The following is a 288,358-nucleotide window of genomic DNA, read 5'->3' on the forward strand; positions in this document are numbered from 1 at the left end:
TTTACCTTACCTTTATATAATAAATTTAATAAATAATTAATCTGAACTAAATTTAAAGGATTTTCTCCCTGGTACCAAACACTTTAGCTTCTATCATGCTAATTAAATGCAGGTTTTACATGCCCACAATTATCCAATCAAATCTTGAGAATGCTTCTTGGGGCTTCTTAGAGCAGACATGTCAAACTCCAACGTCATGTGACGTCGCGCAACATATTGGGACGCTTTTGCCATTGCCGGCAAATGGGGTGGGTGCAGCTTCTGGGTGACGCGTCCAGCCTGTGGGACAGCAGTTTGACACCCCTGTCTTAGAGCTTTTAAATATTTTTGCAGGAAGATGTATAGCTGACGGACTGAACTATATACCTCCCTCTGATGTGATCTCAGAGCTGAAATCACAAATCCTAGGCTACAAGACAACAAGCACCAAAGATAAAATGTTACAGGCACTTGTTTACAAGGTAGTGAAACTGTGCTTTAGTCTGTTATTTCTTAGCTTTTCAGTTCAGCTCTCCTAGTACTTACTCCTTTCTTTCCTGTAATTGCAACATTGCCAAATAATACAAAAAAAAGCTAAAACATGTGAAAGTTTGGAAATACTGCCTAACTGATCCTCCCTCTCAGCAATATGATACGTTTCCACATATTTATTGTATTTTGTTCAAAGAAGACAATTTAAATTTAGAGAAAAAAAATTCCGGCTCTGTTTATCCAAGGCATTACAACAGTGCTACAGACTGCAATTAAAAGGGCTAGTTACAAAAAACGTTGGTTAATATTTCCTTCCCATTTCTCTCCTTCTCAGATATCTGTAACACTGTCTGAAAAGTTTTAATCAAAACTATCTGTTGACAAACTTTGGGCTCTACTCAGAGGCATCTAGATTACATTTTTTTAAAAATTAGGGACTATTGTCTGTCTGTCTGTCTGTCTAGCTATCTGTCTGTCTGTCTATCTGTCTATCTATCTATCAAAATAAGGCATCATGCTATCTTAAGAATCCTTAGAAGAGTAACAAAAGATTAAAGAAAACCCTCTTAGACTCCTTTATAGTTTTACCTGTTATTTTAATTTCTACTGCATTACAAATGTGTAATCTCAGCATCTGCAGGAAGGCCATTTCTTAAATTCAGACACCATTGCTCACTCTTTCCTTCCATTCACATTCATACTGCCTCTACAGAAGAGGAGGTTCTGTGAAACAAATTTTCACACTTGCTGTCTCTACCCAGCAGAACTTAGAAAGCTGGGGAACATTCATTAAATTGCACTTGATCTAGTTTTATTCCACCGAACAAAACACAGGTAATTCTTGGTCATTATTCTGGTTCCATCCAATGACTAGCCTTGTAGAAATAGTTCTATTCCAGGCTTGTATTAAACCAGAGATTGCAACCAGTTGTGGGTTAAGATCCAATTTCTTATTTACTATTACAAAGATATTTATAGATATGAATATATAGCCACTGACCTTTGGACAGAAATGTAGCTCTGGGTACTGTATGCTTAACAAACTATATTGGGAACTCAGTTCACATAGAAAAAAAAATGTTCCTGCCTTCATAGTATACAGAATGTTAATATTTGTGTTTATTAATGCAATGAAGTCCTTTGGTTGGGACTGCATTCTAGGCAGCAAAATTAGCAACGATAATTCTATTTACTTTCAAACAAGGGATTTTTTTTATGATAGCATAGTTACCTATTGCACGTTACTACAGTAATCTGTTAATTGAACATTTTCATCTCCCATATAGATAGTCCTTGATATTCGTTTAGCAATTGTTTGATGTTATAAAGGCACTGAAAGTGATGGGTTTCACACTTATGGCCATCACAGCATCCCCAGCATCATGGATAAAAATCCAGGTGCTTGGTAATCAGCATGTATTTACAGTGGTTGTGGCATCACAGGGTCGTGTGTTCACCATTTGCAACCTTCTCAGCCAACTTCCAACAAGCAAAGTCAATGAGGAAGCTGGATTTTCTGAACAAACCGCATAATTCAGTTAACAACTGCAGTGATTTGCTTAACGATGGCAAGAAAAGGCTGTAAAATTGGCTGCCACCCACTTAACAACTTTCCAACTGTGGCTGTAAGTTTAGGACTACCTATATAGAATTTTCTAAAATTCTATAGTCTCAACATAATGGGTTGCCCCTGTCCAGGAAAGCCATTCCCTCCTCTGAAATCTCACAGATATACGCAAAACATCTGTACACTTCTTCTTCTATATCAGACATGTCAAACTTGTGACGTCACATGACGTCATACAACATATCGGGACAGTTTTGCCATTGCCAGCAATGGGGTGGCCGCGGCTTTTGGATGACATGTCCGGCCCACGGGCCGGCAGTTTAACACCCCCGTTCTATATAGTGGAAGGTAGGGTACAATGGTCCCCTTACACTTTTGCACAAAGAAACAACTGCTGCAGGTGGAGTTTGGACCTAGAGAGCACAGGTTTGGGGGAAGAACTGTCCTGTCAACTGACATCATCCAGCTAAGTGGTACAGGTGGTCCTCAACCTATGATTTTAATGAAGCCTGACCATTATAATTATGACAACTCTAAAGCAGGTCATCATGTGACCAACTTTGGGAGTTTATTGTAATTTTGGTCATAAGTTGAGGACTACCTGTACAGTGGAGTTAAAAATGAAATTCCCCACTCCTGAAAGATAACATAGCAATAATAATGCCTGTCCTCAAAGCTTTTGACAAACTATTCCCCCAAAATTCATGAATTTAGGCCTATTCAGATTCTAAGGCAACCTTAGCCCTAGGTTCAGTCCAGATGTGCAGATATCAACTCTCAGAATTCACTTTGCAAGCATGGTCACTCCTGTGAATTCTGAAGTTGTGGTTTGCACATCTGGAGAGCACAACATTTGGGGAAGGGTATCCTGTAAACTGATCAATCTTAAGGATGACATCATGATTATAGACTCTTCTAAGAAATTATTATTAAATTTTTAATTCTGGATTATCTAAATTCATTCCAAAATATTGCATGTCATATGCTAAGAAAAAGCAATGATGTCAATCTCTTGCCAATTTAAATTCTTGAATCCACTTGAACAAAAATCTATGCAAGTTCTGAAATGTAATTTATGTCAATACAACATAGTTTTTTCATATGCTTTTTATCCAGATTTCCTTTCTTGCTATACAATTAGCTTAATTAAGTATCTGAATTTCCAGTATATTATGGCACCACCCCATCCTGGTCTATCATCTTACCCGATGTTCATTGATCAAAAGGTCCCGGGCAGCATTAAAAATCAACGTATGCAAATGCTTGGAATAGAAGACCAAAGTGTAGTCATAATCAAAGCCGTAGATTTCTACGTCTGAAAGACTCATTTCATTGTTGGAAAAGATGGCATCCGGATTCAGCAAATTATTCATGATTGATGGGACTAAGTCTATGGAAGAAAAAGACACACATAAACACTTGTTCAAGAATAAGCATTCATAATATATATCATGAAAGGGATGCAGCTACATAAAAGGCACTTGATACTATTCTTTAGCTAACATGAGGCTAATTCTAATCTGTTCAGTAGCTCATTTGGACAGTGGCCCCTCAGATTTTCCCAAAGGAAGACCAGGATATAAATATATAACAGGGAAACAAAAAGCAGAGCCATTGCAAGCTAAGCAATAAACTTGCTACTTGCCATTTACATGGGCAATTTCATGGAATGAGCCAGATGGTGAAATTAACTCAGAGTCAGGATGAAGTTTTTGAACACCAAATCCATCTGTAATAAACAGACTAATCCACAATTGAAAATGAAAGTACACAGAGACTATCACTGAAATGTGGCTGGATGAAGTGATATTATTCCTCGCAGAGATCTGTCCTGCTGGGTTTCATGTTTTGTTCAATCCTAGTCCGAAGCCAGGGAAAATGATATGGTAATCATTTACTGGGAAATGCTAGCTGTCCTAAACAATATTGTTCTGTAAGCCAGAAGTGAGGTCTTAACTGAGATGCTGAACTAAAGGGACAAGCTGAGAGTACAGTTATTTTACTGTCTTCCCAGTTAAATAGTGGCACCCCTCTCCGTCACCTATGAGATTTCATTGTGGGGTTGGCTATTTCAACCTCCCCTCTCTTTGTTCAATGGAGCCCACCATGAGTGTAGTGGGTTTGTCCCAGATCACCATTGACCCAACATGTGGCTGGCTGCACTTCTGATTTGTTCACCTTGGGATAAATGTTCCATGATTTCATTCTTCGGAACGTTCCCCTGAATCCATTTTAATGAACAGATTACTTACTTACTCACTTACTTATTTATTTATTTATTTATTTATTTATGAGACTTATATACCGCTTTAAGTGCAAGCACTCTCTAAGCGGTGTACACCAGTAAGCAATGTATATATATATTTACATTGCCCCCAACAATCTGGGTCCTCATTTTACCTACCTCGGAAGGATGGAAGGCTGAGTCAACCTTGAGCCGGTAAGATTTGAACTGCTGACCTGCTGAACACAGTCAGCTAAAGTGGCCTGTAGTACTGCACTCTAACTGCTGCGCCACCTCGGCTCTTATGCTGATAGAGTTAACTGAAGCTTAGAGGCAACAGCTTCTCTTTGAAACACAAAAGACTCTTTTTCTAGATAACCTTTGCCTGTTAAATGCTTATTGAAATGGTTTCCCCTTTTGTATTTTAAAAGTGTGTGTCTATACTTTTGTCTAGGACATCTCAGCAAGTGGTATGACCTAGGTCGGTGGTGGCGAACCTATGGCACGCGTGCCAGAGGCGACACTCAGAGCCCTCTCTGTGGGCGTGCACACTGTTGCCCCAGCAGAGTTCACCAGAGTAGCGAGCATGTGGCGTTTGGAAGCGAGAGGGCAGGAAGTGAGTGAGCAAGGGGCATTGACTCCCCGGGGATGCCCCGGAGATGATGAGGGACTGGCCCCCGCCACCCTGGCCCCGGCCATGCTCACCCAGTCTGCCATGACCATTTCAGGCATGCCCACCCAATGGGCCATGCCCCCACGCCCTTCCTGAGGGCACCACAATGCTGATGCAGCCCTGGCACTTTGCGATAAATAAGTGGGTTTTGGGTTGCAGTTTGGGCACTCAGTCTCTAAAAGGTTCACCATCACTGATCTAGGTAACTTTATCTTAGCTAAACAGCTAAGCAGGGTTTGGCCTGGGTAGCACTTGAATGGGAGACCACCAGGAGATGTACAGTAAGAGCTTTATGCTACACCAAAAAGTTTTTTTAAAAAAGACACCCTAGAAAAATGCAATGGCAAACTACTTCCACAATATTGCCAATGAAACTATTGTGATAAGTCACCAGGAGTCACATTCAAAAAAGTAGTTAAAATAAAAATTCTCATTCAGGTATAAAGTTAATCTTATTCATAAAATTACTATGAAGATGAAACTGGAAGCCAATTTAGGCTATCCTGAGTTCACTTAAATGTAATGATGCTCAGAGGTTAAATTTGAAATTCATAAAACATTTGTTATATGGATCATAACAGATAACACTGAGACACTTGAGTATTAAATATAATTTTTTTTTAAATTTTATTTATATGCCGCCCAATCCCAAAGGACTCAGGGCGGCGTACAAAATTAAAACAATCATCTAACAATAGTACAATAAAATAATACAATCATGCCGCATGTCCGATCATATCCCCCCCCCCAGGGACATCAGCCCCAGGCCTGCCGGAACAGGAGAGTTTTAACGGCTTTCTTAAAGGCTGGCAGGGTGGGAGTAGTTCGAACCTCAGGGGAAGTTGATTCCACCAGGTCGGAGCCACCACAGAAAAGGCCCTTCCCCAAGGGCCCGCCAGCCGACATTGTCTGTCCCATAGAAGGAGGCCCAATCTATGGGACCTCACCGGTCTCTGGGAACTGTGCGGCAGTATGCAGTCCTGTAAGTAACCTGGCCCTATGCCATGAAGGGCTTTAAAGGTGATAACCAACACCTTGAATTGCATCCAGAGACCCACAGGAAGCCAGTGCAGCTCGCGGAGGATAGGTGACACGTGGGCGTACCTTTGTTAAAGCTATGTTGACTTCACACATTTAAAGATTCAGATCCATGCACACGACAAATGCCATATGACAAAACAACATGTGTTATTTTGTTGTATGATAAAAGTCAATTTTAATTACCAAATGAACACATTGTTTGATATTTATGTATAACAGAGAGATTGAAAAACTGAAGAGATTTCCATCTTGGTCCAATTCAGAACTGTCTTTAGAAATGTCAAAACAGAATATCAATAGAAGGTATGTAGAAAGAAGAACTAATAGGCAGATGTTGGACAAATAAAGCAGGAAAAATTCCCACTGATTTTACCAATATGGGATATTCTACCTTTAATTTTTAATGAGCAGTTAAAAAGTTTCTGCAGCTTTTATTTAACATTTCCTTAAATTATATAATAGTTCTTTTCCATATTAACTTATATTTAAAATAATCATCTCATCTTTCTTACATTATATGTTTATAAGCTATGTTACTACTTAAAGTAGATTGAAAAGCTAAATTACACTGAGATATAAAGAGTGTATTTTATAACATTAAACAATATTGGATTTTATGGTTAGAAAAAACAAATCTATAATTCTTGGAGAACAATACATGCAGCAAAATACATGGCCAAATTGTTCAGCAAAGTTAGTATCAGGAAGCTACATTAAAAAGTTTTACTGTTGCCAACAATTGCAACGGTAACAAAAAAAATCATGACAGACTGTCTCTAAGATTTAGACAGTCTGTTCTCTTCTGTTTAACTTTGTCATCTTTGTGGTTATCTTGACACCACATGAAGAACCTTTTGTTCATTGACCAACTTTTCAGTTCTCGTTATTTTTACCACAGTATTTTAAAGTTTGAATTATTTGATTCTTGTCTTTTGCTGAATTTAATATTACACCTTGTTTTGCATTTTGATTTTTATCATTCCTTATAAGGGTCCCAAAGCATTTAATGCAGCACGAAAAATGTTAAAGAAAACTAAACTACTCCATGATTTGTAGCTCACTTTCTCACTTAAAATATACCAGCACTCATCTTTCTGTCTTCTGTTTACAAAACTTGTAACTTTCTTAGTAAGAAAAAATTGCTGCATAAAAATCCTTACCTAATAAGGTAAATGAAAGAATGTATTCTGGAATACTCCTCAAATCCTGAAGCTATGTAACGTAATTTGGCTTTTTAACAAAATGCATTTAGTATCTGAAACAGGCATAATTTAGCACAGCAGCATGATGCATCTGTCCTATTTAAACAAAAATATGAAAGCATACATGTGTGGGAAGTCAGCCCCCCCCCCCAGAGAAGGAAATATTAAAAAGGCAGAAAAGCATGCCCAGTTTTTCTTAATAGCCCCAAGTCTTCCTCCCCCAAGCAGAAACCAGCTCTGTAGAAATGCAGATGTAAATGATCCAGGAAGGTTGGAGGCTCCCAGCTAGAAGCTTAGGAAGACAAAGAAACCTAAAATCTACATACGGTACCTCACCCAAACTCTAGACAGGACATAATAGGATTAACGCACAGATGCCAAAGGGGCACACTCAGACTCAGGTCAAAGTACATGACACAGGAATTACAAAGCCTCAAACAGGAACAGGAAACAATCTCAAGAGCCCCAGAGGGTATAAAAACCCACTCCCTACATGTGCTTTCTCTCTCTTTTCTTCCAGAGCCATCTTTCTGTCTGGCTCTCCTCTTCAATAAACTGCAACCTTCTTTCTAAAGCAGTCGCCATGTTGGACTGAACCATGATGAAGACTTTTCCTTCAACACATGAAATATACTTTCTGCAACTGGAGCACAAAATCAAGAGAGAAAACTTAACCTAATATGCAGCAGCTGATTTGAAAAGCACTGTGAAAAATGTCAAACACCTTAACTTATATATTGTATTATATAAACTTATTTTAAGAGTACATTTAAAATGAAAATAATAATTAAAAATTCAGTATTGTAAATTGATTTAGAATGAAAAAGCTCTGTGGTCCAGCTTTCAATATGTAGTATGAAGCAGCTTATCTTGAGAAACAAGTATATTATATTTGTACACTACACTAAACTATGGCTTGTTTTAGCACTTCTTTGTTGAATTAGCTACTACTATTCTTACTATCTGTTGAGGAAGGTTACATGAGTCTGATTTGTAGTTTACTTTATTGGAATTCACATATTATGCTAAACCATGGATTGTTTACTCATGATTTGTGAATAAATCAAATTGTCTGATTCACACTACAAACTAGTTCACAGGCCATACAGTATGATAGAACAGAAAAAGAACATTATGGTTGCATACAATGTGTGAACCCCAGATTTATCTTGGGAGTAAAATCACACAGGAACATATTGCTAGTCCCTATAAATTTATCTAATTAGGAGGCTCTCATAACAGTGATCCATGCAACTATCACCATATGATTGGGCTATAGCATGCCTTTGAAACCATGAATGAGTCACCATAATTAGATAGTAGCTATGCTCAGACCCCTGCAAATGGTTGTGTATAGATTTCCAAATCCAATTAAAACTCTAACCAATAGAGGCCTATACTGAGTGCCCTCCTCTGCCTGTAATTGACTTGATCTACGTCTACTCCAACAAAATCCAGGAACACTTGTCCATTAGGGGGCAGGACCTCATAATGTTTTTCTCTTGTGGGCCCCTATACTGTATTGCTGAACCTCCTTTGTGAAGTTAGAGAAGGGTAATCTTCTTCCAGAAGCTATTAAAAAGAGCCTTTCCAATCAGCATTTGAAGACCAATGAGATCCATATTCCTCTAATGCTTTATTATTTCATTGTTGGCTTGGTTTTAACACTCACATCCTGTTATAAATTACTGGGTTCCAATGCAGAATACTGTATAGTATATAAATGACAGAAATAAGTAAACCAATCCTCTTGAAATCTTGCACGTTTATAGGCATTATCACGTTTTGTATAGCCCACTGTTTAAATTGTTATGTATTTTCTTTTGTCAAGACTTCTACTTTCAGAAAGAGATTATCTGTATCTTATAAACAGATTCAAAGATACTTACTGAATCATGCAGTTAAATAAAACTAGTTGTGTTTTTGTAAATCAGCACTATATAGCTTATGCTTTTTAACACAAGTAAAATGTTAATATAAAATTAATAAAGAACATTATTAAAAAGCTATCACACTCGAACTAGGCATATCATAATTTCCTTGTCACATTTTGTATAAATCCTGGAAGAATTGTCAGTATCACAAATTAAAATGTATGCAGAAATATTCATTCTCCATTTGAATCTTTTCTAATAACAGCTTTGCTGTCAAGGTAATTCACTGTGATGGAAAGCCCTTGTCTCCGTCTTCTAGCACGCGCATGGTAGCAAAATAATTTCCCAGGTCTGAATCAAAATACCTTCATGCCATGCTGAATCATTTATTCATTCATTCATTATCTGACTTTTGTTTTTACAAATAACTCAAGATGACGAAATATCCAACACACTTTCCTCCTATTTTCCCCACAACAATTCTGTGAGGTGGGTTAGGCTAAGAGAGATTGACTGGCCCAAATTCACCCAGCTAGCTTTCATGGCTAAGCTGGGACTTGAATTCAGGGTCTCTTGCTTTCTAGCTTGGTGCCTTAACCACTAGACCAGTGGTTCTCAACCTGTGGGTCGGGACCCCATTTGGGGTCAAACGACCATTTCACGGGGGTCGCCAAACAAAGCAGTCCGCCATTTTTTTCCCCTTTTCCTTAGCTGTGCTACTCCATTTTATTCTATTGGCTTTTGAAAGCCAATAGAATAGACTCTCTTGAATAGAGTCTAATTCTATTGGCTTTCAAAAGCCAATAGGAATTGTCCAGGCTGTCTCTGCCCTGCTGAGCCCGCCAAAAGTCCCATTCTGCAAACGGTGCTGCACCAGTTGAGTAGTCCTCGACTTACCTCGACTTACGACCAGTTGAGTAGTCCTCGACTTACGACCGGTTGGGGGTCGCGGCATTAAAAAGGTTGAGAACCACTGCACTAGACCAAAACTGGTTCCATGTACAAACCTTCTCCATATCCTACTGATCAGCACAGTCATTTCTTTTGCTGTTGAAGACATAAACATTTCAAAGGAACCCCCAAAGCAAACTGGTTCGCAATCATCTGTTTGGAAGATTAGTATATCTTATGTTTCCTCTATTTTCAAATGGTCTATCACTTCCAACAATGCCTTTACTATGTTCCAATGTTATTTAAAAAAAAAAAAACAATATCCAAGAAGCACAGTTCTCTTAGAAGGGGGGGAAAGAAGAGAAAAAGGTATACCAGGAATGGACTTTTCAGATTTATTTGACTGTATTAGATAAAATTATTGTTAATGTTTTGAAAGAATTGCTGGTAAGCTCCAGAGTTTTGTTAAAATTCACCAATAGATGTAAACTGAGCTAGAATTTTAAGGAGTGGATTAAATATGACCTTCTGGATGTTATTAAAGTGCAACTGTCACCAACACCAGCTAGCAAGTCCAGCAACATCTGTTGCATTAAGTAGTAACTTGCATCTCAATCCTCAAGTTATTTGAATCCTCTCTTAATCTTCTTCGACTTCTAAATAGGATAGATTTGACAGGTCCATCTCCAAAGACCAGAAAGGTACTTCATGTTACATCAGAGTAGAAGCTGTCAGAAAAGAGCTATACTAGGGCTGTATTTCCAGGAAGCTCACTGTCACAATGCACTGCATTTATTGTAGTGATTCATTGCAACCAAGTCCATGTCTGAGATGCTGAAGATATAATACTTTATAAAAATATATCAAATTACTCATTTTACTTCTTCAAAAACTTTATTTTAACCTTTTGATTCAGAGGGTGGAGTTATACAGAGCAATATATCTCCTGACTAGGAGAACATACAAGAGGCTTCAGCCTCTTTTCCTCAGATTTCATATCTGCACATGGAATGTACTAGCAATAGCAAAACATGGGAGGATTGTAAGTGACAGACATCAGCGGAGCACCTTGCAGAATTATGTGAAACTGGCAACTGCACAAAATGGGATACTGTACATTTCATCCAAAATAAAGTCTTCAGAAATAAAGAAATATAAATGTTACAACTAACAGATTCTCTATTTTTCTAAACAGGTATCTTAATTCTAGCAGAGATGATTTGTTAGAAATGTGTGGTAATGTGAATACAACATACATTCATCACTTTCAACCTACAAACCTTTCTATTCCAATCATCCAAACCTTCATAAAACCCATGTTAATACATACTTATTGATTGTAATAGTTCTCCCAGAAACTGAAAACTGTGGACTGCATAGTCTGCCAGTCCTGATTGGTGTGCATGCCAAAATAGCTTAATGAAGCAAACCAGACCTGAGATGATTCAATCTAGTTTAACAGTCTTCTGTTTTATAAATCTTTACCTGATAGCAGAGTTACTAATTTAAACTGAATTTCATATAAAGGAAGATACTTCTGGCCTTACATTTCTGTGATGAGCTATAAGAATTGCATAGGTCTAGAATCAGAATGATATGAAACGAAATCCACTGTTAATTACATGATTAATTGGATAAACTATTCACTTAGACCAACATTCCTCACAGGGTTGTTGCTTTTCAGATAAAATAAGAGGCGGCCCTTCCAAAGGATAGGCAGGAGATACAATAATAATAATAAATAAAATTTGCTGATTGGAATAGTCACCACTGTAATAACACCTGTATAATTTATTTCATTTTTGGTGCATGCTTAGAAAATCAATGCATGAAACTACCAACAACTTGGAAACTTGAACCATGATGTTTTATTTGAAAATTTCTGTATAAATTAGAATTCTAGGCAATACAAAAACAGGAAAAAAAAAACCCAGAGCGTAAGATACAACCTTAATAATAAGCCACCCAACAATCATATCAGGAGCCAAAATTTATTGGAATAAGTGATTTTCTTCTTTTCTAAATAAAAAGAACTTTCCCCTGGGGAAAAGTATGCCAGAATGTAAGGGGCATTACCAACCACAGCCCACTGATTTCTTGGGTGGGTAGAATGGATGTAATTAATTCTCAACAGCCACTCCTTTAATAATCTATAAGAGATGGGCAGAATAAGCTTGGGAGAGTGATTCCTGGCATGTTCCAACCACACACTTTATAGGGTTTTACAAGTAAAACCCTATAACAGCGTTTCCCAACCTTAGGAACTTTAAGATTTATGAACTTCAACTCCCAGAATTCCCCAGCCAGAATACCTATGCTGGCTGCAGAATTCTGGGAGTTGAAATCCACAAGCGTTAAAGTTCCCAAGGTTGGGAAATACTGCCCTATAAGGTAGCACTTTGAATGGAGCTCAGACTCTTACTGCTATCAACTACAGCAACCTAAGCATAGAGGGAATTCTGCAATGGCAGTAACATTTCCTCACAATTTCCTTACATTTTAAAAAGAGAAAGGGCCCATATAAAAATTTTTACCCAGATCTCTCTTCTTAAAAAGTATTCCCTATGGATTACCTCCTTTTTTATTATTTTTTATTCCCAGTACTTCTTATTCAAAATGTCTCTGATTTAATTACTCTCTTCCTGGTGGCAGAGCTTTGTTTGGTTCTCAGGTCATCTGCCTGCAGCCCTAAGGTTCCTAATAATCCTTACTTGCCTATGAGACAGAAGCAAATTAAAACTATTACAACTGGAGAGATTCCGATTGGATATTCCCATTTTATTTAAAAATAAACATTGAAACAACTACTGTAATTTATGTTGCAGCCTAGAATTAAATAAACAGGGTTTTTACCATATTTTTCTCCCAGATTTCTTGAAGTATATCCACAGGCAGGGGGATCCACTAAGGGCTTACTATGGGTTTCCAAAGTCCATTTCCTTATACATTATCCAGAGATCAACAGCACACCATTCTTCTATCAGTACATCCCAACGTCATAAAAACATTCCAGTTTTCATATTGACAGAGGGCTCTGTTTGTATGTATAGGCATCCTCGCCAACTACCTACAAATCTACTACCTGGTTTATTACCTGTTCAACACGCAGATCTAAGCTCAAACCATTGCAGGGCGACAAAACTGCGCCCCGGTGACCTTGGCCAAGGAGATCGCTTTTCCCACATTGAAGCTGAAGAGCATCACCTCGCACCGTCGAGTAAAATTTTTTTTTGGGGGGGGGGGGGGAGTCTGCTTGGAGTCCGCCAAAATGAAGAGGAACAAAAGAGGGAAGTGGGATGAGGAGGAGGAGGAGAAGCCCCCTTTCTGCGACCCTTGAGGGGCAGCGAGGGAAGCCGCAAGGTTCGTTTTCAATAGGCACAAAGCCGCCCGGAGCGAAAACGTGCAACAGGCACCGCGCCGAGAAGGTAGGCAAGCGCCCCCCCACCTCCCCGCAGACAGCCTTCTCTCCTCGTCCCAGACCCCGGATCTCTCTCACCTTTCGTGACTCTTTTGGCCTCGTTGTAGCTTTTCCACAGGTAGTTTTTCATATCCGGAGGCGGAGCGGAGGGCTGCTGGTGCTGCTGCGGAGACAGCGTGCAGTAAGGCTTCGCTTTTAAGCCGCCGCCGCCAAGAGAAAGCCCGGCGAAGAGGTCGGGGAAAGGGACCGCAACCGCTGCCGTCCTGCCCACATTGTCTCTCCCTGCTGCTCTGAGAAGGACCCTGAAGGGACACGCAGCCGCCACTGCCATGGCCAGCGCAACAGCCTCCAGCGCCTTCCCGCGAGGAACGTCGGCGAGCCGCGCGCCGAGACTTCTGCTCTCCACGCTTGCGAGCGCCGCCGGCTGAAGTCACTTCCTCAAGCCCCGCCTCCTCCGGCTGGTCGGGTTCGCTGAAGACAATTCAGGGGCCGGGACGCCGCGGGAGCTTCTCCTCCTCCCCCCCTCCCCCCCCCCCCCGAGCGCGGAGATGTTGCTCAGAGGAGCCTCCGGGCTTCTGCTTTTGCCTGCGGCCTCTGACATCGCCTTTACTCCGCCGGTGAACGGCCCTTTTCTCTCTCTCTCGAATGCTTTGCTCGAAAAAGGAAGAATTGCACGGTCTCTAGCTCGTGGGCAGAGGCAGAGGCCGGGCTCGGGCATTATACTGGCGGCGAAGAGAGGAACTTCGCATCCCCACGTGTGGATGGATTGCCTCTCGGGGGGGGGGGGTTTGAAGCAAATTGCTGTTGATTGGGCCAAGCCTCTTTTGGTTGATTGGGCCCAGCTTCTTTTGAGAAATCCTGGAGAACAGATGATGTCCCAGATGACAGGAGAGGGAAGTGTCTGTTATCTTCGTAAAAGGGGGGGGGCGGGAATAGGATGCAAGGGGTTAGAGATCAGTCATGATTGTCTTGTAAGCTACTTTGTAAGCAACTGACTCTAAATTGGACAGTGATCAGATTCTGTAAAAAAAGAAATTGTGTTGGAAAAGGCATGGAAATCTGAAATCATCTAACATCTAACACACTACCCCTCAATCAAAATACTGTATCGCAATACTGTATCACATTACAGAATAGTTTAGTACCATAGTATCTGCTGAGCAATAATACAAAGTGTCACATGCAAATGGTTGATGAACAAACATGAGAAGGATAAAATGTATTTAATTAGTTTATAGCATGAAAGCTGCATAGGCCAAAGCACAGTGGTGCAATTACAGGAGAATAATATGATCGTACAATCTACTTCAGATTCCATTTTATGGTGGAAAATGCCTCTTATAGTGACTATTCATTTACAATGAAAAAAGTTAACTTTGGGACCAATCCTTGCATTTAAACCACAAGTCTGTAAAGCAAAGGAAAGCTGAGGTAAGATTATAAGCACAGTTGTGATGGCAGGATCCAATCCGAATCTGTCACTGGGAAATTTATCCTTCCTACCTTTCAGGCTGGTGTGGATCCTAGCCTCAGGTAACTTCTCTCTCTCCAGAATGTGTGCACTGTGCTTTTCTATGGGTTGTATTTATAGGGTGGATGGTTGTGTGTGGCTTTTAGTTTTAATTAGGGTGGTTGATTGGCTATTAAAAACTAAAACCCACACACAATCAGGCACCACATGTAGAACAGCTCTGTAGGTGCACACATTCTAGAAAGAGAAGTTCCTGAGGATAGGCTCCTGCATGAATCCGAAAGCTTGGAAGAATAAACCTCTGGTCCTGATGACTGACTCAGATTGGATCCTGCAACATTACCCCAAGACATGCATATTTGCCTTCATTTGACAGTTATGATTTCATTTAGTGATCACTTTGCTTAATGATCAAGTGGCTGGTGTCTACTGCAGGCATTAAATCAGCACTCCCTGTATATTTATACAGGTATGAAAGAGTGCAGGTTTTGAAATGAAACAACTGTGTAGTAATTACCACTGTTTAGGTGTACTTGGAAAGTTAAGCTCAAAAATAAGAATGACCAACTATAATCACCAATGAAGAGAGAATAGAATTGTAAAATTGCACAATTAAGCGTGTTTATATTTATGGAACTATTCTACACTGCCATGCTGTAGGACATAAACCTATTAAAATAAAATAAGGTGTATCTAATTCTAAGCACTACAATTTGGATGGCCCAATGCGCTGGGACATGGGCAGATACACAAAACAACATTGTACAAGGGGTGGGATACCACCAGTGGTCTGAAAGCGGTAAGGTATACTTAAACAATATTGTATCTAACAACATGGGACAACCACCTCACTGTAGCCCTTTACTGCTAGAGCAGAAACTAGGCCACAGCTAATTTCTATTAATACTCAATTATATTACAAATATTGTTAGACACCCTGTTTTATGGTTATATACACAGAGTCATGGTTTTGTTCATTACAGTAGAATATATTTTAAAGAAAGATCTATCTCAGAAGGTACTTTATTATTAGTCATGTAGAATTTAGATTTATTAAGTTATGTGATACTAGGGGCATCTGCAGGGGGACATAAAAGTCAAGGTAGTGACCATGACTGCTCCTTTTTCTCTGCAATATATAAAGGGCTGGGGCATTAATGACATTGATGTCATTGTGACTTTTTTAAAACCACATTTCAGAAGTTTGCCCTTGCCTGCTTCCTAGGGCTGAGAGTGAGTAATTGGCCAAGGTCATTTGGATGCCTTTGTGGCTAAGATGGGATGAGAATTCATGATTCTCCCTTTTTTAGCTTGATGCCTTAACCAGTACACCACATTGACTTGCATCAGTATATTGCTACCATTATACTATCATTAGCATATAATGGCAATATATAATTCTATGATTTAGTGGTAATGTGTAGCTTTGTGACATATATATTTGAATAGACATGTGTGGAAAATATGCTACATAAAGCAAGCCAAAAAGAAGAATTTACTCAGGAAGATTTCACCCTTTACACCAGGTAGAATGAAGAGTTTCAAAATACAGTTCCCAAAATAAGAGTTCACATATGAACTTGCAATTATATTTCAGTGAGAAAGTACCAGCATATGGGGGGGAAGTGCCAGGGTGGCCAAACTTTGATGAACTGGACAAGCTTGTTGAAAATATAAGATTGTATGGGACCTATAATCACTGGAAACTATCACAGAGATAAAACTTTTTTTCTGGAGCTCAAACCTGATCTAGCCAGTTAGGTTTTGAGTTTGCAAGGAATATATGGATTTGAGAATAAGTAGAGTTTTTACTTAAGAAAAATAAACCTGCATTTATTTTTACATGTCCAGATATCTGGACTAAAAAAAATGAATAGCAACTGATGTTATTTTCAGATCTTAGTGTCACTATAGTTTTAAAATAATTAAGATGTTTTCATAGCAGATAGATAGAAAACTGAAATCCATACACAGGAATAGACATACCGTACCTCTACTATTGTAACATTTTTACTTCTTAGCCAACCAATCCATGCAGTGCTGGGTGTGATTTCCCATAACTAAATTTTCTTGGGCCCAACACTGTTTACTCACAGGTAAGTATACTGTGTGTAAGATTTCACCCTTAATCAGATAAGCCAACATAAATTTCAGTACTTATCAATCCAACCTCTATATACAACAGTATGGAAATGAAGAAATTTAATGTATGTTATTTCTATTTATTAAATTTTTAGATCATCACAATATTAGGGTTCTTGGTGGGTTTACAAAACATTTTGTCATTGGCAACAGACCTACTGTGAAGTTAGGTGCTTAGCTGAACTCTATTCTAGAAAACCAAAATACTGTGTCAACAGATTTACAGACGTCATGCTTCTTAGCATATTTTTCAGGTCAAATGGTAAAACATAGCAAATCTAATGCTATAAAAATAAATGGTTCCAACCTTAAAAGGACTATCAATCATCTGGTTTTCAGTAAGGCTTGTTACAGTTAAGCTTGCACAATCGTATCTAATAATCTTGGTTGCAAACTAGTTATACCAAAGTATTTCAATCATTCTTTACTGAGAATGGAATTAGAATTATGCATTAATTGTATAAATAACCCTTACTGGAAGAAGAGGCATATAACTCTAACATAATTTCTTTCCAGAAATTATATCACCACATTAAAAAGATACAGCTATTTAGAACAGACTGTTCCAAGTATGATTTAAATAGTGGCATATAACCAAACAAATAACTATCAATGCCAGAAGAGGCCCAGAATTCTAAGAGTAATTTCTCTCCAGAAATTAAACCACTAAACTATTCTTCTGGAACAGAAATCAAACCAAACGAAGATTAATAGCCAATACATAAAATGTGAAGTGGAAAAATGGCTACTTGCCCTTTACTCTTATCCTTTTTCCTCTGCTGTTCTTCCCCTTCTCCATTTTTTTCCCATTTGTCTTCAAATGCAAATGATTCAGGATATAATTAGTCAGCCTACCATATCTGGACTGTAGAAACCCAGATGATGGCTGGAAAGCAACAAAGAGCCACTGAAAACTCTGTGCTGCCATCTAGTGGATATCTGGATTTTTGCTGCCCAAATATGGTACAGTAGGATTATCTCTAAAAAGCTTTATAAGGCCAAGAGTTGGTTGGAATCAGCAGAATCCAAATTAAATACATATAAAGAAAGCAAAATGAAAGGTGTGCAAAATCCTGTGTAAAATTACATGCTGTAAATCAGCGGTTCTCAACCTTTTTAATGCTGCAACCCCCAACCGGTCGTAAGTCAGGGATTACTCAACCGGTCGTAAGTCGACTACTCAACTGGTGCAGCACCGTTTGCAGAATGGGACTTTTGGCGGGCTCAGCAGGGCAGAGACAGCCTGGACAATTCCTATTGGCGTTTGAAAGCCAATAGAATTAGACTCTATTCAAGAGAGTCTATTCTATTGGCTTTCAAAAGCCAATAGAATAAAAGGGAGTAGCACAGCTATGGAAAAGGGGGAAAAAATGGCAGACTGCGTTGTTTGGCGACCCCCGTGAAATGATCGTTCGACCCCAAATGGGGTCCCGACCCACAGGTTGAGAACCACTGCTGTAAATCCACTGCTTTAACAAGGAAGTACAAACTGGATAAAATTACGCCCAAATTGTCCCTGCAGAACAATAATAGTTGCCATCTTGCACCTCCATAGCTAAAAAACCCAGATTGATGTAAGAGCAAGGAACAATATAATTGAGACATATGAATTCTCTACTATGCATTAAAAGCAAGCTCATTTTCCAAAACTACTGACATGTTATACTTTAGCACAGTGGTTCTCAACCTGTGGGTCAGGACCCCATTTGGGGTCGAACGACCATTTCACGGGGGTCGCCAAACAAGGCTGTCCGCCATTTTTTTCCCCTTTTCCTTAGCTGTGCTATTCCCTTTTATTCTATTGGCTTTTGAAAGCCAATAGAATAGACTCTCTTGAATAGAGTCTAATTCTATTGGCTTTCAAAAGCCAATAGGAATTGTCCAGGCTGTCTCTGCTCTGCTGAGCCCGCCAAAAGCCCCATTCTGCAAACGGTGCTGCACCAGTTGAGTAGTCCTCAATTTACGACCGGTTGAGTAGTCCTCGACTTACGACCGGTTGGGGGTCGCGGCATTAAAAAGGTTGAGAATCACTGCTTTAGCACAAGCTACCTTTACATATGATGCTATAATAAGGGCAAGCTAGAGTCACCATAATTGGGTGACAAGTTGGGGGCTCACAATATGACATTCATGGGAGACCACCTATTCTCAAAATGGTAACCATGCTAGACCAATCACAAAATATCCATTTATGAGCAGGCAAAATGCCCTCCTCCCAAAATGGCCCCTCCTGCAAGTAAATATGACATTAAAGGCCATTGCTTTTCTACATCAAATTAACCTATTTACTTCTACTTTTTAAATTGAAAGTGTTCAAAATATCAGAAAATGAGCCTTGTATGGACCAGTAAGATGTCCTGGAATAATTTGGTATCCAAGGGCACTGTAATGTTTACCTTTCTCCTAACCACAATTGGCTGTACTGGCATTGCAAAGTAAACCATAAACTAGAGATTCCATGCTGCAACAGTTAGGCTCCCTCATGTGTCATATTTTAGTTTAGTGTGATCTAAAAATTCAAACATAAGGGAAGTCTTCTAGATTTTGTCTTAATATGTTATATAAAAACATCCATTGTGGAATATAACTAATGGCACATGGCTTAGCACAATGTATGAACACAGATAATTGTGGTCTACATAGCAAACCATGCCAAGCCAATTGTACCAAAGCATGATATGTAAACTCAGACAATGTGGAAAAAAATCAGGAGACTGGTAGTATTGTATTGTAGTAAATGGCATAATCTTTTGTAAATGTACACCTTTAAATGACATTTGTTGGTCATAAAACTTGCCAACAGATTGTCCTCATAGATTGACACAGCTCACCTCTTACAAGGTCAATCAGTGTGAACATCTTCAAATAATAAAATCTCAGAAAGAGGTATCACTTGGGGGAAATCTTCTAAAACTTTAAAGATAAGATCTTTAGAAGCAATAAAAGGAACAGTAATTGCTGCTATTATCACAGCTAATAAATAATTAAAACAGCCAATAAACTAGAGCATCGTAACTGGACATGGAATGCTGACTGCTTATAGAAAATCAGGACACAGAAATGGAATGGAGAATTTTGGAAAATGGTAGAGCTGTCTGGCTGAAGTACTGATCATTCCACGTGCACTTGACTGCAAACACCAACTGGCAATATATTATTCACACAGCAAAGCAGTATACATTATGTGTGAACCAAACAGTATACACACAGTACATGCATGAAATGTTCAGTATTATCTTTCATCTCCCATTTCCTCCTTCTATTGAGACAAAGGCTGCCACATCTTCCAACTATCCTATCCTTTCAATAGATTTGGGATTCTAAATATCTTTACGGGGTGAAGGAGAGGGCATGTCCTCTCCAGTCATCTTTAATTAGTTTCTCCTACTTTGCAATCTTCTTCCATTGACAATGTTTAAGGGGTAGCAAAATCTATGTAAGCTTTATGGCTCCACCTAATGGACATGGGACAGCTCTAGGATGCATACATAGTTTATAAAAATGCAGTTATATTCTTAGCCAAATTCTCCCTAATTTTTTTTAACTAAGAAAATAATTGATGAAAAACTAATGACATTTCATAACAGAAATCCACTTGTCTACACTGGAACTAGTAAGTAAACTACCAAGAAACTTTAAAAATTAAATTGGATAATTTTGTACACAACATACTGAACCATGAGTATATTCTGATGCCTGGGAGTCTAATTTTCCCACATAGCACATAAGGGACACCGCTCTAAAAATATTCTTAGATGGACCATTGGATTTACACAGGTCACCTGAATTCAGAGAAAATTTGATCGCACCTTTTCAGGCTGAGGAATTTTATTAAAAAGTATAAACTTTTAATGGCTCACTTCATCAGATGCACTAAATGGTTAAACTTAATATATATATATATACACACATAGGACAAGATGAGGACGGAAAAGGAAAAAACTTTGATCTATAAATACTGCTGCATTGTCCTTCTATCAGATGAGATGCACTCAAAGAAAGCCATGTGGCTGACATTCTGAAGCTTGAATGACACATATCAGATATTACTAAACAAAACAACTCAGTCTCAGTTTACAACTTTTATATTTGGTTGTCAATAATCCAAACATTGGAGTCACACAATATGTTATGCCATAATGTGGGTTTTTGTTTATAGTTCAGTATATGATTTGTAAAGGATAGTTTATGGATTGGTATTGTTTGTGAATCCAACCAATTATCATTTATTTAATTAACCATGTTTAGACAAGTTACTGCTTAATGTGATATGGGTTCTCATATTACGCCAAGTGATATTTTTGATTTGTTTGGTTTATTATCCTGCATTGACCTAATGTAGCCATTGTGGTTTATATTAAAGCATATTATTGTGTGCAAAACCAGCTTCTTGGATGAGAAGCAAAACATCTTCAAAGAAGTTGCCTCTTGAAAAAGCACCTTTGAGACTATCTATATTTATCTTTATTAAGGTAATAACAGAAAGTTAGGACACTGCCCTCAGCAATCACTCTATATATTTTTCTGAGAAGTTGATACTTATATTCTATAGTGCATAAAATATTTACAGCAAAAATGATGAGAAAATTAAGTTTTTAACTTCCTTTTTAGCAGGACACTAAACATCTTTAGTAATGATATCTCTGCCTAATAAATACTATTATGCAAGCAGATAATTAGAAATATGAAAAGCAGATAATGCAATCTACCTAAAACAACATGCACTTCCAGTTTTAGTACATTTCATAACTAAGTGTTACTTCATATAGCAAGTTTATTAGAAAACATTTTGTTTTAAGATTCACCCATGCTTTTGATTGAATTCATATATCACACTAAGCCATAGTTTGTTGAATAGACCTTAGTAAGTTTAAACATCATGCTAAGCCAGATGGCATAGTTTATAAACAATAATGGCTCACACATAATGATAAACCAATACTAAACAAATCCCTGATTATAACTTGGAAAAGAAAAAAGTCACTTTGGAAAGAGATGGCGGATGGGGGGGCAGAACATATACATTTATAAATAAATAAATTACAGTAAGCCTAATCATTATCAAACCATTTCATTCTAAAAATGCCTTGCTGGCACATTGCAAGAATGGAAACTTCTGTTGTTAATAGAGTACAAGCTAGAAATATTCCAGAAGTGTAAAAAGAACCATGGCCATGACACTGATGGGCTGTTGCCAGAACTGGCCTAAATAATACAGTAGTACCAGTTAGTTTCATATGGGAAAGAAGGTGGGGAGAGGTTGTCAGGTTCTATATAACCTACACAGATGCAGAATGAGATGTCCTCTAAACCAGCAGCTTGCAACTTTTTTGGCAACAGGGACCAGTTTCATGAAAGACAATTTTTCCATGGACTGGGAGAGGGGATGGTTTCAGTTTTGCCAGCTTGCCCACTGTTCACCTCCAGCTGTGTGTTCCAGTTCCTAACAAGCTACAGACCGGTACTGGTTCAGGGCCCAAGGGCTGGGGACTCCTGCTCTAAGCTAATGTTTTTTTCAACCCTGGCAACTTTAAGATGAGTGAATTTCAATTCCCAGAATTCCCTACACAGGATACTTTAGAATTATGGGAGTTGAAGTTCAGCCATCTAAAAATTGTCAAGATTGAGAAACATGGCTCTAAACCCATTAAGTATGCGGTCCTGCCACGTTTCAAAGAAACGTGCAACCATATTTTAAGAAAATTTAGATAAACTGGAACAGTTGGAGTGGGTGGTCTGGAGACTGAAACCACAGTCTTAAAAAAAAATGACTGAGAGAACCTGTTATGTTTTGCCTTAAAATGAGAAAACTGTTGGCACTTTGAAGAATATGAAGGAGTGTGAAACTGTGTTCAAAGGGCAAGTTCTGTATTGTGCCAGCATAATGAACATGGAACAACAATCTAAACTGCAGGTAGGCATATGCCAGGTGAATATTAGTAAAAAATAACTAATTTTAAGAGGAGTTTGACTGTAGAACCAAATACCAATATGGGATTTTCTCTACTGGATAACCTTAGGTAAAGACTGAATTATAGCTTTTATTAAATATGGTTTAATTTGAATTCCTAAACTGAAAAGGGATGCACATTTCCAATTCCCTGAATTGAAGGGAAATGGTAATTAATGTTTTCCACACAGAGGTTTCTCATGATATATTACATCTACAATTTGATGTTTTGCTGTATGCTGTTGCTTCTTATGTTCACAGGAGGAAAAACACAATCAGGATGAACATATGCAAATAAAGGCAACACTTCTCTGTGTTTAAAATATTTGGAAAGAGAGAATTCTGCATCCATGGCTTGTATAACAGTTTATGACAGAACATAATTTTATAGAATTATAAAAGGTGCAGGTTGTAATTTGCCCATTTAGCTAGCAGGAATCTTCCTGGGTACACAGCTTAGAGAAAAAGAAACAGAAAGATATTAAAACAGTGGAGGTATTCTTGGATATCTCATCCTCTTCCACATTTCCAAATCAGGCTTTTATTATAAAAATTCTGTCTTGCCTCAAATATGGATGTCATCTTCAATTTGTAAGCCAGGAATAATGTGACCTGATGCCATTGACAAATGGCATCTTTTTCTTTTCCACTTCTAGAAGCAGAGTGTTTACTATCAGTGGTGTAGTAGGCTGGATTGGAGGATGCACAGCAGGCAATTATTTAAAAAACAGAGCAAGGAGTGGGTCTGTATTGTTGTACTGCTTCTTTTTTTCTTACAAACAAAAGATTCATAAAGTAGGAGAAATATAGTCATATAAAGCTTTTCTGTTAGTAGCTAGAAATTTTCAAGTGTGGAAGCAACATATCCTAAAATTTAACATATTGATTTACCTGAGGGAAGACTAATTTATTCTAAATTAATCTACTTATAAAATAATTTTTGATTCACTCAATCGTTGCATGATTGAATGTTCCTTCATTCAGAATCTTGTAACAGATTTTTCTCTATTCTTCTTCTTTAACCAGCGTTTAACTTGAAACACAGTATCATCTTCCTTTCAGATAACCACAGTTCAAATAACATTGTTTTCTAGTCAGCAACCTGGACACTGAAAAAAGAAAGTACTGAGTGTTCAAATGTCTTTAATATGTTTGCTATGCAACAAAGATCAAAAGTGTCTGTTAGCATGAAGGCAACTACCACAATTCACCTGTTCTCTTCTAATCCTTTCTCCTGCAGGACTATAATCACCAAACGTCCTGCAGGACAGAACCTAGCTGTTTGACAAATATTTAAGCAATATTTATTGCACTTTTATTTACCAGTACTCACATTATTTGGAAACCACTTCAGAGGGCTATTCAGGTAAGATGTAAAGTATTACTATAAAAATAACCAGTTCGTAGCCCAATACCTTAGTTTTTTTCATTCTTTCAGATGCTTCATAAAACATTTTTAGGAGGAGCCCGCCTGATAGCCTACAATTGCTATCATCTCACCAATCTGCATAAGGATCGCACTAAACCCGTTCTTACACAAAGATACTGCAATTCCCATCATGCAACACAAGAAGGCGGTTCCCAATATACAAAGCGACACTGGCGTCATCCAGGAGCATCCATGCAATTACTACGTGAAGGTTTATGACGCGAGGAGCATGGCAAGTTGGGAAAAGTTGCAGAATTCTTTTTAAAAAATAATTCTTACAGTGTAGGTATCATGCTTTGTCCATTGAGTCACCAGCTCCAAAGTCAGAAAAATGCATGAAATAAAAATGTTTTTGCTAATTTCTGCCTACTCTATACTTTCTTCGCTTCCATTTGTCATAGGGTATAAAAAAAACGGAAATTAACGTCGTTATGGAAACGGGGTTGTTTTTTTGCTAACTCTCTGGAAAGTTCTGGGAGAAGTGAAACATGCATATCTTATTTTTCTTTAAATGAGGAACAGTCTCACACTTAATATCAAATGCTGTTCGCAATATAGTCCAAGAGATAGAGTTTGAAAAATGAATGGAAAACAGTCAAAGTAAGGCCTGCTACTCCCGCCTTTAACCGTGGTTGGCCATTGAGCATAGCAACAACCAATGGAGCCCAGCCACGCTTTGGCGCGGGGAAACTTCACCTGGAAGACAATGATTGGCAGAAAGATATCTCCACCTTCCCCCTCCTTTCTTGCTATTGGCTCTGGGTTTGGCGTGGTGCGCTCCGATTGGCGCGGCCGGGAGGCTTTTCCCCCCGCCCCCTGCGTGTGGTAGTGATAAGCTTGGGGGTCGGGCTGGCCTTGGTTAGTGCCTCAACTGTTAAAACCCGTGCAGGTCCTCCCACGAGAGAGGGGAGGGTAGTGGTTTCTCTTTATCAATTGCCCTTGGAGGCACACAGAAGGCCGGTACGAAGCTGTATCTCTCGCCGTCTCGGGCACCCTTGAGATGAAGCAACTGTGGGGACTTGGCCTTTTATGCCTCCTTCTGCTGGCTGGTGAGTGCGCGTGGCGGGCGGTTTCTGGAATATTCCCTGCGTGGCGGAAGGAAAAGAAAATTCCTCCTTCAACTTTTTACCTCAAGCTGGTTCTCCTGCCGCCCTTATACGGCTTTTGGCGTGACTGCCTCGGTCGCCGAGGGAGGAGGTTGGGTATTTTCCCTTCGTGCGGCTCTTTCCCTCTGGGGCAAGGAACTTAAAATGGCGGGGGGCGATTGTAAAACTGAGGCGCCTCTTCGTCCCAAGGAGATTTGTGGATTTGTGATAGCTCAAGTGGAGTCGCCCTTCTGAGAAATGGTCCCCGGTTTGTGGGGTGCAGAGTTTTAAAGGGGCGTCCAGAAGGCGCAGGTGTGGGGTAGGGAAGAAAGTGGAGGCACCGAGAGGCGTACTACTAACTTGGGAAAGGCTTGTTCGTGGAAGAACATTAATGAAAATCCTTTGAACTTTAGTGAAAATCTTTTGAACGTAACGGGTTGAACAGGTTTGAACATCAAAGTGCTCTAACTTTACTAGCCCAGCAAGGCCGCTTTCCCTCTGTGGGAGTCTGGCCGGAGATTAAAGAGGGAGTTTACGCAAATGGTCCCAGAAAGGGACGCTGGTGTCGGATTTATGATTTACGCCGGCTGGATTTGTTTAGGTCCAATTTGGCACATGATGCGTAATTCACGCTTCCCCATCCTTTATTGAGCTGCGAAGGTTGATGACTTTAGCTTCTCTCCTGGGAGTACTGTTTAAAGTCTACTTGCTTATTGGCAAGAGTTTGAAAGCGTACTAATCTTTCCAGGCATTTTCACATTTTTTTTTTCGTTGTCTCACCATGATGTCTGCTATGAAATATGATTTTGAATAGAATGGGCATGAACCCTGTGTCTATGACTCTATAAATGGCACTGCTGGCTCCCCATTCTAATTTTCAGCTGCTTTCTGATGGGAAAAGTGAACTGCACCATTTCTTTTTTCGCAATTTTTTGTTCAAGCATTTGAGATCCTCCATGCTGTCTGCATGCATAGATTAGCAGTTTTACTTTGGTGTTGTGGAGCTAACTTATCCAAATTATTTTTGCAGCATCTGCCCAGGCTGAGGAACCTGATGTGGATGGCACTGTCGAAGATGACTTGGGTAAAAGCAGAGAAGGATCTCGGACAGATGATGAAGTTGTTCAGAGGTTTGCTTTTTAAAATGTCTGCTTAACCAGGCTTTGTAATTCATATTTCAAACACATGCCTGCTCACTGATTAAAATGAGACACACCTCTAAATAAGGATGCCTGCCATTGAGATCTAACACTTTGATCTAGTGGGATATTGATGACTTATATTAAGATTCTAATGCTGGTGAAATCTTGTAGGAGAACATTTGCCAGTTTTATTTTGGGCTTGGAAAACTGGATTGTAATTGTTCTTAAAGTCATAGAACTTGTAAACATTTTGTTACTATTATGTTAAATCTTTTAACAATCTTTTTTGAAAAGATTGCCCCCTGAAGTATGTTTAATATAGGAAAGCTTGCATGAAAACCTAATGATTATATAATTGCATCCAAAGTGCACTATAGAATTGGTTTGAAAAATGAAATGGAAGTCTTTTAGATTTTTCAAGCTGCAAGAAAAGGATAAGATATATAGCTGAAATTGATGCTATGCTGAAAATTGATATGGTTTTATCTTTATATAATATCACAGATCGGCATATAATACTTTTGATATCAGAATAGTTTGCTTTTGTGCTTAGAGAACTAATTATATGAGGGATATGCAACCAAATTCTTAGCAAGAATTTTGATACTTAGATCATTTATATAGCATCTCCAGGAAAGCAAATGTTTCTTCTTGATAAATGAAAGATAAATATCTGTTTCTCATTAATTTGACCAATTCATCAAGAAGGATTATGTACTTTTTCTACTGGTTGCACTATCTTGATGAATTTACAGTTATTAAGAAAGTGCAGATTTATTATAACTTACTGATAGACATAATGCAATTGCTTAAATAGTGGCATGGAAATTAAATGTGAAACAAAATACTCTGTCCTGCTACAGTAGTTTATAGTAGGTATATTATCATAGTTACCCAGAAGGTTGAAATGTAGTATGTAGAATGTGTAAAATATTAGAGAGAAAAAAGGGGAGGGGGTTTTAGTTTAAGAAAAGGCAAACTTTGCATGCAGCAGGGGAATTCTTCTGCAGACTAGTGTTTGGCTTCACCTGGAGTTGCAGCAAAAGCATACATATAAGTCTAGAATAAATTCTTATTTTCCAGGATTACTTAAAAATAAAAAATTAATAATACATGAATGGATCTTTGTTCTCTGCAGGGAAGAGGAATCTATTCAATTGGATGGTTTAAATGCATCACAAATAAAACAGCTTAGGGAAAAATCAGAAAGGTTTGCCTTCCAGGCTGAAGTAAACAGGATGATGAAACTTATTATCAATTCGCTCTATAAAAATAAAGAGGTAAGCCTTAATATACCTATCTAAAAGTTTTGATACAAATGTTTCTGTGCTTATATCTGCCTACTTTAAAATTTCTTACAGATTTTCCTTAGGGAATTGATTTCAAATGCATCTGATGCTCTAGACAAAATACGGTTGATGTCATTGACTGATGAAACTGCTCTTTCTGATAATGAGGAACTCACAATAAAAATTAAGGTAAGATGCTAATGATTTTCCTTAATATTTCTTTAAATTATTTCATTTTCTATTTTAAAAACATCTTTCGTATGATTTGGAGGAGTTAATGCAGAGATTCAAGTGTGCCTTTCACATTTTAGAAGGGATTGTCTGCAGAAAAGGATAGATGAGAAGATACTGTTGCATCAGATTCATTTAATAGACTCTTTTTTTCTTTGGATTATTCTGTATTAACAGCTTCTTTAGGACAGGACTATCATTACAGTTCATATATATATGAACTGATACAGTTCATATATATATATGAACTTTCCTCCCTGATACAGCTGACAAAGTGAGAAAGAGCCTATGGCCTAGAGGTTAATACAGCTGCCTAACATGTACACAGCCCTGGCTCGAATCTCAGAAGGGTAAGTCTGGCTGAAGAGAGTTAAGAAACTCGAAATAGCTATTCCATTCTCCCTTAATTCTTTGTTAGCAATCCAAATTTTATATATATGTATGTATGTAAAATATATATATGCATGGCTGGGACCCATGACGAGGTCAAGAAGCTGGGCGCAAAGAACGCCACATTTATAAATAGCTTCTCCCATCGACTGGAGACTACCCTGATGATGCTGGCAGATGCCAGCAAAAGCTTGGTTTTATTCTGGTTTTATTAAAACTTTTTATAGTTTTATAACTTCCTGGTGTTCGTATATTTTATTGTTAAAATTGATGTCTATTGGTGGCATGTGAAATTCGTATCCAACTAATTATTTTTGTTTTACAGTGTGATAAAGAGAAGAATATGCTTCATGTTATAGACACTGGAATTGGCATGACAAAAGATGAGCTAATAAAAAATTTGGGTACCATTGCTAAATCTGGTACAAGTGAATTTCTAAATAAAATAACTGAAATGCAGGAAGAAAACCAGTCAACCTCTGAATTGATTGGTCAGTTTGGTGTTGGCTTCTATTCTGCCTTCCTTGTGGCAGATAAGGTTATTGTTACCTCAAAGCATAATAACGACAGTCAACAGATCTGGGAATCTGACTCAAATGAGTTCTCTGTAATTGAAGATCCTCGGGGTAATACCTTGGGACGAGGCACTACTGTAACGTAAGTTTTACAACTTTTATTAATATTTTTATTAATGAAAATACATATTTGGTTTTTATTAAATGAAATGTATTTCTGCAGAGAAAGATGCAGAAAATTTCTAACAGAAGTTTCAGTGCTGTGTAATACTTAAAATTGGTATTAAAGATCCCTCAACTAGGGTGATATTTTTAGCTGTATCTACTACAGTTATGTCTAGTACCACAGTTCCAATTTTATTTTATGTAGTATACTACAGTGGTATTACATTGCTATTTTCTTTGGTGGATGCTATTTTTTTATACATGATGGAATCAGATTTTATAAAGTAATTTTATATTTTATATTTGCGTATGTTTGACTAGACAAATACTAATCTTTGAAAGAAATGATTTTTTTAACATAAGAGATACAAGGTGTTTCTGACAGAGTGTACATAAAGTCTCAGTTGTTAGGTTAATACATGGTAGAGAGATTTAGTGATAAAGACCAGATTTCTGTATTGGAGGCTTTGAATTTAACTACCATTTCTTGTAGTTTAGTGCATTTCTGTACTTCATTATCTTCCATGGGAAGGAAGGATTTGATTGTGACCAAAAATAGGTTAGCATTTAAAACACACACACACCTTCCCTGATGGTGAAACTTCTTGGTGTTCAATATTATATCCTCATTAGATACAGCAAACGTATCATTGTTACCTATATCAAAGTATCACAAAAGAAGTTAGTACCCTCGCCAAATGAAACTTGTTTTGATAAAAAGGAACAGACAGTATATGAAATGTCAGAGCTCTCTTTGTTTGAAATATTTTAGCAGTAGAACTTATCAGTTCTGTGTAAAATATAATTTGCATTGTTGCACTTTTCTTTTAGTAACTTGTTTGTAAGGTTAATAGTTCAATTTCCAAAATGGTTTTGAGTTAATACAGCACTGAATTGCTTTTTTTGTTTGTTTGTTTTATTTTTTTGTAGCCTTGTTTTAAAAGAAGAAGCTTCAGATTATCTTGAACTAGATACAGTTAAAAACCTGGTCACGAAGTATTCCCAGTTCATTAACTTTCCAATTTATGTATGGAGTAGCAAGGTACATATTTTGTAATACTGCTAATTGGCATAATATTTAAAGTGGAAGATATATTAGTCATGAAAATCAGTTTTCAGAGATGAAACTTATGAAGGCACAAGGAAAAACGAATCAGGCACCTCTGATAGGAAAAAAAACTATAGGACTATAGTTAAGTAAATGAAATCTCAGAAGTTTGTAAAAAATTTTCATGATCTAAAATATGAATAGATTGGAACTCAAAGTCATATTCCTGCCTGTTACTTTTAGTTGCATTTTGCAGCAATGTCAGTCAGTTACCAGTGCAAAAATTATAATTTACTGAAGGCATAGCATTGTTAGATTAGCAAATACTATATAAAAACTACATAAAAACATATATCGATCTTAAACAATGAATTGACATGGAATATCTCTTCAGTGTTTGTGACTATGCTTAAAGTACATAATAAGTTTAGAACAGAACAGAATAATAGAGTTGGAAGGGACCTTGAAGGTCTTTTGGTTCGACCGCCTCTGCTTAAGCAGAAAACCCTATACTATTTCAGACAAATGAAGTTTACATTCATCACTTAGTTATGTATCGTAATTGCTTATGAGAACATGTTTGAAAAATTACTTGAATTAATATGCAATATTTCTGTAGACTGAGACTGTAGAAGAGCCTCTTGAAGATGAAGAAGTAAAAGATAAAGATGAGACAGATGATGAAGCTGCTGTGGAGGAAGAAGAGGAAGAGAAAAAACCCAAAACTAAACCGGTAAGATTTCTAACATTTAAAATTAATCAAATTAATTAACAGCTTTTTTAGATTTTTATCAAATCAGTTTGTGAAAACTGATAGTTTCATTTTATCAGAGTAAATTAATGAATTTGGAAATGCTTGTAGGTTCAGAAAACAGTCTGGGATTGGGAGCTTATGAATGACATAAAACCAATTTGGCAGAGGCCATCTAAAGAAGTGGAAGAGGATGAATACAAAGCTTTCTACAAATCATTTTCTAAGGTGGGTTTACCTTTATAACTTGGGACTGATTTAGGATCATGTCTGTCAAAATTCTTGGTATCAAGTAAGGGGGGGGGGAATGGAGCAATGTGAACCATTCTGTTCTGAGCTTTTTTTTTTTAAAGCAGCATGCTGTGTCCTGTCCTAATGTATTGTTCATATGTGGAACAAGAACAAACATTTCTCTCCATACATTGCATTTTTTTGCTGGAATGAGTAAAATATCCACTTCTTACATTTGTAATACATTTATTTTCAACCTTTGTGGAAGTGAGGATTTTAGGATTTGGCTTTTTTTGCAGGAAACTGATGAGCCAATGACTTATATTCACTTTACTGCTGAAGGAGAAGTGACATTCAAGTCCATCTTATTTATTCCCAATACTGCTCCACGTGGCTTATTTGATGAATATGGATCCAAAAAAAGTGACTTTATAAAGGTAAAAATAAGATCCAACTTTTTTAAAAGCAAGAGAAATTGCAGATATAGTCTTACAAAAGTAATTGGTTAAAATTTTGTTTTGCAGTTGTATGTCCGTAGAGTATTCATCACAGATGACTTCCATGATATGATGCCCAAGTATCTTAACTTTGTCAAGGGTGTTGTAAGTATTTTCAGGGATAATTGCACTAACCATTTAAGAAACGTATCATTTTAATTTTTTGCTAAACCTCTATAAATGTTCCTTTTCTAAATTTAGGTAGATTCAGATGATCTTCCTTTAAATGTATCTCGTGAAACCCTCCAGCAGCACAAACTACTAAAGGTATGTCAATTACTACTATAGCTTCTAATTAGTCTTCAGGACAATATCTAGGCCTGTTTTTATATTCTCTACTTCCTACTTAACTTGGCAAGGATGGTAATGAAATCTTTCAAGCCCCATTAGCATCAAGTCCTTGCTTATAGATTCAGTTACTCCATATGTGGGTTAAAGCATACCAATGGTAAAAGACCATGTACTAGAATGGATTTTATCTATAAATAACTCAAGGCGACAAACATAATACTCCTTTATCCTATTACCCCACGACAATGACTCTGAGGATGGGTTGGGCTGAGAGAGAATGACTGGCTCATCTAGCTAGCTGGCTTCTATGTTCAGGGCAGGATTAGAACTCGGTTTCTGGACTGATGTTTTAACCACTAGGCCAAACTGGATGTCCTCATATATAAATTTGTCGTGCTAAAGAACAAGATGAGAATAATCTTATTCACAGTTAACTAGTTTCAGAAGAGTGTGCAGCAGTATTCATAACAGCTTTGATACCAAAATGGAAAATCATGATCAATACAAGTGGCATAGTTAAATTGAGTCACTCAATTGTGAGACAAGCAGCATATTAATTCAATAAATGTAACATTATCTGAAAACTGTACATGAGTTGTGTCATTTGTATAATATCTTCCCATTCATGCTGTAATAGCCATGGGAATGTCGATTATTCTGGTTGCTGGGCACAGTAAAGATATTAAAGGCACCTGTTACAGGAGGATGAGTATACATAGGAACTCACATTATGACATAGAAACTTGCATGGTTTTAGTTTTCTCAGATTCACCTGCAAATATTTCCCACCAAAGGGAAGCAATTTCAGATAAGTTGATTTCAATTCCTAAAATTCTCCGCTCATTTGGATATACCGTGAATTGAAATCAGTACATCTAGAAGTTGCACAGATTGTAAAATGGTGTTCATTTAAACTGGGATAAAAGATTAATCTTACATATTTTTTTTCTGAATTACTAGGTAATCAGAAAGAAACTTGTTCGGAAGACACTAGATATGATCAAAAAGATTGCTGAAGAAAAATACAATGACACATTCTGGAAAGAATTTGGCACAAATATCAAACTTGGAGTGATTGAAGATCATTCAAATCGGACTCGTCTAGCTAAACTTCTTCGTTTCCAGTCTTCTAACCATGAAAGCAACACTACTAGTCTAGATCAGTATGTAGAAAGAATGAAAGAGAAGCAAGACAAAATCTATTTCATGGCTGGTTCAAGTAGAAAAGAGGTAAAAAGTAATTTTCTAGCTAACTATTTCCAATTCATTCTTTTGAAGCTATAAAAATAGAAATATAGCAATTAAGTTTGTTTATAAAAATGGTGGTATCTTGTTCCATAAATATGATTTGCAATGGTAAATGCATTATTTGTTTCCGTCTAAAAATTTACAGGATTATGTCATACTAATATTTTGAATTTATCTTACAGGCTGAATCTTCACCTTTTGTGGAACGGCTTCTAAAGAAGGGCTATGAAGTTATATATTTGACAGAACCAGTGGATGAATATTGCATTCAGGCTCTCCCAGAGTTTGACAACAAAAGGTTTCAGAATGTTGCTAAGGAAGGAGTAAAGTTTGATGAAAGTGAAAAGTCAAAGGAAGCTCATGAGGCTTTAGAAAAAGAGTATGAACCCCTATTAACTTGGATGAAAGACAAAGCTTTAAAGGATAAAGTATGTATTTTAGAATTTATTTAGTATTCTTTCAAAAATGTCTTCTGTGCTATATTTGTACTTATACTACTTTTTCTTCCTGTTTAGATTGAAAAAGCAGTATTATCTCAGCGATTAACCCAATCACCATGTGCTCTTGTAGCTAGTCAATACGGATGGTCTGGCAACATGGAAAGAATCATGAAGGCTCAGGCTTACCAGACTGGGAAAGATATCGCTACCAAGTAATGCATAATTTATACAGTTATTTCTGGGCCTCATTTGGATCCTAATGTAATTTGTTTGGTTTGACTTAGTACAGTATAGGAAGTTGGCCACTTATGTCTTAGTTAACAAAAGTTTGCAAAGTGGATAATCCATGCTGTTTAAGTGCATGTAGATAGATCAGTGAGGATTCCCAACTTTTTATATTTCAACAAGTAATGTTTCTTCCTGTCCCCTTCCTCCAATTTGTGCTAAAAATTCTCCTAGGAAAAAACTGGGAATTATATTATCTGTGTCTGTAAATGATGTAATGTGAACATTTGTATGCTTAATCTATGGGTGGTCTCATTTAATGGCTAAATTGACATGGAAATGCACCAAACCTTTTGTCTTTCTATAAACTGCAATTCTGTATTCATTTCACTTATTGATTTGTCAGACCAAGGTTCTTTTGTTAGTTTAGTATAATAGCATTAAGTGAGATTGGTTTATTTCTAGAACTTGTAACACAATAGTAGGTGTATCTAATTACCCTTAAAATTGTCATCTTCTCTCTTTAGTTACTATGCAAGCCAAAAGAAGATATTTGAAATTAATCCTAAACATCCTCTCATAAAAGACATGCTCAGGCGTGTTCAGGTAAGAATGTTTAAAGGTACAGATGAATCTAATGCAGTTGTGTACTTCTAAAATTTTGGACAAGAAATGCAAAAAATAATTCAACTCTTGCAGTCTATGAGACTTGATGAGTCTCAAACTTGAAATTTCTAAACAATTTCTATAGTATCCTATGTTTGTTCTTTTTTTTGTCAGGAAAATGAAGATGATCAAATAGTTGCAGATCTTGCTGTGGTTCTGTTTGAAACTGCTACCCTAAGATCAGGTTATCTGCTCCCAGATACAAAGGAATATGGAGAAAGGATAGAACGAATGCTTCGCCTAAGTTTGAACATTGACCCAGAGGAAAAGGTTAGTAAAGATCAAATACTATAATACAGAAGTCACCATCCTGTTCATACTGGTGGCCCGGAGGGAAAGGGAGCGGGTGGGAAATTTGCATGTGCGAACAGGGCCGTGCGCAGCTGCATGGTGCTAGCAGCCCCGTTTGCGCAGTGCTAGCTGCTATTGCTGCACACAAGTGCAAACAGGCCGCACAACCTGCATGGCATTAGCGGCCCCATTTGCATAGGCGGTAGCTGCCACCTCTACTAGCGCCACATGCATGTGCAAATGGGCTGTGTAACCCCGTGTGCGCAAGCGGCCCCATTTGCATGTGTTCACATGCACTATCCACCAGCACTGCTAGCCCCACAAACATGCGCAAACGGGTCTGCGGGCTCTAGCACAAGTGGAGAAGTGCGCACACTGGCCAGCGTGGCCCGCAGCCCGGTGGCCAGTAGCCCACAGCCTGGCAATGGGCTACAGTCCATAGGTTGGGGGCCCCGGCTGTAATACATGCAGGAGGTAGACTCATGACTTACATTTTGAGTTGAACGTGCCAGAATAATTCTTGACACCATTTTCTTCTTCTAGGTTAACACTTCTGATTCAAAATATTGTCTACTTATCATTCCTATTCTCTTTTACAGGTAGTCCTTGACTAAAGATTACAATTAAACAAAATTTCCTTTGCTAATCAAGGAGGTTAAGTGAGGTGTGCCCCATTTTATGATTTTTTTACCATGGTTGTTAAGCAAATCACTACAGTTAAGTGAGTCATGCAGTTGTTAAACATCTGGCCTCCACCTTTGACTTTTGCTTGATGAAAGCTCCCTAGAAAGGCTGCAAATGATAATCCCAGAACCCCAGGACACTGCAACTATTGAAAATACATGCTGGTTGCCAGCATAAAAAGTTTGATCACGTACTCCAATGGTCATAGGTGTGAGAGCTGGTCATAAGTCACTTTTTTCAGTGACGTAACTTTGAATAGTTATTGAATGATTGTAAGTCGAGGACTACCCTGTATTTGAAGACCCCATTCAACTGTGCTGGAATTACATCAGCACATTTGGCTTATAAAAAAATCAGCATTTCAAGTACACTCATTCAGCAATCTTTTAAAGTTATGACACTGCACATTCTGTGATACTAACATTTCTGTCTGGAACCTTTAACTGGGCAAAACAGTGCATCATAGAGCAAAACCTTTTCAAGCAAGGTACATCAAATTGGCTAATTTACAATGCATTTACAATACAGGACTTCCATGGAATTGAAGTGTGTCAACTTTTATAAAACATTTTACAACAATACAAAACAAACATTTCCTGTGGCCAACACCTGATGTTTGAGTGTGCATGAGCTACTTTCAAGGCAGGCACTTCTCTGAATATCTCCATAATTTTTAAAGAATTTTTCCAGCATTAGTCCTCAACTTACAACTATTTATTTGGTGACCATTCAAATCATACCAACACTAAAAAAAGTGACTCACGGCTGATCCCCACACTTATGACTGTTGCAACATCCCCAGTCACATGATCAAAATTAGGTCCTGGCAATCATCATGTATTTACAATGATTGTAGCATCCCAGGCTGTTTCTTACAAGCAAAGTTGGAAAGCCAGATTCATTTAATAGTGTGATGCACTTAACTAGTCATTATTTAACCATGGCAAAAGAAGGTGGCAAAATCAGACACAATTTAACTGCCTTGCTTAGCAGTGGAAATTATGCTCTGCCATTATTGAAGGCACTGGGAAATATATTTGAAACAATGACCCTATTATGTAGTGATATCTAAAACATACTTTGAATTGATCAGGGTTTCATAGTCCTGTGTGTGTGTGTGTGTGTGTGTGTGTGTGTGTGTGTCACATAATCAAATATAATGGTATATAAAGCTTGTTAAATATTTCTGAAAGGTGGAAGATGAGCCTGAAGAACCAGAGGAAGCTGATGAAGAAGTAGAACCAGAAGAGGAAATTGAAGCTGATGAAGATATTGAAGATAGTGAAACAGAGAAAACGGTCAGTATGGTTAGGAAGAACTGGGGCGGGGGGGGAGGAGGGAAGATAACAGGTGTATAAGGTACTATCCTTTCTATCAGTATAATTTGTCTCAGTTGACAGAAGTTTGGGATATAAGCATTATAGTATTTACCACCAGCACTACCATTCTGGGCCTTGTGTTTTTCACTTGATTTTAGAACCAAGTATGTCTAGCCCAGTGGTGGTGAACCTATGGCACGCATAGAGGTGGCACTCAGAACCCTCTCTGTGGGCACATGCGCCATACCCCGGAGATGGTAACCAGCCGCCCACTAACTCACTGAGGTCCTACGTGGCCGGATGCATCCCAGCATCCATGCACTTGCTGGCCTCTGTGGGGGGGGGGGGGGGGCTGATGGTGTCAGGTAGCAGCCGCCCTGGTTCCTACCTTGTCTTGCCTGCGACAATGGCACCCCCACCCTGCCTCACCCTGCAGGATGAGCCTCCTGCCCACCGCCCCACCCACCAGAGACCCCCTGAATGTCCCCCAACTCTGCCCGGCCCCTACAGGCATCCCTCCCCAGGAGCAACATTGAGCTGGCCACACCCACCTATCTGCCATGACCACTGTAGCCACATCCGGCGGGCCACATCCACCCGGCGGGCCACACCCATCCGGCATCCGGTGATGCATAAGTGGGATTTGAGTTGCAGTTTGGGCACTCGGTCTCTGAAAGGTTCGCCATCACTGGTCTAGGCTCTTTAACAGTGTCATAATAAACTTGCACTTGCTGGATCTCTGTCATCCTCCTTTCCTCAAAATGTGGAAGCTATAAAATTCCTGTCTGATGAAGAAGCCACAGTGAGAACAGGCAGGATATAGTTGCCATTTTTAAACCATGCTGTACAAAATAAAAAATGGAAAGTTGAAACATGTAAAAGTGACTTATTGGGGATTCTGACATCTATAAGATTTAATTTAATCTATACTTTGTTTCTTGCAGGAGTCTACAGAGGGAAAAGATGAATTGTAAAATGCACTCTCAAATACTATCCTGTGTTTTGGATGAAGCAGGAATGTGAACTGAATTTGTTTTTTCACTGTAAAATGTTGGGGGGAGGCTTAGGGTTTGGGCAGAATTTTTTTAAGTTGCATTTTTTAAACATTCCTCACAATGTAAATTTGTACTATTTAACTGACTGCTTGGTGTAAAATCTTGTCATGTGTACAAAATTAAAATGTTCACACCAGTTGTATGGGACATTGAAGTGCTTATTTACTTGCATTGGATGTAAAGGAAACTTGTACAGACTCAATTTGGCAGTCACATTCTTCTGTAACAGAAGAAATATTGGAAAAGAAAACACTCAGGACAGGAATTATTTTCTAAAGGTCACATTAGAACTACTATCTTTCAATTATTTCCTATTCTACTAAAATGTGTACCAGAATCTTAGCCTGTTAAGGCAGGCTTCTGCTTAATGGAGTCTATTTTTAACTAGTTGGCAAAACTTAGGGAGTCTTAATTTTGCAGTAATTCATCCTAGTTTCCTCTGAACAGGTCTTACATACCTTGGATTTAGTAAATTGCTATTTAAACTTTATTTTGTGAATCACTAATATATTCCCTAATTTGGGTTAGATTTTGCTGGAGGGAAGGCAGGTGTTACCCTGCAGTGATGCTTTAAGATAAAGTAAGCCATCAGATACTCAAAAATGAATAACTCATGTATCTCAAGCTGGTCAGCATCTATTTTTAAACAAGGAGCAAGTAATGGTTTTATATACAGTGGAACCTTTAGCTACCTATTATATCCCGAGAGCTAAATGGACTTGAATTCCGACAGATCTTTACCATAAAGGTTGTATAATTTTAAGTCAATTACACCTCAGCCAAACTTCACATATGTAATATTTAAACTGAAATAAAAGAGAAAAATTTGGTAATTTTCAAAAAGAAGCATAAGGCAGTAAAACAGTGGCTATGTGCACCTTACAGAAGAGTACTAACTGAAGTTATTGCATGCCATAATAGGCATGTTTTATGCCCATTCTCATGCTTCCTCAAACAATCTCTACTTGTAACATGGAGTTTCTGTTATCTTGTTCAATGCTTTTCTGTGAGTGGAAGATATTCTGAGTTGACTTAAACAGTAATAAAACTTGATAACTTGAACAGTGTTAATACAAGGAATTGCTGCAGTTTTATCAAGTAAATGTTTGAATTTCATTCCTAGATTCTGTTTCCGATGTTAAAATTTGTTTTCCCAGCATTTTAATACACATATTTAGACCCAGATTTAATGGAGGATTTCACTCAGATGTAGAATCAAAATATTTCTGTTAGACCTAAGAATAAAAATATGTATATGAAGAATGCATAAATGATTTGTTCTTTTCAGTTGCCTCATCAAGGTTCGATCCTACTTACGCAGTTCAAGAAACTACTTGCTACTCATATTTAGGGTAGGTACTTAGGTCTACTAAGTAGTTATAACTGCAGTGCAAAATACACAGAAAATTGAGTCATATCTTTACAATAAAGCACTTCCAATTAAATACACTGGATTATGTATTTTTGAATAGATTGGAAGAGTCAGTATCTTTTTGCGCTTAATGCTGATAACTCTGAATCAAACCTTCAAAATACATAGACCAGTTTCCCCAGCCTGGTATCCACCAAGTGTGCCAACTACAGTTTCCATAAGTTTCCAGCCAAAAAGAAACGAATTAACATTTACAGAAGCTGTATATTTAAACATATTTATTATCAGAAGTTGATAGTGAAAATTCAAAATGGTCAAGAACAAATATCACTGAAATAAAATTGCTAAGTTAATGACACAGGATGCCTGCTTTGCAGAAAACCATATTACAGTATAGTAGTATGGGAGGCTAAACCTAATTTTCAAATGGATACCTTGTTTAATTGGCTTATAGCAAAACATGTTTCCAAACAGAGCAAATGTACTGAACTAAAGGTTGCAGGTAGATAACGGAAACAAAAGCAATGGCTGAGCAGATCGCCTTTGTAGGGGAAAAAAAAAAAAGACAGTAGGTAAGGCAATCTTGGACTCAAAAACAATACAGATAGAAAATAAGTCTTTTTAAATATTCATGATTTTCCATTTATACATGTTCAAATAATAAATGCTAATAAGAAGCACTTTATGGAGGATGCAACATTGATTCTTTTACGTTCGTGGTTGTAAAGGTTGAACTGGCTCATTCGTATTTTTTAGACTCGACATTTCTGTTTTGAGCTCCCCAGCTTTCAGAGGAATATCTGGTGTCTACAAATAAATAATATCCAAAAACAAATTCATCAAATGTCCATGTCAATCCACACATTTTAGAATTCCAGTTTACATTTAGCACTCTTACTAGAAACTTACAGATAGATTGTTCATTCTCAGACACTGACAGCACCACCACCAGGTGGGTTTGTAACTGGCTGACAAATTGAATTAAACATGTAGTCCTCAACAGAACTACATCCACATGGAGAGAAGTAAGCAGTGGGGTATCCCAAGGTTCCATTTTAGGCCCAATACTGTTCAATATCTTCATAAATGATCTAGATGGAATTGAAGGAGAACTCATCAAATTTGCAGATGACAAAGCTGGCAGGAATAGCCAACACCCTAGAAAAAAGCTGAAGAACCAAAAAGATCTTGACAGACTTGAACACTGGGCCCTATCAAATAAAATGAAATTCACTAAAGATAAATGTAAGGTTTTACACTTAGGTTAAAAAAAATCAACTACAGGTATAGAGTAGGACAAACTTGGCTTAATGCCAGTAAATGTGAGAGGGATCTTGAAGTCCTAGTGGACAATCACTTAAATATGAGCCAACAGTGTGTGGCAGCAGCAAAAAAAAAAAGCCAATGCAATCCTAGGCTGCATTAATAGAGGGATCGAATCAAGATCATGTGAAGTTCTAATACTACTTTACAAAGCATTAGTAAGACCACACTTATAATACTGCATCCAGTTCTGGTCACCACAATACAAAAAAGATGTTGAAACTCTGGAAAGAGTGCTAAGAAGATTAACAAAAATAATTAGAGGACTGGAGGCAAAACGTACGAAGAATAGTTGCAGGAATTGGGTATGTCTAGTTTAATGAAAAGAAGGACTAGGAGGACATGATAGCAGCGTTCCAATATTTGAGAGGCTCCTACAAAGACAAGGGAATCAAACTATTTTCCAAAGCACCAAAAAGCAAGACAAGAAACAAGGGATGGAAATTACCCAAGGAGAGAAGCAACCTAGAACTAAGGAGAAATTTCCTAATGGTGAGAACAATCAACCAATGGAACAGCTTGCCTTCAGAAGCTGTGGGTGCGCCATTACTGAAGGTTTTCAAAAAGAGATTGGACAACCATTTGTCTGAAATGATATAGGATTTCCTGCTCGAGCAGGGGGTTAGAAGACCTCCGAGGTCCCTTCCAACTCTATTGTTCTATGTCAGGGGTAGGCAACCTTGGCTCTTTTATGACTCGTGGACTTCAACTCCCAGAATTTCTGAGCCAGTTCTATGTTCTATGTTCAGTGAGTAGCTCCAAGAAGCAACTCGAACTGAAAGTGAAAAATTACCTCATCTGTGACCCCTTAAATGCTTTTTGGTGCATCTGATACATAGAGAAAATGGAGCACACCTGACATCTTTAATAAGCTGTCGATATCTGAATTGAAAAAAATCCAAACCATCACTATTTTTATTTATAAAAAACCACTAATTTATTTAAATTTATTTACAAATCACTATTTCTAGATTTTATAGCCATATATGCCAAGTCTAGTGCTTAGGGCCAGTTTTGCATTCCCAATCAACTCAATCCCCGGTTGTACTGCTTTGACCTCCAAGCGGAAAGATACAGCATAGGTTGTCAACTAACATATAAGTAACTTCAATTAAATGATAAGACACATTTCCAAGTTTTGAGTTAAAAAAAAAAGTTTGTGTTTATTTTTCAATATTTTTTTTTTAATCTGAATTGAGTCCTGGGGAGAAGAACCTGTAGCTAAGCCACAAAAGTAACCTACTACAAAGCTCTCATCTCTGCAAAAGACAAGACTTGTAGGTGAGGGAAGGCAATCAACCAAAGAGCTATGCAATGTATTCAAAGGGGTAGAAGAAAATCCCAATAATAAGTTATCTTTAATAAGGCTCTCTTTCTGAAGCAGAAGACAAGTCAGTAATCAAAAAAGGGGGGAAAAGACACTTACAAGGTCAGGTCTGTAAAATTTGTGGACGGTTTGTGCACCAGCAAGCATGGTCAAGAAGGTTGCAGTAAGGATTTTCAAGTATTTGGGCCAACTTAGACCGGCAGGCATGGCTCTGGACCTCAGAAAAAAAAAGTATTGTAGAAGTTAAGACATGGTCTTCCCCAGCAGGAATCAATCTTCTATCTCAGGGCTTTTCAACCTTTTCACCCATTGTACCACTTTTAGGATATGGCAATATCCGAGTACCACCAGTCGCCTAGCAAGGTGTCAAAAACTTGATGACCCTCCCCCCCCAAAAAGGAAAAAAGTGATAAAGTATAGGTAGTCCTCGACTTACAACAGTTCACTTAGTAACTTACAATGGCACTGAAAAAGTGCCCCTCAAGCCACCGCCAAGCAAGACACCTGCCTCCCCACCCAGTGGCGCTCTTCCTCCTGTCTGAGGTTTCCATTGTTGTGAGCATTTCGGTTGAGGATTGGCAGCGGGGGTGGGGTGAGGGGTGTTAGGTTTTTATTTCCATCCTCTGCTGGGTGGTTGCAGCAGGTTTTGATCACTTCACATAACCCTGGGACACTATGACCATCATAAATATGAATCAGTTGCCAAGCATCTGAATGTAAATCACAAGACCTGGAGATGCTGCAACATTCCAGCTGATCGGCGCTTCTTCTGGGCTTAGCAAAAGCATCAGGATCAGTGCCGAGTTCCAGCTGGAGCCTGGCGCTGATCCTGGCACTTCCGCTGAGCCCTGACAGCCCTGCAGCTCCAGCCATCTCTTGCTCATACTTGTGCGGTGCTGCCACTGGTTCAGCTCATTCCCCTCCCCCGTTACCACTTTTCTAGAATGTTCGCGTACCATTTGCCACGTGCCAATGTACCACAGGTGGTACCCGTACCACTGGTTGAAAAGCCCTGTTCTAACTAGCCAGAGCTGGGAAGTATATAAGAAATTGGGAAGGAAAAATAATTATTTCAGCAGTCCCAAAGCTGCTTTGGGATATAGAGCAAACCACTGAAATCAAAGCAACAATGCATCATGGCAAGAACATATAGTAATCAAGGCAGTTTTACAAATCAGGGCTCTTCCTCATAAGCTAACAATAGCACTAAGATGCTTGACTAATCATTTTTAAGAGACATTTTCATGAAGCAACTGTAGTATTTATTCCCAGCCCACCAAAGGCATACAAAATGCGTCATAGCTGCTCTAATTTTAAATAAAGGTTTTCTATCCTCCTCCAGCACTGTGTGTGGATGTTTGTGTATGTATGTAAATACATGAATTTGGTGATGATGAGGTCAGAGGCTGCAATCTTCTGAACTTCTGTTGGCTGATTGAGGAGCTATTGTCATGGCCCTTCCCTATAGCTTGAGATGAAGGAAAGACCACATATCATGTTTTCACAGAACCTGTAGAATCTGACCTATGACTTCAAAAGAAGCACTTCAATATTTTATTTTACTTATCTGCTGCCCATTTCATTTTGGAGTAACTCTGGGCAGCCATATTATATGGGGTCTCAATATACAGGACATCCTCAAGTTACAACAGCAATTGGGATTGAGATTGCTGCAGCTAAGTAATATGGTTGTGAAATGCAATGTCACATGATCACATTGCTTAGCAACGACAATCCCAGCACTCCTCTTTGCTGTCATAACCCTAAAATGCATGGATTGCTAAACTGAAAGTGGCAGGAATCCAAGGTGTCATGGCAAACTGGGGAAGTGTCTGGATCATAATCATGTGATCACAGGGTTGCTGCAATGTCTGTCACTTTTAGGATCAGTTTTATGACCATGTTTTCAAACCCCTCTCCCATAACTTTGAACAGTTGCTGAACAAATGGACACAGGCGGAGGTTTACCTATACACTAACACATGCATCTTTTGGAAGGCCAACAAGGGTTTCCATTCTTATGTTTTCTATTATTTTAATTATTTGGGGGGGGTATTATTTGCATACTCTAAGGAATACTTGCAGGTTACATCCAGTTACTGCCAGCACTCCATTACTCTTGCATCACAGGTTACAAACAGAACATCACAGAGAAAATCTAACTATATAGTTGCCAAGACTTGATACATAATCTACTAAAAAGCTGGGAATATCTGGGAACTGTAGTGAAACAAAGGTTCTATCAGTTTCCCCTTCTAGAACAAATAACCCAACAAGTGTAAACCTCTGTCCCAAAATAGCCCAAAGAAATACGTTTAGTAAGGCACATCAACCTGCATTCTTCCTCTCTGATCCACTGACCTGTCAGCAGGAGCTGGACTGTATTTGGACACTGAATTTCAGTGGAGCTGAATTAAAAAAGAGCCCAAGTGATCCATTACTAAAGCAAATATTAAAATATTTACTAAAGTATTGCCTTAGGTGTAAAGACAGCCGAGTGACCTTGAGCCTGTCACTCACTCTCTTAGGCCTAGGAAGGACGAATTGGCAAGCCACTTCTGAAAACCTTTGCCAAAAAACCTGCAGGGACTAGTCTAGACAGTCATCAGAAGTCAAGACTAACACACCCCGTGATGGATAATTTCCTTTCTCCCGCCGCGAAACAAATGTAATACGACAAACTCAGGTCCTACCAAAGTTTCCGAACGGATTTTCCCTACAAAGAACGCCAGACAACGGACAAAGCATCAGCGCTCAGCAAACTTGCGTCACCAATTCCGGATCCCAGTAAGAACCAAGAGAAGGTTCTGCGGATCCGCCTGGCAGCCGATCGCAACGGCGGAAGCCAACTTTACAACATGCAAAGCCACGTGCCGGAGGCCGAAACGTCATCTCTGGGTAGACGAAAGAGAGAAAGGAAAGAGAAGAGAGCAGAAAGCGAGGCAGTGGATATCGCGAATGGTGAAGCGTGGCTTTTGTTTATAATCGCCTGCATTTTTCTAGATTTGGTGAAAACGAATACCTTGAACCCTCTGATGTATCCACCCTAAGTAGCTCCGCTATCATTGACATTCCTGTTTGGCCGCTTTTTAGTTCAGTGCTTTTCAAACTTAGGAACTTTAAGATGAGTGGACTTCAACTCCCAGAATTCCTCAGCCAGCACTTCTCCGGTACGCTGGCTGGAATTCTGAGAGTTGAAGTCCACTCATCTTAAAGTGCCCAAGTTTAAGAAAACATTGCTTAGTTGGTTGCCTTTGCCCACAGGCTTCTGCTAGTTTTCAGGTTATTGTTATCGATTCATTATTCTCCCCTGCAGTAAGCGGAAAACATTCGGGGAGTAGAAGTGAGCTTGCCTATAGAAATCAATGGAAAGATTAGATTGATACAGGAGTAGTAGTTCTAATGAACTATTATTAGCGACTGCCCAATCAAACCGTAGGGCCAATTTAACTCAGGTCTCTTTTCCCCTGTAACGTATTGCTTCTTTACCCTGCATTTGAAAATAAGGTTTGCGTTATCAGTCCAATATCAACTGACTCCATTGTTTCCAAATGTGTCAGCGTGTATCTGCCGCGTGTCAGAGCTTGACGCTGTTCAAAACCGTGATCGAGAAATGGCTTATATCTAACTGGAACTGTATTGTACACGTTAGAACCAGGTTTTCCCTCTACCGAAATGCGAGATTTCGACGTCAACAATCCTCCAGGAATGACCAAACTTAGAAGGGAATTAGGGGCCTCAGAAAGCCGATCCATTTGCAGGTACTACCTTGAGGCAGGCTGTTTTAAAACTTCAAAGTGAGAAATTCAACTTTGAGTCTTCGCCCTTCACTCTTTGATTTGGCTTCCGATCCTGCCAATATTTCGCTCGTGAATTAGAAGTGAGTTTTGCCTTCTTATATTCCCCCCACCCTCCGCGGAAATTGGAACTTTGCTTTGTGGATCTCTCTTCCACTTTCGTATCTCTACCGGCTGGCTAGTCCCGGCGTGCTGAGAGCTAGGAGGGCGCGCGAGGCGGCGGAAGGTATAGCGCGGAGGGGAAGGGGCGCTGAGGGGCTGGGTTCGGAGGGGGCTTGGCTGGGTTCGGCGCTTGTTTCGTGGCCTTGCCTCGAGAGAGGAGGTCCGGCTCATTGGCCGGCAGAGCGGACGGCTAAGGGTGGTGGTGGTACCAGAGCCCGGAGATGGAAACCGAGGAGCCGGGGACCAGGTATTCGCGCGGAGGGGGGCTCTTACGCTGCTGGGGAGGAAAGGAACGACATCCACCCCCCCCCCTTGGGCGCTTTCCTGTCGCCGGGTTGGCGGTTACTACAAAGGGCTTCCGGCTGAGCTCCAGAAAAAGGCCGAGGCCTGAACTGGGTTTTTAGGAAGGAAATTTTACTGGATCTGGACCACAAAAGTTCGGAGATCATCAAAGGGCAGCCTCGCCTTCGCATCTGCTTCTTTTCTTTGCTGCCATCTAGGACGGCAGATAAATTTAATTATTATGGTTGGTCGCACAGTCAGCCAGTTGTTTAGATGGATTTTGCGGCTTTGTCCATTGATCAAGACCTTCCTAAGGATCTGGGATAGGCAAACGTTGTTTAATAATATTAAAGATATTGTCACAGGATGGAAGCTTATACAGCTAGAAATACCCTTATGCAATTGATAGATGGCGATTTTGTCCAGGCTAATGATGTTCTGATGTTTTGGAACTGCAACCTAAGGCATCTATTACTGTTGACACTATCTTTGCTTTCTTTTGCCACAGTCGTTCTATTTGCAGGTCTTTATCTCCAATTCTGTCTCCTCTACGGTATTCTGCTGTCTCCAGGTACAGCAACATCGACTATCCAGACATTTTTATTTTCTCTTGCAGGATCTTTACTACAAAGGGAAAACATTTTTTTGTCTTCTTTATCAGCATTGCTAAGCCTGCAGATGTTTGAATTCTAAAGTCCCAGAGTACTCCATCTTCTTCATTTTCTATAACTTTGTCTATTTTATGGTCCTACCAGTTGTTGCTTGCAGGCAAATCCTACTTCTTGAAAATGTTCCAATGCATCCTTGTTCTACTTTGCCATGCTGTTGTTTATAGTCATTCTGCAATTTTCTTGCAACCCTCAGCTAGGTGGCCCATTGTTTCTTTAGCTTCTTTACGTTTGCTGCCCTTGCTGTCGTCTGAATTCTAGTTTTATATGCATTTGGTCTTAACAAGGCTTAAGCCAGAATTAGCTCCTCTGTTTGTTTTTTCAACTTTACTGCTGTTAGCTATTGTCAGGTCTTATTATCTGTTTTGCCTACTAATTTTTTTAAAGTACTTACTGGCCATATAATACTGTGCCTTTCCATGTCTCGTTTTTCTTCTTTATTTTGTCTTTCTCATAGGCCAATTTAATCTCTGGTATTACAAAAAGCCTTCATAGTATACTAGCTTCCATGCACCTTCTTCACTGTCCTTCACATATTTTGTCAATGCTCTTTTTTTTCTTCTTTTCCTGTCTGGTGTACTTGCAACACTTCATGATCATCTGTACTATTTGATAAATAGAGTCAACTTTGCTGTGTGATTGAAGGACATGATTTGTTGTTATTTTCTGGTCTTCTATTTTAGCTTGAGTCCAGTCTGTTATTCCATGTGTGTGTGCATGTGTGTTTGTGCTTGTGTGTATTTTCAAAGGTGTGTGTGTGTGAAAAGTAAGTGAGGGCAGGGAGATTGGTTTTTAAAGAAAGCTACTGTTATGACTTTATTGTGATATTACAGTAATGGATTGAAAATCACTGTAAAGCGTGTTAAGAATGGGATTAATATCTGATAAATGGTCCCTGTAAATCTTGATAACATTTCAGATCTGCTTTCAAATAACAGATGATAAAACCAGAGCTTGCCCCATATTGCTAATGAGAATCCATCATAAAAAAGATGAAATATAAAATGCCATCCTCACCAGACATACAGCTCTCTGTGGAATCTGAGCATCTACTGAAGGTTTATTCAAAGGTGTTCTTTTACAGAGTTTACTTAGAAAAACAAATACTTTTAAGATAAGCTAATATGGATGACACATTACTTTCCATTAAGTATCCTACTTAGGATGCAACCAGAATGAAGAAAAAATGTTGGCTTCTTCCTGGAAATCTTTTAATTCATTCTTCAGGTTGACACTCCAGTGTACTTAAATGATTGTAAGTTTAAAATTTAAGGTTCAGCAGAATTACTCCAGAAACTCCAACTAAAGAGCACAGATCTGTGAACACAGTTCTGGATAAGAATGTCCGACTTCACACAATGACTCTACTAGCTTGGTTAAGAGGCTTTTTTCCTATTTTCTTTATCCATACATAAGTTAGTGGCAGGAAGTGTTGCTCTTTCTTTCTTGCTTTGCATACTAGGATACCTCTGCTTGCCGAACTTTTACTTTATAACTGCTTGGATTGATATAAATCATCGTACATGTTCATAGTCTTTATTCCAGAGTAACTGATAAAATGCTCATAAATTTTGTAAGAGCACACTTCTATAGGTAGCAAATTTTTAAATTGATTTCAGGAATGCATTCTGAATACAGGTAGTCTTCGACTCACAACTGTTTGTTTAGTTACCGTTCAAAGTTACAACGGCACTGAAAAAAGTGACTTATGAATGTTTTTCCTCACTTATGATCATTGCAGTATCTCCATGGTCATGTGATCAAAATTAAGACTCTTGGCACTTGATTCCTATTTATGACACTTACAGTGTCCCAGGGTCATATGATCACCTTTTGCAAACCTCTGACGAGCAAAGTCAATGGGGAAGCCAGATTCACTTAACAACAGTGTTACTAACTTAACAACTATACTGATTCACTTAATAACTGTAGCAAGAAAAGTTGTAAAATGGGGCAAAATTCATTTAACAAATGTCTCGTTTAGCAACAGAAATTTTGGTCTCAATTGTGATTGTAGATCGAGGACTAACTATATTTTCTAACAATTTTCAAATGGTACTTCAGGATACATTATCTTTACCTGATGGCACAAGCAACAATAGCTTGGTTTTCTTAATAGTGTCTTGATCTTTTTTTAAAAAAAAAAAAAATATGCACACTGGAAAAATGTGTCCTCGTTGGGTTGTTGTTTAATAAAGGCATTCATGTCTTGCTGGGAGAAGATTTGATAATATGAGACCACTGGTGAAAAAACTCTAAAGCTGGTGCATTGTCCAAAAACTGCTGAACTACAATTCCTAGTATGCCTTGGCTATTGTTCATGCTGTTAAAGCTGCTCTGAGTTGTAGCTCAGCAGTATCAAGAATGTAGAGAGAACCACACAGTATTCACCAGGGGGACAGTGAAAAGGGCCTAAACAGTAATTTTAATTCTTGAAGAAACGCCATCTGGTTAGGCCTTTCTTCAGATAACCCTTTCCCAGCACTCTTAGGATTTCAGTCCAAAAACAAACAACTAAAGCTAATGATATGAAATAAGTGTAATATGAGCTGAATATGTAGTTTCTTCCTTTAGTATAAGTTGTAGTTTTCACACCAAACAGTTCCCCACAGTGAATTACTGTAATCTAAATTGCATAGATGCAAACTGTATAGATGTAAACCATGCATCTGTATGACTCAGTTTTTGCTATGTCATATTATCAAGCTAACTGGTGCAAAATAGATGACAGCAGATATTTGTATCTTTACTGTACCATTTTGTACACATCTGTATACCACATTGAATGGTGGTCTAGTTTTTGCAAACCAAATCTGGTAGGCTTATGTAAATCATGTTGATTTCCAAATTTCAGTATACTGTGTTATCCTGTACAACAAGGATTATGTGTAATACAAAGATAGGGCAATGAATTAGACCAGGGGTCCCTAACCCCTGGTCCATGGACCAGCACCAGGCCACTGCATGCCAGAAATGGGGCCACACAAACAAGTGAAGCCCCATCCACAGGATGCAGGCAGCATGCAAAACTACACCCCTTCTAGTCCGCAGAAAAGCCTCTCTCCACGGAACCGGTCCCTGGTGCCCAAAAGGTTGGGGACCACTGCATTAGATAATCAAGTTGGGTACCATACTCATCTACTCACATATGAATTTATCCCTGTGTGAAAGCAGGCACATATACGTATTTGATCCCTGTCTTACTTCACTGATTCCCAGCAGTCTTGTTCCCTGTGAGTTGGCTGAGTACTTAATTTGACTCAGTTACAGGTAGTCCTCGACTTACAATTGAGACCAGAATTTCTGTCGCTAAATGAGGTGGTTTTTAAGCAAGTCATGCCCAATTTTACAACCTTGCAATGGTTGCTAATTGAATCATTGCAGTAGTTAACTGAATCATGTGGTCCTTAAGTGAATCTGGATTCCCCTACTGACTTTGCTTATCCGAAGCCAGCTGGGAAGGTTGCAAATGGCGATCATCATGATACAGGTATACTACAACTATTGTAAATACATGCCAGTTGCCAAGCATCCAAATTTTGATCATAACTGTTTGGATACTGGGCTGGTTGTCAATGTGAGGACTAGTTATAAGTCACTTTTTTTCAGTGCCATTGTAATTTTGAATTGTCACAAAACAAATGTCGAGGACTACCTGTATTTAGTTTCTTGCTGTTAATGTCAGGAGAAAACTAGTAATCCTTTTCTGCCCATCAGCTGACCTGTTGGAAGCGGGGGGGGGAGAGGCTTTTGGAAGCTGGATTCTATTTGATTGTGGGCTCTACGCAGTTTCTTGGCTGATTTTTGCCCATTCCTGATCTAATACATATGGGTTAAGAATTACAGTACACATTAACAACCTGACAGACACTCATATCAGCTGTACAAATGTATGTCCAATACTATGGGAATTTCCTCCTTAACTTACTATTTGAAATAATATTTTTTCGTCTTTTTTTTTAAGGCACTACACTCCTCTTCAACCAGCCTTTTATCCCTTTTCATACAACCAAACGATGGCTGCAGCTCCTAATCTGGAGGTGATGAATGAGCATGAAGGTCTTCAGGAAGTTTTGGAACCAACCATTGCTCAGGAACCTATTCAAGGTATCTTTATTTTTTTTCCACTTGGAACATTGAGCGCGAACTTGAAACAATAGTTTCTTTGGAATTTGGAGAAATTGCAGGATCGTTTTGTTCTCCAAAAGTTGTGAAGAGCTTTCTTTAAGATAAAATGTACGCTTAAAGAAATAAGTTTTGCGAGAAAAGTGGCTTAAATGAACCCTTATCTTAAATATATATATTTTTATTATCCTTGATGAAACAATAAGGTATCCGGATCATATTTTAAAATAGTATGTACTGAATTCTACAATTTTTTACTGAAAGAATAATATTCCCACAACATGACATTCAAAATGGGCTACTTCAGTTAAGGTTGTCCTTCATTTAAAAGTTGCACTCGTGTACATATTTGTCCAAAAGAAAGCCTTAATGGGACTACATTTTGTGATTATCTTGTAAATCGTTTATTTCCCATGCATATTTCCCAACTGCCTTTCATGAGTAATGCACAGAATAATTTCATTATGTACTAACACGATGGGACTGCTCATTTCTCCCATCGCTTATTCAGGTCTTCTCAGTAAAGCTGCACATGGAGTCATAGATTATTAATTGAAAAGAAAGTTTTCATTCTTCTGTGTACTCTGAAATATACAACTGAGTTCATATATCATGCTAAATCAGTTTTCACTCAAGAAATCACAGTGGCTGGACTCACATAATACATTGAAATTAATGCAAGCTTTAAATCAACCACCATTTAATCAACAGGACCAATTCACTGGATTTCTCCCATATGTCCCCTGGAAATAGTGATCATACTCTGTGAAAAGTTAAACACAGCCATCTGAACCAATAGATTATTGTTACCTCGCAATTACTGTGCATTATTATACAAATTTTAATAACATTCTGTAATATTTTCTAGTAACTATTAGTTGATTTCAGAGACATTTTCAAGTGTGATTTCACTCAGTTGCATTAAAGTTTATGACTTATCAATTGCCAGTATTTGGGACAATTTGAAGATGATAGCATTTGTTTGATTAAGGATAAAGATGTGGGTGGGTGGGGCCAAACTTTAAGCTCCTTCCTTCCTATATAGATTTTGTAACCTTAGGGAGGAGGTTCTTCAAAACACTAAGAGCTTTTTGAGGGTTTTGGAAAGTAGTCCTCTAAGGAATTGCTATGGGTTGGGAAAGCCCCAGAAATTGCATATTGAAGACACTGATGAACAATGGAAGAACATGGGGGAGAAGCCATGTGGACTAGGAGAGACAATAAAGTTGCTGATTAGATCTGTGTACCAAAATTTCTCCATTGTTATGTTGGTTGATGGTAAGTTTTGCTGGGGAAAAAAAAACTTGATAAAGTTAAAAAAAAATCAAAACTAAACAAGAAAATTCTTCTACCTTCACTATTAAATAAGATGTCTCTTGTCTTTCAGCAACTGTTAAAGGAAGGAAAAGAAGAAATAAATCTGAACCCAAAAAATCTGCTGCCAAGCCTGTAAAATCCAAAGGGAAACAGGAAAAAATCACAGATAGTTTCAAAGTCAAAAGAAAAGTTGATCGCTTTAATGGTGTTTCAGAAGCTGAATTGTTGACCAAAACTCTTCCTGATATATTGACCTTCAATTTAGACATTGTAATTGTAAGTCAATTGTAAAAAGCAGTTGAACTATAGATAATAGTTAACTAAGCAATTTGTTGATAAATTCTTGGAGGTCTTCATGATAGCCTGTTGCGAGTATTGGATATGTTTGGGCTTTATATGGAAGTATAGAGCTCTCTGTTGACATTTAATGACCTTTTTGTGATATATCATTTCTGGTTTTCCCTTGCTATCTTGAAGAATTTTCAGGACCAATTGATTAGACCACAGGTCGGCAACCTGCGGCTCCGGAGCCGCTTGCGGCTCTTTGAGCCTTCCCCTGCGGCTCCCAGCCTCCTCTGCCTTTGCAGAGAGAGACAGAGACAGAGAGAGGAATTGCGCTTCCCTGCTTTTCTCTCTCTCTCTCTCTCTCTCTCTCTCTCTCTCTCTCTCTCTCTCTGTGTGTGTGTGTGTGTTTGTGTGTGTGTGTGTATATAAAAAAAAGAGAGTGCACTCACAGTGTTCTCCGAGGAGCTCTTCCCTTTGCTGCATCTCTGCAGGAAGCAGGAAGGGCAGGAGAGAGCTAGCTAGCCCAGCTAGGCTGACTCAGGAATTCTGGGAGTTGAAGTCCATGAGTCATAAAAGAGACGAGGTTGTCTACCCCTGATCTTGTTGGACAACAGCCTGAAGCTTGTCAGGTGAGCAGCAGATAGGAGAGGGGGGGGAGAGAGAGAGAGAGAAAGAGAGAGGGAGAGAGAGAGAGAGAGAGAGAGAGGAGAGAGAGAAAGAAAGAGAGTGGGGGAAGAGGAGTGGCAGACCAAGGGCAGAGAGAGAGAGAGAGAGAGAGAGAGAGAGACCCTTTTGACATCTAAAATGAAGATAACACTGCATATATCCTTTTTTTACCTGTGTGTGTGTGTGTGTGTGTGTATGTATATATATATATATATATACATACATACATATACATACACACACACACACACACACACACCTATAATAAAGGTAAAAAAGGATATATGCAGTGTTATCTTTATTTTAGATATCAAAATGGTTTTGCGGCTCCCAGTGTTTTGTTTTTGGTGGGAAACGGGTCCAAGTGGCTCTTTAAGTGTTTTGGGTTGCCTACCCCTGGACTAGACAAAAGAGGTTATAATTTCTGGAGATTAAAACTCATGACTTCTTTATTAACTTTGAATTTTAATACTGTATATTGTTTTAATCCGATAGCCTGTATTAGGAAACATAAAGTTATATAATAAAAGGTGTCAATTTAATGGATGCTCAATTAATGGATTTTCAGTGCAACAGTTAGTTTCCATCTGAGCATGTCTAAAATAACTACAAAATTCATTCGGGTGAAGTAGACTGAACATGTATTAATTTATATGACAATATTTCTGTACTGACAATTTGCATTATTTGCTTAATGATGTTATTATGCAAATTATATAAATCACCATGAACAGACCAATTTATTGGATAGTCAGGAGTGACAGGTGCCCAGTTTATCCAAGTAATTTACTTGTATTGTTTTTGTTCTTTTCATTACATCTAATACATCTTTTATCATGAACATTAAGATTTCATTTATGTATTCTTCCCTAGATTGGTATAAATCCAGGTTTAATGGCAGCCTACAAAGGTCATCATTATCCAGGACCTGGAAATCATTTCTGTGAGTATCCTTTTTCGTGAACTCTGGAAATTTGGTTATAATCTAGAATTTTCTGGTTGTAGTAACAGAAAGTAATAGGTCCTAGATTAAATTCAAAGCAAATTATGTGAAACATACAAAAACAAAGGTGGATTTATTGATACCTGGACTGGGAACCAGTAGATTGGACAAAGAAATGAAAAGAAATCTTGAAGAGCGCAAAAACCTACCATCAGGTTGATAAGAAACCTGTTTAGATATAACTATGTAGACACCATCGGTTGAGCTTGATTCAAGAGAGACTTCATTATTTTCTTTAAATAATAATAAAGATTATGCTATATTATCTTGACTAGCTTCATTTTGCATATGATTATAGTTGCTTTGCTACTTTTGAAAGTAAAAATAAATATAATTGAATAAATATAATTTAAAAATAAATTATAGAGTTTTGATATGTACTTTCCAGAAAATATGATAAATACATTTTTTGACTCCATAGGGAAATGTCTTTTTATGTCTGGGCTAAGCCTAGAACAATTGAATCATATGGATGATCATACTTTGCCACATAAATATGGTATTGGATTTACAAATATGGTGGAAAGGACAACACCAGGTAGCAAAGACCTTTCCAGGTAGAGTTCATTTCAAGTTATCATACAGTATTTTTCAGAAAATTATAGTCTTATTTTTTATTTGTGCTATTTTGTCCTCTTTTCAGCAAAGAATTTCGGGAAGGAGGACGTATTCTAGTGCAGAAATTGCAGAAGTATCAACCTAAAATAGCTGTTTTTAATGGAAAATGTAAGTTTTTCAAAAATGAGACCTAGGCATTTTGTTGTGGTTAAGCTTGCATTATAACTGATGGATCTATTTCCAATTTTTACTGTAGGTATTTATGACATTTTTAGTAAAGAAGTTTTTGGAGTGAAGGTTAAAAAATTAGAGTTTGGACTACAGCCACATAAAGTTCCAGATACAGAAACAGTAAGTTCTTGTCTTGCTTAGGAATATAATTTTTTTACATTTATTCAAGGACTTTTTTATTGAAATAATATTTTAGTATATTATTTCAATATATTATTCAATATATTATTTCAATAAAATAATATTTATTTCAATATGTAAAGCAAACATCTTAATGTTTAGGATACGAGTCTTCATTTAAAATTATTGCTGTTTTCTTAAGAGTTTAAGCCAGGGGTGTCAAACTGCTGGCCTGCGGACCGGATGCGTAATGGCGAAATCGCACCCACCCCATTGCCGGCAATGGAAAAAAAGTTGCAATACGTCACGACACGTCATGCGATGTGACGAGTTTGACACCCCTGGTTTAAACTTTCAGCAAATGTGATAAAGATCAGATCACTTTGTAACAATTTTAGTATTTGAAAATAATACCAGTTTGATGACATAATTCATTGCTTTTTTTGTACAGCTTTGCTACGTGATGCCATCATCCAGTGCAAGATGTGCTCAGTTTCCTCGTGCACAGGACAAAGTTCATTATTACATAAAGCTAAAAGACTTAAGGGATCAATTGAAGGGGGTCACATCAGCTGCTGAAGTCCAGGAAGTGCAGTATACATTTGATTTGCAGCTTGCACAAGGTATTCCATTTGAATCAAAGTAGTAGTAATGGATTATTAATATGTCAAATTTTCAAAAGTAAATCAAAGTAGGCCTAGACAGTTATTTCATGTTATGAGCTAATGGTTTACAGTTCTTACACATTTCAGATTTAATAATTACACAGCAATGTAAACTCCATTGTGATTTCTTCTGCAAGGCAATTCTTATCAATAGAACAGGATATTTACAAGCTTTCAAGCTATAATTTGGTTTTATTCTGAAATAGGATAATTTTGACAAATGGTTTTATGTTTAAGAGTTCAAAAAGAACAATTTCAACATTGTGAATCTTGTTTATGCAGAGGAAGCTAAGAAGATGGCTGTTAAGGAAGAAAAATATGATCCAGGTTATGAAGCAGCCTATGGAGGAGCTTATGGTGAGAGAACAACCTCTGAGAATGAACAGTGTATCTTCCCCACAAATGGAACAGGTACAGCATGGAAAAACTCAAATTAAATCTTTATTTTAATCTTTTTTCCCTGAGAAGTTAATAAAATTGTTTTGGGGCAAGCTGGTCAGCTGCAATAATTTGAATACTTTGAGCTTCATGACCCCAATTACCTCATAATCTTTCTGCCAGTACATTGAACGGATGGAATAAAAGAAAGCAAAAATAATTCCATTTGTCAGTTTAAGCAATATTCATCTTTTGCATTGTATGCAATGGGAGGGTATTAATTTAGTACAAAGGGCAATTCAAAGTTCTCTTGTGTTGAAAATATAGAAAGCAAGTACAAGAGATTTGGACTAGAAACATCACTTCTAGTCCTGTTTCTTTTCTACAATGTGGGAATGAGAAAGACTGCAAAAATATCCTCAAAGAAGCAGGAATCTTGGATTTTCTTTTCTGAAATTGGAGCTTTCTTTCCAATCTCAGAAAAGGAATTCCAGCATAGTTTTTAGGCCTGAAATTTTGTCCCAGAAAGCCAGAAGATTTGTTTAATTTTTAAAAAATATTCCTAAACATAAAAATGCATTTTGAATTCACTATAAACACATGAACAGCATAAACGTTATAAAATATGTGCTTCTATATTCATCATGTATTTTGCATGTAGTTGCATGTATTTTGGTGCTCCTTTTTCCTCCCTTAGTTTTAATAGCAGCAATTGATGTAGGTTTCTTTTTATGCAGCAACCAACATGGAGTACAGCAGTGGTTCTTCTGTTGGCGATGTACCTAATGGACAATGGATGACACAAACTTTCGCAGATCAGATTCCTGAATTTAGCCTCTCAAGAGCACAAGAAGAAGGAAGAGTCAGTACTTAGAATCGACTCTATATTCTATAGTCATGATCAAGAACGGTACCTCAGTTCCCCAACTGAAGCATTTTAATAGCATTGTGCCTCTTAGTTTTTCTTAGGATAAGTCATTTTGTTAGATGAATTAGATTAATTTAAAGAAATATCCTTTGTTAGAGAAAAAAATTCTCTCCCGTCCTTTTTTTTTTGTATCAGGTTTTATAGCTAAAATTATTCCATTTTTGCAGTTTTAGCCAAGTGATTTCTCATTTGTGATGTCCAATGTCTTGTTTTAAATCCATATTTTGTAAGATACTCTGTGAAGTTACATTTTTAAGATATCCTTTCCTGGGTGTTGGGATATACCCTATGTATGCTCATATATATGAATTAAAGGGCGGAAATTTAACACTGTTACCAAACAGTAACATTTTAACAAAATAGTAGAAACCCATTAACAGAAGTAACTCAGACAGAACTCCAGGTTAGTTTATCTCTCTTTCCCCAAAAGTGACTAGATTCCTAATTGCCCCTGGGTTTTGTCACTTGTGGTTGAATGTGAAAACTGCCTTTTGAAAAGTGGGGGTTGAGCCACATTTACCCTTAAATTGAAAAATATTTTTCAGGGACCTAATTCTATATGTTTTATTTGTTTACCATTATTTCAGTTGCAGTTTCTCTTTTCTCTCCTCCTACCACTCTGCTTTTAATTTATTCCCAAATTATTTTAGCTGTGAGTTACTACTGGATATGGTGCTCTCTGTAGGCATATGTTGCAACAAGTTCAGTTGGCATTGCTGGTATCAACAAATGGTTCATTTTGAGTAAAACAATGCTTTTCTATGCAGTCAATATAACTACTTTTGTATTTATCTTTCTAAGTTAGGCTTGGAGAAGGAAAGATAGATGTGAGAACAGGAGTTGCACTATTTTTTCTGTGACACTTCACTGTTCACTTGTGGAGGATATACACTCTGTTAGAATATTCTCCATGCTGTGCTAAATTTGCAATGCAATAGATTGTGACCATTGTCTTTCTAAAAACATAGTTCCTTCTGAGAATGTTTGTGCTACCAGTATCTATGCCTTCTTTTCTCCTCCAGCCTGCTTTCTCCTTGAGGGGTGGAGATAAAAGCAATAAAAAAAGTAAACAGTTTTTTTCAAAATCTATTGATTAAGTGCTTTAGATACTTGAATTATGTACCAGAATTCTATTTCAATGTGTATATAATTTAGATTATCTAACTACTTCAAAAATAGCTGGAATGTTTAAAATGTTTTATTATATTGGCATTAGGAAGTAGGGTTGTATGGATCAATTTAAAATCAAACCATAGTCACTTTGGAACCTTTCCAGAGTGTTTTGATTTTTTGCTCATTAAAAGATGAGCATATTTATGACCTGCCACAAAATAATGTACATTAATCCTCCAAGCCTATTCTTTTTAATATTATGATGTGTATCTAGTTCTGATCATGTTAGTTAGTCTCTGTGGAAATTCCATGTCAATAGTCTAGTAAATTCATTTGTAGCACAATCTTATGCATGTTTATTCAAATTGAGCTCCACAATATTCAACAAGGTTTACTTCCTAGTAAGTGTGCTTAAGATTGCACACTTATGTGTCACTGTTTACATGGATACTTTTTTGCAAGTGCTTGAAATGCCTTTGCATCAGGGATCTGGAACATTTTTTTAAGCAGAGAATTATCTTGCTGCAGATCATGCATAGCTCACTATTATGATGTGAAAAGGAGATAACTTGTTTTGAAAGAAACATCCAGATTAATGAGATATGAATGCACATCCGTTCTACAATATGGTGCTTTAAAATGTATTTAGTATGTCTGATCTGCCTTTTTTTTTTTTTTTTTTTTTTTTGAAAAAAAATTGTTATAATATTTTCTGGTGCTTTATGTAACATTGTTTAAAAGTCAATAATTAATTGTATTGGTGTTGTTACAACAAAGCAGTTTTAAATTATTTGAAATAAAATAATGGATGCTTAATTTTATTTGGCTTAATTTTATATATAGAAGATGCACTTAAGACAAAAACAAATTTATTCAAACAGTATTACAAAAAGTATTTTGGTAAGTCCTTATTTACAGAATTATTTAAATAGAGACCTTGGTGTTATTAAAGATTGTTTTCCTTAACAATGTTTCAGTTTCAGCTCCTGCTAGAAAGAGTGATAGTGTGCATACTTTGTGGCCTCATTGTCCTTGTGGTAAAATTTTATTTTGATGCTTATACATCATAAGATTCAGTTATACAGTAGAGCCATGTTCACTAAATACCATCTCAAATATATATATAACCATGATCATGATGAAAACTGTTTCTGATGTCTTAAAGATAAATGGCATAATTAGGTCTTAGGACGAACCAGTTTAAAAGTTCCTGAAGGGTCAGGAAGAAACCATTTTTCCCAAAAGTCAGTGTGTCCACTAGGGTAGCCCCAAGGCTTATATCTCCCATTCCAGTGAAGTAACTTGGCCTCCTGAAGAAAATGCTCTGAGTATCTAGCATCAGGACTCCATCCTATTGGGGGGGGGGGGAAAGAAAAATAACATTAATTTTTAGCAAACTTTTCTCTTGCTTAACAATAAATTGCATGTGGATGGCATTTAGTTAAATTTAAATGTGTTCAGTGCCAAACTAAACTTGTTTACCCTGATCTAAGTTATGTTGAATTCAGTGTACTTTGGGATCTGTAGACATAGGAGTAAATACGTGGAGGGAATCCACTTGTATTCACACAATATGTGAGCTGGGCAGCCATATAAATCTGTTAAATACATAAATACATATATGCATACATACAAACATAAAATCCACCAGTCCTTTTCAAATGATGCTAGGAGTTTTACAATTCCAGCCAAACACATCTCAGAAGCTTACAGCCATAGAGATATGACTCATGGAGCCTGCAGAGCCAGAGCCAATAAGTGGAATAACAATTGTATATTGTAAAGGTCATTAAATTAAGTAGCTCAACTAATGACCCATCCCATCTCTCTCCAATGAATCATTAAACAAATGTGCATGAGGTAAGTGGAGCATGGAGTGCCTCAGAGGTGGGGAAAGACTTTGGAGGCCTAGCACAGGGACAGGCCCACCTGCCCTGGCCCTCCCAAGGACTCCCCACCCTCCGAGAAGTCCTGTGCTCTGCTTCCCCCATCCCATAGGTCTTTTCCCACCCCTACCAGGTCCCCTTAGGCTTTCCAGAGGGCTGTAATGGATTGCTTCATTATGCAGCCACGTGGCATTATTCCATAGCGTTATTTCGACTGGCTGAATTGCATTTTGGTATTGATGCCGCTTCTGGAATAGTGCCATGTAGCCCTGTGATAAAGCAATCTATTTTGTTGCCTTAATGTGGTTTGTATAGTGCTGCAGAAGCTTTCTATAGCTTTCAGAAGCTTCTGCAGTGCTGTGCAGACTTCATTAAGGTAGCAAAATGGACCACTTTATTCCCAGGATTCAAGGCGATGGCCCAGAAGCAGCTGCCATTATATTCCACCCGAAACATGTTACCCACTTCTGTGTGACTACCACATGACACAGGGACAAACTGCTTTGCTGCCTTAACGAGGTCTCATTAGCCCTGCAGAAGCATTCTACAGCATCCAGAAGCTTCTGCAACACTGGAGACCTCGTTAAGGCAGCAAAACAAAGTGGTTTGTCTGACAGTCACCATTTTGTCCCCACCCACAAGCAGGCAGGACAAAATGGCCATATTCAGGTTGCCACCATATGGTCCAGAAACACAAGGCTTGCCCTCCTTCCCCAACATGAGGTCCGGAGAGCTTCAAAAGATAAGTACGGTGGGTGATGGACATGTGAGGAGCAAGATGGGATGGGAGAGAGGTGGGGGGCGCTGCAGCATTCCTGTGGTCAGTCATAAAGTTGAATGACCATTGTAATCTTTAAACAGGACATAAGCAATTTGGGGACATCTGTTGTAACTTTAAATGTTCATTAAATGATCTGTCATATCTCAAGGACTACCTATATTCAACATATCTAATAACATTATTCCACTGTTGTCTTGTAACAACTAATGTGTCAATACTAAAGTACATAATATTCTGTACTTTTATCAAAGTGGCACAATTTACTAGTTGCAGAAGAGAATACTGTGCTGAATATTATATGTGTAAAGTGCAGCAACAAACAGAATATACATGATCATAAACATTCAGTTGAAGATATCTTGCATTTTAATTGTTAAACTAAACTATACCACAATGCAAACTTTTTTTAAAAAAAAATAGCTTAGTATAATCAAAGAAAACAAGATAAAAACATGCTTTATCAGAAGCAAATTTTACCTAAATGTCGAATATGCCACAAAGGATTAATAGTTGTATATCTTCCATGGAAAACAATGAGCATTGGAGAAGTGGCCACACCTCCTGCAAGGGTGCTGCTATAGAGATTTTCTCTGAAAAAGTTTTTTAGAATGTCAAATGGGTGGAAGATTTATTTTTAAAACAGCTATTTTACTAAGTGGAGATGCAGTCAATAAAGCAAAATACAATTCAACTAGAACAGTAGCGAAGTAGAACACAATTTGAAGCTCAGTACAGTAGGTGACTGGGCTAATCATGCACCCCCACACTTTCAGTTTAGGTATGCTCAACTTCATTAACTTAAAACTGACTTTTTTGTTTTTAATCTGAGCATCATCAGAAACTTATCAAACTATTGGTTTGCTAAACTAAATACAATTACATCCTTCAAAAATGTGCAATATTTTTTTTATTAAAAGTTTTACAAATTATAATATAAACCCCTCCCACCCAATCCCACCCCTTCCCCCACTTCCCAGAGCTGATTACAGGGTAACGAATAAACAAACATAATCTAACTAACATTAACCAACTATACTATCAATCAAAACCATAACACACTCTAACTCCTTTTCAAAGCAAATATTAACAAATTAAAAACAATAATAATAATATAATTAAAACTACTAATAATTATCTAAAATCTACTTGTATGCAAAATAATACTTTTCAGTTTCATGTTTTTCATAATCAATGTGCAATATTGATTATGTACTTAGTTCAAACACAAATATAATGCTGTAGTAAGAATGACTTTTGAGCTAGTGCAAATTAAAGACATTCCAGACAGTATTGATAATAACATTAGTCTTTGTGGTGAGAGTCTGATTGTTCGTAGAGCAGGACAAAATAAATATGGCATGCATTTTTACAATCATCAGCTGTATATTATCAAATAAACTCAATGCGCAATCAGTTCCTGCTATTAGAGGACTCTTGATACATACGCTACATTTTTCTGCATCCATTTTTCTAACTGCTTTGTGATGTGTTGGTGCTTCCACTCTGTCATATTGGCTACAATCACACCAGGATTAAATGTGCAGGTGCTGGGACTTATACCCAGATCTCGGATTGTTTGCTTTCGATAGTCCAGGAAGCCCATATAAGTGTTCTAGGGAAGAAAGGAATATATGAAATCTCAAAACTATGTGTGCACAATTGGTAGGGGCTATGAGGACAGAGATCAGATGCCTTTTACTACTTGAGACACCACCTCAAATATGGGCTAATGATTAAAAAAATGTGGCCAGGACAAAAATCAATTTAGATTTAATCAGATTATGTTTAAGTATTACGCAGTTTATATTACTTCCATGTATTTTCAATAACAAGTATATTAAAATTTCCTGGCAACTTTGGGAGGCTTGTTTGGGCCCAGATCCAATGGTTTCTATTTAGTAGTCAGAAGAGCAGATAGAGCAGGGATATGATAGCACGTAGTTAATTATGCTTGCACTCTACCTGTCTCCCAGAATTTCTCTCAGAGAAATAGAGGCCACATCCATGGAGACAGTTATTGATCATCCACAGGAAAGAGATTTTTATATTTAATACCTTTAATAGTACATAGGATATGCTACCTGATTGAAATGATCCTATTAAATGTGATGGTTTGAAAAGTCTGATTTATTTATGATGTGTTATCAAGTCTATGTCAGCTCTTAATGATCACATATCGGTAGATAGATATTCTCCATGATGATTTGTCCCTAACGCCCTTCAGTTCTTTCAATTGTAATGAAGACCCTAGTCTGTTTTAAATTGAGGGGAGATGTTACATTTATAAACCTTTAAAGGCAAGCAGCATACATCAAAATTTTAAGCCTTTTAAAGACTTAATTTTAAGTCTTTTCTGTCTCAACTTCCTTTCCTTATTATAGTATTAGTGAAACACAAAACAAAACAGTTACACTGCTACACATTCCTGCACTAAAAATACATTCATGTTTGACTCTTGAACAATCTATGTAGATTTCTGAGCATCACTACAGAAGTTCTTCCAAGATTGTTTTATTATTTTTTCAGTATCTCAATATAACCTACAGCTTTGTATTCCTGGAAGTCTCTCATACAAATATAATCCAGTTCTACTAAACCTCTAAGATTAACCTAGGGCTAAGCTTTTTTTTTTAAGGAAAAATATAATCTTCCCCTTACTACCATCGCCAATTAATATATTTTAGAAATGTTTTTTTTTTACCTGCATTCCTACACTTCTAACCATTTCATGAGTTGAAGGTAGATCACAGTCATCTGAAAAAGCTGCAGCATGTCCTCGGATTAACTTTGTATCATATAGATCTTGGATGTCTCCTAAGAAAAAACAAAGTTATTTCCTCTCTCAAGAAATACCGGTATTATCAATTGCCTTTACATATTCTGATATAAAACTTAAAAAGTCTCTAACAATTTCATTATAAGACCCTTGCCACTACTTTCAAACATTCAGATGTATAAGACAGAGCAAAGTTGTAACAATGACATAAATATTTTGGAAATGATGTATTAGGAAATAAGCAGGATTTTTTTTTCATAGCTTACCTTGTACAATCACGTCATCATCAAAATAAATCACTTTTTCATGTTCATGGATAAGTAGAGGGAGGTAAAATCGAACAAAGTTTAGCTGTTGAATGTTTTAAAAAAATATTAATAAAGTAGACAGTACAAATTATTTGTATCTAGTTTACTAGATAGTATTATTTAATGTAAATATCTATCCTTTACACAATAACATGTCTAACCTCTACCAAAAACAAGCAAACACCCATGTAATATACACTAGTGGAATTTTGATTTGCATGCACATTTGCATATTGTCAATATTATTTACAAAAAGAAAACACTGTTGCTAATCTTGTTTTTCTTTTTCTATTGTTTGGGCTACGAAAACTACTATCTCTAGTGTTTGGAAGATATCTGAACATATCCCTATTGATTGCAGTTTTGCCAAGAAAAATAAAGAGAATTTCAGGGCCCTTCAAATGCATTCAACTTTTATAACCCTTAAACAATTTTTCTAGCATCCAAGTGGAACTTGTTTTTCTCTAACAAAAATCCATTATTTCATATCCTGCATTTTGAGAAGATGAGAGGTGTGAACTGAGGCTAGTTTGGCTCTAGTGCTTAAGGCACCAGGCTAGAAACCAAGAGTGTGATTTCTAGTCTATATCTTAGGCATGAAAGCCAGCTGGGTGACTTTGGGCTGGTCACTCTCTCTTAGCCCAACACACCTCGTAGTGTTGTGGGGACAATTGGAGGAGAAAGGAGTATTACTATGTTTCTCCGAAAATAAAACTTTCCCTGAAAATAAGATCTAGCTTGATTTTGGGGGTTGGGCATAATATAAGCACTACTCCAAAAATAAGCCCTACTTAAGAGCCTGTGCAGCCGGCGGGCTACCCATTCCATCACACCATCTGGTTGCTAGACACAGGGAGGGGGGAGCTGCCCTATGTACCCTGCAACCACTTACCATGCGGAAGGGCCCCGCAGCCAGGCCTACCATGCCCCTGTTAAACCTCACCTGTCAAACCTCACCTGTTCGGTAGTGGCTTCTCCCACTTTTTCCTTCTTCCTCCTGCTTTGAACAGTCCTTTGCTCCTATAGCTGCTTTTTCAGTCCCGGATCTCGGTTGCTCCAATCTGGCTTTGCAGCAAGCAAGGGGATTGGAGGCACATGAATGCATGCTCAAAAAAATGGATTTTTCCCCCCCTCTGGCTGGATTTTTGCTGCCATACTGTATAATTTTCTTTAAAGTTTACTTGATGCAGAATGTGGATCCTTCCTGTTCTGCATCATGTAAACTTTAAAAAAAGTTAAACAGCGAAAATCCGCAGTGGGGAAAAAAACCCGTTTTTTTGAGATGCCAGGCTAACATGCATTCACATGCCTCCAATCTCTTTGTTTGCTGCAAAGCCAGATTGGAACCCTCGGGCTGCTCTTTCCAGCAAAGTTTGGAGCCTGTCCAAAAGCAAAGGGAATGATTCCCACCCCACCCGATCACTGCGGGGCCTTGTTTCCAAAGACCCTCTGCTCAGGCTCTGGACAAACTAAGATCTGGGTCTGAAAAAACAGCAACAGGAGCAAAGGGCTGTTTAAAGGAAGAGGAAGAAGGAGAAAATGAGAGAAGCCACTACCAAACAGGCTAGGTGTGACAGGTAATGGCGGCATGGTAGGCCTGGCTGAGGGATCCTTTGGCATGATAAGCAGTTGCGGGGCACGTGGGGCAGCTCCCCCCCACCTGCCTCACCTCATGACAGCAGCACTGCATGATGCAGAAGAAGTGGGGCAGCAGCCAATCAGCTCCTGGAAAGGGGTGTTAGTACTGCTGCCACGAAGCAAGATAGGTGTCAGGAAAAAAATAAGACATCCCCCCAAAATAAGGCCTAATGCCTCTTTTGGAGGCAAAAAAATTATAAGACCAGGTCTTATTTTCGGGGAAACATGATAGATATGTTCGTTGCCTATAATGACAATAAAGGCACAATAAAAAATCTTCTAAAAAATTGCTTGATCTTTGATTTCTATAGTTCAGTGTAATTCTATTGGTGTTTTTTTCAGCTAATTAAAGTGTGCTGTTATATCGTTGCATCTTCTCATTCCCAGACCCCTGAAATTATTTTCAGTTTCTAATTCCTTAGACACCCTTATTGCCCTGCTCTGAACATATTTCAATTTATCTGAATCCTGAAAAAAGTGCCAAGAACTGCACTTAAACTCAAGGTTGGGTCTGACCTATACAAAGTTGGGTGGAATTATTACTTCCTCTGATTTTGCAATTATATGTTTAGTGTAGCAGCCTCTGCTGGCATTTGTACTTTTAGCTGTCATATCAACATTGACACATAATAAGTTTATGATAAATAATAATGCAAAAAGGCACAGTTGCTTTAAATAGTTGCAATTAGGTGTTCTATTCACTCACATACATTTTTTATCTTAAATATGAAGTACCAGCCTAATCCTATTAGCTCTCCCACTCAATTTTGCTTCATCAGCAAATTTGATTGGCATTTCCTCCTCCTCATCCCAGTCTGTAGTAAAACTGTTGAAGAATACACTGCTAGAACTAAGGTTTGTAGCATGTTTTTAAAATCTACAATTTTTCCTTATTAGCACATTTAAAATTATATTTTAATATGAACTGTTAAAAATCTCTGGGACTACATACAAGATTTTGGATTAGCATAAGCAGTTCTGGAACTTCAAATTATGCACTTTCCTTTCATATGTTTATCTTATAAAGGAAGTTTTGCATACTCACAGGCTGAAGTAATTCAGGACGGGTTGCGTCTGGTCTGATTTTCCCTTTAAGCACCATAGGATTGAATTCCACAATTTTAAACTTGATATCTTTCAGTCTGGAGTTTTCAATCCACTGTCTGAAATGCAGAACAAATAGAAGCATGTTAGATTTCTAAAGCAATAAATATAGTGTTATTATTCTTTCATTTCATAAACCTTGTAACTTTGTATTGTAACATTGTTATTATTATTAACACTATAAAATGGCAGATTTTTCTGACTTTATGTAACATTCGTTAATCATCTGAGATTTCTTAACTTTTCAGTTTTCTAAGATAAACTTTCCACAAGATAAACTTTCCATATGCAATTTAAATTGACCATATAGTAACATCCTTTAGGTATTCTGCACTTGCTGTAATTGTTTATTTGTGCACTAAGTTTTAGAAATCATTCTGAATTGTGTAATTATACACATTAGCATCTGAGATATGGTAATGATCCAACAACTTCATATTCTTTCAGCTAAAAAGAAGGCTTCCAGGTGGATGAGGCCTTGAGCTAGGGATCAAATAACAGTGCAGCTGTTCAGTTTTCCCCTCCCAAACTGATGTTTACAGTACTGTAAAGAGAGACAAAAGACAGAAGTGGGATGGTTACAGAGAGGAACAGCTTTTTAGTGAGCTCTTAACTTTTAATTTAAGTTACTTTTATTTAGTTTAAATTATTGTATTTAGTGGCCTTAATTGGTAATTTTAGTGTTTAGTATCAGTAATTCTAGTATTTAGGTTAACTAGTGTCTTAAAGCCTTAGAATCCAATAGTCTCAAACATTGATTCATGATACAAGGGAATTGTAGCTTCAAAGCTGTACCAAAAAACAAATTTGAAAAGAAAGAGCAAAGGGAAGAATTTTTGCCAGGTGAAAATTCCAATCATTCAATACAAGGCTCTGGTGACTTCCAGATAGCTAACATTACAGGGATGGTTACAAATTAAAGTCACAATTGGTGAAAATTCAGTAAATATAAAATAATTGCACAACAAAGCCTTACTAAAAGCACCCTTTGGATGTTTCCAGATAACGCTTTTTATAATGTCCATTTGTTCCCAAATGGAAAATAATATATAAAGGAAAGATAGAAAAATAATATATAAAGGAAAGATAGAACTGCATGTTGTAATACTGTTAAGTGAACTACTCTAGGTATCCTCTGTCTGGAAACACTCTTTAAAAGAGTCCTTCACTATCCTCTTCCACCTAATCCAGTGGTTCTCAACCTTTTTAATGCTGCGACCCCCAACCGGTCATAAGTCAAGGACTACTCAACCAGTCATAACTCAAGGACTACTCAACTGGTGCAGCACCATTTGCAGAATGGGACTTTTGGCGGGCTCAGCAGGGCAGAGACAGCCTGGACAATTCCTATTGGCTTTGAAAGCCAATAGAATTAGACTCTATTCAAGAGAGTCTATTCTATTGGCTTTCAAAAGCCAATAGAATAAAAGGGAGTAGCACAGCTAAGGAAAAGGGGAAAAAATGGCGGACTGCGTTGTTTGGCGACCCCCGTGAAATGGTCGTTCGACCCCAAATGGGGTCCCGACCCACAGGTTGAGAACCACTGACCTAATCAGTCCATGTCCTCCACTGGCCCACCTGTGCTAGACCTACACTTCTGCCCAAGTATAACTATTCTGACACTAGTTCATCACAGCAGATCAATTCCTGGCATTATTATACTTTTTACCTTAATAATTTTTCTGTTTGGTTTTATGTTGACTTACTGGTATTATTACCCATTACCATGTTTCTCAACCATGGCAACTTTAAAATATGGGCACTTCAACTCCCAGATGTTGGCTGGGGAACTTCTAGCTGGGGAATTCTGGGAGCTGAAGTCCACACATCTTAAAGTTGCCAAGATTGAAAAATATTGTAATTAATGGGCTGATAGATTGTCCAGTGCATTCTGTTTATTGCAAATAAATAAATCAATGTGTGGCATTTATTCAGGGTCATGGACTTCCCTGAATAAAGGATTACACTGTCACTCACTTATATTACAGCACTGTGTGATTTCACCTGATATGTGGAATGCCGCTCTTTAGTCCAACTATGTAGAAGAGGACATTTGAATCCGTGTTGGTATAAATGCTGTTGATTGCAGCTATTGTTGCACCCATTCTGCCTGCAGCAGCACATAGCACGACTGGAATTTCTTCTTCTATCTCTTCCATGCTCTCCAAATCAACTAATAGTGGGAGTAAGTAACAGCAGTGAGAAGAAACATGAATTATCATATATATTGTGATTTATTTATTTCTGCTGTATTAAGCAATAAGCATTTTACAAAAGCCTCTGAAAGAGATGAGAACTTGGGAGAGTAGGGTTGAAAGTTAATATACTTCTAAGCCTCGTTAATTACATTAAATGGCCCTGTATTTCTTATGCAAGGTCACTTATCTGTTCCTAATTCCATATTCCTTCTGTTATGGCTACCCCACCTCAAGAGTTTTTTTACATGCAGCATTTATGATACAAGCCTTTCTCAACCAGTTGTAAGCACTACATGTGCCATAATTCTCAGTCTGCAGAGTCAGTGGCCATCAAGATGTACAAAATGTTCAGAGGCATTACTAAAAGAAAGCTAAAGCAGTTCTAATTATGAAGCTTTTTCTGTTCTAGTTTGAAAGGTAATTTTAATATGAGTTATAATGCTACCAACAAAGCATATGTGATCTCAGTAATATAAAAAATAAAAATAGATGCTTACTCGATTCATTATTCAGGATAGCAGATGGCATCTTTTGAACTTTATTATACAGAATAACACAGAGAGTCAAAACAAGAAGGAATAGTAGGATCTGATTAACTGAAACATAAAGAAAGCTGTTCAATCAATTACATATACATAATTTGCAGCACAAATATTTTCATTAGTATGCCCCATGACTAATAAATGCAATTGGATTTTAACTTATCTTAGCTGCATGATTTATTATGTACACTTGGCTGCTAATACTGTATTATATTTCAATTAATCTCTAACTCACTTGAAGATAAATCTCTACATGTTACAAACTTAAACGTTTTCCTACGAAACTATTTCTATTCATATATACCGATAAGTATCATGAGATTAAATGAAAGCATTGATGACACCGAAAGGGAGAGCTCTTTACACAGTTTACCATCATACAGTCATCATATGATTGTAATTTTATCATGGAATTTTAAGGATGAGGACAATTTAAATCTGATTCAGAAATCCCATTAATTCCACTGAAATTATTTATAGAACTCAGTTAAAAAAATACTAAATTGGCTACACGTCAAGTCTTAATATATACATTTTTTGAATTCCTGCATTATGTTTTAGCAGAAAATATTTTTCTAAAGGACACTACTATAAACAGGGAAAGGATAAGTGTGTGTATGTGTATATACTAAATCATCTTCTCTTATCACAATTTAAAATGCCACCTTGTCCAATGTGTTGAATTAAAATTCTAAATAATCCCATTGGAAGCAGGGTACCTATGGCTTACAAACAGTTTTACTTCCATACAGAATTTTAAATAATATCAGAAAAGCAGTTGCCAGACATCAAAGGCAAGTGAATGAGAAAGTGCTTCTGTTCAACAATTGTATCTATGTAGCTTTGTACCTATATGACAACAAGGAACAATGTGAGAGATGGATAAGGAGAAGGGTCTTCACATTCTGTCTTTGTGTTTTTCTCTCATATGGCCTATTGTTAGTTAAGTTGGTCTCTGTTTAAAGACACTCATTTAACTTGTTTCACTCTTGTCTTTTCTCTCTGTAAAATGTAGTTTAGATATAAATGAGGCATTTCTATGTTTGTATGTCCTAGTAAATTTACCTTTACTTCAACTACTTTGTAATAATTTATGTGTTATGTAATATGTATTAGTATTCATAATGAATTCATTAGGTATTATGTAATGTTTATTAGTGTTCATTATAGTTACAGCTATTCTCTGCAGCCAAGGAAACTAGATTATGAATATTTATCTTCTTTTTCAATGTTACCCAATTACTTAGTAAACTTCCAGCACTTTGCTTGACTTCAGGAACTTCTTTAGCTTTTACTGAATTCAAATCTCCAACAACTTCTTTCTGGACTATTCAAGCAATTCTCTTTTACAATATTTCAGAGTAATAATAAACATGTTTCATCCCTTACCTTTGTCGACATCCTCACATGCTGATGATTTTGCCTTGGAAATTCTGACATTTAGGGGTGTTTTTTAATAGCCCCAAAGGCAACAAGAAGCACACTAATTTGGCAAGCTACTATGTCACTCGTTGCCTTTGGGGCTATTAAAAAACACCTCTAAATGTCAAAATTTATTTATTTATTTATTTATGAGACTTATATACCGCTTTAAGTGCAAGCACTCTCTAAGCGGTGTACACCAAAATTAAATGCTAAGGTTTGATCACCTGTACAATAGCCCACAAATTATGTAATTGAGCCTGTTAATTTTGGATGTAAGTTGTGACAGGTGTAAACCAGCTCAGGACTGGGCCCAGTTTTGCAACCTTTTGCTGTGTTCATTAAGTGAATGTGGCAGTCATTAAGCAAACCCATTGTTTGCAATGGGCCTGTTTTTGTCAGTAAATACAAGTTTCTGGTAATATCACATAAACCATTGTCATGTGACCATGGGGCCCATTACAAAATGGCCCCATGTCAGAATTTCAAAACTGGATCATAAATAGCTTTGGGGTGAGGGGTCCATCATAACTTTGCAGTCATTAAGCAATTGGTCATAAATCGAGGACGACCTGTAAGAAGGCAGAAGTTTCTTACTAGTGGATTACTAGTGCCTTCAAAAGTTTCACAATAGTAATGGAGTAACATCTAAGGGCATCTGATCTTTGCTCTTTGTCATATAACATTAGACTTATCTTGCTTTCTTTTCTGCAGATGCCTCTATGTTCTCCCTTCTAATGTTTAGCTACCAGTTACAGCAACCATATATGTAAACTGCAACTACTCATTTCTACCACTTTGCATGGAAGCATTGACTTTTTCTGAAAACATCAAGTTTAAGCATGGAACCTAAGGATCACTAGCCTTGGTAGTGCAGTGGTTAGAATGCAGTATTGCAGGCTAACTCTGCCGACTACCAACAGTTCGATCCTCACCGGCTCAAGGTTGACTCAGCCTTCCATCCTTCTGAGGTCAGTAAAATGAGGACCCAGATTGTTGAAAGCAATATGCTGACTCTGTAAACCTCTTAGAAAGGACTGGAAGGCACTGTGAAGCGGCATATAAGTCTAAGTGCTACTGCTAATGTAGTGCATAAAACATTATTTTCATTTCCAAAAATGTTTCTGGTTTCAATTATATGTATTAGATTGGGCACCCCAGCATATTGGTTGTAATTGCATTTCTTTTACATTACAAAGGTTCAGAAATGTAGGACTGTGCATTTTATGAAGGGGTATGTGTGCTAGAGAAGACAACATTTTGGTATATCTGTATTTTATAACTGGCTCAATGGAAACCTATGGACAGGAAAGTTCCCTTCCCACAGTCATTTTACAAGAATGCCCATTATATGTTTGCAAAATAAAAATTCCTGAGAGCAAAAAAGGACATAGGCCTTTAAATTACACTATTTTTTTTCCTGAAGATGTCTTACTTTTTCGTAATAAAGCCATATGGCTCTTTCATTTGGTTGCAGTCTGTGGATGAAATAAGAGAAAGAAATCAGAAAGTTAAAACACAACAAAAATATCAAATCTGTGTTTACTGAGACCTCTAGAAGTGCAAGTTCAATAGGTTTGAACCTGAAATGTATAAACAAAGCTTGAAGAGATGCAGTTTCTTTCTTATTGTATTCCACCAGTATTTATTCAACACTTTCTACTCTTTTCTTTTGTTTCTCATAATGACTAACAATGAAGAAGCAAGAGTATATATTCTGTCTGCTAACTACTATAGCAAATGTACATCTATATAAATGAAGGGCTGTCTCTCACCGTTCCTTATACCAATGTATTTTAACCTTGACAAATTTAAGATGTGTGGGCTTCAACTCCCAAAATTTTCCAGCCGGTGTGGGTATCTTAAAGTTGCTAAGGTTGAGAAACACAGTTTTATACTAAAAAAAATACTGTAAATAGCAAATTTTAACTTTGCCCTCAATCTTCTTAGGAAAAATAACCCAAGTTTGTATTTCAGCGTTCTACCTAACATAATACTGAAGAGTAGTTTGTAAATTAAAGAAAGAATAAACAATGTGACATTATTTTGCCATAGTATTAGCTAGAAAATCATGAGAACTATGAAAATTAAATGCAGGCCATTATCATAATGGTGATTTTAATCTAAACACTTTTATAATTCCATATTGTCAACTAAGTAATAATGTTAGATCTTGTCATATTTTTAGGTTTTGTAACCTATTACATGTAAATAGTATTTAATAATAAATCTATTAAGTATTAGATTTAATAATATTAAATGACAGCCACAGAGATTTTACATTTAGGGACTAGTTCTCAATATAGCAAACATACTCATAATTTAATCATTCGTTCCACACACAAAGAATTAATTTCTTCCATTTCTGGTACACATAAAACACGTTTTCGCTTTTCAACCATAAAAAAGTTAATTATTGTAAATTGACAATAATCATATCTATACCTAGAAATTTCTAATGTCCACTTTTATTTAATTAACAAAAAGAATTTAAGAACAAAACTAGAGTTTTCATTTTCAAAAATGAGATCATATCAGCTGAGTACTCTGCTGACATTTCAATACCTCGGATTTTTTTAAAAAGCTGACAAACTCTAGCTACAATAGTAAAAAAAAAATAAATCTGTAAATACACCATTTCCAATAGAATTCAAAGTTTTACCTTTCAAGGCAGCAGCAGAGCAATTGTGGATTATTTTCTCCAGAAAAATAACTTCAAGCAAGCAGTTGCTGTGGGTAGCTGGCTGATTCAGTGTAATAAACATTCATGTAAGAATCCCTTTTCTCGAGGGATTCACATTGAAATCCCATATGCGAGACACTTCAAGGTCCTTTTTAGTTCCTTCAAAACTAATTTGAGGCAGAATTGTTTTTTAAAAAAATCTTCTGTGCTTTATTTGGAAATTACTTTTTTCCTTCCTTTCTCCGTGATTACAGAACTGTACAGAATCCAGACTTGGGCCTGTTGAAATGAGAGAGCTACATGCAAACTGCTTCCAGATGTAGTGAATAAGGCAGCTGCAGAACTGGGTGAACTTTCCTCCTCCCACCCTAGTTATTCTTCATCAGAAAGAAAATTCCAGAGACGCAGGGAAAAAGATTTTAGGAAGAGCTCAAGATTAGATTTCTTTGAATGTTGTGTATATTTCGGATCATTGTGAACAAAGAAGCATCTATAAAGTTACAAGCATGAAAAATGAGTAACTGTAGAAACCCCCTTTCATCTAAAATAAGAACCTCAGTCTGTGTTTGCATCAAGAAAGTAATTACAGATTCTGTATCTTTTAAAAGATACAATATTCACCCTATAATGTTAAAACATAGTTGCAGAAAAGTCATACAGAATATATTTTAGCTGAGAGCAGACCTACAATCTATCATCAATGGGAAACTCTCAGGGGCACCTATGGGGGAGGAGGTGTGTCAGTCCAGGCCCCTTTTTACACGTGTCACAGGATGCAGCTAAAAAAGAGATTTAAACATACAATCACAACTACCATTTTGATTTTTTTATTTCCCCCCATGCAGATGCTTCACGTCTCTTAGATGATCATCCCCTTGTGAAAATAACATTTAAAAAAAGAGGTTTAAGAAATCCTAATGACAAAAACAACTATCTTACTGCCTTTAAATGCTCCAAAAAACAACTGTTCATGCTGCCCATCTTGAATGAAAGTTGATAACTGGTGCAAGAGAAAAAGCTGTGTCACAAAGGCATTGATTAATGAAAGAGAGCTAAAAAATCAGGAGTCTGGTAGCATGTTTTCCAACTGACAAACTGTATTACGCATATACTTTCAGAAGCTGCATTTTGTTAGAAAAAGTGTCACCTAACTCCTTCTGATGCAGACTAATACAATCATAAACTAACCCAGTTCTCCTACTACAGTTAAAGAGGGTGTGGCCCAAGAGGAAATTTAATTACAATAGAGGTAGTAGGACCATTTTGCCCAAGAGGTCTAGCTCATGACTATTTTCTGCATGAATCCAAATTAAAACATTCCCAATAATTTTCTAATAGAACAGACCTAGAAGAGAAAACTCTCAAGACTTCCATGAGAAAATAAAAGGGATAGGAAAGTTATGTGAGAAAACTGTACCTCAGCTTTCTAACCACCATGCTGAACAGGATTTTCTTATCCATATATTTGCACAATTCTCCTTATCATTCTGATCTGAACTCATTCTATTAATTCAAATATCTGATATTGTACAAAGACAAATTTTGTGTAGCTCTGTCATGTCCAGATCGGTTGCACTATGATATACTATACACAGAATTACCTTGAAGAAAAGTACAAAAATTACATGTGAAGAAAGGGATAGGAAAACCTTTTCTTTAAAAAAAAATACTCTTTAATGATTCTCTTTATTTCTGAGCTCAGCTCAAGATATTTATTGCTTCTCTTGTGCTTCTGTTGTGGTTTTAACAATTAACAAAGTATCTGATTTTAGACTATGGACCACTGTGATAGGTCCATTAATTTAGAAAGATTAAAATATGTTAATAAACTAGAAATGCAAGATTAAAATATGTTAATAAATTTAAATAATTGTTTGAAGATGTTTAATGGGAAGCTGTATCATTTCAAATGAATACTGTACATAAATATTGGTTCAGTCAATCTGGCTGCTATATGGACAGCAACAATGGCCTTGCAGTTTGTTAATAAGCCCAATGTTTAGCGTATGTTCCCTAAATTAGGGGTTCCAACTCCCGGGCCATGGACCAGTATCAATCTGTGGCCTGTTAAGAACTGGGCCATGCAAGCTTCATCTACATTTGTGGGATCTAGGTTGTGAATCAAACCCCCACCCCCACCACCCCGTCTATGGAAGACCATTTTTCTTCCAAAAATCAGTTCCCTGGTGCCAGAAAGGTTGAGGGCTGCTGCTCTACAAAATATATAGAACAATGTTCACACTGTACGGTAATGTGCAGATGCATGTATTAAAAACACAATTTTGCACTTCCAAAAAGCAATCTAGTCTTTAGCTAATGGCATATAATAATGGCCGGATAGGTGCTCAGGCATATATGTGTGCTGGCATTTTGAACACTTTTTAGACAAACCAGAGCTGTGGGTCTCCCTCAAAGTACAACTTTCTGCCAGCTCACCTAAGCTACCTCCAAGTCTGCACTACACCTGATACTGCTGTGCTCGACAGATGCTAAGGTAAAGGCAAAACATACAGATTTTAGAGTCCAGACCAGATGAATTAGGCATACTTGCTTTGGTGTTTCCAGCTCAATCACCCTGGAAACATCTTGCTGCAACATCTATTGTATAGCTACTGAAAAAATGTTGCCTTCTGGTGATTGTCTGGGTTTTTGCAACCCAGACTTCATATCTCCATGTACATCTGGATTTATGGAGTAATAAGGAAACTACATTATGAGCCTTTCCAACAATTATTAGCATGAGGAGGAGGAAGATGTTTTAATGATGGGCTTCCCTCTTCAGAGAGGCTAAAGCAAAGCCCTGCCACAAATAATGCCCTAATCTTGAATCCGAATGGTTTTTTACATTTCCAGGTAGATTAGTTTTAAACAAATAACATTTTGTTCCAATAAAAGCAATGAATGGCAATTGTGCAAGTACTCAAGGTTCAGTAATTTAACACAGTACCCTTAGGGTACAACCGTTGCAAAATAATCTACCCGTACCATGACCCAACATTTTACTCTCAGATAACATCTCAAAAAAATGTAGAATTTAGCATTCATTTTCTGCTTAGCTGTAGTGAGAAGCATATTAATAAAGCTAGAGAAGTATGGCCATTTAGTAATATTATGATTATGGTTGATCGCTGTCAGCCAGGCATTTAGATTGTTTGGCATTTTTATCCACCGATCGAGTCCTTCCCAAAGACCTGGGTTTAGGCAGATATCGTTTGATGGCATTAAAGATATCGTTGCAGGATGCGAGATGCTAGATTACTATTATTGTGGTTGGCCGTATTATTATTATTATTATTATTATTATTATTATTATTATGGATCATTGCACAGTCAGCCAGATGTTCAGACTGGATTTGGCATTTTGTCTACCTATCGAGTGCTTACCCAGGACCTGGGATAGGCAGATGTGGATGTTTGATGGTATTACAGGTATCATCGCAGGATGGAAGCAGTTCCTAATAAGGCCGCCTTTTGCAATGGACTAATAGCGAATTTGTCAATGCCAATGGTGTTCAAGTGGTGCTCCAGTTGTTTTGGGTTTGCACCCAAGGAGCCTATTACTATTGGTACTACCCTTCCTTGCTTTTGCCACAGTCTTTCTATTTCTATTTGTAGGTCTTTGTATTTTGTTATCTTCTCCAGTTCTTTCTCTTCTATTCTGCTGTCTCCAGGCATTGCCACGTCCACTATCCAGACTTTTTTGTCTTTCTTATCGACAATTGTTAAGTCTGGGGTGGTATGTTGCAGGTGCTTGTCTGTTTGAATTCTGAAGTCCCAGAGCATTTTAATTTTATCATTTTCTATGACTTTCTCTATTTTATGATCCCACCAGTTTTTGCTTACAGGCAAATGATATTTTTTGCAGATCTTCCAAAGCACCATTGTTGCTACTTTGTCATGCCACTGCTTGTAGTCAGTCTGTGCAATCTTCTTGCAACAGCTTACCAGGTGGTCCACTGTTTCTTCAGCTTCTTTGCATAGGCGGCACTTACTGTCTGTTGCTGTCTTCTCAATTTTGACTTTATATGCATTTGTCCTTAAGGCTTGGTCTTGTGCAGCCAGAATTAGTCCCTCAGTCTGTTCTTCAATTTTCCTGCTCTTAGCCATTGCCAGGTCTTGTTATTATCTGCTTTCCCAGCTATTTTTTTTAATGTATTGGCCATGTAGTGTTTTGTCTTCCCATGCCTCTATTCTGTTCTTCATTTGGTCTTTCTTGTAGGCCACTTTGGTCTCTCCAGTAGTCAGTAAGCCTTCGTGATATACTAATTTCAGTGCATCTTCATCATTGTTCTTCAGATATTCTTCCAAAGCCATTTTTATTTCTTCAACCATCTGATGTACTTGTAGCATTCCACGCCCACCTATTTGCCTTGGTAGATAAAGTCTGTCAATGTCACTGCGTGGATGAAGGGCATGATTCATTGTCATTATTTTTCTGGTCTTCCTATCCATTGCTTTCAGTTCTGCTTGAGTCCAGTCCACTATTCCAGCTGTGTACCTAATGACTGGAATTGCACAGGTGTTGATTGCCTTTATGGTATTTCCTCCATTGAGTTTGGACTTTAAGATCTTCTTCACTCTCTTGATGTATTCACCTCTAATCTTTTTCTTGACTTCAGTGTGCTTGATGTTGTCAGCTTGAAGGATACCCAAGTATTTGGAGTACTCTTCCTCATCCAGACTCTTAATGTTATTTTCGTGGGGCATCTTGATTCCTTCAGTTTTCATTATTTTTCCTTGTTTGATAGTAAGTGTGGCACATTTGTCCAAGCCAAACTCCATTACAATATCTTGGCTATATATACGGACAGTGTTGAGCAGCGATTCTATTTCAGATGAGGTTTTTCCATACAGCTTCAGATCATCCATGTAAAGGAGATGGGATAGTCTGGTAGATGTTTTTGATGTTTGATAGCCATGTCCTGAGTTCTTCAGTATTGTTGACAGAGGAAACAGTGCAATAACAAATAGTAATGGTGACAATGAACCTCCTTGAAATATTCCTCTCTTGATTATTATTATGGCTGCTGCAGCCCAATTCCACGTACTTCCTCCATGCCGGCCATGCTCTGTTTGGCTTCCTCGGCAAACCCCCCCCCCCCAGCAGCTGCTTCGGCCCCCGCCGCGGTGCATTGTGGGCGTGGGCGTATAAAATGGCGGCAAGCGCCGCTGCCCTGAATTGGAGGCGCGTTTCTTCCTTCACGGGGCCGGTCCCCCGATCCCGGCATGGCCATCGCGCCGTGGCGATCCGCGAGCTGGTCATCATCTTTGGGGGCGGCAACGAAGGCATCGCCGATGAGTTGCATGTGTATAACACGGGTGCGCAACGGGGAAAGAAGGGAGAGAAGCAGGGCGGGCTCGGTTACCACGGCGGGGCGCTTCTCCCTCAGCAGTAACTGCTGCTGTTTCTCTAGCCGCGAGGGCCTTCGGCGTGGTGGCCTCGGGGTCCGGCTGGACGGGAGGGAGGACGTGTCTACGAGGCGGCGGCGGATGGGTGGGGGCGCCCGGTGATTCGCTGGGGGTTGGGAGTTTGCGCTCGGGTTTCAGCCCTCTGCCCTGGCGTAGCTTCGTGTCGGACCGGAATTTCTGCCCTCGCTCCCTGTTGGTCTTTAAAGGGACACTGAGGACGTGTGTATTCGCTGACACGGAACCGGCCTTCTGCGGGTTAATCGAAGGGAAGAGGCTCCGAAGCAGTTTTCGCTCAAGCGCATCTACGCCGCTCTTGGTTACCACCAGAGGTTTAGTCCTTGTTCTCTGAGCTGGACTTTTTGTATAGCCCTTTTCCCTCTTTTATAACCTCGGTGGGGGTGCAGATTGGCGACTGGAAGGTGGGAAACAGCCTTATTAGATTGCCTTGGCAAGATGCACTCAACCACAAATTTTAGCTTAATGTGTTGGCCGTAAAGTGCACCAATGTAGAAAATTGAGTCAGTGCAGAAAATTGAGTTAACAGGTTAATTCCATTGTTACATTAACTTTGGTTGTATTGCTTTATATTTGCTTTATAGTTCCTATTTCCAAGGGCATAATCTTAGTGCCTGCAAGCATTTTTATTTTTTTGTCATAAATGACTTATTCAAGCAAGGAATTACTGTCTTAGAAAGTGTGATAGAAGCAGGGAATGGAAGGTATTTTAGGGTCTGAGGTATGCTGTATATATCTTTTTGTGCTGAGTGTATGCATGTGCACACAAATACGTGCACACAAGATAAGTACTAGTGAGGACTAGCTATATAATTTTGCAGACTTCTGTTCCCATAACGTATAGCATCTCTCTATTAGATGAGGATGGACTAATTTTTGTCTTTCATAACTTTGCTTGATGGTGATGCTAATCAGAAATCAGATAATCAGAGATGTGTGGTCTGAATAAAGATGAATATAACAGTTTTAAAAAGTCATTGTTTCCAGAGATAAGGAAGATTTATATAAAGCAATGCATAATAAAGAATATGAGCGGTGTAGGTGTATAAATTATAGATAGGATGTAGGTAATAAAGTAGCATGTTGAGAACTGCAAAGTCATCAAAACACTTTTTCTATTAACTTTGATTAACCATGTAAAATACTTACAATTTATAATGCTTTCATCACAGAGGGATTGTGAGTTATTGTATGATTTATTTCAATTAAGCTTTCCAATAAAATGCTTTGGGTCAGGATAATGAAAAAATATTGTGAATCTATATTAAAATAGATTATATTGCTATAAACATGGGTCAACAAGTGAGAAAATATTTGGTGAGAATTTGTGAAAGCATTTGAAACTGTATTAAGATATAAAGTAGAATATTGAGTCCTAGGAAAAGATATGTGCCCAACAATTTGTATTGAGAGGTTGTGAGTGGAAAGTATAATTTGTTTGTCAATTTGCACATGGGGAATAAAGGTGGTAGCTGGAAGGAGTATGCAGTAACAGATTTGAATCTTGATTATAGGCACTAAACAGGCTTGTATAGGTAGTCCGCAATTTACAACCTTTTGTTTAGTGACCATCTGAAATTTTAACAGCACTGAAAAAAATGATTTAGGACCCTTTTTTACATGACTGTTGCAGCATCCTCATTATGTGATCAAAATTGGGATGTTTGGCAACTCCATACTTTGCATGGAGTTTTGAAGTTCAAAATTATGTGATCAGATTATCCCAATCCCTGCCTTAGGTTATTCTGCTAAAATGAAAACTGGTAATTTGGTATGGATATTTGTATAAAAAGATTTTTACCTCTGTTTTATTTAAACAGTCATCTCAGTGTTTTATGCCCATCTTTTGCACTAGGTTCTAATTGGCAGATCTTGAGACTGATTGGAAAGTAAAAAATCAAACAGTTTTCACTTTCCAGATGAAGAAAGGAATAGCTTTTTGTTTAAGAATGCAAGGTTCAAAACCTAATAAAATTAATGAATATTAAAGTCCCATTATTAAATGTAGGGATTCAGTGTTTAAATTTTTGGGTGCCACCCAGAATTACTATTCTGACCTAGGGCCATTTTTGTGTGTCTTTTGATGCAGCCACAAACCAATGGTTTCTTCCTGCTGTCAGAGGAGATATTCCACCAGGTTGTGCAGCCCATGGATTTGTCTGTGATGGTACCAGAATATTAGTTTTTGGAGGAATGGTTGAATATGGAAGATATAGTAATGATTTGTATGAACTACAGGTACTGAATGATTGCTTTTCATAGTTATTTAACTAGGTTGAGAATCCTGGTATCATTTAATAAATTCTTAAATGGATGCCTATATTGTACATATTAAAATTGGACGAGATTGATATAATGATTTAGAAACCACAAGTCCTGCCTTAACTACAAAGCCAACTGGATAACCTTGGGCTAGTAAGTCTCTCTCAGCCCTAGGAAGGAGGCAATAGTAAACTATTTCTGTAAAACCTTGCTAAGAAGATTGCAAGGACTTGTCCATGCAGTCACCACAAATCATCATAGACACCACCACCACCACCAAAAAGAATACATATTGCTTATAGTGGTACACAGAATTCATACATGGAAACAATATTTAGTGCTCCTGTTCATGTCTGTTGATAGTATCAAGCTGACTTGGGATTTCCTTTGAAACTTTTGCCAGATAGAATCTGGAAGGTAAAATAAGCAAATCCTTATCTTTTGGATCCTGGAATGGCATCCATAGGTAACAATGCACTTTCTAACACATTCTTTGGTGACTATTAAGCATGCTACCTTACTTTAAAAAAAATGTAAAAGCTAGCATGCTGGAAATGAAAGAACCAGCTCCTTCATAACGTTTAATGTCTCTGGTCCTCATGTAGTTTCTAGAGGCATTTACAGAAAATTAATTGACTGAAGCCCAATGCTTTGCTTACTTCTGGTGGATCAGAGTTTGGTGACTGGCAGTCACAATAGCGGTAATTTTGTAAACAATTTTGCTTGCATTTCTCAACATTCTTTTTTTCCATCTACAAGGCAAGTCGATGGCTGTGGAAAAAAATGAAACCTCAGCCCCCTTCAGCAGGTTTGCCTCCATGCCCTCGCCTTGGCCATAGCTTCTGTCTATATGGCAACAAGTGTTACTTATTTGGTGGACTGGCAAATGAGAGCGAAGACTCAAACAATAACATTCCCAGGTATGCTGATGAGTTTGGAACAGAATATTAGTTTAGGTTTTCTTACTTTTAAAAAGTTGTACGGTAAAAACAGAATGTACATAGTGAGCCTATTTAGTGTTCAAATCTAGTCATAATTACTAATATCAAGGAGAAAGATTAGCAATCAACTGTCAAACTGATCATCCTTAAATCCAGAAATATGAAATACTAATATAAACTCGATGCTTAAAAATAACAATAAAAGCATGCTTATTAGTAGCATTTGGAGCAGTTTACATTAAGATTATTTTACACGTATAATGATACATGGTTTAATGGTTTTCATTAATCGATCAGAGCTAATTAGTGACATTTGAAAACCTCTTGGTTTTGCTTTAGCATCTTAAGTTGCAGAGCTAATTAGTGACATTTGAAAACCTCTTGGTTTTGCTTTAGCATCTTAAGTTGCAGTGTCTGTACATATTTCAATTTCTTTGTTATTTAGCCTATACTTATACTAATCTAAAAGTTGGGGCTCTACCCCATCCCTTTTAAAATTGGCATAGTGAATAAAAATGTTTTAAAATGCTTGTGGAAGACATAATTTTGACAAATCTCTAGGAGAGGACAGTTCTACATTTTTTTGTTTTTGAAAACTGTTTTTATAAATGTTTAATATATCCTTTGCAAAAAAAAAAAAAAAAGCATTGTTGTAAAAACCGGGGGATTGCATTGACAAATAGAAGTTTGTTTTATGGTAGTGCCTTAGAAAGTTATTGGTATTTTCTGCATTTATAACCCACATTAGATATTTAAATGATTTCTATGAATTGGAGCTGCAGCATGGATCGGGAGTCCTAGGCTGGGGTATTCCATTGACCAGAGGAGTTTTGCCCTCTCCCAGAGAATCGCACACAGCTGTTATATACTGTAAAAAAGACTTGGGAAATCCAAAAATGTTTATATTTGGAGGGATGTCTGGTTGCCGGCTTAATGACCTTTGGGAGCTTGATATAGGTGAGTATAGATGCAAATAAAATTGTGTGAGTTATTTTTAAAAAATACACTAAGGAATAATTAATTCTGAAGGATTTGTTGTGTGATGGCAAAGTTTGCATCACCTTGTAAATTTATTCTTAAACTTCAGCTCTACCTGAATGCTGTTTCATACAGTACACAGCAAAAAAAACTATTTGCCCCTAATGGATTGCAGCCATTCCTAGGTTTTATCAAAAGTAGATGGGATTTTTTAAAAATCTATTTCTTGTGTTAAGTTTTAATAACACCACAATTATTTTTAAACTCATTTTTCAAAAGAATTTTGAAATATTGTTTCTTTGAGTAATTATTTAAAAACAAAATAGTCTTGATTAAATGTTTTGAGGGATGGCTTTGTCCTTTAACACTTGTTTTGCAAATACAATACTAATTGGTAGGATATCACAGATTCTAGAACTGAATGTGGATAATAATGAACAGATGTGATAAGAAAAGTTCCATTTCCATAACTCAAAAGATCTTGTTTGAGGGATGAAATGCAAATGTAAAACTAATGATGGCAATTTTTCTTTTTCTTTTGGTTGGCTATAATCTTCCATAAAACTTTATATTTTGAATTTGATTCTGAAAAGTCTAAGGAAGATTACCAATTTTCATAGCAACTGGCTCTGAAAAATAAATGTTCCACCATTTAAAACACCACTTTTGTATATGTTGTAACTAACTTTTTGTGCCTACAAATATACATTTCAGAAATAACCCTCTGTCTGTGCACGACAAATTTCCTGAAGTCTGAAAAACAATATCTTACGTCTTACATAAATATTCATGAAGTAATTAAATGTTCATAGAATTTTTATTGGGAGTCAGCTAGAGATGGTTAGAAGATGGACAGCTATCTAAATGTTATAAATAAATAATCCCTTCTATATGGTTTCTCTGTTTTTTTCTCTTAATAGAGACAATGACTTGGTCGAAACCAGAAACTAAAGGAACAGTGCCACTTCCCCGTAGTCTACATACAGCCAGTGTAATAGGAAACAAGTATGTCTGTTGTTAAAAGCTCACCTATAGAAAGGTACACCTAGTAGGAGACTGTTACTCTAGTGTTTGTATTTAGGGATCCGCTTGTATGAGAAATGTAGTGAGTTTCAGCCCTGTGAGAAAAACTGCTTGCAGATTAGAGGATCTTATAATAGGCCTCCAGGAAACCAAAATGGATTTCTTAAACATATGTTTTTTATTTGGGGACATATAATCCTCTGCGCGTGACTTCAGATTTAATTAAAAAGCCCATTACATCTTCTAGAAAAGAAAAAAGAAAAGAAAAGAAAAGAAAGGAAGAAGAGAAAAGGAGCTTTGAAAATAGGGAAAGACTTACTTATGCATAATACATGTTGTTGCATTAGGAGAGAAAACAACTTTATAGAATGAAGTAGCATAAGAGTAATTCTAATATCATATTTCTAGAAGTTGCAATTTAATACTGTAAACCAATCCATATAGTTTGTTTAAGCTGTTGCAGGGTTATTCATGATAAATAAGAACTTGTAGTTGATTGTTATCATTGATAATATTGCTTTTTTATAACTTATGTATTTTTTGCCCTATTATGTCACTCAATAGGGACTATACAATGTAGTATATATTCTTATGTCTATTTAACCTCATCCCTCAAGCATATACTTTTTGAGCATTACATTTCTATTTAAGTTTGAATCATGTGGGTCCATTCAGATTTCCATAGCAGTGTTTTTCAACCTTGGCAACTTTAAGATATTTGGACTTCAGTCTCAGAAGTCTCCATAGTGGCTGGGGAATTTTGGGTGTTGAAGTCCAGATGTCTTAAAGTTGCCAAGATTGAGGAACATCACTCCAGGGGATGCTGTTCTACAGGGCAAGTACTACCACTGAGAAGGCATAACTCCAGGGTCCAACAAGATGACATTGTTTGATGGAAGGCACCTGGAGCATGCCCTCTCTACTAGATCTGGTGGACCAAACAAAAACAATAGGAGAAAGGTGATCCTGCAAGAAGTTGGCCCCATGTCATGAGAGCTTTACAGACAACAATCAGCTACTTGAATTACACCCAGAAGCCTCCTGAGAGCCAATGCCACTTGCGGAGCAATAGTATTTGGAGGGCATAACACGAAATACCAAAAACTGCCTATGCTGTTGCATTCTGGAGCAGCTGCAGATTCTGGGTGTTCTTCAAGGGTAGCCCCATCTAGAAAAGGTTACAATAATCCAAAGAGGAGGTGACTAATGGATAGCTTTTAGGTTGAGGAATGGGTACAACTGGAATACTAGATGAGTCTGTATAAAAGCTACCCTGGCAATGGCTACCAAGTATTCTTTGATCACCCGCAATCTTCCTTTTTTGCATTTCATGAATATTGTCTTATATAAAACATTCAAACAAATTATTGATTAGCTATATTGCTACAGAATCCAATGCCCTCATATCATTTACTAGATTCTTGTGTTTCATTCAGTTTGCAGAATGAAAAAGCAATATATCCATAACCATTCATTGGATATAATCCCTTCTTGTCACCTACTCATAACTGAAGAACATTGTTAAAATTAAATATGTATAATGTTGAAATTAAATGTGTATAATTGTGCCATAAGGGAATGTATCTAATGATCTAATACAGAGGCCCCCAACCTTTGGGCACTAGGAACCAGTTCTATGGAGAAAGGTTTTTCTGTGGACCGGAGGGGGTGTGGTTTCATGTGCTGCCTGCATCTCGCAGATGGAGCTTTGCTTATTTGCACGGACCGGTTTCTGGCATGCCACACACCGGGGGTTGGGGACCCCTGATCTAATGTATCAATGATTAGGTTTAGTAATAGATGATAACAGATACTATGATAGTTTGGTATGATGTTTATGTGTACCTCCAAATCAGCCTTGACGCGAGGCAATTGCCTAGACAAGCCCTATGGTTTTCTTAACAACATTTTTGAATGTGGTTTGCTCTTGCCTCTTTCCTAGGGCTGAAAGGGAGTGACTAGCCCAACGTTCCCCAGCTGACTTTGTGCCTAAAAAGTACTAGGATTTAGTTTCAGGTCTCATGCTTTTAAGTACACCACCACACTGACTCTCTACTGTCATGTAGTCACATATAAAGATGGTGGACTATGGAGTTCAGCCACCTCGTGAGGGAAATTCTGCACATTATCACGTTCTTCATTAGTATGGCCTGGCCTAGTTTGGCTTCTTGTTAGAAATGATCAGATTTTAAAATAGTTTGTATCATCATTCAGAAGGCATGTAGTAATTCTGTATTCTTTTTAAAAAAAGATTTTCTGTGTGGAAAAAAAGGTAAGAAAATAAGGGAAAGATAGTATTTGGATCTCCCTCTCCATAAAATTCTGAATGAAACAGTAATTTCATGATTTGAGAAAGATTGTTTGAAAGAAGCCAAGTTCTCTTTCAGTTAGCCAAGTATAATTCTGTAATATTCTCTGTCCAAATATTATGGTATTTTAATGTATGTTTTTATAGTAATTCATGCTTATGACACAATAAGCAAACATCATGCTACAATGTGACGTTTGCTTTAAGCCTAGTAAGCCATTGATTTATGGCTCAACATATTCATAATTTCAATAAATCATGGCTGAATAAGCCATAGTTGAATACAAATTATAAAGCCAGTTGAAATTGTTCTATTCTTTCAAAACTAAGGTATATCACAAATAAATTAATACTATATTATTTTAATGAAGCTTCTCTAAAGCAACTGTAACAGTCAGTTTTGTATTAATATCTTCTTTAAAATCTAGTACGTAAAGACATTGGCTCTTACTTACATTCTCTTAATGTGTTTTACTGTATGGCTTGGGAGGAGTGGAGAAATGGGAAAGAGTATTAAGATCAAATTTTAGTTAGGAACTAGTTTCTGTATAATTTGTAAGATGAAATGAAGCTTGGAAATTAATTGTACGTATACCTTCTCTCACTTTGTTCCTGTTTTTACCCTCTATGTTCTTACATTTGCAGAATGTACATTTTTGGTGGATGGATCCCACAGAGTACAGATGAGAGCCTCCCTGCTCAAGATGGGGAATGGAAATGTACTGGTTCATTTTCCTACTTAAATTTAGGTTAGTATACTTCATTTTTGTCCCTTACAGAATAACTCTGCATACCACTTATATTTGCATATAATCTTCTATCATGTTTCTGCATTGTGCATAGCAGGGATTCCACTATATTGGATAATACAATATGGCTATGTTCTTAAAATAATACTGGAAATTGTAACAAGTGTTAAAACAATACATTTAATTTATATCACTCAATGTTATAATAAAATGTTATTTTTTTTCTACCCCTAGTGAACAGTGGTAAGAATGAATTTGCTCATTATGAGTTAGTAGAGAGTTAATTTGTCAGATCCTAATACAGTCAAATATTAATTTGTTTTATTCAATTTGTTATCAGATACTTTAGAATGGATAAATCTAATCCCAGATTGCCAAGAAGATAAAAACAATTTGTTACCAGGTCCAAGAGCTGGCCACTGCACAGTCATTGTCGGCTCTCGCTTGTATATATGGAGTGGCAGAGATGGCTATAGGAAAGCTTGGAACAATCAAGTTTGCTGCAAGGATCTTTGGTATTTAGATACAGGTGAATAATCTCCTAATACTTTCTGATAATATTATTGATTGTGATTAAAAACCTGGGCAAATTTAAATGTATTTGATTTTCTGTTTTTGAAATTAAAAAAAAAATCATCTAGTGTAAATATGCAAGAATTGCTTTGAACTGAACATCCACACTTAGTTGAATTTCACAGTCCACAAGGCTGAAACATGGTTAGTTTGTTGTTTAGTGTTATGAGAACCCTGGCAGTTAAGTTAGTTCAGTAAATAATGACTCACTAAACTACGAATTTGCACATTGAACATAATCCTGTGGTTGATTCGGTTCTAATATTTCTGCTTTGTAGTTTGAAGAATTAAGAAAATACTTGAAGCCTTCACTTTTTGCTTTCCAGCTTACATATTTGAGCAAACCATCATTTTTCCACTGTATCATAACTGTCCAAACCTGATATTGAGGAATTTTGTGCCTGTACCTTCAGGTATCAGAAGGATTCTCTGGGGGAATTCTGGAAGTTGAATCCCACACATCTTTAAAGTTATTGAGATTGAGAAACAGTCTCTTGGCGCTTTTGACACCAGAGATAACAGATAGGTTTGGACTACCTTTACAATGTTAATGTACGTTCCTTCTCTTCATTTGAGAGTTTGCTGGAATAAATACTTTTTTTTCTGTAGCATGCTGTGTGCATAATTCTTGTATTAGAAAGTTTTAAATCTTCTCAAAAGAGACTTACAGTTTATTGTAATTAAATGTATTCTTCTCTTTTAAGAGAAACCACCAGCACCATCACAGGTACAGCTTATCAGAGCTACAACTAATTCATTTCAAGTTAAATGGGATGAAGTTCCTACTGTTGAAGGATACCTTCTTCAACTAAATTTAGATATGCCAACACCTGGTGCAGCTGACATATCCTTTACTGTGACACCTGAACCACAATCATCCTGTGTGCAAGGTAAAATCGCACATTTTCCAAAATTAAAGCAAGTTTATAAGTTACATGAGTAAACTTATGTAACTGCATAACTCTTTTTCTGGAATGTCTCTTGTTGTTTGGGATTGATTCTGTTCTAATGTCTGTTCTAGGGTCTTGGTTATCTGTTGGAGGTTGGTGCATGTAATTGCCTAGCCTGTCTTCCTTGATTCAGGCCATAGCAAGCAAAACAGAAAGTGACAAAGGACCCAATTGGTCTTACAAAGATTCATTTTATAGAGTAGCTTTCAAATGTCAAAGAGACTTGAAGTCTTATGACAAACCAAAAGATTCCACAGATGGAAAGAAAACATAATAGGGTTCTCTTGAAGCAACCTGAACCTATTGGTTCTGAACAGTAGGTTCTTTCTCAAAGAAACTTAAAAAGTCAGAATTATATATCTTTAAAAATGTTGTTTGAGCTTCAGATCAACCTATCATATACATCAGACCTGGACATTTTGTGGCCCGTGGGCCACATCTGGCCCTCTGGCTGCCCCTGTGTGGCCCATGTGAGATCAACTGGAAGTTACAAAATAAAATGTAAATAAGTGCATTGCAAGAGTGGGAGAAGGAAGCAAGAGCTCTTTTAAATGGCTGGAGAGAGAAGAACAGTGGCCGGGCTGAGGAGAGGCTTCACGCTCCCTTCTCCCTTGACACATGGGCATCAGCAGAAGAATTAAGTTCAGCCTATTGGTTTGGCCATCCATAATAGGCCCATAATGTGCCCTTGGGAAAATAATTGCCCACCCCGATATACATCAATCAAATAATCATAATTGATCAAACTCCATGGTTTTGGAGATGACTAATTTCTCCAGCATTATCAATCTTCATTCCAAGATTGTGGTTGGCTGATTGTTTTTAGCAGAAGATTAAAAAAATGAAAGGCAAAATTTTAAAATAATCACTGAGATAGTGAAAATGTTATTTAGAATTAGACTTTCCCATGCTTTACTGAATTGTGCCTACTGTCCAGATTGATTAATTCAGGAGTCCCCAACCCCTGGTCCATGGACTGGCACTGAGCTACAGCATCCCCAAAACCAGGCATGGGATGCAGGCAGCACGCGAAACCTCACCCCCTCCGGTCTGTGGAAAAACCTCAGAACTGGTCCCTGGTGCGCAAAAGGTTGGAGGCCACTGGATTAGTTCATCTTGGAATCTGTAGGAAGGTGTTTTCTCCTTTAACTCCTTTAACTATTTGTACACTTACATAAAAGAGGATCCCCTCTCCCCCTTTTCTTATGCAGCAAATTCTAAAATTAATGAATATTGTCATTCTTCCAGGAACTAAACTGGATCTTCACCCCCAAACTCTCAGTGCCTCAAGCAATGTAAGTTAATACTGTGAAGAATATTATTAGGAATTTTCTGAATAATATGAATATGTGCTTAACAATTGTAATTGAATTGGTGTATATGATTATTAGCAAACAAATTACCTAGTAGCTGTTTTAAAGCCAGAATTCTAATTTTGCCCAATCAAACCTCCCTAGTATTGACTAATTAGGACAACTAAGATTCAAACGTTACATATCCAAGGATTCAGCAGATACAACTCACACCAACCAAACAGCCCATCACACCTTTTTCCCATTGCTTTTCTAACTAACAAAGGCATCTTCTGGCAGACCATGCCTATGTACCCACCCTAAAGGCTATATTAACGCTTGTTCCTCACTCCAAGTTAGAATCTCTCAAACTTCTTTGTATCCTACTCAAAGTAGCATCAAACCCATGCTTGCCACCAGACCCACTGGAGAGATATTAGGCCCCTGGACCCAGTTGCTAGATGGATTTTTCTAAAGGAGTCTCTATATCACTATTTACATTAGGACTAAAATTCAGTGACAACTTTTAGAATGGATTTGGAAGCCCAAACCAAGACTTTTTGAAGTTATAGGTTGCATACCCTACTTATTTTCTCCTCACACAGCAGCATATGGGAGGATGTAGTAATAGACACTAGTATTCATTTGATTAGGGCCCAAAGGGGATATTTTTGTGTGTTAGCCACTTAGAGTTCCTCTCCAGCAGAGTGAGCCTATGTGGAACCATGCTCCCCCCTTCAAAAAAAAGTTTAAATATTAGTTCCTGTATAGACCATAAAGTATAGAGAGAGTATTGGGCAAAAGATTCATAAAGCTGTTGTTTTCCAACCTGAAGCAGAATCAGGAATGCTTAGATGCTGACAATCATAATCATAGCAGTTATTACAGAGAAATTGGTGCTGTCTTTTCTTTCTAGATGCAAATTTCCATTTCAGAGGCTAAAACCAAGATTCCAGAAACTGAAAATATGAAGAAAAACCATTCCGTTTCCAAAGAGCCCAGTGTCCCTTTATGTTTGCCTGTTAGCACTTTAGGTAAGCAGCACTAAGTTGAAACTTATTTGCCACATGTGATTCCAGATATATGTGGGATAAGAATGGATGTTAATGTTTTGATTTTTATTAATACTTTTTATTATTATTTTTGTCAATGGAAATAATGTCAAAGCGACAATGGCAGTTAACTTTTATCACATAGAGTTATCCCATGTGAGTTGTCCCACCATGAGTTGGCTGCAGCAATATGGCCATGGCGAGTTGTCCCATTCTGTAAAAATGAGCATACCAGAGAAAACCATGTAGAGACACCCTCTCTTTGATTTGTTTTTAATAGTTTTAAAAATACATTTAATGTGGGTAAACATTCAAAACAGATATCTTATATAGCCTGAAGACTTAAACCCATGTTATTAAGCCAATCTGCTGCATGGACATTCCAGCTACATCTGAAAGGAAAAGAATTTCTGTAGAAAACAAACATCTGTTATTTCTGTCTAGGGATCACATGTGATGGGCTTTTACCTTTCTCTCCTTTTAGGTTCTCAGATGTCAGCAAATCTAAATGAATTACTTGACTTTGATTCAAGAACTTCCCAAGTAGATACTTCTACATCTAGCATAGCCTCCACCACACAAAATATAGTAACTCAGCAGGCTATTAGAACCAACTCATCAAATGGGGCAGCTGCAAAAGATGAAACTCCATTATTAACAACAGGTAGTTCAAACCTGAAAGTCAGAGTGTTTCACCTTTTGTATTTTGAATCGCATTCAGAATGGTTTTTCTTTTCATGGTTGTTATAGAATTCCATTTCTTGAATAGCATCAAGATGTACATATATACCGTATATGCCGGCGTACAAAGCGACCCAGCGTATAAGACGACCCCCGTCTTTGGCGCCAAGTCGCATTCCTAGAACGTTGTCTTATACGCCGGAAACTACCAGTATTTCCGGCGTATAAGACGACCCCCGACTTCGGCACCGATTTTAACGCTTGCGGAAGTCGTCTTATACGCCGGCATATACGGTAATATTTTTAACCAAGGTTTTTATAACACATGCAGGCAGTGCCTTTGCTTGAATCAATAAACAAGATATTAACCTTAGTTTCTCATTTCATTCAGACTGAGAAAAAATGATTGCCAAGTTTATACCAAGACAGGCCATTAAACCAGCTTTAAATTGTAGATGAACATGAAGCTGATATTCATATTTTTGAAGTTCAGATGAAATGGGAAGACATTAAACCAGCTTTAAATTGTAGATGAACATGAAGCTGATATTCATATTTTTGAAGTTCAGATGAAATGGGAAACTAGGGTGGATAGAACAGTTTCCAGTTTTTCTGCATGTGTACAAGTATGAAGATTTGTTCATGCCTTGCCTTATAAAGCAAAATTAAGATCAAATGAGTTCTTTAAGATGCAAATAAGGATATCTGCTCCTAATATAGGTGAGGACGTCTTAAGCCAATCTAATAACAATAAGGCTGTCTTTTAGTTTGCCTTTTCTTTAACAGGATGATCTGTATTTTGAGATCTCTCAAAAGAAATGGTTTAGTTCTCGATGTAATACTTTTATTCAGTTTTTCCCTTATTCTTTCTTTCATACCTTGTTTTTTGTTGTTTTTTTTTTAAAAAGAATGTTAGGTTTCTTTTAGTTTTCTTCTCAAGTGGAAACAATATATAATTTGGATCGAATGCAGATTTTTTTTGCAATTTTTAAACTTCTGATACATATACAGTATATGAAATTATGTTGTATGGATGGAATATAGATATTTGAGTTACAAATAACTATGTGTTTAAAACTGCATTTTAAAAAAACAATGGTACATGTTATTGCACATCCGATTAATTTTTTGTTTCCATATATTTAGTTTATATTTTGAATAAAGCTGGGCTATAAATGTCTCAAGTTTTAATTAAGCCACTGGTGCCTAAAATTCCAATTTAAACTGTTCACAATACTTAATATTATTCAGCATATTAATATTTGTGTCATGTATTTTTAATATGTTCCAAAAAAATGCAGGAGAAGGAACATGTTTTTTTTTAAAGGCTGGAATCTGGTAAATATACAACATCTTGCAGAAGATACCACTGAAAATGTAGGATTTGGAATCTTGGTAGCCCTTGACCACTTTTTAAAAATGAAATTATTTTTATTTAATTTGTCTGGTCTAAATCTCGGGTGTCAAACTCAATCGTGTCACGTGATGCATTGTGACATATCTTGATATTGTTTGTCTTTGGGAGCCAGGGTGGACGTGGCCTACGCATGATGCATCTGCCCCGCAGACCACCAATTTGACACCTCTGGTCTAACTTGAATTCAGATTATTTTTTTCATTCAGCATATATTTATCTGTTCTTGACAGTCATGCATTACAGACAGTTTGTCAGTTGCTTTCCAAATAAAAAGCCAGCATTTTTCTTCTTGCACATAGAATAGAAATTCTATGAAATTTTATCACTGAAAGACGTTTCCAGTGTAATGGATTTCTTTTTGAAAGTCTTTGTACCTGCAGTAAAAGAATTTCAAATATGTTTCTCATAGTTAAAGAGTCTCCAGTGGCCTCGACTAGAGTCACAGTTATTAACCCACTTGATTCAGCTGTACAATCGCCTGTAAGTACATAACACATTTTGAGCAGCAGATATTGCCAATAAGACTTAGAGAAAGATCCGTGTTTATACAGTAGGTGTTAGTGGAAACTGAATCACATACCAAACTTGTCAGCTTTTATTCTGTATGTGATTTAATTGCTTATTCTGTAAAATGCCTTAATTCAACCTACATTGACAACTATGACATCAAATTAATTTCAGTTGCTATCTTGAATTTTCTGCAGCATAATGCAACATACAATATTTCATAGTAGTTCAATGACTTTAAATATGTTGTACAGGCAGTCCTTGACTTATAACCACAATTGGGATTGGAATTTTCCATAAGTCATTGCGCCATAAGGTGCGTCAGACCTGATTCTACTATACTTTTACAGTAGTCATTAGTAAATCCAGTTCAATGTGTGTTTTTTGCTGGAAATAATCATAAGTTCGTAACTGCAGGACACTACGATTGGTCATAAATGTGAGCTGATTGCCTGAGGTGCAGTCACATGACTACAAGAGTCGTTTTACAGATGTGGGTGCAAGCATAGGTTGTAAGTCACTTTTTCCGAGGCCATTGTGACTGAATGGTCATTAAATGAATGGTTGTAAATCAAGGACTATCTGTGTAAATGGTAATTGACATGTGTAGTACTATCACATAATTTGCTTTCTCCTCCTAGCATTGGTAGGGCTGTCATTATGGAATGGGAGAAAAGATTTAATTCCTTCACATTCAGATCTCCAAGACTAAATTGTATATTAGACACTTGATGAGGAAAACGTCCATACTTTAGCAATGCCTACTGTTTGAATTATAGAAAACTTCGCCACCAAAGCAGAATGCAAGAATGAGGACACAAGAACGAAAGTGGTATGATGTTGGCATTTTTCAAAGCAACACTGCATTAGTGAGCCAGTTTTATTTGCTGCAAGAAGAAAAAGTTCTTTCCAGCAAGGTCTGTTGGATTTTCTTATTAAATAGTAACAACAAAATTAAGTATGGATGTGATTGGATCTTGGAAAGTTAGATGAAGGAATTAGCAGCTTATGTAAAGAAGTAAACAAGCTTGTGCCCTATGCCATTACTAGTTGTGATTTTGGATTTATTGTATTTAATTGTCTCTTTCTGTCACCAGTTAATTTTAAGAATCTTTCCTCTTTGAATTTGGGAACCCAATTTTTTCAAGGCAGAGAGTTACATCGGCTTTTATAAAAATGAAATTCAATGTCATTTATTTTGATTAACATTAAAAATCATTAGTATGACTGTCTCCCAAACATGTGTTTAATATTTTCAGTTTGATAACAACTTTTAGATATTTACGGGAGCCACAACCAAGATGTTCAGGGGTACATTTAGCATTTGGGCTATAAGTTGCATACCTTAATCATTGGATAATATTCTCAAATTAAGCACACATAAATCTCATTTGCCAAGGTGAGAGAAGGTATATCATACGTTCCACTCTCCCATTTATATCAGTGGATCTTAAGAACATTCAAAGCTGTTTTTGCTTAGTAGGCAGCTGTGCTGGAAAGCTCTTCCTAATAGGAAATTTAGTCTAGATTAGAACATACTAGAGTCTTTAGGATCTATGTGTTAAGAAAATAAAATAACTATTTACTTGTTTTCATGTTATTTATGTTTAGGGAGACTATACAGATATTCCAAATGCCAGTTTGTTTAAGAAACAGGATCTCGCTCCTGGCACTTTATACAGGTTCAGGGTTGCTGCAATTAATGGATGTGGTGTAGGACCTTTCAGCAAAATCAGTGAATTTAAGACTTGCATCCCTGGATTTCCTGGAGCACCTTCAATCGTTAAAATTAGCAAGGTAATAACTCTTCCTTCTTTCCTCCCTCTGGGTATGTAAATCTGAATAGGGAATTTTAACTTTCATGGAAATCTTACAGAAATGAATGTTCTTTGAAAAAGCCAGCAATGATAAAATACGGCATTCTGAGCAAAGTAATTTTGAGTTGACCAAAAGAAAAAGAAAAAAAGAAAACACCTCTGAGTAGTCATCAGACTTTTGGTACAGTGGTTAAAATATGGATTCTCAATAGAAAAAATCTTGCTGTTAAATCTAAGATTGGATTTTGGAGCAACTTTAGTCATGATGTAACTTCTATTTTCGTATCTAGAACCTTAGATATAAATAGTGCATTGTAACTATGGTACATATGGTAACTATCTTAACAGGTTTATTGCAGATATAACTCAAACACTGTAAGATCTCATAATCTCAACATAGACATATGTGTTTTGAAGGACAATATTTAATCCCAGATTGGTATATCATGCGAAATCTGTTTTGTTTAACCATGTTATATTGAATAAATCATCAGTTGCTCTGTTCACAGATCACACTAAGTCAGAAACACAGTATATTTGCAGTCTTAAACTGAATTTTCACAACATGCGAACCCAGAATCCAGAAAGCTACATTATAGCTTAGTACAATGTATAAACTAGATAGTACCTCTGACTTTTTTGCTCAGTATTGAGCAGCTATACTAATCTGCACATACCTGAAATTAGAGAACAAAATTACAGTTTTTCTCTCGAGAATTGTCAAGTGCGTTTTCACTTCTTCCTTAGAGTGCAGACTGTATTCATCTTTCATGGGAGCCTCCAGTTTCACCTTCAGGAAATATTTTGGAATATTCCGCTTATTTGGCAATAAGAACCACCCAGCTCCATGAAAATCCTAATCAACTTATGTTCATGAAAATCTATTGTGGCCTTAAGACCTCATGCACAGTGACTGCTGCCCAGCTTGCAAATGCTCATGTTGATCATACATCCAAGCCTGCCATTGTATTCAGGATTTCAGCCAAGAATGAGAGGGGATATGGACCAGCCACACAGGTTCGATGGCTGCAAGGTAAAAATGAGTGATTGCGCCAAATCTTTCTCAATACAGGAGTCCTTGACCTACGACCACAACTGAGCCCAGAATTTATGTTGCTAAGTAAGGAATTTGTTAAGTGAATTTTGCCCCGTTTTACAACTTTTCTTGCCACATTTGTTAAGTGAATCGCTGCAGTTGTTAAATTAGTAACACGGTTGTTAAGTGAATCTGGCTTTCCCATTGATTTTGCTTGTCAGAAGGCTACAAATGATGATCACATGACCCTGGGTCACTGCAACCGTCATAAATATGAATTAGTTGTCAAGCATCTGAAGGTAATCACGTGACCCTGGGGATGCTACAATGGTCTTAAATGTGAAAAATGATCATGTCATTTTTTCAGTGCCACTGTAACTTTGAATCATCACTAAATGAACTGTTATAAGTCGAGGACCACCTATGATATGTGAAAATATATTTTTCAAGAATATATTTGACAAATGTTCAGATTTAATTATGTAGTGTAGCTTCAGTAGCCTTAACAATATTTCTTTGTTAACCAACAAATCAAATAAGTCTGCACCATGTAGCAAGTCTGCTAATACAACTTGAGAAGGTAAAGATGTATGTCTTTGACTACCACATTTGCCTCCTCTTGTTCAGGGAATTCTAGGATTTATAGATAGCATCCCACCATAATTTACTTGAAGTACACCTATCTATCAACACCATCCCTTGTTAAAAAAAAAAAAACTTTTAAAACTTCTGTTGTATGGAGAATAAAGTCATCTCTACACACAGCTTCTTGGGGCTCTAGAATACCGCCCTCATGAGCAAAGATTATAGCAGCATTTTAACCTGGAATATGATAGGCAACAGGAGACATGACAAAAATATATAAACTGTGTATATTTAAGTTGAGTAAAGAAATACTTTTTTTTATCATTCATGAACCTCCCTGTATTTCATTTTAGTGGATGTGCATGTGGCAGTATTGGCATTTATGTAGATAATAATGAGATAAATAAAATGTAATCTTTCACCCTTTCTTTTGGGTTCCAGGAATATCCATTAAAACTAAAGGTAGACAGATTCAGAAATGATAAACATATTTCTTTACTCTGCACATTCTTAAACCACACAATTGATTGCTATTAGAACTGATGATAGCCGCCAGTACGGCTATCTACTTTTGAAATCTATTCAGAGATTAGAAACAAACTACGATTTGAATCTTTACATGAGCTTAATATATATTATAAACAAAAAAAAACCCTCTCTATCAAACATTCTGTTCCTAGCCATGTATATAATGTAACTCTGCCCATTTTATAGTTGCTCTACTATTACATTTTTTAGCCCTACCAAAAAAAATCATATGTGGCCTATAACTACCAAAAGTTTTATATCCCTGTTTTATTCAAAGTATAGAGCATCAGTGAACAATTTGGTATATAATGCTCCATTTTGATATTCAAGAATAAAGCCAGTTCTCAGGTTACAAAGAAATTTTATGGAAAGCCTGTTCTGAATGCTTGAAGATGTAACCAAACTTTCTTTTTCCTTACAGAAATGAAAACATCAAGCTCAAAGTAGAAGCAGGTTATTACACTGCGAATGGTGAATTAGCAGTTAGTACTCTTGAAGTTTTGTGAATCTTCCAAATATTTCACTTTATGCCAGCTTGAGATCAGCATGGTACAGTCTTGAAAAACTGGGCCTATAGTGACCACATTTTTGGTAGTACTTTATCCAGCATGGTCACTGGCTACTATCCAGAAGGTTATGTCATCATCTGAATTTTTGGAGAGTCTTCCTTACAACATCTCCTAACACAGAGATCCCCAGTTGTGTTAGCTTCCAACACATAGGAAAGGGCCATAGCTCAATGACTGAGCATATGCCTTGCATGTGAAAGGTGCCAAGGATAAATCTCTAGCTAGTCCAGCTAGGGTTGAGAAATGCCCTGTCTGAAAGCTCAGAGAATTGCTCCTGATTAACATAGACAATCTTGAGTTAGATTATGGTTTTAATAAGGCTTTTTGTGTTCCTAAACATAGATGCTCAATTACTGTTTAAATTTCATTAAATTTAAAAAGCAAGTTTATGGGTGTGTTACAAAAATTGCTTAAAGAGAAATTTACTAGAGGAGGAGGAAGAATAATGTGTTTTAAATTACCTTATTGGTGAGATGGGTGGCATATAAAGTACATAAATACTAATTTCTCTTTAAACTATTTTCAGGACAGATTTATAAATGTTTAAAATAGAACTCAGAGATTTGCTTGGGGAGTAAATGAGTGAGCCCCCTAAAACTTTGCTCGTGTTCAGATCCTCGTGGATGATGGTCTGTAAAGCTGTTATATGGAATGAGCTGTTTGAAGAATGCCGTAAATATATAGCATCAGAGATGCTGAAAGTGAATTGTTTGGTTTTCAACAGCATAATAATGGCCTTTTTATCATTAATATTGGTTAATTGAGTTATCTTTTTACAATAGTAACTATTTCAGAGAAAAGGGTTTTGTCTTAGCCTTTTTTTAGTTCATTTTTGTGGCATAGGGCTGCTTTTGATGTGCAGCTTTATTCATGGGTAGGACTCTCATCAATCTTATAAAAAAATTAGGAAACAATATGTACCCTTGTCAAATAAGAGTTGTTTCCCTATCTAATTAATCACATGTTTCCAAAAGTGTTTGTGGAAATGACTTGGAGGGGAGGGAAGCCATCATATAAAAATTATCTCTGCAGACTGAACTATAGTTTTGTACAGAGGCAGCATACAGCAGTGCAGCTTTGTCCAATGAGAGGTTAAAAGACTTGAGTTAACATGATGGCCAGCCTAAGAATGAAATACAACTTCAACAAGCAGAGACTATATTCAGTTACTATTGTGGACACCACAATCAACTGATTACATTCATTTAAAGCTGCAGTTGTGCAGTATCTACAGGTCCACACAGCTCTGTCGCCCCTATTTCTGTGTTTGGTAAGACACAGTGCTTACCAAAATTCAGCATTATTAATTTTTGATAGTGCATTTTTTTCTGATTGTTTATAAAGATAAGGGCTAGACTAGTGCTTTAACATCTTCTTACCTGCTGCCTGAGCAGCAAATTGAAAATTTCTCCATTAATTCTCTGGCAGTTCCTCTGTCTTCTAGTATCCACAAAAATTGCAACCCTGGCTACAAAACACTGGCTTGAGCAATGGGTATAAATCCATTGAGCTGAGTAGAGCTTATTTCTGAACAGTTTTGCAGAAAGAATTTTTTAAATGCTACCCATAATGCATAGCTTAATGACGTAATTTTGGAACGAAGGCAAAGCTGATGTGATGCCATAGGTCAGTACAGGTCTTCCAGTAAACTCTGACCATTTAGCTTAATACAATGACATTATAAGGTAGAACCCTAAAGATAAACATCACATGCAGTCCCAAAAGTATGACAAATCACAAGGGAGTAGATGATGCTCCTGTTCCTCCTGAATTTGATATATATGCAGATTTGTTCTCCTCTGACTTATATTTTGTATCCATGTTTAGTGTAACAAAGATACTTTTGTTTACAGTAACTTAAAATGTATAGAATATTTTAATATATTCGTTTTTGTAAAGATTTTTCTAGTGTTTACAAACACATATTTTAATCTTCGAGACTATCCTAATATGCAAATTGCTAAACTAGTCACTTCTGTTATAAAAAGCAAACTCTGTGTAAATGCACTACTATTAATTTCTCATGGGCATAGAAATGTTAAAATCTGTAGAAAGTTTGAACGTATACAAAAGTGCTCCATAATGAATGCTCCACATACCCACACAACGAAGAAAAAAAGAGAGAAAAGAATCCTATGCTTTGTTTTGGCATAATCATGCTATTTTGCACTAGTAAGAATTGTAACATTTTTGTGTTGCTTCCAGAAACTCTCTGTATTGGTCTAAAGTTAAAGCAAATTTGCACATCTTTGCTTGCTTTTCCAACATACATTTTCAGGACTTTCTTCAAAGGCTTGGGATTTTATTTTGCTAATGGCCTTAGTTTCGTATCATGACATTGGACTTCTGTAATATTTTTATCTTAATCATGTGATGACTAATGTGCCAGCTACTTCATTCCCCTTCACAGTTTTTCTACATGAGAGAGGAAAATAGTGCAAGTGCACCAAACAGTAATAATCTAGACTATGTTCAGAATGCCAGTGTGTACATTATCTACCACCTTATGTAGCAAAACTTTGTATGAAGCACTTACTAGGAATGTTAATCTGTTCCTAAGCACACAAGTGTATTATATAGAGGCATTTAGATGCCATTTTATACATGAATAATTGTTTATCATATTATAGCATAAAGTGGCTAAATTGTGCCAGTATATAATATAGGTGGTGAATAGAGCTTAATGATGCATCCCATAGGGATATTTCTGTGAACAGTAGTGCTTTTTACATTAATTTGAATGGACCTTATACAGGTTCCTGTGGATTGCATCCTTTGGCATCTAAATAAAATGATTTTTTTTAAAAAAATAATCTCTATTTTGAAACCTGATTTAGTGCATATGTGCAATAGAATGAATATTTTGCACTTCAGTTTTCCATCAATGCATAAGAATTAAGATGGGAATCACTTGATCTGCAAGGATCAGTTTTAAAGTGGATTATGGTAATACTAATGCTTTATTATCATTCCATGTTCACAGTTACAATCTTTACGAAGGCCCGTTGTAATCCATTTTTAGGTAGAGAAACTGGGAGAAATTCATGTGAAGAAAGTCTGTTCTGGCTTAGTACATGGTAAACCGTGAGATGATTGGTTTGCTTATCCCTTGTGATATATGAACTAAGCCACTGTGATCTGCATGGTTTATGGCTTACTATAAGACACACCATTATGGCTTCCTCAAAATGGCTTAACATAATCCCAGAGAGTTCGTGGTTTGGATAGAATTAGGACCCAACTCCCCCAACTTTTATCTCCAATACTTATTAATACTCTCCTTCCAGAGATATTTGAATAACAGCAGCAAACAGTTTGATGTATGGGAACAGGTGATTTGTACCCTCAGATGTTTGGGGACTGAAAGTTCCAGAATAGCGGCTAAAAGCTCCAGTCCTAAGATATCAGGAGGGTGGCAGGTGGAGAAAGCCACCCTAAGATAATAGAATTCTAACTTTACCACAATTATGCTGATGCAGCACAATCTGTAATGCCATGAAAAAATTAGTGAACTACTTGTTAAAAGCTTTCTTGAATTACTAATAAGCTAAGTAGCGCTTTTTACTGGCTACTCTCTAAGAAGGAATAAGTTCCATCAACAAACTTTTGTGTATGTTAGTGAGCTGACAGTAATGTTTGCTTACTGGGTTTTTCCTGAGAAATATTTGCAGTGTGCTATAAAGAGGATGGGGCAGGATATCGGTTATACTACCTATATAACACTGTGTCTATTTGTGGCATAATAACATAGATGCTCAGAGTGAAACTAATACACTCTTTTGTGCACCTTATGATATGTACCCTTTCCTAAGGCAAGTACATAATAACACCCCAGAGAAAATGTATGTTGCCACCATACAATTGTGGTTGTTCTTGGCAATTAAAAATCACTCCAGATTGTTTTAACCAGTACTGTGAAATGGAAACTTCAAAAATCTATAAATACGGCCTTCAAAGTTGAAGGTAGTGTTTCCTGTGAAGGTCCATTTTAGATGCTAGGAGAATTTCAGCTCTTCCTTGAATTGTCATAACAAGAAATGTGCTTCCTTTCACTTTATTTGCCACATACTTCCAACTCTGGATTGAATCGAGGTACCCCAGTGGTCACAGAATCAAAGAAAAGTACCTTTAAGAACTCACTCAAAATAGTTGTAGTGTTGTTTTCTATAACTTTTTTGAATTGGGAGGCCTATTGTGACAGAATGTGAGAATTATATGGCTATTAATAACTTTTGATTGTAGATACCTTAACTTAACAATATGATCTGTTGAGTATATCTGTGAGTATTTTTGCACTTTTGAGTTCATATATTTCTGCACTTGTTTTAAGAGTATGTCATGATTACCAAAGGTAAAATTGTGGTGGTGTTAATTCAGACCTGAGATTCAGCGTACATGTGCTTATGCCAATAGGCTATTATGATTTACCACAATTCAGCAGTTTCCCATATATGGAACCAGATTAGTAACAAGTGTATAATTTCTTTGGTAGCTCATCCCATATGTCAAGCTATTTTTGCAGCCTGCTTCTCTTAATAGCACTTAAAATGTGTTTCATCCAATTGTAAATTTATATTTCAAGCATATATATTTGGATACATGGGTCAACCTAAGTTCACTTAAAATATAAAATCAGACTATTTGGGAAACTGGTTGTTGGTTTGTTTTTTTGCTTGCCTTTGTAAATATAACATCTTGTATAAATTAGTCCATCCTGTTGCAACTTCAATAATAGACTTAGTATCAATCTTTATAAATGGAAAACTCTGTTGCTATTTATAGCATACTTCATCAATTCGATTTAAGTTTTGTTTGTGACATGGAGTGTGAATAAAAATTTGGCATGGTTCAAAGGGTCATAATATGTATTTAATAAGCTGATAAAAATAAGCCTTTTGCCTATGTATGCGGATTGCAGTTCCAAATAATTGCTTACCAGTTTTAGAATAAAACCAACGTATGAAAGTCAGCTTCATGGTTTCATATACTGGTTTGTTCTAAAACATGTACTCATATGCTGGATGTTTAGTAAAATGGAATATATCAATTTGAGACTTTTTCCCATTGGCCTATTGTAAGGTACAGTACTTAGTGTAAAAACGCTGAATAATTATCCAGTAAAATATATAAGAATGAGGAAAAATAACTTGTGTGTGTCTGTTTGCTAAAGTAATGTGACCATCTGAATTTCAGCCATTATGTATGATTTATAGCAATATCTGACCATAATTTTGAAGTTGGCTGAACCAGTAAATCAGTCTTTAACAAAAATGACACCAGTTAACTGGAATTCTAAAGTGATGGTTAAAACCAGCTATTTGTGATTTTATGATCTGCAGCTGAAATATCTTGAGAGAAATCCAATATTTTCTATAATAAAAATAGCATTGTCATTTGTAATAAAGTGATTTGTCCTAATAATGTTTATTTCTGTTTTTTTAAAAATCTACGATATTGGTTGAATCAGTGCAACTTTCAATGGTAATTACACTTAGAAATAAACATTTCACATATTCACATTGCAGAATCGAGTTTAGTGTTCTAAGAAGCTAGATCTTGCAATATGTTACTTTGGCTTTAGTGCAGGAGAACAACAATAACAATAACAATAATAGAGTTGGAAGGGACCTTGGAAGTCTTCTAGTTCAATCCCCTGCTCAGGCAGATAACCCTATACCATTTGAGACAAATGGCTGTCCAGTCTCAAAAACTTCCAGAGTTGGAACATTCACAACTTCTGGAGGCAGGTTGTTCCATTGATTAATTATTCTGTCAGGAAATTTCTCCTTAGTTCTAGGTTGCTTCTCTCTTTGATTAGTTTCCATCCATTGCTTCTTGTCCTGCCTTCAGGTGCTTTGGAACAGGGGTATCAAACTGCCGACTGGCAGGCTGGATGCGTCACGTGGAAGCCACGCCCACCCCATTGCTGGCAATGGCAAAACAGTCCTGATACATTATGTGACGTCATATGACATCGCGACATGTCTGTTTTGGAGAGTAGCTTGATTCCCTGTTCTTTGTGGCAACTCCTGAGGTATTGGAACACTGCTATCATGTCACCCCTAGTCCTTCTCTTCATTAAACTAGACATACCCAATTCTAGTAACCATTCTTTATGTTTTAGCTCTCAGTCCCCTAATCATCTTTGTTGCTCTTCTCTGTACTCTTTCTAGAGTCTCAACAACTTTTTTACATCATGGTGACCAAAACTGGATGCAGTATTCCAAGTGTGGCTTTACCAAGGCTTGATCTTGATTCTGTCCCTCTGTTAATGCAGCCTAGCACTGTGTGGGGTTTTTTGGCAGCTGCAGCATGCTGCTGGCTCATATTTAACTGATTGTCCACTAGCACTCCAAGATCCCTCTCAGTTACTACTACTAAGCAAGGTACCACTTACACTGTACCTGTGCATTTGGTTTTTCTTGCCTAAATGTAGAGCCTTACTTTCTACAATAGTAGTAACTGTGAGAGGGATCTCAGTGTCCTAGTATACATTACTTAAATATGAGACAGGTTAGATATGTGAGGTTGATTTTTTAAGTATGATTATCTCAACCTGAATCATGTGAACAAATCTAATTAAGCTGCTATGAATAGAGATGTAAAATGTTTAAATACATCTCAAGTTTAACAAATTTGCTTCATTTCTTAAACGGAGATTTAAAACCACAAGTTCACTGTTTATAATAGGATTGGTATTAGTACCATAATCCTGAGTTACTTTTATCACAAAGCCCATGTTTAAGTATAGAACCAATAAAATGCTAAACAGATTTCCCCCCTTCACCTAGGAATTCAAGGGAGCATAATTTTTCTCCCCTTACCACTTTGTAAAGTTGAGCTGAAAGTAACAGGCTCAAAGTAATCAAGTGATCTTCTGTGGTTACAAGAGGATTTGCATCTCCATTGTCATTTAATAAGTGCACTGCAAATTCACAAATGCAAGCTTGTTTATCAAGTTGTGTTTGGCAGTTTCATAAATGTGTCTCTTCTGGATTGCTACGCTTTAATTTCACTTGAGGCTTGTATTGCACAATGCAATGGCTTAAGCTCTATTAAAAATTAGTCATTCAACTTTTTTTTCAAATCCTTTAATCAATCTGATTTTATATGAGGTGAATCCTAAATTAATCCTGATTATTGATAACACTGACAGCCAAAGTTAAATAAAACTTTCTAGAAAATTAATTTGGCAATTTGCTTTCCAAGTTTCCAACAGCTTTTCAGATCCAATTATTTTTATTGCACCAAATCTACAGCTTTCTGAAAACAAAAACGTGTATTAATTTCCCTTAACCTTTTGCAGATAATTAAAGAGATGCTTTCTCTATTGGTGCAATTTTTTTAAGAAATTATCTTGGACTATACAGCTTCTGAGCAAAAATTATATGAGGTTTCTGTTTTTCAAATGTTAAATACTGCTGGGATGTGTTTGTTCGGTGTTTTAGATTTAGAGGATTTTTGCCATCATGATTTAAAATAGAGACCAGTTCCCTTGGAGGGATGAGCATCAGATTATCACATTTTTCTTTTCATGATTTAGAATTTAGCAGCTCTTTTTTATCCAGGAGTAAGCTTTGCTGATCAACAATTTTATTCTCAAGTTCTCGGTGGCATTTGTTCACTTATTATCATTTTACAAATCACAATTATTTTTTTTAGGTATCTTAAAATTTATTGCAGCAACAGGAAACAGCCAAATAGATGCTCAAGCCTTCCATTTACATCCCCGAAAATACATGTCCCTCTAACTTCCACAGTTATTAAGCTCTGAGGTCCCACACATCATGATTATGAAATGTTAAAGAGGTAATCTGACAATAAAGTATCAAACGGAATCTGACTTCTTTGAAGAGAAATCATAAATTAAAAGGAATTTATTTCAAAAGTAGTAAGATGAATATCCCTAGTCCAAAGATCAACACAAAAAAAAAATCTTTACTACATATTTCTAATTGTTGCAAAATAGGGACTGCACTACCAGATACAGTTAACACTGATATTGGGTACCAAACAATCCACAGAACTAATTCTGCATACAAGACAACAGTTCCTGACAAACCCACCTTCATTCTTTTACACCTTGTGCAAAATAGTTCCCAGGGACCATGGTCCAAGGTTATAATGCTATGATTCAAAGATTGGTTACTTCTGGATTCCCATTATTTAAATTATTATATTAAAAGTAATAAGCGGGAGCACTTATTTTGAACTGTGGGCATTTGAGGAATTTCCTTTCAAGTTAAATATTAATAAATATTTAATTCAACTCATGCAAGACAGATACAAAACAAAAGGTCATCTCAATTTTTATAATAAAGGCAACTTGCATTCAAAATGAACTGTACCCTTATGTTTTATTCAAAGGGTAAACATGAATTAAACCCAGCTGTTTACTTGAATTACAAAAGTAAGATGATTCAATATGAAAATAAGAAACTGTCTACAAATCTGACAGTAGTAAATTGCAATATACACTGCATATAGGAGTTATACAGAGCAACAAACTCTTGTACAAAACAAAAAAAATATTTTAATACCTTTAAAATCCAATTTCTTTTAAAATCACTCATGAAAAAAGGTTTGAATCAGAGTTCACATCTCAATCAAGCCTCAGGAAGCTACATTACAACTATTGAATATACAAAGTGACACTTCTTTCTTCACTAGCCAATTCAATTTCTCTTTCCTTTAGCATTCCTTGTTCATATTTCTTATGTGTCTAAAGCCTTTTTCAAGTCATGAGAACTGAATTTGCTGAACACCAGGGATCTAGGGAATAAAAAATACACATTAATTTCAAAAGTCAATCCAGACACACATTTTTGTTTGTGGAATCTATTGTAGTGATCTTAACAATACCACACTTTTTCATTGTTCTGACCAAAACTGGAAATATTTAACAAAAATTAAGATAGGAGAGGAAGGAAATGTTGTACCTGTTGATAGGACGTTGTATAAACCATGACATTTTGTTGTTGGCCATCTGTAGTTATCAAACCTGCTGGCAACTGGTTAGCTACATGAGAAAAATAGCATTGTTACAAGATTTCTGCTCATGAAGAATTAAATACCAAATCCAAGTTAAATATCTACCATTGAACAGTATGAAATCTGATCTCTTTCATAATATGTATTGGAACTGCAACCTGATAATACAAGTTGAATATTAGACCTTCATAACAAGAAATCGAGAATTCAACTGTGAACTAATTTGGAAGATAAAAATACACAGTAGTATGAATAAAAACATTAAATAGCATATTAACTGTCTCATCCTATAGCTGGAAATCAGATTGATTCTTTACAGTGCCTATTGATATTTTCAGTTTAAAAGCATAACTGTTTTGAAGTACATCACTATACTTTAACAGAAACACATGCTCAAAGGTTCTCTATCCTCTGAGCAGAGATCTTGCTCTTTTATAATTGTTTGTCTATGTCTGGCAAATATTTTTAATAACACACACACAAAACAGAACAAATATCACTATCAGTTCAACAGAGCAAGTTCCATCTAATACAACAAGCCTGTCAAATTATATGCAATGTTTCTGATAAAACAGCATGGTTTCAAAGATATACAGTGGGGCAAAGAAGTATTTAGTCAGCCACCAATTGTGCAGTGGGGCAAAAAAGTATTTAGTCAGCCACCAATTATAGGCGTCTATAATTGTCATCATAGGTAGACCTCAACTATGAGAGACAAAATGAGAAAACAAATCCAGACAATCACATTGTCTGATTTGGAAAGTATTTATTTGCAAATTATGGTGGAAAATAAGTATTTGGTCAATATCAAAAGTTCATCTCAATACTTTGTTATATATCCTTTGTTGGCAATGACGGAGGTCAAACATTTTCTGTAAGTCTTCACAAGGTTGGTACACACTGTTGCTGGTATGTTGGCCCATTCCTCCATGCAGATCTCCTCTAGAGCAGTGATGTTTTGGGGCTGTCGCTGGGCAACACGGACTTTCAACTCCGTCTAAAGGTTTTCTATGGGGTTGAGATCTGGAGACTGGCTAGGCCACTCCAGGACCTTGAAATGCTTCTTACGAAGCCACTCCTTCGTTGCCCGGGCGGTGTGTTTGGGATCATTGTCATGCTGAAAGACCCAGCCACGTTTTATCTTCAATGCCCTTGCTGATGGAAGGAGGTTTGCACTCAAAATCTCACAATACATGGCCCCATTCATTCTTTCCTGTACACGGACCAGTCGTCCTGGTCCCTTTGTAGAGAAACAGCCCCAAAGCATGATGTTGCCAGCCCCATGCTTCACACTAGGTATGGTGTTCTTTGGATGCAACTCAGCATTCTCTCTCCTCCAAACATGACGAGTTGTGTTTCTACCAAACAGTTCTCCTTTGGTTTCATCTGACCATGTGACATTCTCCTAATCCTCTTCTGGATCATCCAAATGCTCTCTAGCAAACTTCAGACAGGCCTGGACATGTACTGGCTTAAGCAGGGGGACATGTCTGGCACTGCAGGATCTGAGTCCCTGGCGGTGTAGTGTGTTACTGACGGTTGCCTTTGTTACGTTGGTCCCAGCTCTCTGCAGGTCATTCACTAGGTCCCCCCATGTGGTTCTGGGATTTTTGCTCACCGTTCTTGTGATCATGTTGACCTCACGGGGTGAGATCTTGCGTGGAGCCCCAGATCGAGGGAGATTATAGTGGTCTTGTATGTCTTCCATTTTCTAATTATTGCTCCCACAGTTGATTTCTTCACACCAAGCTGCTTGCCTATTGCAGATTCAGTCTTCCCAGCCTGGTGCAGGTCTACAATTTTGTTTCTGGTGTTCTTCGACAGCTCTTTGGTCTTCACCATAGTGGAGTTTGGAATGTGACTGTTTGAGGTTGTGGACAGGTGTCTTTTATACTGATAACAAGTTCAAACAGGTGCCATTAATACAGGTAATGAGTGGAGGACAGAGGAGCCTCTTAAAGAAGAAGTTACAGGTCTGTGAGAGCCAGAAATCTTGCTTGTTTGTAGGTGACCAAATACTTATTTTCCACCATAATTTGCAAATAAATTCTTTCCAAATCAGACAATGTGATTGTCTGGATTTGTTTTCTCATTTTGTCTCTCATAGTTGAGGTCTACCTATGATGACAATTACAGGCCTCTCTCATCTTTTTAAATGGGAGAACTTGCACAATTGGTGGCTGACTAAATACTTTTTTGCCCCACTGTAGGTCTACTAACTACAGTCATCACTTGCTACTCCATATTCTTTCCTCCACCAATCCACTCCCAAAGTTTGAGCATTTTAAAATTCAAACAAAATACAGGTAATCCTCTACTTACAACCACAATTGAGCCTAAAATTTCTGTTGCTAAGTGAGACACTTGTTAAGTGAATTTTGCTCCATTTTGTGACCTTTCTTGCCACATTTGTTAAATGAATCACTGCAGTTGTTAAGTTAGAAATAGTTGTAAAGTGACTTTGCTTGTTAGAAAGTCGCAAAAGGTGATCACATGACCCCAGGACACTACAACAGTCACAAATAGGAGTGAATTGCCAAGCATCTGAATTTTGATTACATGACCATTGGGATGCCACAAGAATCATAAGTGTGAAAAACACGTCACTTTTTCAGTGCCGTTGTAACTTCAAATATTCACTAAACGAACTGGTATTAAGTCAAGGATTACCTCTATATGTGTTGTGTTGCAGGAGAGTGATAGAGACAGCATGAATTATTAAAAATTAGATGCCTCTTTTGTATGGTGCTTATACAGAGGTCTCTCTGCCTTACTTTCAAATATTCTTCCTCTCATTCAGGAGGATCATCTGACCTTCAGATGAACCTTTTTGGGCAAGCTTCTATCAGCAATGCCTACTCATGCTTTGATCTGCATTCAAATGATTGTCTAATCAGTATAGTAATTCTTTTATACAGTCATTCAATACTTGGAATATAATTCAATGAAGAAAACAACTGTCCAGTTAATGCAGTTCTGTTGTGATAAAGTTTTATTAGAGAATTCCTCCTTCCCTGCCTGTTTAGACCTACTTTCTAAATTCCAGAAGTATGTACAATTAATAATTATCTTCATGCACTCAAAAGCATCTGTATTCTACTCGAAAAAAAGCAGAGCTCAAAACTAGTGGAAGATATCTAATTAAAAGCTCAATGAACTCTATGCAAAAGGAGACACACACCTTTTATCAAAATGCAAAGAATGCTATTTAAAAATGTTTTTACAATGGGATCATTCTTGTGAGACATGAGAACTCTGCATAATTTAAACATAACCCATGATGAAAGAAACAGTTGTTTTCTACAGAAACCTTTATTAAAAAGATTCTGTCTTAAAGAGGAATGCATGGTTAGTTTTAGGTAAATTACACCACTGTTGTACCAAGTTTCAGATAAACAATTGTGTATTTTAAACTGAGTATTTCAAATTCATTTTCAATTTAATTTTACTTAGTTGTATTGTTTTATTCTTTTTATTTCATTATAACCAGCAAGTACAGGATATAATTATTTTAAATAAGTAACAATGCTGGCTTGAGGTCAAAGACTTTACTATTTGCAATTCAGGGATATTAGAATAATAATAATTTTTTTCTACATGCTTCGGTAAGTTACAGTGATGGGAACAAGTGAAATAGATCCATATGAAAACTTGCTCAAAAATTGTAAGTCACTCAGTATAACTTAGTTCATTTAGTTTCAATCTTGTTTTCGAGGATTCACGAACAAACTACAGATAGTACTTAGCTTATGTCCATTTGTTCACTAACTGTTCAAAATTACAGTGAGGCTGCAAAAAATGAATGTTATGACCAATCCTCAAAGTTCTGGCCATTGCAGCATCCCTGCAGTCACTTGATCACATTTGATTGCCTGGCTCACAATTATAACATTTCAGGCAGACATGGTCACGATTGCCATTTGCAACCTTCCCTGCCAGATTCCCACAAGCAAAGTCAATGTGGAAGTTGGCAGGGGAGGTCACAGATGATTCCAGTCCCCTGGCCACCCTGGACTCATGTGCAGCCTGCGCAGGATTTCCCCCTCTACCCCATGCTACCTACCTGGGACTCCTGGCACTTTCTGCTTAATGATCTGTGGAACTTAGAAATATTATGGCACCCTGAACTGTTGGGATTGCTATCACTAAGTGATGAGGACACGTGACTTTGCGCTTTACAGCTGCAACAATCCCAGTCCCAACTGCCCAGTCTCTAAACCCAAGGACTACCTACATATAGCATCGATATTTTGTGGATTGCATGTACTTTGCCATTAAACTGTCACATAAATACTGGCTATAGTTCAATACAATTAACAAGGTTATTTAATCGTTAAGTATTAGGCAACAATCACCACATCTGCACCCGTCACTATTAGTAACACAGTACTTACTGAATGCTTCCTCTGTGAGCTCCTCACTAAGGCCGTCTGCTGTGGTAACTGTTCCACCAATGCCTTTTTCTCCCTTCATTGCCTTGAAAAACAGTAATATTTTACATATAACACATGTATATTCTAGAATTCACAATACAATTCTATAAGTTTGAAATCTCTTTCTCTTTTATAAAAAAATACTTTTCCTAATAGGAGACTGTTAATTTTGCCCATCATTTATCATATTAAATATTCATATAGTAGGTTTTCTGGGTAAGCATCTTAGACAAAATGGAAAATTAGGTAGATGTTCCGAAGAATTTTCCCAACAGTTGGCTTCCTACTGCCAGCTCATTCTGTCTTAACCAGAGGCTGATGTGTGGTTCTGCTTTCCAACTTGCTATGAATAGTTATTTACAGAAAGAAACTGCAACAAGCACCATTCCTTATTATGAGATGCATATGTTTCAGCTCTCCTCCATTCTGTGCATTCTTAGCACTATGGTAAACAAAGCAGAAGTAAAACAGATGTGAAGCAAGACCACAAAAACCCAGACCCCTATGCAACAGAGCATAGTGCAAATTAAAGGGGGAAGAGAAGAAAGGTTGCTTGTGTCAAAATTTATACACTTTAGTTTGATTTTGTGGAGATTCTCATCCATTTTCTTCTTGAAACCTAACACATTAAATTATACAACACTTTACTGCAAATGTTGGTTAACCTACATTGTTAAAACAACAAATTTGTAAATATGAGCTGCTTTTTTAGTCTAGTCCATGTGACACAAATACTATTTTTCTACTATAAATAATACACCTGTATAGGTAAAGGAAAATCTTTACAAAACATTGCAGAACAGGTAAAAATGGTCTTCTTTTAAAAAAACACACATACAATTACCCAGCGATCTTTACTTCCAATACAAATATATATAAACACACAATGAAACAATTGCAAACAGAATTACAAACCTCTCTAAACTTTTGAAGATACAACTTCAAAGGTTCAACATAGCTATCAAACCCCAGAGTAGACATAGCAAAGAGAATATCTTCTCCATTTATGGTCTTCCGTTTCTCTTGATGACACCTCTCACTTGCTTCTGATGTAATAAAACTGATGAATTCACTGACACACTCCTGCACACATTCTTTTGCATCTTTAGCAATCTAAAATATACACAATATACAATATTTTTAAACTTTTCCCATGAGATAAAAATAATAACCCCCCAAACATAATAAAAATATTAAAAAGGCATAATAATAATAAATGCATAATAAAATATAAAAACATGGCAGGCAGATACAGGGAGGTATGTTCTTTCAGACATTTAAGCCCAAAAATATTTTGACCTTTAAAGATCAACTCAGGCATTGACATGGACTGGCAATCAAACTAGCAACCCATTCAGCTTCCTCAGGATCAATGTAATATAATCAAGTCTACCTGAACCTGTCAGAAATTTATGCATCTTCCATAACAGCTGACATTTTCTATGATCAGAGATAACCATCCTTATTTAAGGATGGTTAAAGCTGGTAAAAGATTCTTCATGCTAATAAAAGTTGGTGATGCGGTCCCAAACAATACATCTGGATCAAGAACAACCAAATGACACATCTTCTGTTCAAGAGTATGTAACAGATTCCTGGACACAGGAAACTTATATCACAAGGCATCCATTTTACTGGAGTTTTGCTTTGGTTTGCTGATTCTCATCCATGTTGCTACTAGATTCAAGTACGATTGACATTTCACTTGATTAATCAGTGTCCCATCTGATTCAGATGACAAGCAAATTAGAGCTGAATACTAAAATATTGATATCTTTGTGCCAAATCCCCAAATCATACTTCCTAACAGAAGTACCATGTACTCTAGCAGAAATGTTGCAGAACCATTTTTACAAACTCATCCTGCTCCATAGACATCTATGTCTAATCAAAGAGCCAATCTAGCTAGTTATCAGTGCTAATTATATTAAAAGGCATTAATGCTTAAAATAATATAATAAATAAAGCATGCTACCCAGCTTAATCTCAATTAATTCTTAAGTATATCAAGAAAGATTGTTGACAAAAATATGCATTTTATACAGAGAATTGGAAAGTGGAAAATATTTTTAAGTTCTAAACGCTTCCAAAATAAACAAAGTAATCTGTTTGCAAAGCAGCCAGGATGATCCTTATTGAAAATAGTTGAAATTCAAAATGCTTTGTGTGCCACTAAATGAAAAATAAATGTTCTTTCATTGAAGGAATTCTTCTACAAACTATTAATTATTGGTGTTTTCTTCTTAATATGAAAAACGACCTGGCCATCTTCTTTTAAGATAATGAAAACTGTCTCAGAATTTAAAACTTATTTTTCCTCACAAGAGGAAAATGCAAACTTCTATTCTGGACAATATGGAACTCTTGCTTGTTAACAGAAACTAATGATTTAAAATATGGGATACTATCAAAGATTTATTTTACATATATTACCTTTCCTGTCTGAGGTATAGCATTCTTCATTATCCTTGCCACATTTGCAATAGGAAGGTATATATCTTGTTCTCTAAAACTCTCTTTGGAACCATTTGTGTCTTCATGATCATTCATGCTGTCCTCAGTATCTAAGAAAATATAAATTTATAAACATATAAATATTAATTACATGATCAGGAACATCAATCAATGCATTGCTACCTAACTGAAAAATCTACACTTACTTTATATAACCCTTTTGAGTTACAACAGTAATGGACCCTGCTCATCAAAATTGTAACTCTTGATCATTGTAAACTGGGTCACTCACATGACCAATTTTATGACCTTTTTAGTAATGATTGTTAAGTGAACGCTGCAGTTGTTAAGCAAACCACTGATTCGCTATGGATGTGATTTTGCTGAAAATTGGAAGTAGATGTTGATTTTCGGCAAAACTGTCATAGAACACATCATGTGACTATGTTGTTGTTGTTGTTAATTGTGAAGTCGTGTCCGACCCATCGCGACCCCATGGACAACGTTCCTCCAGGTCTTCCTGTCCTCTACCATCTTCTGGAGTCCATTTAAGTTCACACCTACTGCTTCAGTGACTCCATCCAGCCATCTCATTCTCTGTCGTCCCCTTCTTCTATTGCCCTCAATCTTTCCCAGCATTAGGCCCTTCTCCAGTGAGTCCTTCCTTCTCATTAGGTGGCCAAAATACTTGAGTTTCAACTTCAGGATCTGGCCTTCTAAAGAGTAGTCGGGGTTGATCTCTTCTAGGACTGACCGGTTTGAACGCCTTGCAGTCCAAGGCACTCGCAGGAGTCTTCTCCAGCACCATAGTTCAAAGACCTCAATTCTTTGGCGCTCAGCCTTTCTTATGGTCCAACTTTCACAGCCATACATTGCAACTGGGAAAACCATGGCCTGGACTATACGCACTTTTGTTGGCAGGGTGATGTCTCTGCTTTTTAGTATGCTGTCTAGATTTGCCATAGCTTTCCTCCCCAGGAGCAAGCGTCTTTTAATTTCTTGGCTGCAGTCCCCATCTGAGGTGATCTTGGAGCCCAGAAAAATAAAATCTGTCACTACCTCCATTTCTTCCCCATCTATTTGCCAGGAATTGAGAGGGCCGGATGCCATGATTTTGGTTTTCTTAATGTTGAGTTTCAAGCCAACTTTTGCACTCTCCTTCTTCACCCGCATCAAGAGGCTCTTTAGTTCCTCTTCACTTTCTGCCATTAGAGTGGTATCATCTGCATATCTTAGGTTGTTGATATTTATCCCGGCAATCTTAATTCCAACTTTTGATTCATCTAGCCCTGCCTTTCTCATGATGTGCTCTGCATATAAGTTAAATAGGCAGAGTGACAGTATACAGCCTTGCCGGACATCATGTGACTATGGAACTCTGCAAATGGTTGTAAGGTGGCCCAATTGCTAAGCACACAAAATATGGTCATATGACCACAATGGGGAGTGGCAGCCATCAACTTCAAATCCGGATTTTAAGTACCTCCAGGAAGGTGCACTGTAACTTTGAATGGTTGCTAAGCTACTGGTCATAAGTCGAAGACTACCTGTACTCTCCTTTAAATGCATTAAAAAAAACTACTGGTTTTTCTTTCATATTTTTACTTAACATTTCAGCATTCTAAGAATGAAAAGACCATGCTACTAGCCTAATACCACCAGCAATATTAAGCCTGAGGCATAACTTATATCAAGGTGGGCAGGCTCAGTCTATGAGCAAGATGTCATTCTTGAACTAACTTTATGCAGTTTTTGGTCTTCCTTTAAAAAAGTTCTTTTCAACATTTTAATTCAGACACTAAACAAATTATTTATATCTCCTACTGTATAGGAAGAAAGAAAAGGTATTTCAAAAAGAAAGGGATATCAAGAAAGGAGAGAACGGGCAATTCTACCCATTGAAGAATCAATACATTCTATTCAACATACTATTTACCATCATGAGGTTGGATCACATAGTGACTACCACCAATGTAATCTCCAGCAATTCCCAGCTGTGAAGCATCTGTTGTAGAATTATCACCATCCATCTACAATAAGATAACATTGTAAAATAAACATTGGCTATATATACATTATTACCATTATGATTAGAAATATATATAATATCATATATATCAGATATCTATATCTGAACTTTAACTTTCAGATATATTAAGAAACTCCCACTGCATATCTTATTATTTAGTTCAATCTATTTACTAAATTGTTTTAGCACACAGGGATACTATTATTCATGTGTGATGGTATGGCATTTATCATCCCCACGCAACCTACTATATTCTTTTGTGGGGCACTAATACAAACTGAAGTATTTCAGAAGTTATCAAATACATATCAAATGTTAAAGGCTTACACATAAATACTTAATTATCCACTATTTCAAATAACTGAGTATTTCTCAGGGCATTAAATTCTGTATGATAGATGCCACTGTTCATTAAATACTGTAATCATAAATTCTTCACAAAACAGTGTTGTTTCTCTCTGTGTAAATATTTCATGCTTTGGCTCCACTTCAAGAAGCATTGAACTGAATTTTAAAAAGAATTACTGCGACTTCTATAAATAAGGATCGTAATATTTCATAATAGTTTAATAATGGGGGGGAGTTCCTTCTTTTTGACAATGTATGTATCTCCATCACTATTACCTTTGTTTTGGTCCTTTTGGGTTTTAAACAGCAATAGAAAATCTCAACTCCCCCCCCCCCAAGGAACCATCATCTACTGCTGTTTTACTAGGCCAATATTGGAATAAAACTACTCTAACCTGAAGCACTTGAAGTGGATGGAAGTAGTAAGAGGCTTATAGATAGCCACACTGTGACCCATAGGATGCCCAAAGAGGAGTGTGAAAGAAGTGGGCTGAAAGGGATGGGCATTCAGTTAAAGAGCTGCTTTCATCACATGCCAAATTACTACAGTCTTTCCTTTGCAAACTGAAGAGCGATACATTATAGCACCAGACCACAGAACAACCTGCTTTGGATTGCTTGACAAGAGTCAGATATTTGTACCAGAACAGTTCTCTATCATTCCAGCTGGAAGAGAATGGTTAGCTGCACTGGTATCCCTAATGGAGTCCCAGGGCACACTTGCCCGTGCTTGCTTCTCTGCTCAGAGAATGGCTGCAAATGATCCAGCCTTTCCCACCCCAGTGATTACAGTCAATAGGAAGAGTGAAGACAAGATCCTAACAGCAAGAGGAAGAAGACATGTCAACAAACCATGGCAGATTACTGAGAACTGGTTGTTCCCTAATGTAGACAATACTTCTGGATATGTCCACATAGACTACTTGATATCACTAGAAAAGTGGCATCCCTCTGGGATATTTTTTCCCAACTTCTCTAGCTTATAGTCCTGGTCCTTCCTAGTCCAATATTTCAGTCCTGTCTAGTGTAACCCTACTCAAGTTTTCAAGATGTGTTAAAATCAGCTGTCACATCTGAAAGTGCCAAAAGAGCCCTTATCATATATATTTTTTATAAATCTTAATTTATAATAGAATTATTTAATTTCTATTATGCAATTGGGTAGGGAAACCATTTTTACATTTTGAGAAAAATGTACTTTGTAAAGTTAGATCTCAGACATTAAAGTTCTAATCCTACACATTGTTATCTATGGATTTCATTAAAGTCAATTAGATTTAACTTCTAAGTAAATGTATCCCATTGCAAAGATAATCAATCTTTGATATCTTTCACCAAGTATATCATGAATTTATTTATAGAATTGCAATGTTAGGAAACTAACCCAAGCTGTCTTTTCAATAACAGTACATTATGAACAGTATATTAATTTATTTTATATAAATTTAAGTACATATATTTTTAGTTATTTTTAAAAAGACAATAATTACATTGCTTATTACTGACTATATTGAATATTATACCTTTCAGTTTTCTATGCCCTTTTAAAATTATACTTGACAAAGGATGCAACTATTCCAGGTTTTATTTATTTGGCATGTTCTTAATTGCAAAAGCATCTATGTGCATGCATGTGTGTGTTGGAAGGTCAGTATTTTACAAGGCAAAAAAGGAACCACCACCAATAAGCATATACAGGTAGTCCTCAACTTACGACACAATTGAGCCAAAAATGTATGTTGCTGAAACATTTGTTAAGTGAGTTTTGCCCCATTTTATGACCATTCTTGCCACAGTTGTTAAGTGAATCGCTGTAGCTGTTAAGTCAGTAACACAGTTGTTAAGTGATTCTGGCTTCCCCATTAACTTTGCTTGTCAAATGGTCACAAAAGATGAACACATGACCCCGGGATACTGCAATCATCATAAATATGAGTCAATTGCCAAGCAACTGAAGTTTGACCATGTGACCATGGAAATACTGCAGTGGTCGTAAGTGTGAAAAATGGTCATATTATTTTTTCAGTGCCATTGTTAACTGAACCGTCACTAAATGCTATTATAAGTTAAGGACTACATGCATTAGATCTCAAGTCTAACAAAGTATAGACAATTGGACAGATTAATTTGTCTATATTTTCTCATTCAGTGAATGATTTATGTTGAAACTTTTAAGAATAACCTCACTTGAGATCCATGATTTGCTTGAGAGCTGTTAGTCTTTTTTATTTGTTTACCAATGAGCAAAACACAAGAGAAGATATGTATTAGACCTATGAATTTTCTAATAAATATCAATAAGTAATTCTGGGAATTAACAGGTCATATACTTTCTCTGTAATGGATAAATACTTTTAATAATAATAAATTTCTGTCTAAATAAATAAAACAATCATAACCCAGAGAAAATATGCAAGGTTCCCTTAAAAAAATAAGCCAGAGAAGTCTGATGAAATATTTGCACTCTGATAGGCTCACAAGCATTTTACTCACATGGCTGCATGTGAAAATTAGGCAGGCAGGCAGGCAGGCTGGCCAAAAAATAACAAAACCCTGATTCAACAATATTGGTCTGCTATAGTTGTGTGTGCGTTTTAGAGAAAAGGCTTGCTCAGAATTGTATATTGATCTGATGGGTTGAATCCTTTTAGGCCCCAGCGATAAGGACATTTGACAACTGGGGGTGGAGGAGACGCACGTGGGAGATGTAACAAGAGAAACAACAGCAACGTCTGAATGCTAATAATGCGCAGAGAAAAACAATCCAGCACCGATCCGGAGAAAACGCTTTCGGGCCATACAGCCCCACGGCTCCCACCCACCTTTAGGGCCGCGATGCCCGGACAGCAGGACGAAGCATCTCCGGGCTGGGACTGCGGGAAAGCTTTCTGACAGCGTTTAGTTTCCCCCTCGGACCCACTCCTGTAACCGCGAAATGCCGACCAGCACGACGTTGGGTCGGGGCAGAGGCGCGGGGACAAACCCTCCGGAAGGTCTCCCCCCCCCGCGATCCCTCTTCTTTAGGCCGAGCGAAGCCAGAAGCAGACAAAGCGGATCGACTTAAACAAACCCAACTCCACCCAAGGAGGGAAAGGGGCCTTGGGGGGGTGGTGAAACGGGGAGGCTGCCCCCGAGGGTACGGCAGTCCCCCCAAATAGCAAGGGGTGGCACAGAGGGGTCCTCGTCGCCAGGGGACCCCGCGGAGGTCCCTTCTCTCGCCTGCTCTGCCCCCCTCGGGAAGAGGGCGCGAAGGTGAAAAAAAGGAAGGCGAGGCCGGTTTCGCTCGCAGGCACGGGAGGCGACCCCGGACGAGGCGCCGCGCTCTGCTCCGCCGCCGCCTTGCGTGGGCCTCGTTCTCGGCCCCCCGCGTTCCCAGGGCCCGGCCGGCCAGCGCCGCCATCTCGCCTTCCCCTCCCCTCGCGGCGGGCGCAGAAGACGCGGCACAAAGACGCGGGAGGGAGGCAGCCAGCCGGGCCCGGCGTGGGCTCCGCTCGGCTCTAGTCGCTCCGCTTTTCCAGCTCCCCACACTTCCTGGTCCCCTCAGCGGCGGCGCGGCGGCAACGCCAGAGCCCGGGGAGGGAGACGGACATTTCATTCGAGCCTGCAGTGGAACCGGTTAGCAATCATTGGCCGGAGCCAGACACAAACCTCCAGTGCGGCCCTGGTTGGCTCCCTCCACAAATCGGCTGTTTGGTTGGACAGAAAATGGCTGCGAAGGAACCAGTCCCAGCGCGGAGCACCGCTTCCCGAAGCCGGCCTGCCCTCCCTCCGCGCCGCCTCCTGCCCGCCCCCTCCCCGCACAAGAGGCTATTCCCGCTGAAGGGTTCCCTCCCACCGCTGCCTGAGCCCAGCCGCGAAAACACCGCCGGCGGCTTGTTCGGGAACGGCGTTGCCTGACCTCCGCTCCTTATCCCCGGAGCGCAGCTGCTGTCTCCCCGTCTGTTGAACCGAGCTGAGAAGAGCAACTTGGCAGTCCACGTTTTCCAGCGTTTTTTGTACTCTTTCCCCTCCTGTTTATTTTTTTTTACAGGCTAGGGACCTTTTATCGAGGAAATTCATATATACACATCATATGCCAAACCGTAGTTTAAGCAAGGCTTATTGAATCAGAATTGGCTACCTTACAAATCAACCACAACAGCTGTAGTCACACTATATGTTCCTTGGCAAGGAGATCAGATGTTGATTTTGTGAGTAAGATGGCGTTAGAAAGTCCCTTCTAACCGGGTTTGAAAGAAGACAGAACCATTGCTTGAAGCAGAGAAGTTTATTTCCAAAGATCAGCTATTCAGAAGTACGTGTCAATCCCCCCTCCCCAGTTCCTTTTATAGGAAAGCCTTCCTTCGTTCCTTGAAAGTGCCTGAACAGATCCCACCTTGGAAATGCAAATGGCCAAAAGGGAGAGCTCTGCGGTCCAGCACTCTGCTGGGCTTGTGGTTTTTGCCTTGTGAATCAAGGGATGGCCTTGAAAACAAAGATCCTCCTTGTTTATAAAATGGGGAAGTCTCAGACAGAGGGGAAATCTCTGATATCCTAAAAAAGGCTGACATTCTTCCTTTATCTTGCTAATTTCAACCTTGGCAATAAATCCTTTTAAGTGTAATTTTGATGAGTGGGGGAAGAGTAAAGAGTGAATAGTGGGGAAGGGAGTCTTAGTTTCCTTCCTGCAGTGGATGCTACCTATGTACAATAAATAACACCTAGGCTTTGGGATCTATCCCATAAGGGAAATATAATTTGTTTCAGTTAATTTTACAGTGCAAAATAAATCCTTGGTCTTGACATGGTAACAAATGGGCGAGTGAGATAGTGTTCTTATCCAATGGATTTGTGGGAAGGAATGAGCACAGATATCTATGACCTGGTTGCACTCCATAGATAAAATCACTCAAACTTACTACAGCCTTGATTCCTCCTGTTTCTTTGCTGTTGTCCCCAAAAGCCTTCCTGTGACCCAGCAAGATTGGATATCAACCAGATGCCAATTTTCCCTCTTTAGACAAGGTTGTTGAGCAGATGGTATCATTCCAATTATAGAATGCCTTAGGCTTAGAGGAAATTATCTGGATCCTTTTCAGTTAGGGTAAATTGCTGTAAATGACTGGAGTGCACTCCTCTTGGTCCGGCTTCATCTCTTGATAGCTTTCAATACCTTCAGCCATGATATCCTTCTGGATTGCCAGCCAGCAACAGTGATTGGAGATGTGGTTTTCAGAAATTCTGCTGTTTTCTAACCAGGCAATACCAGACAGTAGTGGTAACATCAGACCCATTGGGCATTCCATTACAGGGTTCTACAGGGGCTGATTTTCTCACTTTGCTAAGTATTTAACATCTACATGAGGCTTCTGGGATAAATTAATGATACCAGAGGGAGATATCACCAGTATATCGGTGAAACCCTACTGTAGACCATCACTAGAGACTGGAGAGTCCTTGGAAGCTGTGTAGATCTGGTTAGAACAAAGTAAGCCAAGGTTGAAGCCAGACAAAGTGGAGCTGCTGCTTATCCAGATATCCTCCAATTCTCTGCTTCAGTGGTTACTCCAGACAATATATAGGACTTCTTCTAAAAGGACAGATCAGCTACTTGGGTACTTCCTGGATTCATGCTGATGATGGGCAGGTGGAGGCCGTGGCTTGAGTGAGAAGGCATATAACTCATTTTCTTACCAACATCCCTGTACTGTATTTCAATATGCTGTCCATGAAATTAACTTTGGAAAGTATTTGGAAGCTACAGCTGATGAAGAATGCAGCAACCTGCATGCTGACCTATGAGAGCCATTATAACAATATTGTGGGTGTTGAACTGTGCCACAAGGCTTTTGGATGCAATTCACATTGTTGTTTTTGACTGTTAAACCCTTGCCTTGTATGCATTTGCAGGATTTTTTATATAGTACTGACCCATCTTGTAGGCTCATTCTATCTGAAAATGTTGCAGGCTCTCATGCTATATCTGGTGACATTTGTGAGAACCCAGAGACAGTCCGGTCTGTTTGGTGGATGCCTCTGCTTTGTAGAACAGCTACAAATCTGTGACAATCCTGGCTTCATTTCTGAAGGCAGCCCAGATAGAATTATTCTCCAGGGTCTTTAAAAGTTCATGCTTCCACGAGAATCAAATGTAAATTGTTACAAGAATCTAAGGATAGAGGGGGCTTTGGACTTCCAGATTGGAGACTTTACTATCAAGCGGCTATTTTGCTTTGGCTTAAAGAATGGGTTGTATTGAGAAATAAAAGATTGCTTTATTTAGAGGGACATGACCTTCAGCTAGTTTGGCATGCTTTTATATGGTATGAGAAATCTAAAGCACATAAGTACTTTCAAAATCATGCGATAAGAAACGTACTACTTTCAGAATGGGAGAAAATTAAACAAAATATACATGAAATACCTGAGTGGCTTTCAACAATGGAAGCATTTGCTTATCCAAATCTGATTAATTATGACAAACTGGTTAGTTATAAAGACATTTTAGACAAAGAGGGAAAACTTAAGGAGAGGCAAACTTTACAACTACAAGGTATTGACTTGACATGGTGGTCCTTGCAAATTCAAACAAGATACGAAAAAGATATAAAATTGACTGGTTTTTACAAAGAACAGACCCCATTGGATAAAATTTTGTTAAAAACAGATGAGAATTTGATTAAAAAACTATAAATTTCTTTTAAACTGGAAGATGGAAGAAGAACAAGTGAAAGAAACAATGATAGTATGGGCAAAGAACTTTGGATATTCTATAGATTTGGAAGACTGGCAAAAACTTTGGGATAAAAATATTAAGCTTATCAAAGCGATAGCATATAAAGAAAACTTATATAAGATGTTTTATAGATGGCATATGACACCAGTTCGCTTAGCGAAAATGTTTAAAAATGTTTCGGATATTTGCTGGAAATGTAAACAACAGCCAAGCACTTATTACCATGCCTGGTGGACATGCCCTATCGCTAAGAAATATTGGTCTAAGATCCATAGATGTTGGAAAAGATGATGAAACTACAAATAGAATTTAAACCATAATTGTTTTTGTTAGGAACATTAAGACCTAACTATGGCAAAGAGAATGACTATTTGATATTGCATCTTTTTTCTGGTGCAAGGATAGTACTTGCCCAATTTTGGAAAAATGAGAATCTACCATCTGACCAGATTATTATTACCAAAATTTTAGAGTGTGCAGAAAAGGATAGACTAACATTAGAAATGAAAGAAAAAGATGATTCAATTTATTTTAGAACTTGGGAAAAATTTTATCAATGGTTAGAGACACGTTAGAACTTGAAGGATTTAATATTTTAGAATAGATGACTGATTTTTAATCGAGTTCTAACTAACATTTTGATGATATGATTATTTTTCCTGATTTACTGATTTTCATTTTGTTACTTTTGATTGTTAGGATTTTTTTTTTGAGATTTTATTAGTAGTGTTTACTTAATAGATCAATGTATTTGTTTACTAATTGTTTTTAATATGTTACAGTTTAAGCTTTGTTAAAAATGGTTGACTATGATATTTGCTCATTATTATGATCTGGACGGTTGCTTGTTTGTTGAAATATGTGATTATACCTATCCTTATTTTACCCTAATTCCTTATTTTCTTCCCCTCCCCCTTTCCTTTTACCCCTCCCTTTACCATACCTGTATTGTTCCTATTTTTCCTCACCTATATAAATTTAATAAAATTTTGTTGATATTTTATAGATTGTTTTCTCTTTTTTTTCTTTTTCCTATTTCTTTTTCTCTTTCTTTTTTCTTTTTTTCTCTTTTTAAGTATTTTTTTCCCTTAACGTTTATGTCATATATATTTTATTATTAACTATTTTATAAGTTGTAAAAATTTGTTTAGGTTTTTTAAAATTTTAATTAAGCCTATATTCAGCTCTGGGAAGCTCGGGGGGGGGGATGGAGGGGGTGGTTTGGGAGAGGTTGGGTGAGGGTTGTTTTGTTTTGTTTTTCTTGTTGTTTTTTTGTTGTTATTTGTAAAAACTTTTAAAAATTTTCAATAAAAAAAAATTTGTTAAAAAAAAGTTCATGCTTTCAGTTGTAAACAGCAGGAGTCTCTGGATTCTGTAGTATATAAACGTGGAAAATAAATATTCTGCATATGTTAATATTTTAACTGAGTTCCATTTTTTGGCATTTAAACCTCATTTTACAAATAACTGCTTTTATTCTACCTGACTAAGCCTGCCAAATGAAATGTAGATAGCACCTGACACAACAGATCACATGAATTCAATGATTTTTAATCATTAATCATAGATGGAATGGATTCTCATCTCAAATTTATGAATATGTCTATGTGTCACAAAAGGCCAGAGACCTGTATTCTAGATACAGGTAGGCCTCGACTTTTTACCACAATTGAACCCAAAATGTCCATTGCTAAGTGAGGCAGTTGTTAAGTGAGTTGTGCCCAGTGGTGGGATTCAGTTGGTTCGCACCACTTCGGCAGAACCAGTAGCTAATTTTTTGTTGGCCAGGCCCAGAATGGACTTCCGGAAGTGGCATCCATACAGAGAACCGGTTGTTCTCATATTTGAATCCCACCACTGATTGTGCCTCATTTTACAAACCTTTCTTGCCACAGTTTTTAAGGGAATCACTGCAGTTGTTAAATGAATCATGTGATTGTTAAGTGAATCCGACTTACTGGATTTGGCTTTGCTTGTCCAAAGCTGCCTGTGAAGGTTACAAATGGTGATCACATAACCCCAGGCCATTTGCCGAGCACCTGGATTTTGGTCACATGACCATGAGGATACTGCTATGGTTGTTAAGTGTGAAAACTGACTGAAGTACAACAGCATTGAAAAAAGTGACTGATAAACAATCACTAAACAAATAACTGTAAGTCGAGAATCAGTAGAGTCCTAGATCCAATTCTTCCAAAAGGAAACTATAACTGTTCCATGCTTTTGTCCTACATTAGGATTACGAGAACTTACATGGCAATCCATGTGTTAAGAACTTGAGATGTTATTTTACTCTTTTGTGCACATTAACAGTACACAAAGAAATGTCTGCAATTTTAGTCTTGGGTATTCCTGCTCCCCCCCCCACCCCCAATTTTAGAAGTAGCTATTTTGTGTCATTTGATTTGCTAGTCAAGCTGAGCCATGCTGGCTCAGGAATTCTGGGAGTTGAAGTCCACGAGTCATAAAAGAGCCAAGTTTGCCTACCCCTGACCTAGTTGCCTTGGTATGATTTATCTAACCATTTTTAACAAGCCCAGGCTGGCTTCTACTGTGCTCGTCGCCTTGTTTCTTCCCTTGCAAATTCAGTTACACGCTTTCCTCCAGCAGGGGTCGCACGATCCCTTTCGGAATTCAGAACGTCGTTCTTTCGCTTTAGATTCTATTCCCTTCGCAACCGTCAAGCCCGCTCCCGCTGCCTGCCGGGGTCCGCGGCAGGGAAAGCCGCGACTCCGCTCGGCGAGGCGGAGGCCAAAAGCTGCAAGCGTCGCAGACCTCGGGCTTCTTCCGCTTTTTACAGGACTCTTCCCAGCCCAAGATCAATTGCCAGGCGGAGAGAGAAAAGGGAGAGTCTAGCGTTCCGGACACCTGGCGTTTCGCTTAGCGGCCAGGAGAGGTCGTGAGGAGCGGGAAGACGGACTCTGGAGCCGACCAGCCCGGCCATGGGCAACTCAGCGCGGAAGGGCAGAGTTGTCCACCAGGCACCCGAGGACCAGCGGAGCAGCGCCACGCCCTTCGAAGGTGGGTTGTGCTGGCTGGCGAAGTGGATGCTGACGAGAAAAAGAGTGAAATGGGTTAAGCTCCGAGTTTGGTTGGCTTTTTAGCTGGGCGTGCGGTGTGAATTCAGCCACTTTTTTTTTTCAGACAAATCATAGCTGGCCTGATGCTTGACATCAGCTGCAGGCTGCATTCACAGGATATACACACTAGCCACCCATGGCTTAGCATGTTGTATGACTCTAGCCTGTGCAAATAGTTGATGGCCCAATGGAGAGGTTTGCAAATTGGATTCAGTAAATTATAGTCATATTAATCATGGACAAGCCTGTTGTGCAAATGCATCATCCATTTTACAGAAGGTGTTTCAAAGCAAGTTGCTTCTTTATTATCCCACTGCCTGTTAAATAAATGTTCTGTGGATCCAGCTCTTTGCAACTTACCTGATTTTTCCCCCTCTGATCCATCCAGAAATCTGGCTAAGGAGGAAAAGTTTAATAAAAAAGATTCCTCAGTCTTAAAGCTCTCGGAACCTGTTTCTAATCCAATGTTGCTTTTTCCTCCCAGCACTTTCCCCCCAAAACTGCATCTTTTATGAATGATAAACAACAGTGTCTTGTAGGTACTCTTTCTTTATCTTCCTATTTCCTCCTTCTCCAAAGAGCCCAACACAACATAAAATGTTACTTTCTCACAACAGGTGGACAAAACAAGTGGTTTCTTCTTGATCACAAAGATCAAGAGTTTTAGAGTTGATCAAATTATGTTCACATTGGAATTTCTCAAAGCTCTTTCCCCCTTTCCCCACTCTCAGGGCTTGCAGCTCAGCCTAGAGCAATGGATGGCGAACTTTTTAGAGGCTGAATGCCCAAAAAATGCCCCCACCCCCCTCCATCCCCCGCCCCGCCTGCCCACAGGGCCATCTACCACCTCCATGGCCTGCCTCAGCAGATCGCCCAGACGGTCCAGCAGCGCCATGGCGGCCATGCCCTCTGCCCGTGCTTCGCATCATTTGAGTGCGACAGGGCGCAAGGGTGGAGTCTTGTCCCCGCTGCCCGGCTGCCATGTCCTTGGCTGCGCTGCTCTGTGCGGGCCGCGCCTGGGGTCAACTCTCCTCTGGGGGGCTACTGGTGAGGGGGCTGCAGGGGGAGGCGGGGTTGGGGCAACAGCGCACATGCCCACAGAGAGGGCTCTAAGTGCCGCCTCTGGCAAACATGCCAAAGGTTCGCCACCACTGGCCTAGAGCACAGGTTTTGAAGGAAGAAAATCCCAAGAGGCTGGTTACAAAGAAAGGCCATTGAATATAATAAATAACACACTGGTAGAAAGATGGGCACCTTTCTTTCTTCCCAAACGCATCTGCTATACCCAAAGCAGAAGCACCCCAGTTAGGGACCAGATAGCTATGGATGCAATGCAACATGCTAAGATCAAAAAGCTGCTTTGTTAGCAACTGTTATATATGTCTCATTAATCAAGGCTGATGGTTTAGTGCAGGGGTCTTCAAACTTGGCCCTTTTATGACTTGTGGACTTCAACTCCCAGAATTCCTCAGCCAGTATCAATACTGGTTTCAAATCTGCTATTGTTTTGTGTTCAGGCAACATAGCAACCCACACATGTTTAAAAAGCCATGCCATGTGGTTACTTTGGTGTGTGCATGTTTGGCAGCAAACATGCGTCTCAATCAATCTTTTGATTGTGTGGTGTATATGATGCTTCTCTAGTGAATGAACAATAAACAATAAACTATGTTCAGTGGTGCAAAACTCAGCAGGCCTCCTAAAGGTGAATGACCTGCCCATTCATCTGATTCTTCCCTCCAAGTTAATTTAGAGCTATGGATGAGCACACCTTGAACCTGGTCATTCACTGTTTGCAAATCCACCTAATCACAATGTACTATTCTATCACTGTAAGAAGAATATAATGAAAGTCTTCTGTCAAAGATTTTGCTGATGTTCAAGTATATTACTGTATGTTTATGGTATTTCCCTGATCTACTCTGTTAAAAAAAAAGATGCCCAGGTTAACTGGTATGATTTGTTTCTAACAATCTCATACTGCCTCTTGTTAATTGTAGCATGCAAACACAATGTTTGATAAACTGAGGATGTCACCTGGTATAGATGTCAAGCTGAAAGTCTATGGTTTCCTGGAATTTTCTTTCTTGAAGACAATATTTGCTCTTCCCTGAGACCTTACCAGACCTCCAGTTCTCAAAGTTTGCCAACAGTTTACCAACTCTGCTGATTTTCTTTACTGTCATAAAATATAACCCCTTTGGCTCTAGAGATTAAATTTACTTACATTATTTAACTCTCTTATGAGCACCTTTGTTGTCTATCCTAAATTCCAGTTCCCTCCTTCACTCAGAAACTTAATGCTGACAGGATGTAATTTCTTTTCTGGCAGAAGACAAAAAAAAAAAAATAGTTGTACTTGATTTACAACCACAATTGGGATTGGAATTTCCATTGTAAGTCACTGCGATCATAAGTCAAATTGGACCTGATTTTATGACAATTTTTATAGTGGTGGTTAAGCAAATCCAATTTCTCCAATGGGCATTTTTTGCCCCTTTTTTGGTTGGAAATCAGCAAAAAAAAAAAAAGGTCACAAATTGCAATCACATCACCACAGGAGACTGCAACCAGTTGCAAGCACATGCCCATGGGGGAGGTACAATGATCATAAAGTGAGTAAAGTTCATAAGTTACGTTTTCCCAAGACTTTCATAATTTTGAATGGTTAGGGGTCTTTGGTGTCTCTGAGCTTGATTATTTTCTTGCAGATGTTTCATTACCCAAATTAGGTAACATCATCAGTGCTTATCTGCAACGAAACACTGAAATATCTGCAAGAAAACAACCAAGCTTAGAGAGCACAAAGACCCCTAATTTCAACCCTGAGCTACAAATATTCTCCTTTATTGAAGCTAACATTTTTTTTAAAAAAATACATGACATGTGAATCCAACCACTTTCTATATTTTCTTTTTAGTGCTTAAGTGCCAAAGTAAGGCTGCATGGGGCATTTGTATTCCAACTGAAGTGTTTCTAATAGCATAAGTCTGCTTGCCCAAATATTCCCAACATATAACATTTGATGTCCAGGACGTAACGGGTCTGCAGTTTTGTTCTCAGCCTTCCTTCTGATCCGTGCAATATACAGGTCTTCTATGGAAGGCAGGCTGGTTGCAGTGGTTTTTTTCTGCAGTCCTAACTATCCGTTGGAGTTCTGTTTAGTTGTTGTGCCAAACCAGACAGTTAAAGAAGTAGAAACGACAGACTCAATATTATTTCTCCGTAGAACTGTATCAGCAGCATAACAGTAGGATACAAGCAAATAAACAAATACATTTTGCTTATTTGTCAAATTAGTCCTTTGAAGTTTTGTGGCTATTACTAACAATTTGCCATTTTGTAAATGCTAGTTTTTTTATTGTTTCTTTCACTGAAAGGCGTTTTTAGGCTTTTTAAAGGAAATGCCTTGGAAAAGGAGGGGATCTTTTTTCATGTCAGCATTGAAGTGGTACCTAAAAAAGGAAGTATGAAAGTGCAAAGAGCAGAATTTCATACTCCTAACTTGAATAGAAAATGCCTATAATTTGGGCATGTTTATGTCAGCAGGTGTTAGATAAGTAAGTCCTAATATATTAAGCAACAGGAAATGGAAAATTGGCATAAAATATTCTTTTGTTCTGATTCAAAACACAGTCATATGCAGGTGCTGTCAAGAAACCTTTTGCATAGAGAGCATTCGACTTTTCCCATATGGTGCAAAGCAGAGAGGATACAACAGTATCAATGAGGAATCAAGTGAGTGCAGATAAAAAGGGGAGGAGCCTTTATGAATGAAAAGAGGCAGTTGTATTTCAACAACATAGTTTGGGTATTATTTTGAAAGTATGACAGATGTAATCAGGTAATTTTCAAATTTAAAACAAAAAGGTACTTACACTTAATAAATATCCTGTAATTATTATTTCTAATTTAAATAAATAAATAAATAGTAAACTACTTGGCACTGTCCTGTCCATTTGAGTTAAACTCAGTGCCAACGGGGTGCATGTTTGTACTTGCAGGCTATACGTTGTATAGAATATTTAAGATCAGTTGTCCTGCGGCTTATTTACACTTTTTAAAGTAGATCAGAGACAATTATTTTGTCAGAAGCATCAATATTAGTCTTGCCACTTCTCCAGTTGGCATCCTGGATTTGTTGTATGTCAGCGTGGGACTTAGGCCATATTTCCTTGACCCTGTTTATCAGAATGACCAGCAGCCCGCCCCCCCCAAAGACAGCTCTACTGTCTTTCCACTTTTAAATGTGAGCTAATACAACAAACCATATAAGAAAAGACCATTAATTTTAGGATCCAAAATCATCCAACCACTGTTGAACATTTTGAAGAAGGAAAGAACTAACTTTCTTGTTTTTGTAGATGTAATAGTAGCTCAACAGTAAATGGGCAGAAGAATTAGTCAGGCCAGGGACAGGATATTAAGTGGGAAGAAAAATTACAATCACCTCATGAGTGTTATTACTCAAAATCACAGCTGACCTCTCTATTGCGCTTTTTTAATGGAAACATGAAATCATTAAGAAAAAAATAGCCCCAAATAGTAGACATTCTATGTTAAAGTACACCGAGATTCAACAGTTCTCATCTAATAGTCTCAATTGTCTGACGTAGCCACACATCAAGATTTGAAAGCTAAACTTTTCAGTTTTGCCACTGCAAAATTTGCTGTCACTCTGGTTGCTGAAATCCACAAATGGTTTGAGGTACCGATTCAATAGACCAAACCTGCAAGTAATGACTTCTCTTGACTGTAAATCTGTCCCCGATCTACCTAAATATTTACCCAATCAGAACATCAGTTATTTCAAAGGAACAAAACCGAGCGTATTCTGGAAAAACTGGATTTATTTGGCTACATCTTGTTCTACCACTAGGAATGTGTAATTTAGATTGTGAATACTGATAGAAATGTCTCAAGGTTAAAACCTAATTTCTTTAGGTGCACAAAAACAACTCAATTAACTTTAATTGAAGCTGTATAACTAAATTCCTGTATACCTGTCAGAAGAGAAGCCAGTGGCGACCTTATGGAAATGCTCAGCTGGCTATGATTAACGCATCATGCTTGTATTGTGGTGTTTGGGCCTAAGGGGTTCATGATACTTTCTGGAGAATGTCGTCATTGTGACATCAAGCTACATCACAATATCTACTCTGAAAAATTATCTATAATTTTCATCCTTTTCCTCTTTTGCAGCCACATTAATAACAGTATTTCTTAATAAGCAGCACAAAACATATAAAACTCACAATCTTTACTTCTTGACTTCCATCTCATTGTGGATATATTGATAATTTTATCCAACTACATTTCTAGGTTTACCTCCATTGGACATCTTGAAATAAGGGAGACCAAATGCACTAAAAGTATGTGAACCTGGACTAAATCCGCCCTTTCAACAGATACCAATAACAATAGCACTTAGACTTACATACAACTCCGCAGTGCTTTACAGCCGTCTCTGAGCGGTTTACTGAGTCAATGTATAGCCCCCAACAATTTGGCTCCTCATTTTACCGACCTCAGAAGGATGAAAGGCTGAGTCAACCTTGAGCTGGTAAGACTCAAACTGCCAAACTGCTGGCAGTCAGGAGTCAGCAGAAGTAGCCTGCGGTACTGCATTCTAACCATTGCACCAGTATCTTTATTTGTAATTTAGATTATTAATAGAAAAGTAGATATATTAATAAGGAAAGGAAAGAAATAATGAAGGAAAGGAAAGGATTTCAGAAATTCAGTTGTGGGAAAGGTATAACAAGATAGTCAATAACTCACCCCTTTCATTTTCCTAGCCATTAAAAGCATGTCAGCTATCAGTGCATCCAATGCACAATTTAGTTCCTGTATCAAAATGGGACTGCATAGTGGTGGCCTAGTGGTGAAGCTCGCCTCCCACTTGGAAGGTTGAGAGTTCAATCCTAGATTGCAGCAGATGTTTCTCTCCTAGGGCGCAAGAAAAAATATGTGATGTAAAGTCCGTGTAGATGTCAGGAAGGGCATCCAGTCAGTAAATGCTCAGCTCCATCCAGTTGCCCAACTCTACCTCAAATAGGGACTACAGAGTCGTAAAGAGGGGGTTTTTATATGTCTCCACTAAGACATATCATAAAAACTTCTATGGCTCTAGCTGTATGTAATGCTGCAAATGTCTTTCTAGAGTTATGTACAACCTTACAGTGGTAGACTTTACATTATTTTAAAAAAAGAATAATTTAAAACATCCATATCCCCTATACCAAAAATTTTAGCCCACTTTTGGGGGCCTTTTACTCCCAGTAATGTTAGATGTAATTCCTGCGCACTGACATTTAATCTATCTTTCTTTAACTTTTTTTCTTACATTTTTTTTTTTACTGATTAAATTCCTATACTCTGGGAGTCTAAGTAAAATCCTCCATCAGGTTTTATAGAAGCAAAAAACAATGCATCTAAACAAAATCTCACATGGCTTGGCTAGACCCACTCTAATTAATAGTGTCTTTTAATTTACTTTGAGGGTTAAGAGTAAACTTTCTTGATACCTAGGCTTCCCTAATCCCTCCATATTCCAACTCTTGGACTTCGCAGTTAGTAATTCTGGAAATGGCTGCCACAATACATCTGGATGGTATCAAATTCAGGAAAAGAGCTGTAATCTGGTTCATTACAATAATAATATTTATTTTTCTTGCAGCCACCCAAAATGTTACTCATAAGGCATTCCAAATTTATGGCAAAGGAAAAAATGTGGAGGCTGCTATTAATAAGAAAGACTGGAAATTAGCGATCCAGACACTCATTGATGAAAACAGTCTCATGATTTTCAGCGATACCACCTGCAAACTCTGTGCAAAGGTAATGCATTTGTTTTCTGATGCAGAATGTGTATCTAAATCAGGAGCGGGGAACTATGATCCTTTGGCTCAGGAATTCTGGGAGTTGAAGTCCACAAGTCATCAAAGGGCCATAGTTTTCCACCTCTGGTCTAAATGAAACACTAGAGAATGTTGGCAATTCATTGCCCTGATACTGAGTTGGTAAAATGTAGACTGTCTGTGGCAGCTTTCTGTGTTTCTCTGTTCTTGTTATATAATCATTCCAAATTGTTCAGATGCATAGGTCAACAGTTTCCACAATTTCTTAGCGGCCTTCCTACCTAGCATTGGCCATCTTGGCAGGAGAGTTATGATGATGACATTTATTAGATTAAGCATGGGCCATTTAATGGCTTATTTTGGCAAGTTGTTGCTTATTTTATCTAAAAATATTAGCTGCAATATGAAGTTTAAATAGTCTGAAAAGGGAAACAGTTTAACAAGTCGCCTTGAGGTGAGATGGGTGGCAAACAAATCTAATGAATAAGTAAAACATTTTTTTATGCTTTAATTCTGCTGAACAAATCTAAATGCAAGCTGTAGTTTTTCTGAATCTCTTATATATGAAATCAATGAAATCCATTTTATAAATCTTAAAGATGAATGTGCACTATAGGTAGTCTTTGACTTACTGTATGACCGCAATTGAGCTTCCATTGCTAAACAAGACAGTTTGTTAAGTGAGTTTCCCCCTCCCCCATTTTACGACCTTTCCTGCCACAGTTTTTAAGCGAATCATTGCAGTTATTATATTAGGTTTTTAAATGAATCTGACTTCCCCATTGACTTTGGTTGTCAGAAGGTCACAACAAGTGATCACATAAGCCCAGGACACAGCAACTATCATAAATACATGCCAGTCGCCAAGTGTCTGATTTTTGGTGACATGATTATAGGGATGCTACAATGGTCGTAAGTGGGAAAAACAGTCCTAAGTCACTTTTTCAGTGCCATTGTAACTTTGAATGGTCACTAAATGAATGGCTGTAAGTGGAAGACTATCTGTAATAAGATATTTGTCTTGCTTACAGGAAGGAAAAACACTTTTATTTGCTTATTAATAAGAAAGATCCAATGAATATAGGAGATGTTTTTAAGCAATATACAATTAGACTTGACCACCAGTCATTTTCATCTATTTATTTTATTTCACTAGAATGGGTAGAATTCCAGTTTAATTATCTTAGAAGAGACCCATGAATTATATTTACGTGCATTTTTATTTATTTCAGTGATTGTATCTCTGCCTTTAAACCCAACCCTGAAGTTGCAATCTGCTGAGCTAAACATCTTCACTTTAATTCAAATTAACCAAATAAATTTTAAATAAAAACTACATTCTCAGCGCTGTTTATGCTGATCCAACTCAGGTGACTGGGAAGGAAGCAACCAGGGGAATGCCAGCCCTCTTGAGCAGACCGCCTGCCTTAATCTAAGAATGAAAAAGATATGAAAGGATCAATTCCTAGAGAGGAAATTCCATGATTTAAAGTCACTGCAAAGGCAAAAGGCCACTCCCCCTCTTTGCAAGTCTATGACAATTCACCATGGTCAACTTGCCGCAGCCAACGCACTGCAGGACAAAAATTACACTAAAATTGAAGAAATAGTAGAATAGAATCATTAAAGAAAGGATGCAAAAGGAGGGACAGAATGAAATGTGAATGGCAAAAATTAAAATATTTTTTTAATTTATTTTTAATAATTAAGTAGAATTGTTAAGTTGTCCACAGTGAGTTGGTCGTGATGAGCTGTCCATGGCGAGTTGTCTGCAGTGAGTTGTCTGCACCAAGTTGTCTCATTCTGCCTCTTTGCATATGTTATTCAATTGATGGGCTACCCACATGTGGCTCTGAGTGCCCTTGCTTGGAGGGCCCTGTGGGGCATTCAAAAATATTAGATATGGCCACCAAATGGTTTTTCCATTTGTGAGGTTTTGTGTGAAAGGATAGAAAACGCCTGAAGTATAGGGCCAAAGAGGAACACACAGTAACTGTATTTGATTTATATATTTATTTAAAATATTTAGATGATTGCCCAACTGATGCAAGGTGATTCTGGGCTGCTTACAGGAAATTCAGCAAAACTTCAGAAAAAATCCACAAAACATAAACCAATAACAATAATATAATGATTAAATGGCAGTCTAAATGACACCATCACCCTATTGGGGTTCCAACACCTTGTGACCCAAAGGAGTGGGGAAAGAGTATTTAATATGAATTTCATGAAATTTATGCGGTTCCATCCTTGACACATACCTTAGAAGCCAAGCATGGTCCCTATTAAAATGTTGTGGATTCTATTATTCTAAACAGCAAGCTCACACAATTTTCTTTATAAAACCTATCCCACAATACCTTAAAATATAAAAAATGTTTTAAAAGAAAGATAACTCTGTTCATCATTTCAAAAGTTATATTTAAGTTAGTAAGTAAATTTGAATGGCATACAGACATTTGAGTTCTATTTAACACTTCATCAGGAAAAATGGTACAAGAGAAGAAGAAAGTGCTATTGTTCTCACTGTATATTGATTATAGTATTATAATATAGTATACCCTAACCTGCAAAATGGGAGGGTATATTTTAAAAATTCTAGTTGCTAATCTTATTGAAATGTTGTGCTTTATGTAGGTGAAGGATCTGTTCAAGTCCACAGGTGTTTCTTATTTCGTTCTTGAACTTGACCAAGTTGGTAAGACTATTCATATTCAAATATCATTATACTTAAATAAAAATTAATATTCTAATGTCCTCCATATATGTTAGGTTGCCCTCTTCCATAAAGATTTCTTATTTAACATATTTTGAAGAGCACTACATTGAAAAATGAATGTAAAGGAAAAGCTAAGGCCAGTCTGCACATTTTCTTAAACTGAAGGATTAATTTTTCATTCAAAGAGAGAATGATGAGCGCTCAAGACACACAGACCTCAGTTACGCATCACTGTAGGTTATCTCACTTAAAAATGGTTAGTGGAACAAGATGCATTCATCTGGAGTCATATAAAAGCCAAGGTATTAAATATAATAACTGGGTTCATACAGTATGTTAAGTCAAAATTAAACACAATAAATCACTATGATTTAGCCTGATAAGCCAGCCTAACTATATGGGAGAAGCTAATTTTCTAGTTGTTGCTGTGCTACAACATCCAGACTTCATTAGTGAGAAATGCTGAAAATTGTACTTTTGGCATGTGTTTAGGACAATTGCACTGGGGTCATGTGATCACCATTTGTAACCTTCCTAACTGGCTTCCGACAAGCAAAGTCAATGGGGGGGGGAGCCAGATTCGCTTAACAACTACACGATTCACTTAAGTGTCTTGCTTAGCAACAGAGATTTTGAGTTCAGTTGAGGTTGTAAGTCAAAGACTACCTGTAATGGCAATTATAATCTTTTGTTGCTCAGAAGGCCAGCGTGCGAGGGCCAGCTAGGCCGTCATCGTCTGAAGAGAAGGAATTCCATTCTTTGAGAAGTTCCTTTCTTATAGGCCTTCAGTTTAATGCTAGTTCAGAAAGGGAGGAGTCTCCTCTGAGGAACAAATGACTATTTCAGCAGTGAGTCAGGTGATTGAACCCTATCAGCATAGCAGTTTTTGATGTCATGAAATTCAGGCCAAGTTTATTTCCTCAGCTTTTGACTTCAGATAGTGAAGAAACTGGTTCAGGACTCATGATATTAGGCCAAGTTCCAGCCTTAGCCCTGGAGGTGCCTCATGCAAGTCCAGGGTGCTATAATTAGATGCTGTGCTAATTACAGACAGTCTGAGCAGGATTAGTGGGATGGTGGTGGTGGTGGTGGTATGGTTTTAATCAACAGCTGAAATGCTGACTATATATATAAAAATTGTGGCAGCTTTTTCCTTATATGGCTGTCACTCCATTTTATCTTCCAGATGCCAGTAGCCCTCCTCAATCTGGTGCTCTTTGAATGTGTTGAATTACTAATTTGATTGTCCACACAGGCTAAAAGACTGAAAGAAATTAATGGCCAGAACATCTGGATGCAAATGCAACCAGATAAAAATGTTCAAACCAGGGGCTCAAAACCAGTTTTGTTTTAGATGGGAACTAGACAAAGAAGGTTATCAGTCAGCCAGTAGACCTGTATACCATCTCTTAAAACTGAGGACATCATGTTGCAAATACTATTTGCTAGAAGTGCTAGGTAAGGTCTATGTGTGATCTTCCTCAGCCACTCGCTTGATCCAGTAGCATCATCTTATAATTCTAAGAATTTTTCTTGAAAAGGCTGAAGTTTATTTTGGGTCCAAAGACCTTTCCTAGTAAATGTAATTGAGCACAGAAATAGGATGTATAATACAGAAATTGCTCAATTGTTTCAGAGAATTAATATTACCAGGCAGGAAATGTCTAACGGGGAAAAGAATTCACACACAATGGAACTTTAGTGAGCACCTTTTGATAAATTATTTTTGCATTGTCATGCTGCCACTGCAGTTTGCACAATGCAAAAGGAGTGGCATTGTGAAAATTCCACAGAAGGCTGTTATAGCATTTATATGCTTGCATATAGTTTCTGGGAAGAGGTGATACATTTTATTTAAAATTGTTTAACAGGGAGGATATTCAGATAAATATCAAAAACAATATATATTTCTAAGAAGGATTTAAAATCCAGGCTGCTGAAATGGGCTTAGACATAAAGCTTTAGTTTTTTTTTTTTTGTGGTTGTTATATTTATCAGAAAATTTTACTGTACTTTTTAAAAAAATGTGTATGTGTGCGTGTGTGTATGAATGACAAAATGTTATTAACTTCTTATTTAATAACTGGTATGCTGATGAAACCAGTTATACATCTGTAGCCTGGCCCAAACATTTGATGCTGTCAGGATCCCTTCCCAATGCCTGGAGGCTGTGAGGATCTGGATAAAGGAGAAAAAAACTTCAGCTCAATCCTGGCAAGAGTGAGCAGCTGTGGATTTTAAGGCCCCCTGGTTCTCAGGATTTTCCATCTTTAACTCTGCCTGTAAGTCCTTGACTTACAACAGTTCATGCAGTGACTGTTCAAAGTTACCACAGCACTGAAAAAAGTGATCATTTTTCACACTTGTGACCATTGCAGCATCCCCATAATCATGTGATCAAAATTCAGATGCTTGGCAACTGACTCATATTTGTGACAGTTGCAGTATTCTGGGGCCATGTGATCCCCTTCTGCAACCTTCTGACAAGCAAAGTCAATGGGGAAGCCAGATTCATTGAACAGCAGTGTTACTAGTTTAACTACTAGAGTGGTTCATTTAACAATAAAATGGGGCAAGAAAGGTCACAAAATGGGGCAAAACTCACTTAACAACTGTCTCAATTAGCAACAGAAATTTTGGACTCAATTGTGGTCTTAAGTCAAGGACTATTTCTACATCCTTGACAGAGTTGGTAAACCGTTTTAGGGTCCTCCTAAACTCTCTGCTCCTGCTCAAAGAGCAGGTGGCAACCATGGTTAGGGAAGCTTTTGTACCATTTCATCTTGTGCATCACTTGTGCCCATTTCTGGACCAGGAGACCTTGCTTATGGTGATTCATTCCTTAGTCACCTCCTGTTTGGATTGCTACAGTGCGCTCTAGATGGGGCTGCCCTTGAAAAACACTTGGAAGCTGCAGCTGGTCCAAAAATTTCTCATTATGCTCCCAAACCACCACTGCTCTGTGAATGGCATTGGCTTTAGAAGGTCTTCAGGTGCCATTCAAGGTGCTGGTTATTACTTACAAAGGTCTCGTGGCATAGGGCAAGGCTTTTTGTGGGACCATATGTCTCCCATTGTTTCTGTTTGGCCTTCCAGATCGAGTATAGAGGGTATACTCTGGATGGCTTATATCATCTAGTTGGACCCTGGAGTGGTTTCTTCTCAGTGGCAGCACCTGTCTTACATGGCGTCCCCATGAAGATTTGAATGGCCTCAACCCTCTTAACCTTTTGAAAGGCATGGAAGACCTGTCTGTCTGTCTGTCTGTCTGTCTCTCTCTCTCTCTCTCTCTCTTTCATCTATCTATCTATCTATCTATCTATCTATCTATCTATCTATCTATCTATCTATCTATCTATCTATGGGGTCCTTTGGGCTCTCTGAGCTTGCTGGTTTTCTTGCAGATGTTTCATTACCCAAACTAGGTAACATCATCACTGCTAGTGATTAGCATTGATGATGTTTCCTAGTTTGGATTAATGAAATGTCTGCAAGGAAACAACCAAGTTCACCAGTGACCCCTCATGTCAACCCTGAGCTACAAATATTCTCCTTTCTTATTATATACCTATCTATTAAAATACCATTCCAAAGAGATACCAGATGATCACATGATAATATCACATAATCACTGAGCCCTCAATTTAAATTTTCACAAAAAAACCCTAATGTCTATCTATTCAGGTACATTAATTAGGCAGTTCAATATGCTCTAACTGCAATTTTAATTAATCTCAAATCTGTTTGAAACCATTTTAATATATTTAAACCCAGAAATATCCCAGAAATGTCCATTTTAATAAAATTTTTGAGCTTTTGACAGAAATATGCTATGAGTTTTAAAGATTATCATGTTTAGCTTGGGGAAGGGTTGTTAGTCTATGTAGGTATTATGGAAATATTTTGTATTTTATAAAATACAATGAACATTACAAAACCAAACAAACCCTGACGACCTACCTGTTTCCCCAGGCATTTGGGTCAGGTGTTTAGATGAGCTTTGCTGTGCTTTTTTCCCCCTGTGAGTCTGGTTATTGTTTGTCTTTGGATGCCTGGGGTTATATTATGGGAGTTTTGTGTGTCTGTATGTGCATGTGTGTATATGGGGGGGGGCTTCAATCCTTGCATGCCAGCCAATGACTTGTATAAGATGGGAGTCTTTATAAATCATATAAATAAACAAAACAAATAAATAACATCATAACATCCACCCCTAGCCCAGCAATGTTATTGTTGATACAAAAAAGATTACGTCTCTCATCCACACTTAAATTCTGGAAGAGGCCAGCTTTATTACAGGCTGACAATACATTAAGCAGCAGCAGGATTTCTGGAGTCCTGGTTAACTGACTTCAGAGTATAGCTCAAAGGTTTAGATTAGATAGAACAAAGGTTCCCAACTTTTGGGGCACCAGGGACTGGTTCTGTGGAGAAAGGTTTTTCTGTGGACCAGAGGGTGCATGGTTTTGTGTGCTGCCTGCATCTCGCAGGTGGGGCTTTGCTTGTGCGGACCGGTTGCTGGCATGCCGCCCTGGTACTGGTCCACAGACCGGGGGTTGGGGACCCCTGGTCTAGAAGGCAACATTGATACTAAATTCTGAGGTTTCCTTCCCCAAGAGTGGTCCACCCTCTGTCTCCTACCATATCTCCCTCTATCCATCCCCATCCTATTAGCCTTGCCTGCCCCTTCTCGCCACTCCCCCAATCTTCCCCAACTCTAGCTTGTTCTACCGTCATTGCTAAAGGCTCCATCATACCATTCAGTATATCAACCCCACCGACAGAGATGGGCACCAGGCTCAGAGATGCTTCTGCCTTGCTCTTAGCACTCCTTAGATTAGGCACCAGCTAGTTTATCACTCTCTTTCACAAACTCACATCAACTTACAACCCTAACCAAAATAGAAAAATGGAACTGAATGAAAAGGATTCCGTTACTCTGCAAGATGGAATAAAGGAACCAGGTGTGGATATCATTAAGATTGGCAAAAATGTTACACAATCTTCATCAGATGAAGCCCAAATGGTACAAAAGTATCCCAGCAAACAAAAAACAATAAGATAAAACCCCAAGTTACACCAAAGGTAGTAGCTGTCTCTCCCTTCAAAAGTTAAAACCCTACGTTATTTTTTTTCCTGCCACTATATACTAATCGGAACGCCCTAGTTCAGTGGTTCTCAACCTGTGGGTCAGGACCCCATTTCGGGTCGAACGACCATTTCACGGGGGTCGCCAAACAACGCAGTCTGCCATTTTTTCCCCCTTTTCCTTAGCTGTGCTACTCCCTTTTATTCTGTTGGCTTTTGAAAGCCAATAGAATAGACTCTCTTGAATAGAGTCTAATTCTATTGGCTTTCAAAAGCCAATAGGAATTGTCCAGGCTGTCTCTGCCCTGCTGAGCCCGCCAAAACTCCCATTCTGCAAACGGTGCTGCACCAGTTGAGTAGTCCTCGACTTACAATCGGTTGGGGGTCGCGGCATTAAAAAGGTTGAGAACCACTACCCTAGTTATAAGGCAGAGAGCTGAAAAACCCATGAGTTCTTATAGGTCCAAAGCAGAAGTCTGCTTTTATGTGAGAATTATGTGATATACCGGAAGTTGGTCAGTCTGGAATACTGACAGCTGTACGCCCCATTTTGCAATTGTTATACATATGTCACTGAAATTTGGGGAGGAAATTGCCAGTGGGTTTTTTAAAAAGAAAAAATAAGAGTGTAAATGAATGTGTTAAGCATCCCTTTAGCCCCGTTTCTGTCTTGCAATACGAATGCCTCTAAATTGTTCAACCCTGCATAAAAACATAGCTAGTATTGCAGATCAGTTCACTTGGCGATGTTAAACAAACCAAGAATTTCTAGCCTTTTAGTTGAAAAATAGAACTTGTTTAAAACTGCTCTACCTTGCTGGCTTGCACTAAGAACGATTGAGTTAATGACTGTGAAATGCTTTAAAGCTTAAACACACATGGAATGTTGCTATCTATCAATCTATCCAGAAGTTTCTGCAGGGAGGGGTTAAAAATGATGCCACCCACCACCTTGCATCTGAAGCCTTGCCCCTTTTTATATGTAATGCAATGCAGAAAACCATGAGGCTCAGATCCCATGGTTGTGACTGCGTCCTGACTTTTTAGCAACCATTCATAGTTATAGCAGCACTGAAAAAAGTGACTTACATCCTCACGCTCACAATTGTTGCAGCCTCCCCACAGTCATGGAATCAAAATTGAGTGCTTGGCAGCCAGCATGTTTTTACAATTATTTCAGCATCCCAGGATCATGAAATCATCAGATGCGACCTTCCCAGTTGGGTTCTAACAAGCAAGGTCAAGGGAGGAAGCTGGATTCACTCAATGACTGTATGATTCACTTAACAACTGCAGTGATTTGCTTAACAACTACGGCAAAAGTCATAACATAGAGTACACTTAACTGCACTCTTTCAGAGCAACAGAAATTTTGGTCCTAAATTTTGTTGTAAGTTGAGGACTAACCGTATGTTCCTCCTTTCTTATATTTATGGCATAACTGAAGTTGTGTCCTTTTGATCTAGGAGCTTGCTGCTGTATAAGCTTTGTTCTTTTTTTTTCTTTTGCTTTTTCATGCACCTGCCGGCAGAGCTGACCCAGTTCAAAAGAGAATATCAGTTTAAAACAGAATAGCATGATTAAAAACCTTCATACAGTGCAGTGCTTTATATCCCTTTGTGTCTCCCTCTGTTCTGCAATTTCAGGAAGGTGGCAGAAAATGCTTAATTAAAACAAGTTCATTGAGTGCTACAAATATTTGTCAGTTGTAAAACTGTCTACTACCTAATGTGAAGCTTTATATATTTCCCATCTCCTGACCCTAGCCACCATTAGTTGAAATTAAACTTCCTTTTAGCAATTTGAAGTTAAAATCACTTTGTAGATAAAATTGATTTATATTAAATTGTGGATATCATATAAAGGTTTCATTTGTAGAAAATAATTTAGTAAACAATAACTCAGATGAAGAAAACCAGCAAATACAATACTTTTCTTCATTTGATGTGTACATACATATCCAGCAGATTAAATTGAGATTAAGCCATATGAAGAACACTCCCTGTAGCAAGGAAAAGGAATTTTTGGAATCACAGGACCTCATTCATAGCTTAAGATCTTGGGTTTTCCCCAAAAAAATGGTGCCAAGGAGGAAAGATTTTCTGTTCATCGCATCCTTTTACTGGGAGATAAGCAGTCACGAAAAACCCATTCACCAGAAGCCAGCTGTTAAGAATTGCTTCCTGACACTTTTGTGATCCACCCCATTCTGTAATCCAACCCAACCTTACTTTTGTCCCATTGTCTGGCTGGATCGCACCACCCAATATATTTGCTTTCTGTAAATGGCTGTTGGACCTGGAAGCATTCTTAGAAAATGAAAGATATGATAGAAGATTCCTATTTAATTTTCTTTTACATATTTTTTTTAATTAAAGAGAGGAATAAATATACATTCATCAACAAAGCATTCTTCTCCTATCAGCTGTGGTACACCATCAGGTGTGGAGGTGTCCATGTTGGCTTGTGTGTTGGTGTGTGTCTGTAAAAAGTTATGATATTAGAGACAATTTTCTGATTGACAAAAGTAATTAGGAACTGGGCTTTAACAGTGTGATTGCAGCTTCCACCATCGTCCAATGTCCCAAAGGCTTATCTGGTGTTCATATTATTCCATAATGCTAACTAGCATATTTCAAGGTATATATAATACATTTTATACTGCTGTTCATTTTTGAACCCAGGATAATGTATTTGGACATTTTTTCCCTCTCTGTCAGCCTCCTGTAAATCAGCTGCAAGGGCTGCATGGGCACTTTGCAGTAGTTATTTACCCATAGTGAACCACACTGTCTGATCACAGCCATTGCTTTATTGCCAACTATTCTGATGCCAGTATGCCTGCCTGTATATATGTTAGCTCTCTGTCAACTTCTCACAATTTGCATCTGTTTGGTCTTGTTCTTTCTTTATCCTGTTTGTGTATGCAGACCTGTGATTACCCACTGGGATGTATGTGAAGAGGCAGGCTTTAGTTCAGAAAAAGTGTGCCTCAATAACTGTTAATATTTAAAAAAAACCTTCTATATAAATGATATTTTTCTACAAAATTTACTGTCTGTTATTTTCTCTGATAGCATACTTTGGTTAGTTTTGCTTCATAGTGTTTTGTGTATCCAGTTGGTCAGAAGCTTAACATGGTATATTAACTCAGCCAACTGAGGCTCATTCAATAAATCATGCTAAACCACAGCTTGACATGTGACATGAACACATGCATCATTCTAAGCTATAACGTACTTTGTCTTGTTTTGACTTAATGTCTCCAATGAACGCAGCCTCTGCTCTTCTGGTGGGAAAACATTCTGATTTCACAGTATTTTCTTAGGAGGAAAAAATGCCAGACTTCCAGCTCTGTCCAAAGAGATTAACATCCCAAATCCTCAAGAGAATTTATAAAAGCATGCCTTTTTTTATGCCAGTGCCAAACTGCACATTCCAGCTTTGGCCAATTGAGGACCGGATAGAACTATTAGAATCCATTTCCCATAACTCTGAAACTACTGGCTGGGGAGTATGGGATTTGCATTCCAAACCAGGCTTAGCTCCCTGTATGCTCTACTAAGGCTGCAGTTCTGTACCCATTTTCTTGGAATGAATGAGCAAAGCCTTCTTGAACTCAAATGGCTACCACTTCTGAACGGGCGGTGGACACGCAGAATTGTGGCCCAGCTCCGCTTGGAAATTTCTGCTATAGCGGAGGTCTCCAATCTTGGCAACTTTAAGACTTTTGTGGACTTCAACTCCCAGCTGGCTGGGGAATTCTGGGAGTTGAAGTCCACAAATCTTAAAGTTGTCAACGTTGGAGGCCCCTGTGCTATAGGATGACGGGTACATGCTGGGGCGTCTGCAATTGCCCCAAAGCACAAAGTACAGTCCTGAAATCTGAAGTTGGGATGTCAGGTTTGTGACGAAGAGCAAGGGGAAACAAAAACCAGCAAGTCATGCTTACTGGCGAGTGACTCACGGATACTTGGAGCAACTTGCCAAGAATCGCGGCCGGCGCAAGAGCGAAAGGTTGGGCGAACAGAGCCCCGCCCCCTCCCGGCGGGCCTCTACCGTCAATCCATAAAAGGCGGAGCTCCGAGCCGGCGCGTTTCTTCCTCTTTCGCCTGTTTTGTGTTGCAGAGCATGGGCATCAACTGAGAAACGCGCTCTTTGAACTTACGATGGAGCATTCCTTGCCTGCCGTGTTTGCCCGACAGCAGTATGTAGGAGGCTACCACCAGATTGTGAAGGTAGGGAACCAATGTGTGCCCGTGGTTGGTGTGCATGCGGGTTGGCTCTCCCCTCTGAACCTTTGAGTTTTCCAGATATTTGGAGCGACAACTCTCGTTTTATAGCACGTAGTTAGAGATGTTGAAATAAAATGATAGGATGGGGAGGGAGGGATGAGCAACTGTGTGCATCCTAGCCGAAATAATTTTCAAGCAACCCCCTCTGATTTCAGTGTCGTTTTCTTCCGTTTTTCCTTGAGGGTAATTTAACTCGATGGGACTTCTTACAGGACTTGAATGAAATGTGGTTTTCATCCTCCTGCCAACCTAGTTTCCGTGATCTGCCCTCTCTCCCTCCAGCTGAGATTGTAATCAGAGGATCACAGATCTTTGGACATTTGATACTGTAGAAACTCTGCAGGCATTTTGGGGGAAAATGTACAGGCTTTCATAAAGTAACTTGGTTGCTGATGCCACAGCATAACATCTGGTAGAGCTGAAGGCATAATAAAGAGGGAAACAGGTAGTAATTAGAGTTGCAGGAGGATGTGCAAGAATACTGGGCTGTCTGAGATTTTGAAGAAGCTAAAGGTTGCCTTACACATAATTGGTTAGGATGTTCTAATATTACTTGGTCCTTATTTTGAATCCCAATGTCAAACTTGAGTCCATTAATTCTTTTGCACAAAACTTGAGCCTTTTAATAACGTGTTACTCCAAAAAGCTGCTATTATACCTCTGATTTTTTTTTAACAGTATTTGCATATCTTAAAATTTCCCATTCCATTTCATGTCTTAATAAAAATACTGCTAAACTACACAATTCATCTACTTGGTCTATAAATTGGCTTATATTTGTGTCTGTATATATTGGGGGGAGCATATTTATAATTGTTCATTGCCTTTACGCAGCAAACATGACTGCCTTGATCTTTGGTATATTGAATGTCAGGTACATTTTCCTTAGTGCATCATAGAATCAATCTAACATTCACTGCAAATCATTAGGCTTCTTAGCAAATACCCTGGCATCATCTGCATTCAAAAGTGCAGTACATATACCTTCAGATCTCCAATTCCATGGGATTTCTAACATCACTCAAAGCATCCCTTTTACAGTTATCCACAAATGCATTAAACAACCATCCTGGCCTTACTCCCTTTTGTTGTTGATCAGTCATGTCTGGTTCTTTGCGACCCCATGCACCTTAGCACACCAGGACCCCCTATTCTCCACAGTTTGCCCAAATTATTTGTTGCCTTGATGACATTATCTAACCGTCTCATTCTCTGCAGTCCCCTTTTCCTTTTCCTTTCAGTCTTTCCCAACTTCAAGGCCTTTTCCAGTGAGTCCTCTCTTCTAATTTGGTGGCCAAAGTATTTGAGCTTCAGCTTCTCTGCTCAGTACCAATCAATTGTAAAACAGCTTGTTTATTCTCACTCATGCTTTATTCCCATTGTATGCCACCTGTATTCCATTCAACAGCCAACCTTGATTCCATGTTTGTGCATAATATTCTGTCAGACTCATTTCGTTTATCATATGGTTTCTTTACATTGTGGAATATTTTCTCACATTCATACTTTTCACAGTAATCTCTTGAAATCCCCAGATCTCTCTGGCATAATGTCAGATTGTATTCCCCAAATTTTACAAATTGTCATAATCTTTTGTACCCTACAGTCACAATCACAGTCCTGCCAAAGCCCTTTTGGGGCACAAGTAATAAACCATTGTTAGCATTCGTTCTTGCTACCTTTCCTTTTTTTATAGGAAAGCAGTAACAGCATTTTGCCAATCATGTATGGATTAAACGGCCACTCTGTCAGCAAACCATGTTCAAACTTCAGTGCTTGTCCACTTAAACCATTCAACATTTTGATAATTTTTATTTGGTTTCATTTTTTCCTGAATCCTAATATTGATATTTACCTTCCATTCAGAATGTTAGGAAATGACTCCATATCTTTTCATAAATGTCTTATACTTTTCTCACAATCATATTTTTATTCTTTTTGTTAGTCTTTTATCTTTTTCTTCTGTGTAATCACTTTTGACACAGCCAGAAAAGAATCTTTCCAGATTCTGTATCTGGCATCACTTGATGTATCTAATTATTTCATCTGTCTTTTTTAAAAAAAATATACAAGTAGTCCTTGACTTACAATTGGTTGCTTAGCAACTATTCAAAATTACAATGCACCTCTCCAGGGCTACTTATGACTTAAGGTTCTAATGGCCACCCCTCCCTCACAATCATGTGATTATATTTTGAGCATTCAGCAACTGGCCCGCTTTTATGAGCATTTGTTGCATCCTGAAGTCATGTGACCACAATTTAGGCCTTTGTTTGCCAGAAAACAGCATTTTCTTCCCCTTTCCGCAAAAAAGCCATTTATAATTAAATAAAATAAAATAATAAAATAAAATAAATCACTTCTGCTTACAATCAGGCCACTTTAGATCTATGCTTTCCTTTCCTCCTACTTTTTTAGACACACAGCTTATTTTTGTTTTCATTTTGTTTACTCATTCATGTTCTGTACTACTTTATCCTCTTGCTTTCCAAATTTCCATATGTTACGGTTATAAGATATGCTTATAGGTACTGATTTCTGCTGCCTATCGTAACTTTGGTCTATTGAAACTTTTGTGTAATGCTTTTTCATAAAATAAAGTTGAAGTAAGGGGTGTATCAGTCAGCTTTGCCAATTTTGTTTAGTATCTTACAGGTACAACCAAAGCTCAGTTTTGCTCTAAGTGTGCTCTTATTATTCTGCGTAAACAAGGATCTATAATTTTGGAAGACAACATACTCTTACCCATATCCTACCAATTAAGATGTATACATACTGTACTCAGGATACAGAGTTATACAGAATATTTTATTAAATTTATATGCTGCCCATCTCACTACCCAATCAACTCTGGATGGCCGACAATGCAATAAAAACAAGAATATAAAAAAAAACTATAAAAATGTCTACCGCAAAGGGCGGTATGTCAATATGCAGCTACATTGCTGACCTTATAAGTATAATTGATAATTTCATCCTGGGGGTTGTGGGAATTAGTGGAAGACTTTATCTCTCCAAAAGGATATTTAGAAAATTGAAAGATAATTTTTAAAATGAAGAATGGCAGCTAATTTATCTACATGGATTAAAAGCCAAATTCTTCTCTGATTTAGCACAGCACCTTGGGTTAATCAGGTTTTGAAGCATGAACAAATATTTCTGCTTTTGTAGAATATTTTTATATGAATTGTTCCTTAAAACTACACCAAATTATCTCTTTTACCAGTCAGTTAAGTCTCCCTCCCCCCCAAACATTACCTCTCTCTACCAAACAACTTGTGTCTATGTCAGCTTCCTTTCATATTAATCTCATGACTTCTAGGAGAAGCATATTAAGCCTTCATGTGCATATCAAAGAACATTATGGAAGTACTTTTTACACAATTTCTGACCAAGTTCCTGCAGCTATTGGAAAATGCAGGGAATACATCTCAGACTACAATCCCTACTCTAATAAACTAGATATTCAAGCTTGGTAATTATTTAGGATGCCTAGATATTCCTGTGATACAATCCCACTTTGTTTATGGATGCAATGAGTCAGTGAGTGAATTACATTTAAGATTTATCACTTAATAATCCATTCTCTGTGCTGTTTGCTGTGTTTTTGCAAAGGAAATTGTAGACCAGAATCACAGCCTTATTAGATGCAGGTGCATCTATCTTTCCCTGTATAAACCATTTAAAGAGGCTGCAGATTATCAGAAGAAAGAAGTAGAGGCTGAAAGGAAAATATTAATTAAACCTTGGGGAGAAAGGGCATGTACTTGATTGAAATCACTCTTCCTAGCTTCCTTTCTCTTTGAACAGTATAGAACAGTAAAATAATATATCTGAAGTTTTGTTAAAACAAATTCTAAACAGAGTAGCTGCCCATAAACTTTTTATTTTATAAGTGATCCTGGTAAGGCATAGTTGCATTCCCAGAGGAAGTTTTGGAAAACTACTATGGAAGTTTTGGAAGTTTAAGTTGCTTCCTTCCCAGAGATATCCTTTACTGGAGTTTGGTTTTTAGAGGTTCTCCTGTTACACAGTACAATGGGGTCAAGGTCATTTTAGCTCTTACCTATGTAAGAAATTATTTCTAGGCAAATAACAAGGTTTCTGAGTATAATATATCATTCAAGAACAAAATGAGAAAACAGCATTATTTAAAGATGCATTGCTGAATATATGTTCAAGCTATAAAATGTACTGTTTTATTGTTATTTAAAATTTATGGAAGTTGTATTAACTGAAATATTTTTGTCTGCAGAAATAAGGGCACCATAAGTTAAAAATGACTAAAACAAAAGGCTAAACCAGGGGTCTTCAAACATGGCCCTTTTATGACTTGTGGACTTTAACTCCCAGAATTCCTCAGCCAGACACGATGGCTGAGGAATTCTGGGAGTTGAAGTCCACAAGTCATAAAAGGGCCAAGTTTGAAGACCCCTGGGCTAAACTATATAATGAACAATTCTTATTATGCTTATTCTAATGAAGAGAAGGACTAGGAGTGACATCACAGCAGTATTTCAGTACTGAGGGGCTATCACAGAAAAGAGGGGTTTGATCTATTCTCCAAAGCACCTGAGGGGGCAGGACAAGAAGTAATGGGTGGAAGGTCATTAAACAGAGATCCAATCTAGAACTAAGAAGAAATTTCCTGACAATGAGAACAATTAACCATTGGAACAGCTTGCCTCTGGAAGTTGTGGGTGTTACATCACTGGAGGTTTTGAAGAAAAGATTGGACAGCCATTTGTCCAGAATGGTATAGGGCAGGGGTCTTCAAACTTGGCCCTTTTATGAGTTGTGGATGTCAACTCCCAGAATTCCTCAGTCAGCGTGCCTGGCTGAGGAATTCTGGGAGTTGAAGTCCACAACCCTATTATTCTATTCTATTCTATTCTATTCTACTCTACTCTACTCTACTCTACTCTACTCTATTCCATTCCATTCCATTCCATTCCATTCCATTCCATTCTTCTATGTTCTATGAAAAAACAGTGTTCATATAACTAAAGCATGTAGTCCCCAATCCATTGATTCTGGAGCATTTAAGGAATGACCTACATATGATGTAAAACACTGATGTAGGTTGGAATGGTATGTCTACCTTGCAGATATATAGAAAGCAGGCTGATAGAGAAGTTTTCACGTTTATTTCACAGTAGTTCAAAAGATGGAATTAAACACTGCCAGTTGTTCAGGGTTGACTGCATTTGATTGCATTAAGCCAAGTACTTTAATTGTCTTTTCCTAGTAGCATCCAAATTACTCCCCACCTCTTAGTTTACCCTTCCCCCCCCAATTTCTTATCATGAAGTAGTAATTTTTCCACTTCACCTTTGAGTTATAGTGCTGCTTTTGGATATTGATCATTTTCTATATTTTCTCTGCTCAGACACACCGTGAAGGAGCTTTTCTTAAACTACTCGAAGGGAACAGGCAAATGAAACAGGCTTCATATGACTATGATCTGATTGTCATTGGAGGAGGTTCTGGGGGACTGGCAGCTTCAAAGGTAAGATCAGCCAAGTTAGAGTCACAAAAAATCTTCTAATAGCTAGAATTTGTTCCAATATGTTTTAGCAGAGTCTAGGAAATGAGCTCCCTCTTCATAAGCTACTGATTGGTTTGTGGAATGCAGAATACATTTTACATTTCAGACAGCCTTCCTAATCGGCTTCTTGCCATCTATGTTAGCCATAGTAAGAAATTCAGTAATTTTAATTGCAGCACATCTGCAAATTGGAGAACTGTGCTATATAATCAATGTGGCAGGGGATGTTGCTATACAGTCCTATGGAAAACTTCAAATTATTCCCTATAAATCCATGTCAAAGAGTATTTCTCAAATACTTTGAGAATCCCTCTAAAAAATGATATAAGCCTAACAAAAGACCAGAATTACATTGGACTGAAATCTAGTCATATCTCCTGATAACTTGAGTTGATATATTAAGGTATGCCCTTGTCAGCCTTCCAGATATTTTAGAAATGATTCTCAGCATAATCTTTTGCAACTGGAGGGCAAAAGACTGGAAAAACTGATCTAAGGAGAATTATTTGAAACATTTAATTAATAAACTATTCATCTTGTTTGAGAATCTGTTAAAAATAAATGAAAAATAATTAACTGTTTATTTTACCTTTGTAGGGAAATGTGTAACCATATTTCCAATTCTTTTGGTGGGAATAAAGTATGAGATATGAGTGTTAATAGTTTTGAAGGATAAAAAATTTGAATTCCCTTTTCATCTAAAGTATCATATTTATATTTTAAAATAAAATATGTATCCAGCTGCATTGGAAACATGGTTGCCAACAGTAAATGTCTGAAGTGGGACAAATTGAAAATAGAAACTGAAATATACCAACAGCCCTTGTTAAAATAGTACAGCAGCTATATTATCTTTGATTCTTAGAACAATTTAATTTCCTAGAAGAAACTTTCTTGCTCCATTTACTTTTTTCTTCCCAATAGTAATTAAAATGGACTTATGGGTCTTGGTGGTCCAGATGAGGTTTATGCTTTTCTAGAGTTGTGGTTGATCGCTTGAAAGATTAGTCTGGTTGATTAATTATAATGTCTTGTGTATTTCATTGGGGTTTTGGTGTATTTTGGTTTGCTGGAGAAAACAATCTATTTCAACCCACTATTAGAATGTGAAACACTCTTCCTGAACTTTGTTCGTCTTTAAATCCTCCATCAGCTAGAAGAGCAATTCAAACTTAACATAAAACCATAGCATTATATTATAATAATAGGGTAAGTTAACATATATTGAGTTGGACCATCTATTTTAGTACTGCTTACAGAAAGTGCCTCAGGATTTCAGGCAGGAAACCTTTTCAGTGCTAATTAAAGAAATCAGAACTTGATCCTTCAACCATTCATAGATAGACTGAATAGTCCATGACTAAATTATGGTTTTGCCATTTTCCAAGGTTGGATAGACTAAAAAAAAAAAAAAAAAGCTAGAATTTCCTTCGTAAATTGTCTAAAAAAGTCTTTACATTTTATATAGTTATGGTTATAACTCTTTATCATCCCTAGCATAACACTTGTAGTGATAACATCCATTCTAAGCCAGTTCTATAAATATTTTACTGTAGTGGCTTTCTCCCTAACATAAAAATAATACAGAAACTCATGTTTCAAATAGAGCTCCTTCAGCACTTTTAAAGAATATAACAAATATATTTGCTGGCAAGATAGTAATCCTTCTAAATCTGCCAGGATACCTGCTTCTGCCTCTGAATCTGAAGCTAGTTTGATTTTCAAGGAATAACCAGATAGGATATAACCGCAGAACTATTTCTAAAGTAGGAGAGCCATCAGAAGAATAAACATTTGTGATAGTTAAGCAGGAAGGAAGGGTATTCTGGAAATACAAGTGTTATGATAGCTTTTAGTTTATTGTTCAGTTAATTGTGACCCCAAGTACCTCGAAAATACAGGAGGCAGTATTTGCTTTAGGGCTTCCCATGTAAATAACCAAACTGGACAGGTTTTCTGCCAACAGACAACCAAACTGTGTGAAATCTATGTAAAGGAAAAGTTAGTGGGAAGCAGTTTTGTCTCTCTGGATTTTCTAGGACATCTAGGCCACATTTTAGTTCCAAAGAAGGGATGGGTTGACTTTCAAAGGGAGGCTGCAACATCAAACTGCTGAGTTAGTATCATATCTGCCAGTTTGGGCTGAGCTAACAGAGATTAGCTTGATGAGCTTCCTACTAAAATTAATTGTCCCTTTTTAAATTGTTGTATAACATGAAATATATGTCTTGTCTTTGTTAGTTCCATAGTAATTTAGAAAGATCATCTTTTTTACTTTTTGTGTGTTTAGATTTTTTTGGGACTCCTGTCTCTTGTATAAGTGTCTACTCTGATTCTTCTTTGTTATATAACTGCATACAACTGGCTTGTATATCAATAGCCAATTTGGACATACATTTAATAAAATAGGCCCTGGTCTTCAAAATTTAAGCCACAATAAACATGGCAACCTTTACCCTTGGGCTGATGTATATATGCTTTTTTGTTTTTGGCTGCAGTGATGACTTCTTCAGGAATTTGAAACTTTCACATACCATCAGAGTCTCATGGATGGGTGGGGAAGGAAGGATTCCTTTCATTTGTCAGTGACTGTGGTTTTGTTTAGAAACTGAAAGAAACTGAGATCTAAGTTTCAAGAGTCCTTTGGCAAAATGCTGCATTAATTGCTGTCATCAGTGTACCCATATTTATGCACATGGCAGCAACTGTGTTGTGAACTGCGTAGGATTAGTAGGAATCATTGGTCAACTTTTCAATTTTCCATGAAGCTAACTTACTTTGAAGGGCTGTAACCTAGTGGCAAACTAAAATAATAGCCTACCTAGCTACTTGGTGCAAGATAGATATGCACAAATGGAAAAGGGGGTAATGCACATGATGAACTTGTATTTCATTTGATGATGTGCTGGACTCAAATTATATACTTGTATGATTTGTCTGGTGACTTCATGATACATGTGTTGTCATTAAAGTGTTCTTATGACTTTTATTAGATGCACATGATTTACTCCTAGAGGTCTAGACAATGTTGGTTCTGGAACATCTGCCTGGTAGATGCCAATAGATGTTGGAACAATTCTTAGAAGTGAGAAATATTAAGCTTTTAAATAATCCCTAATCCGATCAAGTACCTTTGATACTTATTGAAGCCCAATTAAATATTCCACTTGTTAGGTGGGAAATGAGTATATTTAATATATTTATTTTCCAATAATTGTGATGTGATGGTCAGGTATTATTCCCAATGTGAACTGAGGACCCATATCAGTTGTCTGTTTAAAATCCTCATGATCTCTGTCTGTTAAGATGTTGCAAACAAGCTGAGGAGATGTTAGTAATTCAGGTATTGGACCGGAGCTTGGAAGACCCAAATCATATGTCTCACCTCCAGAGGTTCATTCTCTGACTTCAGGCTAGTCACAATTTATCAACCCATCCTCCTTCATAGAATGTAAGAAAAATTGGAAGGAGTATTGTGCATGTAGCCTTGACTGCTGTAGAAAAGGTAGAATAGAAATGTAACAAAGAGAAATATAGGAAGTGATTAGGAGCTTTGTCCCAAACCAAGGATCATCAGCTTCATTTCCTTCCAAACATGGTTTCTTTAAGAATTGACCTTTAAAAAGGAATGAGAAGAAATACTGACTAATGAGCAGTTTGTTCTTCTAAGCTGTGGTAGGCCATTTGGGATTATTTATTTATTTATGAGACTTATATACCGCTTTAAGTGCAAGCACTCTCTAAGCAGTGTACACCAGTAAGCAATGTATATATATATATATTACATTGCCCCCAACAATCTGGGTCCTCATTTTACCTACCCCGGAAGGATGGAAGGCTGAGTCAACCTTGAGCCGGTGAGATTTGAACCACTGACCTGCTGAACACAGTCAGCTAAAGTGGCCTGCAGTACTGCACTCTAACTGCTGCGCCACCTCGGCTCTTCATCATTGCTAGGTGGGTTTATATGTAATGATTCATCTCAATTTGCAGGTGAGAGCAAAGACTGAGGTCACCTGTCAAATACCTCAGATATTAAAGGAGTCCTTTATGTCTCATAATAAAGCTCATTTTAAATGGTGCTTTGGAGCATTGTCATTTTACATAGCATGTGATCTAGTTAGTGGAAATTTCTTATCCTTTGATAGAATTATGGTAATTTAGGCAGCCAAATTATTGCTTGACATTTAATTACTACTGAGTTGTTAGATTCATTCCCCTCCCCCAATTTCTTTGCCATCACAATGATCAACCAACAGTTCCTTTTCTCACTCAAGTAAATGGTACGTATCTTGTCTTTTCATTAAAAGAGAAGATGGAAAGGAGGAATTGTTAGAACCTCACAGTGCTAGAAGTTGTCTGATCAAGTAAAAAAGTATATTTTAATAAGATAGTTTAAAGGTAACTTTAATTAGGGAGAACATTGGCTTATTGTGATGATCTGAGTCATGTAACATTTAAACAAATCCTTGTAATAATGTTTACCAATATGGGTCAGGAGCTTATATATTTCAAACAGCTTTCCCAAATCAGAACTCCGTAGTTCGCAGCCAGCGCTGGGGCGGGGGGGTGGAGTGGGAGGGGCGGAGCAGGGTGGATGGGGGGGCGGGGTGGTTTTTGGGCACTCGCTGCCATTACTGTTATAGGGGAAGATAGATAAGGCATGGATGATACCTACTGGAGTAATGAAATGTCTATGAGCAAACAACCAAGCTTAGGGAATACCAAGAACTCCACAGTTCATCTTTGAGTTACAAACATACCCTTCTGTTAAATACATGAGAGAAATTAACAGTTCTACAACTCAGTTGCTAGACACACATCAATAAACTCATTTTCCCAAAGGAAAAATGAAATATCCTCTGCATGAGAGGTATCAACAGATTTGAAATAATCTGGAGATTTGTAGATATATTTTTTTAAAAAAATAACCCTTCAGGAAAAACTGAGGAGATGGTGTGTGAACATGTTTATGAACATCAAATATAAATCAGTTGGAGGAGGTAGGAAAAAAAAACAAGAAAAATCAGGAATAGAGGGCAGTGGTATGGCCACTTCACATTTTTCTCTTTATTGATTTTTAGGAAGCAGCCATACTTGGCAAGAATGTATTGGTCCTGGATTTTGTCGTCCCTACTCCTTTAGGAACAACTTGGGGTAAGCTGGTGGTTCTCAATCTTAGTAAAAACAAATACCCCAATCAGTTTTGGTTCTGCTTATGCTTCTGAACAATTTTTATGTTTCATCTTCACATTACGGAAATAAGGTGTGAAGAAATACCACATTGGGCTGCGGTCATACATTATACTAATCCACCACATACTTTGCTTGGTTTTGACTTACGATATCCCAGCACTGTAGTTTGTAAACTATGATTTATACTTAATAGCATGTTGCATGAATTCAGCAAATTGCTATTTATTCAACAGAGCTTGTAAGCTCTGGATTAATGCAATATGTGAAACCAGCTACATTGTTCAGGATTTATTTTATTAGATTCATATCTGATCTTTGTGGAGAAGCTCAAGACAGCATACATACCATAATTCCTCCTCCTATTTCTTCCCACAGTAATAATCCTGTGAGGTGGGGTGGGTTGAGAGACAGTGACTGGTCCAAAGTCACCAAATGAACTTTCTTGGCTAAAAGTGGATTAGAACTAGGGTTTCCCTGCTCCCAGCCCAGCACCTTAACCATTGTACCACACTGGCTCTCAAGAGTTCTATAATAATAATAATAATAATAATAATAATAATAATAATAATAATAATAATAATAATAATAATAATAGTAAAGTTGGAAGGGACCTTGGAGGTCATCTAGTCCAACCCCCTGCTCGGGCAGGAAACCCTACACCATTTCGGACAAATGGCTGTCCAGTCTCTTCTTAAAAACTTCCAGTGTTGGAGCATTTACTGCTTCTGGAGGCAAGCTGTTCCACTGATTAATTGTTCTCACTGTCAGGAAGTTTCTCCTTAGTTCTAGGTTGCTTCTCTCCTTGATTAGTTTCCACCCATTGCTTCTTGTCCTGCCTTCAGGTGCTTTGGAGAATAGCTTAATTCCCTCTTCTTTATGGCAGCCCCTGAGATATTGGAACACTGCTATCATGTCCCCCCTTGTCCTTCTCTTCGTTAAACTAGACGTTCTGCTTGGCTTTCATACAAAGGAGCTGAAAGGCCTTCCACAATTGCTTGGATATTGGAGATTCTCACCTAAAAAGTTGCCGGTTAATTGCTTCCCTGTTTTCTGTATGATGATCCTGGATGATTCTGCTATGCTTCCTTTTTCAGGTCTTGGAGGAACTTGTGTAAATGTAGGCTGCATCCCTAAAAAGTTGATGCATCAGACAGCTTTGCTTGGGCAAGCCATAAAGGATGCACCTGCATTTGGATGGCAACTTGGTGACAAACGTAAGGATATAAAATTCCATTTCTGTGAATGTAATACTATTATTTGGGAAAAATGACATGGGAATAGAAAGACAGTGGGTGGGACGCATAGTGGGATAAAGGTATATTTTTATGTTACATTAAAGTGCAGGAAGAAGGTGTAGGTTGAATAAATGGTGTGGCTGTGTTTAGTTTAAAGATTTAATACCATAGGCCTGAATGCAACTTGCAATCTGGGGTGTATAAAGCAATTCTCCAATGTGCTTAAAGCATAGAGCTCAGTCCAGAGCCTTCACAAATGTTCTGAAAACTGATAAGAATCTCTCTAATAATTTATTTGAAGCAAACATGAAATAAAATCTTGAATGGCTTAAGAGGAAGATGCTGCACTACTTGCACATTTCTAACTATATTTATTATCCTTTGTTCCATGTCAGCAAAACTTAATAAACCCAGGATAATTTAATATAATTTTCAGAAAGGAAGGCACAATCAAAATCATGTATATATGTAGCTATGTAATACTCAAATAAGGTCTTAGTGAAAGTTAAAGACACCAGATGAATGCTAGATTCTTTTTTTCCCCTTTGATCCTTAGCCATAAAGCACACCTGGAGCTCTTTGACAGAAGCTGTTCAGAATTATATAGGCTCTCTGAACTGGGGATATAGAGTGTCCCTCCGAGAGAATAAGGTCACATATGAAAATGCTTATGGAGAGTTCATTGGACCACACACAATTAAGGTATTAAATATCTTTTGAATACTTTGTTACATTACTTATTTTCCATTGGATCTCTTATATTTCTTTTACTTGTGTGGGAAGTTGGTGTGGAGCATATCTGTTAAATGACAAGGCCCTACTGTTCTTCCAAATAAGTCATGCTTGTCTGATACCATGGATTCTTCTCCATGTTGTGAAAGAGTAGACTGAAGTTATCTTTCCATCGGTTGTGGCAATTCAGTGAATTAGCTTCTGTTATTTAGCAGCAAGGAAGTCCTGACCTTGGCTTAAATATCAAAGCAAACTGGATTCAAGGTCTTAAGTCTTAGGAACCAGAATCAGCATAGAGTCTTGGGACCAATTTTTTTTTTCTTCTGGTCAATTGTGTTTGATTCTTGGAGATTGCCTGGACAAGTCCTTACAGAGAATGCTGTAAAGCACTGTGAAGTGGTATTTACGTCTAAGTGCAATTGCTATTGCTATTTGGCATAGCTATTAAAAGTACATAGCAAAGAATTAATGGTAATTAATATCTGATACCTGAATCAGAGGTGGACAGCAGAGACATCTGGATCTTCTTATAAAGCAAATACTCAGAAAATATTTTTAGATCAGAATTCTTTGTCCAAAGGGTATATTGTTTGCATTTGGCTCTGCTTGGTGAATCATTTGGATTCTAATACAAAGCAAGGTAAATTCTCCAAAGCTGAAGGTTACCCAGCTCACTTCCCCTTTTCTTAAAAAATAATGTATCTCTTCTTAGCCATGAGCAGTTTTTCCTTTCTTAAAAAAACTGCCTTCTGATCTAAAGTAGCACATCCTCAGCCTATTATCACGGCATAATGAAAAAAGAGGTGTCTAGCCAGGTCCTAGATCTTGCCATAAACTGAAATAGCAGCCATTCTCTAACCATTTAGGCATCACTCTTAATAACATCATCCATATAGGTTCATTCACCTGCATGTCTTAACATTAGTTATTTAGGAAATGTGTATGCTGCCCAATCTCTTAATAGTTCTTGGCACCTTATGAGGTATAGTACTATATACTATTGTCTGCCAGCAGTGTCTTTATGTAATATCAGCTGGAGGGCCAAATCAGTCTCCATGGAAAAGAAGTAATGGATGTAGCTGACAAAAATGTGATTGATGTCCATAAATTTGGAGGGGTGGGAGAGATTTTTCACTCTGGATTTAGATGAATAGTATCAGCCAGGCAAAATCTGGAAGGTTTGCAGGAAGAGAACGGCTAGTTTGATAATTCTGGGGAAGGGAAGAGAGCAGAAGGAAGATAACGTGCAACAGGATTAATGCAACAGAAGATTTCCTGCCATGGGAGGTAAAGAGTAGGTGGGGAATATTTCCTTCTCCGTTACTATCAGAATATCTTGAGTATAGCTTTTAAGCCATGTGGATTGATTTCCAAAGTTCCTTAGGCTAATGCCTTATTTGGGTCACTAGCTATATTTACAAGCAGTGCTTTGTCTAGTCTCAGCCCAATGAAAAGCGAGTTTGCTACATTATGAGGAGACTTATTTCGTATCTCAGGGTTCAGCTAAAAAACTTGCTCTGTTGTTTACAGACAACAAATAATAAAGGGGTAGAGAAAATTTACACAGCAGAAAGATTTCTGATTGCCACTGGAGAAAGACCTCGCTATCTGAACATTCCAGGAGACAAAGAATATTGCATCACCAGGTAACATAAAATAAATGAATTGATGTGTTTTGTACTGCCTGATGGCACTCAAGGAAATTGGCTAAAATGTAGCATTTGAAAGACAAGGTTGCTCCTTAATAGAACTCTCATGGTAAAATTGTTCCTTGTTGAAAATATTTCTTTTTAATCCTCAGAGGACAAGTTTTTAGGTCTTTTCTGGGAGGTGCTGTTGTGGGATAACTTAAATTGCACTTGAATGCACTTTCAGACAATAACCTGGAGACTGTAACAGAGAATTTTGGAGGTTACAGTCCCAAGAAACCATTAAAATAAAGCCTTTGACTAACCTTTTAAATTTGTCTATCCATATTTAAAGTCTTGGCTGTATGCATAAAACCTACCTTGCTCATCTCCATTGAAAATACATCTTCAGTTCCTGCAAAGATCTATCAATGTACAGCCAAAAGCAAAATGCGTAAAGGAGTGGGAAGTAAGGGAAGGGGAAAAGCTGTTATATTTGTAGTTATAGTTCAAAAATTCAAGCCATGAGAAAATTGTCCTGCATTAACTGATATAAAAAAGTAATGGTCTGCAAAATGTTGAGAATTCGTAATGTGTTGAGCTTTCAGATTTGAAACAACTGTTTTGAGCTTGAAAGAATCTCATTATGAGCTTGCAATACTGGTTTCAAGATTAAAATAATGCTATTGAGCTTAGAGGCCTTCCAATATGGTTGGAACTACCTGTTTTGAAACATATATTTTCAAAATGAAAACTTGATGCATACACCTTTGGAAAAGCAAGGGAGATGGCTAGGCTCCAGCTAATTGTGCCTATGGGGCACTCTTAGCTTTCCAGTCCCATCTTGGTGATCTCTAGGAACACCCAAGTTACATCGCTTAAATTCAAAGGTGAGCAGGTTTTAAAATAGAGCAGAAGAGGAGATTGAAACCAACACAATGTTGGTCTCTTCAATACAATGTTGTTGATCTAGACATTGACCAAATATATTCAGTTTTTATCTCTCTGCCAAAGATTCTATGATGTTACTCACAGGGAGATAACCAACAATCCCCAAATAAAGGAATAGTTAGAAAATGGGGGTCTTACTGATGTTCATAGAAAGTTGTTAAGTTTTGAACGAGAGGAGTGGTGCTAGAAAAATAACACCATAACATTTTTTTTTTGTTAAAACAAAGTTATATGGAACATTTGTCTCTATAAAATATAACAGGAAAGTGTCCAGTTTGCTTGTCTTTGAAAATACATTTCTTGAAATTATTCAAAGATTCTACCATATGCCACCAGAAAATATTCATCATAGAAATGAACTTAGAGAAGGGAGTCGTGTTGATTAGTTTTATCTCTGGAAGGAGAAGCCTTCTGTCTCTTGACTTCAAAATCTTCTTGAAATAAAATTTCCTACCTGTCCCTTCAGGGAGCAGGAAACTTTGATGAAAGAAAAGGCAACTGGGGATTCTTCAGTTGTTGAATGGCAATTCCTGTATCTGTGACTTAGCCATGGTTCCAAGGAGTGATTGAAATTTACTCAAGTATCTGGAGGAATATACAGTATAGCCTTATTTTAGCTGCTGATCCCTCTATGTCAGGGGTCTCCAACCTTAGTAATTTTAAGACTTGTGGACTTCAACTCCCAGAATTCCTCAGCCAGCTTGGCTGGCTTGAGGAATTCTGGGAGTTGAAGTCCACAAGTCTTAAAGTTGTCAAGGTTGGAGACCTCTGCTATATGTTATATAGAAATTGCCCATCTCTGATCACAGTTTACTTTTTTTTCTGGATTCATGCACTTAATATTTTTGTCTCTAAGTTAATTTATGTATATATTTTCCAGCGATGACCTTTTCTCACTACCTTACTGTCCAGGAAAGACATTGGTGGTTGGAGCTTCTTATGTTGCTCTTGAATGTGCAGGATTTCTTGCTGGACTTGGTTTAGATGTGACTGTCATGGTGCGTTCCATTCTCCTGAGAGGCTTTGATCAAGATATGGCAAATAAAATAGGAGATCATATGGAAGAGCATGGTGTAAAGTTCATAAGAAAATATGTGCCCACTGAGGTAAGACTTGCCAAAAAGAAGTGATTTTAAAAGTGGCTTTCGTGGTAACATGCTTTGTGGTTCATATTCCTTCTTCCTAAGACTTCAAAAGTCTTACAGGTTTCAAGATTTCTTGTATAAGTCACAGATGTCTTAAACCAGAGAGCGGCAATATTTTGGAGGACAGACTATTCATGTTTTAAAAATATAATTAGCGTCAGCCTTGGGACTGCATGGGGTGTGTTTGATGTCGTACTGATTTCACTGGAAGGCAAACTTGTTTTTCAGGAGTTGAAGGGCTTAAAAGGTGGCAATGGATGTATTTTGCTGCAACAGACTGCATTTACAATGAAAAAAAATCATATTGTTGAAAATCAGTTATTTCGATGGCACAATCTAAGGGCTGCAGTTTGATGTCTGAGCCAACATGCAATCCACTGAGCGACAAAACAATACAACTGTAGAACATCAGAAGTTGTCTTTTACTGGGTTAAACTATTATCTACCTTTCTTACTGCCAGTAGCTCACCCTTGATCCAGGGATTAACCCTTGACTACTCAGTGACCTTAGTGCTTTATTCATTCATTCTTTGATGTGACTTTGAGATGCCTTTTCTCCTGTCAGGGCTGAACACTTAAAGAGTGACAAGGCAACTTTGATTTAGAATACTGGCGTTACTTTTTCCCAATATTCATCATATGTAGATTTTCCCTTCATGATATGAGTAGCTGGATGCTTTAAGCCACTGTTGGCAGACATAAATCCCAAGTGGCTTATTATATTCTTAGGCAGAAATCAACTTTAAGGCAGTAGGCAGAATTCGTGTGCCTGTGGAATGTTACAGACACAAATGAATACATGTTTAAATTACATTTTTTTTCAGTGTTTAAGTTTGCTTCCGAGGCATCATGGAAGCCGATTTGACACAGTGGTTGGGTTTCAGAATAGGCAGGGAAAATCTAGATTCAAGAACCGAATGAACCATAAAGCTCAAAATGTCGGGCCATTTTTTTCCTCATGCTTGCCTACATCATGACTTGGTTTTGAGGGTAAAAATAAATGAGTAATTGAAAGTATGTTGCCTTATCTTTCTTAGGGCAGGGCTTTTCAACCTTTTCACCCATTGTACCACTTTTAGGATATGGCAACATCTGAGTACCACCAGTCGCCTAGCAAGGTGTCAAAAACTTGATGACCCCCCCCCAAAGTGATGAAGTACAGGTAGTTCTTGACTTACAACAGTTTGCTTAGTGACTGTTCGAAGTTACAATGGCACTGAAAAAAGTGCCCCCCCAAGCCACAGCCGAGCAAGACACCTGCCTGCCCACCCGGTGGTGCTCTTCCTCCTGTCAGAGGTTTTCATTGTTGTGAGCATTTCTGTTGAGGATTGGCAGTGGAGGTGGGGTGGGGGTGTGTTTGGTTTTTATTCCCCCCATCTGCTGGGTGGTTGCAGCAGGTTTTGGTCACTTCACATGACCCTGGGACACTGTGACCATCATAAATATGAATCCGTTGCCAAGCATCTGAATGTAAATCAGAAGACCTGGAGATGCTGCAACATTCCAGCTGATTGGCGCTTCTTCTAGGCTCAGCAGAAGTGCCAGGATCAGCGACGAGCTCCAGCTGGAGCCTGGCGCTGATCCTGGTGCTTCCACTGAGCCCTGACAGCCCTGCAGCTCCAGCCATCTCTCGCTCAGGCTTGTGCGGTGCTGCCACCGGTTCAGCTCATCCCCCTCCCCCACTACCACTTTTCTAGGATGGTCACATACCACCTGCCAGGTGCCAATGTACCACAGGTGGTACCTGTACCACTGGTTGAAAAGCCTTGTCTTAGGGGACAGGTCAGGCTTATGAACCTAATGAATAAATATCAAATAATGGAAAAACACAGCTTGTAAAGTCTAGCTATCTTGTTAGATTCTGGCCTATGATGAATTTCTGTTTTTAGACTTTCTAACTGAGACCTGGTGTGCTCTTCCTACACTCAATGCTAATTATTTGAACCATCTTCAGGCTAAGAAAGAGTGCCTGAATAGAGCAGTATAAAAAGTTTCTTGGTGGATTAGGAATGGGAAATTAATGAGAACATAGATTTTAAAAGGCTGATCTATCTTTTTGCACGAGACATGGCTGCCTCCCCTTTGCCTGGACCTTTTTAAGGAGCCATGGATTGAAATGGTCACATGAACAGCTTCTTAAAATCAGTATTACGTAGATTCAAAATCATTTTCCTGTGTGTTCAAACTGCTGGTTTCTTTGGAGGGAAATACCAGCAGAAAAAAAAGACAGGAAATCTCTTGAAAAATGTAAGGATCCAGAATCATAACAGCTTTTTCTTTAAGTCACAAGATAATAACTAAAATATAAAAATACAGAAAATACATTTGTGATTAAAGTTTATCACTATCCCCTACTTGAAGTCAATATTTAATTTATAAAAATATTGCAGATTGAACGGATCAAGGAAGGAACTCCTGGACTGTTAAAAGTTACAGCTCAATCTACAGAGAACTCTGAAATAATTGAAGGAGAATACAACACAGTAAGTAATTTGCATGTGTTATTTTAGTGTCAGTTAAACTGTGGAAAATGCTTCTGAGCAAACTAGGCAAAAGAATGAAGAACAAAATGCTTCCTTGATCAATATCATAAATGGCTTCATATGAATGGGCCTGGATTTTGTAACATTTTTATATCACTTTGGATATAGTGATTGTGGAATTCTTTCCTTTGGTCTTTTAATTGTACAAATGAAGTTTATCTAAATATTTTCATGTCTTTCCAGCCTCATAACAATAAGAAATTGAAATTCCATAATGCTGATGGTAGAAGGATGTTAAGGGCTTAAAAACAGTTTAAGGGACAAATGAAATCTTGGAGATGTAACTTGCCCACCTGTATAATGTCATCTGATTCACACTGGTATTCATGAAATTATGACGTTAAAGCTATTGCATACTAAATTTATTTGAAATGGCTATGCAGTGCACATTTCTCACAACTTAATTGTGTGTTATATCCTGTTGAGTATTCACAAAATTCCTCATAAACTCCCTAGGATAAGTGGATTAAATTAAAATATTGCTGTTCTTCAGGTGTTGCTAGCAATAGGAAGAGATGCCTGCACAAAAAACATTGGACTACAGAAAGTTGGAGTGAGGATCAATGAAAAGTAAGGCTAAATCTCTTGTCTGTTTATTGTACTATGTCTCTTTCTTTCAACATCAATCTTGAAGTCTTTATGCATATAAATTTTCAAGGAAACATACATTTCTTTTCTGAAACTTATCTGCTGCAGTAAGAATGACACCACAATTACAGCTTCTTATAACTGGAGATGCCAAAAGGGCAAAGTTAACAATAATTAAAATTCTAATGATTAACATTCTGCCATTAAGGCTTTTGAGTTATCTCACCTTGCCAGATGTCTTGGGCAAAGAAAACCCTGAGCAATCCTTTTTTTTTTTTTTTTTTGTTCTAATTTCTTAGTGCTTTTGGTGGGGTACAGAGCTTCTTTGTTTTTAGTATTTCGGAAAAAAATGAAAAATGCAGCTTTTCAGTTGCAGCAATATATTAATTATAGCTCCCCCCCCCGCCCATGGATGCTACAGCTAATGATTTCAGATAGGAGAATCAATAGGAGCCTGATTTCCGTGAATTTGAAAACTTGATTCTTATTTGACTATCCCTAGCTTGAAATGGCTGCAGCCTGCAACACTACAGGTCTGTTTTTAACAGCATTTTAGGGTACAAATATTTGCATATATGAGGGTGAAGGTTCATTCTCTGAGCTTGTGGGTTGGTTTCCAAACATTTCATTACCAGGTTAGGTAACATCTTCAGCGGATAGGGGATGTCAGTGTTCTTTCGTTTATAAGGGCTTGTGGGTGTGTCGAGTGAGGATCTTGTGATGGGTCTTGTGATGGGGAGGTTGCATCAGGTCAGGGTCATTGGGAGTGAACTGCTGGTAGGAGGGGGAGCTTGTGTGGGTTGGATGAAGGTCAGTACTCTGTGGTTGGCTGTGTGGTTGATTTGTATTCTGAGGGGTTCATAGGCTGGATGTAGGTCAAATCAGTCACACAGCCAACCAGAGACAGCACAGACCCTCATCCAACCCACACAAGCTCCCCCTCCCACCAGCAGTTCACTTCCCAATGACCCTGACCTGATGTAACCTCCCCATCACAAGACCCATCACAGGAGTCTCATTGATTACTCACACCTGACCCATCACAAGATCTTCACTCGACTCACCCACACCTGAAAACTTTATAAACAGAAGAACACTGACATTGACATCCCCAAAACTCCACTGAGTATGTTACCTAGCCTGGTAACAAAACATTTGGAAACCAGCCCACAATCTTGGGGAACAAACCTTCACCCTCATCCTACACCTGAGCTACAGATATTTGCCACTATTTGTATATATGCTCTGGTTTTGCCTTCATGCTCTATTATGCTTCTGCTACTGAGATCTGCAAAACCAGTAACCTGATGAAAGTGCCAGAACCAGTGAAGAATAGCACTTGGGGGGGGGGGAGTTCAGACAGGGATGCGATGCAGGAAACTGCAAACCACTTTTGTTTGCTCTAATCACCATTTTTTCTCTGCAAAATGCATGCTATAATCTCTTTTTAATGAGATTATGATTCTTTTAATCTGCAACCAAAGCCTTGCGTATGGATCATCTTTTTTTTCCCTCTCATCCAATCAACCTCTAGTACAGGAAAAATCCCTGTTAATAACAAAGAACAAACAAATGTGCCTTATATCTATGCTATTGGAGATGTCCTGGAAGGCAAACCAGAACTCACCCCGGTGGCAATTCAGGCGGGTAGGCTGTTGGTGAGGAGGCTTTATGATGGAGCATTCACAAAGGTAAATCAGTGCTTATCATGATGGTTGTAAAAGCAATGGTTTTGAAATGCACTTTTGTTTTAAGTTTATACTCATGTAATTGGCAGCTAACATTCATAAACTTACAGCAACAGTCCCAAATGAAATTCTTCTAGATGCTTTGAATTACAACTCTCTTTGGACTACAGCCACCATTGCCAGTAGTTAGGGATGATGGGCATTATAGTTGAACAACATCTGAGGAAAATAAACCAGGGAACATTTTATTGGTGTTCTTTTTCTAAGTTTGTGATCGCCCTTGAATTAAATGCTGCAACTTTAAAATCATATAATACACTTGAGATATTATATACTTGTACTTCGGGCAACTTAACGCTTATCTCTAAATATTTTTCCTTGACAGTGTGACTATATAAATATCCCCACTACAGTATTCACTCCTTTGGAATACGGAGCCTGTGGTTACTCAGAAGAAAAAGCAATTGAAAGATTTGGCAATAATAGGATTGAGGTATTTTGGAAATTGCTAATGTAGACTATGGCTTTTCACGTTTTGACATGAAATTCAGATTTTTTTTTGCATTTCAAGTTTTCTGATGAACACAATCAAGTGAATGATTGTTATCTACTCCCCCTTGAGGGTGAATTATATGACTGTTGCTTTTATTCTGTGTGTGATGGGATCTACCTCTGTGAACAAGCAAGTAGTTGGATCTGAAAATCAAATTCTGTGTTTTTAAAGAAAAACACCATACTGTTTGTAGAGCAGTTATCTTTTTGATAAGCAACATGGGGTCTTGGCTGGTGCCAAAGCCAGAAGTCAGCTGGGCATATCTCAGAAAGGGGAATTCCCCCCCACTCCCGGCAGATCTCCATGATACATGCCAGGTCAGCTTCCTCATCTATGATCAAGTCTTATTGGCTTTATTACAAATGACCTGGTGTTCAGCAGTAGCAGCCAACAAACCAGGTCTAAAAGGTCTGCCACTGGGGCCTGGGAATGAGCTCAAAGGCCTGGAATGTGCCACAAGGAAAAAATATACCTTTGGCATAGTACCCATGAATGCCCTGTCCCACATATTTCATTACATTTTCCCATATCCATCACCATTGGGATGTTACAGCCTCCCCCACCTCTCTAAATCCTTCTCCTGTCTGAATTGCCCCCCCCCCCATACCAGTTATAGCCTCTTCCAGGGTCATCAGCCCAGGATGCTTCTGCTTTGTTTGATGTAATCCCCTGTAATTTCAACAAAGCCATGCTATCTGGAGATATTGGGTATTGTTGTCCAACATGTTTGGATGGCAACCAGGTTAGGGAAGGCTAATGTTCATGTAAGTTTACATTGGAATTAATGGTGTGTCAGGAGCCTAAGAAAGAGCATCTGGATGTTCATCACTTACAAATTAAGGGAACAGCTTCCTTACCATTCAGAGCAGTGATGGAATGTAGTGAGGAGTGGATTCTTATGAAGGAGGGGTGTTTTCCAGAGAAGTAAATGACAGTTCATTCCAGATTTTATGTGCTAAAGAGAGAGAATGAAGATAGCTCCTCCCTAATAGTTCATGGAGTGTATGGTAGATGTAAACAGTAGAATGCTCAGTTTGGCAAGATTTTGTCTATAGCTGTGGAACAATAAAAGAATTCTGCTTAGAAGAAGCTGGGCTGGGGAATTCTGGGAGTTGAAGTCCAGTCATCTTTAAGTTGCTAAGGTTGAGAAACACTGATTTAGAGAAAGGCCATTAGTTAAGAAATGGAACTGTCTCTGCCTTAATTAAACTGGAAAAAAATAAATTTTAAAATAAAAGCAATCCAGTTGCTGAAATGTCTGTAATTTTGTTTCTGTTCTTTTTCAGTAAATCTTGTTAAATGAAATTCTTGTTAAATGAAATGTAGAAGGGTGCTGACATGAGCTTGAAAATTGGCTGAAATTCAGCATAGGTGTTTATATATCATTTCTTTCCTTTTTCAGGTTTACCACAGTTACTTCTGGCCGCTGGAGTGGACAGTCCCATCCAGGGACAACAACAAATGCTATGCAAAAGTTATTTGCAATCTTGCAGATAGGGTAATTTCAGTGCACCATGAACCCTTTGCTTTTTTTCTGCAAAATGATTGGCATCTTGCAGAAGGAGAAGGAATGTTAATATTCATTTTGTACGCATTGTGACTCACCACCTGATTGCTTTTTTCTCTCTCTAAAGTACACCTGCGATGCTAATTGAATCTATGTCATCTTCAGATCCTTAAATTGGAGCTATCTGGAACTGAGGATGAAACTGCTGCCTTCATTTGGCAGGCATCACCCGCAAATCCACTTCTAAATTATAGAGTCATTGTATAATAACACCTTGACTAGGCTTTGCAACCATTAAATAGTACCCCTCTTTAACTTTGCTCAGTATTTAGTTAATAGCTGTGAATGTTTTAATTTTCAAAATATAACAACAGCTGAAACCCAAAATACCTTGGAAAAACTATTGTATCCTGAGTCTCAAAGGCTGTTTGTGTTAGGGCAAGTGGGTCTTAGTCTCTGTGGATCCTGCCCACAGTTTCCACTGCTGTTAATTTGGACATGTATTTACTAATCTAAATCAGCTACTCCTCATTTGCAGTTTATCAAAAATTTTACTCCTAAATTGGAAGTGATGATTTAAAAATTTCAGGCCTGCAACAAGCAGTATGAACCATTTACTTAGTCCTGCTAAATGCCCCTTCTCTGATGGTACTGTCAAAATGCAGCAGTTGGCAATAAAAAGCCAGCCATTCAAAATTACCCATTTATTCCAAGACATTTTCTGAAATATTAAAATATATTAATTATTTAATTATAAGAATTGTAAGATCCTAATTGCTCAGAAATTATTAGATTTTGATATAATTATGTAGCATGTCGCTATTATGTCACTTTTCTTCAGTGTTTCAAGAAAAACAAAGTAGCCAAAAGAATTCTGTATAGCCCAGAAATCCATAGTTTTTTTTCCAGATTAACAACCAACGATACACTACTTATACTGTATCATACCAAGAGTTATACCCTAAAAGGAAACAGGCCAGGACAAGTATGAGTTGTACCAGGAAAAAAATGACCTGTATACAGTAGGAGTAAGGAGTTGAAACTTGACCAGAGTATCAGAGCTTCTGATAAATAATAATAATAATATGATGATGATGATGGAAGGGACCTTGGAGGTCATCTAGTCCAACCCCCTGCTCAGGCAGGAATCCCTATACTATTTCAGACAAATGGCTGTCCAGTCTCTTCTTAATATTTCCAGTGTTGGAGCATTCACAACTTCTGGAGGCAGGTTGTTTCACTGATTAATTGTTCTAACTGCCAGGAAATTTCTCCTTAGTTCTAGGTTGCTTCTCTCTTTGGTTAGTTTCCATCTGTTGCAACTGATAATTACTTGCTGGCTTTATATTTAGGATAAGAATGGCCTGTTGTCATTTGTTGCATCATTTTTGGTAACTTAGAAAACTTCCTAGTTGAATTAAAATATATCCTTTGTGCAATTTTCCAGCTAGAATATATGGAACAGAAGAAGTCCAATGACAGTACTCTTAGGAATGAGCAATCTTTAGACAAGGTGGACAAAATAATTAGCTGAGTTAAGTCCTTTTTGCTGCTCTCATTACCTAGAATCGAGTTATTGGTTTCCATGTGCTTGGTCCCAATGCTGGAGAAATTACTCAAGGATTTGCAGCAGCCATGAAATGTGGAATGACAAAAGAACAGCTGGACAGCACAATAGGAATCCATCCAGTCTGTGCAGAGGTGGGTATCTGGTGTGGGTTGGCAAAAAGCTTATGTTTTCATAGAAATTTTGTTATTTTGGGGAGCAATTTTGATAAATACTTTCCCCCCTATTTGCTATAATTAGTTGGCTGCCCTGGAATGGGAAAAGTGATAGACAGTGTGGAGGAGCAATTAAGGTATGCCCTGTACAATGAAATTTGAGGTTCAAGTCTGCTCTTAGCCTTTGAACTTGACTGGGACCAGTGAAAATGAAGGGCAATCCCTCTGTAACTTGTTTTAAGTTCCTGGAGAAAGCATGGAACAGAAACCTAAGAATTCAATAACAGAATTAATGTTTTCCCTTTAAAAGCTCTTGGGATTAATTCCTTGTGTCCCAAGAGAAGTCTTGGAAAATCTCCTAGCTAAACCCTTGCAGAGTTTCTGTCAATCAGTTTGATGCTCAGCTAAAAAAGTTCTTGGGTTTAGATTCTCGGGGCTTAACGAAAGTGCTTTGCATTTAAATTCAAATTTTCATGCCATCATGAGACTGCCTGCAATACTGAATTGTGAATTCTCCCGTGAATCTCTGAAACTGCAGTCTAAATGTGTCATACCTAGTTAGAACTGACAGCAAACAATGTCAAGAAAACCGAGGGCTGAGTGTTCCCATTACTTGCCCCAGCTCCTGCAAGCCCAGCAGTCTGAAAGCTTGCAAATGCAAGTAGATAAATAGGTATCACTTTGGTGGGAAGGTGACAGCATTCCATGCACCTCGGCGCATAATCTTTTGGCCACATGACCATGGAAAGGGCCTTTTGGCAACTCTGGCTCCCTCAGCTAAGAAACAGAGATGAGGCTCGCCCGCTAGAGTTGGACATGACCTTTACCTTTATCTGTAGAGAAATTAGAAAAAGGCAGTGCTGCTGTAGTATGGCTCCTAGCAACAATACTTTTGTATTGTTGCTAGAAGGACAGTATGATTATAATTAGGTATGATGGGTGTTACTTTTACATTTGGTGTACCTAATTTCAGGAAAAAAATGTATTTACTGTAAATTAATTGATTAATCTATTTTAGACTTGCTATTGTAATCTAAGACTGAGTGCCAAGAAACCACAGCGTGAACTTACTTCTGTTTTTATTCTTGTTGACTTACATCATAACTAGACTCACCTGATTGTATCACTGATATACTTATAGTAGGTTAAAAGAAGAAAGTACACAGTCTAACCCAGGCTCATTATTTTGTTTCCCATTGAAACATCTTAAAAGTTTGAACTGATAAAATTAATAAATACTTTTCTTCAAAAGACCCTATCTTGAGAGAAATCCAGAAAAAAACCTTAAAAGCAGAATATCTGTGCCGATGGTACAGAAGAGAGAATCATTGGATGATTTCTCTCAATGTTAAAATGGAAATATTAGTTGTATATTTGGAAAATTACAGGTTAAAGTAGTAAAAAATTGGTTGAAATTATATGTGAGTCTAAATGAAAACAAAAGAGAATGAATCTATTGTCTTTCTTGCTCCCCTTCCTCCTAACAGATCTGTAAATCTAGAATTTAAAGATGTGCATAATTTTAGGTATGAAATTTTGCAAAACACTTCATTTTACATTCACATAAATTAGAATGTAATTATTACACTTAAGAGAACTTTTGGCACTAAAAGATCTTTTAATACTATTCAAAAATGAGAATAAATATTTCATAGAAATCAATAAAGTGCAATAATTTGGATTTAAGCAAAGATAAATAAGTTGCTATATTTAAAAGCCAGCAACTACTAATAATACTGTTCAAAGCCAGAGACAGGAAGAGGCTGAAACTTATCTTTATTATTTTCAGGTGCACTAAACTTATTTGCATGGCTAAGATATGCAGATGCTGTATCCTGTTCCTATTTATTTTCTCCAAAAGGTGGCTTTGATGCCAGCTAATTGCCTTGCTTTGAACCTGTTAGACTGAATTGTACCTGATTGCCTGTCAATCTCCTATCTGTATTTAGATGTCCTAGCAGTTGCCTAAGAAAGCACAAGACAACCAACTCACTATATTTGTTATTTCCTCATCAATTTATCTGAGTTTAGGATTGAAAAAGCATCCTAAACACTTTTAAAGCTGTGTGAAAAACTATAGTTGCTCAGACTGCTGAGTAAATCTAATCCACATATTTTCATAGATATCAAGGACCATTTGCCGCAGTCCAATGTGTTCATGTGACATTTTTGTTCGCAGCTTTCTTCTGATCCAGGGTTGCCCTCAAATCTCATTCCACCCCTTGGGACTATAGATTCAAATTCTGCCACAGCTTCAGATCCATGCTGGCGGTCCTTCAGACAATATATTGTAGTCTACATCTCTTTAAAAAATGTAATAGCTGAAGGAGGTGCAAATAAAAATGGTGCGAGGAACATGTTTCATATAAGCTGAGTCTCATAAAATTCATAATCTTATATACACTCATCCAGCTAGCCCTGCTTAGCTTCTAAGCCTAGATTTAAAAAAAAAAACCACCAGGAACTGCCATCTTATTTGTCTTGATAGGATTAGTACTTGGATGGGAAACCATAGGGCAGTGTTACTTGACTTAGCAACTTTAAGATGCCTACACGTAACTTCCCTGGCTGGGAATTCTTCCCTTGTTGAAGTCTAGCTACCTTAAAGTTGCTAAGGCTGTAAGCTAAGTGGGGAAGTAAACAACCAAACAAAACAAAACAAGCCAGGAAAAATGCAATAGCAGTCACTGCCATATCATTACCAAGAAGGCAACATGGGCTTCTTTATGCAGCCACCAAACTCAAGTTCATCTTGAAAGAGGCTTAGCATGGCCTCACATGTTCCATATGAACTGGCAGTGATTTCCATCAGGTACAGGTTTTTCCAACTCTACTTGGAAATGATGGAATCTGGGATTTTCTGCACATAAAGCATATTCTTTGCCACTGAAATTCAAGAACCATATTCTTCCATGAAATAGGTATTGCCTCTATTTTTGGGATTGCCTGAATGTCTTTTCAGATTGACAGATTAGATCCTATGAGCATGAAGTTGTCCCACATTTCCTCCCATATCACCAATTAATCACATCCCATTTGTATCAATGTAGGCATGCTTCTACTTTGGTCTCTTGGAAATATTTCTTAGCCAATGTTTATATTTTTAGAAATGAAAACACTGCTCAGCCCTTGCTGATTTTGTCCACCCGAATATTTGTATATGGCATATTAAAGACTCATTGTGTGAAGCTTACCTTTGATAAATTGTAATATTCCAAAACATTTTTATGAGATATATTGGACTGATTCTCAGCCAGCAAAAGCCTTTAAGACCAGGGAACTCACTTTTTCTAATTTCAATGCAAAGTTAAGTAGATAACCCATTTTTCTACAGAATAAATAATCTGCAACCAGTTATTTCTGTGGAGATGGCACAATACAGTCTCAGCCACTTTCCTTTTTCATCTAACTTTTAAAAATAAGAGCCAAATCATTTCTTCCTAATGATTTACAATATTACCTACCCATTGTCTGGTCAAAAAATAAAAATCAGGTCAAGAGCATATTATAGTATCGTGACAATGTTCAATTATTAGATTCACGTATTGCACTAAGCCATGGGTTGTTTTGACTGACTTCCACAAATTGGTAAGTCACAAGCCATGGTTTACAAACCCCAATGCCTGATTCATACATGAAAAGGTCATCCATGCAAGATATATTAAATATGACTTGATAATAAGTGAGTCTCATTAGCCTTTTTAAACAGCACTTACAATGTGAAGAATAGATCAATGTATCGCATACATGAGGATTATAAGACTGAGAAGTTCTCATAATAAAATCTCAGTCCCATATGCTGCTTTGGCTATTTAAAAACAATCTGAAAGTCAGACTAGTTATTTGTGGATGTAGAAGGCCACACATCCACGGAGAACTGCATGTTAAAAATGAGCAAATCAACATAACCTTCCATATTCAGAAAAGCTTTTCTAAACAATATCCATATCTTGTGTTTTCTCTCTTTTGTCTTTTTTAGATATTCACCACATTGTCAGTGACAAAGCGTTCTGGTGGAAATGTTGTTCAATCTGGATGCTGAGGTTAAAGTCACCCGCTGTTTGCCATTGCCAAAGACTGACTTTCATCACCGTTGCAACCTTCAGAAGTCCGTAGCTGGGAAGTAAGAAAGCATTAAGACCTGCTTTCCTTCAGCCGGCAAAGGAGCAGGTGAAGAACACTGAAAGCTGCAAATTAGTTGTGATGATCGCATGGCAACTGGCACCACAGCGGGATGGACTCATGATCAAGATGCTGCTGGCAAGGCATTAGCAAGATGCTTCCATGAAGTCATAGCCTAAAACCAGTGTCTCTGGTAGGCAATGATGGAACAATTGCCAGCACACCTTGAAACTAACTCTCTCATTGGAATAAAAAGACTTATCTTCACTTTCGTTATTTTTATAGACCCTCCAACAACACAAATCTATCTGGACTTTTACAGAAACAAGTGACCAAGTTCTGAAGAAATAAATGTGTTTCTAATATGTAACAGCAGATCATTGTGCCCTCTCAGATTTTGTAAAATTGAAAGGGATACTGTGTTATTCCTGTTTAGAAACTGTGCTGTATCTCTGATGCTAATTACACTGAGTCATTCAACAGGAAACCCCCCCTCCCCATCAAAGCAAACCATGTCTGAATTATTTATATAAAATACTATATAGAAAGAGATCTATAAATATGTTCCTGAAAGCTTTCCTGGTTCATAATGTTCCTTTGTGCATTCTGAAGTACTTTTTTTCTTGATGTGCTGGATATTAATGTACTTTGTTTAAATCTACTGCATCCCATTTCCACACACATCACCCTGTTCAGTTGTGACTAAAGAAACATGGGCAGTCTGTGATCAGATTAAGTAATCGGTTACTCTGTTGTAGGACTCTCTAATCAGTTAGTTTATTGCAGGACTCTCCCAAGTCCCTGAGATAATCTTAGAGAAAGAATATTATTTGTCACTTCTGGTTTAGTCCTGTCTACTTGGTAGCCTCCCAAGGGTTTCTTAAAAGAAATATTCCTTCCCCCTCAATCTGGCAGGTGCAAAAGATCAAATCAACACATAAAGGTCCAATTAAACTGATTTATTGCTGAACAGCCCACACACAGGAATCTTCTTAACTAATGGTTAGCATCTGCTTTGCGTTAGATAAGAGTCCACCAAATTCGGGGTGGCTGTGTTTGAATTTAGTCTGCTTGTGGCTACGTAAGGATTTTAGACCGATCCCTCTTTTAACTCAGCCCTCAGATTCTGCCACTCTTCTTCCTACACCAGCAGTTCTCAACCTGTGGGTCGCGACCCCATTTGGGGTCGAACGACAATTTCACGGGGGTCACCAAACAACGCCATTCCCCCTTTTCCTTAGCTGTGCTACTCCCTTTTATTCTATTGGCTTTTGAAAGCCAATAGAATAGACTCTCTTTAATAGAGTCTAATTCTATTGGCTTTCAAAAGCCAATAGGAATTGTCCAGGCTGTCTCTGCCCTGCTGAGCCCGCCAAAAGTCCCATTCTGCAAACAGTGCTGCAAGTTATCTGCAGCGAAGGTGAGCTGTGTGGAAGCTTCCACCCCTCCCTGCTGAGCAACTACTAAAAATGTAAGTAAAAGAGGGCCAGGGGTGGCAGGTGGGAGGCTGGCGGGTGCAGAGGGGGTTGCTGGCAGGTGTGGGGCCCGGCGGGTGCCTTACCTCCCTTGGGCTGGGCCAGCTGGTGGCCCAGCCGGTGGTCGCCCTGCTCCATCTCTGCTACTTGCCAGCTACGCCTCAGCTGGCGCAGGGGGCAGCACCACGCATGCGCGGCGCTCCCGGGCAGGGAAAGTCCTCAACGTACGACCGGTTGGGTAGTCCTCGACTTACAACCGGTTGGGGGGTCGCGGCATTAAAAAGGTTGAGAACCACTATCCTACACAATCTCAATATAAATTAAAACTTTTTGCATAAATGATTTAAGGACACTGATTTATATTCTGAGAATGAAATGTACTCTCCTCAGCAAGGTAGCGTGGGACATAGCTGCAGTGTTTTTTCTGTATGTTTTGCTTCACATGTTATATTACATCCTGGTTTGCTTAGCTAGCCGCAGTTAGTTGGGTTCAATCCATTGCTACAGCACGCTGGCTGAGGAATTCTGGGAGTTGAAGTCCACAAGTCATAAAAGGGCCAAGTTTGAAGACCCCTGGCATAAACTGTTTGATATCATAGTGACTGATTTATACAATCTGTTGAAATAAATCATTTCAAATGATTTCAAATAATCCATGTTACTGCAGGTCATGTGATGCTAGTCTGTGTTTCCATTAATCAGTTGGACTGAACTCTAAAGGATCTTCTTGGATTGGCTGTTGGTTTAGGAGTCAAATTGTTGGCTCAAAATTTATTCAATGTATCAACACAGAAGAACAAAGTTAAAAATATAATAGCATATTCTGTTTAGTGAGAATCCAGTAAGGAAAGAGTATGTGTAGAAAGTAATCTTTATAGAGATACATGAAATAGCTTAATTACTGAGTCCTAATCTTGTTTTGCTGCTAAAATTCCATTCTTAAATCCCTGCCAGAAAACTTCTAATGGTTTTAAAAATAGTTTCAGGAAGCGCAGATTAGATTTAGTTCCACCTTCTGTTAGTACTAATTTGATCAAGGATGTAAGTCTGTGTAGCTGCATCAGGTAAACGTGCTGAAATATAGAATAAAACATAAAATATAGAATATATTGTTGGTATTACAAAAAACACAATGCAGTGTTCACTTCCTGCTGCTGAAGCAAAGATAGCAGCTAGAAAATGGGGTTAAATACATACACTAATTTAAAGAACTACTTGCCTTCAGATGTAGTTTCATTTAGCAAAGGTTTTTAATAGGTATTTCCAGTAAAAAGCAGGACAAGAAGCAATGGATGGAAACTAACCAAAGAAAGAAGCAACCTAGAACTAAGGAGAAATTTCCTGACAGAACAATTAACCAGTGGAACAACCTGCCTCCAGAAGCTGTGAATGCTCTAACACTGGAAGTTTTTAAGAAGAGACTAGACATCCATTTATCCAAAATGGTATAGGGTTTCCTGCCTGAGCAGAGGGTTGGACTAGATGACCTCCAAGGTCCTTTCCAACATTATTATTATTATTATTATTATTATTATTACTGCTACTGCTGCTACTACTACTACTACTACTACCACTACTACTACTACTATTATTGGGCTGATTTTTTTTCTAGTCTAAGGCTAAATAAGTAATACAGGTAGTTTTCAACTTATGATCACAACTGAGACCAAAATTTCTATTGCTAGGTAAAAGAGTTAAATGAATTTTGCCCATTTTATGACCTTTCTTGCCACAGTTATTAAGTGAATCACTGCAAATTAGTAACATGGTTGTTAATTGAATCCAGCTCTCCCATTGATTTTGCTTGTCAGAAGGTCGCAATGACCCTGGGACATTGTAACTGTCATAATACATGCTAGTTGTCAAGGGTCCAAATTTTGATCACGTGACCATGGGGAGGGGTGCAACTGTAGTGTGAAAAACTGTCATAAGTCACTTTTTTCAGTAACTTCGAACAGTCACTAAATGAATTGTTGTAAGTCAAGGACTACTTGTATAGCCCAAAAAAGCGAATAATTCACAGTTGTTTTAAAAAGTCTATGAATCTTTACCATGCATGGCTGTTGGAGTTCAAGGTTAAATACCTCATTCTTTGAAGGGTGTTTTTTGTGAATAAGGCTTCTTATGTCACTGCAGAGTATCAGATACTTTAGGATATTTTAATAGAGCTTGGCACCCTCGTGTATGTGCAGCTTCTCTACCAATCACATTTTTCAGGTGCAATGTAAGATACACTTTGGGGGCACACATTTTCAAGCCACAAGTAGCACGGCCCACCATAGTGCTGAGAACTGCCATGAGTGCTTGGGTTAATTTGTAAGATTCAAATTTCATGTCCCAGAATGCCCTAGTCGTGCCATTATTCTGGGGAAGTGTGATTGTGAAAGGTTTAAAATGTTATCTCACACTAAATCTCGTGCTGATTGCAGTTGATAATATAGGTTCTCTGCTGATGCTGGCTTGCCAAAAAGTTCAGCAGGCCAGGAATATATGGTAAATCATGCTGAATAATAAAATACTTGTGTATTCTTTGTGAATAAAAATAGTTGTTCCCTAGACCAGTGATGGCGAACCTATGACACGCGTAGCCATTTGGGGTGACACGCGCAGGATTTCATGCGATTTTATGCAATTCATCCTCGGCTCCTGCACGCCGAGGATGAATGAAATTTTTTTTTTGTTTTCGCCACGGAAGAGAAATCCCCACGGATACCTGGCGGGTCACCAGGTTATGTGGGACTCGAACCCACTAAAACTCTCCCATTATGACTACCACCCCCCTAGAGCAACCATACCACTACAGCCTTGGATCCAGGAAGGATGAAAGAAATACGCTCTGTTCTGGAGGAACGGGGGGCAGGACGTGTGATCTCCCCCACCCACACTCACTCATTCACTGTGTCCTTACCGTAAACTTCAGCCTGCGCCGCCGCCGACTGACAGGCAAGCACAGGCACAGCCCCTTTATCAGTGCAGGGGCTGCTGGTAAGGCGTGCGTGCCGTGCGCACACACTTCATCAGCACGGCTGAGAGTACGTTAGGGAGGACCCCCAGGAGAGGAGCGCAGGAACAGTGCGCGCCTTTCTCCAGTCAGGCCGCAATTAGTGAGTGCCACACAGTAAGGGGGACCTGTGAGCGCAACTATTGGGGTGCCATGGACTTGTAATTGCCCACAATAACTGAGATAAGTGAGGGGGAGGCTGTGTTAGGCTAGTTAACCCCTAATTGGCTAACATGCTATCTATAATTCTATCTGCTGTAACTGGCCCACTGATGGAGCACCCAAAAAATAAAAAAGGTTAAGTAAAGGGAGTGGTAGTCGCAGTGGCCGACCCTTTCAAGAGACGTGGAGCGAGATGTATGGTATTATAGAAAAAAATGGCAGACCATTTTGCGTTCTATGTACTGAAACGGTAGTAAGCAGAACGTGGAATATAAATAGACATTTTGAAACTAATCATTCCCAGCTCTTGGAAAAAAGTGAGGATGAAAGGAAGGAATACATTTCCAGGAAGCTACACTTTATAAGAGCCAATCTAACTCCATCCTTAAATTTATAAAAGGCTGTACAAATTTAACATCTGCAAGTTTGAGCATTGCTCACTCCATAGCTCAGCATGCAAAAGCACTTAATGAGGGAGAATTTATTAAAGAAACTCTCCTAAGATGTGCGCCACTTCTATTTCATGATATGCAGAATAAAGATGCAATTATTAAGAGAATATCTGAGTTACCACTCAGTAGAACTATCATAAAAGACCCAATAATGAGACTGAACACAAACGTACAACATCAATTAAAGAGAGACATAAGGAATTGTAAATATTTTTCCATCTGTCTTGATGAAACTACTGATATCATGTCACATGCTCAGTTGGCCATTATTGGTCGATATTCTGATAGTCACACAATGAGAGAAGAGTTGATAAAGTTAGTATCAGTTCCAACAAGTATATCAGGAAGCGAAATATGTAAGGTTGTTATGCAAACATTCTGCGACCTAAGCATTGATATCTCTAAAGTTGTGTCAGTGACGACGGTGCCCCAAACATGGTGGGGAAAAAAGTTGGATTTGTGAAATTGTTTACAGAAGCTATTGGACATCCGATTGTGCCTTTTCATTGTATTATCCATCAGGAGGCTTTATGTGCCAAGGCAGGATTCACTGACTTAAATGACTTAATGTCAGTTGTTACAAAAATAGTTAATTTAATAGCTGCTCGCCCCCTTCACAAGCGAGAAGGTTGATTCCACCTACAGTGGACTGCTGATGTACAATAATATAAGATGGCTGAGCAGAGGCAAGGTTCTTGAGCGCTTTGTGGAGTGCTTTGAAGAAATTAAGGTATTTCTTGAAGATAAGGATCTGGGAAACTTTCCTCAGCTCAATGATGATAAGTGGGTCAACACCCTGATGTTTTTTACAGAACTCTCTGTTCATGTTAATGAACTGAACTTAAAGTTACAAGGTTTTGGCAAAAGTATTGATGTTATGTTTGGATACATAAAAGCTTTTGAAAGTAAAGTAAAAATTTTCAAGCGAGATGTAGAAACTAAAACGTATAAGTATTTTCCTCGAGTACAAAAGCATTTTGAGAAGGCCAGTGCAGCTGTACAAAATGAAGTGGAACTCTTGCATATGAAGTGCCAGCATGTTTTAGACTCGTTACTTGACCAGTTTACTGATAGATTTAGTCAATTTAGAAGCCTAGAACAGACCATGAGAATAATTAAGTATCCTGATGTAGTAGTCTACAATAGTTTGGAATTAAATGGTTTCCAATGGACGCAAATAGATGATTTGGAGATGCAGCTTGCAGAATTTCAAGACAGCATCTGGGCTCAGGTGTTTGTCGACTTGAGGTCAAAGCTTGAGAATCTGGAAAGGGGCCGCTTGGAGAATCAAGATGAGTGCCACTTTTGGAGTGCCTGGAATCAAGATGAGTGCCACTACGAACAGGAAATTTGGAGTGCCTGGAACAGACTTTTTAGCACCCTGAAAAATATAGCAACAGCTTTACTCACAATTTTTCCTTCTACGTACTTTTGTGAGACCTTATTCTCAGCATTAAATAATATCAAAACCAACAAAAGAAACAGATTGACAGATGAGGTTAGTAGCGCTTGCTTGGGCCTGAAGTGTACAAAATACCAACCTTCAATTGAAGATTTAGCCAATGAAATTCAGCAACAAAAAAGTCACTAATATGCAGGTTAGTTAAAGAATTCACCCTCCCCCTCACTTATCTCAGTTCACGGCACCCCAAACAAGTTCAATAATATCAAGGGCAACATACGAAATCGACAGATTGATGAACAAAGAAGTTACTAAGCAGGTATGTTAAATAATTTGTTTTTGGTTTATTAAATACAATTATATATTGCAATTATACATTTTTGTAGTTTAAACTATAAATTGCGCAAAATTATGTTTTTTTGTCGAAGTGACACACCACGTGAGTTATGCTCGATTTTTTGCCAAATTTTGACACACCACGCCGAAAAGGTTGCCCATCACTGGTCTAGTGTGCCTTCTTGTTTCACCAATCAGATCTCTCTGGAATGTCAATAAGAAGCAAAGTGGAATAGCAAAGACCTCAGTCAGTAGACATCAGAGACATCATTCAGTATAAAGGTTTTGTCTAACAAACACAGGCTACTATTAATTACTTTAACTAAAACAACACCATATCTTGTGGATACAATTTCCCAATTCTAGTAAAAGCAGCAGATAGATAGATAGATAGATAGATAGATAGATAGATAGATAGATAGATAGAGATAGACAGATAGACAGATTGTGTGTGTGTGTGTGTATGTATGTGTGTGTGTGTGTGTGTGTGAGAGAGAGAGAGAGAGAGAGAGAATTGAAATCACATACTGAAAATTTTTCTGCCTCCATAGCAGCCTTTCTCAACATGGTTCCTTTCAATTGTCTACTGCTGTCTGGGGATGATGGATATTGTAGTTCCATCACATCTGGAGGATTGCCATTTAGTAAGGCAACATTTGATCGTATATGACAGATATGAGGAATGAATAGCCTCAGGGGGTGTATTCAAACATGGCACATCTTCCCTTGATATCTACGCCACAATGCAATCTGTTTCTTATTCCACATGTGGACAGGCAGAATGGAAATAACAAAGACATTCTTTTGCTTCACCTTTTAATTCAGCTTTGATAATTTTGTACTTGTAACAGTAGACAACATGAATAAGGATTGGCATGCCTCTGTTGTTAGGGTTCTTTGAGCATTTTTTGTACTGCAAACATTTCTAAACTGAAAAGCACGTTGAAGTTCTATGATTACTCAACATTTGCAATTCTTCAATCATTGCGTTGTAAGTATCCAATCAAAATCTGTACAGAAAAATACAATAGTACAGTATTCATGCAGCTTGTTCCATAAATTTTGGTTAGTGATATGGAGGATTAACTTCAGGTCTCTTTCAGTGCATTGAATTCAAATTGTAGAACACATGAATACATATAAAAATGTGAAAATCTGAAGCACTCTTGCTTAGTGCTGCCTATTACAAGAAGCTGATTTCTCAGCTTCATTGTTCCTATTGAAGGAAGCGGGAAAGACGTAGAAGTGTGCCTTCTCTGTCTAAACTCTGTTCCTCTGTACTGTATACTGTCTATCAAGGGTCAAAAATAGGGCACTTGCCAGCAACACAAACAGCATCCTTGTGTCCTCTGATGACCATTATGCTGTTTCACGCATGTCATAAGAACGTCCACAGGATGATCCATAAGTGACAAGAGAATATTTTAAATTGAGCTCAAGTTAAGTTGAGAACTTTATGTGAAATCTTGTGAGGTTTGGAGACAAAAATCACTGAAACCACACCAGATATGGCAATATTAGAAGAAGGTACCAAGAATAAAAAAAATTGCTGACTTCTGGTGTATACCCTTCCCTATGTATGACTTTGCTTCTGTTATATGCTTCTATCAAATTTAGGACTATAGAATAGACTGGGAAGTAAAGAGAAAAAAATGCAAAAAAGAATAAGTGGAAAAACAATTCTCTAGTTCCTTCATTGGTTAGTTTCAACAACCAGTATGTTGCAGTGGTTAAGATGTGTTAGACTATCACTGGGAAGATTCAGGTTCAAATTTATCCTCAGCCACTGAAGGGCATTGAATGTCAAGCTCTTGAAATCTGGTTAAATACAAAAGCCAGAGGCATCTTTAATTAGATTATTGAAAGGGAAAGTGGATTGGATTATAGAAATCTCAGCAATAGGCTTGGGCAGAGACACAAAATTTCTCTGTCAACTTGTTTTTGTGTTAAAAGGACAGTGTTAATCCTTTTGACTGATAAAATGGACCCTCTCCAGGTAACCAGAACGGAAACTTTCTCAGGCTCTGAACACACAGTTACAATAAATAGCTTTGAGTTTGGCATTTTCTTTCAGCCTAATCTTTCTCAGAGAAAAATAGGGGGAAAATAGGAAGTAGGAAGCACTAATATACTCCAGGTTCTTGAAGAAAAAGTATAGGATATAAAACAACGCAAACAAGTATTATTTTCAAGAAAAGAATGTATTCATGTTGTTGTGGTTCCCATGAGTTCAGTTTAAGGGAAACTTTATTAAAATCATTCAAAAACCTTTTCTTTACTTTTTTTTTTTTAAAAAAAAAAAACTCTAATTGAAATAAATACTTTGGAAAAGTGCATATTAAAGAATTCCCAATTAAATCTAAATTAAATAATTCTATTTCCTTTCAAAAATCACAGCCTAAAGTATGTTTATGAAATTCTCCAGTTTCTTTCTAATTCCAAAATCACTTGGTTTAGAATCAGAAATTGGTAGTTTGAGGACAAATATTCTTATTATATGCACTAATTTATTTAAATAGTTTTATGTACATTATATTATTGTCTGCATCCCTGTAGGATCTAATAGCTCAGAGCATATTTATTAAGAGACTGTCTGGGAATGCATAGCAGATACAAAGAAAATGTATGTTAAGCAGCATAAATGATCCAATGCCTATAGATTGTTTATTGTTTTGCACAAAAGCATGCTATATTAACACATATAAGGAAGCAAGAAGAAACAGATTGTTCAGCTGTACAATTAATTAATGGAATCGGAGAAAATGCTTACCACTAAAATAGTTCGGTGCAAAAGCTCCAGGAGAATACTGTCTCCAGTGCCACCTTCTAAGCCTCAAGTGTCAATGTTCTGATTACTGCAATAAAGACTAATGGACCAATTTGCATTAGAGAAGTAAAATTTGGCAAAGAAGCAGGACATGACTGAAAAGATGAGGTCATGTAGATCCAGGAAATGCTTGCGAAAGATGCTTGAGAAGGGATCTGATGGATACAGGGGTAGGACAATTGGCTTTAAGGATTTTTCTGATCTAGATATGATGGACTTTAACCTTTATAATCACTGACTGTATTAGCTGGAAACTATGACAGTTAAAAACCCATAGATATGAATGTTAGATTGTTGGCAAGAATGGATAAATGGATGGGGAAAGGTTGTTTTATTCTGGATAGAGCAGATAGAGACATCAACATGGCATTTTTAACCAGGAAATAAAAAATATGGGGGATGCCACACATAGCCATTGTGGGAATGGAATGCTGGCTCTGCCAAGGCTTTGATCTTATATATCATGAGTCATATTAAAACAGATAAATCATTATTCTCTCTTATTAGATTTCAGAAAAATAGATGCTTACAACAGTCATTAAAGGACACTTCACCCTTCCATCCACACACAAATACTTACAACATTTCTACTTTTCAGAGCACTTACATTTAATCCATATGTGTATTGTTCATATGTGTCTGTTACTGCCTTGGGACAGCAACTATAGTTCAGTGCTTGTCTCTGTAACACAACCATTAAAATACAAAAAGACCACTAGAGGGCACTTCCCCAAGAGATTTCTTCAAATCAGGAGTTACTAGAAGATTGGAGTGCACATTTTATTGTATTAACTCAGTTGTTATAACTTCTCTTTTCTTTACTGTATAATTTCATATGAGATTCACCCTACCAATAGAATAAATGAGCCTTAGATGACAGACTCTGTGGGAAAGCAATGATGGTTTCCTGTTTTTCCTGAATCTCAGGAGGACAACCATTATTTATTTATTTATTTATGAGACTTATATACCGCTTTAAGTGCAAGCACTCTCTAAGCGGTGTACACCAGTAAGCAATGTATATACATATTTACATTGCCCCCAACAATCTGGGTCCTCATTTTACCTACCTCGGAAGGATGGAAGGCTGAGTCAACCTTGAGCCGGTGAGATTTGAACTGCTGACCTGCTGAACACAGTCAGCTAAAGTGGCCTGCAGTACTGCACTCTAACTGCTGCGCCACCTCGCCAATTATCTTTTGCTGAAGGACAATAGCCAAATAGCAAGTGTGTGTGGGTGTATCTGTCCACATATGCAAAAGAGCATCTCTGTTATGTTTTTTTGTACAAGAAGGATACTATTATCAATCATATATGAATGTGTCTCTATTTTGATGCATGAAATATTGTATTGATTCTCACAATTACAATTTTTACTTAAATACAGATAGTGTTTGACTTATGACCATCACTGAGACCAGAATTTCCATTGCTAACCAAGACAGTTATTAAGTGAGTCATACCTGATTTTATGACCTATTTTCCCACAGTTGTTAAGGAAATCACTGCAGTTAAGTGAAACATGCGGTCGTTAAGCGAATCCAGTTTTCCCCATTGACTTTGCTTGTCAGAAGCCGGTTCGGAAAGTTGCAAATGAAGATCCTTCATGTTGATCACATGACCATGGGAATGCTGCAACAGTCATAAGTGCGAGGACCAGTCATAAGTCACTTATTTCAATGCTGTTATAACTTTGAATGGTCACTAAACAAATGGTTCTGAATTGAGGACTACCTGTACACGATTATGGAGACATACATATAATTTATTTTTCTGTTCCTTTCACGAACATCCATCCATTTGTTCCCTCACAGCAAGCAGTTGCATTTTTTCCCATTAGATGGCACCCTTGTATATATGTTATGCAGTTCATCAGGGAAGGGAGAGAGAAATAGATCTCAATAAACAGGCAACAAGGTACAAATAAATCCCCCTGTTCCTCTAAAGATATATTAAAAGGACACAAATGAAATGCCATGTTTTATAAAACCGTATATATTTATTCCACACATTATCCTCATCATTAATTAACACTGTGAAATCTACCCTTACCCATTATAAATATAGCAAAGATAATTTAAATAAATGTATGATGACATCTTAATTTAGTTTTACAGTGCAGTCTGTGATATGTCTGGCCAGTCATATTGGCATTGGATATAGCTGCTCTAAGAAACTATGCCTTTAAATTTGTTTACTAGGAATATACGCAATGCAATTTTCCAGCATGGTATATTATCTATAAAATTGGTACAGTTAAGAGGCCAAATCTGAAGCCGGAAAGATAACTAAATTCTCAGCCGGCTCCAATCCTACGGATGCTGGAAGTCTTTTCATCAATGTTTACTCTTTGCTCAACTTCTAAATCCCTTCATTTCTTTTAATCAGTCACCCACTTCATGATTTGATGCACAATTTGTGAAGGTCATTTATCCCTCTCTTATAACATGATCTATGTTATAAGATCATAGCTACACACCTGCACACTATTTGTGAATATGAGGAGGTCACTTAAAAATGTTATTATTTTTTTAAAATGAAATGCTGGTCATGCTGTTCTGTGTCATTAGCTTTACAAGGGAAGATGGATTACCAGATTTATTTGTTTAGGCAGTTTTGTTGAGAGTCAAGCAGTAATCTATATCAGGGGCTATCAAGTCTGCCTTTCTCCAAGCCCAATTTTCCAGCAAATGCATCTCTCCTTAAATCTAAAGAGAAGATGAAATCGCTCTCACTCCTAGATTTAACATCTATGCAGGGAGGTGTAACTAATGGACCAGGGCCAAATTCAGCTCCTATGAGTGCCTTTAAATTCAGCCAATGCTACTTCTTCAAGCTATTTAAGTTTATAGTATCTTAACTGGCAACAGTGAAGGTCTTTTGTTCTTCTTCCAAGGCTCACTACTCTGAGCAGGAGTAGAGAAATCTGACGGCTAAATCAAAAGGCACCAAGGATTTTGCTTTCCCAACCAAGTTCTATAATCTGAACGGAGGAAGATGAGATGCCTGATTCTAGCAATTCATCAATAGTTATCATAATAATAAAAATAATAACAATAGTAGATGAGTTGTTGTTGGAAAATTCGAGAAAATAGGATTCCATGAATGCACTGAAGTGCAATGAAAAACAGAGACAATGCTGACAATAAAAATGTATATAACACGTGTACTCACTGATTCTCAAGATTCCTGTCATATAGTCCCATGCAAGTACCAGATTCAAGAATACTTTCTCATAAAAGTTATAAGAATGCCTTTATCCAGTATAAAGGTATAGAAATAGCTTTAGCATTCATCTCTGAAGGCATTCATTCCACTGTACTCTAAAGCTATCTGTTCTGCATCCCTAGCCTTTCAACCACAGTATAGCTATTTTGTGCCATTTCCTACTCAAATCACCCTTGGCTACAGCTTGACTATAATAACCACCAGATCATTCTTCTCTATTCTTTCTCTCTTTTCCAAGCAAGAGTCACAATTTCATTTATTCTAATATAAGTAAACTTTCCATTAAGGGGAGATGCTTACACACTTAACACCTTCACATTATAATACAGTGTTTTAGCCTTTTTAGGAGTTTAGGCCTAGGGCTGAATTTAGTTAAAGTCTAGCTAATAAGTACATCAACACGTTTCTACAGAATCTAATAGTATGGATTGATCAATGTCCACTATTGTAGAAGTACAATGTAGTATGTTCTATAAATAGAATGCACATGTTATACAATGAAGCAACCACATAATTCTGTATTTATTTATTTATTTTTGTCATATTTATGTAGTGTATATCGGAGGTGGTAATCCTTTGAGAGCTGTATGCAATGAAATTTCATTTTAATATATGCCGATTAGTGTACATTCAAAGTGACAATAAAGTTATTATTCTATTCTATTATTCTAACTATGATGAACATTGTCTCTAAAGAATAAGTTTGTAATATTACACAGATTTTTTTTTGAAAAAACAGACAGAAAGGGGAACTATGTAAGATAACTTCAAATGGCAGAGGAATGGTTAAAAATACCCAGGGACCTGTTATAGCATTTTAGTTAAATCAAAACCTATCTTGAAATGACCTTTAAGGATATTGACAATGCAGGACGGATGCACAGAACACCGTCAAACGCCCCTTCTTTTCTTCTTTACCACTGTAGCAAATGTTATTCATGACCACCTGAGTTGTTCTGCTATCTTGCTTCTCTAGGGATTCTGAAATTATTGAGTGCATGTATCTTATGCTTTGCATTGGCAGCTGGACTCAAGACAAAATAATAGCCACAAGCTGAAGAAAAGGATAAATTAAGGATGGAAGGATATCTTTAGAAGTGACAACTGAATTCCTTTGGGAGTTTCAATGCCAAGAATGTATTATACTTGGAGACAAGATTTGTCTTAGCCTGGGCCAATCAAGATAAGATGGGTGCCTTATCTTGCAATCAGTTTTTAATTTTATGAAATTACTGAAGTGGGTAGGGGAAGAGTTACTGTCTAGAAATATGATGATCAGGATATTAAACACAAAAATAAAACTACCAATAATTCTCTTTATTAATATTTTGTCCAGTTCTTTTATCCTACTTCATCTCACAACAGAAATTAATAAAAAGTATGTTTTTTTTAACTTTGGGAGAAAATGACCAGACAATTTCCATGGAAGAATGAATACTGTCCCCATAATATTTATTGTGTACCTTTGACTGTGTTGGTTGCATTATTAGGGGCATACTACTTATTCTTTGATTTTTGTTTTGTTTTTATAAGAGTTGTCAACTAATTCAAGAAGTTATAGTTGATTAATTCAATGAGTTTTAGTCAATTAATTAAACTTGCCTAACAAGCAATAGTTCAGCATAAAACAAATAGTAAAACTGCAAGTCAAAAATATGTAAAACAAGTTCAGAGTTTAGTTGCCTACTGATGACAATTATTCCTCTACAAATGAAGGGCTAGAAAAATATGACAAACATATTATCTTAGAAGGTGTTAGGACAGCTGGCTTAGAATTCATTATATCTGGCACATACCCCAGATGGATCAGGCTGCTATAGCTCCATCTGCTTCAAAGGTAATTCTGAATTGGATGCATGTTAAAGAAAAACATCTTTTATTTGCCATGTTTGCACTGTAATCTTGAGCCACACACTAACACATCTAATTATAGGAGAATTAAGTATAATAATCATGTGCATTTATAGCTGCCTTTATACCATGCATGCATACCATGAGTTACTTACAAAGGGGGATTAATCAGAGATTACTGCAGCTGCCCTTACACTTTATATCTGTAGAATTGACTTGTCTTCTTAAGCCTCATTAAAGAAAAAAAATGTAGTTTTTAACTTGTAGAGAATACGAGAGCAAAATGAATCATTAGGCTACTGTGCTTCTGCAAGAATCAAAGGTAGGAATTCTAGTGGATTTTTTTATTTGTTTGTTAATAGAAAACTTTGATGAATAAGATTAGTGGGGGTGGTGGTGTAAAAGAAACATCAATACCTTCTCAGCCGGACACTCTGTCCTTCTTGTGACATGGATCTTTTTGCCAGGAATTGCTGTCCAGGAAGAATCCCGATGAACGCTTATATTCTAATTTTGTCTCTGTAACTAAGAATCTGTGATTAACTTTGTTTTTATCTCCATCCCCTTACTGCAAATAAAGCAATGGGCAAAGGCTATGGTGTTATCAATCTTTATAAATCTCCATGAAGACTAATTTTACTGCAAAACAATTCATCTACATCCATTAAGATTTTCAAGATTGTTTCCAATGAAATAAACAAAGGCCAAGAAGACTTAATACACAGTACAGATCCTGAAGTTGAAACTCAAGTACTTTGGCCACCTAATGAGAAGAAAGGACTCACTGGAGAAGAGCCTAATGCTGGGAAAGATTGACGGCAATAGAAGAAGGGGACGACAGAGAATAAGGTGGCTGGATGGAGTCACTGAAGCAATAGGCGTGAGCTTAAATGGACTCCAGTAGATTGTAGAGGACAGGAAGGCCCGGAGGAAAGTTGTCCATGGGGTCGCGTTGGGTCAGATACAACTTTGCAACTAACAACAACATATTCCCAATGCAATAATTTAAGTGTCATCTTCAACAACTGTGAATAGCCACGGTTAGAAGGGTTATCATAATTTCTAAATCTTCTACAATTGTATCCTTATTGGTAATATTCTTTTCTCTTTTTCTCCCTTAAAATGTTACTAGCAAATGATTCCCCTACTTAGTTTCTGAATCAGGATATAAGTAAAAGAACAGGAACAAATATTGTAATCCAACTTTTTTCAAAAACACCTAGACAGTTTCATATCTATGCAGAACTGTGATTCTAGTCTTGCCTATATTTCCTGCATTTCATCCCACTGATTTACAAAATAGCTTTCATCTGTTGCCTAATGTTTAATAGTTAGTTTCTGGGAACAGGGAAAAAAAGAATCACTCTTCCAGCAACCTTCTTTCAGATGAATGGAATATGGTTATTCTATTCATAACAACATTCCAAAGCTGAATATTCAGAACCATTTTGATGTTTATTTAACTTGCCCACATTAATGAATAATGCTTTGCAAACTTTCTGGCTGGATATAATGTGTGAAGTGATTCTAGTTTGCATTACCTCATAAGACTTCCATGTGATTCATAATTTCTCTTCCTTCCCTTAAAATATTGCCTCATATTATTTAAATGCTAAAAGTACCATATTTTCTTTAGCAGATGGAGGAAAGCAGGGAAGTTGCACATAATTAGAAGCAGAAGTGATGTTATTACTTGTACATCTACTTTTCTATTTTCTCCTTAAATTGACCTTTGGGGGACTCTTACTCTTTCCAGTACTATAAAACAATACAATGAGAACAAACTAAAACTGGGATAATCCCAAAGATAAACTAGTTTAGATTCCTTCTTGCTTTATCATTGTTCAAGCAGGGGGCTCTCCTTCAGTATCCTTCATGATGAAAAATCTGTGTCCTTCCGAGATACATAGTATGTTGCACCGTTGAAAAGTTAGAGTGGTTTCCTGCTTAAATCTGATCTTTTATCATTTGTCTTTATTGATTCAGAGACTACCCCCTTAAATTACAACATCTGAAGGTATCATATTGTTCTTAAATCACCTCTTTTCTAAGTTTTATTTCAATCATTCATTAAAAAGTATGACCTCCACATTGTTTATCAATATTATTCATCCCTGGACAGTAGCAGTATTGTATATAGTGCTAAAGATGAATTCTAACCAAGGCAAACTAGATCAGCATCATTATTTGTGATCTGGACACTAGAATTATTTTGATGCAGCTTTGAATTTCAATAACTTTTCAGCCACAGTATCTGTTGCTGAGTAATACTTTGCTACTGGTCTTTTTAAACACTTAAATCCTTTTCCCACGTATTGGCCGTGCCCAGACTCTTCTGCTGTGGAACCATAACCCCATGGAATTTCATTTCCCCCAAGTGATGAGATTTGCCTTCTCACTCTACTAGCCTTTTACAAGATACTGAAAATCTGGCTGTTTTATCAAGACTGAGGCCCTGATAGTATGGGCGGAGCCCATTTCTTTGTGTTCTCGCTGCTGTTATTTTTATGTTGTTTCTGGTTTTTAAATTTGGATGCTTTTTTTAAAAAAACTATCTTTATATTCTGTTTTTAACTGCTAGCTTCTCAGAATCATGCCTATGAGATGGGTGGCCATAGAAATATATTAAATAAATAAATAAATATGTAAGTGCTGCTGTAACTGCTTTAGTGCAATGAATTTTTCCCTACACATTGCAGTTACTCTGTTGAAATTTATTTCTGTTCAATCCTTCCAGCCTGGGACAGGGAGCATATTAAGTATTGAAAAACAATTTGCAGACTTCCAGTTCCAGTTCGCGGCATCACTAGTCATACGAGGAGAGTTCTCTCCTCATCGACTAGGTTTCCCTCCATCGGTGGACCCTTATACGGGTCCAAAGTCACCCTGGAGGGTGCGACTTCTGTTGAGGAGGCTGCGGTCCGGCTGCGGAGGAGCGGCAGCTCGTCCGGCTGCGGAGGAGCGGCAGCTCCTCCAGCTGTCCAGACGAAACTCTGAGGACTGACGGAGAAGAAGATTGGCCATGAAAATGGCCGATCGCCCTGCCACTTCAGACCGTAAGGTGAACAACATCTAAGCTTTTAGTGTCCCCGTGGTGAATCCGGGTGAGAATTTCTTTTTACTTTTCTCTCTTTTCCGTTTATTTTTTCAATTGTGTGCCTGTAAAGAGCTTTTGAAATTATTTCCCTGGCTTGGAAAGGCGGCTTCTGCTTTTTTATGGGAAGAAAGGCATTTCATAAACACTGAAAGCTATAATATATTTTTATTGGGACATTAAAAAAAAGGAAAAGGTTTCTCTCTCCTTTCTTTTTAAGAAATTTACTATTTCTACTTTTATATATATATACAGTACCTTAAAAGACAGAAAAAAAAAGAATTGATTTTTGGAAAGGACTCTCGTAACTTACTGAGGACATCTAGTGGCAAAAATGTAATACTGCAACTTTGCTTATTTTTTCTTATGAACTTTAAAACACTAAAGATAAGCTCTGCACCTGTGAAGATGTGGGGGTGGATGTTTCTACATTAAACAAAGCCTCTACAAAAAAGAAAAAGAGATCTCCTTTTAAGTACTGGTATTAAAATGGAGAAACCTCAGATACAACTGAATTGTGCACTTATATTGGAAAAGATTTATGAGGCCACTGCAGAAGTTTCTGCTACATTTAAAAACTGTACTTTAGAATCAAGATCTAGAGATTCTACTATATTTGCCCAAACTGATGTCCAGGTTACAACTGATTATGACATAAATCAAAATGTGCCAGAAGAGGAATTTACAGAGATAGAAGTGGAATTTACTTCATCTGACAATCCCTTCTCCAGCAACTTAGAGAACCAGAAGAAGCAAAGACTAAGACTTTAAAATACAAAGCAATTACATCGCAAAGAGAACAGAAAAAGATGTTTACTGCAGAGGAAGAGAGTTACACTCTCTCAAAGATTATTACAAGCAATAAGAATTGATTTATTGGTTGAAAGAGAAAAAAGATGCTTACTACAGAGAAAGGGACATACATTTGCTCAAAGATTACTACAAGCATCGAGAATGGATTTACTGGTTGAAAGGGAACGTCTTCATGGAAGCTGGTGTGGCAGAGAAAGAAACCCAGAACTAGACTCAAAAACAAATTTAAAAATGTTTAATGGCGTAAAAGGCAATGTTGATTTCATGGATTGTGTTAAGGATAATGATTTAGAGCTGAAAAATGCAATTATACACATGCGTATTTAAATTAGTAAAAATTGTTGAATGGATTAAAAGGCAATGTTGGTTCTATGGATTGCTTTAAGGATAATGATTTAGACTTAGAAGTAAGAAATATACAATTATATTCATATGTGTTTAATTTAGTTTGATGACTTTTTTGTTTCATGGAAGTTTGTTTGGTATAGAAATTTGAAAGTTAAATGTGGAATGAAAAAAGAAACTTGGCTTTACAGAGACTAAGAATGTATTTCTTGGAGTAAAAGATTGATTTAGATTGGAATTTTGAAATGTTTAATTAATTAGGAGATTTTTGTGTATAATAATATGTTTCGATATGGTAATTAAATGGATGGAACTTGGTTTGTTTAATGAATGGAAATGAATTAAGTTAATGATTACGATAAGCAACAAAATGAACTTACTGGCTGAAAGGTTAAAGATAATGATCTAGATTTAGAAGTAAGAAAATTATAACTATATATATGTGTAATGTTTAATTAATTAAGAGATATTTGTGTATAATAATACGATTTGATAAGATATGATAATATTGTCTTTTTTAAAACTAAATTAGCTATTATTGGAAGAAGAAATAAATAAGATTGGTGATAAAAAAGGGATGAGAGAGATAAGAACTTGAATTTATTTGCAAGAGATATTTGAAGGGGTAATATGTTGATGTAAAACATTATTTGATTATGGTAATTGAAATTGATAAAGTTTTAATAAACAGGTTTAGTAGTAATTGAAATTTAGAATAGAAATGAAATATATTAAATTTATTATGTTACTTGAGGGAAATAGAGAGATGATAGCGAATGTATTAAATTGAGCTGTTATTCTGTGATTTTATGTTGGGAATCTTTGTTTACCCAAACACGATGGTGTGTCTCAAACACTTTTTGTTAAAACTATAAAACCAATAAAATATATTTAAAAAAAAAAGAAAAACAATTTGCAAATGGAAATGCCACATAAATAATAAACAATTGGATATTAGTATTTGTTGTAGATCTTTCATTTTGAGGCAAAAACTAGACATTACATCAGATTCAAGGTCACCTCCAAAAGCAACAGTTCTGTGCCTGAGGCTTTTTCTTCTCTTTTCTCCTAGTATATAGCAATGTTTCTCAACTTTGGCAACTTTACACTATGTGGACTTCAATTTCCACAATTCCCCAGCCAGCATATCCCCCCTCCCCCACACATTTCATATTCATGCCTTTTTACTTTTCCTAACCAATGTAAGACTTTGTATCTGTCCTTTGAAATTCATCTTGCTGGCTTATTATTCCAAATCAGTCAGATCTTCTTTTCTGATAGGGTAGCCAGATTATATTGGTTTGACACGATTTATTATTGAGAAATTCCTACTGGTTCCTGGAAAGCATTGGATTCTTTTCTAAATGCTTAATCAACTGCTAGTCTAGTGCTGATATCAAGCTAATTGGTCTGTGGTCACTTATATCCTTTTTTCCTCCTCTTTGAAGCCAGAGGTGACACTGACCATTTTCCAGTTCCCTGTTAATATAGCCATCTGTCATGATTTGTTAAAGATCACAAAAAACGGCTATGAAATGACTCTTCAAAAGTCTCTGGTTAAGTAATTGGTCTGGTTTTGGAAGCTTAAATTTGTTTGAGATTGCCAACTGCCTTAGCTTGAGTTGTCATTCCTATAATGCTGTTAGTTACTTATCATTTCATGCTAAACTATCCTGCTGAGCATAGATTCTTCCATGTGGAATAAGGACTATAACCAGTCCACATCATAGCTACTCCAACCCTAAAATCCTCTGGCACTCAATCAAGTCTAGAGGCTACTTGATTTATAGAGATCCCAAGGCACTCTTGTTGTACAAAATGAAACCTTTTATTATTGAGATGGGATCATAGGGATTAACAACAGCCTGTTCAAGTAAGCTACAATACTCCTTTCCTCATAATTCTATATATTTCTTAAAATCTACTCATCATTTCATCATCTCAGTTACTTTTTGCAATCAGCATCTGTTTTAAATTCATACGGTCTTTATTTGCATATCTACTATATTCATAAACTGAATACCTTCAGCATGAACTTGCTATAGAAAATAAACTTAGTTTGGACTATAATAAACATTTACAAATCACAATAAATGAATCTTGGCATAGTGAGATTCTAGATTTTCAGATCTATATTCTCACAAAGACAGAATAACTTCCTTTTGTCAATTGTTCTACTTGGGTCCCTCTGATTGAATCAGCTATTAGCTAGCTATATGTTTTAGATTCTTTTATTTGAAAATTGTGTGGGTTTCTATAACTGTTAGCCAAAACAGTACATTCATACATTCCTTCAATTTAATTTATATGGCCACTCATAGCCACCCACTTGCCAACCAACATTGGGTTTAAAAACATCACAGTAAGGGGAAAAAAGCAATAAAACACATTATGCCAAACACACTAACACACACACCACATAATTAAAACAAGCTCAACATAACTTCCTATTCAGTGCCTAGGAGAAGAAGCATTTCTTCAAGACATTCCTAAAAGCCAGCTGAGCTGGGGCCAACCCAATTTGAGGTGGAGACTGTTCCACAGGGTAATGCAGCTATGGAATAGGCATGCTTCCTGGGTCCCATAAGACAGCACTGTTTAATTGATGGGATATGGAGCATGCTAACTCTGTCTGATCTTATTCTTTGGACATTTGAGGGATAAGATTACCAGAGCATCTCTCCTCCTCCCCGACAGTAAAATTCAATCAATTCAGTGATAAATATTTGATAATTCACAAGTTGTTGTCCTTTTATGACATCAGAAACACAACTTAGAATGGGTGCTTTAAGAATACATGTGTTAGATGACTAGGAAACATTTAATTTAATGGTTTTCAGTAATAGCACTGCTGAATTTCAGACTCACCAGGAGTCAGGCATAATAATAATAATAATAATAATAATAATAATCTCCCAGTGAGGCACTACCTTGACGTGGTTGTGGGGCTTGTGTACTCTGAGGAAAATGAGAGCTATGCCAGAGGTTCAACCATACTGGACAGGTCTCATCAGAGGAGTCAGACAAAGAGTGTCTCTCCCATAAAAAATATGGTGAGACGTAAATTTCAGAATGCCATACCGGCTCGGACGTCGCCCGGGTTAACAAGGTCCGCGCTAGATATTGGAGTTCCTGGATATCTGGTGAAAAATGGGTTACAGGACTCAGGACTGTTGGCTGAGCAACCAGGGCCAGCAGCTGCAGAACTACTGGAAGAAAAGGTGTTTACCCGTCGCAGATACACAGTGATGGAAAACAAAGAAATAATGATCTGTTACTACAGATCAAGTCCAACAAGAAGAGGATATCTAAAACGAATGCACCAATTCTGGAAAGAACAACATCCAGAATCAGAAATAACAGAACAGAGACTAGCAGATCAACGCCGATTTATAACACGAAATAAAGTATTTACAGAAACAGAATTGGACGAACTGCAAAGGTTTACCCAGGGCAAAGAAATCAAAGCCTTAAAAGAAGTAATTCAGAATGTAGAGGCAAACCAGGGGGAGTTGGCAGTGAACGAATCCAGTAGAGATATACAACTGTTCTCATTTGGAAACCAGGCACCTCTTCCTCAGGAAGAACAAAACCCTCTAACTAAAGAAATAAAAGAATTGAAACAAGGAGTAATTGAGCATCTAGAACAGCACAAAAACAACAGAATAAGGCTGCCTGCATTGAAGCTTGTTCCAAAGAAACAGCTAGCGCAAGCATTAAAAGATGCAAATACTGCAATAGCAAGTATAAGCACCAATTCACTGCAAGAAACAAACCAACTAATGTACAGCACAGCTGCAGTTATAACAGAATACCTGGGATGCAAAATCAACAAAAAAGAAAAACAAACAAACAGTGCACCAGAAAAATGGAAGGTTAGACTAGAAAATAAGATCAGCAAGTTAAGATCACATGCAAGCAAGCTAGAACAGATGAAAGAAAAGAAGCTGAAGAACAAGAAGACCAAAGAATACCTAATCAAGAAATACCACTTAGAAACAAGGAAGATCAAGGAAGCACTGGAAATAATAAAGCAACAAATAACAGCTATAGCCAGGAAAATCAGTAGATATGAAGCTCGAATTGCAAACTATAGGCAGAACCTCCAATTTCAATCCAATCAGAAACGTTTCTACCAATCCATCAATGGAGAAACTGCAAGGAATCAGTCAGTACCTGACAAGGAAGAAACAGTGCAGTTCTGGAAGCAGATATGGGATAACCCAAAGAAATACAACAAGGATGCGGCTTGGTTAAAAGAGGTGGATGCAAATAAAACAGAAGTTGAAATGAAAGAACTAGTAATAACAACAAAAATGGTAGAAAAAAGAGCAAAGAAAATCAAAAATTGGTCAGCACCAGGTGAAGATGAACTGCATGGGTTTTGGTTGAAACATCTAACTGTTATACACCCACTCATTGCCAAGCAGTTCAACAATATACTACAAGGAGGAGAAATTGAAAAGTGGCTAACAACTGGGAAAACCTACCTAATAATGAAAAATCCAGCAAAAGGGGCAACACCAGGTAACTACAGGCCAATTACCTGCTTACCAACAACTTTCAAATTACTAACTGGTGTGGTAGCTGATGCAGTACAACAGCATCTAGTTGAAAACAATCTCTTTCCACCTGAGCAGAAAGGAAACCGCCCCAATAGCAGAGGAACAAAAGATCAACTCCTAATAGACAAAATGATCTTGGAAAACTGCAAGAGAAGGAAGACCAACCTGAATGTGGCATGGATTGACTACAAAAAGGCATTTGACTCTCTGCCACATGATTGGATAATCAAGTGCCTAGAAATAACAGGAGTCAGTAGAAACATCAGAAATTTGTGCAAAATCGATGGCACAATGGAAGACACAGTTGCAGATCAATGGTGAGAAGCTGGGAGAGGTTAATATCAAGAGAGGAATATTTCAAGGAGATTCATTATCACCATTACTATTTGTTATTGCACTGTTTCCTCTGTCAACAATACTGAATAACTCAGGACATGGTTATCAAACATCAAAAACATCTGCTAGACTATCCCACCTCCTTTACATGGATGATCTGAAGCTGTATGGAAAAACATCATCTGAAATAGAATCGCTGCTCAACACTGTCCGTATATATAGCCAAGATATTGTAATGGAGTTTGGCTTGGACAAATGTGCCACACTTACTATCAAACAAGGAAAAATAGTGAAAACTGAAGGAATCAAGATGCCCCACGAAAATAACATTAAGAGTCTGGATGAGGAAGAGTACTACAAATACTTGGGTATCCTTCAAGCTGACAACATCAAGCACACTGAAGTCAAGAAAAAGATTAGATGACAATGAATCACACCCTTCATCCACGCAATGACATTGATAGACTTTATATACCAAGGCAAATAGGTGGGCGTGGAATGCTACAAGTACATCAGATGGTTGAAGAAGAAAAAATGGCTTTGGAAGAATATCTGAAGAACAATGATGAAGATGCACTGAAATTAGTATATCAGGAAGGCTTACTAACTACTGGAGAGACCAAACTGGCCTACAAGAAAGACCAAATGAAGAACAGAATAGAGGCATGGGAAGACAAAGCACTACATGGCCAATACATGAAAAAAATAGCTGGGAAAGCAGATAATAATAAAACCTGGCAATGGCTAAGAGCAGGAAAATTGAAGAAAGAGACCGAGGGACTAATTCTGGCTGCACAAGACCAAGCCTTAAGGACAAATGCATACAAAGTCAAAATTGAGAAGACAGCAACAGACAGTAAGTGCCGCCTATGCAAAGAAGCTGAAGAAACAGTGGACCACTTGGTAAGCTGTTGCAAGAAGATTGCACAAACTGATTACAAGCAGCGGCATGACAAAGTAGCAACAATGGTGCATTGGAAGATCTGCAAAAAATATCATTTGCCTGTAAGCAAAAACTGGTGGGATCATAAAATAGAGAAAGTCATAGAAAATGATAAAATTAAACTGCTCTGGGACTTCAGAATTCAAACAGACAAGCACCTGCAACATAACACCCCAGACTTAACAATTGTCGATAAGAAAGACAAAAAAGTCTGGATAGTGGACGTGGCAGTGCCTGGAGATAGCAGAATAGAAGAGAAAGAACTGGAGAAGATAACAAAATACAAAGACCTACAAATAGAAATAGAAAGACTATGGCAAAAGCAAGCAAGGGTAGTACCAATAGTATAGGCTCCTTGGGTGCAATCCCAAAACAACTGGAGCACCACTTGAACACCATTGGCATTGACAAATTCGCTATTAGTCAATTGCAAAAGGCGGCCTTATTAGGAACTGCTTCCATCCTGCGACGATACCTGTAATACCATCAAACATCCACATCTGCCTATCCCAGGTCCTGGGTAAGGACTCGATAGGTAGACAAAATGCCAAATCCAGTCTGAACATCTGGCTGACTGTGCGATGATTGATAATAATAATAATAATAATAATACCTTAACAGCTCTTACATCCTTGGTTAGGAATTGAACTGTTAAGTTTTTATCAGCCCCAGCTGTGAATTGATTTGAAGCTAACAACAGCAACACAGCAGTAGTAGTAATAGGTGCCTTGAGTACAAACTGAAAACATCTGGAGCATTACTTGAATACCATTGGCATTGACAAAATCATCATCAGTCAATTACAAAAGGCAGTTTTAGTTGGAAAAGCTTACACCCTGTGACATACCTTTAAAAAACCATCAAACAACCACATTTGCCTATCCTAGATATTTCACTGGTCAGGAACCTGCCACTTATAATATGCCATACATTTTGTATCATTAGGCCAAAAGTCCATACCTCATTTTTTTCTAGGCTGACAGCATATTAAAAAATTAAGCAGGGCCAGGGAAAACTAATTTTGATTTCATCGTAAACTGAATAACAGTGAAATGAAATGAGTTAATGCCTGATAGCCTCGGGTTGTATTTTTCTCAATTTGATATTAGTAGAGATAAAAGAAAACAAGACAAGGGACTTCGGTGCTCAGTAAGCTTATCTTATACCAGGGGATGAGAATGGTAATTTCCAGTAAGTAAAATACAGGAAATTATGGGGACAACAGTGAACATGCCTTTCTACTGAAACAACCTCCTGGCCCAAAGAAAGAATTAGTCCATACGGTACCTTGCTATTAAAGCAAACTCAATTAATTGCAAGCATGTTAGAGTTGGCAATGTTGAAATAGTAATAAAAAGAGCTGCTTTGGCTCCTTCAGAAAACCATGATTAAACTTGTTTTATTTTAATCACACCAAACTATAATAAATGTCTTAGTCTGATATGTAGTAATGGGAACAAGCAGCAAGAGAAATGTATAAAAAAGAGAAATAAGTTATGTCAAAGTCTGGCAAAAAAAAAAAGAAAAGAAAAAAATCACTCTGAATGCGTGTATATCTGATTTGACACTTGGACACTCTTGAGATGTAGATCTGATATCTTAATATGCTTTTCATATAGAACTAATCATAAATTAGTGCTACTCAAATGAGCATCAAGGAGAAATTCTCCTATTTGCCTTTGTCTTTTATAATCTTTGCAGCAGAGGTTGTTTTAGAAGTTGAAAGCAGTACACTATTGTCCATTGCAGAGGATGCATAAATTCTACTGATTCAGTACATTGCATTGATTACTTTCACAAATTAGGGTGTGTAGCATCAAAAGACTCCCTAAGGATTTTAGGATATCAAAAAGCCAAATTATCTGGATTTATTTTTTTGCAAGTATCCATTGTGCTATCATAGCCTCAAGAAGTTATGATTATTCTGTTTGTTCCTGTCTGGCTATAAACATGTTGTGTCTTGTGTCTTTAGAATAAATTTTCAAAGTACATTGTTGACAGGCAGAAGGTGGACCTCTTTATTTATTTAAAGAAATCCTTATTTTAAAGGATTTTTTTAGTCATGTCATCAAGTAACAAAAAAAGAATTAATGTGATCTGAAGATATACAGACAAGATCTGTAGATAATAAGCTAGTCTGTTACTGTGAGTTCTTTTTTTGCCTGGAGATTGGCAATTTCCCAGCTTCTTAATTTTCCTGTGTTAGAAAAGAAACAGGTTAAGGATTGGCAATACAAAGGTGATGGCATTGGAGTTGTATCTCTCATGCAGGTAATGTCCAGATTTGCCAGATTCTTCTTTAGTGGGGGCTATGGGTTTCTAAAAAAAAAAAGTGTTAACCCTATTTTAGGTCTTACCAGACAGTGTTCATATATTTCCTATCTTTGCTGAACTCCTCCTCCTTCCCTTGTGGATATTTGGATATCATGTTTATTTCTTATCAATTAAAGTTTAGCTTCCAAAATTGAACAAAGGCCACTGAAAACTAGGGTAATGTTTATTTATTTCATAAAACTCAGCAATCCCACCTATATAAGCATTCAAAGCAGTTTACAACATCTACAAAAAAAAATTAAAACACAGATTGAAATTAGTTAAATGCAAGAGAATGTTTTTTTCTGTTTTTGTTGTTGCAGTTTAGGTTGCTTAATACCTCAATGAATGCAATATCTTGGCCTGCTGATATGTGATAACAGTTTCTTAAAATGCATTCCACATATTTTCCTTTATTTTTTTTTGTAACAGTACAAGAATCTCAAAGATGCTCTATGCTATTATCCTTTTATTCTCTGAAGAGATCTCTCCTTCTACTTAAAATAAATTCTTACATAAATATTTGTACTGGACCAAAAAATATACAGAGAAAAAGATCCTCAGTTGGCTAATACCTATATTTACAATAACCATACATCCTTTATTATAAAGGTTAGTCTTTTATTTTATGTGCTTTAGATTTATTTATTCTTCAAAAACACATTTTTGTCCTTTATTTGGGTCATTTAACTTTTACTGTACAAATGGATATCACTTAATGGACAGTTTTTCACATTCATGAGAAAAATATAGAAATTTAATTGTCTTTTTAAAGACTACATATACTGCTTAATTTTAGATATTTTCTGTTAGAATGTGTTTTTGTAACATTCTTCTTGATTGTGGTCTTGAATGTTTCTTTTAAAGCAAAATTATAAACACATTTTTATGCTTATGAACCTCAGATTTGCTCCCTCTTCAGGCATTTTCCCAAGAAAATATGGTCACCCTACCTGTATGATTTCCAAAATACTAGGAAAAATGAGGAATATTTTCAGACCTCCAGAACTCATCATCAGGTGAGTCCAAATAACAAAAGCTTAGAAAGGAGGGCATGAAAATCCCCAGACAAACATCTTGGTTTACCTGGCCAGACGGGATAGGAGGAGATGTTCTTCACCATCCGAGACCATGAGCCCACCTCAGCCTGCGCACTGCATCCCTCTGCGACTCGGGAGACTTTAGGACCGCGAAGAAAGCGGCGAGACGGCTTGGGAAACAGTCGGACGCGACCATATTCTCTAGTAGGGTGAGTCGAATACTGTTCCAAGGCGACCTTCTCAGAGGTTATGCGGGCCTTCCGCAGGTTACACAGACTTCCTCAATGGTCTCCCCCCTCAATCTGAATCGAGTGGTAGCCCCCAAGCTAGGACTAGCTCCCAGCCAAATGAAGCAGCGCTTGCGAGCTGCTGTCCAGGGCATCCTCCAGAGCAGCAGCGGAAGGAGGAGGGAGCTCTCGCCGCCGCCGCCGCCAGCATCGCGTCAGCCCAGTTCCCTAAAGAAGCCGGCCGGTTGCCCAGGCTGTGGCTGCCCCTGCGCTCGTGCGCTTCGGCTCCTCCGTCACGCAACTCTTGGGCAAGAGCCTGCGGGGTGAGGGTCTCCCTCCTCCCCGCCACCTACCTACAGTATTCTCGCCGGGACAAAGCCATGAAGCAGGCGCTGCTGGAAGTAATGAGGATCAATCGGATTTGTCGGATGGTTTTGGTCACTTGCTTGGGATCCTTCGCCCTCGTCATCTTCTATTTCCAAAGTATGTTGCATCCAGGTAAGGACGGCTGCTCGGTCTGTCGGCTTCTCCGGGGACCCTGGAGTTGGACCCGAGGTGGAGGTGACGAGGAAGCGGGGTGTGTGTGTGTGTGTGTGTGTGTGTGCCGCCGGCGGTGTTGTCCTCCTCCTAACCGCGCTGGGGAGTTAAGCTGGGGGTGGGAGGAGAAGGAACTTCAGCGGGTTGGCGCGGATGCGAGGGGCTACCAGCCCAGGCGTCCTCGGCCCACGCAGGTGGAGGGCATCGGAGAGGGCTGGGTGAAACGGAGCCAGCGAGGTAACGGGAGAAAGGAGCCGAGACAGAGCGGGGAGGCAGCTGCGATTGGGACGGTTTTTCGAAAGGGTCCTCTCATTGCGATCAAGTCCCGGGGGATGGGTAAGGAGGGCGGCTGTAGCGGTGGTGCTGCTGCAGAAGAAGAAGAAGAAGATGAGTCTCGGGATCCTCTCAGCGGCCGTGGCGGAGGCTCTTCGCTCTGCTGGCCATGTGCACGGAGGGGGCATCCTCAGCTGCGGCGCCAGCGCCTGGGAGCGGATGGGGAAGAACGGAGGCGGCGGCGGCTCTTGGGCTGCTTTCGATTTCTTTCCTGGGGTTGTGGCTGACACGGGGAGCGAACACCCGGCAGGATCGCACCTTCTTGTTTGTTTGGGGTGAGTGGGAGCGTTGACTTCGAGAGAATTGAATCGCGAGTGGGACATTGGAATAAAGCCCTTCAGCGATCGCAATTGAAAGTAACTTCCAAACTATTCGGTTGGCGGGGGGGGGGGGTGTACCATAACGTTTTTCTCACTCATCTAAATGATTTTCTTCGTGTTTCTGGTCCTAGGTCTCTTCTGTTTTTGTTTTACTCGAATTTATAACTTAACCCTGGTTATCAAGTTCTTATTGCCTAGTAGTTGCTCTAATTTAGAATAGAGCAAAAGTCTGGAGAAAAGCTGTCGTCATGAAATCCAGCCTGTGATTCATACACGGGATTCCCCTTAAAAGTACTAACACATCACTATAACATATGTTCATGATGCAGTTAAAAATTCCAGTGAATTTGCATGATCTATATAGGGTATCCCTAGGAAACTACCTCCAAATTACTGAGCACATGTATTGTCACGTGTGATAATTATTGACATAGTGATGACAAGAACATGTGGAACTCAGACTTGGATCTTTCTGAGTTGCATGATTTTTGTAAAGAATCCCCAGGAAACCATACTCAAATCATAGATCACAGCTATTTGCATGGAATCAGGCAACAAAAACATGAAACCAATGGTTCCTCATCCTGCTACGATGCAGGATCTAAATTATGGATTCACATAATTTCTACATGAGACCCACAAGAAGCCATTGCCTTATCACATATGTCCAGCTGTCCAGACCTTAACTATTTGGGATCTGTGGTGCGGTTCCTCAAAGATTCTTCTGATTTTACTTGGAGATTATGCCATAACCATAGTTTTAAGATAACAGATCCAATTATTTTTGCTGCCAGCGTGGGGCAAATTGTGGATTTTCTTAGATCTTACTGTTTGTATAAGTCCTTACATAAGATACACATGAAAACATTATTAAATTACAGGCCACATTTCATTTGCACAGCAGTCAATCTGCCATCACAATCAATATATCCTAAGGTTTTTTGGCACTACTGTGGTGGAAAAACATGGAACTGGCCACTGATCTTCACTGCAGTTTACAATTTCTGGTGACGTCTACATAAAGCCGTATCATAATTTTCTGCAGAGAATGAACCATGATTATTCTGATAAATTCTGAAATTTGTCCCAAAGGTGCTTTTTTAAAAGACAACTGGATTTTCTTTGTTTTTCCTTGAGGACATTTCACTTCTCATCCAAGAAGCTTCTTCAGTTCTGATTGAATGATAGAGAATGGAAGGGTTTATATTTCTTGCAATCATCTGATCATTAGCACTCTTTTTGAGATTTGTTGAGACCAGTTGCAGGTTTATCTGTGCTCTCAGGGTCACCTCAATAGCGCAAATGTATGTGAAACCTTCTTGGAACTGCTGAAAGGACTGCCCCTTCATAAACATTCAAGTGGCCTCAAAGACTCTCAGAGTGTTAATGACCAGATGACTGCAAGGAATATAAATCCTTCTATTCTCCACCATTCAGTCAGAACTGATGAAGCTTCTTGGATGAGAAGCGAAATGTTTTCAAGCAAGAACCAAAAAAGTCCAGTTGCCTTTTGAAAAAGCACCTATGGGATAACCATGATCTGGAATCTCATCTGACACTGAAAGTTTCAAAATGTGGCTCTTAAACATGGATTCTTGTGCTTTTTATATGAGATTTACCAGAAACATAGCCCACATCCTGCACAGAATCAGCCATCAGAATCATAGTTCTGATTATTTTTGGCATTGCCATAATGCAACCACCCTTTTCCCCAAACCTTGGATATGGATGCTCTAGATGATATCTGCCTGAAATACCATGAAGCTATAAATCCCAGTTCTTTCTCAATAGACAAAAAGAACAAAAGCACAACTTTTAATTACTTTTATTCTAATGTGATGCAAAATAGAATAGATTTTTTCAAAATTTCAGCTGCTCTGATTACTGTTGGATCTTATGGGAAGATCTGAGGTGGATATTCTTAAGAATTATTAGAATGTTACATGAAATGTTCTTCAATTCAGAACTCAATTGTGGATTTGAAGCATAAATCCTTTTGAATCATAGAAACCATGCCTCTCCCAAATATTTTCCCTGAACTGGAAAGTTCAGCGAATCAGGGATTCATTGTGCTACCACTGCACAACCAACCTGCATCTCAGACATGTAACTTTATATAAGCCCATGGTTTTTACACACATCTATTGTCACAGATGAAATCAATAAACAATAGTTCACTCTCCAAAATATGGTAGTTTGTATGCACCCAGATTTAAAAATGTAAACATGTTTGCCAGAGAAATTAAAGAGCCATTGTCAAAAATAGGATCACTGCATAAATAAAAAAAATAATGGATCCTATGTTCCATGGTACCGCACTGGTTGATATACATGGATCCAGGGCATCACATGACACCTTTTGGATATGTGCAGAGGATTATTTCAAAGTGACAATCAAAAAGAGGAACATAAAGATAGATTTTGATATGGAAAAAACATTCATTTAATGATTTACTAGGCCAACATGGCAGATATGCCGAATATAAGGAAAGATACATGTGCATTCACATGTAAGATTATCACAGATCCCTTCAGTACTATTTGAAATCAGATACTGCTTTCACAAGCTTGCATGAGATTTAAAATGTACTATAGATGCATACTGTAGTTGTGCAGTAAATGGATGGGTGGATGGATGGTTAGATGGCTTATCAGCATTACAGCATGAAATGCAACTATCACATATTGATTCTTGAGCATCCAATGCTTGACATCTCAACTTGCCTTTGGCCATAATCTGTAGTGTTCCAAGGACGTGATCCTATCCATTGCTTGATCCATTGCCTTTTCTACTTTTCTCACTTTTGCCAAGCATAGTCATTTTTCTTGACTATGGACACTTTGGACATTTAAATCAGGTGTCCAAAATACATGCTTGCTCATCATCACCTCAAGGAAACAGCCAGTCTTTATTTGCCCAGAGTTCATAGATTCATCTTGTAATCTATGATACTATTACTAATCATATCCAAATGTATAATTTGAAACCATCTATCTCCTTTCTTTTCTCAGTACATATTTTTCTGAGCTATATATACTATTAGAAAAAAATTGGTTTTCATACAGTCGCTTATTTTTTCTCACAGGTTTTTAGATTCTCTTTTACATATTATAACTGGAATGTTCTGAATCTCTTCCTTATATTCATTTTACATTCTGACTTGAGGTTCAAGTCAAATCAAGTCTTGTTGGCTCAACTCTTTAATTTTCTAAACTTGACCCATATATGTGACCTCAATAATCCATGATCTGCTCTGCAATTTACACTTGGATTAGCTGGATGAGTGAATTACATGTACTCTACTTACTATTAGGAAGTGATTTAGATGTTCTGTATTGGAAGTGCCCATATATCTAGAGTCTGGTTTATGTTGCTTGAAGCAACTACATTGATGTAAAATTTAAACTGAGATGAGTTGGGATCTGTCTTCCTCTCCCTTTATTCCCCCACCTTGTCCTAATTTAAAACCTATATACAGTACATTGACCAATCAGTGAATCTGATGAAGTGAGATGTACTTTGCAAAAAAGTATACCTTTTAATAAAAGCTTAACAAAGGCTGAAAGGTACTACCAGACTCCTGATTTTTGACTACTTTAGAACAAAACACTTCTCTCCCATTTGTATACTGCTGAATCTGCAGCAACTGGCAGTGGTTGTCAAAATGCATAGCACATCATGTTAACTCTTATTTAGTGGTTAATTCAGTTGGGGTAAATGAATACTCAAGTTGGTTTACTACTTACATACTCAATTTCTTACATTTCATTTAAGTGTTCTTACTTTACAATTGTGATTGTTAGTAACTGTGACATCAAACTTCCTTGCTTCTTTGGTTTGGCCATGTCATCACTTCTCATGAGACTGTGACATACTTTCTCCCAGTAATTAGAGAGGTGCCTAAAATAATCCTAACATTAGGTCTTCATCTACAGTAAGTGTTACCAGTTTAACACTTCAAGATGGTGCAGTACACGGGTGTCAAACTCACTGCATCATGTGACATATTTTTGCATTGCCAGAGCTGGGGTGGGCGTGGCCTCCGCATGATGCAGCCAGCTCACAGGCCAGCAGTTTAACACCCCTGGTGTAGTATAATGAAAAACAAATAGCTATCTAAGGACTAATGGAAGTAATCAGTAGGTAGGTTAATGACTGCGCTGTGTATTTCTTATGTGGTGTGTTGAGTCAACATGCGGGTATCCAAAAGATGCTTCCTCGTCGCACAAAGATCCTACCCATAGCATCATTTCTTCCAATTATATCTTATAACCCATTTATGTACTCAAAATTTTCTCCACTTTTGACGTGCTATTTTGAGACAACTTTCCCACTGAATCCATCTCTCTTACAGTACATTTGTCACATTGCAAGCCCAAGTAACAGCTCTGTGATTTTGTTGACTACCTCTTTCTCATTAGTGAAAAATTAGACAGTTAGGTGTCATAGTAGATGTCCTATAATGTTTAAATGATGGATTACCTAGAAGAATGCTGTCTTTGCTCTCTGCTTGGTATAAATTGGGAGTTTTGGGGAATAGCTTTTGTTTCAAGCAGCTTGTGCCTAAGCAATTCAGTCATCTAATATTTTAAAAGACCAACACATTTATTTTTTCCAGTTGGGCTGGGTAGTCCTGGAGACATGGCAGACAGAGCACAGTTTGCTGTTGCTGACCACTTATCTAGCTCTAATTCTAGATTATTTTTCTTTAAATTAAGACCAGACTCCTCCTGATTGCCAAAAGAGAGATAATGTTAAATATAGAGTAGCAGTATCCACTTTCTTACATGAACATTTCATTTGGTAAAAAAAAAAATCACTGCAATCAAAACATGCAGTGAAGTGTATTCTTTTCTTTTTCCTACAGAAACTGAATGAAAACCTCTGTGATTAAAACTACTCCAGAAGGAGTGCTTTCCCATTGCAACAATGCATGCTTTCTCTCTAGGGCAAGCAAATTGTGGCTCTGAACTTAGATAGTTGAAAATATATTATAAACGTGAAAGGGATCAAGATCCAGTCTTTAGGTATTATAGTCTGAAAGACAGTAATGACTTCTCTACTCTGGGAATCTTAAGCACTAAAAAAGGTGTGATAAAGCACTTGAACAGTTGGTTTGAATGAGAACATTGGTGAATCAGATACAGAAAACCTCTAAGAAAAAGCTTATGGTTAAAGGCCAATTAAATGGAAAAGATTCTGGGAAAGATGTAGCTAGCAGCTAATGGATTAGAAAGCTATCCACATTCCCTAATTCTCAGCCTGGTATGCAGTGCCAGCATATCTGTGAACTACAGATAGTACTCGACTTACAACAGTTCATTTAGTGACCATTCAAAGTTACAAAGGCACTGAAAAAAGTGACCTATGACCGTTTTTCACACTTAAGACCATTGCAGCATCCCTATGGTCACATGATCAAAATTTGGACGCTTGGCAACTGACCCATATTTATAATGGCTGCAGTGTCCCAGGGTCACGTGATCACTTTTTGTGACCTTCTAACGAGCAAAGTCAGTGGGGAAGCCAGATTCACTTAACAACCATGTTACTAACTTAACAACTATAGAGATTCACTTAATAACTGTGGCAAGAAAGTTCATGATAACAAATGTCTCACTTAGCAACATCCAGTTCAGATAAAGGAGATATAGTTGCACTAAGTGACATAACTTTGAGATTCATACAAATTGTCATTGCAGGACTATGGGGAAAAAGTCTAAAGTCTCCAGATAACCGTTACTTATTTGTGTAACTAGAGAGCACTTTCAAACATACTTACTTTTTAACACTACTAATTCTACATTGACCTGATTCACATAATATGCTAAACTATGTTTTGTTCAATAATAGTTTATTAAATGAATTCAGCTGTGTTTATGTAACACACTAAACCATTAATTATAGTTTATCACTATGCTGGCCAGCTTATGCAGTATGCTAAAATGAAGTGGTTTGTTTGGTTTGGGCTTAATTTTTATTTGGTTTTGGCTTAATTTATTGTGTGAGCCCAATGGCTATATTTAATCTGAGCCATGTAACAGCAGATGCTAAAAGTTGAGGACTGGTACTAATTCCAAGACTCTTGTAGCCATTCCCATCAGTTGAAAGGCAACTCTTTGTCCTATGACTTCTCTTAAAGTGATGTGCTACTTTCAGATGTGATGGAGAACATTATTCTATGACAGTGGTTCTCAACCTGTGGGTCGGGACCCCATTTGGGGTCAAATGACCATTTCACAGGGGTCGCCAAACCACAATGTCCACCATTTTTTTCCCTTTTCCCTAGCTGTCCTATTCCCTCTTATTGGTGGCCACACCCACTTGGGGGTCACCACAACATGGGGAACTGTATTATGGGGTCGCGGCATTAGAAAGGTTGAGAACCACTGTTCTATGACCACCATTAAAATAAATTTCATAGGAAATCCCAGAGAAATATCCAAATATTGTGGAATATGAAATATTTAGTCCTTTGTCTGAGACAGGAAAATGTTTTTGAGTAATCTTAATTCCTTTCTATTCCTGCAACTAAAAATTTTAGAATATGCATAAAAACAAAGGGAACCAAACAACCAACCAGTTCTTGGAAATATTATAAATTTGTATATTAGTATACATGGTGGAACCAGTACACTAGATTCATGCTGGCTATGTTCACATGACCTGGCGATCACAATTAACTCAGTTTTCTAAAGGCACATGTCACATGGAAGAGAGTAGAGTGGACTTGTACAATATGCTAGGCTAAAAATTAGGCTTGTAAGCAAAGCAAGTCTTGAGTATAAGAATGTGAAAACTCTTACAGGATAACAAAGTGATACAGAAAATACACTTGATATTATTCAAAAGCCATCCATATTTTTTGCAGCCTAGATCCAGAGGTTTTGTATTGTTGGGAATAGAACTATCCTGTTTTACTGTGGCATGAAGTTGTTTTCCTGTCTGCAAGTAATGACTGAATTAAATAAAATTATATTTTCTAGCCAGCTCAGATAGGTCTTCGCTAAACATACAGAAGGGAACAAGAACCGCATGAAAAGGGAACAAGAACCGCATGCCTTTATCCCAGTCAGCGTAGTCTGACCTTGTAAAAGAAGGCAGTTTAGCCTGAGGGCGTGAGCCAATTTCCCCAGAGTTTAAAGAGAAAAAGCAAAGAGCTTTGGATGAAGCAGCTGCTGGGAGAATCAACTGCAATCAAATAATACAGGTCTGACTTACTGAATTGAACCTTTGCCCAACATTAAAAGGAACATGGAAATGCATCTCCATGACTGGAGTCGGCTTCTGAATTAAAGCAAATTGCATCTAATGGGAAGAGGCTCTTGGCTGAAAGCAGTTGTTTGAAAATAGCAAGCCTGCGGAAGATAATCATGTGAAGCTTCTTTCACTTCCTTCTGTTTTGCCACAAAATTTGATTAAAAGGGGGACTGGATGTAGAATGATATGTCTTGTCTTGGTTCACCTCCCTCTCCCCAAAATAATCTCCTGTCTTAAATGGTTGTGGTGGCCTTATGCATTTGGGGTTCTGGCTCTTAATAAATGAATCACACAACCTTTGCAATGAACTGAGTACACCTCCAATGGTTCCAGGAGAAAAATGATTCCTGCAAATAGAGCAAGTTTTGTGTTCTGTCCTTGAGGAGAAAATTGTTTTTTATCCCTTGCTGGATAGACTGCCCACAAACATTTCATTAGTTGATAAATATATCCTAGGAAAACTATAAAATGCAAATTTTAAAAGTATAGAGAGGCATGCACACACATAGCTAGGGAAAACCTACGTTTTGAAGGGTGACGTGCTTTTCTTTAAAATAGACATTTTCTAACTGAAGGTCTTAAACTCTGACTTAAAAAGAATAATCAGAAGGAAGAGAGTTTTGAATTATAATTGGTAGTGAGTATTTGGGAGGCAGATGGTTAAAACCTACTGTATGTTTCTTTGTTATGGTCTTCTCTTTCTGTTTAGGATTTGTATTTCTCCAGGTACTTATTTCCCCCTTTTTTTACAACTTCTTTCATAACTATATTTCTTCTCTACCTTAGGAGGGTTAGTGATGAGCTGTATAATGAAGACAGCATGATTCCTAAAGTCCTGTATCTGACTTGTGGAATCCCTGTACTTTTAACCACAAATTTCAACCATAAATTATAGCTAATTCTTCAAATGTGTCGGAATAAAAAAAATCAGTGGATCTGGTTCTCTGATATACGCCTTATTGTGAAATCAGTTTTCTGGATCTGCTCTAGAGCTGATGAATAAAGATAAAGGCAAAGGTTTCCCCATGTCTGATTCTACAGAATAGTGCTCATTTCTGTTTCTTAGCCAAGTTAGCCAGCCTTGTCCAAAGATACCTCTATGGTCATGTGTCCAGCATAATTATATGCCAAGGTGCACAGAATGCCATTACCTTCCCATCTAAGTGGTACCTATTTATTTATTTGCATGCTTTTGAACTGGTAAGTTAGCAGAAACTAGGGCAAGTAATGGGAGCTCACCCGGACCCCGGTGCTTGGGTCTCGAACCCAGGCCATCGGTTTTCCAATTGACAAGCGCAGTGCCTTTAACTGCTGAGCCTCACGCCTCCTCAAGAGGTGATGAAAAAAATGTTGCCAATATTAACAGGTTGACAGGTGTTTCAGGTTATGCAGTAGGACTGCATTAATTGAGAAGCTGCATTATGCCAAGAAATGTGTAACTGGACCATTTGTTTTGCATCTTATTTAGTTCTGGGCATCCAGTTCAGATGACCTGTTTTACATGAATGTGGCTGGACTACTGTAGTATAAGGAAAAAGGCAGTGGATTTTAAGCAAACTGAACATAACTGACCATATTTTCATTGGTGAACATTAAGCGGGGTTTGGATTTGATTCATGAAACTAACTTTTCTGAATTTGTGGATCATTTGTAGCTTAATTGGCAATATCGTGTTCAGACAACACTGATTTAGCTTTGCAGTCTACCCGTGCTAAATATTATCAAATATGTTTTTTGTATGTGTCCTTGATCTCAATGAAATATTATATACCTATTTTTTGACTTGTTCAAGGTCAATTTTTCAGGACTGAAGCAAATTAATATAACAACCTCCGTTGTGTCACTACACCTCCTTCCCTTACATTCACATACGTTTCTTTTTTCTTTTTTTTTATAAATTTTTATTTTTAACCAACAAGACAAAACAAAACAAAGCAAAACATAACACACATACACACAATATATATACTCCTCCTTTTTTTAACAGCAATTACGTAACAGTAATCTAATATTTACATTTTCCCCTTATACTTCTTTAAATATTTGTCCTTATAGCCTCATTATTTCTTATTTACATTTTTCTTCCTTCACATTCACATACGTTTCTGTTGGCTTTTTTTTGACTGTTCAGAACAATTTGGTAAAACCTCAATTTATAGCTAGAGGAGCTGAAGGCAAATAACTTGCATGAGACTTCAACTGAGGCCTGGGTGATTTGTGGCTTGTGAACTTAACCACAAAGGAAGAATTATTATTATTTTTTTGCAAATTGATCATTCAAAAATAGAGTTGGATTATCTTTAACATTTCTTGCCTTAATACAAAGATTTGATTAGGACAAATGGAACTTTTTAAGTTTCAATTTATGAAATTAGAACATTTTTTCTCTCCAATTTATGGCATTAGATAATTTTTGGGAAGCAATTTAGGATACTGGTTATTTTGATCCTTAGTGATCTAGCTCAGTCTTTCTGAATCTCGGCCTCTTGAAGATGTATCAAATTCAACTCCCAGAATTCCACAGCTAGCATGGGAGTTGAAGTCCACACTTCAAGTGGCCAAGGTTGAGAACCATTGATCTAGCTGCAATCTGAATGGAAGAGTACAAAGGGGCACAGTTCGGATTGAAAAACCAAATTGCATTAAGTAATATTTGTGAAGTGATTAGATCTGAATTGGCCATAGTTTGCATCCCAGGGAAAGTGGTGATTAGGAGATTCTCTTTGATAACTAAATTGGGCTGTATATTTTGTGCAGCTCAGCTACTGAAATGATTAATTGTAAATCTATCACAATGATAAATGTTGTTATGTCATGCTGCATAGAGCAAAACTGTAAATATCTTAAACAAATATCCGTTAGTAAAGAATGAAATATGATTGGTTTGCAACTGTATTTGGAGTACAGTTTAATTTCTTTTTTGCATAGTATTATCTTGTCTAAAACCTCCCCCCCCCCCCGAAAAACTAAGCATTTGTTTGTGCATTCTTTATCGGAATTCTGGTTTATATGGTGTGCTAATGCATGGCAAGGTTAAGTATCTGAATTTGGACAATAAGTTAAACTCTGCTTATAGCAGAGCATTTGAGCTTAAATCTGTAGACAATTTGGTTTAAACCTGACCTTTTCACTCTGCCAGCTGGCTCCAGACAGGGAGATTAATGGATGGCTAATTACTCCTTCCCATTTCCAGATGCACATCTGCAAGGCAGGAATGACCACAAAATGGAGATGCACCAACTGTAGCAACTTTGGTGCTCAGAGTTTTTTTTAAAAAATAAAAATTAATATTTTATTAATATTATACTACATAATACAGCTGGGCTCACAACAAGTTACAAATTATAACAAAGACAGAGAAATCAAAATAAAGGTAAGAGAATATATGTAGTTCAGGACTGACTTGTGCAGTCTTGGTGCTCTCTGAGCTTGATTGTTACTTGAAGACGTTTCATTACCCAACTAGGGAACATAATCTGGGCTACTAGTGAATGTGGGTTTTACTGTTTGTTTATATACATTAGCTTGCCTTTCCAGTGTTGGCTAAGGTGTGGTTTTCTCCTTGGTAGTTCTGGAACTATCTTGGAAAACTACCTCTGTTAAGTACCTTCTGGAACTATAAATAATTCTCGATTTATGACTGGTTGTTTAGTGACTGTTCAGTGTTCCAGCAGACCTGTTTGGGGGAGGGGATACTTATAAGCCAGATTCAAAGCTCCAACGGTCAACCCCGCCCCCTTTAATCATGTGACTGCATTTCAGGTGCTTGGCAACTGGGCCACTTGCAGCATCCCATGGCCATGTGACTGTGTTTTATGACTGTTTTGCCAAAAAAGGCATTTATTTTTGGTTTTTGGTAAAACTGCACCCATAGCAAACCATTGGTTTGCTTAATGACTGTGGTGTTCACCTAACAACTACAGTGAATCGCTTAAGAGAAAGGCCATAAAATTGGGTGTGACAGTCATAAAACGGGTCAATCACATGATTGACCTGTTTTACTACTGTCATAGGTTATGATTGTGATGGGCAGGCTACATTATGGTCGTAACTCGAGGACTACCTGTAGCCATTCCTACATAAAAGTGTTTTAAAGGAAATGCTTTAGATCTGATATAAGTAGGAGCTTTGTTGCTGTCTTTGAATTCATGCCTATGCCAGGTCCTAATCAATATCTCTGAAATACTTTTTTTGTACTGTGCATTCTACTTTATAATACTGCCAGGTTCATTTATTTAGATTTCTACTCAAATGCTTCCCCCGTTTTATTGATGCTGTTCCTTTTGAACCGACTGTATTCCTCAAAGTCTGTACTCCAGTCATGCAAGTCATCTCACAAAACCTCCATGGTACCCATTAAATCATATTTGCCTTTTCAAGATCATCTTTTTGGTTTTTGAAAAATTTTAAAGTATACTTTGAGTATTAGTGCATAAATGTCAAACTCTATGAACTTTGTCAATCAGTGTTCTTCCTAATATTTATTAAATGGTTTAACAAGCTCTTCTGAAACCAGTTGAAGCTTGGCATGCTTTGGCCTGAAGTATTTTAACCATTTCTTGTGACATACGAGTAGTCCATTATCTAGAATTTGTGTCATAAGCCATTCATTTGCAGTATTGTTCACTACTAGAATTTGTGTCATAAGCCATTCATCTGCAGTATTGTTCACTACTTATCCAGTCCTCTTCCATGTAGAAGGGATGAACTCTCAGCTCCCAGGTTCCTTCCCATATCTTCAGAGTCAAGGAAGATAGAGTTGTAAGTATTTTGCACCACCATTTGCCTTACTTGGATTAGCATAAAGAGATAACTATAAGTTTACTTCATAAATCTTCTACGTTCTGTCATACTTTTGTTCTCAGTTCCTGGCAGACAGCTTACCTTATGAGGTGATAGATCCAGATAGCATATATTTGTTTTAGTTCCTTACAGTAGTAAATCATCAACTACAAAGAATGTTTTGTCTTCTTGCAGGGAGCAGCTGCATCTACTCAGAATTTCTACATCCTTCAGGAATCTATTGTGCTGTTGTCTTTTCAGTACTGTTTTTTTTCTTTACCAATAATTTCAAAGCTTTTTTTTCTGGAAGGGAGTAAAAGTTACTTCTCAGTTCTAGTGGCTCAAAATATTTTTATATCTCTTGCTTTTGGTTATCAGGCTTGTTCCTTTGCTTGATTATCTTTTTTATGGAACATTGTCTCTTCTGTTGTTTTGATGGTATTCTCTTTCTTTCCTTAAGTAAAATTTTCATTGTCTGTTTCGAAGTGTGGCCACCCACTGCTCTAATCATCTGACCTTTTCTTCAAGTGCTACTACAAGCTTACATTTCCTGCAAGTATATGTTATATTGTTTTGCAACAGGAGGACAAACATTCCACAAATATTACAAGTCACTGTTGTAGACTCCTGTCCATTCATCTTCAGTTTTGCTTCTTAGGGAATTGGCTGTTGGAAGCTCATATTTCTTCTGGTTTTCCTCTCATCCCTTCAGTTTAGCCTATACAAATTCTCGACTTAGGTGGAAATTTTGTTAGGGAATCCCCCAATGCACCTTTCTAACAAAGTTATGTTAACTTTCTATATTTAAGCTTGCTTCCTGGAATCTGAATACCTTATATTCTCCTTACAGGTTCACTTACTCAGCAAGAAGCAGTCATTGAATCATCCATTGTGGACAATTAACAATATAATTTAGTTCCTCTAAGTGCATTGGTGTAGTCTTTATTTCTTTCTCTTTTCTAAGAGTGAAATATATTGTCTTGGCATATAAATGAGTATGGAGTTGTGTTTGCAATCAATAAATAGCTCACAGAATAACAATGCTAAAGTTTGAACCAAAATTTGAATGTAACACAACAACTATTGTCTCGTGTAAAAATGAGATGATAATGATGAAGAGTAATGATGAATATATTGCTCTGTTGCATAAAAATACATATTCTTGCATAGATATTTTGTACTGAATGCCTTCAGCCACTTAGTTCCAACTGTGAATATGTTTTATGGCTATTCCTGTAGTTTATGTGACAATTATTTCCAGGGTTGTTGGAAACCCTGCATTTTCCAGAGTTTAATGCATATGAAAGGGAAAGGCTGGATATGCACTAGTTTAATGATACCAGAATCTAAATAATCACACTCTGTATGAATAATCTACTGCCGGTATGTTCCAGATTGAAAATATCTATCCAGGACATTAAGTCAAACACAAAGGAATGATTTAGGATTTAGGTGATACTTCAAAAAGATGAAGGAATTTTATTATATAAGGATACGAATGAATCAGAATAGCTTGTCTAAAGAAAAATATTTTGTTGGCATCTTGGAAGCCTGTGTGTAGTGAAACTAGATTATACGTCTTATGTTCTTAAATTTTCTGAGGCTTACATCTTTAATTAAATCAACCTATTTTAACATTGCAATTACAGTGTGACCACTTCTTGGGCTACCTCCCCTATCTGTTCTTCTTTTTCTAAAGTACATATTTCATTAATTTGAATGTTTGCTCTTGAGTACAAAGTTGATTTTTTTATAAAGAGCAAGAGGAAAGGAATATTATACAACATTCTATCAAAAAAACCCAAGAAACAGGTGATCGTGTGAAATCTTGACTCATCATTTAGTTTTGTGACTTTTATAGTTCGATATGTATTGCCTTGGTGAAGTTTAACATCGATCATATTTACAAACCATTAGATAGACTGATTCATGTGATTTATGGTTGCCTTAATCCATAATTAGGCATTTATTATGTGATTAAAATCTGTGTTTATCAACAAGGTAATCCCTAATCTAAGTGGAGAAATGGTGCTTGAAAATTATAGTTGACTCAGGGGAGAGGTTTTTATTTAGTTATTTATTGGAGGCATTTGCTTAAGGCTTGCATTAGCTTTTTAAAAAGTTTTTTTTAATTCAATTAACTGGATTTCCCATACCAGTGTTTTCCCATCACAACTGTATTTGAAAAACTGGACTTTAAAAACTTCACTGAGTTATATTAGAAAAGGCCTTTGGTCTAAAGCAAGTGTGTGCAAAGTGTGACATGGGGTCACATGCAGCCTGCCAGCATCACTCCCCTAGACTGGTTGAGGGCAAACATTTTAGCTTTCTTTTTGTACTTAAGCAGTTGGGGGAATGCAGAAATTCAATACAAACAATTCATCCCTTAAAACTTAAATTCTCTCACAATGGATCCTTGCACATCCACTTTTGGATTATAGGTTTTGAAATACTAAGTACATCTGGTATGGTCCTTGAACCAACACCCAAGCACAAATTCCTGATCTAAAGCATTTTCTTTTGTTTTCTTCCTATTATGTAGTTCTGTTGGATATATGCCAGAAGAAAAGAAACTGTATGAGGTCAGATACTGACATTTGTAGGTGATTCTGTATTTATGAGTAGAAAATGTGGTGCCATGAACTTAAGGTTTTCTTTAAATTTTTATTTTGGAATATTGATACCCCTGTATAGCTCCAGTGAAGTTATCTGTGACAGTATTTTTCATTCAAAGCATGTAAGATGCTTCATGATGATTTAGCACAAAAGATGCTAGGCCACTTAACATATCATCAAAAGAAAAGGTATATCAGCAAGGACAAGAAGATACAACTATTAATCAACTGCATGTTCCAAGTGGATCCTTGCATATTTATGAGTAGAAAGGTTGTCTTTAATTTAGAAAGAAATCTGGTATGTATCACGGTGGGGAAGAGATGATCTATGTACTTGCTTAATTTGTTTATTATACATCATCAGTGCCTCAGGTGTTTTTTTTTTTGTTTTGTTTTTACTATCACCTATTTAGAAGTACACTATTTAAAACTGCTCAGAGAGTCCTTTATCAAAGTTTTCTAAGTGTTGAGTTGAAGATTTCTGGAATAGTTCCATCAAGGCAAGATTTAATGGTAAAGCCATGGTTTTACTTAGTTAAATGAGCAGAAAGTTTCAGACTGAGAAAAAGAGATGGCTTCTACTACTTTGGAATGGATACATGAACTTCTGTAAAGGAGGGAGGCAGAAAACCATTAATTCTGGAGTCTAACATTACTTAAACAATTACTCTGCAATCTCTTCTTTCTCTTTTAATTTGGTTGGTTTATTTAAGTGATTATGATATTTGCCTTCCTGTTTATCTTGGCACATGGATGTTGAAGTATCCAATACTCTATTCTGTTGTTAATGAACATTTATAGTCCTTCTGACTTGCTGTGCAAACAGTATCCCTCTCTCTTTCTCTCTCTCACTAGCAGCAAAACAAATTTCTTACATCATTATTGAGATTTGTGAACAGCTCTAGTTATTGCTAAGATGAATAATTTCTTTGAAGAATACATAGGATTAAATCAAATTTCTCCAGCACTCTTAGAGACTTTTTTTCTTTACAATTATAAAACAAAATCTATACAGATATATAAAATAAAATGTGTTATTTTTAACAGCTTTGGATATTAATTATTTAGTAACTGATGATAAGGATGTTCATGTGTAAACATACATTTGAAATGCAGATTGCACATATGCATCTTTAGTTTGGCAACTTCTTGGAATTCTTAACATCTATATTTGAGCTTTCACATTTAAAACATGGGCCTCAATTCTTTTTCAGGAAATAATGCTTTACTGGGAAGGGAAGCTGGAATAGCTGTAACGTGACTTTTGACATGCATTATCTACTATTGTCATGAGTTTGTACCAGATACGGTGATTAGACTGCTTTCTGCAGAAAACTCAAGAAGGTTAGATAAATGGATTATGGTAAAGAACTACACAGTCATATGTAAAAGAAGTTGTCCATCTGACAATAACAAGGAAGCTTGCTCTTTATATCTATTAGTCTCATTTGAATTATGTGTTCTTCCTACCTTTTAAAATCATCAGCTGTGTCTACCATCTGTCCCTTGTTTATAAAATGTCTTTGGTGTGAGAAGAAAGGATTCCTTCCTCATCAACATCAACTCTTATAGGATTCTTATGCTAAAAGCTGCCATGTAAAACTTCTTGTAGTCTTTGTAAATTCCTTGTCTGATGATTTTCTGGACATTAGCTGAGTATCTCAAACCAGCTGATGGTGAGGAAATAATAATTTTGAAAGGAGGAATCAAAAGGATGTATTCCAGATTACAATAATTTGAACAAGAACAAGATGTGGCCCAGGTACATATGATGAATTTCTGTCCTTTGATTTTTTTTTTTTGTGGCAGTCATTCCATATTGATGTTATTTATTGTTAAATTGGAAAACACTCTATAAATTGGGAAAAGTATTTTGAGGTGAAATGTCTTACAAGCATATTTGGTGAGATGGACAAAAAACTTCTATAAAGTGAACAGGACTAATATGTCTTGCTTATATTATTCTGACAAGCATTCAGTATGTTTGAATATATTGTGTCAGATGGCATTTACAAGTGCTTTTAGTATTGACTTGTATGCCAGTGTTATTTTTCTGAAAAATATAAAGGAATATAGTTTACAATTAATCTGATTTATGCTACAGTGTGTGACTGATTTGGGGGCAAGCCATTACATATTTCAACCATATAGAAAAAATTGCAGTACACCTTGTTGAATAAGGTAGGAAGAAGTTTTTAAATGAAATTATAGAGAACATTTACTGAATGGGACTTAATTGTGAATTAATTTCATCAGATGTTTTTGTCCATATGAATATCTTGGTAAATAAAGTATGGCTATATTAAATCCCATGTGGAAATACTCCTCTAATTTCACTTTCAGTTACAGAAATTGAAAATATTTAGAGGTTCCTCTCTTGAAACAGTCTATCAGGAGTTTTAATGCAGAAAAAAAATTGTGGTTAACTGAAGGAAAACCCTTTAATGAAGTTATCAGTGCAATGAAAATAATGAAAAATAATTGCTGGATTTTAATTAGCTTCACAAACTCTTCCCTTTTGGCACAGTGATAAGAAGGCACAAAGTGGATAATGGAACTTTGTGGATATAGTCAGAAATATTCATAATTGGATTCTCTCATCCACTTGCCATCATTATGTAAAAAGACTTAGCAATTTGAATCCATCAATTCAATCATGCAAAACCTAGAGTTACAGTTATACTTTTGTATTAATTCTTGGTTCTGTACATAACTATGCAAATCTCAACTGAGTATGCTTCCTCTGATAATATGTAATACAACAACCATGTCAGAAATTAGAAGATTAAATATTACGCATGGCAACAAATAATTGCTTGTGCTTTAGTGCTTTAAGCATATAATAGATATAATTGATACTGCATAAAACAATGTTTATGTTTGATAGAATTTAAAAGATTAATTAGAGAAGGCATTCTATACTTATTTATACTGAAATGTAATACCAATCATACTATTCCCTTTTGGGATAAGCAACATTATGTAAAACACTGAAAGGAGTTAGCAACTTATATTGTATTAATTAGATATCTTTAAGTGAGACAGTTATTAAATGAATTTTGCCCCATTTTACGACCTTTTTGCCACAGTTATTAAGTGAATCACTGCAGTTGTTAAGTTAATGATATAGTTGTTAAGTGAATCTGGCTTCCCCATTTATTTTGCTGGTCAGAAGGTTGCAAAAGGTGATCACCACAGCCATCATAAATATAAGTCAGTTGCCAAGCATCTGAATTTTGATTAATTTTGATGGGGACGCTGCGACGGTCGTAAGTGTGCAAAATGGTCGTGTCATTTTTTTCAGTGATGTTGTAACTTGGAATGGTCACTACATGAACTGTTGTAAGTCAAGGACTGCCTATATTTGTTCTTTGTTCTCTTATTTCTTGTTTAATAAAAAAAACATGGAAGGCTGTAAGAATTAATAAGATGTTGATGTTAATGGGTCAAAGTAAAGGAAAGGGAATATAACTAAATCTAGTTTATCCCAACATTGTTCTTTCCATATCCTTTTAACCATCCACATTCATTCAACGCCCATTTATTCTTGCCCCATCTCTTTTCTTTTTATTGTAGACACTTCTTAAGTATCCTATTTTCAGTGCGTGCGGCTTATTTTTATGTGTCTTGTGACATATCCAACTCTTGCTCCTATATATTGAAGTGGACATAAGCATGCACTTAGAGGCAGTTTCTTTTACCAAACATTCACTCCTTGTCCCAGACCACACACAGCCCATTTATCTTTCGATTCACATTTGCCTGTATTAAAATTTCTCGATTTTCTTATCTTTAGTAAACTCACCCAAGGTAGTCACATTGATCTATTTCAGTGGTTCTCAACCTGTGGGTCGGGACCCCATTTGGGGTCGAATGACCATTTCACGGGGATTGCCAAACAACGCCATTTTTTCCCCTTTTTCCTTAGCTGTGCTACTCCCTTTTATTCTATTGGCTTATGAAAGCCAATAGAATAGACTCTCTTGAATAGAGTCTAATTCTATTGGCTTTCAAAAGCCAATAGGAATTGTCCAGGCTGTCTCTGCCCTGCTGAGCCCGCCAAAGGTCCCATTCTGCAAATGGTGCTGCACCAGTTGAGTTGAGTAGTCCTCGACTTACGACCGGTTGGGGGTCGTGGCATTAAAAAGGTTGAGAACCACTGATCTATTTGCTCATGTTCTTTACTGTTTATTATTTACTACTTTTTTCTGTTAAATAGAACCACCTTGAGGTTTCAACCTACCATATTTCAGATAGTAGAGGTATTTAATATTTGCTGCAAATCTCTCAGGTTCTCAGCCAAACAACCTGACATTGTTAGCATCCAAAGTACAAATTATGAATGTTGTATAATCATTCCCAAAATACATCACTGGCTCTTTCATTGGCAGCATTCACCGAAGCATGACATACAATTGATATTCATAATTAAGCCTACATCTTCACCTCCCTGTGTGGTATTACTCAATTCCAGTCCACAAGTTCAGATCACCTTCCTTCAGATAGTATATTATATCTTACCCTTTTCCCTTAAATAATGATGTATTTATATATGTATTTCTTTACAGTTTCCTTGGTTTATACATAAAAACAATAATACACAAGCAATAATATATATGTTTATTCTTTTCTCATTTGTGAATTCAATCTCTTTGTAATTACTTGTCTTACATTCCAAGTCACAATGTTCCTAATGGGCCCACTGATGTAGGGGAGACTGGTTTGTATCTTCATAAAGAACCCTAACCAATAGCTTTTTGAATGGAAACTAATCAAGGAGCGAAGCAACCTAGGACTAAGGAGGAATTTCCTGTCAGGGAGAACAATAAACCAATGGAACGTGTTCTGTCCCAGCCTTATGTTCACAAGGAAAAAATCCCTCTTCCAAAAAAACAGGCAGGAACCACAAGAAAAAACCAACCCCTTTTATTCTCACAGACCTGAGTCAATGTCCAAGGCGAACAAACACAGTCCACAGAAACTCAATCCTCAACACCAATCCTCAGCACCTCCCACACCTTCCCTTTTATAATTCAGCCAAGATGTGGCTTCCTAATGCCTTCTCCTTTGCCTTTGGAACCGCCCCATTGCATTCCTTTGTGCTACTCGCTTCTCTTGCTGCGCTTTTGTGCATCCTGGATTTGTCCCAACTGTTCTTCGTCACTGTCCAACTCAGGCTTCCAGCACAGCTGTGTCTTAGCCTGAGCGCAAGTAGAGGGGCCAGGCTCCTCATCTGACTATAAGTCTTGGAGCTCCTTAGAGCCTTCCTCTGACTCTAATGTCACTCCAGGCCCCTCCTCCTCATCTGATTCCTGAGACTCAGCTGCCGGATCCACTGGCTGGTGAGAAATCACAACAAACTGTTTCCCTCCAGAAGTTGTGGGTCTTCCATCACTGGAGGTTTTTAAGAAGAGATTGGACAGTCATTTGTCCAGAATGGTATAGGGTCTCCTGCTTGAGCATGGGGCTGGACTAGAAGACATCCAAGATCCCTTCCAACTCTGTTAATATGATGTCTATCACTGATCACGCTTTAATGAATTGAGGCTTTTGAATAACACAGTTTAGGGAGGTAGCAATTTAGATTATCAGCTTTAGTTGTACCCATGCTCTGCACATCATTCCCTTCAAGAATGGGTGTAATGTATTGGCCACAACTGTTTTAAATCACTTGCTTAATGTCTGCGTACATTGCTGTATTGTTTAACAGTTGCTGTTACTGAAAGCCAGACTGGCTGTCTCCAAGCTGATAATGAGGTTTGGGGCAGGAAACTGTTACTTTAAACCTATTGATTGCCACCTAGAGGCTAACTGTATAAATAGCTGTGCTGCAGCCTTTAGGGCTGCTTCTGTTCTGAATTAATGAACTTGTTGCTGTTTCAACACTCTGTCTCACTCAATGCCTAAAGAACCGAAGATATAACAGTGGCGACGAGGATGGGATGTGCTGCTTCATTGAGAGAGCTTGAAGTCACTAAGGGGTGAGGTCAGCAAAGAACCTGACAGGAATTACATTCCTCCCCTCGGTCTGCCAGCACAGAAGCCAGCAGCGCAAGGCATTGAATGAAGAAACACTCTGGGGAAATTCTGGCTCTTTTTGGCCAGCATGTAACACACATAACCAAAACTATAGGGCTATCAGTGCATGTAGCATAGATGTGTGTGTGGACAAGAATACCAACCTTGCTATCAAGCAAAATGAAGCCTCTAATAGCGAGTGCCACATAAAGTGCACTAACCAAATAGGTGGTAAGACAATAAGGGAACTCAGACACCACACAGGTTATGTAGAAAGGAAACACAGGGCCACCCACAAAGGACTCAAATGTTTATACACCAATGCACAGAGTATGAACAGCAAACAGGGTGAACTAGAAATTCAGGTTAATGAGGGCAGATACGATATTGTTGCCATTACGGAAACATGGTGGGATGAAACTCACACATGGAACACACAGCTAGAGGGATTTAAATTATTTAAAAGAAACAGACCAAATAAAAGAGGAGGTGGAGTTGCTCTCTATATAAGAAATAACTACATCTCCACAGAAATAGAGTACAACAATGATAAAAACTGTCTTGAATGCATTTGGGTCAATATAAAAGGGGGGGGGAAATGACATTGCTATAGGTGTATACTACAGACCACCCAACCAAACAGAGGAAATAGATGAACTTTTTGCTACTCAGCTAACTAAGGTATGTAGGAAGCACATCACAATAGTAATGGGGGACTTTAACTACCCTGACATCAACTGGGAGACAAACTCCGCACCAAGTGGAAGATCAAACAGGTTCCTGGCAAACCTAGCAGACAACTTTGTCTCCCAAAAAGTAGAGAAGGGAACTAGGGGATTAGCCATTTTGGATCTAATTCTCACTAACAGAGATGAAATGATAGACGGTGTTGAAGCCATAGGAACCCTGGGAGGAAGTGATCATGCAATATTAGAATTCAACATTATAGAAGCACAACCAATAGAACACAGTCAAACTAGAGTCTTGGACTTCAAGAGAGCTAATTTCAATAAACTTAGAGAGGGCTTGGGAAGGATTCCATGGATGAGAATCCTCAAGGGGAAAACAACTCAAGAAGCTTGGGAAATTTTGAAAAATGAGATAATAAAAGCACAGTCTAGCACAATACCAACAAAGAGGAAAAACAACAGCTCTCAAAAGAAACCAGCATGGCTGCATAAAGAACTCTCTGACAAATTGAAAGATAAAAAGGACAAGTATAGAAAGTGGAAAGAGGGGAACATAACTAAGTCAGAATATCAGCAAATAGCCCGAGCCTGCAAAGATGAAGTGAAGAAAGCCAAGGCTCAAAATGAACTAAGGCTTGCGACCAAAGTCAAAAATAACAAAAAAAGCTTCTTTCAACATGTAAAAAACAAGAAAAAAGTGAAGGAAATGATTGGTCCATTAGTGGGTGGAAGTGGCAAGAAGGTGACAAGCAACAGGGAGAAAGCAGAACTATTTAACTCATTTTTTGCATCTGTCTTTACACAAAGGGAAAAAACAGACCAACCTATCAAAAATAGTGCCATAAAAAACAAAACAGAAACACAAGTTAAGATAGGCAAGAAAATGGTTAGGGAGCACCTGTCCAGCCTAGATGAGTTCAAATCGCCAGGACCAGATGGATTACACCCCAGAGTTCTCAAGGAACTGGCAGATGTGATATCGGAGCCACTGAACTATATTTTTCAAAGATCCTGGAACACAGGGGAACTACCAGAGGACTGGAAAAGAGCTGATGTAGTTCCCATCCTCAAAAAAGGAAAAAAAACGGATCCAGGAAATTACAGACCTATCAGCCTGACCTCAATACCTGGGAAGATCCTGGAAAAGATAATCAAACAACGAATCAACGAACACCTAGAGGCAAACAAAGTCATTACTAAAAGCCAACATGGGTTTGTCAAAAATAGATCATGCCAGACAAATCTTATTGCATTCTTTGACCAAGTGACAAAATTAGTGGATCAGAGGAATGCTGTGGACATAATTTACTTGGACTTCAGTAAGGCATTTGATAAAGTAGATCACAACCTACTACTTGACAAGATAGAAAAATGTGGGTAGACAGAACCACCACCAGATGGATCCGTAGCTGGCTGACCGGCCGTACTCAGCGAGTGGTCCTCAATGGAACTGCATCTATATGGAGGGAAGTGTGTAGTGGGGTGCCCCAGGGCTCTGTTCTGGGCTCAGTACTCTTCAACATCTTCATCCACGATTTGGATGAAGGGATAGATGGGGAACTCACCAAATTTGCAGACGACACCAAGCTGGCAGGAATAGCCAACACTCCAGAAGACAGGCTTAAGATACAGAAGGATCTGGACAGACTTGAACACTGGGCACTAACTAACAAAATGAAATTCAATGGTGAAAAAAGCAAGGTTCTACATTTAGGCAAGAAAAACCAAATGCACAAGTACAGCATAGGTGGCACCATGCTCAATAGTAGTAACTGTGAGAGGGACCTCGGAGTCCTAGTAGACAATCACTTAAATATGAGCCAGCAGTGTGCTGCAGCTGCCAAAAAGGCCAACACAGTGCTAGGCTGCATTAACAGAGGGATAGAATCAAGATCACGTGAAGTATTAATACCACTCTTCAATGCCTTGGTAAGGCCACACTTGGAATACTGCATCCAGTTTTGGTCACCACGATGTAAAAAAGATGTTGAGACTCTAGAAAGAGTACAGAGAAGAGCAACAAAGATGATTAGGGGACTGGAGGCTAAAACATATAAGGAACGGTTGCTAGAATTGGGTATGTCTAGTTTAACGAAGAGAAGGACAAGGGGGGACATGATAGCAGTATTCCAATACCTCAGGGGCTGCCATAAAGAAGAGGGAATTAAGCTATTTTCCAAAGCACCTGAAGGCAGGACAAGAAGCAACGGGTGGAAACTAATCAAGGAGAGAAGCAACCTAGAACTAAGGAGAAACTTCCTGACAGTGAGAACAATTAATCAGTGGAACAGCCTGCCTCCAGAAGCAGTAAATGCTCCAACACTGGAAGTTTTTAAGAAGAGACTGGACAGCCATTTGTCCGAAATGGTGTAGGGTTTCCTGCCCGAGCAGGGGGTTGGACTAGATGACCTCCAAGGTCCCTTCCAACTTTACTACTATTATTATTATTATTAAAAGTCAGTTTTTACTCCAAGCATACTCAGATTATTCTATGAAGGCTATCATCAGAATTATAGTATTGACACTATCTTGCAAGTCAACATGTTGTTATATGCATCCCACCAGGTAGGAGACACACCGTTGTGCTTTATATTGACCTCAGAGCCAGTTTAGTTTATTGATTAAGATGCTAGTCTAGAAAACCACAGACTGGGGGTTTTAGTCCTGCCTTAGGCATGTAAGCTGATTGGCTGACTCTGGGCCAGTCATTCTTTTCAGACCAACTCACTTCACAGAGTTGTTGTTGCGGGGAAATAGGAGGAGGAAGGAGTATTAGGTATGCTTGCCACCCAAGTTACTTATAAAAGCATGGATTATAAATAAATAAATAAACCCTTTCATGTTGTTTACTTTATTTTCAAAAGGATCTATTGAAACAATCATTTTAGCCACAATTTGCAAAAATTCCTAAGCATCTTTTTAGATGCTTCTTTCTCCTGCCCATTATAGAGATGTATGGGGGACTAGTGGTTTCTAATTATGTTTTGGAAAATTTAGTGGAACAGCAGTCGGTTCGGAAAGATTTAAGCACATCACTTTCTGGCTTCTTTCCTTGGGCACCAAAGTGATCCTTTTCCACTGGAAAAATTTACGGCTGACATTTACATCAGCGTTCTTGGATAGCCATTCTTTTCCTTTAATTTCTCCATTCCTTCTGTCCTTCTCCTTAGATCCCCCCCCCCACAAGCGAAAGCAATAAAAGGTATTTTTTTATTTCCTTTAATGTCTTGCAGCAGATGGATGATTGGAGACATGTGAAGTCAGAATGAAGACTGGATCCAATTGCTTTATGTTGCCCAGAAGCTTCTTAAGCTATTCTACTACTGTACAGGTCATGGATGGAGAAAATGAGTTAACAGGGCAATTTGTCCAACCCCTTTTTGAAGTTAAGGTCAGCCATGCAATGGGCATGGACTGCTTTTATTCCATGTGTTTATGTACACTATGTAATTTCAGCTTTTCAATTTAATTGTATGCATGCTTACTTGTGTATGGCTACATAATTTTATACAGTTTTTGATAATTGGATATACACAGGGCTTTTTTTGTCATAGAATGCCCAGAACAGAGTTCCGGCACCTTTTTTGGATGGAACCTTGTAGGGTAGGCAAGGCGGGTTGTATGAAGTGTGTGAGTTCTGGCACTTTTTTTTTTTTTACAAAAAAAGCACTGGATATGCATATTTATATTTATTTATTTGATTTGTATCCTGCCTTTACTACTTTATAGGTAACTCAATGTGGTGGACTTACCTAATACTCCTTCCTTTTCCTATGTTCATCCACAACAACAAGAAGATGAGGAGGCTGGGCTGAGAGAGTGACTGGCCTAAAGTCACCTGGCTGACTTTCATGGCTAAGGCAGGACTAGAATGATATAAAAAAGATGTTGAGACTATAGAAAGACCAGACAAGAGCAACAAAGATGATTAGGGGTGGGAGGGTAAAACATAAGATGAATGATTGCAGGAACTGGGTATGTCTAGTGCAGTGGTTCTCAACCTTTTTAATGCCGCGACTCCCAACCGGTCGTAAGTTGAGGACTACTCAACCGGTTGTAAGTCGAGGACTACTCAACTGGTGCAGCACCGTTTGCAGAATGGGACTTTTGGCGGGCTCAGCAGGGCAGAGACAGCCTGGACAATTCCTATTGGCTTTTGAAAGCCAATAGAATTAGACTCTATTCAAGAGAGTCTATTCTATTGGCTTTCAAAAGCCAATAGAATAAAAGGGAGTAGCACAGCTAAGGAAAAGGGGAAAAAAAATGGTGGACTGCGTTGTTTGGCGACCCCCGTGAAATGGTCGTTCGACCCCAAATGGGGTCCCGACCCACAGGTTGAGAACCACTGGTCTAGTGTAACAAAGAGAAGGACTGGAGTGATATGATAGTAGTTTCCCAATATTTGAGGGTCTGTAACAAAGAAGAGGAGGACAAGCTATATTCTTCAAAGCACCTGAAGGCAAGACAAGAAACAACAGATGGAAACTAACCAAAGAGAGAAGCAACCTAGAATAAGGAAAAATTTTCTGACAGTAAGAATAATTAATTAGTAGAACAACTTGCCTCCAGAAGTTGTGGATACTCCAAAACTGGAGGTTTTTAAGAAGAGATTGGTGAGCCATTTGTTTGGAATGGTATAGGGCAGGGGTCTTCAAACTTGGCCCTTTTATGACTTGTGGACTTCAACTCCCAGAATTCTTCAACCAGACATGCTGGCTGAGGAATTCTGGGAGTTGAAGTCCACAAGTTATAAAAGGGCCAAGTTTGAAGACCCTGGTATACGGTGTCCTGCTTGAGCAGAGGGGGTTACCAGAAGACTTCCAAGTTCCTTCCAAGTCTGTTATTCTGTTATTTTAAGACACAGACTCCTGATTTCTAGGCCAGCTAAAAATCACCTCTATACCAAATTGGAGTATTTATAAAATAAATATAATTATAATATGTAATATTATAAAATCACAAAAATCACACAAAATGGATTGACATTGCAGTCTTATTAAAATCCATGGATTTTCCTTTGACAAGACAGAATTGGGGTTTCAGTCTAAAAAATAGACTCGAATTCTACAATTTATTAATGTGCATTCATAAATACTTGGATGTGAATGAGTATGCAATGTGCTAGTAGCAAAGGGCGCTTTCTTCTGTGTGTTTGTGACTCAGTGAGCGTCTCCTTCTTTGATTTTCCTCTATTTAGGTTACTTTGGCAAGATGTGTATGTACAATGCTAGCCAGAATTTGGATGGACCTAGTATTTCATTACTTTTTATGAAAGGAGGACATTGAAGAGTCTGTCTTGGCGGGTAAATGGCCTTGCAAGCGATCCAATTTCTAGTCAATGAAAGGGTTCTGTTGATACCAGTCCCTGTTAATGTTTGCACCCAAAAGATACCACTTATGCATTCATGCTGTAGAAAAGGTTCAGATTTATTCCACAGGTTGAATTGATATAGTACAAATGTGTTTTACATGGTGAAGCCATTTAAAACCATTATTTCTTAAATAGATGTGAGGAGGAGGAAGAGGAAAGGATACTGTAATTTCAATCATTGATCTGTCAATTAAGTCAGTTTTCTTACCAAAAATAATTTGCAGAATAATGCAGATTATATACACTATGTATTAATCCAGAATGCTATGTGTATTAATGTGGGGAAAAATGTAGCAGGCTAGGTTCCTGAGGTTTTTTGACATTTCCCAGGGAATAAATTCTGCTATGTCTGAATGTCACAAAGTTTTGGAAAAAAATCAGGGTTGCTAATTTTTGCAATCCAAAATCTAAAGGCTTCAAGGGACAGGGGCAGGATCAAAAAGGTTGGTGGCTGCAGGTTTATGATGGAAATCCAACTCTTTTGTTCAGGTAATCCTTGACCTATGACCACAACTGAGCCCAAAATTTATGTTGCTAAATGAGACAGTTGTTAAGTGAATTTTGCCCTATTTTGCAACCTTTCTTGCCACAATTTTAAGTGAATCACTGCAGTTGTTAAGTTAGTAGTATGGTTGTTAAATTAATCTGCCCCCCCCCCCATTGACTTTGCTTGTCAGAAGGTAGCAAAAAGTGATCATATGATCCTGGGTCACTGCAGCTGTCATAAATATGAACCAGTTGCCACACATCCAAATTTTGATCACATGAATATAGGTATGCTGCAACAGTCGTAAGTATGAAAATGATCATAAGCCACTTTTTTCAGCGATGTTGTAACTTTGAATGGCCACTAAATGTTGTAAGTTAAGGACTACTTGTTTATGCATAAGTGCTTTGTCTTTATTAAATAATCTGTTCTGTAAGGCAATTCTTTGAAACATTAGAAGCCTTTTGGAGTGTTTTAACCTCATCAGCACTACTAATTTTGCTATATGATTCGTATTGCTTTTGTTCTTGGGAACTGGAGTTGGCATGGGATAACTTCTTGATTATTTAGTTAGATTAGTAGGTGAATCCTGATTTTGCTGGAAAGCATAGTAACATTTTAGGAAAAGAACCTATTGCTTGTAGCAGGAGATGAGAAGAAATTTATTCTTTTCCATATTCAGTTTATGAAAGGAAATATATTCATATCTACCTTTTTAAAGTAAGTTATTATTGGAATTAATGAGTGTCATATTATTCTGTTGCTAATAGGATCATGAGAACTCATTATATCACAGATCTCAATGGCGCTTTTTTTCTTCTCTCCTCCACAGGTCACCTTTCAAGATAGGCCAGTCAGAAAATAGACACAATTAGTAATACTAGAACTTTCCTTTATTGATTATGGTCTATAATATAATATAAAAAAACTCCAAAAAAAGAAAAGAAAAAATGGAAAGTGCAGGAAAAAAGAAAAAACGATAAGGAGAAAGAAAAATAGAAAAGAAAAGAACATAGCAAAGAGAATACATATATATTTATATTCCTTCCTTTTACTTTTAACAATCTTATTATTTAATTCCGCCAAGAAATATCCTAGCATTTGCTTTCTTTTCATTTTTTCTTTGTCAATTTCATAAAATCCTTCATAAACTTTAACTTTCATAAACCAATTATAAGGAGGTTATCCATGTTGCTTTTTTGGATTGCTATGTGTACATCCCTTTAATTATTAAGACATCAGCTGGTTTGATTTGTATATCCATTGTAACATCTTTTTCTATCTCATTCTTTTAACCTGTCATTTTTTAAATCTATTTTCAGATCAGTCCCAGTCTTGTCTGGTAAAACTTGTTGTTCCAAAATATGTTTTATAGTTAGTCTATCTATAATGGCAGACATTTTTAATATTAGCTTCTAAATCACAAATATTTTTCAGTGTTTAAGTATTTTGCTCTATTCTGTGTTAGTAAGTCAAAATTAAGTATTCTTCACCTTTAATTATATGCTTTCGTTTCCCCGGTTTCTCTCTAGTGTCCAACATTCCCATTTTCTGATGGGAAGAATTCTTGTGCTTAATTTCAGAATCTTATTTCAAATCCATCTGGACTCTTAGCCCATTTATAACTTTCCAAAATCAACATTCTAATAACTTTTTTGCTGTTTATTCCCCCATTTTTTTTTTTTAAAAAAATGCTCTTAAACTTATTCTTAAAATGTCTTTCATTAAGGATTAAAAGATTACCTGGTGCATGCTGTAAGTGTCAACCGAAAGGTTTTTAATAGTTGAAAAGCAATTAAAAAGCAATTTACAAAAGTGATTTACAAAATGAGGCTCAGCAGAACTTTGCCCACTTGGGTTACATTGTAGTTGTGAGCTTAGTTGGAACCCCTCAACTCCCAGCCATTCAACTCATGAGCTCAACTCATGGTTCCTGCAGTTTATTCATGAGAAGCCACTGTTCAGAGTATATATGGGCAATCTCACAATCTCTTCTTTATCCAGAGAGACAGTGCAAATTAGAAGTCTTGTTTGGCACCATTCTTGCTGCAATGCTGTCTCTGCTCCTTCAGCGATATCTAGTTCAGTAGTTCTTAACCTGGGCGATATTGCCCCCCAGGGGCGATTTTATTTTTCAGGGGGGCGATGGAACGAAAAAGGGGGACGTGGGGGCGAAGGAACGAAAAGGGGGCAATATGGGGGGGATGGAGCGAGAAGTTTTGGGACACTTTTGAGACTTTTTTGTATAGTGAATGGCTTTATATTTGTCGTACAAAAACATCAGATCGCTCGCTATTAGTGGATTAAATTGTGTTTTCAAATGTTCCTCCAGCTAGCTTCAGTACAGAACACCGTACATATGTAAATATGCATTGCTTATCTTCATGCGTGTTCTGCAGCAGCCTCTACCCATACAGTGGCGCGCCATTAGCCAGAATATGAGAGATATGGGGAAAAGACTGGAAATAAATTATTTGCATCGATATGTCCTGATGAACAATTTTAAAGAAAACAAAAAAAGTGTTTGCATAAATTGAAGAATTATTTCCTATGTTGTGATTGAGAGGTTATGTTGAGGGAGGGGGGCGTTGACAACTTCCTCATTGGCTCAAGGGGGCGATTCGTTCAAAAAGGTTAAGAACCACTGATCTAGTTCAGCAGAAATCCTCACTGGAATTTGCCAGAACTACTGTATCTTTATATTGAAGATTTTTTGTAGCTTCTGAGGATATACCAAAGAGATATAAACTCTGAATCTGTTTTCTTATTTCTATGAATATGATGCTTTAGCAAAGAGTAAGTCAAGTATTGTATATCAGAAATGGACAGCCTTTGCAAGTCAAGATCTATGCTTATGCTTAATGGAATTTGGGAGCAAGAACAGGGTTGCACTTCATGAGTTGATAATACAAAATTAACTTAATTTGAAAAATATTTTTCTTGTGAAGTTAAGGTTATTTTAAAAAATTGATATTACATTTTTGTCTGTATTGAACTAAAAACCTATCTTCCCTGGATAAGGTCAATGGTTAATGTAGTACTAATGGCCAACTGTTAATTTCAGTATTAATTCAGAAGTACATTCTGCAAAATATAGATAGTCCTTAGACGTTGCAGTAATTTTCTGGTTTAGTTCATCCAGACACAATTGTGTTTATGATCAATACCTGATTTATTTAAGGTTTTCTTCTTCTGGATGCTTGTATAATTCCTGAACACTATGTGTCTGGATGAATACATATTTCCGAATTCTCTTTCATTTTTAATGTTTTGATTTCTACTCAAAGAGTATAACATTTTTAAAAAGCAGTATTTTTACTGTAGAAAAGATGAGACATTTTATGATTGGCTATTAGTGATTTGCGACTTCTGGCAATTTAATTTGGTATCTGAACATCTCTAAAAACACTGCCAATTACCCCCTCCCCTTTTTGATGTTTTAGCTGCATTACAATGAACAAAACAACCTGCCTTTCAAAACATTGTTCTCCACTATCTCTGCAGAAATCTTTGTGATCTACAGTATCTTCCTGTTGAATTCTTTGCTCAGTTGATACACTGGTCATGAAAAAAAGGTTTTAAAAAAAGCCAACATTAAACTTTCCTGTAATGCAGAAATGTTCCTTTATCTGATTGTTTGAAGGCAATGCATTACTTGTACTAAGAAACATTTTCCTTCTTGGAGATGTCCAACTTTCCATTATAATGCTGGCCCAGTGCTAGGGAGAGCCTACTTTTGGCACTTTGAAAGTGACAAAATCCAAAGAACTACTAGGTGGTAGCAGAGTTGGGGTTTTCTGAATCTGTCAGCAGTCACCCAGATTGTTGGTTCTTTGATGTATTTATTTATTATGCAATTATTTACAGGCCAATCATTTCCCAAGGACATTTGTTATGCAGTTAAAAAAAATACAGTAACTAAAGGCCACTGAGAATATAACTACAAAGGTTACCTAATGTTATGATTGTCCATATGCTCTGTGAAATAAGAATGATGTTTAGAACTTCCTAAAAACTAGGAAGCATAAAGTTTACATAGGATGGGCTAATCATAAGGTGACCACCCGTCCTCCTTTAGGGAGGACAGTCCTCCTTTTGTACGTTCTGTCCTCCCTCAAAAAGTGTCCTCCTACATGTCCTCCTTTTCGATATTTGAAGACTAATCTGCAGGGCTTTTTTTTTCTCATAGAATGCTCAGAACAGCATTCTGGCACCTTTTTTTGATGGTTTTTTTTCAACTTTTGCATGAGCTGTGCTACTCCCCCTATTGGCTTTCGAAAGCCAATAGGAATTGCTGCTGAGTGCGCCAAAACACCCAGCTTGGCAAACTTTGCACATGCAAGTTGTCTGCAGCAAAGGTGAATTGGCAGGAACAACTACACCATCTCCTAGTTAGTCCCAAAAATACCTGGAGGAGACTAACTTCCTTTTAGGGATGGAAAAATCAAAAAAGAGGAAATGCCATTTCAACAATAAATTGAATAAGGAATTTCCATTCATCACATCAAAGAAGGATAACATTGTTTTCTGCAATATTTGCAGCGGAGAATTTTGTATTGCAGTTGGGGGCAGAGCAGCTATTACAAAACACTTGACCACCAAGAAACATAAGCAATCATCAGATGCATCCGCTTCCAGTTGTAAAGTAACAAGTTTTTTTAAAACTTCAAAGTATTCTGAAGATGAAAAACAGTTAGCTGCAATGGACGGAACATTTGCATTCCATACCATACCATAATTCACAATCAAAGTTTTCGTAGTATGGATTGTACAACTAAATTATTGAAAAAGTTTCACGATGCTAAATTTTCATGTACCAGAAAAAAATGTGAGGCTATTATTAAATCAGTATTTAAAAATTACTGTGACAAAATACTTACAGAAGACTTGGAAACTGCAGCATTTGTAACGGTTTTATTTGATGCATCCAATCATAATGAAACTAAATTGTATCCAATACTAGTAAGATATTTTAATGTTACCAAGGGCATTCAAGTAAAAATTTTAAATTTAGAATCCATTGTAGGGCGAAACTGCTGAAATTTTGTCAAACCATCTATACAGAGTAATAAATGAAAACAATTTGAAATCCAAAGTTGTTGAGCTAACAGCTGATAATACAAACACAAATTTTGGTGGGTGAAGACGCAAAGGAGTGAATAATGTGCATGTAAAAGTACAAGATTTACTCCAAAAGAAAATACTAGGAATAGGTTGTAATGCACATATTTTGTCAAATGCAATCAACATGGCATCATGTGCCATGCCAATTGATGTAGAAGTAATAATAACTACAATTTATTTGTATTTTAGTTGTTTTACCATTCGTGTGGCTACTTTAAAACAATTTTGTGAAGAAGCGAATGTTCAATACAAAAAACCTTTAGGATATTTAAAAGTTAGATGGCTTGCTCTAACACCTGCTATAGAGCGCGTTCTACAATTATTTGAGCCTCTCCGTTCATATTTTTTAAGTTTAGACAAATGTCCTAAAATCCTGGAATCGTTTTTCAATAATGAAATATCTGAGATATTAATGTATTTTGTACATAATCAAGGATCTATTTTTCACAAAACGATTCAAAAGATTGAAGGTGAACACATTTCAGCTACAGAAATTAGTCTTATTTTGAATGACTTTATCCTTCAATATAAAACTTGATTTGAAGACAAATTTCCTCCTTTAGTTATAAAAAGAAAATTGTCAGACTTAGAGGAATCAAATCTGGGCATAATGGAAAAGTTTATCAAAGAAGTGCAGAATTTTTATCAAACATGTTTTCAATATATCAAAGAATGGTCTGAAACAAACATAACAGGAAATAACAGTTTTCAATGTTGTTTTTTGACTTCATCGCAAGTATATTGGACAGATATTGAATCTTGTGTTGAGTTTTTATCTAAAGAAATGCCAGACATTAAAATAGACGACAATTGTCTCTTTGAAGAAATTAGAAGACTGAATGTATTTTTAAATTCTGAAAAATTAATACAATGGGAAAATAAACACGTTGAAATTGATAAAAGATGGGTGGAAATATTCAGCCATTTCAAAAATGAACATATTCCATGTGAAAATTTATTTATTCTTGTTCAATTTACGTTGTGCTGCCCTGGAACTAATGCAGCAGTTGAAAGGGTTTTTTCAATTGCTAATGATTTTTGGAAAAGTGAGAAATCATGATTGAATGTTGATACTCTAGCTGCAGCACTTGCCGTAAAATTCAATATGAAAGATATTTCTTATTCAGATATTTCCAATGTATTGTTAGAAGATGATACACTGAGAAAAAATATTCATTCAATGGAAAAGTACTCATTTAAATAATAATAGGCATGTAAGCATAATTACAATATAAAATGTTATTGTTACAAATGTTTTTTATTATGCAGTTATCATATTATAGTGTATTCTGTATTATTGTTGCAATGAATAAAATGTTTCTTTTATTTACGATATTTTTTTCTTTAATTTATTTGTGTCCTCCATTTCATTGTAAAAAAGTCGGTCACCTTACTAATCAACATAGGACTGAAAAGGAAATCAGCACCATTTTTAATTGGACTCAGGAACAAAGCAGGAATCAGTGCAGCAATTATACATGGGTGTTAGTGTTGCTGAATCGGCTTCCTTCCGTCAGCAGATAATTGCTTTCTTTGGACTAACTAAAGTTTCTGAATCCTCTTCAGTGACAACTCCATCTTAAACAAACAAACAGGAATATGGTAGCAAATTTTTGTTGATTAACAAATTTTATTAAAAGGCTTATGCTTTTTTGAGCTGCAGTCCACTTCATCAAATGCATAGAGTGGGCTGTGTCGTATTCTCTTGCTTATATTTATTTTTTGTTCTGATCAGGTAAGCATACTTCCAGACCAAAGGGGAAAGAATGTTGTTGAAATATTGGAGTACTCAAGCAGAAAGCAATCAAGGAATTACCAAGAAGAAAACTACACCCCCACCCACATTGACAGGGCGAGCTACTGTAGATACTGTAGATACACGAAGTAAACCCCACACCCAGCAGCACTGATGATGTTACCTAGTCGGGTAATGAAATGCCTGCAAGAAAACAATCAGGCGCAGAGCCCATCAAGGACTCCTCACATATTGTCTTCTACGGGAGTACTTTCACCAGGCAATACACAATAGAAGCAATAATAGTGATTTTAACTCTTTATATTCTTTTTTTTAACAAAATTTTATTATTAAGTTTATATAGATAAGGAAAAATAGGAACAATACAAGTATGGTAAAGGGAGGGGTGGAAGGAAAGGGGGAGGGGAAGGGAATAAGGAATTAGGGTAAAATAAGGATAGGTACAATCACATATTTCAACAAACAAGCTACCGTCCGGATCATAATAATGAGTAAATATCATATTCAACCATTTTTACCGAAGTTTAAACTATAACATATTAAAAACAATTAGTAAACAAATATGTTGATCTATTAAGTAAACACTGCTAATAAAATCTCAAAAAATCCTAACAATCAAAAGTAACAAATGAAAATCAGTAATTTTTTTATAATCTTATGTGTTGTAAACAATCAACTTATTTGTTTGTGAAAAGTTCCATAATTTTAAATCAACTGATATTGAATATGATGAGCAGGTAAATATTCTGCGATACATTATACATTCTGCCTGGAGCAGGGGAAGGTTAGTAGTGAGTAACAGCATCTTACAGCAATTATTTTTGAGTTCTACCTCTAAAAACTAATGCCAGGAATGGAAATTATGTAGAGTGGTTAATCTGCCCTTCGCACATTTATGCTCTTCAAATTGCTTCTTTATCCACTGGGAACCTGGAGTGCACATCTGCTATATGGCATTTTGGTTTGCAGTGCTGGAGGCGTGGAAGATCATTTTGCAATGCAAGATTATAGGGAGACATGAGACATCAACTTGCAGTATACTTTTCATTAGATACGGTTGACTCTAGGGGCAGAAAGTATGTGCGTACGAATACTACGTTGTGTGTGTTGGGAATATTGCATAAGTGTAAAGGTTTGAGGTACACACATTCAAAAGAAAAACCAATAGACTATATACAGGAGGTCCTCAGCTTATGACTACAACTGAGCCCAAAATTGATGTTGCTAAGTGAGAAATTTGTTAAATGAGTTTTGCCCCATTTTACAACTTTTCTTGCCACATTGGTTAAGTGAATAACTACAGGTCTTAAATTGCCGTGGTTATTAAGTGAATCTGGCTTCCTCATTCATTTTACTTGTCAGAAGGTTGCAAAAGGTGATCACATGACCATGGGACACTCCAACTGTCATAAATGTGAGTCAGCTATCAAGCATCTGAATATAGATCACGTGATCATGGGGATGCTGCAATGGTCATAAGTGTGAAAAATGGCCATAAATCATTTTTTCCATGCTGTTGTAACTTTGAGCAGTCACTAAGTAAAGTGTTGTAAGTCAAAGACTACCTGTAGTTAGGAAGAGGTGACAGAATAGGCCTACTGGAGAGATATACTTTATTTGACAGGAAACCAATGGCTTAAATCTGATTTCAATTTTCTTGAACAGCTTTCTTGATTGAGTTTTATTAAAATATCAATAAGCATCTATGCTAGAATTTTCATTACTGACTACCTATTCAGCTATATCAAAGGGAGGACTTTTAAAATCAAAGTTAGATCTTTTTCCAGGAATATGATAGATCAGGTTTAATTCCTGCCTATGTTTTCTGATTTCTCCATTACCAGATTTATTTGTTTCTTTATTTATTTAAATCAAAAGTGAGGCTGCCTAACTTCATAAACACTCTGGGCGGCCTTCAAACAAAAAAGGAAAGATATATAAAAAGAAAAATACAGCTGATCAGAAGGCTGCACATTACCAATGAAAAACCCAAAATCATAGGGACTCTCCAACTATCCTGCTCCAAGGTCTGGGAGACCAATCTTTTAATGATCTTCTAAACATCATTAAGGTAGGAGTTCTACAAACCTTTTGGGGATATATACAAATCTTTATTATTTATTCAACAAATTTATATAGACAGCCTTCCTGGGAACTTTGGGCAGTGAAGAGAATAAAGACATCAAATCCAACTATATAAATCTATTAATAAGAAATTGGATCTGGTATAGTAACAGCATGCTGGATGATGTTGCTTGGCAGCTTGTTAGGTATTTCCATGTTTTTCGGAAGTCGGGTAGATCTGGAACAGGCTGGGAGAATTTCACACTACCATTTTATTTTCCCCAATGCTTTATCGTTGTATCTTTTAATTCTGTAAGAGAAGATTTGAAATGAAAGATGACAGGTAATTGGAGGGAGGACTTGCTGCTGTTAAACTGTTATCTTTTTTCTACTTCATCTTCACTTCACTTCACTTATGGTATTTTAACATTCTGTGGCATTTCTGAAGATTTTACCAGCTTGAAAGGATTCTTTATAATGTAATAAATAGAATTTGAAGGCTGAATTTGAAGTCCTAGGTGCTTTGCACAGTGTCTGCATAACATTGGAACTTAAAATACAAGCATCAGATGAATGTTAGATTAACAGATGTCAACAAATGCCATTTTTAAAAAACATGGATGGTATTATAACAATATAACATCAAGGAAGAGAAGTTCAAGATCTGGGTTCCCAAGCTGCTTGCAGACAGCTCCCTTTCTCAGCACCAATTTCCATACCTCATTTAAATTTTTACATTTAAAATGCTTTTAATTAAAAGCAGCATGTTAACATTATCTTTTCCAAGAACTGCTTCTAAGCCCCAAATGGCACCTATAGGCTTTCAGAGAAATTAAAAATAGACAGCTGCAGCATAGCGCTTTGTTTAGAAATGGGTCTTCCTTCCATAAAAGATCGAAGTTGAACTTTGAAGCAGTCAACTAGGAAATATATTGATATTTTTGACCTTTGGTGTTGGAGAAGATGCCTGAAATTATCCTGATCAGCCAACCCCCCCCAAACAAATGGATCATCAAACAAATCAATCAAGTTCTGACTTGAGCCCAAATGAGCAGGCTCAAATTAACCTAGTTCAGACTCATTATGTGAAGATCTAGCTCTATGAGAAGACTTTAGCAATGGTAATAGCAATAGCTATACCATTCCATAGTACTTTACAGTACTCTCCAAGAGTTTACAACATCAGCATATTTTCCCGAATAATCTGGCTCCTCATTTTACTGACCTTGGAAGGATGGAAGGCTGAGTCAACCTTGAGCCTGTCAGAATCAAGCTCCAGACTGTGGGCAATACTGCATTCCAATCACTGTGCCAGCAGAGCTCCTCTAAGGTTGGGAAAAGTGGAAAGAAAGAGAACAGGATAACCAGCAGCAAGGTGAATGGACTCAATTATAATGATGATAATTTGAAGACCAGGTCATGAAGAAAATCTATCTATGTCAGTGGTTCTCAACCGGGACCCCATTTGGGGTCGAACGACCATTTCACGGGGGTCGAACGACCATTTCACGGGGGTCGCCAAACAAGGCTGTCCGCCATTTTTTCCCCTTTTCTTTGGCCACACCCCTGGCACCTGGTGATGTATAAGTGGTTGGGGGTCACCACAACATGGGGAACTGTATTATGGGGTCGCGGCATTAGAAAGGTTGAGAACCACTGATCTATGTAATTGCTAAGAGTTGGCACATTATCAGTCAAGCCAGGAGTAGGAAAGGTCTGGCAAGAGGTTGAGGTAGGCAGCATTCTGATATATGGGAGCTTTCTAATTATATATGCCACGTATAGCAGCTATTTTCATGTTGCTCCAGTTACTTTACTATTATTTATTTTCCTACAGATGTTCCATATTGGATTAGCCATGTGTATGACTAGTATGATTATGGTAGCATGATAGATAGATAGATAGATAGATAGATAGATAGATAGATAGATAGATGTATGTATGTATGTATGTTGCAGATGAGAAGGCTGTTCCAACATGAGTTCCTCCAATATGTCTTCAACATTTCACAAGGGCCCACCAACTCCTAAAAGTTGGGACTTTTGCACTAAATGTTTAAGATAGTCTGTAATTTTATGTTCCAGAATGTCATGTTGAATTGCCAAGTAAGTTCCACAGCCTATATTATACAAAGTGAATCATATGATTATGATTATTATATTAATAATCAAGAAATTATACAGCCTCTTATGATGATGTATGTACTAGTACGTCCACAAACTCTATATCAGAGGAGTCCAACCTTGGCAACTTTAAGATTTGTGGGCTTCAATTCCCAGAATTCCCCAGTCGACATGGGAGTTAGGAGTTCACAAATCTTAGAGTTGCCAGGGTTGGACACCTCTGCTCTACAGCCAAGAATTAATATGGAGTAATATGGACTAACTGTGTTAGATTGGGGAGAAGCTAATACTCCACATATGTAATGTAGCTGGCCTGTGATCATAAAACCTGGAAAATACTGTGATCTGTCTGTTCAACCATTGCTGATCAGGGCAAGACATAAGACAGAGACAACATGTAGAATTTTAGTAAATACTTAATAAAAGAATACTTCCCACCCTGTGACTTATGGTTTATCATCAGACAAGTAGAGTGAGTCAATTTAAGTCTTTAACCTATGTCTAGACTAAGTTTTCTGTTTATGTTTTTAGACCAACTCACAAAAATTGAAATACAATACACCATTAATACACATGTGGCAATACATACATATATAAAAGGAAGAAGAATTCTAAAGTAACAATTCATTGAAGGCACCAGATGGTTTCTATTAACTTAAATCTATAAATAAAAAGTTGCTACTGCCTTTGAAACACTGGATATTGATTGTTTAGTAAGAATACTTCAATCTTCTCATCATGAATAGAATTCATCAGATTCAAGAGCAACTGTATTAGCTCTGATTGCCAAGGAACGTATAGAGGGTACTTTAAAAAAATGTGTAAAATAGATGCAGCCATTAGGTTTGAGCAAATAGATACTCAATCCTCATATGGAAGATTGGCTGTTATCTAGTAAGAAGATCACTTATATTATACAGGGTAGGGAGAAGACCTTTCTTTTTGTACATGAAAAGTTTGAACCCTTTTTCCTGTAAAGCTTGCTAACTCATAGAAAATCTCAGTCAGTGTCTGGAGGTGAAATTGGGGAAGGCAAAATCACAAATGAGTGGACTTCTTAAAACTTTGGAACTCTTTTTATCTTGCATTCTCATCTTGTTTTCCCTATCTATTGCACACTGTTTAAAAGCCTTATTACATTAAAAGGCCTTCTTCCCCTGATACTGAAATACCACGGGGGGGGGGGGGAGGAGAAATGAGAAGTGCACACAGCCTGTTCTCTGAGTTTGTTTGCAATAATAAAAGCTGAGCTTTTTTTCTGGTGATTGGTCATGGTAGTGATGATGGTGGGAAAATTTCAAATTAATTTTTGAACTCATCACAAACTGATGAGAAGAGGAAGTACAAAGTCTCCTCTGTACAAAGGCCATTGTTGCATTATTCTGTGGGAAGAATCCAGAGAAATAAATATTGTGGGTAATATTAAAAAGGCAAAATATATTTCCCCAAAGGAATAATGGAGAAGATCTAAAAAGAAGACAGAAACCAGCCCCAGCCTCTCTCCCCCAAGCAGAAACTAGGCAGAGGCCAGCTTTTAGAAATGCAGATGTAATAATCCATTCAGGAAGGATGGAGCCAGGAAGCTATTAGGAAGACAAAGACACCTAAAATATACATGCCCCCACCCAAATTCTAAGGACAGAGACATAATAGGATTAACCCACCAATACCAAAAGGGCTCACTCAGACTCAGGTCAAAGTACATGACACAGGAAATACAAAGCCTCAAACAGGAAGAGGAAACAACCTCAAGAGCCCCAGAAGGTATAAAAACCTACCACTCCCTGCTACGTGTGGTCAGTTTTCCCAGAGCCATCTTTCTGTCTGGCTCTCTTCTTCAATAAATTACAACCTTCTTTCTAAAGCAGTCTCCATTTTGTTTATTCCCAGCTTGGACTGGACCCTGATGAAGATTTTTCTTTCAACAATTCTTTAATACTATCAATAGCTAAAGCTACATTGCATAATATATCCATAAGTACAAAAAAACTGTTGTTACTGCTACTATTTACTGAACTGCTGTTATTATCTGGAGCAGCTTTAGTAGTGCCTCCTGTATAGCATAACACAGAGGTCCCCAACCTTTTGGGCACCAGGGACCGGTTCTGTGGAGAGAGGTTTTTCTGCATACTGGAGAGTGCATGGTTTTGTGTGCTGTCTGAATCCCGCGGATGCAGCTTTGCTTGTTTGTGTGGACTGGTTGCTGGCATGCTGCGACCCAGTACTGATCCACGGACCAGGGGTTGGGGACCCCTGGCATAACAAACACAATATAGCTTCCTTTTTAACTGAAAAAAAAAGCTGTACTAATTCTTGTTAACATTGGGCTTTTAAAATCTTATATAAAAGTCTCCTTTAACTTTTCTTCCTTTGCCTTGCTTTCTATGGAAGCTTTCTATAGCTTTTATCAGCTTATATTTTTTCTTTCATGAAAGAGCAAGTTCTAAAATTTTTAGGAACGTAGCAAGCCAATCAATAAAGATTTAGCTATTAGGACACCCCCTGACAGATTAAACAATTTTTCATTGGGATGCTAATTAATATTTTGGGAACATTGGGTCAATACTGATTTTAATTATAAATGTATGAAACATTGAAGGACCATTTATGCATTGCCACCATATTGTATGCAATCATAAAGCCAGGAGTGACATTAACTTTTTACATATATGGCTTTAATCCAGTGGTTCTCAACCTTTTTAATGCTGTGACCCCAGCTGGTCGTAAGTCGAGGACTACCCAACCGGTTGTAAGTTGAGGACTTTCTCTGCCTGGGAGCGCCGCGCATGCGTGGTGCCGCCCCCTGCACTGGCCAAAGCGTAGCTGGCAAGGGGCAGCGACGGCGCAGGGTGACCACCGGCTGGGCCACCAGCTGGCCCAGCCCAAGGGAGGTAAGGCACCCGCCGGGTCCCACGCGCACCAGCAACCCTCCCTGTGCCTGCCAGCCTCCCACCTCCCACCCCTGGCCCTCTTTTACTTACATTTTTAGTAGTTGCTCAGCAGGGAGGGGTGGAAGCTTCCAGACAGCTCGCCTTCGCTGCAGACAACTTTGAGCACCGTTTGCAGACTGGGGCTTTTGGCGGGCTCAGCAGGGCAGAGACAGCCTGGACAATTCCTATTGGCTTTTGAAAGCCAATAGAATTAGACTCTATTCAAGAGAGTCTATTCCATTGGCTTTCAAAAGCCAATAGAATAAAAGGGAGTAGCACAGCTAAGGAAAAGGGGGAAAAATGGTGGACTGCATTGTTTGGCAACCCCTGTGAAATGGTCGTTCGACCCCAAATGGGGTCGCAGCCCACAGGTTGAGAACCGCTGCTTTAATCGTTGTTGGTATCTGCAAAGGTTTATAAGTGGGTATTTGACAGAGCTGGCCTTGATCCTGGATGTTTTCAGCATCCAGTGCATGGGCAGAATATCATTAATTGATTAATATTAAATATTTTTCCAAACAGAAAGGAAAGAGTCCAAGTAGGGATTCTTTGTCAATATATGGCCTGCAGCTTTCTGATTATGACCCTTATTTTGAGCTGTTTAAACTCTTGAATCAGAATGGAAGATTGAAGATGAATAAGACAAGATCAATCATAAATGCTGAGCACTTCCACCTATGGCAATTTGTTAATCCTGAAAAGAGTGAGAGGAACAATTCTTAATAGCAAAACAAACAAAAAAGAAGACAAAAGAGGAAACTGGCAAGTAAAGAGAGAACAATTAAAGTAGTTCTAAGACTGCAATAATTAAATTCTAGACACAGACTGTTACCTCTTTCTGAATTAAATGATGCTTTCCCTTTAAAATGCTCCTCTACTCTCCCCCAACTCCATCTCTGCAAAGGAAGGTCATGCACTGAGTTTTGAGGTGAGATAATGCAAAAGCTGGTTTAAAACTGCCATAGTGTGCTTTAACTAAGATTTGTTTAATGGAGCATAAAGGTATGATTCACATGTAATAATATGGCATAAATCATAGTTTATATAAAACAAGTAGTTGGGAAAGCCCAAACCAGAAAAACCATGGGTCTTAATGCAGGGTCTTAATGCAGCCAAATATCTAATATATCCTGTAGACCAGGGGTCCCCAATCTCCGGTCCATGGACCAGTACCAGGCCGCGGCAAGCCAGCAATTGGTCCGCAGAAACAAGCAAAGCCCCATCCACAGGATGCAGGTAGCACACAAAACCACGCTCTCATCGGTCTGTGGAAAAGCCTTTCTCCACAGAATCGGTCCCTGGTGCCCAAAAAGTTGGGGACCTCTGCTGTAGACAATTATACTATCTATGTCAATCTTCTACAACTGAGTGCCCTCCAGATACGCTGTACATAATTGCCATTTGACTCCTTCTGTATCAGCTAGTATTTGGAGGGCACCAAGTTAAGAAAGTCTGGTTTGGGGTATGAACAGTTTTATCTTCTCATACAGTTTTAAAGGCTGAAACAGAATTTAATTGATTTGAAACCTTTCTCTCCCCCAATAAATTTGGACAATCGAAAGAGACTATATTTCAGATTTTGAAATTCTTGTGGCAAGATTTGACAAGCTACAACATCGCCCTGCAAAGCTATATTAAGATTTATTGCAATGTCCTACTGGCAAGGTCTGTCTTGTTCCATCATATTTAAGAAATGAAAGATTGCAGGAATTTCAAACAGTCACAAGATTGTTTCAAGTAGGCCAGAAAGAAGGCTTTAGATTTTGGGTTGGGCACTTTTAATACCAAATGGTAACATTTCAATTTTGGTGGGTTCCAGTGTACTAAGTGTGTCATCTCAACTGTTAGCTGGAAAAAAAAAACCTTCATGCTGTCTGGAGACATAAATATCTCTAGCTGCTCTCACAACAGGCGAAGGCCACCTTTTTTTCCTCAGGCATTTCAAAATAACCTTGTATTTCTTTGCTGCTTTTCATTCTTCAATTTGTAAAGATTTTGTGGTTCTGTCTGTTTTGATATGAATTTGAAGTTGCCATTTTCAGGTGCTTTATCCATGTCATTCTGAAAGTGGCTAATTAGTAAGCAACTTAATTTGCATATGTTTCCATTATAGGCAGATACAGAAGTTGCCTACATTTTTTTTTAAAAAGTGTTCTAGAAAGTCTTTTGAAGAAGAAATGAATTTAGAACAAATTCTCAATCTGTAAAATCCCTGACCTTGCACACTTCCATTGAATCTTTAGGTCAGGGGAGATAGCATGAAGGAAATTTTCCCATGAAGCTTTGTCAGATGCATTTATCAGCATCAAGAGGAATCCTATCCTTGAGAAATTACTGGATTTCTTTTTCCCGGAGAACATCAGAGAAATCACCTAATGATTCTTGGTGGCAGCTCCTCAAATACTGGAATACTGCTATCATGTCACCCCTATTTCTTTTTTTCTTTAGATTAGCCAAACCCAAGTCCTGCAGCTGTTCTTCGTATATTTTAGTCTCCAGGCCTTTGATCATCTTAGTTGCTCTTCTCTGAATTTTTTCAAAACTCTCAACATCTTTTTTGTGATATGGTGACCAAAACTGGCTGAAGTATTCCAGGTGTGGTCTTACTAGGATTTTATAAAGCAGTGCTAATACTATAAGTGATCTTGATTCTATGCCTCTGTTTATACAACCCAGGATTATATTAGTTTTTTTGGTTGCTGCTGCACACTGCTGGCTCATAGTCAAGTGATCGTCCACTAGGACTCCAAGGTCCCTCTCACAATTACTGTTTTTAAGACAGGTCTCACCCAATCTGTACTTGTACCTTTGGTTTTTCCTGCCTAAATGTAAAACTTTGTTTTCTCCATTTATGTGGCTTCTCTCTTGCAGTGAAAATCAAACTATCATGTAGTGAGTGCTAACACTGTCTTGCCACAGGATAACAATGGATTTAGCTTTTTCTAGTGTTTCTCCTAACTAATTCTCTTAGGATGCTTTTTTTACAAGGCATATCAAAAGGTAAGGTACACAATACACTCAATCCTTGTTTAGCAACTATATTTTGTTCCAACAACTTGGTCATTAAGCAAAATGGTCCATAAGTGAACCTCTGGCAAAGAGAAATAGAGACACTGTGAACAACACCAATTGCTGTTATCTCATTTGGTTTTCTCATACAGCTATGTATTACTGTTACTTCATTAATTAATTAAACTCATTTATATGGCTGCCCAGTTCACACACAGTGACTTCAGGTAGCTTACAACATTAAAATTCCATAGTATAAAAACTTATACCCACCCCACCCCATGGTGGCAACAGGCACAATTACACAATCACTTGATTGGCTCCAGGTCAACCAGCCTGCAGGCAGAACCATGTCTTTTAGAAAACCATCAAGGTGAGAACCAAACAATATACATCTATTCAAAAGGATATACTGAATTCAATAGCTGTAACCATATAACACCAAAAATTAGCCAGCTTCTTCCTTCCTCCATTTGCAACATTTATAGGCTACTCCAGTCAATTTGATTCTGAGATTCATTAATATGACTTGCAAAAAGAGCGAACTAAAAAATAGAACATAACAATTAATAATAAATTGATGCCAGAAGCTTTTAGGGTTTACCCATTTATCAAACTATTATACAAACTAAGTTAAATTCACAAACATGGTTTTATTTATTAGATTTACATCCTATTTGTAATTCTGGAGTCCATGTGGTGTGCAAAATTCTGACTTTCTCTCTTTTTCCCACAAATAACAATCCCCTGAAGCAGGCTAGATTGAAAGTGAGTGATCAGTCAAAAGTCACCCAGGGCATTTTAATGGCTGACTTGAACCTGGATTTCTCTGCCCCTAGTCCAACACCTTAACCATTGCACCACATTGACCATGGAAAAAGTGTGCTGAGCAAATACTGTCAGTAAATTCAACAGTGGAATATCTGCTTTTTAAAGAATTCCAGAATAACTAATTCAGGAATCGGCTAAGATCAAAGATTAGAAGAAAGAGTTCAGTACCTTAAAGTTAATTCAGAAACTCAAGTTATGTTTTCTCAGTCTTTTATTAAGATTTGCAATCGTTTTTCATTTTCCACAAACTTTCACAGGCTGTCTATCTTCTTAAAAAATTAGATTAATCAAATCAATTATCTTTATCACTTTGATCAGCCTTAGTCTACCTATACTGTAATTTCCCTTCAGATTGTATAAATCTTTCATCTTTTACTGTTAGATTAAAAAAGTTGTCCTTCCTATCCTTAAGATGAGAAAGAAGAAAAACTCTGTGCATTATTATATTTTCTGCTGTTTTTGTGCAAGTCATATTAAGGAATTTCATATTGTCTGATTACAGAGAGGTGGTATGAATTTGTAAAGAATGGTAGACTTGCTTTGTTTTTACAAGAAATTCAGTTTTACCAAGGGATGTTTCTTTGTGTTACTTGTTGTTTTTTAAGTAGAACAGAAATTATCAATCAAATTGCTTCTTCAACATCCCAAGAATTCTTTTCTCATGTTCCTTATTCTTCCAGCCATGAGGTTTCATTCATAAAAAAAAAATGCATTGCTTCAAAATGGGCTCTCCTTCCCCCAATCATATTTCTCTGAATTTCTTCTGGGATTTTTCTAGTAATTGTCTTTGTAACAGCTGCTCAGGGCTTTGTGTTAAGTATTGAGAGCACAATTCTTTCTGTGAATTATTAGTGTTGCATTCTTCCCATTTCTACCAGGAGTAAGAAATTCCAGAGATATATAATACTTACCTACTTTGAGTTCTTGTCATGAAGAGATGCATTTATTAGCAGATAGTGTATTCAGATTAAGCAAAGGAACAGAAACACGGATTAAACACGCCATCAAAATACCAAAGCCCCAAATCTATCATGTGAGATTGGTAGACAGCTATTATCAGAAGATGCTCTCCAACCTAAACTTTGTTCCTTAGCCAACATTTAAATCTGTTCACCAGATGAGACACAACTGAGAATGTTTGCTTCATGGAAGCCAGATTTTAAGTGTGGAAGCCAAATCAATTTTAGCAAGGGAGGCCATGGTCCTTAGCAATCCTTCATCAACCATGGTATTTGAGGATCTGAATAATTGTAATGCTCACAATTCTAGAACTGTTTAGTGTGCAGATACCCAGTGTGATTAAACCAGTTGTATAAAATTATACAAAATATACTAGCACAAATGATTACTATTCTTCGTTAATTAAGCCCTTATATCCTGCTCAGGAAGCCCTGGTTCAAAATCCCAGTTTAAGGATGTAAACCAGATCAATATGATTCATGTTAGGATGTTAAACCAAATTCTCCACCTTCAATATTAGATCTTGTAAACCTATGATACTAGTGGACAACGACCAGCCTTTCCCAGCTTGATTCAAAACTCCAAGAAAATGCCAGGCTCAGAGAACATAGATACTCCTCACCACAAATTAAATCCATCAGAAAAATATTCAAATTGACGGATGTTAATACTCAGCTTGTAATGTAACATTTCTACTGCAGGAAGAGCCAAGCATTTCAGAAGCTAGAAATTATAATTTTAGGGTCAACATTCTGGGAATCCTCCATGTTCAAACTACATGGGTAACTTAAAAGTCAGTTTATGTGGTAACTCTGATATAGAAAGTGACCACAAAGTGATGCTTTCTGTTGTCCATTTACAACCACCTTAGCCCTTTAGTTCTTACTTCCTGGTACCTAATTATGTGGGGAATGCTATTTCAGTATTTAACATGAGGAAATGCTATAAAATTAGGCCTGCTTTCAAAGTATGGACATTGCTTTTATATTTTTAAAGTTTTATGTTGCTTTATGGTGCCACATAAATAAGAAGAGCAAGACTTCCATCCAAAGATAATGAGTCTGTATTCTTCAGTAATGAATTGGGTAATTGTCACTGTGGGAAAAGAAAAATGTTTCATGTCTACTTATAATGCTTCATAAATTTTCTCTTAAGTGAAAAATTAATTGCCCCTGTCTTATTGAATATAGATACTATAACTGAACTATGCCATTATGTCCTTATAGGCGTGTATCCTTGGAAGCGCAGTTTTTAATTTTTTCTCCCTGATTCATGATATTTAACTGCAGAGAGTAAACAACACATTCAGGTACAGAATTTTACAGAAAGCAAATAAACCACTGTTTCATTAATTTCTATACAAACACAGTGTTTTTACCAAAAAGTAAAAAAGAAGGGCTGGAGAGAAAATAAAGGTTATGCTATATAATAAGAGGCCCTGTTCTTGTAAACAGTAGATGTAAGAGACAAGGCTGCTTCAGTGAAGGAGGAGATGCTAGGTTTTCTTATTCATATTTTGAAGTTGGTTTGTTTCAAACAACTCATATTTAAGCTGATCCACATTTTAGGAAGATGAGCAAATGCTTCATCAATTATGAAACAAGTCAATATATTGAATTTAAGAAGAGGCAAGTGTGGTCATTTATCAGTCATTTCCTGGACTCAGTTAAATATACAGATGTGAAATATGTTCAAATGGCAAAAGATGTGACCATAGATGACAGATTTGGGGCTTAGATATTTTGCTGCCTGAAGTGGAACAACCATTGGTGTTTATCCCTGTCTAATAGATTAGCTTCTTAAAATCTATAGTACTAAAGACAATTGAGTTATATTGGAATATGATTAGAAAAGCCCACAAATTGAAAGAGACGACCAGGTTGAGCATGAGGGAGGGGTCAAAGGCATCATCAGTCATGAGTCTCTTCATACTGACAGGAGATATAAGTCCAGCCCACCTTGAATTCCTTCTGCTCTTATCTCCTGCTAATTTCCCTTGGTCATTAGTAGTTCAGATTCTCATAGAGAGCTCAAGCTTACAATAAATCTTTATACCCAATTGAACTGTGTGGATCTTCTGGTTTTCCTGGTGCTTGACACAAATACTCTTCATAGTTCTGACAATAAAAATGCAATAATAGTCAATCTAATGACTGAACTTTAGTCACCTCTCCATTCTGTTTTTGGATGGAGATGTTTCCTTCTGCCTGGCTAGAGGGCTGACCCTCTATTGAAGTTGCTTGGTAAAGTTCCCATGATGGAATTTGATATGATGTTGGTGCCATCTGAAACTAGGCTGAGGAAAGTGGAAAAAGGAATATTTTCAAGGAAAGCAAAGTTTTTGGATTGATTTTTGCAGTAAGAGTAGCAGACGTCTTTGTTAACTAACTGTCTATTCTGTCATGCTTCTAGCAATTGCCATCTAATTATAATATAGTGAAACATAAATTTGATATGTGTTGGCATTACTTCATATTCATGCAGTAGCTAGTTCTTAAAAGCATAACACGGCAGGTTAAGTCACTGTGGTATAAAAACCAACGTATGGTAAATGTTTCGGCTCACAATTTAGCTAATAGGGAATGCTCTTTACCATATCAAATATATTAAAATACAAAATGCTTAGACATGGGAATAAATGCTAAAAGCATCATTTGTGAATCATCTACCAGTGAGTCAAATCTATATAGTTTGAAGAGTATGATGAAGACTTAACTCATTTTATGTCAGCAATAGTTTCCCTAAACCTTAGTATTATGGGCCTTTTTTCTTTATTAGGCTATTGCTGAAATTTAGAAAAATTGGGGAATAAAATAGGAATTCGTTGTTTGCTCTAGGAGTTTTGTGCAAGGTCCAGTTTTAATAATAAAAATGAAATCCTGAATTGATGATTAACCCAGGTACCTCTTGTTTTGCAACTTGATAAAGTTATGAATTTGCATTTAGCTATAGTTGGATAAACTTTAGTCTCCCATTAAAAAAAAATCTGCATCTTACAGAATGTCCAGCTCTTATTTTACAACTATAAAGCAAAATATTCATAGCGTTTTAATTTTGGGGAAAAGTAGAAGATGTGTGGAGTCTTTGTATATGTGATAAATGCTAACAATAATAAGAAAAAAGCTTCTAATTAGATATTCAAACTAGACTTGTGTAAGTGCTAGAGTAATTTGTTACTAGAAAGAGACAATACCTTAGACTAAATATCCTGACCTTAATGCTCTTCAGATTTGTGGGAGCTAAAACCCTTAGTATTTGTAGCTATTATTACTAGTGGGAGTTGTAGTCTCAACAGAATCAATAGTTAAATGCCAACAAGAGCTTCTTGTTCATAGCGAACAATGTGAAATTGAGATGATGGAAAATAAAATAAATATTCCACTAAGAATATTTCAGATATGTTGTATGAATGGTTTCCTGCCTAGGATAATGGTAGTGGTAATTATTTGGTAATGGTAATTTGTAGTCATGTCCAACTCTAGAAGGTGGTGCTCATCTCCGTTTCTTAACTGAGGGAGCCAATATTGTCCGAAGACACTTCTGTATTTATGTGGCCAGCAGGACTATACACTGAGATGATGTTACCTTCTCACCAAAGTGTTACCTATTGATCTGCTTGCATTTTGAATTACTAGGTTGACAGGAGCTGGGGCAAGTAATGGGAGTTCACTCCATGGTATGGCACTTGGGTTTGAACCCAGGTCCTCAGCTTTCCTCCTGGCAAGTTCAGTGTCTTTAACTGCTGAGCCATAGTGCCTCCTTCCTGCATAGCATATGATCTAGGTCCCTAGGGATTGGGCGGCATATAAATTTTATTAATAAATAAATAAATAAATCTTTTTTAAGATCATATGTACATATGTTGTGAAATATTTGCTTTGGTAAATTCTTCCTGAAATGATTAGAAGGCTTTTGTGTGGTATGTCATGTGATTTTGATAATAAGAATATTAAAACAAATGCTTAATTAAGAGTAGATGAAACAACTGGACTCTGGTATTTTAGGAAGAGATATTTCAAGATAAATAACTGATGGATGGATGGATGGACTATGTGCTGTCAAGTTGGTGTTAACTCTTAATAGCTACATGAACACTCTGCTTGAATTATCTGTTTGAATTATTGGTTCTTTGGGTCTTTGCATATAATATGTACTGACAGGCTTCTGGTATAAAATGTTGGTAATATTGCAAATCCTTACAAAAAATTGTTTTTTTTCCAGAATGTTTAACAAGGTATTATACCGTACTTTGACAGCTTCCTTTTTAAGACATTTTTATCACTGAAATATTAATAGATTGTCTTAACCTATCACACATATAGTTGCTACAACTATCTCATGACAACATAGTGAATTTTAAAGCTTCCCAACCTGGAAAAAATTACTTCTTCAGGAAAACTGGTTTTGTACACTGCCCAGAATCTGTTGGAATTGATGGGGAGGGCACTATAATAAATTTAATGAATAAATAGATAAATGAGTAAATACTGCAAGTTAAAAATGGCAGGAACTTTGTTTAGTTCAACATAGTGGTGTAATACGTTTAGCTTGTGGTTCTATACAACTGCACCATTTGTTTCTGGACTTCTGAGAAGTTGCCATATTTATTTAGCAATTGAGTGCCATGTATCTTTTTATAATTGTGAAAAAGAAGCCTGAGCATTCAAGATCAAATGCATTTTATCATTTGTATAAGTACATGACACAAATTGTAGCACTTTTACTGTGGGAACAGTGGGAGATTTCAAGTTGCTTCCTTCTTTTTCTTTTTTTTTAGGCTAATAAATAATCTCTGCAGCTATGCAGGAATATAGAAGTTAAAAGAACTGTCATGTTTCCACAAATATGACCTTTGTCTTAATGCAATATTTCAGATTTTAAAAAAGTAGTAGACAGACTAATTAAAAACATTAATTAGCCAAAATGATGAAGAAAAAGAAAAAAAAAACACAACAGCATCAAATTTTGGCAGTAATCTTGAGACTGAAAACTGCACAAGGATGAGAGCTATCCATCCTTGTTCTATAGCTTTCAACCTATTCCTATTAGAAACAATTATAATACAGTACTGCTAAATTAGAATGTGTGTAATTTGGTATAGCTTGAAAAGTGCAATTACTGAAACTTAGAAGAAAAGAAAACTGGGGTAAAATGGAATTTAGAGGGAGTGTATGTAGAGGGACTTAATTAAAATTTATGTGGCATATCTTTTGAGTCAAGCCTGGAAGAAAACTCTAGTGTAGATTGGTCCCTAAATTCTTACTCTTAAAATACTGATGTTAAAAAGATTTTTTTTAAAAAAAAATGGCATAAAAGGGATAGTTGAATTCTGCTAACTTTTAGTTAGCCCTTTCTAGTTAGCTCAGTGATTATGCCATTAAATTTGTTAAGTGATATTTCTTTCTTCAGTTTTATTTAGTTCGAGTCAAATACTGCTGTGGCCAACACTTGATTTTGGCTGTTATCTGTTTCTGGAAATAAGCTTCACTGAACTCAGTACGATCTACTTCTGAGAAACAACATGGAAGGTCACACTGTTGTTTCTTTGCCTGGAAAATTTCACATATGTCAAACTCACAATGTCACATGACATCGCATGACATATCGGAACTTTTCCCCCATTGCCAGCAATAGGGTGGGCATGGTTTCCTCATGATGCGTCTGGCCTGCGGACCGGCAGTTTGACACCCCTAAGCTAAATCTCACATGTGTGAGAGAATGCTAACTATTATATTTTTGTCCAGTGCAAATACAATAGTCATACATCACTTATTATTCCCATGTTCTATCCTTGGCTAATACTTAATTTATAAAGGACATCCATTTACTTATCTCTGCTGAGTCTTATAGTCCTAATGATAGTGTTATGAACTTAATTGGATAGTGAAATGGGAAAGGAAACATAGATTTACTATGTTTATTGGACAAGTCTGAGTGTCCTGATTCGCACACTGCACCAAACTATAAAACACAATTGCTATACAATTGCAGTGTGTAAAACCAGTTATATTGATGCAGCTGGTAAAAATCAGGAAGTATACTGTTCAAACATTGTCTTACTATGAATGCTATAATCTAAGTAAGCCATTTACCTTAATTTGCAGGTGTAGGAAAGATAATAAGTAGTTATTAAGAAACTATATGCTCTTCTTATTTTAAAAATTAAGCTACAAAATTTGAAATGAGTTCTTACTTGTACTCAAATGAAAGTAAGTTGAAGTCTCCTTGTGATCATTAGTTGTTGTTTCCCTCAATCATCATCAAACATCATCAATCATGTAGGCATTTAGGGAGCAGAAATCTTGTTATAAGCTTACTCACTGAATGAAATATTTCTAAATAACTGTTGACTGTGTAAATGTATATGTATCTGGTGGTTATAAGTCTCTAGTTTGTTTGGTTTTTTGAAACTGTAAATGCAAATGAAGTGAAATCTGCTTGGGCCAGATGGTTTGAACTGATTTGCAGAAGCAAGCATCAAGCTGGAAGAAAATCACTTGGAGAAATTAAATCCTTCTCTGTGATCTCTTTCCCAAAAGAGATAATTTCTGAGTATTCTGCAGATGACTTAGAACAGGGGCAGGCAACCTTGGCTCTTTTATGACTCGTGGACTTCAACTCCTGTGCTGGCTCAGGAATTCTGGGAGTTGAAGTCCACGAGTCATAAAAGAGCCAAGGTTGCCTACCCCTAACTTAGAGGAAGCAAGTTATGGCATCCATTTTTTTCAGATTTTTTAAAAAGTGTCCAAGCTAAGGTGGAAGAGGCTGTGAAGTATCTGATTTTCTCCTGGAGAAACTCCTCCTAGAAGGGTCCTATTGCTTTTGGATTCATAAAAGTCACCTTTTGCCAATTATGCCAGTCATGCTTGATGACTGCGTCTCTGGCCTTCTTAAGCACTCAGCTTTCACTGGCTTTTGTACACCTGTTTGCCACTGGTTATTTTTAACCATATTCTGAATTCTTATTGCTTTCAAAATGCTTTATCCTTGTTTTTGTGAAATTCTCAAATAATGAAAATTGCCCTTTTTCCTGTGGTCACTGCAAACTGTTACGTTTGCTTCTTTATAATTCCAGCAGGGAAAAAGCCTCTGTACTCTGCTTTTAATCTCTGCTGATCAGAGCCCACAAATGATTTTTTTAAGGTCAGTTTTCACTAATACCGTGCAGACAATGTTCTTCTAACTTCCTGAAATCTTTATTTTTTGCAAAGAAGGCTTCCCTTTTCTACCTTATTCTTGAGCTTTCTTTGCAATGTATTTTACTGGTACTTTCGAATTTGTTTCATTGCTGCTAAGAGGTAGAAAACATTCTTCAAATTATGTAGTTGTCCATTATTTTGGAGTCTCACTGATTGCTTATATTTTTTCTCCATGGGAAAAATTGATTTCTTCAAGTCTCAATACAGGTTGGGAAGCCAGGAAAGCAGTAGATTGCTGGAGAAATAATTGTCCAACAAAAGCTAGAACATTCATGCCCACACTTTGGTCTTGTAACTAAGGTAAATACAGGAGTCCTTCATTAATGAGAATGTTATTAAATATTTCTTCTTTGTGGGAAAAATATATTTTTTTCTATTAAACTGAAGGGGAATGGAAGTTTGACAGTCATTGCATTTATGTCTTTGTTTAGTGTAGGAATATAAATTAAAATATTCCCCAATGAGCCACAGGAAGGGAGCCCACCAACTCCTTCAATAACTTATCCCAGTGTCAGATTTTTATTACCACTAAGAGTGGTACTATTAAGCCAGTGCTTTCCAAACCTTCTTCTTTATTACCCAAAACCACTTATCAGAAAGTCTTTTTTACCCAATATAGGTAAAACATGTCAATTTAAATATCCTTGATGTGATTGGGAAATGGGCTTGTGTGTCATTACCTGAAGAAAAACCACTTTTAACCAATTTGGGATACAGGTAATCCCCAGGTTATGACCGTTCACTTAACGCTCATTCGAAGTTATGTGATAAGCACCTTCTAGTGCTTATGAGCAAGTCCCGAAATTATGAATATTGCAGCACCACGGCAATCATTCGCCCTTACGAGCAACTACAGTGGCACTTCAATATTCAGCCTGGTTATTCCTTCCCTCCCTCCCCATCCCCGCCCTTGGCCTCCCTAGGTACCAGGCCTTCAATACTCACCTTGCAAAGATCGAGATCCTTTGCTTTTTTGGCTGCTCCAAGCCTTCGGTGCATTTGCAGAGAATGGAGGCCTAAAATAATGCAAGATCACGCAAGATCAGTAGAGTGAGATCTTACGCTACTGATCTCGTGTGATCTCATGGTACTTTAGGCCTCTGTTGTCTGCAACAGAGAATAAAACTGAAGATGGGGGACACTTCCGTGGCCTTCCGGTGGCCGATCTGGAGGCCTTCACCAGGCTGCTGCCGCCTGGATCTGAGGTTGGGAGACGCTTTTGCGGCCCGATCTGGGCGCTGGATGCCTTCTCCAGGCACTGCCGCCCACATCTGAGTTCCGGGGATACTTCCACAACCCTCCAGTTGCCCAATCCAGGTGCCAGAGGCCTTCACCATTCTGCTGCCTGGATTTGAGGCTGGGGGATGCTTCCGTGGTCCTCCGGCAGCCTATTTCCGGGTGGGAGTGGCCTGGAGAAGGCATCCAGGGCCTAGATCAGGCCACCGGAGGGCTGTGGAAATGTCCCCCAGATCCGGACAGCAGCAGGAATCGCGGCAGAGAGGAGACGGATATTTTCAAGGTGAATCCAGTGCAGCAGGAAGAGAGGGGGAAGCATGAGTTATCTTAGTGAGTCGGGAAGGCCTTGGGGGCCTATTCCATCACTAGGCCCTCCATGGCCTTCCCCATACCGAGATACCTCATTTTCACTTAATGAGCCACATGCGTCTAAATGAGCAAGGGAGTGATCTCGTTTAAAGTACGAGATTCACTCCCACGAGTTTTCGAGTTACGAGTGGAATGGGCAGGCTCCATTACACTCATAACTCGAGGACTACCTGTAATTGATCCAGGTTTGGGAAACACTGTATTAAGAAAAAAGGTTCAATTGAAATTGTCTTTCTTGTAAGGATTACCCAAAGTCCTGCTTTTGGGAAGAATAGAGAACAGATCTTGGTCTTTTTCAGGGCACTATTATACACAGCTAACATACCTTTCCCCTCCATACAGTCTTTTAAAAAAAAATTATCCAGGAGAAATGACCTTTTTTTTTTTTAGCTTTGTATCCCAGGATGAGTGTGATGTGGTTAGTCTCTTAAATCTTTTATTGCCTTCTTTTCTAGACCTTTGATATCCTACTGTGCCATTGTTGTGCTTTAGAAGACAATTTCATTCCTTATTTGCACTTGAAGAGCATAAAGAAATAGATTTGCTCCTGTGTCTTCAACATAGTTTCTATATTATATTTTTTGCTAATGCCAGAATTGCTTTAAACATAGAAACTCTTATAAGAGAGAAAATGTGAACATTAATAAACTCTTAAATAGCTACTGTCAGAAAGCCAGTGGAACCTAAATTCCAGTCTTGTGCAATCTGCTATAAGCCTATTCTCCTACAACATGATTACAAAATTCAAAATCTGATTCAAAATGGCAGGGCTTTTTATGCAATGATATATCATAAGTACCAGAGGTCACTAATATCCATGTACTTACAACAAGAATGTATATGGGAGAATCCTTACTCCGTATTGCATATTTTATTTTTACTGTGTTGTTTTCTGTTACTTGTCAACAGTGGAGGCATGGATTTAATTCATGCAAGATATCATCTGCTTTACTTTCATCTTTGCAAAGCCATCATCTAATTAATTGGTACTGCCATACTGTGACGTTTCAGAGCATATTGGAAAAGAAATAAAGATTTGCCTAAGCAAATGAATATATAATATCAAATAAGCTTACACATTTCATAATACTGAAGGATGTAGCCATATTTAGCTATGTCTGTATAATGGCATTATTGCTGATAATCTTTTTGTTCATACAGACGCCCTTAACTATGACATCAACCACCTTCTGAAGGCTGTGGAGCCAGATAAGGTCCTCCCATTTATTGCTTAAGAGAACAGCAGAATATTATTTCATTGGGTATGAACACAACATAAGTGACAGAAATTTATTTGCCAAAAAAAGATGTCTGGAATATGCAACCTGGAGGTTATTAGCACACAAGGACTTAATAGTTGTGAGTTTCCAAGACTTCATGTACTGTACATACCTCTCTTACAGAAAGAATTGGGTGTAAAATATCCAAAGACAGAGGTGGCAGGAAGTTGCCAACTACTAAGACTATGGAAGTTTGATATCAGAGGTGCACAGCCATGGTTCTTAAAGCAAGCTGCCACCCATTTCCTCCCCACTCCCAATTTTAAGGATAGTATATAGTTTGTTTCTTGGATCAGCAGTTGGGAGGAGAAGGAAGCTTGATCAGCTAGCCTTTGAAAAATGGTATGTCTGCAAGATAATCTTTAGAGACTTTGGCTTCTGAGTGGCATGCTCAGGAAATGCCTTTTACACAGTTTCATCTGTAGCACAGAACAGTGCAGTTATAGTCTCTTCTGACTGGGTGGTTTCTGCTTGCTCATTCTATTGCATATAATGGAATATGGAGCACAAGCAGCAGCCTTTAATCAGTGCTATCTATGGCAATAGCTAGTTAGTTGTTTGCTTAGCAGTGTAATTTAGCAGCTGCTTGCAGGGTGGACGTAGGCTTATGGAGTGAATGAGTACCAGGGGACTAAAAAGGAAACTCCAGAATGCTGCATTCTGAAAACAGGAGGGGAGACCAGTCACCTTAGGATAAACAGCAGGACTGATTACAAGGGGAGAGTTCTCCTTTCCTTTCCTGTTTAAAGAGGAGACACTGTAAGCTTGGATTTCCAGATTTAAGTGTGTGCTCGAATACAATGGGAGAAATTTGGTAACTGATGGATGTCCAAGTATGCTTTGAGAAGGAGGGAAAGCAGCAGATAAAATTCCTGCAGACTCCCTATTCAACCCAGTCATTCCACATTGTGATGAGGCATTAAAAGACTTTCAATTGGGTGCATTTGGGATCAATGCAGAAAGATTGACATGCTTCAAAAAGAAGAGATGGCCTGGCAAGATCTTAGTTTCCAAGAATTTTTCTGTGGCCCAGATCAACCCCTATGCTTTCGTAGAAAATAAAGCAGGGGCAGCTGCAGTATGGTACTTAATGATATGTGGTAAAAACTGTGACAGATGGAGTAAAGAGATGCTGCTTAGGGAATGGTCAGGTAAGAGAAGGCATAGCCCACAGCTGGATAATGGATGAAGCAAGAGGCTCAGAAGGGATCCTCCCTAGTTTCTTAGACTATAAGCAAAACACTGGGAGTTTTGTACTTTCAGACTTGTAAAATTCTGTTAACGGAGCTTTACCATAAAGTTGAATTAGTTGAACTGGTATATTTCCTTTCTGGCCTACCTGGTAAGGCTGCCAAGTACTTTGCTTGGAGTTTCTGGGGAAAGCAAATTAGGAGGGGGTGATAAATAGCAGTCTAAAATATTTATTGTGTAACTGGTTTTATTATTAGGGCAGTTCTGGTTCAAGGACATTTTATGTCCCTAGGCTGTATGGACTGATGGTACTATCTCCTGCCGATGCAAAGATTTGCATTTTTAACACTGAGTCAGAAGGAGGGGTGGCACTGGCACCCTATAAGCTTTGGCGCCTAGATCAGGGCTACTCAGCCTTGATCTAAAGGCAGACCTGTCCTATAGTAGTCATTTTTTTTAAATGAGAAGGCATACCAACAGGCTTTTTTGTGAGCCCGCTCACAACATGCTTTTCACTTTTGTTTACCAAATTAGGAATATCAGGTTATGTTAACATTATTACATATAATGACCATGGAAGAAATAGCACAAAGATCTTCTCTTGTTTTCATATGTATGGAAATAATACAGCTTTTTATTTACTTGTTCAGCAAAAGGTCACAATACAATCTGTCGTCCATGTAGCTGTTTTAGTATGAATTAGGTATGAGTTGATTTTATTCTCATATGCAAAGATTTGTCTGCTAGCGTGATCGGAGCCCCTAGAAAATGATAGCTGTCACAAATTTGTCTGTAAAAACTTGCACATGCTTGCAAGCAGTATGATTAAAGCTCAACATGGGTGGGCTGAGGTGATTGTTGCAGAACCATAATGGTTGATAATTTCTGTTCCTTTCAATTCTCTTACTTGGTACTTACTTGGTACAAAATGCCAGGTTGTTAATAGGGAAAATAGTTTTTAGTATTATGACTAAGGCTGTTCCAGAAGATGAACTGCAAGCCAAAATGAACCAAGCATTTGCTGGCTAAAAAACTCTGGTGATGGTATATTGTCTTCTGTTTTCCACGAAAGGGGATGAAAGCAAAGAAAGGAGTGCTCTAGATTTTATTTATTTATAATACCACTTTTATCATTTTTATAAACAACTCAAGGCAGGAAACCTACCTAATATTCCTTCTTCCTCCTATTTTTCCTACAACAACAACCCTGTGAGGTGAGTTGGGCTGAGAGAGAGACTGGCCCAAAGACACCCAGCCGGCTTGTATGCCTAAGACAGGATTAGAACTCACAGTCTCCTGACTTCTAGCCTGGAGCATACAGTAGATGATGCTTAGATTCAGTAAAAAACAGAAAAATGAAGGACTTCTTGATAGATTTATAAAGATGGTGAAATAACATACAATGATTAATGTAATAATAATAATAACAACAACAATAATAACAACAATAACAACATTGGAAGGGACCTTGGAGGTCATCTAGTCCAACCCCCTGCTCAGGCAGGAAACCCTATACCATTTCGGACAAATGGCTGTCCAGTCTCTTCTTAAAAACTTCCAGTGTTGGAGCATTCTGGAGGCAGGTAGTCCTTGATTAATGACAGCCGTAGGGACTGGAATGACCCTGTAAGTAAAGTGCAATGTCATATGATCATATCATTTAGTGATAGTAATCCTAGCACTCCCTGTTGCCATTATTAACCAAATTCCATCTGTTGTTAGCAAGGACTCATCCTGATCCAAGCCATTCCCAGCTTGTTTCCTCCCAGCCCTGAGCCTTGGTAGGGTAAGGGACTGCTTCCTCTTCCACACCCCTCACCCACTACCTCCCCCATCTGCTTTTTTGGATGCCCTACATTGCCTCTGCCAACCCTATACTCCAGTGACCCTGCCATCCCAGGCTCTATAGCAGTGGTTCTCAACCTTTTTAATGCCGCGACCCCCAACCGGTCGTAAGTCGAGGACAACTCAACCGGTCGTAAGTCGAGGACTACTCAACTGGTGCAGCACCGTTTGCAGAATGGGACTTTCTATTGGCTTTCAAAAGCCAATAGAATCAAAGGGAGTAGCACAGCTAAGGAAAAGGGGGGGAAAAATGGCGGACTGCGTTGTTTGGCGACCCCCGTGAAATGGTCGTTCAACCCCAAATGGGGTCCCGACCCACAGGTTGAGAACCACTGCTCTATAGTCTCACAAGAAATCCACATACAATTTGGACAAGTCAACACACAGTTCCGGGAAGAAGGCCTGCCAGAGCCAGCAATTCCTTCATAAAGACCCAGCCTAGGCACACGTCAGCAGCAACAGGAGAAAGAAGATAGCAGAGATCACCCGTGGGGGGGCAGCAGGACCATCCGAGTCTGTGGTGTCCAGGACTGGCAAAGGTGGTGGAGTGCAGGATGGCCAAAAGAGCAGAAAGGAGGTGGGTAGCTGGAATTGAAGTGCTCCTGCAATTATAAGTCCCTGAAGATGGGCTACCAAGTCCACAAATTTTGATAATGTGACTTTGGGGTATGTGTGCTACAATGGCTGAAACTCGGGATCAGATGTAGCTACCATATGTTCAGAACCGCCATAACTTTGAACAATCACTGAGCAAATGGTTGTTAAGAAGAACAGCCTTTACATTAGAAAGTGCCTTATATGTAACAACTATGAACGGCATTCACAGCTTTCCATAGCCAGCTGCCATTTGTTTGTTTTGAAACTACATTTCCAGAATTTCTGGTCTGGTCTGGCCAACATTGTAATCCTTATGCATCTATTCTAGAGGATTTCAGATTTGGAAAGGATGACATACCACATATAATTTTTAGAATTCAGGACAAGGAATTCTGAACATATAGATGACTGCTTGTTCTCATCTGACACTTGATGAGGCTATTTCTTCCAGTTCACCCAACCAAATTATACAATGGAGGAATCATTTTGAATTTAAGGCAATTTCCACTCAAAGGTAACTATGGAAGGTGGAGTTGGCTAGTGAGTGGGATCTTCTCAGTGGTTACACCCAGTTGTGGAACTCCCTTCCAGAAGGTCTTCAAATGCTTCCAACATACTTAGAATGTCCCCACCTAAACTTAAATGATAGAGTACAGATGATAAAGAATATAAAGCCAAACCATTTTATTACCAAGCCAGTTATCCTTGTAATTCATAAGCATATATTTTTCTGGATACAGGAAATGCTTGGATACAATCAACATAGTTACTGTGATTTGAATAAAAATTCTCAGTTTCATAAAAATCTACCATTGCCCAAAATTTCATAAAATAATAATGTAATCCTTAGCTATCACATTTACCTTTCCCATTCATTATACATTTATACATTCCAAACCAGTCATTTACAGTCTTTTTAAATCATTAGGGAGGGAAATCTTCAACTTTAACTTTGACATTAGTATATTACTGACATTAAACAGCCAGGGTATTCCTTTCCTTTGTCTCGAAATGTCAAGTAGAATCATAAAACTCCATTTTAAGATTTCCTAAATGCTACTTTTCCTTCGTCTCTCAATTTCAATAGTAAATTAATGTCAAGTGAATATAAGAATCAGAGGTCCCAACCAATAAAAACAGTCCTGGAACTGGTTTGTCCTTTGAAGTTGCTACAGATTGATAATGAAAAGAATGGACTGTTCTCCAATTCTCCGAATTGGATGTTTTAGGGCAGGTCTGAGAACCCTGGTCATTGTAGTAGACTAAAGATTAGCTGAAAATTACTGCTTTAAGTAGTGGGGAATTTGGAAATAATAGGGAAAAGTCAAAACCTCATTGTGCTAGCTATCATTTCCTGCAGCTCAGTTCTTACTATTGCTATTCTGTACAGTTCTAAAAATATGTATACAGAACCTTGGCTGGGAGAGATAAAAGCAACTAGGGAACAGAGAAGTCCTTCTTCTGAAGCTTTACTATAGATGGCATCCTCAACATATTGCATTCAAATTCTTTGATTCTGTCCTTAGTTCAGGAATAAACCAGATGGCATCTATGGACACATCTCATGGCAACTGCCACATCTAACTCAAGTTAAAAGATACTGTAATTAAAACTTGGGGAGCTTTTTAGGGCATTGAGCTTGGTGGATCCCAGGAGGCAGACCTTCTCTCCTGTGACATCTGCTTTATGGAACATCCTTCTTCCTCTGAAGTCAGGCTGGCCCTACTCCTATTGGTTGTCTGGAACTCCCTCAAATCTTGGTTATGCCATCTGGTTTGGAGCTCCCAGGAAACCAGTGAGATCTTGACGTAGCACCATATCTTTATTAATAGCTGATGTTCTATCTTAGCCTTTGTATTTTTTAAAATTAGTTTACATCACTTTTTCAGCCATAATTTTGCTGAATAAGTAAATAATAATGGGGAAGCTGGCATGGTGCAAAGCACATCACCAACCTTTTTGCTTACAAAAGGAACTCATAACAATGGTGGGGAGAAGTTGCAAGGATGGTGGGGAACATTTTGGGAAGGGAGAAGACTGAGAGAATTTACTGCTGCTAAAAGTGCATTTTGTAACATCCACCATGGCAGCCATTTTTCTGACATAACAATTGACTTGCTAACTCCCCTCAAAAGTTGCTGACTTCTGACCTAGTTTAATCCTTACCAATCAAATCTTTTCATTGGAAACTCAGCTCATTTGTAAAATATGAGCTGCTCTCCCTCACTCTCTCTTTTTTTAATCCAAAGACATGCAGAATAGAAGAATGGGATCAGGTGTATTTGGAATTACTTGCTTTAATTTATATACCGAAATAGTGCAGATAGGACGACAAAATGTTCCTTGCATTTTCATTTTTCTTTCTGAGTAAGGATGTGTGGCAAGTAGCATCTGTTGTGCAGGGATGTGTGGCAACAATGACTAATGACATTTATGCAGAATAGAAATGAATCATTATGAATGGAAACAGTATGCATCTTTTGGAAAAGTCTGTAATGGAGGCTGGCAACCTTCCAGTCAATATGTAATTACTTCACCAGGAGAAATTGCTACCCAGACAGACATATCTCTATAAAAGGAAGAAAATTCTTAAAATATAGAAGCCAGTGATGTAATAAAGATTTGATTCATAGCTAACCACTGTTCTCTAGAATCACCTTTAAGCAAGTGGGTTCCTATTCTGTAGGTGATGGGTGATCTATTGCATGACTGTCCATTCAACAAAGACTTATGCTTAGTGTCAGGGTTCTGATAGACAAGACCAAAAAAGCAGAACTCCAAGGCTGAACTCAAAGAACATGTTTATTAGTTACATAGTATCGGCATGGTCAAAAGTGAAACCAAGTTTGAAGATCCCTTCAGAGCACAACAATATTGCAAAATTAAGCTTCCCACCCCAGTGGTATGCAATTTGCTACGTTCCTCAATAGAAGAGTTTGGCGGGCTTTCTAACTAAATGCTCCTGCCCCTGTCTAACTGATAGAAATGACCTTGGTTCCCACAGGACAGTAAAATGTTTTGACTAGTAGAAATCCTTCATCCCCCTCCCAATTTTGTGGCACTTTAGAATGAACAAAATGGCTGCAGCCTGGTTTCATTGTAGAGTTGACATCTAGATCCAATCTGAGTCAGTCCCTGGGACCAGAGGTTTAGTCTTTCTAGCTTTCAGACTCATGCTGAGCCTATCCTCAGGGAACTTTTTGCTACTGGAATGTGTGCTTTGGGCTATTTCATGCACAGAATTTATATGGTGCCTGGTTCTGTGTGGCCCCCTCTCTATTGATGGCTGGCCATTAAGTTGTTGCCTGTTTTGTCTAGAGACCAAGGATGACTTGCCTGATCTTAGCCATTGCCCATCCATTTGCTCATAGCCTCATTCCTCCAAAAATGAAATAAAGCTGCCTAAACGCAGTGCATTTAACAAAGGCTTTATTGAGGTTACAGAAGTTCAGGTACTAAATATTTATTTTCAGCAAGACTAGAGCAGCATTTTCCCCTTGAGCATTAAAACAGGCAATCTATGGACATGATATTTCTCTCTGCTGCCTCGTAAAACAGTAATAAAGCAACTGATCATCTTTTTCTTGTGAATCATCATTATTTACCAAAAGAAAAAATGTTACTACCAGCTTAGTTCTGATTTCTGGTTTTTTGCTGTTTGATCCTTACACTGAAGTAATGGTCTGTGCATGCCAGAAATTTAAATCAACGAATTTATGTTATGTAAGATGGAAAAGGAGAATTGGAAAGAGGTCAGAACCGTAAATGGTTCATGGTTATGTGTGAAGAAAAAGCAGACTGGATTACAGCACTGCTTTACTTCTGCATTTTTGAAAGAAGGAAAGGTCATCTCATTCAGCTTTCTTTCAATGGGAAATGGGTCAGTTTGCCAGAGGTTTTGTAGAAGACTATCCATTTATAATACAGTTGCCTATTTTGTCTGAAGATAACATGTCCTTTTAAGAAATCAAAGTATCCTTAGCAATTATGACTTCTGATGTTCTTTCTTCTTCCTCATTATTGGAGGTGGGATGTAGTCTGGAGTTGCAGGAGAGAGAGAGAGGCTCTTTCCCAAAGAGATATCGGAGCTTGGAATGTCTGGTGGGCAGGAAGAGTGCAAGGTAAAACCCTCCCTAGCAATTCACAGAGTATAATCTATAGTTGTTGCAGATATTTGCCTTAGTCTGGTAAGATTTTGTTTGTAGGACAATAACAATAAAGGCTTTACTCAGAAGTAACTCCACATGTCATTCTACCTCATTAAGACACCTGCACAGCAAATAAAAGGAGGAATAGTTAAGGGGTGGACCAGTGAAGGAACAGGAAAAAAGGGATGAGCTGTACTTGAGAGACACTGAATAGACAACTCAAATGTACAGTCTTTTATTAGTTGTCTTAATTGATTAAATAGCTAATTATATTTCTATATAACCAAATCTGCCCAAGACCCACACTTATAATTAGCCACTAAACATTAGTGATATGTACCTGACAGTCAATAGCTAATTGAAAGAATGAAAAAAAAATTAATTACAATGTATTAAGTGATAAACTATTAAAACCAACAAACATAATGATAAAATAATGAAGAGAATTAGTCACCAAATGCTTTCTGGAACAGCCTGATTTTTGTCATATTTTGCAAAGAATTGGAGAAGGAGCCATCAAGAGAGAACTATTGTATAACCATGACCATGGTTAGCATTTCCTAACCTCAGCCCCCCTCCCTCACATCATGGAAGTGAGGGACAACTAATAGTCTTTCTTGGGATGATTTTATAGGTAAGAGAAGACAGTTCCCCAAGTACCAGGAATTTAGCCTGGTATTTAGCCCAGAGGAAGGAGGCCTTTCTCTTTGAAAAACAATTTATGGGATCTGATTAGTTTAGCTCAGTACTGGGATTTCTTCAAGAAGAGACTTTTAGGAGAGAATTAGAAGGCTCCCTGTATAAAAAGACTCAGCCCAGGGCTTTGCAAATTTAACTTGGAAACTAATTGGTAAGTGATTTGCTGAATAGATCAGAGTCATGTACATATTCCAGATCATGTCAAAGGAGAGTTTCAGAGCTGTAAATGGAGGAGTATCAAGGTTACTCTATAGTCAAGGAGAGGTAAAACACTACATCAGACAACAAGGGACAGAAAGTCTTTTTCAGCTCAATTCTAAAAGGCTTTAAGAGCTAAACTGTAATTCTGAAAAACTAAAGATACAACAAACCTTCACACACACACACACACACACACACACACACACACACACACCAGAAGAACTATATTGGAGATCCTTCCAAAATAATCAAAGGCATTACTTGCACTATCACCCTTTCCTGTATGCCTACTCAGAAATAAGCAAAGGCATTATTGACAAAAGAGCAGGTCTGCAGTTTAGGCTTCTTGATTTCCAACTCCACTGGACTTTCAGCTGGCAGTGGTTGTGAGAAGCACATTTGCATAGTTATGGCACCAACTGAGCCAGTCAGGTTTAATAAGAATTACTCACATCTTTGTTAGAAGTACAATGTACTTAAAAATGAGCTACCCTTGAAAAGTGCCTATGTTAGCCAAGCTATTTTCCATTGAAATCCAGAGGCTTAGAGGATGTTTATTTTAAAAGATCCCTATTAGCTACCAATTGCTTACCAGGTACAATTTAAATGACTTAAAGTTTGATTTTACATGAGACTGTCTCTCCAACTAAGAACCTGTCTGAAAATTCCTCCCCCCCCAGCCTCCCGTTTATTTTTCCTGACCAAAAACTCAGTTTTTGGATATACAGGAAATGATCTTCCAGAGCCACGTTCTTTCCAAGGAGGTGCTCTGGATTGCTCCCCTTGCAGTATTTAAGAAGATGGTTAAAAAAATAACAACAACTATTTTGTTAAGCCGTTAACTTTTAACTATTTTAATTTTTGAGTTTAATTTTTGTTTTTATTGTTTTTGTTTTCTTAAATTTTATACACTGTAATTTTATCTTTGTCAGATGCCTTGACTGCTTAAATAAACCCACTAAGAAATAAAATAGAAATACTTGGACAAATTACCATTTGAGCATTGCAAGCTTTATGTCCAGCTGAATTTGGTGAGGTTTATTTTCAAACACGAAAATTGTAGGAATAAAAGTAGTACACTAAAAGTAGGGCTTTTAAACCGAATTAAGCAACGTCAGCAGATTGTAGTTGCTATATTGTAGCAGTTTCAGTAAAAAGGCAAGCATTGATTCATTTTCCTCATTGTTTTATAATATGTAATCAAAACATCTGGAAAAACAAATTTATAATTTGTGCTTCTTGTTGCATGTATTAGAGGTATTTTTAAAAAAATAAAAATAAAGAGAGCTATGCTGTACTAGCACTCTCTCTGCTCCTAGCCACTGGATAAGCAAATCATCCATTTCTGAGGTCCTGGAGGCAAAGGGGACCACAATGGAAGGTGACTGATTAACGTTAAGCTTCTGAGCTAAGTTATCCTTGCTCACTTCAGGGATCCATCAATGTAGCTTTTTTGGCCACAGTTTCGAACTGATGTGCCACTGCCTTCTTCACAAGGCTTTTTATTTTCCTTTACCTTCACCTTCATGTTGCTTTGTATTTCTAATCTGAAAGCTGTTCTAGCACAAGTCAGAGATAAAATTACGCACTGTCATCAGTTTCCTTTCCTAGATAAGCTGTGTTTGTGATGGAAAGTTATACAGTGAAAGTAAGACTTTCAGGACCTTCCTTTCCTGACAAAAATCACATTATGTACCTTTTTCAAGGCTTGTGGAGATGGGGGAGGAGAAGTAGAGAGGGAAATGTTTGCTTGTCAAATATCAGAATAAACAGCTTTTTAAGCAATTGTATCCCCCTGCATTTTTCTACTTCTCTGAATTATTCTGTCTGCTTCCCTCCTACTAAAGTCAGCCCTAATATAGTAGGTTTCTATATAGACAATCTATAATTCTTTCTTGAGTGAAAATGTGTTGCATATCATCACAGTCACTGTGTTTATATGTGTTGTGTGCACGCACATTTCTTTGTTCAGATCATACAGACATTACATGCAATCTTATTTGCCAATGAACACATTTAAATTCTCCATGTGTTCTAGCTCAACTTGTGCAATGAGAAAGCTCAAGTGTATTCAATCTGGAACTTTCCAGGTATGTTAGCTCTGCAGCTCCCAGATTTCCCAATCAGTATGGCTAGCAATTCTGGCCGACAAATTCTGGCATTTGTTGTCCTTTCAGATCTGGAGGGTGCCAGCTTGATAGCCATGCTAGTTGTGGATGGAATGGGTGTTTAGAGCAATATAGTTGCAAGAAGATTGCCCATTTATAATACCAACTAAATACAATTCTTTACAGAGTCTAATAAATGTAAATTCTAAATTAGAAGTAGAAGTGGATTTCCAAAAATGTTCTCCTATTGGAATTTTTGCATTTTATTCTCCCTCTCCAAGCACTTAACTTGAACTGTGGGAAATTATTGCAGCTTAGACTTCAAGAGAATACTCAGGAAATGTCTCTCTGGAATCTCAGTTGAAATTGCAATATATTGTGCACAGAGGAATGCAGCTTTTTGTTCAGAACCAATGCATTCAAAATGGCGCCTTTATATAGCAACCACACAGAGTGGCCTAAGAGCAAGGGATGACTTGCTCAGGATCAAGATCATTTCAAAAATAAGAGCTTTTCAGGAGATAACAGAAACAAAACTTCTATTATTAGGAATAAAATATTGTAGATGGGTGTGTATCCTAGCACCAATCTGTCGGTAAGAGACTGGTAAATGGAAAGCAGGGTGTAACATATGGCAAGATAATCCTCCCTCCCTTAACCACAGTGGCAATATAAACAGGTAAAATCAGAGCTCCAACTCTAATGGGTGCTATGTGGTAAGGTAATTACTTATCATCAAAGCTCCTTGAAATCCTTAAAGGAAGGAGTGAGATGAGAAGACAGAACTGTTAATGGTGTTTGTAAACCCATTGAAGTTTTGCTAATGAGATTCTGTTTCATCTATTATATAGTGGAGAAAAGGATGGAGATCAACCCATTCAGAATGCTAATCAGTTGTCCTGGAAGTTTGAAGTAATACTATAAGAGCCTTTCCTCAATTGCACCTATCACAATATAAACATGCTTTGCAAGATCATTTTTGTCTTATGCCCTCATTACTTTCATTTCATCTCCAGTCCATGACTGAGACAGGCTTAAATTGGCATTAGCATAAAGCTAACAGAATCCAATGACAGCCGCAACTTTACTTTCGTCTCCTCCCCAAAGAGAAAATGTGTTCTAAGCTGAACAATTGACAAAAGAGCAGAGTGGCAAGCCAGGTAATTAAAGATGGTTAAGAGAGCACTTGGTTACCAAGAATGCATATAAATCTCCAGGATCATCAATTACATGTGAGGGCCCTTGATGATGTCATTTCAGAGCCACTTTGTGTGATTTTTGAGGAGGACTGGGTAAAAGGAAATGTCTCTATTTTCAAAAAGGTGGGGAAGGGAAAAGGAGCTGTGCTGCGACAGACAGATCAGCTTAATGTTGATGCCAAGTCAATTCTGGAATAAATATTCCTTATTTATTTAAAATATTTTGTCCCATTTTTCTATTTAAGAAATGCTCAGAGAAGCATCTGTGTATGCTACCTTGAGTTCCTGGAGGGGAAAAAAATGTTTATAAACAGAATAATTAATTAGTTTAAGAATAAATTTTAAAATGGCATACAAGTATAAATTTACATACTTATATGACTGCACAATATTTTTCAAGTATACGCATATAAAGACCTGAAAAGAAGTTAAAAATGGTAGGCAAAAAAAATTGAACATGTAACAAAAGATATGAAATACTCTCAATCTAATTTACACAAACGCCGTGCACTACTCCCTTGGGAAAGTGTCACTCCTTGAAAACCAGTCTGGCTTCCGCCACATCCAGTTTATACATTCCCTTTTGTTTTTAAAAATTTTAAGCTCTGACTTTTTAAAGACTTTATCATCTCATTACCTCTATCAAGTAGGACTTAGTCTTACCGTTCCTTTCAACCCATTCACTTTCTTCCTATATTTAAATATTTTTAAAGTATTTATTTATAACCTACCTTTATTGCTTTACAGATAATCTTTGACTTACAACTATTCATTTAGGGACTGTTTGAACTTACAGTGGCACTGAAAAAAGTGACATGACCATTTTTCAAACTTATGATCATAGCAGCATCCCCATGGTCACGTGATCAGAATTCAGACACCTGGCAATTGACCTGTATTTATGACGGTTGCAGTGTCCTTGGGTCACGTGATCTCCTTTTGCGACCTTCTGATGAGCAAAGTCAATGAGGGAAGCCAGATTCACTCAACAACCGTGTTACTAACTTAACAACTGCAGTCGGTTCACTTAACAACTGTGGCAAGAAAGCTCGTAAAATGGAGCAAAATTCACTTAAGAACTGTCTTGCTGAGCAATGGAAATTTTGGACTCAGTTGTGATCGTAAGATGAGAACTACCCATAAATAACTCAAGCTAGTGAAAATATCTAATATTCCTTCCTCCTATTTTTCCTCACAACAACAACAACTCTGTGAGGTGAGTTGGGCTGAGAGAGAGTGACTAGCCTATATAGTTGCATGCCTAACGTACGACTATAACTCATCATCTCCCAGTTTCTGGCCAGGTGCCTTCTCTGATTTAACTATTTCAACATATTTCTTTTGTATTTGTCACACACTTTTATATTCAGTCCACACTGATTCATCACTGATTTGTTCTTGAACCTTATACTCATCTTATTGTGCCTCATTATCGCATGTACCCAGTTCCCATTTCTTTCATCTCCCTTTTATGTTTCCCTTAACATATAAGTGGGTGGAAACACACTTTCAGACACTGGTGTTTTTGCTTTTAATAAACATTCATTCCTCACAAAAAACTACCATGCAACTATTATTCTTTTTAACCATCATTGGCATGGTCCCCCCAAAATCCATCAGTTCCCCATCTTTTATAATAATGTTACTGATGAACATTTCTTTATCTGATTGTTCCAGATTTTCACCATTTATATATCTTGCAATCGCTCACTTAATTTTTCTCTTGAAGACAAACACTTTGGTCTTTGATACATTGATTTTTCAGATCCTTTCTGTTTGTTGCATCTGGCAAACAATCTAACATTTGCTGCAAATTGTTCGGTTTCCTACTCAATAATATTGCATGGTCTTTTTGTCTATATGCAAAAATACAGACATGTACTCAGCCATTGTACATCTGGTGTTACCACAAACATTCCTTAAACATTTTTCCATAAGTGCATTAAATGATCAAAGAAATGATCAAAGAAACATCATTTTGTCTGCACAATCATAATTTAAAAATATTTTAAATATTCTGTGTTTAAAATTATAATTAAAATTATGATTTTAAAAATGCTGAGCATGCACTTAACCCTTCAATAAATTGGTCAGAAGATTGAGAAATAAACAGAAACTGGGAGGATAAAATCAAGGATTGGAATTAGACATTATTTAGTGAGGAATTCTCCAAAACAGGAACTGAAAATGCCCATCCAGATGGAATAGCCTTCTGTAAGTCTGGCTTTGCAAGGAGTGGAAGGTAATAAAAAAGCTACTCTAGCTGGTCTTACTGACGAAGCAAATTTTTCAAGAACAGGTGCATGCAAAGAAATTGATGGTATTTATTTCATGCAGATGATTTTGCCAATTTACCCTAGACTGTCTTACTGTACAGAAAAATATTGAAGTTCAGTGTTATTAAAATCAGAGAAACACACAGGAAAAAGCTGTTGAATAAAATGATAAGTGATATTTCTTTGTTAATAATCATGAGATTAATGGGAATGATGTACATGTATGTAACTGGCTTCAAACACTGTAATAAGACATATTATGATTTATTCAATTCTGACTTAATTAATATGTTGGGTGGTGCTTCCCAATCTGGTAGTTCCAACTGTGATTTAGTATGATGTGTGAACTTGATCTATATATGTAAGCAGTAGGTGGTAATCTACTGTGATTATCTGCTGTTATTCTGAGAGTGTCTACATTAATTTATTCAATAATACTTAATGAACCCAACAAGGATAATGAGCAGCCTTTGTTTCATGCTGAAAATCTTAGAATTAAACTGTTTTACTATTCTGTTCATTGCTTCTAGTTCTTTGTTAGTACTGCCCACTGCCTTGATTATAATTGTACAGGCTAGCATCAGTCTCTTTTACATTCTAGGAGACAGTTGAACTGAATGCATTATTTTTGTCCTCATTCAAAATAAAACAAACACACTTCAGAAAAATAATTGAAGTTTATATTCTTAAAGTCATTTAAAAATTACAGGAAAAAGCTAGTGCAATCTGTGTACAGAACTGATATTTCTGACTTGATCTGAGGAAATGAGACCGTAATTGATTAATTAGTAAGGATATTTGTATGTAACTGGCTTCAAACACTGTAATAAGACATATTATGATTTATTCAATTCTGACTTAATTAATATGTTGGGTGGTGCTTCCCAATCTGGTAGTTCCAACTGTGATTTAGTATGATGTGTGAACTTGATCTATATATGTAAGCAGTAGGTGGTAATCTACTGTGATTATCTGCTGTTATTCTGAGAGTGTCTACATTAATTTATTCAATAATACTTAATGAACCCAACAAGGATAATGAGCAGCCTTTGTTTCATGCTGAAAATCTTAGAATTAAACTGTTTTACTATTCTGTTCATTGCTTCTAGTTCTTTGTTAGTACTGCCCACTGCCTTGATTATAATTGTACAGGCTAGCATCAGTCTCTTTTACATTCTAGGAGACAGTTGAACTGAATGCATTATTTTTGTCCTCATTCAAAATAAAACAAACACACTTCAGATATAATAAACCTTATATTCTAAAGTCATTTAAAAATTACCCTAGTGCATCTGTGTACAGAACTGGCCTGCTGACTTGATCTGAGGAAATAGACCGTATTGATTAATTAGTAAGGATATTTATTAAATGGTGACTGAATCTTGTTTTGATTAGATCTGATTTCAAAAGATTATTTTACATTGAAGAGTTAACAGAAGCTCAGTGGGAGACATTTACTTTATATACAAAAGGCCCAGGATGGATCCCTGGTATTCCCAAGGTAAAGCTTTGGAGATGTTATTTATAGCCATCCTGGACATGAACTAATTTAAATAAACCAATGATCTGGTAAAAGGTTATTTTAACAATGTTTAATAAATAGGGTTCAAAATAGAAGGGCAGCCCTCATATCTGAACTGGCTAAAATGAATCTAAAATAATTATATTCGAAGCAACATTAAATCTCTCTGAAAAACTGAAGTAAAAATCCCTTACCCAGGAGAAGTAAACACTGAACTATAAGATAAATGTGAGAAATTAATTACTTGTTCCTTTGTCTTCTTGAAACCTACTAATGTGTGTATCTACAGACTTCTGAAGTGAGATACCTGTGTCCATTTTGACATAAGAAAAGGGTCAATTTGTCCTTTCACAGTAGGAATTCTCTTCTGAATTCATCCATTGTGAGATTAAGAATACAATTCAATACACGTTACAAATTATAGATTATGAAAGCATTGTATTCTGCCCCCGCATCCCCCCAAGATTGCATTAAAATCCCTGCCCTTTTAAGGAATGAAAGGAGATGGCCCCATACAGAGAACTTTCATGTCTAAATGGAGATTTGAAAGTTATCCCGAATTCCTTATAGAATTGGGAGTCTATAAAAGCAGCATGAAAAGGATATGCAATTTGTTTAAATAGCTTTTATAAACACAATCCATTTCAAGCGATCTCTTTGTTGATGAAGTTAGGATTTTACAGGTGTTAGTGTGTAGCCATGGGAGACAGAAAATAAGAGCAATTGGAAGCACCTCAAATTATTTAGCCTACTTCTGACTCTTAATCTCATCTGGTTTTATTATGCTATTTCAATCTTCTTTCATGCTGCTTTAATTCAATATTTTCCTATCATTATATTCTACTTGCAAATTACTTCTTCTCATTCAGCGTTAAGACATCATGTGGCCTCTAAATATTGCTGAATTACAATGCACAGCAGGCTAGCCACCTGGACCAGTGGTGAGGGATGCTATGGAAATTGGCAAAATCAAGAAGAGCTGTTTCTTTCTCTTTGAAAAAAAAATCCAAAACATAAAACTGTTGCTAAAAAATCTATGTTAAAAACAAATCAGCAAAACAAAACAAAACATCAAGCAATACCAATTGCAGATAAAATTCATAGTTAAATACTCAGCATTAACTATGCATTCATCTTTAAAAGATAAAAGCATATGTGGAAGACCAATTGTGTGTAATTTAGGTTTGTCACATGGGACACTTAATGAATGTTTTTTTTAAAAATGGTATGTTGAAAAAGCGGTATCATGGTTCTCACTTAATAATACACATAAACCAATTAAACTACTTTATGGCTTATTATTATGTGTGAGCCCAGATACTGTCAATATAGTTACATAATATGCAGGGTTACAGCTCGGCTGTCTGAACTTAGAAACATGGTTACTTCAAGCTTAAATGAGAAGCTATTAACCATACTTGATAGTTGATTAGTCTTAAGCAATATATTTTAGCATATCATTCAAACCTGAACTAACAATTAGCTCATATTTAAGCATCATTAGTCCTTCAGGATGTGGGATTTAGTAACAGAAGAGAAAAAATATCAAATGCAATGTCTTCTCCTTGGCTGTGCAATGTCAATCTTTTTCCTATTATAGAATATCAGAATTTAACTTTTCTTTTTTGTATGAAAACAGACTTCTGTTTCATGTATTGCTGTTGCTCCCCCTGCATTAGACCTTTAATATAATAAACTACACTAGAATTGATTAGCACAGACATAATATTTTATTTCATTTATTTTCAAAATCTGAGATCTCCAACAAATCTGCTGCTCTTTTGTACAGCCATAATGATCTGGTTCTGTGCCTGAGCCTGAGCTTCCTGGTTGTGTGACAGGCTTGCTTCCTGGTTGTGGGAATGGCTGTTTGTTATTTTTTCCTGGCCGCTGCATGTTTTAATTTGTTGTATACGTATTTTTCATCACGTCTTTGAGATGGACAGCAATAAAAATCAAGTCAATCAATCAGGGTGAGGCTGAATATTTAATTGTTCTGTGGGGTCCTTGTTGCTCTCAGAACTTGTTTTCATGCAGATGTTTATTGATGTTTCAGTTCTTTATTGAATTAGGTAACATCATCAGTGCTTAAAGGGAGAAAGGATTTGCTCTCATTTTATATACATATACACTTTATATACATGATGTTACTAAGTGACATCAGCAGTGCTAATAGGGAATGAGGTTTGTTCTCATTTTTATACATATGTATATAATATTAGAGCAAACCCCACTGTGTATTAGCACCGCTGAAGTTACCTAGTTTGATAATGAAACTTCTACATGAAAACATCCAAGATCAGAGAGCACAAAGGACCCCACAGTTCAACCCTCAGCTACAAATATTCTCTTCTAATTGTGCTATAATATTGGAAACAATTTGGTCAGTCTGCCTGTGTGTGTGTGTGCGCTCTCAAAATCATTGGGCAGCTGTAGCACAGTGTGTACTGTTTCTGAAACCAACACATCATTCAGAAAATCCAACCGGCTTTTCTGTTTATCATTCACCTTACTGACCTCAGTGGTTTATAACTGTGCTGTCAAAGAGCCTGCATTTCTTATAGTGACTCAGTCCAGCCATTCAGGAGTCAATGTTCTGATGTGACAAGGGAATAAGGTCACAGGAGGGTCAGACTGATTCACAGCAAAAGAAAGGACTATGTCCTATACTACTGTAAACATCTTCCATAATCTTGGCACATGAGCTGCCTTTTGGATGTGTTTGGTTGATGATTTTAGTTATGTCTGGTTGTTTAATGATCCAATTAATCCTGTCTCTTTTTTCAGTACAATTTCATTCTAAGTTACATGGGTACATAAATTATTCATTTATTTAAAGAATGTATATGTCATCTACTCCCTTAATGGTGCTATGTGGTATGTAAAATACAATAAAAACATAATGTCCATTTAAAAATGAAATAATGATCAAAACACACAAATGCTCAAATGCTGACATTTTAAAGCCTTGGAAAGGTAAACAAATATTAAGACCCTTCTTAAACTTCAATTGCAATGACCATTTAATCTGTGATATGAATCTTGCCAAGAAGAAAACTGAATTCATTAATATAAAACACTGTATACCCATAATGGGGTACCCCACTGATTTCCCAATATCTGATACAGGGAGCATGCAATTCAGTAGGTATCTTGGTCCTTAGACTTGTAGACCTTTATATTCTTCTATGAGTACCTTGAACTGGGCTGCAAAGTCAGCCAACAACCAGGAAAATAGTTGCAGGATTAAAATAATGTGGAACCCAAGGAAGCCTTCTGAAGCACTCATGATACCACATTCTGGATGAGCTGTAATTTCTAGAGAGTATTGGCAGGTCATACAATGAAGAACACATTGGGATAGTCAGCCATGAGATTGCCAAAAGACAAATCACTGAAAACAGGTCTTGCTTCTGCAAATAAATATGGACTTGCTCTGTCAATCAAGGTTGATAAAAAACTCTTTTTCCCACTATTATTATGTTGCTGTCCAGCATCAGCACCAGAAAGATACCCTGGTGGCAGAGTTGCTCCACAAAGAGAATCCGATCCCACCCAGAAAACACTCATGATCAAAATCTTAAAGAGTTTGGAAGAGCACCTGTGTAACCATCTCTGTCAGTTCACTCAAGTATTTGCCAAGTACACAAACAGAATTCCTGTGTTCATCTGTCCATTCAGAACAAGATGCATACTGTTTAAATGGGCAAATACACATATATATTCCTCAAGGCAACTAAAATGATTTTAGTGAACATTTTCACTAAATGAAGTACATCTTACATTTTAAGAAGTACATTTTATATTTTACTTTTGTATAAATAAGATTCTGATCTTTCAAAATCAACAGGAAGACTGTTTTAATTCTTAAAAATGCAATCCACTAGAGACAGATAGTTTGTAATACAGACTATCTGTATTACAAACTATCTGTAATACTCCAGACACAGAATAAACAGAAACTGAAGTCTAGGACTTAAGTTAACAGATCTCAAAGTTTTTCTAGCCACAGAATTGTAGGGCTAAATGAATCATATGGGAAAATGATATTATGTTGAACATGAGAAGGCAGTTACAAGGGAAATATGAAGTTAAGAGAGGAGGCAGCCAAGAAATTAAATTTGTGTTTGAAGGATAAATCGTTCAAATGAGAGTCAGCAGGTGAAACAATATTGGTCTCCTGTGTCCTCTGATCCTAGTCAAAATTATAGCTGCAATAGCATTTCCCAGCCATCTGTCATTGTGATGTTATAGTACTGCAGAGGCCAAGCCAGCATCAAGGTGCATTGTACTCCAGAAAATAAGCCATTTGGATTCTAGTGTAGAATCCTTGGTTCAATATGAATTCTCTCTTACAGTTACTGTGTTACTGCAAAATTAGATTTTCACACATTGCTTGCATTCACATACATTTAAATCAGTTTTTAAACCACATACCACTAAACCAGGGGTAGGCAACCTCGGCTCTTTTATGACTTATGGACTTCAACTCCCAGAATTTCTGAGTCAGCATGGCTCAGCTTGGAAACTTTTCCCTTTCCCCTTAGCGTGGCTGGCTCAGGAATTCTGGGAATTGAAGTCCACGAGTCATAAAAGAGCCGAGGTTGCCTACCCCTGCACTAAACCATAATGGATGGATCCATAGCTCATGTTAATTCAAAGACAAATTACTTATACTCCAAAATGCTGATCCACTTAAATACATTGATCCATTCCAAGACATTAGTCCACATATTGACTGGAGTGAATGGACATTGCTATGAAATAAAACTTGTAGGGAAGTAGTTCAGGGAAAATTGCTGTAATCAAGTTTTGGAGATTCAAGTATCTGGTTCTAAGAAATTAGTGGAAATAAGAACTGTAAAAGACTTCCATTGCCTGGCATAAATTCCTTCAGCCTTCCCCAAACTAGGGACATTACCTTTAACTGGCAAGTGCTTTTATTCCAAATAGCTGCTGGGCTGAAAAAAAAATGACAGGGTTGAATGTGCTTTGAAGAGAAGCTTCTGCTTAATATCTGCACTATTACCCATGCCTGGGGGATATTGTTTCAGAAACTGTTAAGTACCTATTGGGACAAAACTTTTCATAAGCAAACACAATGGAAAGTAAAGTATATCAAGGTGTTTCCAGCTCTTTTAAAAGACTAACCATCATCCTGATCAGTCTTTTGGACCATCGCTACCAGGAAAAGTTACCTTCACTGCAATCACTCACCAAACTGCAGTTATGAAATCTTGATTTAATAAGCCACCATTCACAGTAGATGAAGTGAATCAAATATATCCCCCGAATTCCATCAAAAACTGTGTACATGAATTAAACATGTTAATTTTACATAATTGATTTGTACTTATTTATGTCACTTCTGTACATTTATGTCATTTTATTTGTTCATCAGCCTAAAACCAACCAGAATTGAGGCAACTTGCAAAAATTTGCATTATCACTCGAGGTTTTTAAGAAGAGACTGGACAGCCACTTGTCTGAAATGATATAGGGACTTCTGCTTGACAGGGGACTGGACTAGAAGACCTCCAAGGTCCCTTCCAGCTCTATTTTGATTCTAAGATTCTAATGAGGTCAATGTAAGGATTACTTCAATTGATGTAAATGATATTTATAGTAATAAAGTAAAAAGTTAACTATTAAAATATCGTAGAAAAGTAAAATGATATACAGTTCACAAAGCAACTTCTCAATATCTGTATATTTTCATGATGTAAATTGCAATTATGACAATATCAACAATGCAAATACAGTAAAATTATTAGAAAAAAACCCCCCATAATAGTGGTCTGGCTATTTATACTGAATTCTCAAAGATAAGAGCATTAGTATTTCAGTGAAAAGACAAAAATAATACAAGTATGATACGTTTTAAAGGTCAGTCTATTATTTCTAGCTTTGGTAGAAAATTCTGTTCTGCCCTTTAACTAACAGATATTTTCATGCCATTCTGCTTTTGTCTGATCTGCCAAAGATTTTTTGACAAACTCTATGCATAAATGTTCCTATTTGCTCACTTGACTTCACAAGGTGGAAAGCTGGGTTGACCTTGTGCTATATTTTTCAGCAGTATTTGCTGGTTAATATGAGAGCAGCAGTACAAAATGCTTGGAGGACACCATGTCACGCAGGGCTACAAATATCCCTTGGGTTTTGAGAATTTTGAAAGAGTTTTGATCTTTTCAGGTGGTTAGCAGTAGCAGTAGCACTTGGACTTATATACAGCTTCATAGTGTTTTACAGCTTTCTCTAAGCTGTTTACAGAGTCAACATCATTTTACCAATCTTGGAAAGATGGAAGGCTGAGTCAACCTTGAGCCGGTCAGAATCAAACTCCTGGCAGTGGGCAGAATTAACCTACAATATTGCATTCTAACCACTGTGCCACCACTGCTCAGTGTGCAGATAAGAAATATGGGTGTGTGTGTGAGAGAGAGAAGGTTAGGAACAAAATGAGAAGGGTCAGGGTGGGTTCCTTGCTTAAAGAAGTAGCATTAGTGAGTCTGAGCAATGATGTTCTTGTTGGTGCCAGCAGGGAACTTCTCAGAGCGCTAGAACTCAAATGTAGCTATATGATAGCTCTTCAAGGTAGACCAGGTCAGGAAACAAAGATCACGAAAAATAAAATAAAAATAAAAAGAGCCGAGGTGGCGCAGCAGTTAGAGTGCAGTACTGCAGGCCACTTTAGCTGACTGTGTTCAGCAGGTCAGCGGTTCAAATCTCACTGGCTCAAGGTTGACTCAGCCTTCCATCCTTCCGGGGTAGATAAAATGAGGACCCAGATTGTTGGGGGCAATGTAAATATATATATACATTGCTTACTGGTGTACACTGCTTAGAGAGTGCTTGCACTTAAAGCGGTATATAAGTCTCATAAATAAATAAATAAATAAATAATATAGCTCACTTTATTGATATAGGTTGATAGGATTTCTCCTTCCCATCTTCTTATACCAAGGAGACTCAGTGTGAGGCACTTTTGAATTTCTTTTTCATGCTTTCTTTTCCTCCCAGAGCTAAGTTCAAGTTTTCCACATATTTTCTTCATGGCCATGTACATCTCTACTATATAGCTCTGAATTCCTCATGGGAATCCAATTATCTTTCTTTAAATAGTGTGATATTTATATGTAATTTCATTCACAAATTTACCCATTCATGCCCACACAGTTTCAAAGTTCTGGAGTAGGCAGAATTGCCTATTAAAAAAAAAAAAACCTGTTCAGTTTCACTCTTATCTTCATGGAGCAGCAACATTTGGAGGTGAAGTCTACTTGGAATATGTAGTACAGCATTTAAAACTGAGGATTATTTCCCTGAAAACATTGCAACAGTAGTTACAAGATATGAGGAACATTTTCCAATAGAAGCCTGCCAATTATCAGTAGCAATGTTTAAATAATTCATTTTTAAGTAGACAAAAAGGAGGAGAAGGTTTTTAGGAAGTGGAAGTAAACCATTATTAGAAGTCTACTGTTAAAAAAAATAGTCAGTAGTCTGACTATCACCCAGAATCTTACACTACTGTTGCTAAGAGACACATTTCTCAGTATCCAACTTTCCATCTTCCTGTGATGTGTAAATATCTTTGTAGTAACTGTCTTTGCTCACAGTAGAAAAGCCATTGTTTGATAACATCAAAATGTCCAGTATAGGATAAATTTTGCGGCAGGCAGAAATCTGAGGGAAGCAATTTCACTCAGCCCAAACTGACATGAGCAATCCTTGGATAGGTGTACCTTATACTGACTGAAGCTAGAAGCTTCTAATGGTTCTCTAGAGAAAAACATTTTTATTCCAAGTTGGCATATTTGTGCCTGCTAGAGATTAGTGATTATTAGCTTTCATGTGTTCTAATTTTAAGTAATTGGTCCAATTAACTATTTGATTAAACAGTTAATTTAAATTATAGCACATGATAATATCCATTCACCTGAACTATGAAGGAAAATGAAAACATATAGGATTGATTAAGTGTTTGGATTTTATTAGAGCATGCAGGTACAAATTTGTTAATTAAATAAACATGAAGAATTGAAGCCACTCAAGAGCCTACCAAGCTGTGGTACACTTCTCTGCTAAGAAGGAAAAGTCACATGTTGTTACACAAAAATCCTTTTTTAAAATATTGCCGTTGAAATTAAGATTTATTTTTTAAATGTTTGAAAGCCACCTCACTTCTGCAGAGTCTGCAGTTTTTATACAGATTTTAATTAGATAAAAGAATAAACTTACCTCAATTTATTTATTTCCTTAGATTCTGTTTTCAGGCATATACCACAAAGCTAATGGTAAGTCACTGTATGGTGCACCTACATAGTGACTGCCCTTTGCTTTCTGTTGCAATATAATAGTACAGTATTCCTAAAGACAGTCTGGCCTTGAGGATGGAAGTTTGCTGGTGGCTAAAATCACTACCAGAGATGGAACATGCTTTTTGTTGGGTCTCCTGTCACGTAAATGGATCTCTTTATCTCCAGCCACAATTTTTCATTTGTGCAGGATACCAAGTTTTCTACCATGGCCTTTAACTAAATTAAATCTGGTAAACTCCTCTGTTTCTTTTTAAAAAAAAGATCTTTGATAATGTTATTGCAAAATGAAAACAATATGAAAATACAGTGCAAAACATCCTCCTACAAATGCTTAGATCTAGAGTGAGGTAATTTGTTTTGTAATTTGTTTCATCTTTACATGGAAATATAATATTTTAATGTTCTGGATAAAATTATTGCAATGATGAATGTTTTGGGATAGCTGAAATGCAAGTAATGTCATATTTCCTCTTATACTTACATCTGGCTTTTGTTATGTGTAATATATCTGGGTGTGAGTGTGTAAGTGTGTCTGTATCTCAGTTTTTAAAATACAGATGGTCCTCGACTTATGACCACAATTGAGCCCAACATTTCTGTTGCTAAGCGAAACACTTGTTAAGTGATTTTTGCCCCATTTTATAACCTTTCTTGCCAGTGAAGCACTGCAGTTGTTAACACGATTGTTAAGTGAATCTGGCTTCCCATTGACTTTGCTTGTCAGAAGTCTGCAAAAGGTGATCACATGACCCCGGGACATTATAACTATCATAAATATGAGTCAATTGCCAAGCGTCTGAATTTTGATCACATGCCCACAGGGATGCTGCAAAGGTTGCAAGTGTGAAAAATGGTCATGTCACTTTTTTCAGTGCCATTGTAACTTCGAACGTTCACTAAATTAACTGTTGTAAGTCGAGGGCTAGCTCTACTTAATTCTTCTATGTATGCTTTGAAACTATGTCAGCATTTTGTCCACTAATTTCAGTTTATTTTCTATCAGTAATACGTAGGAATAGCTTTGGGATGGACATCTGCTGCCGAAAAGGATCAAGGAGCCCATTACAAGAGCTCTACAACCCAACCCAGGTGAGTTCCCTCCAGTCATCCTGGAGACTCTGTTCTTACCCTTTTATAAAGAATCTTCTATTATCCAGTGAAGTACCTTAAGACGCCAAAAAAGGATGCCCTACCTTTGCTTATCTGAGAGTGCCTGTGAGTCCTTATCTTCTGTGGACAGAGCAGCAAAGTAGTGACAACACCTACAGACTTATAGCACCTTTGTTTTCTTGATTGTTTGGGAGGAACTGCTGATAGTGAAAATGAAGATATAGAGGGAAAGAGTGAAAAAACTCATCCTGGTGCTAACTGAAACCTGTCCCAGAGGGGGGGGGGAAATGTATTAACCTCTTGTACATAAAGGAACAGTTTAACGGCTAACACATTATCTTTCGTTTTAAAGCTTTTGTGGATCACAATGCCCTTCATTAGATGCCTGGAATATCATCTTGAGAAATGAATATTGAAAACATAGTGTATATTGTACCTCCCCCTGTTATTTGTGGGAGAGAAAAGAAGGGAATTGTAAAAAGAAAGGTATTAAAAGGTAGTGAAATTTCTTGTAACTGTAAACAAAAGAATAGTTAGATTTGGCAGATATTCTGTACCAATTAGCTGGTTAAAACATATAGTGTAATTAAACAAGATTCCTGTGTGTTCTTATTCACATATATATTCAATTATTTCAGATATCAGAGAAGTAGAATACAATCCCTCTTTTCTGTTGCATCCTGGAAGACAAAGTACTTTTAGGGATTGCAAGCATTATAGGAAGTAGATGATTTGAGAAACCTACCTCTTCTTTAACATACTAATCTAGATTAGTCATCTACAAACTAGTTTGCCAATGAAGTTTACATGCCAAGAATTATTCTTAGGAATTAAACATGTATTGCCCCTTTACTTAATGAACAATACCACGGCTAATAGCAAGATTCTGTTACTGTAACCTTACAATAAGGATAGTTTTAGCACTCATGATTGGTGCTTCTTGTCTGGACTTTCTCGAGGGGCTGACATCAATCTTGCAAGTCTGAAGATACACTTCTTCCCCAGGGCCTTTACAGTCCAAGAAACTAAGAAGGATTCCTTCTGAGATATGGGTGGTCCTCAACTTACGACCACAACTGGGCCCAGAATTTACGTTGCTAAGTGACAAATTTGTTAAATGACTTTTTGCCCCATTTTACAACTTTTCTTTCCATATTTGTTAAGTGAATCACTGAAGTTGTTAAGTTAGTAGCCTGATTGTTAAGTGAATCTGGCTTCCCCATTGACTTTGCTTGTCAGGAGGTCACAAAAGAGTATCATGTGACCTTGGGATTCTGCAACTGACATAAATATGAACCAGTTGTCAAGCATGTGAATGTAAATCACGTGACCATGAAGATGCTGCAATGGTCATAAGTGTGAAAAATGGTCATTAGTCAGTTTTTCAGTCCTGTTGTAACTTCAAACGGTCATTAAATGAACTGTACCTATATTTGCCAGCCCCACATTATTTCTGAGGGCTTAGATGCCTCTTACCTCACCATTGCTTAGTCTGTGATTCTTCCTCTTCCTCCTCATTCTCATAGACTGTTACAGTATGGTTTAATCTCAGCAATAGATTGCAGGCACTCTAACCATATTTATTAGCATTAAGACTTGCTGATTTTACAGTACATTTATAACAATGAACAACATTTTGTGAAAATTGGTCAGATATTAAGGGACGTGTCCCATAATAAATCTCCTTGCTAGATTTAATAAGTCACTAAATGATTGAAATCTTAACTCAACTATAAATTGGGCTCTCTTTCATTTTTAACAGAACAGCTGGAAGTTGAGAGATGCATAATTGCCTTAATGTGGGAGTGTCAAAACTGTCAAGCATACTAATATAATGTCATTAAATGAGTCACAGTTTTACTTGAAATCGTGTAAATTAGGGCAAGTCCTATGTATTGCTAACTGGAAGATACAAATAAAACTATCAACAGAAAGAAAGTAAATCTGCCAAAGAGGAAATAGTAACATCTATATTTATGAATATATTTATATTATTTATCTACTTACTAAAATCAGATGGACTCTGGCTTACTGAATTTACAATATAAAATACAATACAAGATCAGTTTTTAAAAATAATTTAAATAACAATATATATATTCTAATTAATAATTTAAATATCCAAAGATAATAGCTAAATATAATTTAAGATTTACCATCAGTTTGTAATTAATATGTACAGGACTTCTGGAAGAACCATGTTTTCACCTGCTTCTGCAAGATCCTGAGAATGAAGAAAATCCTTATTTCAGGTAGCAAGCTGAACGACAGACGCTGCTACAAAAAATACTCACTGTAGGGTCCTCTCCTGCCATTCCTCTTGGGAGGAGGAAGCTCTAAGTAACCAATCCCTAGTTGTTTGGGTAGGAAAGGGTAGTCTCTAAGATATCCAGTCTCTTAAGTTGTGTATTATTTATATCTATGAAAGTAATAACGAGTGTTCTGAATTGCACTTGGAATGCTACTATTGGTAGTAATAACCAGGCAGTTCCTGCAGCAGTAGTATAATATGGCAATATTCTGACTGAGTACTGAGCATGCATACCTCAATTTTCTGGACCAGCTGGTCTTCATGGACAGCTCCACCTAAACTGAGTTATAGTAATCCAAACTAGAGATGACAAGGGGAAGAGTGGCCATCTTCATGCATCCTGTTCCAGATGAGGCCACAACCGGCACACTAATGTCAGCTGTTCAAAAGCTCTCCTGCCAGTTTCCAGCTGCTTTTCAAGTAAGGAGGTGTGTTTTGGGGAAGACCTCCAAATTGTGATTGATTTCTTGCTGGAGAAGTGCAACCCCATTAATAAATAAAGACGCAGCATTCCTGGAATCAGTCAGTCTGTGAATCAACAGCCATTCCGTCTTGTTTGGGCTGAGTCACAGCCTGTTTTTCCCCATTCAGCCCCTGAAAGCTTCCAGATACCAGATCACTCTTTCTACTGCATTATCCTATGGACCTGGGCTGGAGATATATAACTGGATATCACCAGCATATTA

The 288,358-nt window shown here is 37.5% G+C and overlaps 9 protein-coding genes and 1 long non-coding RNA gene across 22 annotated transcripts in view; 5 read left to right on the forward strand and 5 right to left on the reverse strand.

Annotated features, from left to right (window-relative positions):
• Positions 1-13,789, reverse strand: part of NT5DC3 (5'-nucleotidase domain containing 3) — a 29,954-nt gene extending 16,165 nt beyond the window's left edge. The window contains exons 1-2 of the mRNA XM_039338193.1: positions 13,440-13,789; positions 3,244-3,428 (exon numbers count right to left, since the gene is read on the reverse strand). Coding sequence (XP_039194127.1) covers positions 3,244-3,428; positions 13,440-13,692 — 438 coding nt within the window. The 5' untranslated portion in view covers positions 13,693-13,789. The remainder of the gene's footprint in view (positions 1-3,243; positions 3,429-13,439) is intronic.
• Positions 13,790-25,194: 11,405 nt separating this feature from the next.
• Positions 25,195-38,054, forward strand: HSP90B1 (heat shock protein 90 beta family member 1). The gene is made up of 18 exons (XM_039338194.1): positions 25,195-25,402; positions 26,469-26,568; positions 27,719-27,860; positions 27,942-28,058; positions 28,816-29,147; positions 30,101-30,212; positions 30,838-30,951; positions 31,081-31,197; positions 31,500-31,637; positions 31,725-31,802; positions 31,899-31,964; positions 32,949-33,218; positions 33,419-33,664; positions 33,752-33,888; positions 34,429-34,507; positions 34,682-34,837; positions 36,736-36,840; positions 37,806-38,054. The coding sequence occupies exons 1-18, from the start codon at positions 25,354-25,356 to the stop codon at positions 37,833-37,835; spliced, it is 2,388 nt and encodes a 795-aa protein (XP_039194128.1). The 5' UTR covers positions 25,195-25,353; the 3' UTR covers positions 37,836-38,054.
• A 1,497-nt stretch (positions 38,055-39,551) lies between these two features.
• On the reverse strand, positions 39,552-44,833 carry CUNH12orf73 (chromosome unknown C12orf73 homolog). Of its 2 annotated transcripts, none has more exons than XM_039338202.1 (3): positions 44,632-44,833; positions 42,038-42,149; positions 39,552-40,095 (listed from the first exon to the last, which is right to left on the reverse strand). In XM_039338202.1, the coding sequence occupies exons 2-3, from the start codon at positions 42,143-42,145 to the stop codon at positions 39,997-39,999; spliced, it is 207 nt and encodes a 68-aa protein (XP_039194136.1). In that variant the 5' UTR covers positions 42,146-42,149; positions 44,632-44,833; the 3' UTR covers positions 39,552-39,996. The 2 variants fall into 2 exon arrangements, with proteins under 2 accessions (XP_039194136.1, XP_039194135.1); XM_039338201.1 differs by having other exon boundaries at positions 42,038-42,155; positions 44,632-44,831.
• An 840-nt stretch (positions 44,834-45,673) lies between these two features.
• Positions 45,674-59,057, forward strand: TDG (thymine DNA glycosylase). 4 transcript variants are annotated; one of them, XM_039338198.1, is made up of 10 exons: positions 45,674-45,818; positions 50,812-50,954; positions 52,360-52,565; positions 54,114-54,183; positions 54,665-54,800; positions 54,887-54,969; positions 55,058-55,152; positions 55,604-55,775; positions 56,100-56,228; positions 56,933-59,057. In XM_039338198.1, the coding sequence occupies exons 2-10, from the start codon at positions 50,864-50,866 to the stop codon at positions 57,067-57,069; spliced, it is 1,119 nt and encodes a 372-aa protein (XP_039194132.1). In that variant the 5' UTR covers positions 45,674-45,818; positions 50,812-50,863; the 3' UTR covers positions 57,070-59,057. The 4 variants fall into 4 exon arrangements, with proteins under 4 accessions (XP_039194132.1, XP_039194130.1, XP_039194129.1 ...); XM_039338196.1 differs by lacking the exon at positions 45,674-45,818 and adding an exon at positions 45,912-45,961; XM_039338195.1 differs by lacking the exon at positions 45,674-45,818 and adding an exon at positions 45,998-46,144.
• GLT8D2 (glycosyltransferase 8 domain containing 2) lies at positions 58,901-75,691 on the reverse strand. 2 transcript variants are annotated; one of them, XM_039338200.1, is made up of 10 exons: positions 73,554-75,691; positions 72,327-72,369; positions 69,425-69,463; positions 68,734-68,902; positions 66,671-66,788; positions 63,946-64,030; positions 63,605-63,717; positions 62,349-62,515; positions 61,381-61,493; positions 58,901-59,587 (listed from the first exon to the last, which is right to left on the reverse strand). In XM_039338200.1, the coding sequence occupies exons 2-10, from the start codon at positions 72,343-72,345 to the stop codon at positions 59,415-59,417; spliced, it is 996 nt and encodes a 331-aa protein (XP_039194134.1). In that variant the 5' UTR covers positions 72,346-72,369; positions 73,554-75,691; the 3' UTR covers positions 58,901-59,414. The 2 variants fall into 2 exon arrangements, with proteins under 2 accessions (XP_039194134.1, XP_039194133.1); XM_039338199.1 differs by having other exon boundaries at positions 69,425-69,523; positions 73,554-75,690.
• A 3,025-nt stretch (positions 75,692-78,716) lies between these two features.
• Positions 78,717-103,684, forward strand: HCFC2 (host cell factor C2). Of its 2 annotated transcripts, XM_039338203.1 has the most exons (16): positions 78,717-78,893; positions 81,088-81,236; positions 82,020-82,180; positions 82,950-83,158; positions 84,100-84,184; positions 87,156-87,259; positions 87,600-87,788; positions 88,537-88,722; positions 90,031-90,077; positions 90,991-91,108; positions 91,611-91,790; positions 93,634-93,704; positions 94,511-94,648; positions 95,343-95,528; positions 96,296-96,581; positions 98,119-103,684. In XM_039338203.1, exons 1-16 carry the CDS (start codon positions 78,728-78,730, stop codon positions 98,142-98,144), a joined length of 2,301 nt encoding a protein of 766 aa, XP_039194137.1. In that variant the 5' UTR covers positions 78,717-78,727; the 3' UTR covers positions 98,145-103,684. The 2 variants fall into 2 exon arrangements, with proteins under 2 accessions (XP_039194137.1, XP_039194138.1); XM_039338204.1 differs by lacking the exon at positions 91,611-91,790.
• Positions 103,685-105,918: 2,234 nt separating this feature from the next.
• On the reverse strand, positions 105,919-120,323 carry NFYB (nuclear transcription factor Y subunit beta). Of its 3 annotated transcripts, none has more exons than XM_039338206.1 (7): positions 120,170-120,323; positions 116,081-116,174; positions 114,124-114,254; positions 112,606-112,803; positions 111,652-111,733; positions 107,206-107,285; positions 105,919-107,038 (listed from the first exon to the last, which is right to left on the reverse strand). In XM_039338206.1, the coding sequence occupies exons 2-7, from the start codon at positions 116,172-116,174 to the stop codon at positions 107,006-107,008; spliced, it is 618 nt and encodes a 205-aa protein (XP_039194140.1). In that variant the 5' UTR covers positions 120,170-120,323; the 3' UTR covers positions 105,919-107,005. The 3 variants fall into 3 exon arrangements, with proteins under 3 accessions (XP_039194140.1, XP_039194141.1, XP_039194139.1); XM_039338207.1 differs by lacking the exon at positions 120,170-120,323 and adding an exon at positions 119,344-120,123; XM_039338205.1 differs by lacking the exon at positions 120,170-120,323 and adding an exon at positions 119,015-119,321.
• A 5,604-nt stretch (positions 120,324-125,927) lies between these two features.
• Positions 125,928-175,013, forward strand: TXNRD1 (thioredoxin reductase 1). Of its 4 annotated transcripts, XM_039338208.1 has the most exons (18): positions 125,928-126,257; positions 129,953-130,054; positions 132,996-133,156; positions 135,814-135,874; positions 145,112-145,221; positions 150,668-150,787; positions 155,911-155,983; positions 157,117-157,236; positions 157,814-157,959; positions 159,520-159,635; positions 161,449-161,674; positions 164,104-164,196; positions 164,750-164,826; positions 166,379-166,535; positions 166,918-167,025; positions 168,488-168,583; positions 170,159-170,293; positions 174,294-175,013. In XM_039338208.1, the coding sequence occupies exons 1-18, from the start codon at positions 126,179-126,181 to the stop codon at positions 174,354-174,356; spliced, it is 2,043 nt and encodes a 680-aa protein (XP_039194142.1). In that variant the 5' UTR covers positions 125,928-126,178; the 3' UTR covers positions 174,357-175,013. The 4 variants fall into 4 exon arrangements, with proteins under 4 accessions (XP_039194142.1, XP_039194143.1, XP_039194144.1 ...); XM_039338209.1 differs by lacking the exon at positions 129,953-130,054 and having other exon boundaries at positions 125,929-126,257; XM_039338210.1 differs by lacking the exons at positions 129,953-130,054; positions 132,996-133,156; positions 135,814-135,874 and having other exon boundaries at positions 125,933-126,257.
• A 6,317-nt stretch (positions 175,014-181,330) lies between these two features.
• On the reverse strand, positions 181,331-202,756 carry LOC120305883. Its single transcript, XR_005556118.1, has 4 exons — positions 202,666-202,756; positions 185,555-185,723; positions 184,035-184,131; positions 181,331-181,468 (listed from the first exon to the last, which is right to left on the reverse strand). It is a non-coding gene; the product is annotated as an uncharacterized LOC120305883 (long non-coding RNA).
• A 190-nt stretch (positions 202,757-202,946) lies between these two features.
• The window catches only part of CHST11 (carbohydrate sulfotransferase 11), a 187,265-nt gene continuing 101,853 nt past the window's right edge, over positions 202,947-288,358 (forward strand). Inside the window, exons 1-2 of one of the 2 annotated variants that reach the window (XM_039338214.1) lie at positions 202,947-203,329; positions 285,255-285,340. In XM_039338214.1, coding sequence (XP_039194148.1) covers positions 203,227-203,329; positions 285,255-285,340 — 189 coding nt within the window. In that variant the 5' untranslated portion in view covers positions 202,947-203,226. Of the gene's footprint in view, positions 203,345-285,254; positions 285,341-288,358 lie in introns of both variants that reach the window. The other variant, XM_039338213.1, reaches the window with a different exon arrangement.

The sequence above is a fragment of the Crotalus tigris genome, unplaced genomic scaffold (genome assembly GCF_016545835.1).
Source record: "Crotalus tigris isolate CLP2741 ecotype Arizona unplaced genomic scaffold, ASM1654583v1 scf7180000017694.5664430, whole genome shotgun sequence".
Lineage (NCBI taxonomy): Eukaryota > Metazoa > Chordata > Lepidosauria > Squamata > Viperidae > Crotalus > Crotalus tigris.

Excerpts from the sequence above, each read along its gene's own strand:
- HSP90B1 (XM_039338194.1), top strand. The coding sequence starts at position 25,354 with ATGAAGCAACTGTGGGGACTTGGCCTTTTATGCCTCCTTCTGCTGGCT. Across the intron at positions 27,861-27,941 it reads CGCTCTATAAAAATAAAGAG|ATTTTCCTTAGGGAATTGAT; the intron begins GTAAGCCTTAAT and ends AATTTCTTACAG. Across the intron at positions 36,841-37,805 it reads ATAGTGAAACAGAGAAAACG|GAGTCTACAGAGGGAAAAGA; the intron begins GTCAGTATGGTT and ends TGTTTCTTGCAG.
- CUNH12orf73 (XM_039338202.1), bottom strand. The coding sequence starts at position 42,145 with ATGCCTGCCGGTCTAAGTTGGCCCAAATACTTGAAAATCCTTACTGCA. Across the intron at positions 40,096-42,037 it reads AATTTTACAGACCTGACCTT|ACACCAGATATTCCTCTGAA; the intron begins GTAAGTGTCTTT and ends ATTTATTTGTAG.
- TDG (XM_039338195.1), top strand. The coding sequence starts at position 46,119 with ATGGAAACCGAGGAGCCGGGGACCAG. Across the intron at positions 50,955-52,359 it reads TGCTCAGGAACCTATTCAAG|CAACTGTTAAAGGAAGGAAA; the intron begins GTATCTTTATTT and ends CTTGTCTTTCAG. Across the intron at positions 52,566-54,113 it reads TCAATTTAGACATTGTAATT|ATTGGTATAAATCCAGGTTT; the intron begins GTAAGTCAATTG and ends ATTCTTCCCTAG.
- GLT8D2 (XM_039338199.1), bottom strand. Across the intron at positions 68,903-69,424 it reads TATCCTGAATAATGAATCGA|TTGATTTGGAGAGCATGGAA; the intron begins GTAAGCATCTAT and ends TCCCACTATTAG. Across the intron at positions 63,718-63,945 it reads TGATGACGTGATTGTACAAG|GAGACATCCAAGATCTATAT; the intron begins GTAAGCTATGAA and ends GTTTTTTCTTAG.
- HCFC2 (XM_039338203.1), top strand. The coding sequence starts at position 78,728 with ATGGCGGCAAGCGCCGCTGCCCTGAATTGGAGGCGCGTTTCTTCCTTC. Across the intron at positions 83,159-84,099 it reads CCTTTGGGAGCTTGATATAG|AGACAATGACTTGGTCGAAA; the intron begins GTGAGTATAGAT and ends TTCTCTTAATAG. Across the intron at positions 93,705-94,510 it reads ATTCAGCTGTACAATCGCCT|AAAACTTCGCCACCAAAGCA; the intron begins GTAAGTACATAA and ends TTTGAATTATAG.
- NFYB (XM_039338205.1), bottom strand. The coding sequence starts at position 119,191 with ATGTCCTTATCGCTGGGGCCTAAAAGGATTCAACCCATCAGATCAATA. Across the intron at positions 116,175-119,014 it reads TAATTTTCACATGCAGCCAT|ATGGATGGTGATAATTCTAC; the intron begins GTGAGTAAAATG and ends ATCTTATTGTAG. Across the intron at positions 111,734-112,605 it reads ATCTTCAAAAGTTTAGAGAG|GCAATGAAGGGAGAAAAAGG; the intron begins GTTTGTAATTCT and ends CTGTTTTTCAAG.
- TXNRD1 (XM_039338208.1), top strand. The coding sequence starts at position 126,179 with ATGGGCAACTCAGCGCGGAAGGGCAGAGTTGTCCACCAGGCACCCGAG. Across the intron at positions 133,157-135,813 it reads CCTGCAAACTCTGTGCAAAG|GTGAAGGATCTGTTCAAGTC; the intron begins GTAATGCATTTG and ends TGCTTTATGTAG. Across the intron at positions 168,584-170,158 it reads TTTGCAATCTTGCAGATAGG|AATCGAGTTATTGGTTTCCA; the intron begins GTAATTTCAGTG and ends CTCATTACCTAG.